General features: G+C 42.8%; 3 protein-coding genes across 3 annotated transcripts; 1 reads left to right on the top strand and 2 right to left on the bottom strand.

Annotated features, from left to right (window-relative positions):
- Positions 1-51,558: 51,558 nt before the first annotated feature.
- TP53INP2 (tumor protein p53 inducible nuclear protein 2) lies at positions 51,559-97,398 on the top strand. Its single transcript, XM_089673295.1, has 4 exons — positions 51,559-51,722; positions 76,698-76,970; positions 82,010-82,319; positions 85,314-97,398. The coding sequence occupies exons 2-4, from the start codon at positions 76,853-76,855 to the stop codon at positions 85,561-85,563; spliced, it is 678 nt and encodes a 225-aa protein (XP_089529421.1). The 5' UTR covers positions 51,559-51,722; positions 76,698-76,852; the 3' UTR covers positions 85,564-97,398.
- A 6,323-nt stretch (positions 97,399-103,721) lies between these two features.
- Positions 103,722-182,869, bottom strand: NCOA6 (nuclear receptor coactivator 6). The gene is made up of 15 exons (XM_089673296.1): positions 182,738-182,869; positions 156,400-156,512; positions 156,053-156,305; positions 152,617-152,772; positions 141,232-141,354; positions 140,988-141,122; positions 138,110-138,907; positions 134,951-135,088; positions 131,061-132,138; positions 127,921-128,030; positions 122,139-124,862; positions 116,383-116,451; positions 116,249-116,276; positions 112,867-113,003; positions 103,722-108,349 (listed from the first exon to the last, which is right to left on the bottom strand). Exons 3-15 carry the CDS (start codon positions 156,276-156,278, stop codon positions 108,303-108,305), a joined length of 5,769 nt encoding a protein of 1,922 aa, XP_089529422.1. The 5' UTR covers positions 156,279-156,305; positions 156,400-156,512; positions 182,738-182,869; the 3' UTR covers positions 103,722-108,302.
- A 19,416-nt stretch (positions 182,870-202,285) lies between these two features.
- On the bottom strand, positions 202,286-267,881 carry GGT7 (gamma-glutamyltransferase 7). Its single transcript, XM_089673297.1, has 15 exons — positions 267,654-267,881; positions 249,075-249,301; positions 245,570-245,721; positions 239,338-239,452; positions 235,995-236,062; positions 231,845-231,918; positions 227,612-227,805; positions 223,233-223,320; positions 220,036-220,163; positions 215,166-215,254; positions 210,273-210,425; positions 210,077-210,194; positions 208,868-209,005; positions 206,981-207,080; positions 202,286-205,823 (listed from the first exon to the last, which is right to left on the bottom strand). Exons 1-15 carry the CDS (start codon positions 267,808-267,810, stop codon positions 205,660-205,662), a joined length of 1,965 nt encoding a protein of 654 aa, XP_089529423.1. The 5' UTR covers positions 267,811-267,881; the 3' UTR covers positions 202,286-205,659.
- Positions 267,882-282,664: the final 14,783 nt, after the last annotated feature.

Genomic DNA, 282,664 nt, shown 5'->3' on the forward strand with positions numbered 1-282,664 from the left:
AGCTGATATAAGATGTTTCTAAGCACATTATAATTTCTAAAATCACACTTTATTTTTGGAGGAATATTATTTCTATAATCGTCACTGTATTTTGGTGGAGTGATATAATTAATTTTTAGTAGCTCGGAAGGTTTATATATTTCTAATCCTGTGAAAGAGGCCTTAGCTGTCATTAACACCTGAGTGAATTAAAGTGCAACTTCACCAGAAGTACTATAATCCTTGACACAAGGATTTCCATTATTTTCATTGGTGCTTATTCACACCTGTCACCTGTCATTTTGAAAACGTGGACGAGTTCCTTTTTGGTTTAGAATTGCATGTTTTGGCCCCAATAGACTTCAGTGGGAGCACCTGAAAAACCAGCAGTAAAATATATGAAACAAAAAAATACTAGCTCTTTGTTGGCTAAAAACAAATTAAAAAACAAACAAAAAAACTCAGTCCTGAAATATGTGCAAAAATGCATAAAAAAGTCTGTACAAATACCGTAACCCCCCTCAGAAACAAAAAGCATAGAAAATCAACTAAAGATGCTCAGCTAATTAATAGCATTGTGATAATATTGTAGGTATTTTATCAGTTATTTGATATAAATTTATTAGAAAAATTATTAGAAAAATAGGGTTAAATATTTAAATATGTTCTGTAAGAACAGCAGGGCTCAGGTTTAGATATAATATGAGGTTTCATGGCCTTAGGCTTTTTCACACTTCTGTTCTAGATGTGTTTCCACATGTGCATTTTTTTATGATGCGTTTTTTTTTTTTTTTCCCCTCTTTTCTTCTTCATCTCAAATCAGGATATGTGCATTTTGGTGTGTTTTTTATCTGCATTTTTTTATGCATTCCAGTGCATTCTAAATGCGTTCTGAAAATTCCAGATGCGTTCAATACCAAAAAATTGCAGCGTGTTCTACTTTTGTTAATTGCACTGCACTGGTGTGAACAAGGGCCATTGGAATACATGGAAAACACTGTGCATGCGCTTTGAAGCAAAAAAAAATGCACTGAACTGCATCTGGTGTGAACCAACCCTTAGGCCCTTTTGTCTGAAAGGGCCCCTTTGATCCGTCTGCGGATCCACCTGCTTAGCGGGGGATCTCTCTGCTGATCCCCACTGAGCAGGCAGATGACAGCTCGCTGTCTTCAGTGGGGTGGTCAGATGGAAATGGACCGCTTGTCTATTTCCACCCGACTGTCATCCAATCCACCGGACGGATGGGGAACAGATCCCCATCCGTCTGTTTTTGGCGCACAGGATCAGATCGGAAGCCAGCGGGTGCCAGCGGATAATGCATAGGAATCATCCTCATGTATACATAATTCATAGATTTACTTTTTCTACTGGGCCAATAAGTATCTCACTGATGGACCCTTTAAGAGATTAGGCAGTGTGTGCAATTAACGCCGAAGGCGGTGAATGACTATTTACAGTAACAACATAAAAACATTTCCTGGAGGACAGTTTTAATAAAAAATGCTAAAAGAAAATAATAAGGCGAGTTTACTCTATATAATTAGTAAGTAGCAGTGTATTTTTTGTTTTACTGCCTGTGTGAGAGTGGGAGCGGCAGACTTTGGAATGTGACAGAAGTTTGCATGAACCAGTTGACTGTGCTGGAAGCTGGAAAGGTGCCAGGAGAATGCAGTGTATATTTGTAACACTTGTTTGCATTCATACACTGCTAGAATGTCCACAGTGCCTGACTTTATTCCCCAGTTGCCCATAGGCCCCTTAAAGCTTCATATTCTGTGTCCCCTTCTACTTTCCTAGTAGAAAATAAACCAATGAGAAAATGTAGAGCATAAAGTAAATTTATGAAGTGACATTCTCTTGTCCCCCACCAACCACAAACAAAACATGGCAGTTGATTTACTAAAGGCAAAAAGACTGTGCACTTTGCAAAGTGCAGTTGCACTCTGCAAGTGCAGTTGCTCTAGAGCTTAGTAAATGGGGTAAAGCTTCACTTTGCAAAGAATACTCAATTACATGCAAGGAAAGTTGGAAAAAAACACATATTTGCTTGCACGTGATTGGATGATGGAAGTCAGCAATGTTTTTGCTAATTTATTAAGCTTTGGAGCAACTGCTCTTGCAGAGTGCAACTGCACTTTGCAAAGTGCACAGGCTATTTCCCTTTAGAAAATCAACCCCATTGATACTTACCTTTTTTGTGCTATCCTAATTTTCTTTGCCTTCGGAAGCCTTGAGTAGAAGGCCCTGTGTAAGCTTTGTGTCCATATACAGTGCCTTGAAAAAGTATTCAAAGGTATTCATACCCAGGGGTGGACTGACCATTTGGAAACTTGGGCACTGCCCGAGGGCCTGGGGTCAGTAGGGGGCCCCATGAGATGCCCCTGGTACCTTTTTCATAGGCTTTTTTGAGTTTGGGCAAGGACACAGGGTCCCCATGATCCCCTATTGCCCGGGGACCTCATGAGTTGTCAGTCCGGCACAGTTCATACCCCTTGACATTTTCCACATTTTGTCATTTAACAACCAAAACGGAAATGTATTTTATGTGATAGACCAACACAACGTGGCACAAAACTGTGAAGTGGAAGGAAAATTATAAATGGTTTTTATAATATTTTACAGATAAATATCTGAAAAGTGTGATGTGCATTTGTATTCGGCCCCCTTTAATCTGATACCCCTAACTAAAATCTAATGGAGCCAATTGCCTTCAGAAGTCACCTAATTAGTAAATAGAGTCCACCTGTGTGTAATGTAATCTCCGTATAAATACAGCTGTTCTGTGAAACCCTCAGAGGTTTGTTAGAGAAAGTGAGTGAACAAACAGCATCATGAACGCCAAGGAACACACCAGACAGGTCAGGGATAAAATTGTGGAGAAGTTTAAAGCAGAGTTGGGATGCCATTAAAGTTCATGTGCGTGTACAGGCAGGTGTCCCAATACGTTTGGCAATATAGTGTATGTTGGAGCTTGCTAGCTTTATCACTGATGCTTACCATCTCTACGCTTCCCTTTTGCTCTGTTTGCTCACCAGAGCCCTTGGCAATACCTACTACTTCCAGGTATTGGGAATCAATTTCAGGCAAAAGTCCACTGCAATTAAGTCTTCTCCATCATTGCAACGTCCATGAACTCCCCCCATCACCACTGACATCTTCATTCAGTCCATCTTCATCTTCAGCCATCTCAATTGACCAGGACAGAATGACGTAACTCCTGCATATTCACACAAGAGTTAACAGGGCAACAAAAAGCTAGCAAAGTACAATCCCAATTCTAAAAAAGTTTGGACAGGGCCATTTTTACCATGGTCTAGCATTCCCTCTTCTTTTAACACTCTGTAAACGTCTGGGAACTGAGGAGCCCAGTTGCTGGAGTTTTGGGACAGGAATGCTATCACATTCTTGTCTGAATATATGCTGCTCTAAAACGTATATATCTTTCTAAAATGGATATATCTTTCAGCATTGATTATGCCTTTCCAGATGTGCAAGCTGCCCATTCCATATGCACAAATGCACCCCTATACTATCAGAGTTGCAGGCTTTTGAACAGAGCACTGATAGCAAGCCGGAAAGTCCCTCTCCTCTTTAGGATACCAAAAGAGAAGGTCAAATTTTAATTTCTCTGACCACAGAACAGTTTTCCACTTTGCAACAGACCAATCAAATGAGCTTTGGCCCAGACAAGATGGCTGGATCATGTTGAGATATGGCTTCTTCTTTGCTGCTTTCTTCTTTAATCTATAAGACTCCACCTCTGTGTAATGAAGATGAGGAAGGAGATGCTTCTCCATTGATACAGTGCAGTGAGTGAGCATTGTCAGCCTAGGACAGAAGAGGTGTGTTACCAATAGATGAAAATAGAGGAAAAAACCCTCAAAGAACAAAACTAATGCAGTCACCACAGTAAAGGACTGGTAAGCTGCTACAAATTAAATTTTTGTTTTTAGAATTAGTCTCTAGAAGCGTGAACTGTGACTGTTGCCCCGGAGCCTTGTACGCACAGTTAGAGTGGGAGGACGTCATATGACGTCCTCCCAGAACAAGAGAACCGCCTTGCGCCCGTCATGTCCTTATATGGTGGGCGGGAGGCGGTTACATAATAAGCATGTTATACTTACCTTCAATCCTTAATACCTTAATCCCCAATCTTCCTCTTCTGGAGGCCCCCGCCGGTGCTCATGGCCCCTCACCCCCGCTGACCACCCACCACAGCAAGCCACTTGCTATGGGGGAACTTATGTGTACTCGCTCCTGAGCCCTGCTCTGTTTGTTCATAAGAGACACAGAGCAGGACTCGGCCCTGCCACTGCTCCCTTCTCCTGCTGCTGTGTCTGAACCAATGAGAAGGCAGAGATTTGAGGGAGCCTCTTGTGCACATTACTGGATCGAGAGCAAGCTCAGGTAAGTATAGGGGGGATGGCAGGGGAAGCTGCATGCAGAAGGTATTTTACTTTAATGCAGAGAATTCATTAAGGTAAAAAAACTTCCTTCCTTTGGAACAACATTAGGACTACAGAATAAACCCTCTGTCCTTTTGCAATGGTCATGTGCATGAATGTGGGATGTAGATGTGAAAAGAGCCTTAAAATTGAATAATCTGTTGGTAAATTGACCCTAACAAGAATTTCTGCTCCTTTCCTGGTTTTTATACACTGCTCAAAAAATTAAAGGAACTCTTTTTAATCAGAGTATAGCATCACGTCAATTAAACTCCTGGGATATTGATCTGGTCAGTTAAGTAGCAGAGGGGGTTGTTAATCTGTTTCAGCTGCTTTTGGTGTTATGAGATGATCCCCAAAACAGGAATGGTTTTACAGGTGGAGGCCACTGACCTTTTTCCCTACTAATCTTTTCTGACTGTTTTTCACTAGTTTTGCATTTGGCTAGGATCAGTGTCACTATTGGTAGCATGAGGAGATACCTGGACCCTACAGAGGTTGCACAGGCAGTCCAACTCCTCCAGGATCCATCAATACATGCCATTGCCAGAAGGTTTGCTGTGTCTCCCAGCACAGTATCAAAAGCATGGAGGAGATTCCAGGAGACAGGCAGTTACTCTAGGAGAGCTTGACAGGGCTTTGGAAGGTGCTTAACCCATCAGCAGGACCAATATCTGCTCCTTTGTACATGGAGGAACAGGATGAGCACTGCCAGTGTCCTACAAAATGACCTCCAGAAGGCCACTGGTGTGAATGTCTCTGACCAAAGAAACCGAAAACAGACTTCATAAGGGTGGCCTGAGGGCCAACATCCTCTAGTGGGCCCTGTGCTCACTGCCCAGCACCATAGAGCTTGATTCGCATTTGCCATTGGACACCGGAATTGGCAGGTCTGCCACTGGCACCCTGTGCTTTTCACAGATGAGAGCAGGTTTACCCTGAGCACATGTGACAGACAGGAAAGAGTCTAGAGAAGCCGTGGAGAACTTTATGCTGCCTGTAACATTGTTCAGCATGGCTGTTTAGGTGGTGGGTCAGTAATGGTTGAGGAGGAATATCCATGGAGGGACACACAGACCTCTACAGGCTAGACAATGGCACCCTGACTGCCATTAAGTATTGGGATGAAATCCTTGGACCCATTGTAAGACCCTACACTGGTGCAGTAGGTCCTGAGTTCCTTCTAGTGCACGACAATGCCCGTCCTGATGTGGTGAGAGTATGCAGGTAGTTCCTGGAGGATGAAGGAATTGATACCATTGAATAGCCCCCATGCTCGCCTGACCTAAATCCAACAGAACACCTCTGGGATATCATGTTTTGGTCCATCCAACGCCGCCAGGTTGCACCTCAGACTGTCCAGGAGCTCAGTGATGCCCTGGTCCAGATTTGGTTGGAAATACCCCAAGACACCATCTGTCGTCTCATTAGGATCATACCCCGACGTTGTCAGGCATGCATACAAGCACGTGGGCGCCATACTAACTACTGAGCACCATTTTGAGTTGCTGCAATTAAATTTCATAAAAATGGACTAGCCTGCTGCATCATTCTTTCACATTGATTTTTGGGGTGTCTTTGAATTCTGTCCTCCTGTAAGTTAATAATTTTCATTTCCATCAAACGATGGGGCATTTTTACGTTCCTAACACACTACCCAGTCCATATCAGTATAGATATCCAGCATGATATTTTCCCCCATTGATCTGATGTGTTTTCAAAGTGTTCTTTTAATTTTTTGAGCAGTGTACATTTGTTCATCTTACATATCTACCCATTACGTCCTCCATTACAGTGAATTTTGTTTGCCTGCCTATGCGTCACTGTACCCCATCCCTCACATTCCTTCCTATCATACCCGCACATAGTTCTTCTTCCTGTGCCCCCTCCCTCTTTGTGTACATGCATATATTTACTTTCTACATGCAGAGTGCGCACATTCCCAGCCTGTTTATCTCAGGCTCACCCAGGATATTTATTACCACTAATCCATGTCATCTGAAACTTTAACTTTGTGCCCAGCTGTACAGTAACATTGCGGTCATATTGCCCTTTCAGGCAGAATAAGTGTTAAATGTCGGGCGAGAGAAACCAAAATAGAGCACTACGCTAACATTAGAGAGAATACTATGTCATTAACACTTCATTTACTGTGTAGACTAGTGCATTCATTTGTTGTGTTTTGACTTTATCTCTGTTGTTAAAAGAAACCTGTCATAACTAAAATAAATACTGGCATTGCTGACATCCATCTGAAAATGCTAGTTGTCTGGTTGTCATGGGGGCACCAGCTGGAAACAAAATACAGTTGTGGCCAAAATTATTCAACCCCCAATGCTGTAAAGGGGTTTAGGGACTATAGTGTACATTTGGAATTGTATTCAGAATCAAATCCTACAAGGACGTTGTAACTACCCAAATGCAACTAAAATGACATCAATTGTTTATGTAATACAGTAGTAAATGGTTCTTATGTGGTTTCTTCATTGCCACAATTATTCAACCCCTTAAAGACTACCACTCTGAAGAACAGAGGTTCATACAGGTGCTTTCCATCAGGTATTGAAAACACCTGTGGATGTCACCGAGCAGCAATCAAGCATAATAAGCACCAATTAGGCAGCTTTAAAATGACTGTGATACTCAGCTCCTTCTAGACATTTACTGGTGTGGTTACAAACATGGTGAAGGCAAGAGAATGGTCCAGGAAGACAAGAGAAGAGGTGATTTCTCTTCACAGGAAGGGCAATGGCTATAAGAAGATTGCAAAGATGTTAAACATACCAAGAGACACCTTAGGAAGCATCATTCGCAAATTCAAGGCAAAGGGCACTGTTGAAACGCTACCTGGTCGTGGCAGAAAGAAGATGCTGACTTCGACTGCTGTGCGCTACCTGAAGCGTAGAGTGGAGAGAAGTCCCCGTGTGACTGCTGAGGAACTGAGAAAAGATTTGTCAGATGTGGGTACAGAAGTTTCAGCCCAGACAATAAGACGCACACTGCGTAATGAAGGCCTCCGTGCCAGAACTCCCAGGCGTACCCCCTTGCTGTCTCCAAAGAATAAGAAGAGTCGACTGCAGTATGCCAAAAGCCATGTGGACAAACCACAAAAGTTGTGGGATAGTGTTCTGTGGACTGATGAAACAAAATTAGAACTGTTTGGGCCCATGGATCAACGCTATGTTTGGAGGAGGAAGAACAAGGCCTATGATGAAAAGAACACCTTGCCTACTGTGAAGCATGGTGGAGGGTCAATCATGCTTTGGGGCTGTTTTGCTTCTGCAGGTACAGGGAAGCTTCAGCGTGTGCAAGGTACCATGAATTCTCTTCAGTACCAGGAGATATTGGATGGAAACGTGATGCAGTCCGTCACACACCTGAGGCTTGGGAGACGTTGGACCTTTCAACAGGACAATGATCCCAAGCATACCTCCAAGTCCACTAGAGCATGGTTGCAGAGGAAAGGCTGGAACATTTTGGAGTGGCCATCGCAGTCACCAGACTTAAATCCGATTGAGAACCTCTGGTGGGACTTAAAGAAAGCAGTTGCAGTGCGCAAGCCTAAGAATGTGACTGAACTGGAGGCCTTTGCCCATGAAGAATGGGCGAAGATACCCGTAGATCGCTGCAAGACACTTGTGTCAAGCTATGCTTCACGTTTAAAAGCTGTTATAACTGTAAAAGGATGCTGTACTAAGTACTAAGATTGAATGTCACTTGGGGGTTGAATAAAACTGATAATGCTGTGAGCACAGAAAAGACATTTGTGGTTATTTCATTATAACTGTTATGTTATATTTGTCTGACCTACAAGTGCCTCTTTAATGTAAATGTAAGCAAGATGACTGAATGATCAAAAGCAATGTCAAACTGGCCAAAACACTCAATTTCAGTGGGGGTTGAATAATTTTGGCCACAACTGTAGTAGGTCAGCAGTGCCACTCCCCCTGTATTGCTTATGACAGGTTACTTTAAGTACCTAGAGACTAGAGATGTGCTGAGTTTGCCTCTAGAACATCAACAAACCCATATAGTCATTATTAGCAAACTAACCCCAAGGTTAACAGTGTTTACTTGAAATCAGTCAAAAATGGGCTCAAGACAAAGATCATTTGCAGTGATTAGTAGGTAGATGGATGCACTGGGTCTACCTATACAGGGAAAATCCATGAAATATGCTGAGAGCCAGGGGCGGACTGACCATTTGGAAACTTGGGCACTGCCCGAGGGCCCGGGGTCAGTAGGGGGCCCCATGAGATGCCCCTGGTACCTTTTTCATAGGCTTTTTTGAGTTTGGGCAAGGACACAGGGGTCCCATGATCCCCTATTGCCCGGGGGCCCCATCAGTTGTCAGTCCGCCCCTGCTGAGAGCACTCTAGTACCAAGTGGTCTAAGATTGTTTTGAGACAGATAGCTAGTGTAGGGAGCATGCCTTAAGCTGTAATGTCACTGGCCCAAATGTAGTGTTTGCAGGTTTTAGCTAACTGAGCTTGTTTGTTAGTGTTATCTGGGTTCATTGGGTTTTCCCTAGGCCCAGGACAGTATTTGCCCCCACCTTGACCAATTACAATGATGCAGGCTGGGGAAGGAGATAAATGGGGTGACCTTCTAGAATGGTCCTTGCCTTCCAAACTTTGCCTAGAGAGCACGTATGTACAGTGAAGGAAATAAGTATTTGATCCCCAGCTGATTTTGAATGTTTGCCCACTCACAAAAAAATGATCAGTCTAAAAATTGAATGGTAGGTGTATTGTAATACTGAGAGACAGAATAGCAACAAAAAATTCAGAAGAAATGCATGTCTAACAAATTATGCACTGGCTTGCATGTTCATGAGAGAAATGAGTATTTGATCCCCTTTCCTGTAGTTGGCCACCAGGTTTGCACACATCTCAGGAGGGATTTTGGCCCACTCCTCTTGGACTACTACGTCTGACCTCAGTACTTGGTGGCAAACCCCTTGTTGGCAATCACAAAGTCATGTTTTGTGAAGGGGATCAAATACTTATTTCCCTCATGAACATGCAAATCAGTGCATAATTTGTTAGACATGCATTTTTTTTTAATTATTTGTTGCTATTCTGTCTCTCAGTTATAATACACCTACCATTCGATTTTTAGACTGATCATTTCTTTGTGAGTGGGCAAACATTCAAAATCAGCAGGGGATCAAATACTTATTTCCTTCACTGTATAAAAATTGCCCAGTTTTTACCTCCCAGGCTTGCTGCCCCCTCTTCAGGAGGGGGAGGGGGGATCCCAGCTCAGCCAATGCCTAAGTTAAGGGCAGATGAATTCAAGAACATAAATGCTACATAAATCATCTGCCCTTACTCAAGATGGCCACTGCCATTTCAAAATGATCTCTCAGCAAAATAAAGTATGGAAACATGTATGGATGGGTACGTTTGCTTTGAATATTAACAATGAATTAAATAGCATTTTTGGTCTTTGGTTCCACTTTAAAATGCCCCTTCTTCAGGGCTGAAGTAAACAATCTAAATGTATAATTTTAATAGATTAAAATTGTTCTAATATGTTATTTCGTAACTAATTTCTTACATAGTTAAAATAAGAATGATTTATATATTTAAAATGTATCTTTATAAAACTTGGTGTACATATTAATCATAGGAATGGAAAAAAAATGTAATATAAATAAATTCATTTACAGACCTTCATGCATTGAAATCGAAATTGACATTAAAACAAGAGCCACCAATGCATAAAAGGAAAAGCATGTGCTTGTTAAATTTAGGGTGCTATTACTTCCAAACAAACAAGTAGTGAGCAATGTATGAGTAAAAATTACAGGAATGTGCAGGAGACATCGATCATGGATTACAAGCGGAAATTGTAAAGTATGGTGGAAGTTCATGTTGGCTGAATTTCAATTTTCAATGCTAATTCAAACATGTTGTCATTCACACAACTAAAGTAAACCTCTGGTTTGCCAATGCAAGGCCAAGCAACAGATTCACTTTAAAGCAGCCCCCCCCCCCTGCAGCAGCTTAAAGTAACTCACTCCCTTCCTACACTCTTAATCACTAAGAGTGAGGAGAAAGACATGTGGAAATTAAATAGATTTGAGTTGGAGCTTACACAGGACTCTCTCCCTTCCTCCATATGATGGTACTGATGCTTGCGCCATTGATCTCCATTGACTCAGCTACAACAACAATAAATCACCTAGCCTAAAAATCTCTGTCCCACTGTTAATCAATACATGTATAGAAAAAGTTTATCATTGGTTTCCAAGATCTGTTACATAAAAAACAGACAAACATGATTGCCTAGTGGTTACCCACATAGCATACCAAAGCATGTGTTTAATTACTAAGAACAACCTTTATCCCCAAACCCATGGCACCAGCCCAAAATGGGATATGGTATGATCAAACAATCCTGGAACACGCCATGAGCCCTCGATTGGTGTGACCCAGGTCACAATAAAATATAGAGCACTAAATCCAAAACAAAGGGCATATATAGAAAGACATTAGCAGTATAAATAATGCAATAAAGTGCTATATCAATGATGATAGATCTTCATAATTGTTAAAAAACATTGCTGTCTCTAAAAGTGGTTCTAAAGGTAGAAGGTTTTTTTTACCATAGTGCATTCTCTGCATTAAGGGGAAAAAAAGTAAAGGATGGAGAAGGCGTCACTAAGTGCAGACTGTAAAATACCTTTATTAGAAAGCAATAGAAAATGCTCTAACATAAGAGAGTTGAAATAAGAGCATATCTGGGATCTTGTAATAGTCCGGGACCGGTGAGCGTAGAGCTGCTGATGTAGTAGTCCTTTTTCCTTTCTGGGTCCAGGGCCTGCTGGATGGTGAGGAGGACCGGAATAGGAACGGTGGCGCTTGGTGGAGCACAGGTGGAGCGCAGCATCAACAGGAAGTGATGCAACGGAATTTCAGAGCATGCACACCATAACGGGCACGCCCCTTTGTCAAGCTGAAAGGGAAATTAAAGGAAAAAAAACCTTCTGTAATGCCCCCTCCCCTCCAGCCCCACTTACCTGAGCCCAGTCTTGATCCAGCGCTGTACATGAGAGCTGCGGCTCTCTACCTTTTCACAGGGCAGATTGTTAGCAGCAGAAGCCATTGGCTCCCACTGCTGTCAATCAAATCCTGCGATGAGGGAAAGGGGGTGAGGTTGAGCTATGGACACAGGCAGCCCAGCTCAGAATCAAGCCCACAGGTGTGCCACCATAGGAAGCCACTTTTTGTGGTGGCACACTGAGAAGAAGAGCCAGGAGTGCTGATGGAGAAACCTAGAAGAGGAGGATTGGGGCTACTCTGCAAAACCATTGCACAGAACAGGTAAGTATACCGTGTATTATTTAAAAAAAATACCTTTTACAAACACTTTATTTCTAAAAGTATCCTCATAGAACATGTGAGGAAGAGGAGGAGCGATGCAACCCCTGGACCTGCCAAAATATAGAGGATGAAAACCTGGGCTAGAGGAAATAACTTGCAACCTCTGCAGCTTCTTCAGCATTGGGTCAGTCCTCAAGCCCCAGGGATGAAAGGGGAGTAAGTGGAACAATCTCTTGTACCCAGAAGTACTAGACATGCTCAAAGCACAGGTTCACTTTAAGCACACACTGCCTGCTTTATTGGGAGAAACGCAAGAGCATTAAAGCGGACAGGTCCTGTTCAGTAAGAAATGTTGATGAACCTGTGGACAAGGTCAATTAAGCCTGAATCATGGTCTTCACTTCCTCTAGTGACTAGCTACACTAGATTTAGAGCACAGAGCTGGTAAATCTAATAGGAAATAGCAGTACAATAACACAACCAATTTTAGTTTGATGCAGAAACACTTGTATATCTGAAGGCTTTCCCTGACCCCTCTTGGCTGAGGAGACTTATGCAATTATTTAATTGGCTGGGATGGATTTTTGGCAGCTAAATGTGCAACTGACATAAGGATTTCAAATAAATAATTAAAAAAAACTTTTTTCCTAGAGGTGTATTACACATATCAATATTATTATTAGGCTCCAGGCCCTTTTATTTTTGTATAATCCACAGCCAATGTTATTAAAACAAAATTAAATGACTGAAGAAACTTAAAGCGGTAATATTATTATTATTATTATTATTATTACAAGTACTTCTATATAGTGCTGTCAATTTACGCAGCACATTACACATATATTGTCCATTCACATCAGTCCCTAACCTTCAAGGAGCTTACAATGTAAGGTCCCTAACTTAACTCAAAAGCAAATATTTATTTTATTGCAGCATACCAGTTCTTAGATGTGATGGCTGCATTCATTGTCTTTTTAGGCTGTCTTTCCTTTATTTTCATCTGGTGATCTGGCCAGTACGTCTGTTTTTCAAAAGAAAAAGCTGTCCTGCAAATGTTAGACTGTTGAGATATACCATTTACCAGTGAAAGGGTTGCTTACAATGATCAGGTTTTATTTATTCATGTAAAACCTTTATACCAAAAGGAACAAAAACTGTTGATGTAACTGCTTGTGTAACTGCAGTGTAAACTGGAGTTTGGCTTCAGTTAACTTACCTAAATCCGCTAGTACATCTAACACTCCCCTCCCCCCCAGACTGACAGTGCTGCTGTCCAAAGGTGCCCCCTCAGTGGAAGGGGTGTGTTATTGGGCAGATCACCAGGTGAAAACATAGCGAACAAAGACTAAAAAAAATGAATGCAGCTACCACATCTATTGATTGATAAGCAGCAATATACAGTATTACATTTTGGTTTGGGGTTTAAAGTTGAATTCCAGGAATTCAGCTACTTTGTAAAAAGTGAAGGCACACTATGCATTAAGTCCAAAGAGGTGCATGACATCTGAATTTATCTCTATTATTTATATCTGACAGGTTTATATTACTCCCTGTAAGATGGCTATTGTATTTCCAGGAGCCCAACTCTGATCCTTCTCATCCCCACATCTTCAACAGTAGAGTCACTGCAGCTGCTATGCCCACCTCTACCCTCTTGCCAAATCACAGAAGCCTTTGTATTATGTGAACTCATTCACAAAATACAAAGGCCTCTCTGAATGGACAGCAAAGGGGAGGGCGGCAATAGCTGCTCTGTTTGCCTCTCTCCCCACTCTTACAGCCCTGAGCGTCTTATGTATCCTCCAGCAAAGCCATAAACCAATCAGATATGAATAATAGAGAGAAGTTCATGAGATGTTTCCTTGGACTTAAGTGTGCCTTCACTTTTTACAAAGTGGATGAATTCCTTAATTTCAGCTTTAAAATCACTTTCACTTGTTTAAAAATAATAAAGGTGTAATTCAATGCCAATATTCAAAATGCCAAAGGGCAAGTATTATAACACTTTCTTTACACCATTTGATTTCTCTAACAGATTTCTCCATGCACACTAAACAGTCCAAATGTACTAATCCCCTTGTCAGGCTATTGTATTCTCTGAAAACCTGAACAGCGAATGCATCTGACTGAATGCAGCCTATGTTTGGACAGAAATTTTCCAGCAGATTCCTTTGGCAAAAGTCAACAAAACAAATTACTTTTATCAAATAGAGCGGAGCTGGCAGAGCCACTGACTCTGTGATTTCCAGAATTTAAGAACCAGTCAAAGTTTGCTAAGTGTATAGCCAGCTTAAAGCTCATCTCCAGCTTTTGGTACACTTTTACATAGTTCTTTTGGGCCAAGCTGGTCCAAAAAAATTATATCCCTTACTAATATGTGAGGCTGCTGCATGTGCTGTATAAACTGCATGTAGCTGAGGCTGTAATACATACAGCATACAACTTTGTGTTCTGGGTGTGAGCCAAAACCAGGGGCGGACTGACCATTTAGAAACTCGGGCACTGCCCGAGGGCCCAGGGTCAGTAGGGGGCCCCATGAGATGCCCCTGGTACCTTTTCCATATGCTTTTTTGAGTTTGGGCAAGGACACAGGGGCCCCATGATCCCCTATTGCCCGGGGGTCCCATGAGTTGTCAGTCCGCCCCTGGCCAAGACCTTCCTGTCTCATACCTGGAACACAATAGTGTCTGCCGGAGCCACGCTCAGCCACTCATAGAAAGCGATGTATCCTATCAATGAATACAAAGCTTCCTCTGATTGGCTGAGCCAGAGGCTGTGACATCATCAGCCCACTCAATCAGAGGAAGCTTTGTATTCATTGATAGAATACATCACTTTCTATGAGTGGCTGAGCTCTGGCAAACTCTATTGTGTTCCGGGTATGAGACGGGCAGGTTGCACTTGGAACCAAGTGCTTTATGTATTACAGCCTCAGCTACATACAGTTTATACAGCACATCCAGCAGCCTCACATGTTAGTGAGGGATATAATTGTTTGGGCCAGCTTGGCCCAAAAGAACTATGTAAAGTTGGGGCCAGCTTGGTGTACCAAAAGCTGGAGTTTAGCTTTAAGACAGATAAGTGTGCTTTTTTTTAGATAGTAGCTTTTTGTGGAATTTTACCAGTGTAGTGGCATTCAACCAGTGTGCTTCTTGTTCATGTTATACTCTTTTTGTCTAATGCACTTACATGCCTTGCTACATTCTTCTTATAATTAGTAGCTGTAAAATAGTCACATTCCTTGTAACGTAATTGTATGGTAATTGTAAGATAGTAACATTTTAAAATAACAACATCTTTACTAACTGAAAAAATGTATCGCCTACATCCTTCTATGGTTCTGGGTGCTTTTTTAATGCATCTTTATTTATGGATATTATTCAAAAAAGTTGTAACAGAAAAAGATAGAAACACAGTGTAAACAAAACCACCCATGTAAATCAACAGAGATACAAGCAAGATATTACAATAAAGCTATGAATGACGCTGGGTGCTTTGGTATGAAAACAAAATACCTCTTTCTGTACTGAATTTGAATCACTGTTGTACACAATTCTTTTTGAGGGTTTTGGGTGTATCTTTGATTTTTTTTTTTGCTTAACTATAATTGCTATCAAATACGGGACCAGATAAAATGTTTCTAGTGACAGGTTCTTTTTAATAATGTCTCAGCTGCACTTGACTGCAGCTAATTAAGCACATGTCACGCTCGAATAGCTTCTTCTCCAGCCACAGTAGCCTGAATAAGTTACATCAGAAACCAGAAGTGACAAAATCCTTCTGCTTCCAGGTTCTTACTAGCTAGGGGAGATCAGCGAATGGACTTTCACTGGTCTCTCTTCCCTCTCCGATGACACCCACCATGTGGGTCCCAGACTAGCAGGTCACATAAAAGAGTCTGGCAAACGCGGACGGGATAGTCCTGCAGGTTCCAGATCCCCTTGAGAACATCAGTTTTGACAAAATGCGTAGGGGTGGGCCTGGTTGCCTTACGTCATCATGTATATCGGCATTCTTCCAGCTTGATATGTACAGTCAGGTCCATAAATATTGGGACATCGACACAATTCTAACATTTTTGACTCTATACACCACCACAATGGATTTGAAATGAAACAAACAAGATGTGCTTTAACTGCAGACTGTCAGCTTTAATTTGAGGGTATTTACATCCAAATCAGGTGAACGGTGTAGGAATTAAAACAGTTTGCATATGTGCCTCCCACTTGTTAAGGGACCAAAAGTAATGGGACAATTGGCTTCTCAGCTGTTCCATGGCCAGGTGTGTGTTATTTCCTCATTATCCCAATTACAATGAGCAGATAAAAGTTCCAGAGTTCATTTCAAGTGTGCTTTTTGCATTTAGAATCTGTTGCTGTCAACTCTCAAGATGAGATCCAAAGAGCTGTCACTTTCAGAGAGCAAGCCATCATTAGGCTGAAAAAACAAAACAAACCCATCAGAGAGATAGAAAAAACATTAGTCATGGCTAAAACAACTGTTTGGAACATTCTTAAAAAGAAGGAATGCACCGGTGAGCTCAGCAACACCAAAAGACCCGGAAGACCACGGAAAACAACTGTGGTGGATGACCGAAGAATTCTTTCCCTGGTGAAGAAAACACCCTTCACAACAGTTGGCCAGATCAAGAACACTCTCCAGGAGATAGGTGTATGTGTATCAAAGTCAACAATCAAGAGAAGACTTCACCAGAGTGAATACAGAGGGTTCACCACAAGATGTAAACCATTGGTGAGCCTGAAAAACAGGAAGGCCAGATTAGAGTTTGCCAAACAACATCTAAAAAAACCTTCACAGTTCTGGAACAACATCCTATGGACAGATGAGACCAAGATCAACGTGTACCAGAGTGATGGGAAGAGAAGAGTATGGAGAAGGAAAGGAACTGCTCATGATCCTAAGCATACCACCTCAGCAGTGAAGCATGGTGGTGGTAGTGTCATGGTGTGGGCATGTATGGCTGCCAGTGGAACTGGTTCTCTTGTATTTATTGATGATGTGACTGCTGACAAAAGCAGCAGGATGAATTCTGAAGTGTTTTGGGCAATATTATCTGCTCATATTCAGCCAAATGCTTCAGAACTCATTGGACGCCGCTTCACAGTGCAGATGGACAATGACCCAAAGCATACCGCAAAAGCAACCAAAGAGTTTTTTAAGGGAAAGAAGTGGAATGTTATGCAATGGCCAAGTCAATCACCTGACCTGAATCCGATTGAGCATGCATTTCACTTGCTGAAGACAAAACTGAAGGGAAAATGCCCCAAGAACAAGCAGGAACTGAAGACAGTTGCAGTAGAGGCCTGGCAGAGCATCACCAGGGACGAAACCCAGCGTCTGGTGATGTCTATGCGTTCCAGACTTCAGGCTGTAATTGACTGCAAAGGATTTGCAACCAAGTATTAAAAAGTGAAAGTTTGATTTATGATTATTATTCTGTCCCATTACTTTTGGTCCCTTAACAAGTGGGAGGCACATATGCAAACTGTTGTAATTCCTACACCGTTCACCTGATTTGGATGTAAATACCCTCAAATTAAAGCTGACAGTCTGCAGTTAAAGCACATCTTGTTTGTTTCATTTCAAATCCATTGTGGTGGTGTATAGAGCCAAAAATGTTAGAATTGTGTCGATGTCCCAATATTTATGGACCTGACTGTATAGCTGTAATACAAGTGAACTTTTTAATGTGGAAAAGATCACTATATTAGTCATATATTATTAATTTGGCAATACACTTTAAAAATTATGGATTTACACTACTGCTGGCTTGTTTCCGTTTGGGGCATGTCATATGTTGTTGTGAGCCTAGGTGGTTAATACGTTAATGTCTCAGAGAATTCACCCGGAGGACAAAATTTCATGCTTGGCTTGAAAGCGCTATTCATTCCTATTTGAGCACTGGATCCTCCATGTGTGGGGCTCTCAGAAGATATCTTCTCATGTTCCTGTGGTGGTTTTTGGGATTGTGGACTTTTACAATTATCGGGATTTTCTTCACAAGTCACTGACATGGACTTTTATCTGATTATATGCTTTGCATTTATATGTGATATTATTAATATGTTATGCACTGATTATTTATTGGTGAATGACTTTGCGCTGCTCATTTTTTGATATTTGTGAATTAGTTTTCTGAGTTTCAATTTTGTTTTCACTTAACTTTATTGCTATCGCATAAGGGACCAGATAGCATGATTATAGTGACAGGTTCTTTTTATTAATGTCTCAGCTGCACTCCACTGAAGCTAATGGAGCACATATCACATTAGAATAGCTTCTTCCCCAGCCACAGCAACCAGAAAAAATTACAGCAGAAACCGGACATGACAAAATCTATTTTGCTCCCAGGTTCTTACTAAGTAGGGGAGATCAGCCAACAGATGCTCGCTGGTCTCCCTTCCCTCTATCCAATGACACCCACCATGCAGGACCTAGGTCTGCAGAAAGGATAGTGAAGCCCAGAAAACAGAGAGTGGGTGGTTGTGCATTCTGGGGTGAATATACCAGGGGTCCATGGAAGTGATGCAGCATCTGTAAAGCCACATCCTTCTAAAAGCCAACAGTTTGCCTGTCAGATTTACATGCATGTTATAGCAGTCAGAAGTGTGGGTAACCCACCCCCCTCTCCCCCCCCCCCTGCCCTTGATGATGTGTGCCATATGTGGGTGACAGTAAAAGAGTTAATCACACCTTCTAACTTAAAGAGGGCCACCTTTTACCACATAGTATGCGGACAAAGGACACATCCCTGCCACACCTCCAGTTATACTCCTATTTACTTGAACCTGGAAGAATTGATATGCAAAAAAATGATTGGTTAAACCAACAGGTGCTTTTTTGCCACTAGTTTTACATTACAATGGCTTTTCAAAAATACAAATGCAATACGTTAGAGCATTGGTCTCCAAACTGTGGCATAGGGGCTGGATGTGAACCTTTACTTGCCTTTATCTGGCTCTTGGGGCACTTTCCTTCTCACTGATCTAAGACACTATTCCTCTCACTGCCACCAACAATAGGTCATAATTCCTGTTACTAACATCAACAACAGGGCATTATTTCTCCCACTGACACCAACAATGGTTCACTATTCCTCCTGCTAGTGCCAAAGATGCACTGTTTACTCCCACTGACTTCAGGCCAATTTCTAACCACAGTCTGACACTTCTAAAGTCTGAAGGATGGTAAACTGGCCCTTTGTTTAGAAAGTTTGGAGACCTCTGCTTTAGAGGTTGGGTAAAAAAAGTTTTTTAGTGTAGTATAATGCTTCTGGTATTTACATTGTACATTTTTACACAGGTCTATACATCAGATCAAAAAAAGGGGCAACTAAACAGAAAGAGGAATGGGGGGTTCGATTCCAAAAGCGGGAAAGTCCCTTTAGATGGACAGTTGAGAGGTATGGTTTAATAAAACCAAAAATCTTGTTGGAACCTTCTTGTTTCAATTACCAAAAAGACCTATTGCAGGGAAAGTATTAAAGGGTGACTACCTCTAAGTTGCCCATTATGCCACCAAGTCAGGATTCCATCTGTACAGTATTGAGTCAAGTTTCAAGTGACCCTATCTAGAACATAGTGACAAGCTGGCCATACATCAGTAGAATTTTCTTCCAAACTTTATTTTGGAACAGTCACCTGATTTTCTAAGAGTTTATTGGTGCAAATCGACAATTGTTTTTGACAATAGTGAGCCAAAAAAATCAAAGCCGAAGAATAGAGCATTTTTTGTTGACTCTTATCAGAATTAAGAAAATTGTAAATGTGGTTCCTGGGAAAAATCATAATTATTGTAATGTACATGTGTTTGCAAAAATGTAATCTGGTAGTAGAACTTTAATTTTGATGAATATTAATCTGAGAAAACTATGATATGTTATAAGAATGTATGAAAGAACATTGCAAATACAGTTTTCAGGGTAGTGTATGGAGTGGATTCAAGTGGATTGAAGCACAATTCTGTAAATTCAGAATAACCAGTATTTCCTCATGGGATGATGCCTTTGCAAGACAAACATTTAAAAAATCTTTCACATGCATTATTCTAGTAAATGTATAATCTGTAATCTAATCATTGCATCATTTCCATGTATCCCAAAATTGAACATTGGAATTCAACACATTGGCATTACAACCAAACAAAATATCATACAAATTTGACATACCCTTGATAGAACTATTTACCAAAATTCCAAATGCTTTGACAAACGATTTTGTTGATTTTTCATACAAACGTTCAAATGAATTCTGCTTGTGTATGACCAGTTTGTGTATGGTCTAATGGTAATCATCAGACTGATCCTTGTAAATCTGTACCAGGGGAGATATTAAGGTAGATTTACTAAAGACAAATAGACTGTTGACTTTCAGGGGCAGTTGCACTTTGCAAGGGAATTGTCCCTAGAGCTTAATGCATGAGGTGACTGTCATCATTCAATCATGTGCAAGCAAAAATGCTGTTTTTCTTGCACATTGGATATTCTTTGCAAAGTGAAATTTTATCACATTCACTACACTCTAGGGAAATGTCCCATTCAAAGTGCAACTTCCCTTACAAAATTAACAGCCTATTTGCCCTTAGTAAATCAACCCTGTTGAATCAGCACTCGGTATTGCACCCAGAGGTTTTCCAGCTTATTGGGAGATCTCCATGCAGTCACAACAATGCTCCTCATTGAGAAGGACAGAAGAGAGTGAATGCTATCAGAAAATATACTTTAGGCTGAGTTTCCAGGATAGAAGATAATATTGTAGAGCAACACATTTTTAAGCAGTCATTTATTTTCACAATTTCAGTTGAAATAAGTGTGCTTGACTGGGCAGATAATGAATTTTCATTCATGTCATGACATTCATAGTGTAACTATACTGCCGCAGTAAAGGAACCAAATGGCAAGTGCCCATACATGTATACAAGTGAAAATAAGACACCCACACATTCTATATATAGATATGTTCACCTACAGTATCTTTTACAGCATCCTGTATTTGCGTCCATGATCAGGTTTTTATTGTGCTCGCAAAGCAGTAGTTGGGCACATGACATCAAACACTCTGCCTGGAATGAACACTTGCAACCAATAAGAGACCCCCCTTAGCAATCAGGACTAGGAAACTTTGTTTACATGCTCCCATTTTGCCCTTATCCTGTTAGCCAGAGAAAGTGGAAAGTGTGAAAGGGGCTGAGCGACACCATAAATTGCTTGGTGTAATTTATAATAGCCTCCAGACCAACATACTCAGAGGCACATGGAACGTTTAGACTTGCATGTGCAGTCAGATGAAGGAAAACCTCAAACAAGCTCAATAGCTCTGGCGAGGCAGCTCCCATATCGCAAAGCTTCCCTCACTAGGCACCCAACAGTAGCTCAAACCATAGAAATTCCTGAGAAGGGTCAGACCAAAACTGGATAAAAGAGTCCAAGATAATTGTATTTGTTGGTAAAAAAAAGTCATATCCTTTGCTGCTCAGCAACTGCTATTAAGTTGTTATTTTTAGCGAGAGTTCAATACTGGTTCTTATACAGATCTGTGAAGTAATTTACTGTGAAGTCCATCTATGTTTTTTGCTGTGTTTCCCCAATGAGGGGAAAAATCTTGATGCGTATGGCCTTCTTTCTTGAGAATTGCACTGTTCTCTGTGTTTTGCCAATTTGTTTTTGTACAGTCACCTTTGATACACATTGCTTTTGTCTAGTTTGCAAGAAAAGTCACCTTGACCTGCTCTTTAGTGTGAATATCTAGCAAAGCCGATAACAGGCCATATAATTCTATGCTTTGTTTCCATATTTTAGTTCTTTAGTTGCTGGGTCTGTTGATTAAGTATTATGGCAGAGATCAGTATAGGTAAACTTTAGATAGGTTTACCATGAATATCATCTCTTTCAATGCAATCATTAACAGGTGATCATAAACAGATTTAATCCTGCTGATTTGACAACCCATTACAACCCTGAGACGTGAAATTTCTCTACTTTTATTAACTAAAAGAGGAAGGAAGTACACCATATAACCAAAAGTTTGTGGACACCAGACCACCACAACTATAATAATTTGTTGGACATCCTATTAAAATCATGGGCATTGGTATGGCATCCCCCCATATCCCTCACTTCCCTTTGGGGCTCGAAGAGCCTCCAGTCTTTTGAAAAGACTTTGCCCAGCTATAAAGGTATTCGTGAGGTCAAGTGCCGATTTTGGACAAGAAGACCTAGCTCACAGCTGGTGCTCCAATTAAAGGTGTTTAATAGGGTAGAGGTTTGTACTAGCTACTCTAGTTCCACCACACCTAATTCATCAAACCATCTCTTTATACAACTGGCTTTGTGCACAGGGGCACTGTCATGCTGGAACAGAAAAGGGCCTTCCCCAAACTGTTGCCACAAAGTTGGAAGTACAATTGTCTTAAATGTCTTTGTATGCTCTAGTATTAACAGTACCCTTCACTGGAAACACCAGAGATGTGTCCAAATGCCCTTAGCCATATATTGGGTGTGATGAACAAGTGTTCAAAAACTTTTGGCTATATAATTGTCAATATTTGCTTGCTACAGCCCATCATCCAGGTTGTAAGAGAGACATTGGCAAGGCACAGTATGATCAAGGACAATCCATATTGTTCTTGAGATGCCACCTCATTTGGCCACACTAAGGCTACATTTATACTTGAGCATTGGTGTCTTTGGACATTTTTCTTTTTAATTTTTCCTTTGCACATGTGTTTTTTCGTGTGTTTCCAGGCTTGGGTATTTTTGTTTTAGCAGATGAAATGCAAGTTAATAGGAGGAGGAGATGATTCTTAGATGTCAAATCATGCAGAAAACGCACATTATTATTTCCTGAGCCATGAGCGACAGCACATCACTCAGAAGTGTAGGGGCACAATCAGGGGTGGACTGACAACTCATGGGGCCCCCGGCCAATAGGGGATCATGGGGCCCCTGTGTCCTTGCCCAAACTCAAAAAAGCCTATGAAAAAGGTACCAGGGGCATCTCATGGGGCCCCCTACTGACCCCGGGCCCTCGGGCAGTGCCCGAGTTTCCAAATGGTCAGTCCGCCCCTGGGCACAATACAATAACACTGAGCACTGAAGTGCTTCTGGAGGTGTGCTTTAAAACACACTTCAAAATGCTCAGGTGTAAATGGGGGCTTAGACTAGTAACTTCATAGCAAGGATTTGTAGCATCTGCACACCTCTCTGTGTGTTTTCTCTGACCAGTTGTATCAAGCTACAGTAATCAACTGCAGCTGCCATGGATAACAAGAGTAGCTACCTCATGGAAGGCCATACATGGGTCGAATTCCAAAAGAATTTTCTTTCCAAAATTGTAACTAAGAATTTCCTTTCAAAGTTTGTCCTATTAGTGAGCTGCAGCATCCTCCAATTTGCATTCTGCCATCACATTTGAGTGATCAGGCATGCTGGATTTTTTTTTTAAAATAAATTTCTAATCAGTGATGGGAGAATCGTGCAACAAATATAATCAAAAAAGATATGAGCTGTGACCTGGAAAGAAAAAATTCCCAGCCATGAAAATTCTTTTCTACAGCAAAATGAGGTGAAATTGAAGACCTGACTGGTCAAATTTTGAAATCAATGGTGGCACCATCGGATTACAAAAATTTTCAAATTTCTCAAGAAAATTAGTTCAGAATTCAACCCATGTATGGCCTGCCTTAGTCAACAATTCTGTATTTAACTACTAAAGCTACAAGAAGTCAATCACTCTTTGACTTGACTACAAATTGCTGGGTTTTGGACTGTAAAACGTACAGATGAACACAAGCCAGCAGTCCTTAATCACTTCCATTGTCTGCTAGGATGAGTGCTAAAATGCTTTGATGTACTTGATGAGGGTTACACCCACTGCCTGAATGTTTCTGCCAAAACCTTTAACATCATATTTGAATTAGAAACAATCTCCTTCAGTAGTTCTCCATCACTCACTGTCTTGGTGTTCTTGCATGTGATGCCAATTTATACATATTGAATAAACTTTGCTCAGTATGTACACATAGAAAGTTTTTTGTTCCCTAATCAATGTACAAGACTGAAAAACAGGAATGAAAATGGATCCTTAATTTTCATCTGCTTCCAATAAATCAGAGGTGCTAAACCTTTTTGAAGAGTGAGGGCCACTTAAATGACTGTCCTGAGCCATCTATAAGGCTACTTTCACACTGATGAGCTGCAATTTGCCAGCACTGTGGGTGCAGCGCAGTGCACCTGCAGTTTTCCTACAGGTTAGCATCGTTTTGCCATAGACTTTTATTATATCTTGTGGATGTGGTGCACTTTCTGAGAGCGCACCTAAACTCTTGCATTCAGGAGTTTTGGTGCGCTTTCAGAAAGCATACCGAACCCGCAGTATATAATAGAAGTCTATGGCTTAGTACAGCTAATCTACAAGAAAGCTGCAGGTGAACTGCGCTGAACCCGCAGATCAGTGTGAAAGCAGCCTAATAGTTGTTAACCCTTTTGTAGCTGCTAATATAACCATTGCAAATCTATTATGCCATGGTATGTGTTGTTCAGTACACTGACCTTCTTTTCCTCTTGCAGCTGCTGCTGGCATTGCTCTCCAGGCTGCTGGAAAGGATTAGAGGTGAAGCGCACTCCGCCTGGTACAGGAGCCGGCGCTACAGAGGAAGCATCAGCTTATGCGACTCCTGCCACTGCTGGCGCTGGCTCACTGCACTTTGATGCTCTGGGATGGTGGGACAGCAAACCCAGATCAGGATCAATGGGTTTTCGACCCTGGGCATCCCTGGTTTGAGGTCGAGGGCCACATCGAAGGGCTCCAAAGGCCAAAACATTAAAGGGTCAGTCCAGCACAAATTGATATTTCACTTTTAATTATATACAGGACAGTAGAACTGAGAGCATAAATCGGGGGAATTTAGTGAAACCTTGCCAGTTTAGCAAAATGCGTAGGAGTGAATGATGAAGGTGAAATTACAATGGTTTTGGTAGGTTTTGTGAGTATAAAGGGCGTTAAACTACCCCTGAGGTTTAGAGAAGCAGCTACTGTCAACAATCCTGGCAATTCTGGACTTGCTTGTGTGCCAAAATAGCTCCTTTATTTTATTATTTTACATTTCCCAGATAGAATGAAAGACAGTGAAACAAAATGTAAAGCAACAGTACACAAATACCAAAAAGAGGGGAAACACAAACATAAAGAACACTAAGGGGTAAATTGATAAAGCAGCAAATATGATATGCACCAAACATTCACTGCAGATGAATCAATCACTGTCATGTAAAACATTTGTATCAGGAAGATGCACCTGCAATGAATGCTTGGTAAAAGTCGCATTCACTCCTAAATTAAATAAACTAATAAACTACCCTAAATATACCAACACCCCCTGGAAATAGATTAGATTTTGCCTAATAAATTTTTGGAATTGAGAGTTTCCTCTGTGGTGGCAAAACGTAGTTCTATTTTATTTAGTTTTTTGAGAAAAAGGTATAGAATAAAGACAGTGAATGTTACAATCCACATGATACAGTACAGCATCGGGGGAGTTGTGCACATTTCCAGGACTGTGGGTAATGGGAAGCCAAACACTAAACCTGCCCATCACCTCCATAACTTTGGAGCCCTTCCAACGTGGCAGCCATTTTCTAGAACTCCAACATCCAAATATATTCTCAATTCTCTTTACTTTCAAGGCAAGCGTTTTGTTTGTAAAAAAAAACACCACTATTTATTACTTCTCCTTCCTAAACTATAGAACTTTCAACTATATATAAAGTAGAACTACAGGCAAAACTTTTTATTTCTTTTTGGATAGAGCAAAGGGAGGGTTATAACTCCTAGTCAGGGCTGTGGATAAGGTCCTCCTGTACAGGACCCAGGCCAGCAAGGGAGCCCAGGCAGCTGGGTTAATCGGATGTGGGCAGGGAGGGTGATCAGCATAGTGATGGAGGGTGAGGGGTCAATTACTGGAACTGATCCCCTGTATGGCTCTTCCTGCAGCAGCTGAAAGCTTGCTTCTTTTCCTCTCCCTTCCGCTGGCTTTCAGCTGCTGCTATGCAGGGGATTGGTTCCAGTATTTGACCCCTCCACCACCACCGCACACATCACCCTCCCTGTGTACAATACATTTTTCCCCTGCTGCCCTGCCCCCCCTGTGTGGCCCCACCCCTGCAGTGCTGTCAGCTTCTCTCCTCCCACCGGTAGGTGCAAGCACACAATAGGATCCTTCAGGATGGAAAGTGGGGGAAGGTTCCAGTAAATATGTCACATATACCAGCCCCTTCCTTTCCTGAACAAACACAATGAGTAATCGGTACCAATCACTCACTGTGTTCCTTCATAACTGAAGTATGGTAAACTGTGCTTTTGTTTGGGGAAGGGGGCCCTGTCAGGTTGGCTGTATGGGGCCCCATGGTTTCTAACAGCAGCCCTGCCCCTAGTGTCCCCATTGGAAGAATTTCCCTCTGTTTTTTGGGGACAACTCAAAATTTGTGATTTTCTTTTACTTTCCCTTTCAATGATAATGGAAACAAGACTGAGAGAGTGGATCTCCCTAACAGGGAGACAGACATCAAACAAAAAAAAAACTGACAGGTGTTCTAATCCCTCTCTCCTCTATCTAAATCTAAAAGATATGTTTGCCTTTAGTTATACTTTAACATGCAATCTCCATATCTGGCTGAAACCAATTGGGAAACTATGATTCTGGTTCACTTCCTATTCTTCCACAATAAGGACAGGATAGGATGTTTCAACCTGAATGAAAAAATAGAACTGGTTGATGTGGTCACTTTACATCTGAACTCCAGGCAAACAGCTAAATAGACAAATTAAATGCATATATGGGAGCTGTTTTACATGCTAAAGGATTTGTGTTTGTCCATCCAGTCCTGAGCAGGGATGGACTGCCAACTCATGGGGCCCCCGGGAAATAGGGGATCATGGGGCCCCTGTGTCCTTGCCCAAACTCAAAAAAGCCTATGAAAAAGGTACCGGGGCATCTCATGGGGCCCCCTACTGACCCCGGGCCCTCCGGCAGTGCCCCAGTTTCCAAATGGTCAGTCTGCCCCTGGTCCTGAGATTTACACAGCCCAGCCTGGTAGGGCAGGAGACATTTGTTTCTCTGCAATGTCTTGTCCCTCCTCCAGCATGTGACTGGACAGAAATCGGACAAGGATAAGCTCACTTCTCTGTCGGTCTGCTTTCTCCCCCTATCACCATGCTTCTTACTGGATCTTACATGCATCTGCACAACAGATTGGCTCCTTTTGCTGCTTCTTCCTTCCCGAGATGGAACTCTGCTGTACAGAGAATGCAAAAGACTGATACCAGATCGTTTTCTGCTGCTTACACTGTCTGCATTTAAAATATACAAGATGTATTAATGAATGTTGAGATTCATTTATTTGTGTCTTACTCTTTATCTATGGCCACATCTTTTTTCTGCCAGTTTATCTATCACATGTCACACTGATAACAGTCATATGCCACAATAAACGGTTTCGTTTTAACTCTATCATTGCTAGGTTCTTACATTTCAGAATATAACTATTAGTTTCATTGTGTGTACAATTGGAAGGTAAAGAAACTCTTAATATTTTCTACCTAAGGAATCTACACTGCTCAAAAAAATTAAAGGAACACTTCAAAAACACATCAGATCTCAATGGGGAAAAATCTCCTGATGGACATCTATACTGATATGGATGGGGTAATGTGTTAGGAACGTAAAGATGCCCCATCGTTTGATGGAAATGAAAATTATCAGCCTACAGAGGACTTAATTAAAAAGGGGGAAAATGTCATTGCAGCAGCTCAGAATGGTACTCAGTAGTTTGTATGGCCCCGCGTGCTTGTATGCATGCCTGACAACATCGGGGCATGCTCCTAATCAGACGACGGATGGTGTCCTGGGGTATTTCCTCCCAGATCTTGACCAGGGCATCACTGAGCTCCTAGACTGATGTGTTAAGGATCTTCTATGACCCTGTCCAGCCCTCCTAGAGTAACTACCTGTCTCCGGGAATCTCCTCCATGCTCTTGAGATTGTGCTGGGAAACACAGCAAACCTTCTGCCAATGGCATTTATTGATGTGACATCCTAGAGGAGTTGGACTGCCGGAGAAACCTTTGTAGGGTCCAGGTATCACCTCATGCTGCCAGTAGTGACACTGACCCCAGCCAAATGCAAAATGAGTGAAAAACAGTCAGGAAGGAAGAGTAGGGAAAACAATGTCAGTGGTTTCCACCTGTAAAAGCATTCCTGATTTGGGGGTCATCTCATTGTTGCCCATCTAGTGCACCTGTTGTTAATTTCATTAACACCAAAGCAACTGAAATTTATTAACAAACTCCCCCCACTACTTAACAGACCAGATCAATATCCCAGGAGTTTAATTGACTTGATGCTATACTCTAACATTTCCAGCTTCCAGGGGCATTAGCCAGGTCTGGTATATAGATAGATACATTGGTTCAAGCTAAAGGACCCACCCCTGAGAAAGGCATGTTTAGGCAAATGCCAAACCACCCTTCCAACTGGAACATTCTATCACCAACCACCACAATCCTGAACTGGCTGTTCCTCCTTCTACATATAGAGGTTAAACTCTGAGTTGTTTTATCATTTTACTCACTTACACTCTGTTCCCTTTTATAGCATACGCTGTAAAAGTACCAACACTTCTCCATTCAGTGATTGGAGCAGACTCAACTTCTTTACTGAAGACCATATCGTAACACGTTATACATTGCATCAACACAGTTCAGAAGAATTCTTGCTTTAGTAACATCCCTGTGACAACACCTTACAGAGTTAGTATAAGTACTTAGAAATAGGGCTTAGCTGTGACAAAGGCATAGTCTGTGGCAGTGGTACATGTACCTTTAGATGGGATGCTTCCCATTTACTTGACAGCCTCCGTGAGCTTTCCCAACTCCAGGTCCCATCTTGGGCAATCTCCACTCAATGTTAATGTCTACATCACAGCATCCTTGGCCTTCCTTTTACTTTACAACCACCACAAGAACCACTTCCTACCAATTATATACCATTGTAACGGGAAGTGACCTAGCCTCCGGCTAACGCACCACTGCGCAGTTAACCCCATCATTACCAGGCATTAACCACTTGCCTACCAGTCACTTTTACCCCCATCCTGCTCAGGCCAATTTTCACCTTTCAGTTCTGTTGCACTTTGAATGACAACTGTGCATTCATGTAACATTGTACCCATATGAAATTTTTAGCATTTTTTTACACACATAGAGATTTCTTTTGGTGGTATTTAATCACCACTGGGCTTTTTATTTTTTGTGCTATAAATGAAAAAAGACTGCAAATTTTGCAAAAAATGCGTTTTTTCTTGTATGTTTATTTGTTTTGTTTCTGTTATAAAATTTTGCAAAAAATTGTCTTTCTATGCAGATTTAGGCCAAGATGTAAATTTCTACATTTCTTTGGTGAAAATAGCCCAAACCTGTGTTTATTATTTAGTTGGTAGGAAGTTATAGAGTCCACAAACTATGGTATATATCTAAAAATCGATAAATTGATAAATCCTGATGTACTTGACGGCCTCATTTCTTGAGGCACAAAAATGCCAGGACAGTACAAATACACTCCCAAATGGGAGGAAAAGTAGACAGTCTGAGGTATTTAGTAAGAAGCATGGCGAGTTTTTTTGAAGCTGTCATTTTGTTGTCATAATTTTGTGGAAAATGAAGAAATGAAAACACATTTTTCACAATTTTCTTTTTTACATACTGTCTCCAATGCAGTACAGCGTTATCATATAACGGGTGCAGCCGAGATCAGGGACACTGACTGGCGACAGTATGTAAAAAAAAAAAAAAAATCCATTTTTAAATTTAATTTTTATTTTTTTACTTTTATTTAAATAATTTTTTTCTACTCCTGTGACCAGAGTAATACAATGTTACCATAGTAACATTATACTACACTGGGCATGTGATCAGGATTTTATTTTCTTCTTTTTTTTACATATTATGGTTGCTTATACCAACAAATTTCATTGCTGTAAGCAAGCATTTTTACTGAATGAAACTGATTCATTCATTAGTTTTTGTTGTGATCAGCTGTGATTGGCCACAGCTGATGACATGCTTCAGATTGGTTGTGATTGGCCCAGTCTGTACATGTGATCACTGTGACCAATCACAGCTAGTAGCACAGTTGTAAGCCATGAATGTCATAAAAGGAAGCCATTCATTGATCTGCTGTGATTGGTCACAGAGATCACATTATTTTTATTATTATACAGGATTTATATAGCGCCAACAGTTTGCTTGGTGCTTTACAAAGTAAAGGTGCACCTTACAGTTACAATACAATTTGGTACAAGAGGAAACAGAGGGCCCGGCTTGTGAGAGCTTACAATCTAGGAGGAAGGGTTGAATGATACAAAAAGGTAATAGCTGTGGGGGATGAGCTGATGGAGGAAATAAAAGGCAGTTTACTAGTTAGAAGCGGGATAGGCTTCTTTAAAGAGAACGGTTTTCAGGGATCGTCTAATGGTAGATAGATTAGGAGATAGCTGGACAGATTGGGGTAGGGAGTTCCATTGGATGGGAGAAACTCTGGAGAAGTCCTGGAGGTGAGCATGGGAGGAGGTGACACAGGAACTAGGGAGCAGATGGTCTTGGGAGGATCAAAGAGAGCAGTTTGGTAGATATTTTGAGACCAGGTTAGTGATATAGCTGGGGGAAAAATTGTGGGTGGCTTTGTAAGTTGTTGTTAGTATTTTGAATTTTATTCGTTGAGTGAGTGGAAGCCAGTGGAAGGATTGGCAGAGAGGAGTAGCAGACACAGTTGATAAGGTGGATGAGCCTGGCAGCAGTATTTATGATGGACTATGTAAAGGTAAGCCAATGAGGAGGTAGTTGCAGTAGTTGACGCAAGAGATAACCAGGGAGTGAATTAGGAGCTTTGTGGTATCATTGGTTAAAAAGGGGCGTATTCTGGAGATGTTGCTGAGGTTGAGGCGGCATAATTTGGACAGGGATTGGATGTGGGCCTGAAAGGATAGTTCAGAATCCAGGGTTACTGCTAGCACTCTGGCATGCAGGGATGGGTTGATAGTGGGAAGAGGCATGTGGGGGGGGGAAATATTATGAGCTCAGTTTTGGATAGATTGAGTTTTAGGAAATGGTGTGACATCCAGTCTGATATGTCTGTTGGTAAATCGGTGATATGTGAGGAAACTGATGGGTGAGCTGAGGAGTAGAGAGATAGATTTGTGTGTCATCAGCATAGAAATGGTATTGGAAACCATGGGAAGCTATCAGCTGACCCAAAGAAGAAGGGTAGATTGAGAATAGGAGAGGTCCAAGGACAGAACCTTGGGGGACCCCAACAGTAAGAGTAGGAAGTAGAGTTGTAACTGACACTGAAGGTGCGATGAGATAGGTAAGATTCAAATCAACGGAGAGTACAGTCATGGAGACCAAGTAAATATAGTTTTTTGAGGAGGAGGGGGTGGTCAACTGTGTCAAAGGCAGCAGAGAGGTCCAAGAGTAAGAGTACGGAATAGTGACCATTGGTTTTAATGGTTAGTAAGTAGTTTGTGAGTTTTAGGAGAGCAATTTCTGTGGAGTGTTGTGGGCAAAATCTACATTGAAGGGGATTGAGAAGGTTATTCTCAATAAGGTGGCAGCTCAGCTGGTTGTAGACTAGATATTGAAAGAATTTGGAGGCAAAGGGGAGTAAGGAGATGGGTCTTAGGTTGCTAAGATTGGCGGGGTCCATTGAGGCCTTTTTAAGTATGGGCGTGACTAGTACATGTTTTAGAGAGTTGGGGAAGATGCCAGTAGAAAGGAACAGATTTGAAGATATGAGTTAAAGAATGAAGGATAGAGCCAGAGGGTGACTATAGTATTTGCGAGGGAACAGGGTCCAGGGGACAAGTGGTTAGGTGGGCTTTAGAAAAAAGTTTACCAACCTCCTCTATAGTAGCTTGGTTAAACAAGGGAAGTATAGATTGTGCAGGTGGACAAGAAGAGTAGGGTGAGGGAGATATCTGTACAGTGGAGATCTCATCACGAATTGTATCAATCTTATGTTTGAAGTAATTAGCTGGCTGCGGGCCAGTGTAGTGATCTGTCATCGGCCGTGTCTGGTGGACACAGCCAGTGACAGACTATGCCAGAGCATGGCCCATCATATGACGTCCTCCCAGGATAATATAGATCCTGCTTGGCCATCATCTAACAATAGGCCGGGCGGAAAGGAGTTAAGATAGACATAAAACATAATGACAACAGTTTGCACCTGGCAAGATGCAGTCTGACAAAGTCTATGGTAGGTTGAAATATGCTGTGGCTGGACGGGGTTGAACGCTGTACCAAATGGTACCCACATTCAGGGCCCTACGTGTTCAGTGACGAATGTCCAGAACACAGACAACCTGGGGTTTATTTACTTAAACTGGAAAATGCTAAATCTGGTGCAACTCTCCATAGTAACCAGTCAGCTTCCAGGTTTTATTGCCAAAGCTTAATTGAACATGCTGAATTTAGACGCTGATTGGCTCCCATGCACACTAAAGGAGGAGCCAGGACGTCGTGACGCTACGCCGCCGGTGCCACGAGCAGCCATCTTAGACTCTGGAGGGTTAGTTCATCTCTACAGTCCAGACGCTGTTTATTTGCTTTTATTGCTTGCTCCTTGTTTGCAAACATTCGCAAACATTCGCTTTTATCAATAAATACTATTTTAAATTAATACACTATGGGCACCCTTCCCTGACTCCTCTGAGTAGTATTTATTTGCAGAGCCCGTTTCTGTCATCCAGTCATCTACCTACCATCTTTATCCAGAGAAGGGAGTTCCCTGTAAACAGGCATCCTCACCTACCCATCCCTTAAAGGGACCTCTGGTTACCTGGATCCGTTTAATCTACTACCGGGCATTGCTGACCATAACCTGAGGGAGGATTACTTACGCCCCTGACCAGACCTTTATCTGATGAGGAAACCCTGGATGTGATACTTAATGCGCATCTGGTGAGTGTGTAATCTTACTGTATTTCTTGGAGCACCACCACCGAATTTTAACCAGTTACTTGGCACCTTATATTCACACAGACTGTCATCCATATTGAACTTTTATTTATATTACATTATCAGTTTGTTGTTTAATACCCCCCTTTTTTCTGTTGAATCATAGTTTTAGCGCTGCACTATTTTACCTATTTTATTTTAAGGTTTATGTTGGTTACATTGAGTGTTCAGCTGCTGATTGGATAGCGCTCGCTTTTACATTTTTACCATATATGGCTCCCATGCACAGCTACACCAGATTCTGAGTGCATTCGTTTTAGTAAATCCACCCCCCTGTGTTCGAGGGGGAGCCTTACAGACCAAAATCAAGCAAAAAGCATAAACTCGGTGTTAGGGTTTACATTCCAAATATAATTTTCAGTAAATCTACAGCTTTCAACAAAACAATACCACTATACTGCGGCACAGCTTCTTGTGCTGTTTTCCCCTCTCCCACTCTGAGCTCTGCTGTACATGTGGGTTATAAGAGGCTGATACTAAGTCAAATTCAGGTACTCACCCTGCTTGCTTTTAACAAAACACATTTAACAACGGAATTATGATCACAAAGCTGCATTAATCTGTGTCCTTTATATCTGCCTTTTGGTTCAGCATTAAATGACTTGTAAGATGCATACTTGTAACAGGGAGTTAACAGACACTGACAATCAGCCTGATAAAAATAGAACAGCAGTGTAACATATGATAGCGATGGGATTAACAATGAGTAGGTATTGAAGTCTTATTTAATTCATTATGATTACATTCCTGTATAAATCACTCATATACGTGGGTGACATATATTACAGACATGCCAATAGTACTGCACTGTAAACATGTTGCCTAACCACATGGCTGTTTGTTGTTATTTTGATACTTGATGCATGTGAAGTGGAACAGGTGCAGGAGTGGTGATATATGAATAGGATATAGGAAGAGATTAGGACATATATAAAGGACACAGGACTAATATACAGTTGTGTTCAAAATAATAGCAGTGTTTTGAAAAAAGTGAATAAAGCTCAAAATCCTTCTAATAGCTTTTATTTCCATACACACAAATGCATTGGGAACACGACACATTCTATTCCAAATCAAAACATGAAGAAAAATATATCAAATTTGTGTTGTTCCTCTAAAAAAAATTGAAGAAAAGTGAATATTAGCTTGTTCAAAAAAATAGCAGTGTTTGTATTCTTTACAAACTCAAACATTCACTATATAAACTGAAAAAAGTTTGAAGATTTTGCTTTCCTTTGAATCACTTAATGAATATTTAGTTGTATAAGCACTGTTTCTGAGAACTGCTGTACATCTGTGTTGCATGGAGTCACGAAACTTCTGGCACCTGTGAACAGGTATTCCAGCCCAGGATGACTGGACTACATTCCACAGTTCTTCTCTATTTCTTGGTTTTGCCTCAGAAACGGCATTTTTGATGTCACCCCACAAGTTTTCTATTGGATTAAGATCCGGGGATTGGGCTGGCCACTCCATAACGTCAATCTTGTTGGTCTGGAACCAAGATGTTGCACGTTTACTGGTGTGTTTGGGGTCATTGTCTTGTTGGAACACCCATTTCAAGGGCATTTCCTCTTCAGCATAAGGCAGCATGACCTGTTCAAGTATTTTGATGTATTCAAACTGATCCATGATCCCTGGTATGCGATAAATAGGCCCAACACCGTAGTATGAGAAACATCCCCATATCATGATGCTTGCACCACCATGCTTCACTGTCTTCACAGTGTACTGTGGCTTGAATTCAGTGTTTGGGGGTCGTTTGACAAACTGTCTCCGGCCACTAGACCCAAAAAGAACAATCTTTCATCAGTCCACAAAATGTTGCACCATTTCTCTTTAGGCCAGTCAATGTGCTCTTTGGCAAATTGTAACCTCTTCAGCACATGTCTTTTTTTTCAACAGTGGGACTTTGCGGGGGCTTCCTGCAGATAGCTTGGCTTCACATAGGCATCTTCTAATTGTAACAGTCCTCACAGGTAACTTTACACCTTCTTTGATCTTCTTGGAGCTGATTGTTGGCTGAGTCCTTGCCATTTTGGCTATTCTTCTATCCATTCGAATGGTAGTTTTCGCTTTCTTCCACGTCTTTCAGGTTTTGGTTGCCATTTTAAAGCATTTGCGATCATTTTAGCTGAGCAGCCTATCATTTTCTGCACTTATTTATATGTTTTCCCCTCTCCAATCAACTTTTTAATCAAGGTACGCTGTTCTTCTGAACAATGTCTGGAATGACCCATTTTCCTCAGAACTTCAGAGAGAAATGCACTGTAACCAGAATGTACAACATTTGCTGCCTTCCTTCCTTAAATAAGTGCAATAATTGCCACCTGTTTTTCAAAGAATGAATGACCTCACTAATAGAATTCCACACTGCTAATATTTTGAACATGCCCCTTTCAATTAGTGATTCAGTTACACAGAATCAGCAGCATGCATATCATGACTGTTGGGTCTGTTGGATTTCTATTACTCTACTACACCTGCTAGTAAATTATTTGCCATGTAGAAATATCATTTCTACCAAAAACAGTGATTGATCCGGTTAGTGATGTCTGACTGCTATTATTTTGAACACAACTGTATGTTTGGTCTGAATTGCCTTGATTGAAAGTGATAAAGTTAGTCATTCTCATTGTAGCTGAAAACTCCAGGTTGGCAAAAAAATACAAATTAAATGTGGGTGCTCCCCTCCCATAATGCTCATTTTGTCTAGGGTAGTGCTGATTATTCCACAGTCCTGCAGGCTTCCTCCCTGCTAAGCAGGTAGTAACGTCTACTATTCTCCAGTCATGTTGCTGCCTCTCTTGCCAATGTCATTCTGTACAATGCAGGACCAGCAGCCATTGCTGATCCCGCATTGTACATAATGATGTCAAGGGCCTGCCCACTAACCGGGGAAGCAGAGAAGAACGGAGTGTTGGCTGGGGTAAGGTGAAGTATTCACCCATATTAGAATCCACCTACACAAAACAAGCACTATATCCTGCATATACAGGAGAAGGAAGGAACGCCTACATTGTGGTATATTTTTTAATCGCAGACCAGAGATAAATTTTAAAGTGGAACTTAACTGCTTCCCTGCCGCCCTATAGTAGAAATACTGCTACAGGGTGGCAGGGCTGCGCAAAATCACCTATATATACATGCATTTGCACTTCCGGGTAGGTGGCGCACACGCGCACCGCCCTACTCGCACTGCCATTGGCGGCTACAGATGTTGATGACTGGGTCCTGGTTGGAGATTCCTCGCTGACACCCAGCGATCACTGAGTAACACTGACAGGTAAACAACACAGGTCTCTCTCCTGCCAGCAGTAACATGCTGCTGTGTATTTCTCTGCACAGCAGCATGTCTTCCCACTAAAACACACACAGCACATTATGTTAAACAGCACACAGTTAACCCTTTGATCGCCCCAGAGGTTAACCCCTTCCTGCCCAGTGTCATTAGTACAGTGTGAGGGCTTTTTATTAGCACTGATCACTGTATTGGTGTCATTGGGGATGTCAGTGGCAGTTAGTCAGTTCCCACCCAGTGTCAGAATGCCCGCTGCAGTCCCGCTATAAGTCGCTAATCGCCGCCAATACTAGTTTAAAAAAAATAAAAATTCCAGTATCTACAGTCAGGTCCATAAATATTGGGACATCGACACAATTCTAACATTTTTGGCTCTATACACCACCACAATGGATTTGAAATGAAACGAACAAGATGTGCTTTAACTGCAGATTGTCAGCTTTAATTTGAAGGTATTTACATCTAAATCAGGTGAACGGTGTAGGAATTACAACAGTTTGCATATGTGCCTCCCACTTATTAGGGGACCAAAAGTAATGGGACAGAATAATAATCATAAATCAAACTTTCACTTTTTAATACTTGGTTGCAAATCCTTTGCAGTCAATTACAGCCTGAAGTCTGGAACGCATAGACATCACCAGACGCTGGGTTTCATCCCTGGTGATGCTCTGCCAGGCCTCTACTGCAACTGTCTTCAGTTCCTGCTTGTTCTTGGGGCATTTTCCCTTCAGTTTTGTCTTCAGCAAGTGAAATGCATGCTCAATCAGATTCAGGTCAGGTGATTGACTTGGCCATTGCATAACATTCTACTTCTTTCCCTTAAAAAACTCTTTGGTTGCTTTTGCAGTATGCTTTGGGTCATTGTCCATCTGCACTGTGAAGCGGCGTCCAATGAGTTCTGAAGCATTTGGCTGAATATGAGCAGATAATATTCCCGAAACACTTCAGAATTCATCCTGCTGCTTTTGTCAGCAGTCACATCATCAATAAATACAAGAGAACCAGTTCCATTGGCAGCCATACATGCCCATGCCATGACACTACCACCACCATGCTTCACTGCTGAGGTGGTATGCTTAGGATCATGAGCAGTTCCTTTCCTTCTCCATATTCTTCTCTTCCCATCACTCTGGTACAAGCTGATCTCGGTCTCATCTGTCCATAGGATGTTGTTCCAGAACTGTGAAGGTTTTTTTAGATGTCGTTTGGCAAACTCTAATCTGGCCTTCCTGTTTTTGAGGCTCGCCAATGGTTTACATCTTGTGGTGAACCCTCTGTATTCACTCTGGTGAAGTCTTCTCTTGATTGTTGACTTTGACACACATACGCCTACCTCCTGGAGAGTGTTCTTGATCTGGCCAACTGTTGTGAAGGGTGTTTTCTTCACCAGGGAAAGAATTCTTCGGTCATCCACCACAGTTGTTTTCCGTGGTCTTCCGAGTCTTTTGGTGTTGCTGAGCTCACCGGTGCGTTCCTTCTTTTTAAGAATGTTCCAAACAGTTGTTTTGGCCACGCATAATGTTTTTGCTATCTCTCTGATGGGTTTGTTTTGTTTTTTCAGCCTAATGATGGCTTGCTTCACTGATAGTGACAGCTCTTTGGATCTCATCTTGAGAGTTGACAGCAACAGATTCCAAATGCAAATAGCACACTTGAAATGAACTCTGGACCTTTTACCTGCTCATTGTAATTGGGATAATGAGGGAATAACACACACCTGGCCATGGAACAGCTGAGAAGCCAATTGTCCCATTACTTTTGGTCTCTTAACAAGTGGGAGACACATATGCAAACTGTTGTAATTCCTACACTGTTCACCTGATTTGGATGTAAATACCCTCAAATTAAAGCTGACAGTCTGCAGTTAAAGCACATCTTGTTAGTTTCATTTCAAATCCATTGTGGTGGTGTATAGAGCCAAAAATGTTAGAATTGTGTCGATGTCCCAATATTTATGGACCTGACTGTATATCGCCATTTGTAGACACTATAACTTTCATGTAAACCAATTAATTTACACGTATTGGGATTTTTGTTAGCAAAGACATGTAGCAGAATACATTTTGGCCTAAATTTTTGACAAAATTTAGATTTTTACAATTTTTTTATTGGATATGTTTTATAGTAAAAAGCCAAAAATATAGTTTTTTGTTTTTTTTTCAAAATTGTCAGTCTTTTTTATTTATAACACAAGAAATAAAAAACGCAGAGGTGATCAAATACCACTGAAAGAAAGCTCTATTTGTGGGAAAAAAGGACGCAAATTTAATTTACCGTATTTGCCGGCGTATAAGACGACTTTTTACCCCTTGAAAATCTTCTCAAAAGTCGGGGGTCGTCTTATACGCTGGTATACGGCATACTGACACTTTTTAGGGGGGCGGCGCGGTGCTGCCGCCGCCCCCCCCCCCTTCCAACGGAAGGGACACTAAGTACAGGGGTGGCCAGGGGCTGTTTCTTACCTGGTTCCGGTCCCACGACGATCCGGTCCGGGAAGCGCGGCTGCTCCTTCAGTTCGGCCGCTGGATGTTCGCGCGGCTGCTCGGCTCCGCCTCCTCACCGGTGATTGGCCGCCAGAATTGTAGCTCAGGAAAGGCACACAGGCGGCCAATCACCGGCGAGGGGGCGGAGCGCCCCGCGAAAATCGAGTGCAGGACCAGCAGGTAAGTGGTCAGTGTAGAGGTGCTGCTGCAACCACATATGCTGGCTGCAGCAGCACCATATGAGAACAGGGTCAGCAAGTGTCAGTGGGAGGAATAGTGCCCCATCATTGGTGTCACTGATACCAATGATGGAGCACTATTCCTTCCACTGATACCAATGATGGGGCACTATTCCTCCCACTGACACCAACGATGGGGCACTATTCCTCCCCCCCACTGACACCAACGATGGGGCACTATTCCCCCCCCCCACTGACACCGATGATGGGGCACTATTCCACCCCCCACTGACACCAATGATGGGGCACTATTCCACCCCCACTGACACCAATGATGGGGCACTATTCCACCCCCCACTGACACCAATGATGGGGCACTATTCCACCCCCCACTGACACCAATGATGGGACACCATTCCTCCCACTGACACCAATGTTGGGACACTATTCCTCCCACTGACACCAATGATGGGGCACTATTCCCCCCACTGATACTAATGATGGGGCACTATTCCTGCCACTGATACCAATGATGGGGCACTATTCCTCCCACTGATACCAATGATGGGGCACTATTCCTGCCACTGATACCAATGATGGGGCACTATTCCCCCCACTGATACTAATGATGGGGCACTATTCCCGCCACTGATACCAATGATGGGGCACTATTCCTGCCACTGATACTAATGATGGGGCACTATTCCCGCCACTGATACCAATGATGGGGCACTATTCCCCCCATTGATACTAATGATATGGCACTATTCCTGCCACTAATGCCAATGATGGGGCACTATTCCTGCCACTGATACCAATGATGGGGCACTATTCCTCCCACTGACACCAATGATGGGGCACTATTCCTCCCACTGATACCAATGATGGGGCACTATTCCTGCCACTGATACCAATGATGGGGCACTATTCCTCCCACTGACACCAATGATGGGGCACTATTCCTCCCACTGATACCAATGATGGGGCACTATTCCTGCCACTGATACCAATGATGGGGCACTATTCCTCCCACTGGTGGTAGTCTTATATGGCGAGTATAGCCCAAACACTACATTTTAGCAGGAAAAGTAGGGGGTCGTCTTATACGCCCAGTCGTCTTATACGCCGGCAAATACGGTATGTACAGCATTGCATGACCGTGCAATTGTCAGTTAAAGTAACGCAGCGCCATATCGTGAAAAGAGGCCTGGTCAGGAAGGGGTAAATCCTTTGGAGGGCAAGTGGTTACAGAATATGTTACCCCAGCATTTCATTTGAGATGTGCCTGCTGTACCATGCACTTGTATGAAAAAGTAACCTGTTCTCTTTGTATTGCTTTGGGGGATATCCCTGATGTTCCTGCCAGTCCCTCTGTTTTCCATTAAAAACTCTGACCATACTAAGCATGAGAGCACAGAATACAGGGCCTTGGTTAAGGTGGTCCCATTGGGCCCTCCTGTACAGGGCCCAGGCCAGCTGGGGGCCTAGGCAGCTGGGTAAATCGGATGTGGGCATGGAGGGTGATTGGCCGGGGGGGGGGGATTACTGCAACTGATCTCCTATATGGCTCTCTGTGCACCACATGATTCACCCTGTTGCCCTGCTCCCCCCCCCTGTGTGCGATTATGCCCACAGTGCTGCCAGCTTCACTCCTCTACTTCCCACAGGCAGCAGCAAGCACACAATAGGATCCTTCTTGATGGAGAGTGGAGGAAGGGTCTGGTAAAAATGTCACATTTACCAGCCCCTTCCTTTCATGAATGAACTCAATGAGTGATCTGTACCAATCACTCACTGTGTTCATTCATAACAGAAGCATAGTGAACTGTTTTTTTTTTTTTTGAGGAGGGCTGTCATGTTGGCTGTTTGGGGGCCCCGTGGTTTCTAACAGCAGACCTGGCAGCATGGTCAGTTTTCTGGCTGTGCTGGAAGTCATTCTGCTCTCCTCCAATAATCAGACATGTGCTGAAACGCCCATCCCCCCACAGCCATTCACTGGTAAGATCAGTGTGCTTCTGTTTCTCCTCTCATAACTCTCTGAACTCTTTATGAAACTGAGAACAGATATAATATATAATGTTTTTATATCTATACACAAATGTTTTGCCTTTCATTTCTATTACAAACTGAATGGGTTGTTTTACAAGGTGAGGGTTCACAGATACTTTAACCCAAAAAATTAAGATTTACTATGTTAATAGTATCTAAGTACTCTCCTAAAAAATTAACCTTTTGTCCCCAATTCTTTTTGAAAAATTGCAGTGCACTTCCTGGAATGTGAATATGTCTAGGCACTCCTGTACCCTCATAACTTTACAGTATATCTGCAGCTTGAGACCTCAGGCACTACTGCTAGTTTCAGAAGGTTTGGTGATGTCATTACTGTGCTGCTCACTGTTCTACTTGCTGAAGCCTCTGATGTGGAAGCAAAACTCTGCCTCTATCAAGATAGCTGGCTTCACATAAAAACAGTGTAGAACAAGGTATGGTAAGTCAGTGATGGGGAAATGATTAGTTGATCAGGGAGACCATAGATAATACTGGTGACTATTCCTGGCCTTCTGTCTTTTTTTTTTTTTTTTTTTGGGGGGGGGGGTCACGTCTTCCAGAGTGCAGTTCTTCTTGGAACTTATGTAAATACTATAGGGCAAGGGTCCCTAAACTTCCAAAAACAAAGGTCCCTTCACACTTTAGGGGGCCAGACTGTGGACAGTGGGAATAGAAAAATGCTGTCGGCTTGATGATCAAAAGGAGTAAAAAAATTACATCATTGGTGTCAGTGGAAGGAACAGTACCTCATGTCAGTGGAAGGAATAGTGGGCAGCAAAGTGGCTAAATGGTTAGCACTTCTGCCTGGCAGTACTAGGGTCGTTGGTTTGAATCCTGACCATGGCACCACCTGCCTGGAGTTTGCATGTTCTCCCTGTGCCTGCTTGGGTTTCCTCCAGGTACTCTGGTTTCCTCTCACACTCCAAAGACATGCTGGGAGGTTAATTGGATCCTGTCTAAATTGTCCCTAGTGGCAGTACTAGGGTCATTGGTTTGAATCCTGACCACGGCACCACCTGCCTGGAGTTTGCATGTTCTCCCTGTGCCTGCTTGGGTTTCCTCCAGTTACTCTGGTTTCCTCTCACACTCCAAAGACATGCTGGGAGGTTAATTGGATCCTGTCTAAATTGTCCCTAGTGTGTGTATGTATGAATGTTAGGAACCTTAGACTGTACACCCCTTGAGGGTTAGGGACTGATGTGAATGCACAATACATATGTAAAAGTGCTGCGTAAATTGACGGCGCTAAGTACCTGAAATAAATAAAATAAATAAATAATAGTGCCCCAAGGGCCGGATAAAGGCAAGCCAACAACCACATTTGGCCCATGGGCCACAATTTGGAGACCTCTGCTATAGGGTATAATAGGAGTTACATAATAGAAAGTAACTAAAGACAGTCATGCTGAGTATGATTATAACAAATGTGTCTGTTGGTATAAACAAGATTTGACATCTATTACATTTTATATTTTTATAGATTGGATATCTGATATTTGTTTCACTTAAAGGTTAAAGCCCATCTCCAGCCAAAAGTGATGGGGACTCCCCAGTGTGGGCAGGAATAATAATCTGACAGAGGTATTTACTGCTTTCTTACTCCACTATTTTGTTCTCAGCTTGAAAAGTGTAAAGGGATGCACAGGGGCGGACTGACAACTCATGGGGCCCCCGGGCAATAGGGGATCATGGGCCCCTGTGTCCTTGCCCAAACTCAAAAAAGCCTATGAAAAAGGTACCAGGGGCATCTCATGGGGCCCCCTACTGACCCCGGGCCCTCGGGCAGTGCCCGAGTTTCCAAATGGTCAGTCCGCCCCTGGGGATGCATCCACGGTGGATGATCCACCACATCTAAGGACCGATATGCTGCAATATATTACAATTTTGTTTATGGGTTTATTACCACTTAACTGATCCTGCAGGAGGAAGTCATCCCTTTTATACATAAAAGCATGGTTAGAGTATGAGAAAACTGCATTTTAAGCTCTTCCTTTCAATTTTCATGATCTCTGGATGATTTGAAAATAGATATTGTCATGTGTGATCAATTTATTGATAAAAAATGTCTCAGAGACAATTCTAGTCTAGTGATTAACAGCACGCTAACTTGACATTTACTAAATTGATTACTGCTTTGAATGTCATAAACTGCCATGAGAATTAGATCACTAAATTGTACCTTCTAGTAAGCTGTATAAGAGGTAAACATATCCTGCCACATGTTCTAATGATAAATTGTTGATGTATCCATGTGATAAATATACATGGCACCAGGAGCCACAACATTTAGTCTGGTGCATCCTAATACCATCATTACACAACTCCTAACAAAAAATATCACTTACACCATTTTTAAATAGGAATGGGAAGTCACTGGAGACCAACACTGCTGGGGTAAAGTCTCATCAACCCTGCATCCCCATGCATCCCCAGCATTGTCACCCCTTATACAGAAGTAGCATTTTTTCTGTAGAAACAAAAAAAACATAGAGGACTGCGTTAAAAGTGGTTTTAAACCTCAGACATGAAATATGAACAAAGCATATCCCTCTATAGTGTGTATTTGTCTCAATTTAAGAGCACTAAGTCTCATTTCTGTCTTCTGTCCCATTCCTCTGCTATCTGCAAGAGTCACTTCTTACAAGTGCAGGAGAGGTTGTGGTTAGGAAGGCACCTTCTTGCGCATCGTGGGACTGTCCTGTTCTTATCCAGTATTGGAATGGGGTCAAGGCACACATAGCTCATGTCCTAGACACCCTTCTCGCAGACAGCCACCTCGTTGTACCATAACATGTCTCGTCATACAAAATCTTATAAGAAAAGTATATTACCATATCTTCATAATACTGCCAAAGCCCTTATCTAGCTTTCTGGAAGAGGTCCCAGCAACCACCCATTGTCAACTGGATTTGTAGGGTCAATAATATGGAGGCCGAGCATTGGTGCTTCTCTCAGAGACAAATATGACACATTTTATGAGATTCGGGCACCTTGGATACACCACCAAAGCCAATATTCCTCAATAACCACCCAACCATTTTTGATTAATGCATAAAATCCAAGCACAGAGCCTCTAGAGCAGCCTTTCTCATCCAGGGTTCCAAAAAACCCTAGGGTGTCTTCAGAGGTTGCGAGGGGAATCCTTGTGATGGATTGGCCTCCCTGATGGTGTCTGCATAATTCTGGGGCCAGCACCAGTTAACATGGCCAGCTGCATTACATTACACCATGATCCTTTTAGCTATAAGGGTGACAGTTTTACGACCACTGTAACGGGAGCATTCTTCTCACTGACCATTAATGTAAGTGGCACTTTTCTCACTGATCTGATTAGCACTTCCGCCTGGCAGTACTAGGGTCATTGGTTCAAATCCCAGTCACGGCACCACCTGCCTGGAGTTTGCATGTTCTCCCTGTGCCTGCGTGGGTTTCCTCAGGGTACTCCTGTTTCCTCCCACACTCCAAAGACATGCTGGTAGGTCAATTGGCTCCTATCTAAACTGGCCCTAGTATGTGTATATATGAATGTAAGTTATGGACTTTAGATTGTACACCCCTTGAGGGTTAGGGACTGATGTGACTGTACAATATGTATAAGTGCTGCGTAAATTGATGACGCTATATAAGTACCTAAAATAAAAATTAATAAATTTGTTTTCGCAGGGGTTCCCTGAGACATGAAAATTACTTTAAGGGTTCCTCTGGGGTAAAAGGTTGAGATACTTTCACTGTTTGATGGTTGCTTCACCCCGTTTGTCAGTTTGCACCCTTTAGTTATTGATCCCAATTACTGATAGTTAATATGCTCAAATGCAATGGCATTTTCTTTCTTTGCCTATCAATAACCTCCCTATTCACACCCTACCTCCCACCTTCGCCAATTTCCAGATCCTTCGGTTCTTCCTGTTCTTTGTTTTTTTTTTTTGTTTTTTTTTTTAAATGTTATATCTATATCTGTAAGATGCTTTTCATCAACCACCGTACTTCATACGTCAAATGTTATTGCCAACTGTCAATAGTACCTCATCTCTATTTGAAATGTTGTGTTTGAGCACTGAAGGATACATTCTTGATGAAGCAGAAATAAAATCTATATAAAAAGATAAAATGTGGCTGATCTTTGTATTATGTAGCTCATATTTTAGATTTACTTATCCCTCAGTAGAATTTGACCTTTTTCCTCTACCTAATGCATTTGTAAAGAAGAACTGCTGATTTGAATCTGGTGTGAAGAAATATGCAGACTGATACAATCCCTAGGAAGTGTTTCATCAGCTTACATTTTATAACTAGACTTTGCTCCATTCTCTATTGCAAGACAGTGGCCGCAGCCTGTCTGTACAGGTCTGATCAGTGTTCTGTCCTTGTGACAGCTGATCATAGAAAAAGGAACCCCACCACCAGAACACAGTCCTTCATAGTTAAGGAATAGGTAGCAGGCTAATGTACTCAGATATATTTTCCGCCAAAGTAATCTATAACTCATTTTCAGGTGAGGCTACTTTCCAGCCAGACATGAACTTTAGGCATCAGGAACAGAAATATTTGTACTCAAATTCAAATTGCTTTTTTGGTTCTCAGAAAAAAAGAATAGTTGCAGGAACTCCCCACCTTTTGAGTCACCCCTTGTCTCTGCCCCCTACCCAGCTTCAAGCACTGTCCATTGGTTCCGCCCCTACCCACCTTCCAGTACAGACTTTTTTAAAGAATTTTGTGGTGCTAAATAATTTGTTTGTAATGTGGGCAGCACAGTGGCTAAATGGTTAGCACTTACAACTGGCAGCACTAGGGTCGTTGGTTTAAATCCCAACCACGGCACTATCTGCCTAGAGTTTTACATGTGCCTGTGCCTGCATGGCTTTCCTCCAGGTACTCAGGTTTCCTCCCTCTCTCCAAAGATATGCTGGTAGGTTATTTGGATCCTTTCTAAATTGGCCCTAGTATGTATATGTATGAATGTAAGTTAGGGACTTTAGATTGTATGCCCCTTGAGGGTTAGGGACTGATGTGAATGTACTATATATATATATATATATATATATATATATAAATATAGTTGTGTTCAAAATAATAGCAGTGTGTTGAAAAACATGAATAAAGCACAAAATCCTTCTAATAGCTTTTATTTCTATACACACAAATGCATTGGGAACACTACACATTCTGTTCCAAATCAAAACATGAAGAAAAATATATCAAATTTGTGTTGTTCCTCTAAAAAAAATTGAAGAAAAGTGAATATTAGACTGTTCAAAAAATAGCAGTTTTTGTATTCTTCTTTACAAACTCAAACATTCACTATATAAACTGAAAAATGTTTGTAGATTTTGCTTTCCTTTGAATCACTTAATTAATATTTAGTTGTATAAGCACTGTTTCTGAGAACTGCTGTACATATGTGTTGCATGGAGTCGCCCAACTTCTGGCATTTCTGACAATTCTAACATTTTTGGCTCTATACACCACCACAATGGATTTGAAATGGAACAAAAAAAGGGGCTTTAACTGCAGACTGTCAGCTTTAATTTGAGGGTATTTACATCCAAATCAGGTGAACGGTGTAGGAATTACAACAGTTTGCATATGTGCCTCCCACTTGTTAAGGGACCAAAAGTAATGGGACAGAATAATAATCATAAATCAAACTTTCACTTTTTAATACTTGGTTGCAAATCCTTTGCAGCCTGAAGTCTGGAACGCATAGACATCACCAGACGCTGGGTTTCGTCCCTGGTGATGCTCTGCCAGGCCTCTACTGCAACTGTCTTCAGTTCCTGCTTGTTCTTGGGGCATTTTCCCTTCAGTTTTGTCTTCAGCAAGTGAAATGCATGCTCAATCAGATTCAGGTCAGGTGATTGACTTGGCCATTGCATATCATTCCACTTCTTTCCCTTAAAAAACTCTTTGGTTGCTTTTGCAGTATGCTTTGGGTCATTGTCCATCTGCCCTGTGAAGCGGCGTCCAATGAGTTCTGAAGCATTTGGCTGAATATGAACAGATAATATTCCCGAAACACTTCAGAATTCATCCTGCTGCTTTTGTCAGCAGACACATCATCAATAAATACAAGAGAACCAGTTCCATTGGCAGCCATACATGCCCACGCCATGACACTACCACCACCATGCTTCACTGATGAGGTGGTATGCTTAGGATCATGAGCAGTTCCTTTCCTTCTCCATACTCTTCTCTTCCCATCACTCTGGTACAAGTTGATCTCGGTCTCATCTGTCCATAGGATGTTGTTCCAGAACTGTGAAGGCTTTTTTAGATGTCGTTTGGCAAACTCTAATCTGGCCTTCCTGTTTTTGAGGCTCACCAATGGTTTATATCTTGTGGTGAACCCTCTGTATTCACTCTGGTGAAGTCTTCTCTTGATTGTTGACTTTCACACACATACACCTACCTCCTGGAGAGTGTTCTTGATCTGGCCAACTGTTGTGAAGGATGTTTTCTTCACCAGGGAAAGAATTCTTCGGTCATCCACCACAGTTGTTTTCCGTGGTCTTCCGGGTCTTTTGGTGTTGCTGAGCTCACCGGTGCATTCCTTCTTTTTAAGAATGTTCCAAACAGTTGTTTTGGCCACGCCTAATGTTCTTGCTATCTCTCTGATGGGTTTGTTTTGTTTTTTCAGCCTAATGATGGCTTGCTTCACTGATAGTGACAGCTCTTTGGATCTCATCTTGAGAGTTGACAGCAACAGATTCCAAATGCAAATAGCACGCTTGAAATGAACTCTGGACCTTTTATCTGCTCATTGTAATTGGGATAATGAGGGAATAACACACACCTGGCCATGGAACAGCTGAGAAGCCAATTGTCCCATTACTTTTGGTCCCTTAACAAGTAGGAGGCACATATGCAAACTGTTGTAATTCCTACACCGTTCACCTGATTTGGATGTAAATACCCTCAAATTAAAGCTGATAGTCTGCAGTTAAAGCACATCTTGTTCGTTTCATTTCAAATCTATTGAAGTGGTGTATAGAGCCAAAAATGTTAGAATTGTGTCGATGTCCCAATATTTATGGACCTGACTATATATATATGTAAACGCACTGCATAAATTGCAATGCTATATAAGGACCTGTAATAACAAAATTATGATAACAGGAAAAGCAGTAAAATACAGTAGATCCTCTGCAGCCAGAAACAATTGATCCCCATACAACAATAGACCCCCCAGCAATGATTGACCCCCCACAACAAAATACCACCCCAGCAACCATACCTCAGCAGCAATTACAGATATCCAAGCAGCCAGATTAAATAGGTACTCCAGCAGCCAGCAATAATAGATTCCTCCCTCAATAGGAGATCCCTCAGCAACAACTGACCCCCCATGAAAAGCAGTCAGCATCAGTAGGCCCCACAGCACCCCTTGCCATTACATACATTCAGTGCTGGAGGTGCTGGAACTGCATTCCGCCGTGTTACCGCTGAAAAAAAGCCCTGTATTTATTTATTACAGGAATGTATAAAGCATTGACCATTTACACAGCGTTTTACATATCATGCACATCAGTCCCTGCCCTCATGGTGCTAACAATCTAGGATTTATTCACAATATTACACATGGCTACACTACACGCATAGGGTGTGCATCAAACGTGCCAAAGTAGCTCATGCATCTTTTTTAGATTTGTGTGTTTTTAACTGTACCTTTCGCAGTGAGTCTGCTTGCTACAATTGAAATGCCAATAACAATGAATCTGCAAGCATTGCATGCGTTTTTTAACTTAGCAGTCGTGCAAATTTGTACGTTCACAAAACACTAGTGTTAATGCATTAAACTATGATGTGCAATGCCAAGTGATGCATATATGAGCATTAGTGTACTACATGCATGGGGCAGCAAGGTCATTTCCATGGGCTGCCTTACTTGCAACAAACACAGCAAAGCAACCCATGCATTTTTTTGAGCTTTATATGCTTTTTAACGGTGCGACTGCTTGCTATTAATGATTGCTCTGCAATCAGATAGTGTCCTGGTCAGGATTCAAACTGAGGACCCCAGTGCTGTAAAGCAGAAGCCTGCTACATATCTTTGATTGCTGGCTCTAGATCAGTACCTGGGAAGATAAAAACTCAGAAAAAGTGGTTGCGCAGCAGAGAAACTTTAGATGAAAAAGCTGTTTTTTATTTATACTGAAGCACTGTGGAAATTCTGCTGAATTTGGCATTTATACCATGTTAAAATGAAAGAAAAACTGCTGTTTCATCCCAAACTGCATGGCCACAATGACACAGAAAGCGCATGTAAGTACATGTATTTTATTGCATGCTGGAATTCTGTATTAGAACATTGAATGTATGCAGGAACTCTACATAAAGTGGAATCGGGGCTGGTGCTAGCATAAGGCTGCTTAGGCAGCCACCGTAGAGTGCCAGGATGGGGGAAAGGGTAAAATCCGAATCCCCCCAAAAATTCTATAGATGTACTGTACATTTGATTATATAGAAGTGCTTTGGATTCTATGAGAACACATAGTATTCTATAGATGTACATTGGATTCTTTCAGATGTATATTGGATCCTATAGGAGTACAGTGAGTTCTATCGGAATATAGTACATTCTATAGGCGTACAGTGAGATCTATCGGGATATAGTACATTCTATAGGAGTACAGTGAGTTCTATCGGAGTATAGTACATTCTATAGGAGTACAGTGAGATCTATCGGAGTTTAGTACATTCTATAGGAGTACAGTGAGTTCTATCGGAGTATAGTACATTCTATAGGAGTACAGTGAGTTCTATCGGAGTTTAGTACATTCTATAGGAGTACAGTGAGATCTATAGGAGTATAGTACATTCTATAGGAGTACAGTGAGATCTATAGGAGTATAGTACATTCTATAGGAGTACAGTGAGATCTATCGGAGTTTAGTACATTCTATAGGAGTACAGTGAGTTCTATCGGAATATAGTACATTCTATAGGAGTACAGTGAGATCTATCGGGATATAGTACATTCTATAGGAGTACAGTGAGTTCTATCGGAATATAGTACATTCTATAGGAGTACAGTGAGATCTATCAGAGTATAGTACATTCTATAGGAGTACAGTGAGATCTATCAGAGTATAGTACATTCTATAGGAGAACAGTGAGTTCTATCGGAGTATAGAACATTCTTTAGGAGTACAGTGGATTCTATAGAGATATATTGGGTTCTAAAGGAGTACATTGGATTTCATAGACATATATTGGATTCTAGAGGAATACATTGAGTCTTATAGGAGATTATTTATTATTATTTAGAAGTTCAGTGAATTATATTGGAGTATATTGGAACCTATAGGTGTACCGTAGCTTCTATAAATTATATTGGATTCTATGAGAGCACACATAATTCTATAGCAGCACACTGTGTTCTACAGGAGTATAATACATTCTATAGTTAGTACATGGTATTCTCTAGGAGTATATGATATCCTAAAGGAATACAGTGGATTCTATAGGAGTATATGGTATTCTATTGGGGTACATTGGATTCTATAAGTTTATATGGTATTCTAGAGGAGTAGATTGGATTGTATAAGAGTGTATTATATTCTATGGGAGTACATGGTATTCTATAGGAGTAGATTGGATTCTTTGAAAGTATATGGTATTCTATAGGGGTACATTGGAGTCTATAGGAGTACATGGGATTTTCTAGGAGTGCATTTGATTCTATAGGAGTAGAGTGGATTCTATAGGAGTATATGGTATTCTATAGGAGTAGAGTGGATCATATGGGAGTATATGGTATTCTATAGGACTAGAGTCAATTCTATGGGAGTACATGGTATTCTATAGGAGTAAAGTTGATTATATGGGAGTATGTGATATTCTATAGGAGTAGAGTGGATTCTATGGGAGTACATGGTATTCCCTGGGAGTATATGTTATTCTAAAGGAGTACATTGGATTGTATAGGAGTGTATTGGATTCTATTGGAGTACATGGTATTCGGTAGGAGTAGATTGGATTCTATGAGAGTATATGGTATTCTAAAGGGGTACATTGGATTCTATAGGAGTACATGGGATTTTCTAGGAGTGCATTGGATTCTATAGGAGTAGAATGGATTGTAGACAGGGGTGGACTGACCATTTGGAAACTCGGGCACTGCCCGAGGGCCCGGGGTCAGTAGGGGGCCCCATGAAATGCCCCTGGTACCTTTTTCATAGGCTTTTTTGAGTTTGGGCAAGGACACAGGGGCCCCATGATCCCCTATTGCCCAGGGGCCCCATGAGTTGTCAGTTCGCCCCTGATTGTAGAGGAGTACATTGGATTGTATAGCAGTGTATTGTATTCTATAGGAGTAGAGTCAATTTTATGGGAGTACATGGTATTCTATAGCAGTAGATTGGATTCTATGAGAGTGTATGGTATTCTAAAGGGGTACATTGGATTGTATAGGAGTAGATTGGATTGTATAGGAGTAGATTGGATTGTATAGGAGTAGATTGGATTGTATAGGAGTGTATTGCATTCTATGGGAGTACATGGTATTCTAAAGGGGAACATGGTATTCTATAGGAGTAGATTGTATTCTATGGGAGTACATTGGATCCTGTGGGATCACACAGTGTAGCGGACGCCCCCCAATGACGTCACCCGGGATTACAATACCGGCTTTTTTCATTGCTAGCTCTGTCCCTCCTTCAGCAATTTACACTGCAGAAGGTGACGTCACGGGCGGAGGCGGGTCCGGGTGACGTCTCCGTCAGCTGTTGAAGGCGTCCTGCTGGTGGTTGAGCAGTGAGATGAGCCGGCAGAGGCTGAGCCGTACCCCGCACTGTGCACCTACCTCAACCTGGGCTTCTGTATAGCGGCTGTAGGACGGGATCGGTCGGTATACTCTGCTGCACGGTAAGGTAATGCGCCCCCAGCCCTCCCCCCTGACCCCCGATCGCCTCCTATCTCTGGGGTCTCTTTGTTGTGTCCAGCAGTACAATGGTTAACTAGCCATGGCATAAGTCTTCACCCCCTGAAGAGCGGTGACCCCCCCCCCCCCCCTCTGCCATCACTCCAGTGTGGAGGTCACAACCTCCCCCCCAACTGGAGGTCACTAGATCTCTCCAGGATGGGCCCCCACCCAACACTACACCATGGTCAGTGGGGTCCAGACTCTGGTCACCCTCCCCCCCACCCCAGTGTCATATGTCTGTGATGTCACCGAATGGGGACATAATGTCATAGGTGAGGATGGCTGGCCAGTGCGGGGGAGGGGAAGAAAGAAGAGGACACCTTTTGTGTATAGCATTGTACTTCTTGCCTTTGTATCCCCAGGATGATCCAGGCTTTGTGTACGCTCCAAGACAACACCGAGGGGGGAGGGGCGATGACAGTGTCCCCTTGTAGAGGGGATATACATGGGGACACAATGACTAAGATAACAGGCTGACCCTATGTATGTCCCTTATATATGTCACAGTTGTGTCCCCATGTATGTCCGTTCTTTATTAATAAGGATAGACATGGGGACACAATGGCATCACAATTGCTAAACATCAACCAACCGTGTCCCCATATGTGTATACAAGGGAACACATGATAATCCTAATAAAGGTATAAACACATCACACTGGGGCATCAGAAGTGCTACAAATCAGAGACAAACTGTGTCCCCGTGTATGCCCTGTATACATGGAGACACTTAGTAATCCTATCCTTTTATTATTAATGATGATGATGGAGGGATATTCAGGGGGACACCATGACCTCGCAATTGCTAAACATCAGAGATAACAAACTGGGTCCCCACTTATATCTTGTATACATGGGGACACCTAGAAATCATATCCTTTATTAACAAAGAGGATAGAGGAAATACATGGGGACACAATGATATAACTACCAGAACAACAGTGTCCCCACGTATGTTCCTTATACATGGGGACAGGTAGTAATGATGTATATCTGTACTGAAGAAGGGATACGTATGGGGACTGCTTGTACATCCTTTTGATATTCCTGAAGAAGGCACATACAGAACACAGGGACACAGTTTGTTCTCTCTGTTGTATTAAGTTTGCTTTCACACCTGCATAAATCACTTAGAGTTAATTAGTGTTGCTTTGTGTTCTTCTCATACCCAGTGACTCCAGATTATCCAATTGAATTTGAGGCTTTTTATATTTTATTTTTGTTAATTTTGCTTCTCTTTTTGTTCTGTTTGTGTCACATTTCCTATCCTTGATGACCAGGGTTGTTGTCTTCTTGCTCTCTTGGCAGATCTCTGTGCTGCCTCCCTTGTTTGTTTTCCTTCTCGATATCCTGGTCCTGCTGTCTCTTCCTGTCCTCCCTTCCCTGTGTAGTTCTTCATCTTCGTTCCTCCATCTGTACCTCTCCCTCCCCCCTCCTCCTCTTCTCTCCTCCTTCTCCCTGAGTGAGCTCTGTGTATCCCGATCCCTTGTCACCGATCCCCCTCCTCCTGTTAGGCCCCTCTATAATGCAGGGGGGTGGTGGTGGGGGGGTTAGGTGACCAGCTTGTGATTTCATATAGACAATAACTTATTGGGCTGATGTGTTAATAACCGTCCCTGCCTCCCTCCCTCCTTCTGCCTAGCTTGCTCTGTCAATATGCAAATCCATAATCCCGTGTCTGCTGCAAGCTGGGATGCTCTGTGCAGGGGGTGGGGTGTCCTCTGCAGGGGAATTGAGCTCGAATTTTTAGTCCTTCTATGGAAATGTGAATTATTGTCAGGTGTCTCGTGTGTGGATGGCGGCCCAAGCCTAAGAAGTTGGCACAGATTTGCTTGGACGTCAATCCGTACACTTGCTGTAGACAGGTTACTTTACTCCTTGGTGATCTCGGGGTTAATATCCTGGGCCCGCAGGCTGTCCCCTTATTGCGCTCTTTCACATAGATGACTATGTGCCATTTAATTCTTAGGATCTGGGACTGATCAAATATTGAGGTCAGGTTTAATGAACCCGCACTCCTCTTTATATTTGGAGTTTCATCATGAAAGATTAATCCCTTCTTGGAGATGTGCCTTTAAGCCCTAAAGAGTGTTAAAGAACGAAAAAAAAAACTTACGGGGAAAGGCGAAGGAGATAAGTGGGAGGAGTCTGGGAACACGCAATAACCGGATATATTGCAGCTAACCATAGGGCGACGCGGTGGGGAGACCTGCTAGGGACGTATTTACTGTCTGCTCCATCTCTGTCAGTTCAGCGTACAGTCATTCCAAATATGCCGTGTTAAGTCTCATAGTGTGCAGGAATTTCACCCGTCTTGTTTTTCACATGGATGCACCCGGTGACGTGGGGCTGATTTGCATATGACATTGAACGTCACGCTTTCTCAGACTGTCCTCTGTTGAACTGCCAGGATGTGCTGAGAATATCTCTTCTACTCCGCTATATAAAGGTGTTTACCTTTCATCCCCTTCACACATTGCAACATGGATGTTCTATCCTATGGAGAAGGTGGTCAGATGTTCAACCTGGGGGATGTCACGGTAGCGTTTCATGGGGGCTTCTGATGAAACACAAATTCCACAACGCTGGTGTGGCTATAGGTTACAGGTGTTGTGTTGGTGTCTCTGTTCTTGATACTTTGTATCTCTGCCGATCATATATAGGCTACGGAGGAGACAACGTTTGACCGATATCCCTAGTGCTCCACTCATTGTAGGTGGTTACCGTTCATCCTCTCAACACAGATATTCTGTCTATAGATGAGGTGATCAGATGTTCAGCCTGGGGAAAGGGTCATCTCTGCTGATCATATATAGGCTACGGAGGAGACAACGTTTAACCGATATCCCTAGTGCTCCACTCATTGTAGGTGGTTACCGTTCATCCTCTCAACACAGATATTCTGCCTATAGATGAGGTGATCAGATGTTCAGCCTGGGGAAAGGGTCATCTCTGCTGATCATATATAGGCTACAGAGGGACAACGTTTGACCGATATCCCTAGTGCTCCACTCATTGTAGGTGGTTACCGTTCATCCTCTCAACACAGATATTCTGTCTATAGATGAGGTGATCAGATGTTCAGCCTGGGGAAAGGGTCATCTCTGCTGATCATATATAGGCTACGGAGGAGACAACGTTTAACCGATATCCCTAGTGCTCCACTCATTGTAGGTGGTTACCGTTCATCCTCTCAACACAGATATTCTGTCTATAGATGAGGTGATCAGATGTTCAGCCTGGGGAAAGGGTCATCTCTGCTGATCATATATAGGCTACAGAGGGACAACGGTTGACCGATATCCCTAGTGCACTACTCCAATGTAGGTGGTTGCCTTTCATCCTCTCAACACAGATATTCTACCTGTAGATGAGGTGATCAGATGTTCAGCCTGGGCAAAGTGTAGCTTTTCATGGTGGCATCTGACGAATTCTGCAACACGTCTGAGACTACAGGTCATTCTGCGTTTGTGTCTCTATTTTTGATCATTTGTATCTGCCGATCATATATAAAATGTAGAGGGGACAACTTTTTGACAGATATCCCTACTGCTCTGCTCTATCAAGGTATTTACTTTTTGTCCTCTTCACACATTGCAGCATGGATATTCTGTCCTATAGGTGTGGTGATCCGAGGTCCAACCTAGGAACATGTCCCTCTGTAGCTTTTCATGGTGGCCAATGACGAGACACAAATTCTGCATCATGTATGAGGCTACAGGGGATTCAGTGTTGGTGCTTTTTGTTCTTGACACTTGGTATCTCTGCCAATCATATATAAGGTGCATAGGGGACACCGTTTTGACCAATATCCCCACTGCTCCACTAATTTTATCCTCGTCACACGTTGCAGCGCAGATATTCTATCCTATAGATGTGGTGATCACTGGGGTCCAACTTGAGGAACATGTCACTCTTTTTAGCAGCTTCTCATGGTGGCCTCTGATGAGATGCAAATTCTGCAACACTTTTAAATGTATGGGTTGTACCTTGTTTGCATCTCTGTTCTGTTTCTCTGCTGATCATATACAGAGTGCTGAGGGGACAACGTTTTGACTGATATCCCTGCTGTTCCACTATATAAAGGTGTTAACCTTTCACTGTCCTCATAATTTGTAACATGGATATTCTGTCCCATTCTTTTATATTCTTTAGAAACAAAGTGCCAGTTTACTGTCTTTCAGACTTTAGGGGGGGCAGACTGTGGCCACTGGGAGTAGAAAGGGTCCTAATGTCAGTGGAGAAACATCAGTGCCCCATCAGTACCAGTGGGAGGAATTATGCCCCTTTGTTGGTTTCAGTGGGAGGAATTATGCCCCCATCGTTGGTTTCAGTGGGAGGAATTGTGCCCCCATCGTTGGTTTCAGTGGGAGGAATTGTGCCCCCATCGTTGGTGTCAGTGGGAGGAATTGTGCCCCCATCGTTGGTGTCAGTGGGAGGAATTGTGTCCCTTCATTGGTGGTCATTGAAAATTATGCCCCATTATATTGAAATAATAGTCCAACATGTCATCAGAGACCATGCAAAGCAACGTGTCCACCACTGTACAATCATTTTGAAATGATGGTGCTCTTCACACAAAAACACCCAAGTGCTCCTTTGATACGTTTCTAAGCCTCACTTAGATGGACATTTAGCACTCCTCAGGCAACTTGACAAGTACCTAATAAATGTTCAGAGAGATAAAGGAAGGGAGCATGAAAGCTCACATAATGTGAATCCATATATAAAGTTTAATGGTTAAAATCGCTCACATTCTCATACAGAAAAAATGGCATTTAGTAATACAATCCTGGGATCCTGATGGGATAAATGATGTCATCAGGGGCACAGCACTTTATTAGCATGGAATATGCTTTAGATTGTTTACATATATTTGGTATACCCTATACCCTTTTTATGTGTTGCTGCTTTTTCATTTCACAATTATTTTTTTTTGTTTTCTTTTGCGCTGTGATTTCTGGTTTATTGTAATTCTGCCCCATTGTTTGTATCGGTAGATGAAACCGTGCCCCAGGGGCTGGATAAAAGCAAGCAAAGAGCTGCATCGGGACCACTGTTCTTTCCTATACTATAACTGGAGAGGGCAAAATCTGATGCAGCTGTGCATGGGAGTCAATGGGCTTCTAACTTCAGCGTGTTCAGTTAAGCTTTGGCAATAAAACCTGGAAGCTGATTGTGAATTGGTAATAAAACCTGGAAGCTGATTGTGAATTGGTAATAAAACCTGGAAGCTGATTTCTATGCACAATTGCACCAGATTTTGCGCTCTCCAGTTTTAGTAAATCAACCCCATCGTGTCTCTGGTCAGTGGTTGTTTTTTTGGGTGAACGTCTCTGGTTGTTTTTTTGGATATGTTTTTGAACTTGCATTTTTGAGCTTTTTGCACGAGATTCAGACTTTAGTTCTTCTATTTTTCTTTTTTAAATGCTTCTTTTTATTTTTAGGCAATTAAAAGTTATTAGGCAAGAAAAACACACCAAAAAGTATTTTTAGGACCTTCCATTTTAGGTTCCCCCATTGGGGCAAAAACAAGGCAACTCTGCTCTCGAAGAAGCTCATCTACTTTTTCAAGCGACAAGCTTCAAGCGGCACAACACTCGGATGAGAACGGGCACCATTCAGTATAACGGAAATACTAGTGTTGAGCATTGAAACGCTTCTGGAGTGGAGCATCAAATCATTCAGGTGTGAGTGGGGCTCTAAGGTGTTTCCGTTCCAATCTTTTAGGACATTGCAATTTGAATATTCTATTCTATGGACATGGCGATCAGGCGTTCAAACGGGAACATTGTAGCTTTTCTCTGTAGCCTCTGACAGGACAATACGTCTGCAACACTTGCGAGGCTACATACAGGTTTTACCTTGCTTGCGTCTCTACTCTTGATACATTGTATTTCTGCTGATTACATACAGGCCATGAAGACGACAAAGCTTCAAAGTGTTCACTTTCAGAGTGTAATTGTACTTGCAAAGTGCACAGGCTATTTGCCTTTAGGCTAGGTTCACATCTGCACGGGTGGTGCCGCTGCGGATCTGCACGGAAATCCGTGCAGCTGCACCACCCGCACAGGGGAATGCGGACCCGCGGGCGCGTGCCATTAGTTCTAATGGCATGTCGCCTGCACTGGAAAACGCAACCATACTGGGAACCGAGGTTCCTGTGCGGGCTGCATTTTCAGAAGTGCAGGGACTTCTTCTCTGTGTGTCACGGGGCACAGGAGTCCATTCAAATGAATGGGTTCTTGTACCCGCGCAAAACGTTGCCCGCACAGCCTCATATATGTGAACCAGGGCTCAGTAAGTCAACTCCAAAATCTTGCAAAGAGCACCTGGTCTTAACATTGTCATTGTCATTGTATTACTTATAGGAGCAAACAGGATAGTTCCAGAAGTTGGTTGTTTTATAGACTGGACACCCCTCTAAGCAGCTGCTGAGGTTTAAATTGGCAACACATGTTGCAATCTGATTGTGTAACTTCCTTTACCCTCGGTTCACACCTAAGCGTTTTCTGCAGCATTTTGCGGAAATGCAGTACAGTCCATTTAACATGATTTCCTATGGGACAGGTTTGCATCTCTGCATTTTCACGCTGTGCGTTTTTTTTTTTTTTTAAAGGGTCAGGGACTTTTTTGAACGCAAAACGTTGCGTATTTGGTTCTATAGACTTCAATGGGAATGCTGCAGAAAAGCATGTATTGTGTTTTTGATGCGTTTTGCATTTAAAATCTGCCTAGCAACAAGAAAAATGAAAAAATCACCCGCAAAACACGGCAAAAACGCAATGCAGAAACGTATCAAACGCAACCGGCATAGGTGTGAACCTTCGGTTTACTATGATTGGATTATAATTGCATAGACTGTGTAGGCTGCCCCTTGTAAAGTTTTAGTAAATTTAAATGAGAATGTATGGAGGTTGTACAATCAGATTGTAAGGTCTGCGACCATCTTAACAGCTGTGCATTTTTTACATAATTAAAATGCCCCATGGGGAGACGGATCACAGAGCTATAAGGAATTGGGCTAGCTTGAAAGTTTTGTCAATCTGATATATTAAAAATGAATAGAAGTAACCTTGTGCCATATGGTCCTGCCTTAGGCGACTAAGATACCATAAATAATGGATGTCTCTGTCCAGTGAAGATTTATCCAAGAGTCAGATCTCTCAGTATATGGCCAGCTAAAGACTAGCCACACCCTGTCAAATTTCCACCTGTCATATCCAGAAAATGTGCTGAGTGTCTAGTTTGAGGGTTTACGTATTTACATATAATCTGATGAAATTAACTCTTCATATGCCACATTTGTTGATAAATTCTGAATGGCCTGTGAACATATAGAGGTTTTCAGAGCTTGGGCACTGTTGTGTTCAGTTCTACCTACCAGAGGAGGACTGTAGCTGACCTACAGCTGGAAATCAGGTTTCTTGAACCCCATACATAGAATGTAGCATCGCTATACTGTATCAGTGCCAGACACTGTAGGATAAGGGCTTCCTGACTTGCATCCGGCAGGGTAGATAGGCGTACAGCTTCTCTCCCTCCAGGTTCAGATGGCAGACCAGCTCCCATCACACTGTAGTGACCAGTTGTGAATATAAGGTGACATGAGCATACTGAAGAAAGCACATGTATGCAGAAGTCCTGGTATACCTCCTGATAGTTTGCAGGCGATCAGCCAGACGTATATGGCATTACCTGCCAATTTCGGTTAACTTGCAACCATTGGAAGTGATCCGTATGGCACACATTACCAACCATTTACACCATATGGCCAAAAGTATGTTGGTACCCCTCGCAGTTATTGAGTTCACATGTTTCTAGTGAGGGATGCGGTAAAGCCCTGTACACGCGAGCCAAATATCGGCTGGTACAGTAGATACCGGCTGACATTTGGCCCATGTACGGGTCCTTTTGTTGTCAGAAGCCAATCCCTCAGCCGCTTCTGTTGAACATGCGTGCTGGAAAACCAGCAGCCGATCGGCATCCAACCAGCACTCTCAGCCAATAGCTGTGAGTGTTGATCAGAGTGTTCTGGTGGGGGCATTCCCCCTGTCAGAACAAATAGCTAAATGGAGGATCCCTGTACTAAAATTGCATTGTTAGTACAGTGACCTCCTGGCCAGCTTCTCAGTTTTGTTTTTTTTTTCCCTCACCCCACTGGGCTGAATGGGGAAAAAAAACCTTGCCATGTGTATTGGGCTTTAATGCTATGGCATACAAAAATAATGTAGACAAATGTGTGCTTCTAACCTTGTGGTAATGGTTTGGAGAAGGCCTTTTTCTGTTCCAGCATGACTGTGCCCCTGTGCACAACAGCTCCATGAAGACATGGTTGGATGATCTTGGTGTGGAAGAACTTGAGTGGCCTGCACGGGAAAAATCTGTTGACATTCTTGATTTGAGAATGGCCTGGGTATGGATGTGTGACCCAGTAGCACCAGTTTGTACTTGGGATCAGAAATTTAGTTTGGCCATGCACGTGTCAATTGTAACCTATCGGCGCACTTAGCATTCTGATGTGATCATACAGATCATAGAGGTAGCATCAAGTATGAGCTCATGAAAAGTCAAGTGTAGTCTCCTTACACATTTTTTCCCATGATGCTTGATCAGCATCCAAATGTGGAGGATAGGTTTTTTTTTTTTTTTCCCCCCAGTAGACGCACAGACAATCATAAACCCTGACAGAGGCTCTAACGCTTCCCCTCTCTTTCCAAATTTATGACTTGACAAGACATATCCCTTTTAACGGACACTAGGCTGAATTGCTATATCAATTGCTTCACTGTCCAATCGCTTAAAGTAAACCCTATTTTTAAACCTATTTTTTGTTTTGATTCGGTTACTAAAGGTTCTGGCCTACACATAAAAGAAGGGTGCACATGCATGCTCTCTTGCAACCAACACTGGTGAAGGATGCACCAATCCAAAATACTGACTTAAAGTCTGTCAGAAAACCAACAACTCCAGGAGTGTCATTCTCTTGGGCCTGCCTCAGCTCTTACTGGTACCTACTGTTGACCTCCCTTGAGCTCTGCAGTTGACCAGAGATTGAAACTTCTGGAAATATTGGTTTATTTGTGGACTTTGGGGGATGATTCCTGTGGATCAGAGCAGTGTTCAGCAGAGTGGGCAACAGAAAAGTAAAGTATGTATGCTGTTCTTTCACAGGTAGACATTTTCTCAGAAATTTCAGTATAGTGATAGGGCTGCTTTAACAAAACTGTGAAGGAAGCCATGACTGACCTCCTCTTGAAGATGCTAAATACCTGTCTATAATGCTGACGTTGCTTTAAAGTGGTTGTAAAGGCAAGAGGTTTTTTCTTACCATAATGCATTCTCTGCAGTAAGGCAAAAGAAACCTTCTGTGATCAGCCCCCCCCCCCCCCCCCAAAATACTTACCTGAGCCCAATCTTGATCCAGCGCTCTGCCCCAGTGCTGCTCTCTTTCTCTCCTTGCATGACACAGAGCAACAGGAGCCATTGGCCAGTGTTGCTGTCAAATACTGGGAGCGGGAGAAAGGAAGAGCAGCGTTGTGTGTCAATAGCCCTCAGGAGTGCCCTCCAAGCAAGTGACTTGCTATGGGGGCACTTGGGAGTAGGAGCCAGGAGGACACCAGAAGAGAAGGTTCGGGGCTACCCTGAGCAAAACTATAACTTAAAACTAGAGAGTCAGGGTGACAGCAAGATATCTGCAGAATAAGAGGTCCCCAATGGTGGGCTCCTTATTTCTCTATAGAAAAAAACATTTTGTAAAAGTTAATCTTGGTAGTTGGGCATCCCAGGTCGACTGAACTCCACCTTTGTCCCTGTAAGTACAACACTGGCCTGTAAGAGGCTCAATTCACAAAGCTTTAACACAAGGACAAGAATCTTCATTTCAGTCATGTGACTAATCTTCAAACCTTGTTGGACTCCGCTGAAAATGTTTTTCTTTTTTGAAAGTAAAAATGATTATCCTGGTTTGTTAGCTTTGTGACTTGCCAGATTTGTCTTTGAATGGGCAGGGTCAGATCTGCTGTCAAAGGAATCAGCTGTGTGTAGTCAGTGCATACTTGTAATGTTTTAGCATACATCTCACACAAGGTCTATTGTGTTTAAGGTGTTGGCTTTGGGCATGGAGATGGCTGTTCATGTAGGAACAATCTAGTTGCTCTGGAGCCACCCATAAACAAATAAGCTGTGCTTGCTGATCAAAAATGGAATACAATTGGTCAGCCTAGTGATGATGTATATAAAAATAATAATTGTGGCAGCTGTAAACTGGTATTATAAATTGATGTCATTATATTTCTACAATTATGCTTTCCGTTTTTGCAAGGAAGCTAGAAACATAGTACATAAGAAGCCGCTTTTGTTTTCCTGTTGGGAAAATGTTCCTCTTAATTCCTGTTAATGCTCTCAGTGGGATAGGAAGTGAGGGGCAATGTCTGTTAGGTAAAAGGGTTAGAACCACTAACATTTTTTTTCTTTATTTTTGGTGTTCCCAGTGAATTGTCACTGAGACAGGAAGTGAGGGGAAATTCCCCTCTCCCAACAAGAACTGAGAAATAAAACTTAGAAGAGGCTTTATTCCTTCCCTAAATACAGTTTAAATTAAAACCTATAAATTACCGTCATATTTATGAACTTTTTGTTCATAGGAATATTGTTTAACAAATCTACTGAGTATTAAACAACATCCAGCACATTAACAAGCTGGCATAATTAATAGGTGGACAGCAGAGTGGAGGCCTGTCTTCATTTCTACAATGCTCGCTTTATATCCGTTACAGGAAGAAATAGGGCCTTAAGCACTGTCAGCCAGAGTAGACTTTCATTTGAGGATACTAGATCCCAAGGGCTGTTGGTCAGAGTAGATTTCCAATTGAGGATTTGCCACCTTTGTAGACCTGCTGGTCAAAGCAGATACATATGTATTGGAGGATTTTGGACCTCAAGGGTTGAGTAGAGGTTACAGCACCACAGGGACTGTTGGTAAGAGTAGACTTCCAGTTGTGGTATGAGACCGCAAGTGCTGTTGGCCAAAGCAAAGCACTTTGGACCTCGACCTGCTGACCAGAGAAGACTTTCAAAGGTGTCCCTTTTGCATACCAAGGGAATGATAGAAAATGTGGAGGTTGGATCATTTATCAGCCCTATTCTGAGCCGTTTCGTGGCCTGATAGATTGCAGAACACACCACGTATGGACCTAAAGTGCTGGTCTATAATAACCCTGCCAAGATAATCTCATAGTTTGTGTGTTTTTTTTTTTTTTTCTGTCATAATGAGCCACCGTTTCCTGATTCTATAGTGCCTCAGTGTATCTCCAACTCCTCTTTGTGTCCTGTCCAATGCTCATATGCATCATTGCTGAAATCTTTAGCAAGATTGGGCACAAATGCATTTTTTTGAACCTTGAAATGTACCAGAAGTGACTTGTCATGAGCTCCCACCAGAGTCACTTGAACACTGGTTGTCTTGTTTCAAACGTACCAAAAGTAGACTTTGGTCTGGGCCCTGTCTGCATGTGTGTTGTTGTTTATTAAAATATATAGTTGGGTTGCCTATAGGAAACATATTACGAGAGAAACCTGGAATCTTCCACTGCTGGCCTCTCTTCTGATTTCCTGGTTTGCACATCCTACATTCTCTGACAGCCATCAACTAGTCAAGTTTAAGACAACTTTTTTCAGTATTTTCTCAGTTACTGACCCGGAATGAATTTATAGATTAGGAGTTCTGATTCACTCCAGCTTTCTTGAGCTGTCATACTTGTTCCATTCCGGATCAGTGATTTAAAGTACTGAATTCAAAGGATCAGCCTGACAGCCAGGCACCTAGCATTTGCAGACATTGGTCAGCAGTAGCAGCCTACTCCTTTTTCTTTCAGGACATGTTTCCTTTATCCCTTTCATGGTTCATAGCTTTAACCTTCTAATGTTGCCAGCTTGACAACACTGTAACAAAGCCTTCTCTACCATCGATCCCATCAGCCTCTCTTGTGTACTTTGTTATCCCAGGCATAACCTGACCATTGGCAGACATCATTGTGCAGTTCTGCCTTGGCCAGGCAACTGGTAACGTAGTACAAGCCTGCCATCAGGTAGAAGGTTAATATTGTACCCTAGAGAGCCTATTTTTAGAGTGTCGGAGTCCGTTTTCTGATATGTGAAGGTTTATTCCAAGACCTGCCACCTTGCTAACTGCACAGCTGAGTGTCTGCTCAGTACATCGTGTTCTGCACCTAATCTCATTATACCCGAGTCCACCTCCTCCACTCGGGCTTCTCGCTGCACTTAAGGACAAGGCGGTGCTGTTTATAGAATTCTCACACCTCGAAAATAGCTTCCTATAAACATTCCAGTTTAGTGGGCATTAAATGGTTAACATTTGTCTCCAGCCACCAAAGCCTGTTTGTAGCTACTGATACCTGTCTGAGAACTTGGAAATGTTATGTTTGTGGAGCAGAGGTGACTGTGAAGGGGGTCAAAGAACTGTAGGAATGTCCTAAATATTTGTCTCGCTCTCTGATTTCTCACTTGGATCCCAGGAGGTGAAAAAATATTAGATGCAGAAGGATCTCATCGATGTCTAAAAGCGTAACAGTCCAGCCAATCAGATTGGTCTCTATATCATAGCTGTCTTACTAGACAGTCTTTTTACTGCTGTATAACAGAATTGAAGGTTAAATCAATTTTAATGGATTCCTGTGCGTTTTTATGCATTCCTATTGGATTCTTTCCCTGTCAGAGATGAAGTTTCTGGCTTTTAAGTGGAATTAAATGCTGCTGCTGGCACCCGGAGTTTTTGCCATTTATTGCAGGTTTGTGGAGCATAGTTGCTGCTGTATTTGCATCATCATCAGAAGCCGGCACTCTGACAATTGGAATCTCAGAATGTAGTAAATACTCCAGAACCTACCCACACCCATGAATACGCCTTGACAGCCCTGAAGAAGGGGGAGTCCATTCCCTCAAAACGTGGTGGCTTGATGTTCATGGTTTACGTTTTCAATGAATGTTTTGTAAACCCTCCAGAACCTATCCACACCCATAAATACGCCTTGACAGCCCTGAAGAAGGGGGAGTCCATTCCCTCAAAACGTGGTGGCTTGATGTTCATGGTTTACGCTTTCAATTAATGTTTTGTAAACACTACATGAAAAGTTGAATTTCTCTGGACACCAGGTGCTCCTTTCCTCTCAACCAAGGTTGTACTAGAAAGGCAGCAGTCCAAACCCCCAAGGTGGTCTACCACCATGATCCACTGTTGGGCTCCACTCACTAAAAGTGATTTCTTCCTCACTGCCCTTGTAACCACCTACCCACGACTAGATACCGGCCCAGCCAGTTCAGCACGGTCTCCAGCCCTGACCTAATTGCATAGTATGACAGATGTAATCTACCAAAGTGCTCCCCTCTAGCACTGTATTAGCCATGATGTCCCTCATTGCTCCCACTGATACATGGTTATTTTCTGGGTTCAGCGTCCTTGCCCATCTTGATTGGCCAGTGTGGGATGACATTTTTCCTACATGTGCACATTGGAGTTTTTTCTTACTGCCAACTGGCAGGTTGCGGACAGGCAGGCCAGTTTTTTTTTTTTTTTTTTTTCCTCTGCAAAAGAGACGTACAGTTATGTTGTAGTTAAAGTGCTCTTAAACCCCGGACCCTGCATGCACTATATCTGGTCTCCCACAGTACACAGAACATGGAAATACAATTATTTGAGCAAATATAAATAGCTAAATACAGTTTCTTATCAGTATATATCAAAAGCAGAAATCTTGTGACTGCTATCATTGTCTGGCCGAGCACTGGTTAGTCTTGTAGGAGATGTTTTCATTCTCTCTTGACTATCCTATGAGGCTGCATGACCCCTGACCCTCTGTCTGGACAGCACTGATTTGTCCTGTGCTTATCACATGCACTCTCCCAAAAGAAAAAAACTTTCTAGCAATACACACCAAACAGAACATGTGCAGATTTGCCACTGCTGCTCTGTACTATGGCAGATGGATTGGGGACAGTAAATGAAGGGAAGGATCAGAGAAGACAGGATCAAACAGCCTTTTTAAACAGTGTAGAAGATAACCCCTTAGGTTCCATAGTGAGTATAACAAGCATGCTTTACTGCATATACAGACTAAAGTGTTATTAAACCCACAATAGTAAAATCAAAGTGTAATTCCAGTGAAAACGTAACTAAGCTAAAATCTACTCCCGACTCCATTCTAAGCCTATCTACCCTGTAAAAGGAAAGATGTGTATAATTCTGAATTTGCTCCGGTCTGGTCACATGATCAGGTCCCAGCACCAGCTTTGGTGTAGAGAAGGGACAACCGATAACGGATGCCAGATAGTAAGCCTAGGGGTGATATCACCCAGGCTCTGCAGCCATTGCCATTGATTTTTCCTCTTCATTGAAACCGCTGATGGAGAGCTCATGTGATGAGACCGAGCGACTTCAGAATAGGTAGGTTTGCCTATTCTGGCAAACTCGCCTATATTGGCTCCTCCCAATGGGGAGGGAGAGCATTGCCGGTCCACTGGCCCCTCAGTGCTGCAAAGTCGGCCTGTACCTTTAGCAGAGAAACGGCCCCAAAGCATAATGTTTCCACCTCCATGCTTGACTATAGGGATGGTGTTCTTGGAGTCATAGTCAGCACTTTTCTTCCTCCAAACACAGCAAGTTGAGTTAATGCCAGAGAGCTCAGTTTTGGTCTCATCTGACCACAGAACTTTTTCCCAGTCCTTCTCTGAATTATTTAGATGTTCATTGGCAAACCTCAGATGGGCCTGTACATGCACCTTCTTGGGGAGGGGGACCTTGCGGGTGCTGCAGGATTTCAATCCATGGCTGCTTATGTTGTTATTGTGTTACCAATGGTTTGTTTAGAGACTATGGTCCCAACTGCCTTTTGGGATCATTCACAAGCTCCTCCATTGTAGTTTTCCCATGATGATCCTTACCCCATGAGGTGACATCTTGCATGGAGCTCCAGACCAAGGGTGACTGATGGTTATTTTGTATTTCTTCCATTTGCAAATAATCGCTCCAACAGTTGTCTCCTTCTCACCAAACTTCCTGCTGATGGTCTTGTAGCCCATTCCAGCCTTGTGCAGGTCTGCAATCTTGTCCCTGACATCCTTTGACAGCTATTTGGTCTTGCCCATGGCGGTGAGGATTGATTGGAAGAAAGCGATTCTGTGGACAGTTGTCTTTTATACACACAACAAATTGTCATTAGGAGCAACTTCTTAAATTGACTAATCTGTGTACCACTTGAGCACATAGCCAATTGTGGGAGCCAGAATTATTGTTGGTTGGTAGGGGATCAAACACTTATTGTACTCACTGAACTGCAACTTCGTTTTATAACATTTTTATCATGTGCTCGTTTTTGTTTTTTTTGTTTGGTATTCTGTCTATCATTTTAAATTCACCTATGATAAAAAATTATAGATCCTTCTAGATCACTTCTTTGTAAGTGGGCAAACTTACAAAAACGGCAGGGGATCACATAATTATTTTCGCCACTGTATTCCTTATCTCTCAGGAGAGTTGTGTGTTGGTGTAGGGGGGAGATGGGTTCATGCCATTAGAGAGTGCATAGTCTTTTCAGTTGGGCAGACCTTGTCTGATGGACTTGCAGTAAGATGCTAGGATCAGCCAGGCACAACCACTATGTAGACCTAATATCCAGGGGCGGACTGACAACTCATGGGGGCCCCCGAGCAATAGGGGATCATGGGGCCCCTGTGTCCTTGCCCAAACTCAAAAAAGCCTATGAAAAAGGTACCAGGGGCATCTCATGGGGCCCCCTCCTGACCCCGGGCCCTCAGGCAGTGCCCGAGTTTCCAAATGGTCAGTCCGCCCCTGCTAATATCAGAAAGTGGTTCAAGCCTATGTAATTGGTAAATATGGCAGTCACCAGCTTGATGGAAACAAACTTTCTCTTAATGTGAACCTTGATTCCTATGTTACTTTGACATGTTATATTTTTATGAATTATAGTGCTACAAAATGGTTGTGTGGCTCGCTGTTTCTTTTATGTTGCTAGACTACCAGGCATCATCATTTTAAAACAACTCACTGCAGTCTCTAATGACATTAAGTACTCATAATGCTTTCAATAGCTGCCCAGGCTTTAGGCCACACAAAGAGGCTCAGGAGCAATGGTTTTCTTCATGGCAGGAAAGATGTACCTTTTAGTCCTAATAGCAATGTGGGTGGGTGGGTGGTGCCGTCACGCGTGTTGTTGCGACTTGTGATGGTAGGCCTGTCCTATATAAAATCTTACACATGAAGGAACCGCACGATTGTATCCAATATACTGTACATCAAAGTTTGCCTTGCTAAAGGAAAATCGTTTTAGTTGAGCCGTGTCTCCCTGTTCTCTGCTGCTTTGCACATGATCAGAGATGATATCTTCACAAACAGATGTCTTTCTTCAGACAACAGACTTTAAACCGGCTGATTCTGTCATTTTCAGTTCAAGTGTTTCCCATGCTGCTTTTTTTTTATTTATATATAATTGGTCCACAAATATTTATTTACATATACAAACTTTGAGATGTGATGTTGAATAAAGCTGTCCATGGGGCCGCAAACAGCAAGTGGTTGGCCTTGTGGCCTTGCATCACTAATGTCTTGGGTTCAGTTCCCACCAAGGACGCTCATTTCTTGTAAATGCATAGCCTGCACTTTAACCACTTCCAGTCCGGACACTTTCACCCCCTTCCTGTCCAGGCCAATTTTCAGCTTTCAGCGCTATCACACTTTGAATGACAATTGCGCGGTCATGCAACACTGTACCCATATTAATTTTTTAGCATTTGTTTGAGACCGATAAAGCTTTATTTTGGTGGTATTTATTCACCACTGGGAGTTTTATTTTTTTTTGCTATATAAATGAAAAAGTCCAAAATTTTTGAAAAAAAAAGTGTTTTTCTTATAAAATTTTGCAAATAAATATTTTATCATAAATCTTGGCCAAAATTTATTCAGTTATCTTTTTAGTGAAACAATAACACAAATTAGTTTATAACCAAAAATTATTTTAAAAAAAATTTTTTTTTTACATTTTTATTTAAAATGTTTATTTTATTTTTTTTTTTACATACTGTCACCCTAGCAGTACAGCGTCACCATGGTACTACTTGGGGGTGACTTTTACATACTGTCACCCTAGCACTACAGCGTCACCATGGTACTACTTGGGGGTGGTTTTTACATACTGTCATCCTAGCACTACAGCGTCACCATGGTACTACTTGTGGGGGGTGATCTTTACATACTGTCACCCTAGCAGTACAGCGTCACCATGGTACTACTTGTGGGGGGTGATTTTTACATACTGTCACCCTAGCAGTACAGCGTCACCATGGTACTACTTGTGGGGGGTGATTTTTACATACTGTCACCCTAGCAGTACAGCGTCACCACGGTACTACTTGTGGGGGTGATTTTTACATACTGTCACCCTAGCAGTACAGCGTCACCATGGTACTACTTGTGGGGGGTGATTTTTACATACTGTCACCCTAGCAGTACAGCGTCACCATGGTACTACTTGTGGGGGGTGATTTTTACATACTGTCACCTTAGCAGTACAACATCACCATGGTACTACTTGTGAGGGGTGATTTTTTTTTTTTTTTTTTTTTACACTGATTGCTTTTACACCCATAAAGGCTGTAAAAGCAATAATTTCTCCTTCTCTCTGGCTGCATTCTTGCAGCCATTGAGAAATAGTGTGTGAGCTGTGATTGGTCACAGCTTGTCACATGGTACAAGGCTGTTGTGAATAGTCTTGTACCATGTGACCTCTGTGATCATTCACAGGTTTCACACATAGTAAGCAATGATGTAAGAAGTGACATCTTGCTTACTACTCTGCATGTGATCACTGATTGGCCAACCAGTGATCACATGATCGGGACCTCGCACAGAGGTCCCGTACGACGATCGGTGTTCCACTGTGTCCGGATAACACAGTGGGCACTGGATCGCGGTGCTGTGTGCTCCCAGGGAGCGCGCACAAGCAGGGGGCGGGGAGGCCGTTTATAAACGGCCACCCGACCCTGCACTGCCACCGTCCGGCCATTTATATACAACGGTCGTATGGGAGATGGTTAATGTAAACACTAACTGATATTTTCTTTGCTAAAGCACGGTGTCTTTATAACAATTTTTAAATCTTATCACATTTTTATTTGTTTGCATCTTTTTATGGCATCTCAGTGCTGCTGATCTCTTGCAGCCTCTTTTCAGCCACTTCCCGTCTACATGCATTCCAGCAAAGTCTGCCTGGCATTTTTCAGGGCAGGTTTCTTGGTAATGTGTGTTTTTTAAAACAGCTAAATGTGGTCTCCATTGCAGGCTTGTGTGCCACGGTGACAATGCAGGAGGACAACTAGGAGATAGGGAAAGACCGTTGTCACTCTATAAGAGAAAGTGCCTGAACAAGGACCTTCATGGCAGGATCACCAGTTATTTTTAATGAAAGCTGCAGATTTAAAAGTATTGAAAATTACTTTTGACAGCTTATGCAATTTTAGTTTCTTTAAATGTTTATTAGTAAAACAAATATTTTATACTTTCAGTGGATTTAAAATGTCAGGTTTCTGTGATGTAAAAAAAATGAGACAAAGATAAATAATTTCAGAACTTTTTCCACCTTTTAATGTGACTTATAAACTGTACAACTCAATTGAAAACCAAACTGAAATCTTTTAGGGGGGGGAAGTAAACATAAAAAACTAAAATAATGTGGTTGCATAAGTGTGCACACCCTCTTATAACTGGGGATGTAGCTGTGTTCAGAATTAAGCAATCACATTCAAAATCATGTTAAATAGGAGTCAGTACAGATCTGCCATTATTTAAAGTGCCTTTGATTAACCCAAAATAAATCAGCTGTTCTAGTAGGTCTTTCCTGACATTTTCTTAGTTGCATCCTACAGCAAAAGCTATGGTCTGCAAAGAGCTTCCAAAGCAATAGAGAGATCTCATTGTTAAAAGGTATCAGTCAGGAGAAGGGTACAAAAGAATTTCCAAGGCATTAGATATACCATGGAACACAGTGAAGACAGTCCTCATCAAGTGGAGAAAATATGGCACAACAGTGACATTACCAAGAACTGGACGTCCCTCCAAAATTGATGAAAAGACGAGAAGAAAACTGGACTTGGAGGCTGCCAAGAGGCCTACAGCAACATTAAAGGAGCTGCAGGAATATCTGGCAAGTACTGGCTGTGTGGTACATGTGACAACAATCTCCTGTATTCTGGGCTATGGGGTAGAGTGGCAAGACGGAAGCCTTTTCTTTCAAAGAAAAAAATCCAAGCCCAGCTAAATTTTGCAAAAACACATCTGAAGCCTCCCAAAAGCATGTGGGAAAATGTTATGGTCTGATGAAACCAAGGTTGAACTTCTTGGCCATAATTCCAAAAGATGTTTGGTGCAAAAACAACACTGCACATCATCAAAAGAACACCATACCCACAGTGAAGCATGGTGGTGGCAGCATCATGCATTGGGGTTGTTTTCCTTCAGCTCCAACTACCTGCCATAGTCTTTTCAGGTGGTCCCAGTCTTGCTGCATTTATGTGTACCTTCTGGAGAATGCGGCACAAGGAGCGAGTCTTGCTGGCTGGTGAAGGACACCTTGGGTGGAGAAGACATCACTGCTGGCATAAAACCAGAAGGTAGTTCTGGTGTCCACCAAAGACTGACTCCTCCTTTCAATGAGTTTATTCTTTGAAATGTTACATTGATTTTTGTTAGTATTTATGGGGTGTGAGGACCTATGCAAAACGCGATCTACAAATACGTCAAAGGCATTAACGTCTGCGCTTTGTGCAGAGCCCATAAATATTGCAAACACGGAGGTTGCATCAGTATGTCTTGTGTACTGAGATACGTGAACTTTCACCTCCATTGTATTTCTGCAATTAGCATGTCAACCTTGTAAACAATCTTCTTGGACACAGACATAAAACACGTCAATCCTGAACACAGCAAATATTTGTCAATGCATACCAAAGGGTTGCCTTGAGCAGAAAGTGGTTTGTATCTTCTTCTTTTTTCTTGTGGAATGTGCAGAGTATCTTGTGTATAAAGTTTTTAAATGGGGAAAAAAAAATACCGTTTTATATATATATTTATCATATAAATTGTATTTTCATTTCCAGCCAGCAGGTGTAGTTCTAGGCTCCTTTTCACTTGTTTCCAGGATAGCATTACTTGCTTTTGCGAAAAACAGAGTACAGAGCTCAGTAGCTGAAGCTGAACATCTCCCCCCCCCCCCCCCCCCCCCACAATACATCTACCTGCCTGTATGCCAACGGTGGTCAACTCTATTGATATGGAGGGCCTCAAGTGCAGCCTTTGACATCACCAAAGGGCCGCACATAAAATTAAATGAATATTCAATCTCAGAAACAGCAGACACACGGCAAGATATAATCAAAGAATGCAGATGGTCAGAGACTGCGGCGGTGATACGAGAGATGGTCAGAGACTGCGGCGGTGATACGAGAGATGGTCAGAGACTGCGGCGGTGATACGAGAGATGGTCAGAGACTGCGGCGGTGATACGAGAGATGGTCAGAGACTGCGGCGGTGATACGAGAGATGGTCAGAGACTGCGGCGGTGATGCACGAGAGATGGTCAGAGACTGCGGCGGTGATGCACGAGAGATGGTCAGAGACTGGGGACAAGTTACATGAGATTACTAGAGATTACTGGTGTTTGCAGTTGCCCTGAGGGCCATACAAAAAGTGCCAGAGGGGCCACAGGTTGGACACCAGGGCTGTATGCAATGGCTGTAGTCCTCTGGTATATTTATACACTGCCATGAAATCTTTTTTGATCTGGCAACACCTGCAAAGTCAATCCTCCATACACTTTTTTTTGGGACCACTTACTGAATATCCTACTGGATTCTGTAGAGAAACTGAGAATTTGCATCAGAGAAGGAAACTGGGAAGTGTGTGCCTTTGGTGACTCCAGAACAGGAATTGAGGGGGGATATCCCAAGTTGGTACACAGACAACAATATAGACCTGAGAGAGGATCAATCCCTTCTGCACTCCTTTGGACCCAGGCTGTCATGAACACACCCCCTGGAGGGCGTCCTGGGCTGGGGATACCTCTGCACTGTGGGGTGCTCACACATTATGCTTTTATAGCTGGAGTTCCACTTTAAAACAACTCTGTCACTAAAATGAAAGACCAGCAAACACTACAGGCAGATATAAGGTGCCTTCTTATACCTACAACTGCATCCTCACACCTGCAACACGGGAACTAGAGTAATATATAACTAATATAACTCCATAGACTCTCAGGCTGGCCATACATTATACAATTTTTTTTTTTTTTTTTTTTGTTTTAGAAATTTTCTTTAGATTTACCACAAACCTTATAATAGGAGGTCAAACCTAAACAACACGTTCAATTGTATCCAATTAGGTGGGCTCTTGCACTACATAGTTGAAGGTAAATCTAAAGGAAATTGGACAGAAAATTGTAAGAGAATCGTATAGTGAATGGCCGGCCTTACTTGTTCTGGGTCAGTAACAGCCAGACAACTAGCATTTTGACAGGGTCAGCATGCCAGTATAATGGGATCCATACATAACAGTCCTACATGTCTGTATAATGGGATCCATACATACCAGTCCTACATGTCTGTATAATGAGATCCATACATACCAGTCCTACATGTCTGTATAATGAGATCCATACATACCAGTCTACATGTCTGTATAATGAGATCCATACATACCAGTCCTACATGTCTGTATAATGAGATCCATACATAACAGTCCTACATGTCTGTATAATGAGATCCATACATACCAGTCCTACATGTCTGTATAATGAGATCCATACATACCAGTCCTACATGTCCTGTATAATGAGATCCATACATACCAGTCCTACATGTCTGTATAATGGGATCCATACATACCAGTCCTACATGTCCTGTATAATGGGATTCATACATACCAGTCCTACATGTCTGTAGAATGGGATTCATACATACCAGTCCTACATGTCCTGTATAATGGGATCCATACATAACAGTCCTACATGTCCTGTATAATGGGATCCATACATAACAGTCCTACATGTCCTGTATAATGGGATCCATACATAACAGTCCTACATGTCCTGTATAATGGGATCCATACATAACAGTCCTACATGTCCTGTATAATGGGATCCATACATAACAGTCCTACATGTCTGTATAATGGGATCCATACATAACAGTCCTACATGTCTGTATAATGGGATCCATACATACCAGTCTACATGTCTGTATAATGGGATCCATACATAACAGTCCTACATGTCCTGTATCATGAGATCCATACATAACAGTCCTACATGTCCTGTATCATGGGATCCATCCATAGTCCGGCACCCCGACTCAGATGAACACTGCTGTGCTGTCAGTCGGTACGGACTCAGGAGCAGCCATCCGTTTCTTAGCGTGTAAACCAAGCAGCAGCCATGTTACTCGGGCTTCAGATTAAGCAGGCGAGGGCCAGTTCGCCAGTCTTGTGTCCTTTGAGGTCAGACTGATGACTTCTTTTTAATAGGAGGTCTCTGTGCCAGTCACGGGCTGAGTAATAAGGAGATTAGTGAAGCTTGGTCCTTGCTCTACATAGAAATGCCAGTCTCTGAATACTCAGGACTAACGGTGGAATTTGGTAACCTGCTGTAACACCTATATAAATGTACCGTGCATTCCTGTGTCCAGATTAGAAAATTGCGTTCATGGCAGTTTAGGTTTGAAAACTAAATGTATATTTCGATGACATGGGGTCATCTAGAAGCAGTGCATTCTACCTGGCGTTTTAGTGCGCCTGGAAAGGACACATGCCGCGCCCAGCCCTGTGGACTGTCAGAGTCCATGACAGACTGCAGCTGGACAGGGCTGTGCCGTGATTGATGTGCTCCATCTAGATGGCCCTGTGGGCCAGGGGCCTAAAGAGTAATCCACTTTTGTGGAGTCGCAGATTCCTACCTTTTTGTTGCTCTGAAGAAATAGCTGTTTGTCTGTGTCCATGTGGCGATGGGAGTGACTTTATAATTATCAATAAAACCTTTCTGTTTTCATGACCTTATTTTACACGCGATAGCATAATCCGAGACTTGTGGAGTCTCTGTGCTTTCCTATGCAATGGCAGATCTTGGCTGGGCCAAAAGAGCGGGCATGGTTGGCGTCTCTTGATGAGAGCCTGTGACAGCCCCTTGGTTGTATTAAAGTGATTCTAAGAGGCAGAAGGTTGTTTACCTGAATTGATTCTCTCCACCTGCCTGGAGTTTGCATGTTCTCCCTGTGCCTGCGTGGGTTTCCTTCAGGTACACCGGTTTCCTCCCACACTCCAAAGACATGCTGGTAGGTGAATTGGATCCTGTCTAAAACTGGCCCTAGTATGTGTATGTATGAATGTGGGTTAGGGACTGATATGAATGTACAATATATACAGAAAGCGCTGCATAAATTGACAGCGCTATATAAGTACCTGAAATAAATAAATTAAGGTAAAAAACCTTCTGCATGCCCCCCTCCTAAATATTTATCTGATCCCGATCCAGCGATGAGCATGAGAGCAGCAGCTCTCTCTCATTGGATAGAGAGGCAGCAGTGGGAGCCATTAGCACCTGCTGCTGTCAATCACAGCTAGTGAGGAGAGAGGACCAGGGCTGGGGCCAAGCTGAGCTTTGTGTGTCAATGGACACACAGAGTTAGCTCAGGAGTGAGCATAAACGAGTGGAGTGTCCCCATAGCAAGTGGCTTGCTATGGGGGCACTCAGCAGGGGAGAGGAGCCCAGAGTGCTGGTGGAGGAACCAAAAATAAGAGGATTGGGGCTGTTCTGTGTAAAACCGCTGCACAGAGAAGGTAAGTATAACATTTGTTATTTTAAAGAAAACAGAAAAGAGGTTTAGAATCACTCTGACCCCCCGCTGCTGCAATCTTCTGCTGCGGAGGTCACGGATGGAGAAGGATTTCACCTAAAAGGAGCAGCACTACCTTCTGATCATAGGTTATGTACCTTGTGCCGATTGTTTGTGTTTTTTTTTTTTTGTTTTTGTTTTTTATTTTGGCTACAAAAAAAAATTAAAATCTATCTATCTATCTATCTATCTATCTATCTATCTATCTATCTATCATAGTTTAAATACGGACAAAGGCCCAGAGTAGAGATGTACAAATTGCTCCGATCTGCAGGAAATATACAGGTGTGAGAGCTGAAGTGGTTAATTATACGGCAGCTGGTAATGCATGAGAACAGCCATGACGGTCAGCCTGCTCCTGGAGCAAAGGATTCTGGGAGAAGCAGCCTGACCACAGCTGGAGGGGCGAATGTTACAGATCAGTACATCCCGCCATACTTCTGTTTCTGCTTCTACTGGATGAGCCTGTTATAAGGTCCTAAATGTTACTGTGTACAGAGTGCAGTGATAGGTAGGCAGCACAGTGGCTAAATGGTTAGTACTTCGGTCTGGCAGTACTAGGGTCATTGGTTCGAATCCCAACCACGGCACCACCTGCCTGGAGTTTGCATGTTCTCCCGGTGCCTGCGTGGGTTTCCTCCGGGTACTCCAGTTTCCTCCCACACTCCAAAGACATGCTGGTAGGTGAACTGGATCCTGTCTAAATTGGCCCTAATATGTGTATGTATGAATGTGAGTTAGGGACCTTAGATTGTACACCCCTTGAGGGTTAGGGACTGATGTCAATGTACAATATATATGTAAAGTGCTGTGTAAACTGACAGCACTATATAAGTACCAGAAATAAATAAATAGGTGAGCGAGGTTTCTCTATATACAGAAGAACTGGTTACAAAGGGATGGGACATAACTGGTGACTTATAATATGTTCTGTTTTTTTTCCTGCAGGGCTATTTATCTCGTTATACAGAAGCTCGATGTTTACAAATCCTTCTGTGGGACTTTGCTGACCCCAACCTACCACATTAGACCCTCGCCTACCCCACCGCGACTTCCCATCCCAGAAGAATCTTCAGTGTACTTCCCCAGGGGCCGATCCAAACATGTTCCAGCGTCTTACCCGGCTATTCTTCAGTGAGGGACCAGCCAATGAACCCGAAGAGCCCAAAGCTTTTGTCTCCGAGGAGGAAGATGATGGCTGGCTTATTATTGACATCCCAGGTGAGACATAAAGGAGAGTTACATTACCGCCCCCCTTTCCCCTCCTTGCCTTCCTAGCCTTGCTTCAATGCTTGTTCTCTTCAGCTGCAGCAATTAACATTCCTGGAACCGTGCTGCAGAGGTTTGCCTTAAATTTAGCTCCGGGGCCCAGTATGCGTCTGCTGACTGTCACATGATACCGTGTAATGGAAAATGGTCAAGGAAAAGCTACCCATCGCTGTTTCCAGGCAGGATATCTTTCTCAGGATCAGCTGTTTGCAAAGCTTAAAGAGAAATCATCACAACTGGGAATAATTCAGGCTTGAAGCTGAGATAAAATCAATTCTAGCATGCTGAATTGGTCTAACCAAAGAGTAGATTTCTTTATGCAGAACTCCTGGCTGACCGCAAACTAGAGAGTTGATATACATATACGGGAGATTTTTTTTTTTTTTTCCTGCCAAAGGATTTGTATTTCTGTCCATCCAGTCCTGAGATTAACACAGATCTGCCATACAGCACTGTCTGGTAGAGGAGGAGACCTGATTTAAAGTGGTTGTAAAGGTAAAAGGTGTTTTATTCTCTGCATTAAGGTAAAAAAAAAAAAAAAAACAGCTTTCAATTGTAGCTGCCCCCAGCCCCTCTAAATACTCGCCTGAGCCCAATTTCGATCCAGCGCTGTGCGCGTCTATAGCATCTCTTCTTGTTCTCACAGGTTTGGCTGAAAGCAGTGGGAGCCATTGGATTCAGTCAAACCTGTGAGCAAAGAGTGTCTCAGCCCCAACCCCTATGTGTCTGACTAGATACACACAGCCCACCTTAATGGATAAATTCACCTTTTAAGAAAAAAGTAATAAATGCGTGTATTTTTGCATTTATTATTTCCTGCAAGAGTCTGGAAAGCATTGCACCTATATTCAGTGGATTGGGTGTGCAATATCGGGCCTCTGCAGACAAGCCCTGCAGCATATGGACTGTGAGTTACAAAGCGGCAGGGCTTGTGAATGAACTAGGGGGCGCTCATCAGTGACCTTGCAGTGCATTCAAAACTATAATAGTCAGCTGCGGTGTTTGATGGTAGTTGTAGTATATTCATTCACAGGTAATTGTGAATGAATGACGCAGCTATGTGCGCAGAGTTCCGCACGCAACACTCTTTTTGAATTGTGACAGAGGGTGCGGGGAGAGGATCCCCCACCGTCACCCTGAGGCAGGGATCAGGGAGAGAGGTTGCAGGATCTGGAATATGTTACGTTCCACTCTAAATACAGATGGAGCATGTAACATGTTCTTAAAATGTGAACTTCTCCTTTAAAGAAGAACTTCATAAACATAGTCACTGACTAAAGAGTGCAGTGGTCAGGAGTATAAAATGCACAGTATAGAGCACAAGGATGAAGAAGTACTGAGGTCAGGATGAATAACACACACAGCACCATGTTCATGAGTGCTTAATACACAGAGTGATGGTGCTGTGAGATACTCATCCTGACCCCATCACTCTGTATTAAGCACTCGTGAACATGGTGATCTGTGAGATACTCATCCTGACCCCATCACTCTGTATTAAGCACTCATGAACATGGTGCTCTGTGAGATACTCATCCTGACCCCATCACTCTGTGTATTAAGCACTCGTGAACATGGTGCTCTGTGAGATACTCATCCTGACCCCATCACTCCGTGTATTAAGCACTCGTGAACATGGTGCTGTGAGATACTCATCCTGACCCCATGTTCACGAGTGCTTAATACACGGAGTGATGGGGTCAGGATGAGTATCTCACAGAGCACCATGTTCACGAGTGCTTAATACACAGAGTGATGGGGTCAGGATGAGTATCTCACAGAGCACCATGTTCATGAGTGCTTAATACAGAGTGATGGGGTCAGGATGAGTATCTCACAGATCACCATGTTCACGAGTGCTTAATACAGAGTGATGGGGTCAGGATGAGTATCTCACAGAGCACCATGTTCATGAGTGCTTAATACACAGAGTGATGGGGTCAGGATGAGTATCTCACAGCACCATGTTCATGAGTGCTTAATACAGAGTGATGGGGTCAGGATGAGTATCTCACAGAGCACCATGTTCATGAGTGCTTAATACACAGAGTGATGGGGTCAGGATGAGTATCTCACAGCACCATGTTCATGAGTGCTTAATACAGAGTGATGGGGTCAGGATGAGTATCTCACAGAGCACCATGTTCATGAGTGCTTAATACACAGAGTGATGGGGTCAGGATGAGTATCTCACAGATCACCATGTTCATGAGTGCTTAATACACAGAGTGATGGGGTCAGGATGAGTATCTCACAGATCACCATGTTCATGAGTGCTTAATACACAGAGTGATGGGGTCAGGATGAGTATCTCACAAATCACCATGTTCATGAGTGCTTAATACACGGAGTGATGGGGTCAGGATTGCAGAACCTGTACAGATCTCCCCTCCTCCCATTACAGATTATCCCCTGGCTGCCAGCACTATCGGTTGGACCACGGATGCTCTGGGATTCCATTCTCTCCCCTCAAGACAGTGCCCACCTTATCAACTGCCAACTGCTTGACCTCCTCACCATTTTAGGGTGATCTCTAAACCCAGGACTGTCTGTAGAGTCTGGCTCCAAACAGCCAAACTAGGGAGCAGTCTTTTGCGAAGTAATCCTGGACAATTATAATGACTTAAAACTGCAAGTTCATGTGATTGCCTAATCCCAGTTGTGACGGGTTCTGTTTATGACTTAATCTGTTTTTATTGATTTATATCGGCCAAAAAGGTAAGCCAGGGCACAAGAACATAAATAGTCAAGAATATGCAAACAAGGTCATACAATATACTTGGTTAAACAAATATTCCAGAACTCGTAGTCAGGTCATGGGGACCCACACACAGATATTCTAGAGGTCTTCAACAGATTCTCTTTAATGGGTCAGGCCAACAAAACATGTTTGTTTTTGTTAGTTGCTTTAAAGTGTTACTAACCCCACAACAGTAAAATCAGTCTGTATATGCAGTAAAGCATGCTTGTTATACTCACTGTGGAACCTAAGGGGTTAATCCTCTGCATTGTGTAAAAAAAAAAAAAAGCTGTTTGATCTTGGCTCCTCTGGTCCTCCTCTTCTTCCATAGTCCCCAATCCATCAGTTTATAGTACAAAGCCCTAGGAGGTATTCTGCACATGCTCGGTTTACTGTGTATTGCTAGAGAGTGTTTTATTTTTTGTTTTTTCTTTGTTTTTTTTGTTTTTTTTTTTGGGAGGGTGCATGTGATCAGCACAGGGCCAATCAGCACTGTCCAGACAGAGGCTCAGGGGTTATGCAGCCTCATGAGACAGTCGGAGAATAAAAACTCCTCCTACAAGATTAACCAGTGCTCGACCGGACACTGATAGAAGTCAGTGGCATCCTGACAGGGAGGTTAGAAGAATGTAAGAGTACCTCTTCTGTTCAGCAACAGAAGACGTGTATGGTGTAAGACAGATCCAGTTGTGTGCACCCTTAAACTCCATGATATTAATCCTCCCCTGTACTGTACATAAGACTTCTTTTTGGCAGTAATATTTGAGGGATTACATGTTTGTACTCATACAGCCTTTCAGTAGAGGAAGCTCTGCTTGGCAAACAGTGTTAGGGTGACTTAGGCCGCCTACACAACCCAGCACACTAAATTAAAAAAACCTGCCAGATCGCTGCATCAACACAAGCAATGTTGATGCGGCAATCTCCCTCGTTGTGCTATAGTATTTGGTCAGGGGGACCTCCTCCCACCAGAATACACTGACCAGAGCTGGCATATATGGGGGAATTTGGCTTTTGTGACCCCATCTCCTAGGTTACGCTTTACTATGCAACGTTTGACAAAATTGAGCACGTGATCAAATTGTCACATGTATGGTCACATGTTGTTTTGGTGGGGGGGGGGGGGGAGACAGTGATGTAGGGAATGCTGGGTATGGTAAATGCGTAGAGATTCTGTTAAAGTGATCTTCCCACTTTCCTTTAGATAGGAATAATGCAGCAGGTTCAGCCAGTGTGTCTTTTAGCATGTCAGCCCATAACTAAAATAACGATTTTTAAGAGGACTGTGCATAATTCTCCTGTCATGGTATTGATAAAGTGGTTGTTGAAATTGGTGTGTTTGGCTTTTTTTTCTGTATATGTATCATTGATCTGTTGTACCCCATGCAAGTTGTCTGCTTTTGCTATAGTTTTACATTATATGGCCAAAGGTTTGTGGACACCTGACCATCATCCTATATGAGCTTATTGGATATCCCAATCCAAAGCCATGATCGTAAATATGGAGTTAACCTCCACCCCCTCCTTTTCAGCTATTCCAGCCTCCACTATCCTGGGAAGTCTTTCTGCCACATTGTGGACTTTGTTGCTTATGCAGCCAAAAGAGTATTTGTGGGTTGAGTATCGATGTTCAATGAGAAGACCTGGCTCACAGTCAGTGTTTTGGTTCATCCCAAAGATGTTCAGTAGGCTTGAGGTCAGGGTTAAGTGGCCATAGTTACATAGGATGAAAAACACACAAGACCATCTAGTTGAGCCAATAGGAAAAAAAAAGATAGGTCAAACCATGTCTTTGTGGTTTGTGCACAGGGGCTGCTGGAACAAAGTAGAGCCTTCCCCAAACTGTTCCCACAAGCACACAACTGTCAAAAATTGGAAACGCACAATTGTCTAAGTCTCTGTATGCTGCAGTATTAGCAGTACCTTTTACCCAAACTTAATCATTCTGGAGAGGTGTTTACATGCAGTACTCAGGCCATAAGGTAGGTGTGATGGTCAGGTGTCCACAAACATTTAATCATTTAGTACATGTCCTCCGATTGTAACCAGAAAATGTAAGAGCAGATTTTTAATATCAAAATGATTTGTATAGTTATATTTGTAACTAATAACTTCTCCATCATTTCTCCCATTTCCCCCCCCCCCTCCCCCATCTCCCCTTTTTGAACACTGTGTGTGTGGTACTCCATCTGTCTTTGTCCCATGGCTTGTGTACTGCCTTTCTTCTAACTTGACTCCCTCACCATATCAGAAAGCTACACATTAACCTCAAGCAGGGACGATGTGGCAGAAGGCCAGGAGGACAGTGATGCTTCCAGCCCACTGCCACACTCCTTGGGTGAGAGGATCGGTTGGTCTATTCCCCCCCGCCCGCCCCACTCGATGGACGAGAGCTGGTTTGTTACCCCTCCCCCCTGTTTTACTGCAGAGGGTCCTGGCCAAAATGCGGTGGGAAGCAGTCCACTGGAGGACCTCCTTATAGAACATCCCAGCATGTCGGTCTACATCACAAGTGGAAGCATCGTGGTCGGGCGAGATGCCAGTGAAGTCACTAGAGACAGGTAAATGTACATATATACTCGATATTGATAATGAAAGAGTTAAGTAATGTGTAAAGTGTCCAAGCAGTAGCTGAGCTATAGGATGTGCAACCAGATCACAGCAGTCTCTCAACCTGTAAAATAATTATGGGGTGTAAGCTACCACTAAAAACTGACAGGGTGCATACCATGGCCTACCACCAGTACGTCTGACATGGATTCTGGCTACTAATGTTAGGTTCTCCCCTGCAGTTTTAACATTACGGGTTGATTTTGATTTGTGGCAGGCCAGTCCTGCTTATTCACTAATAACACAGTTAGGTCGTAGTCTTTGTGACCTGTCTAAAAAAAAATCTGGGCCTGAATGATCAGATGTATGTCTACAGCAGCTGGAAAAGATGGTGTTTTTATGGCATGTGATTGCACTAGTATATACGAGGGAGAATCCATGCATCAGAGCTTCTGAAAGGCAAGCTGTATCTACTTGTGAATAGAAAGTTGGACAACTGAATGACAGACAAGGCTTAAATCACAAACATTTAACACACATAGGACATTTTTTGTTCAACTATAACTTTCAAATTTCATCAGACCAAGTTTCACTACATGAAAAGAAGGTATCCCTATCATTTCTTCCTATTCTTGTATCTACTGTATTTTAATACTACTGTTGCTAGCGCCCCGTGTCTTCAAACTTTCCCTGTGTACACTTTATGGATCTGCAATACCTGAATGTCAAGAAAATATTTTTTCATTTTATGCCCTTCCTACCTACCTAGAAAGATCTCAGCTGAAGTACCAAATCAATCAAGAAGAAAAAAAGTTATTAGCAGTAGTTGGTCACTTTCAACTGGACTTGTTCTGTAATAGTGAAAACTTTTTATAGCTCACCCAAACCACATCTTTAGTTCCAGTGAGTGCCAGGAAGAGATATACTGTGGTGTGTGTGTGTGTGTATATGTGTATGTATGTATGTATGTGTATGTGTATATATATATATATATATATATATATATATATATATATATATAATATTAAACACCCTCTATAAAAGTATTGGGATGCCTGAAATTGTCCAAAATGTCTTGGTTTGCTGACGCCTTAAGAGTTCCCTTCACTGGAACTAAGGGGCCAAGCCCAACCCCTGGAGAATAACCTCACACCATAATCCCCCCTTCCACCAAACTCTACACTTGGCACAATGCAGTCAGGCAAGTACCGTTCTCCTGGCATCTGCCAAACCCAGACACGTCCATTGGATTGCCAGAAAGAGAAGCGTGATTGGTCACTCCAGAGAACACGTCTCCAGTGCTCTAGAGTCCAGTGGCGGCGTGCTTTGTATTTCACTTGGCGATGTAAGGCTTGGATGCAGCTGCTCTGCTATGGAAACCCATTCCATGAAGCTCTCTGCACACTGTTGTTGTGCTAATCTGAAGACCACATAAAGTTTGGAGGTCTTTTAGCTTTTGACTCTGCAGACAGTTGCTGACTTCTGCACACTGAGCGCTTCAGCATGTGCTGACCCTGCTCTGTCATTTTACGTGGCCTACCACTTGGTGGCTGAGTTGCTGTTGTTCCCAGTTGCTTCCACTTTGTTATAATACCACTAACAGTTGACTGTGGAATATTTAGTAGCAAAGAAATTTCATGTGTGGACTTATTGCACAGGTGGCAACCTATCAGGGTACCACGTTTGAATTCATTGAGCTCCTGAGAGCGACCCATTCTTTCACAAGTGTTTGTAGAAGCAGTCTGCATGCCTAGGTGCTTAATTTTTTTAAACGTGTGGCCATGGAGGTATTTGGAACACCTGAATCCATTGATTTGGAGGGGTGTCCCAATACTTTTGGCAATATAGTGTATATATATTTGAAAGAAAAAACAGCCAGCTCAAGGTTCCAGATACAAAACCTTCCATAAACAGTATATACTGTGAAGCGCTATTAAAGCATATCAAACATAAGACGCTAAATAAATATGTTCCGTGTGATAAAACATAAAATGGTTAATATGCAGCATATGAATATACCATGTGCTATAACATATATTGTGATCACATACCACATATAAGTGAAAAAACAAATAAGTCCAATGAATTTAAGTGCTGTTGTGCTCAAGAAGTGTATGACGAAATGCGTAGGGAGGTGGCTTACATGAAGTCATCACCTACAGTAGCCACCAGCTGGATGTTCTAGCACTGCTGCTTACTGATATGCTGGTCTATTGTCAACTTGATGTGAGTGCACTATTTTTACTTAATAAATACAAATTTTAAGGATATACTGCACCATGAGCTTTGATTTTATATATGTCTTTGTGCCATATGATTGGAACTGAAGTGAACAGCTGGAGTACATAACTTACCACAGGCATGTTTGGGATTTATCCCTCAAGCATTTATGGCTACTTGGTAGTATATGAGCAGATGGGTTCTGGTAAGCATCCAATTTTATCATTTTGTATTGGCCATAATGGTTGTGTTTTTTCACTTATATGTGGTATTTGATCACTTTTATCTTTATAATCACATTTTATACTTCTATATGGCATATTAACCTGTTTGTTTTATCACATGCAACATATTTATTTAGAGTCTGTTAGTCCTCGATTTACATGGCTAAAAGTGTGAAGTGCTAAATCACTGGGGTACAGATGTTAGGCATAATATGTGGAACCTTCCTAGACATGTAGGCAGGAGAAGAAATTGTCATTACATGACCATCGAACCGGGGTCTCAACTGGCTCAACAGTTTGGCATTCAGTGAATGCAAAACTAAATCAACTGCATGGAATAAGAGGAGCCAAGCCTTTTATGCCAAAATGCAACAAAGGTGGCATTTTTCTTTATCAAATTAGGTGATATCATTAAAATGTAATTTTATGCAAACATCACTTTGAGACTGTAATTTGCCATGTACATAGAAGGCAAAGAGTTGTGTGAGTAGAGAAATTAAATATTTTTAAATTACTACACTGAGAAGAGTTGTTAATAATGCATCAATGCCTTCTTTCCAGGTCACCGAGTAAAACCAGAGTGGAACGACGCACACCTCATCATGCCACCTCAGTCTCTGCCAAAGCCGCCATATTAGGAAAAGTGGGTCAAGTCTCACGGATCCAACGCGCCAAAGCTCAGGTGGACAGGCGCAAGCTGGGACGTAAAAATCTGCAACGACAAAATCTGGCACAAGCGTTCCAAGGCCGCAATGCAATGAGACAACGCAACTTTGTGTGCCAGCCTAGGCAGCGCCAGTTCAACCACTGAACTATTCTTTTTAGCTGTTTACATGAACAAGGGCATTATCTATCCTCAGAAACCCCGTCCGTCCTGCCTCATGGTTTGTCAGTACCGTCTCTTGCCTCTACTATCCCCTACCCCTAAGCACAAGATCACCATCACCCTTCTCCCTTGCTGTTTTGGTACTGAGCGTACTCCATTGTAGTGGAGTGTTGTAAGTAACTAATAGTAAAATGAAGAAGGGTGTTGGAAGCTTCCTCTAGGTAAAAAAGCTCTCCAAACCCTCAAAAGGCTTTTTTTTAATGTACTTGTTTAGGTTTTTAGCTGCTTTCTAAGACACATTTTATTTTAGCCAAGTTTCTCTTGAAGCTGTGCATGTGAGGGTATTGGTCAATAATCAGGCTTTGTTTCCCGGTCCTAAAGAAGAGTTGGAACATTGAAATTGCTAACTTTAAGTCCACAGCTTCACTAATATAAGTGAGTATCTTTCAGAAACCTCTTTGAAGCTCAATATCAGGGAATTAGACCAGACAACACTGAAATTATGTGCACAGTGCATTTTTAGTCCTTTATTTAATATAGTGCAGCAGCTTGTCCTATTAAATGAAGGTGTATTTTAAAAGGCTATGCATTATACACATCCGGTTGGTATGAAGACCATACACCGCTCTGTAGTAATCGCATCTCTTGCCAAAGGGACCTGCAATGCTTCACATTAGTAGAAAGTAAGAGCAGGTTTACGATGGCAAGTGGATGTAGATGAACGGATATGGAGAGAGTGGACTTCTGTTAGAAAAAGGCAATTGGTAATAAGGGTTCTTTAAATGAGGATGGAAATATTGAGTCTTTAAATGGTTAAAAAGTAGGGTTGCAGGAAGGACAAATTATTTAACAGAGGAACAATTTTGAGTGTATGTGTAGAGAATATTGTTTTTATTTTTTTGGGGTTCCTGCTTTTCCTATGGAGCTGTGCTGTGGTTCCTGCTGCCATTTTGGCAGGATTCATCATAGCGGTGTCAATCCCAAACAGCCTACATTTAACCAACCATTGAGAACAGTGTAACATCAAACTGTGAGGGCTAGATGCAGCTTGCAAACACCCTGCCATTTTGTCTACCCTTTTCACTTTGGTTATATCTGAAGCAAACTTTATTTCCATTATGGGGATGATAATCATAAGCTGCTAGCAGGCTTTCATCAAGCTTCAAGTAGTGAATCTTAAGCCCCTTTCATATGAGCGGACTGACCGGGTCTGCCTGTCTGTTTTTCAAGCAGACCTGATCAGACACTCTATTGCTCTCTATGGAATGGTGGGTGTAATAGGACATATGTCCATTTACACCCACGTGCATCTGATCCTGTCCACTAAAAGCAGACTGATGGGGATGCATAGAGGATAGCAGGTTGTCATCCGCTTGCTCAGTGGGGATCAGCAGGCAGATCCCCTGCTGAGCAAGCAGATCTGCTGCTGTGTCCGCAACGTGTAAAAGGGACCTTTTAGAGCTTACTGAAGACTGCTAGCAGCTTGTTTAAGATGACAGCACTCCCATTAATACATGTGTAACTTCCCCAAACTGGAGCTGAAGGGTGCTTAACAGATTTCAGTAGAACTGCTTGAATGGGACTAGAAGGTTTGAAAATACCTTGTAGTAGTCTGCTGTACACATTGCTCTTATACAAGCTGACACCCATGTGTACAAGGCATCAAAGCATCCTTCAGATACAGCTTGCATATGCAAAGCACAGATCTTTAACCAAGTTTTTAAGCAAACTATGGACTATGTACAACAAACAGACTGCCTGCAAGGTGCTTTAACAGACAGCTGAAAGCTTGCTCTACACCTTTCTCTTATAAATACTGCAGCCTGCCTGTACAAGGCCTCATCTGAAGGCACCACAGCTCAGCCATAAGGGCAAGACAAGGGTGGTTGTGACTACAAAAAGGCCCTACCTCCTTTCACTAGGCTGAATTCACCCTGACTTGCAGTAAAATGCAGGGAAAATGGATGTACATTTCCATCCATTTTATATTCTTTTTCACGTGCGTTGATCTGCATTTTAGCGCACTTGTAAAATGCAGTTCAATGCATAGACACATAAAAAAAGCAATAGTTTTGTGTCCTGTTCACATTATTATTATTAATATACAGGATTTATATAGCGCCAACAGTTTGCTCAGCGCTTTACAATATAACGGGAGACAATACAGCCTACAATGCATACCTTAGATTGTACGCCCCTTGAGGGTTAGGGACTGATGTGAATGTGCAATATGTATGTAAAGCGCTGCGTAAATTGACGGCACTATATATGTACCTGAAATAAATAAATACAGCAATAATACAGTTCAATACAAGAGGGATAGGAGGGCCCTGCTCCTTGGAGCTTACAATCTAAGAGGGAGGGGCTAGTGGTACAAAAGGTAGTAACTGTGGGGGATGGACTGGTAGGAGGAGTAGAAGATTCCATTATTAGCTGAGGGCAGGATGGACTGGTAGGAGGAGTAGAAGATTCCATTACTAGCTGAGGGCAGGATGGACTGGTAGGAGGAGTAGAAGATTCCATTACTAGCTGAGGGCAGGATGGACTGGTAGGAGGAGTAGAAGATTCCATTACTAGCTGAGGGCAGGATGGGCTGGTAGGAGGAGTAGAAGATTCCATTACTAGCTGAGGGCAGGATGGGCTGGTAGGAGGAGTAGAAGATTCCATTACTAGCTGAGGGCAGGATGGGCTGGTAGGAGGAGTAGAAGATTCCATTACTAGCTGAGGGCAGGATGGGCTGGTAGGAGGAGTAGAAGATTCCATTACTAGCTGAGGGCAGGATGGGCTGGTAGGAGGAGTAGAAGATTCCATTACTAGCTGAGGGCAGGATGGACTGGTAGGAGGAGTAGAAGATTCCATTACTAGCTGAGGGCAGGATGGACTGGTAGGAGGAGTAGAAGATTCCATTACTAGCTGAGGGCAGGATGGACTGGTAGGAGGAGTAGAAGATTCCATTATTAGCTGAGGGCAGGATTGGCTTCTCTGAATAGATAGGTTTTCAGAGATCGCCTAAACACAACTCTGCATTGTGTTCAAATGCATACATGTTATAGTCTGAACAGGACACATAGAAACAATTGTTTGTGTATTTGCTTTGACCTGCATTTTACTAGTGCGCTAAAACGTGCATAAAATGGATGGAAATGTACATCGGTGTTCCCTGCATTTTATTGTAAGTTGGTGTGAATTCAGCCTAATGGTTATTATTTCTTGTTTTTAGAATATTTTTTAAAGTTGATTGTATTAGAATTAGAAATTTGAACTCAAATGAAAAGATGTACTTACTGAAGATTAGGTTTTAAATGCATGTCTGTTGTGGTGTTTGTGTGGGGATTCTGAATTTGTTTTGCTGTGTTAATTTAAAAAAAAAATAAAAAAATGCAGCTATAAACTCAAACTCAATCTAGGTGCGCTTTAGAAAAATACAGAGGCATTAGGAAGGCTGGGTAGGCATTCTCAAACTGTTACTACTTCAGAATGAACCGCTAAATCCCAAGACACCATGGGGTTTATTTACTAAAGCTGGAGAGTCCAAAATCAGACTCCCTTCTGCATAGAAACCAATCCGCTTCCAGGTTTCATTGCCAAAGCTTCATTGAACAAGCTGAGGTTAGAAGCTGATTGGTTTCTAGGCAGAAGGGAGTCTGATTTTGGACTCTCCAGCTTTAGTAAATAAACCCCATGTTAGGTCAAGTGACCTGCAGTAGCTTTATATGTCGGTAAAGTCTTCAAACATTTTATCATTAAAGACTCTGCGATCCTCAGTTCCTGTCGCAACTTCACGTCCGTGACCTGGACCTGTGGAGCGGCAGGACCTGCGAGTTTTAATAGTTTGATATGCCCATCCCTACCTGCCTAATACCTTAGCAGTTTTCAGAGATGAACCTAAACTATGAAGTTGGGTCAGCCTTAAAATAACAAAAATGACCTAAACTGTTGTTTCAGGACAGCAACCCTACTCTGAGAGATTAGAACTGAGCTGAAGCATTGCAAGTCCCTTTACTGGTCACTAATAAATATGGATAATGTGCAAAATGCAGTACCCCATGTCTATCAACCTGCAATCTTCTCTCACTGTTCCACTGCTCAAGGTGGAATCCAGTCTAGTGAACTGCTGTATGTACTGCCTTATTCAATAAGCCTGCTTGCTAGGTATCAGGTACTCACAAACTCCTAGCCTCCGGTTCCTTTCTGTAAAATGTTGACTGTTGGTTGCCTAACGTGTTTTGGTACACGGATCGGTTACTGAGCATTTGCACATAATCCATATATATTACAGAACACTGAGATTTCCTGAATGCAGGCCGTCAGAAAAGACTCAAATTGTGTAAGGTTGTCATGACATTCTAAAGAACACTACTGCTCCTTTTATGTAACGTGCTTTTCAAAGAGGTTTATGGGATTAAACGAAAATGCCACCAAACAATTTGAAAGGAAATCGGTTGGGATGTATGGTGGCTGCCTTTGCTTTCTTCTGAAATGACCAGATTCCTGGCTGTCATGCTGATCCATTGGCTTCAGTACCTTTTTGAAGTCATCAGGAACCTCACTCCAGACTTTACTGATCTATACATGCTTGTTCCAGATCAGTGTCTAAAACTACCAAAGCCAGAGACATCCATGCAACTAGAGGTTTTAGAAGCTGGCAATTTCTGATTTTCATTTAGTATAGGCTTCCTTTAAATGGAGGGTGATTAGGATGCTTGCTGTTAAAGGTTATACTTTCTGTATGGATCTCCAGTATGAACATTGGTCAGCTTTAATTTCCTCTGTTGTCTTCCTTTTCTGTTGGGTGACTATATCTGGGATATAGAAGATTCTTTATTGGAGTCAGTTAAAGGGTTACTTCACCTTGACCACAAAACTGCATATGCCAGTAAGGGGGTGCCCTTGGTATAGGTGTAGGCAATTTCCATACCCTCCGAAGCTTAGCCAAAAAACTCCTAGAGATGGCATCATTCCATTCCTTTTTGCTAGGACATTGCTTAAATACTGCTATTAGTTGCTCACCCCACCATCACAAGAGTGAGCTTTCTCAGATTCAGACCCCATTGCATGCAGTCTATCTCCCCCATCCCAGTAGCTCTGAGCTCAGCGATGGAGCAGATGTGTTGTAGGCTTGAGAGCTCGCTCCTGTAATGGTGAGGGTGAGTGTTAACAGCTGGGAGCATCTTAGCAACCTCCTAGTAAAAAGGCCAGATGGGATGATGCCACCTCAAGAGTTTTTAGCCAGGCTTTGGGAGGTATGTAGATGGTCTACACCTATAGCAATTGCATTATTCAACTTTAGTCAAAGCTTCAAAGGCAGTTTTTTTTTTGGTAAAGGTGAACTAACCCTTTAAGCGAACACATAACATTCCTTTTCCTCTCACCTCTCAAGTTTTTATTGCTGCCTGTGTCTTTATTTGGGAGATTTTCCACCACTTCCTGTCTCAGCGATGCCAAGAAACTAGGGTGCATGTGGTGCTGAGATATGAGGACACAAATATCAACTAATCAGGACAGGTATTCCAACCCTTCCTCCAGACAGGAAGTGAGGACAAATTTCCCCCCCCCAAGGGAGTCACAGACAGTAAAAACTTGAAACGCTTACCCTGCCTCTGTCTAAAACTAGGATTTGGGCTTTCACAACCGGACAGCTTATCTTCACAGTGAGCCTTGGCGGTTAAGTATAAACCATGTTAAGTGCCCTCATCACCCTCCAGAACTTGATCAATAACTTTCTGTAGAGCTTTGTCTTAACTGTTAACATTTTCAGATTACGGCTAAGAGACTGGTTATAGGATAAAATGACTGAAGAAGCATTTACCCTGTCACCAATGTTTAGTAACCCACCACTTTGTAATCCACCTTGTACATAAATCCTAAAAACAAAAAAAAAAGGTGCTTAATAATTTTCTTTAACGACGTGTAAATATCTTAGAACACTATTGAAGCATGTGTGAGTATTTGGTGACAGTGTTTTTACAACTGGGAACGTGCATGGTTGGTGTCATCCATTCTGTTTAGACACAGAGACACATCACGGCTAGAAGATTATAGTTTTGCTCCATTGTGTTTTGTAACGGATTGACTTTTTCTTTTGGGGGGCCATTCAGGCTCTTTTTGAAAGTATATGCGACTAAGAGCAAATCTGTGTGGACTCAGGGACCCTAACAGCTAGTGATAAAAGGCAATTTGATGTCCATGTTTTATTATGGTGTACATTGATTAGTGCAGGGAGACTTTTTAAGCACATTTGTATCTTATTTTAGGGTCATTTTTGAAGGGAAAACTGCAGTGAGAAAATAGGCTGGCTGCTTTTGCTGATCTTTCCTGAAAATTGTAGTATTAGAACTTCATGCTTTCTAAAGCTAGCCATACAGGAATTGAAATTTGGCTGGACCCTGGCTGAACAAAAAAAAAGTTATGAATGTACAGGCTGCCTAAGTTGCTTATGTGGAATAGATTCGTACATTAGCAGTTCTTGACTGTGTTCCAGGCCAAAGCTCAAGGCATTACATACAGCCAAGCAACTGACATTTTCAGGAAAGTGCAAACTAAACCATTGCTACTCCTAGGGAATTCTGGCAGGTTGTGTTCTCTGTGACACGTGCACTGTAGTTTGTTTGCCTGGTGCAATAGGAAAAAATTTGATAAAGAAGGAAGGGACATGTAGATCTATACTATACATCACGTGGTTTAGTATACGTTGGATGGCTCACATCTGCATTTCACATAAGTGCCTAATCATAATGATTTAAAACCTTTGTAGTGTCTCTAAAGAATAGAAATGGGCAAATTCCTGCCATAGAAGACCTATTATACCCAACTCTCTGGTGGCCCATGTTTCCTACCTTATCTCTGTTCCAGTACTGCAAACTCCGTCATTTGTTTTCAGCATTCAATGCTTCTGGGAATGTCGAATGCTTGTGCTCCACGCCACGTGCCCTTCGAACCTTGGGTTACTAGAGAACTCGGTAGTGATATAGGAGTTGGCGTAAAGGGCCATGGCGCATGGTGGGGGGACACAGGCATCCGATACCCCGAGAAGTGTTGAAAGCCGAATACACTAACTGAGGCTGTAGCACTGAAACCAAGAGAAGGTTGGAGACACAAGCCACTAGAGAAACCTGTATACTCTTTTGTAGGAAACTGCCATTTTCAATTCTTTAAAGACTTGGCAGGCTCACTTTTTAAGGCAGCATGTGATATTTGCTTATTTGAACTCTCCTGAGTTTTCAATAAAACCTTCCAATGTTTGGTTCACTATGTGGCCCTTCCTTCTTTAATCGTACATCATTTTCAGGAGGTCAGCCTCCAACTGCAGGTTTCCTTGAAGCACAAACAAGCTTTGTGCCTCAGGACTTAGAGGTGTTCCTTGTGTATTGACAGCTGTCAAGACTTCCAGCACCATATGTAACCAGGCAGAGGTGGACTTGGCCAGCCTGTTTCAGAAGTTGGTCATTTCCTCAAAAAGCTGAGACAATGGTGCTTCCCTCACTCTGTTTTAATTATGAGCTTTTAGTATCTGCTTAGACTTTTCTGGTCATTTATGTTAGCATTTTAAACCTAAGCAACCATGCATCTGTTCAGTTATTTTAATACTTAATCTGTAAATTGTAGTTACAAAATGGCCACCATCTTGATTACATGCAGATTATATTCTAGAATAGTTCCATGGCTATGCTGTGTGTATATGTTGTTGTAGTGCAGAACATTCACATTTAATCTGGAACCTTTATACCGATTGTAGACTTTGTGTCTGAGTGTTATCAGACCTGCCAGTGCAAATGTTTACTGGCTCTCCAGAGCACTGAAAGGCCTATGCCACTAGAGAAACACTGCTGCACCATGAATGCAGTTATCAGTGCTTAGTGACACTGCTGAGGAGTATTTCAAATTCAGTGGGTAATCGGCTTAATTTCAACCTGTTGGTTGCTCACATTCACTGTATTCTGTGGTGAATACTCACAAAAGATGCTTGCCATCCATTACTTAATAACAAAAGGAATCCCTCCCCCCCCCAACAAAAATCTATATATATATATATATACACATATATATATATATATACACACACACACACATTTATTACACAAAAAAAAACATTTGATCCTATTGCTTGGCATGGCCTGGTCTAGCTGCACAAAACATTTCTTTTGAAAGACCTCTCTCTTTTATGAATGCTCTGCAAAACCAAATTCTATCATGAGGTGGCAGTGCTTGTAACTGTGATTCCCATTCATAATAAATGCTGGATATGCAATGCATTAAAATGCACTGGCCTATTCAATTGACATGAAAGATAAAATGCAGCAGACAGGCCCTATTTGTTTTTTTTTTAAAACGCATCGGGTGAGGACAGGCTGTTCATGTTGCTACACAAGTAGGCAGGCAGAAGTCACAAAACCATATATTTTTTTTTTTTTTTTTTTTTTTAGAGACCATTCTATCAATGCATGATGTAGGTGTTTGTGTAGCTGGTGAATGGCAAAAAAAAACCCAAAACATTTTAACTGTAACTTTTCTAATCTGTAATATTAAACACCATCTGGTTGCATAGGAACAGTTGTCATAGCTATCAGTGTGCAGTTATAAACATACAAATAAGTATTGTAAATTATCCAGTTAAACTTGAGTGAGCAACAAATGAATTTAAAGGCGCAGTCCACCTTTCTATGTTTTATATAACACCCATATTTTGAGGGCAATATGAAACATGGTTGCATTCCCTAACCCCACACTCTCAAACTTCACCCTTTCTCCCATTTACCTGAAGTGCAAGGTGCTTCTTCCAGGCAACCTTCTGTCTGTGTTTGAATTCCACGTGACTGGGCATGGCTCAATTCACACAGTCGTGCCACCCATCCACAGATCTGTGAATGGAAGACTACAAATCCTGTCTGCCACTGTGGCAGATGGACTCTGAGATCTCAATGGAGCACAAGAATGATGCATCACAACACGCTGACTACTTCTTCCAGCACCATTAAAGGTAGGTCTGTGCCTCCTTATGGACCTGGGATGTAAATATTGCTGAAACCTGTATATTGCACCCGTGAAGCATTGACTGTGGTTACAATGCTCTGCAGGTTTTAATACAAAATGTAATAATCCATAATTTTTCTTTTATGTGGGTGTATTTATACATTTTTTTTTTTTTTTTTTTAAAAAGGTGGACTAAGCCTTTAACTGCAATCCCGAAATGCACGGCTCTCTGGGAGTTGCGATGCCATTCATGACTTGGCATTGGTCACATGACCAGCACAAAAGAAAGATTCTAAGAAGCAAATATTTCTGTCCTGTTATGTTTTTTTTACGATTGTTTACTTCCATGAACAATATAGGCCCAGTTGAAAGATTCTCCAAAATGCTGCAACAGGGTGACATGTAAAATAGCGATTTATTTCACCTTAGAATAAACAGCCTTTTAGATCTGCAAAAACCATCGACATGCCATCTAACCTCATAGGTTTGTATTTTATGTTTACTTCTGTTTTAGTTGTATATTGCTGGATGTATGTCATTAGATGCAACCTGATATCACACAGCTTTTTGGTGCTGTTACAGGTCAAAACTATCAAATATCAAAGTTTTGTTTTGTTTTTTCTAAAAGTTGCACCAGATTCCATAAGGAATAAAATGCTTCAAGTTGTGGATCTGGTGTTATATTTTGGGTGCTAGTTTTGATATTTTGCAGTTTTTAGTGGCTATGCTATTCCAGTGTTTGAGAGCTCAGTAACAGATCATAAACCTACAATAGGAGTCTCCAAGTCCAAACAATAGTTTTGTGTGCAGTGAAATCAATTGCAGCAATATGAAAAATCTAAAAAAGAAAAAAAAGATGCACTATGTAGTAGTTGTACATCTTTGCAGTATATACAATGCATGTGCCTTTCTAGTCATTTTTGCATGGAATTTTGTCACAGATTGTGGTGAAGTATTGGACTGGTTGATGTTCTCTAGCAAGAACACTGTATGCATCCTACTGCGTTGTGAGCAAATGAGTTTTATAATTTAAAAAACAAAAAAAAACCTTCAATATCCCTTTTATAGGGTCAAAACCAGCAACAGGCAGCGCGAGAGCTTGAGAGTGGGATGTGTGTTAGATATGGAAGTTGATGGGAATTACAGTTCATGTAAACCGTTATTTCAGTTCACTTTTGTTTCAATCTAAAGTGGCCTTGATCAGATTCAAGAGTTGGTACAAAACAAGGGTTGCTAGATACAAAGCTTCCTCTGATTGGCTGAGGCTGGCAGATGACATCATGATCTCCATTTTATCCATTCAGAGGAAGCATTGTTATCCAGAAAATCCTAATGGCTAAGCAGCACTCAGCCCGGAGTGGAGAGATAAGGCAAGCCATTGATGATGCGATTTTTCTTTTACAACCAAGGGTGGAAGGAAAGAAAATTGCTTGATTCTCCCCATCTACACAGTCAATGTTGATGGGGGAATTCCTCCTGCAGTGCTATTGTGTTCTACTGGTAGGGAGACTTCCCTGCTGGCAGAACACAAGGATCTCAGCTGATGGCAATACCCGTCAGTAGTAATCAAAAATGCCAAAAATCCAACAGGCTCGATGTACTGAAGTCAGTTGATGAATTCAACTTCAGTACAACCAGTATGCTCATAGATGGAAAAATTTCAGCTGGTTCAGTAGGGACTGATCGAGATTTGATCCAGCTATGGCCAAGCTTTAGTCTCTATCCCACTGCTGGAACACAGCCCTGTATACTGTATGTAGCTGAGGCTACATACAGTCCCGTACAGTGCTGCTGCCTATCTTAGTGAAGTAAATTGTTTGGACCAGCTTGGTCCAAAAGAACGATTTAAACTTCACTAAAAGCTGGAGATCAGCTTAAACTTTTTGATACTGGTTTGGGTTGAAATGACATTTTAATCAACTCTTGGACCAAGTATAAGATTGCCTCGTTGGCGAGTCATTCACCTATGTACAGCAGAGGGCATTTTGCAGGTTCAAGTCATATTCACCAGACTAGCCTTAGAAATACAAGACCCTACTGATGTTTCTAGAGATGCAACACCATATGGACAAAATGCTCTGCTGTGTATAGGTGGAAAGCAAGATCTTCAGATGCATCTATGTAACCCCATCACTCCCTGTTTAGAGCTCTCTGCCCTCTGTACTGTCTGTGTGTGTATGTATGTGTAGTTTAATGTTCTGGTAATAAGAAGCGTAGTGCAATTAATAGAATATACAACATTCATCCCTGCCGTGGCAGGCGGTGAAGCCTTTTAACCCATTGTATGCCTTACAACAGAACATAATTTCGGAGGATGGACATAAAGGGTTTGGCAGGCACTGTTAAAGGAGAATTCTAAATCTCTCATACTAGCAGCTTCCTGCAGTGTGTGTTACTTGCTGTACACAATTGTCTCCATGCCTGTGAAGTGACCTCCTTTCATTTCTGAGGTTCACTTTTTTTTTTTTTCTTCTTTTTGGTAGTAGATAAAACAACCCGTCCGCTGGCACTGAGTAACAAGTATGTGTTCCCTGGATGTTAACGGTTTACAGTGAGTGTGTGTGTTTTTGTCTCCCTCTTAAAGGGAAGCAAATGTGATTCTAAATATATATAGTGTGTTGGCTATTGGTGTGCGCAGATGTAAGATAATGCATAATCACTAGTGGGTAAGATGGCTGAGTACAGCGGAGTGTAATTCATTTATTCTGGTATGGCTGTATGCAATTTATAACTGTATTTTTTTTTTCCCTTTTTGTTTTTGAAGTGAGTCTGTTCTACTGTAACATGTCACTGACAAAAAAAAGTATAAAAGGATAAAATATAAAGAAATAAAATATTAATTTATTCTAATTTGTTGGCTCTTTGCATTTTCTTTAGTATATGCAGCATTAGAACTTCAACCAGCCAAAACTTTTTCTAGGTCTGGATAGAGCAGAAAATTGTTGCAATCCCTGTTAATTTCCTGGCACACACACAATAAAAAATGAAGGATATACTGTATGTTGTCAACACACCATGAGTCTGTAATGAATAGCATTTAGTTAAAGGGTAACTCCACTTTTGTGGGGGGAAAAAAAAAAAATATACTGTATGCTATTGCAGAAGGTGTACAGAACGCCCCCTAGAAATGTCATTTCCTGTTTTGTGTGATTGGCTTACTGATTTTCCCAGAAGTCTGCACTAAGATACAACCCAGATTTTTGTCACCCCCCTGCAACAAAAATGTAATTTATGCTGACATATTCCCAAAGGGAATTCATGTCTAAGGGATGCAGGCCCTGCCACTTTCTTCATTAGAGCCCTGCAGGTGTAGCAGCTGATTGATATATTAAAACCACTCCCATACAGATTCACTTTGGACATGGCCATAGACAAACCGCTATTTCTTCGGAACAACAAAAGGTAGGAATCTGGAACAGTTTAACCACAAGCCTACAGGGCACTTATACCCCCTTCCTGCCCAGGTCAATTTCCAGCGCTGTCGCACTTTGAATGACAATTGCGGTCATGCAACATTGTACCCATATGAAATTTTTATAATTTTTTTGTGACAGCTCTATTTTGGTGGTATTTAATCAGCTCTGGGTTTTTTATTTTTTCTTAAACCAAAAACCACTGAAAATTTTGAAAAAAAAAATTTCTTAGTTTTTGTTATAAAATTTTGTAAAGTGATTTTTCTCCTTCACTGATGTGCACTAATGAGGCTACAGTGATGGGCACTGATAGGCTGCACTGGTAGGTGGCACTGATGGGCACTGATACATGGCACTGACTGGCACCACTGGCATTAATGGGTGACACGGAAAGGCAGCTCAGATGGGCACTGACAGGTGGTGCTGTTGGGGCTACACTGATCATCAGTGCCCTGATGATCAGTGTACATGTCCCCTCCGTGGAAAGCCAATTACCGGCTCTCCTCTCCTCTCGAGCTGTCAGCGTGACAGCTCGAAAGGAGAGAAATGCAGATAACCGGCATTTCCCTGTTTTACATGTGATCAGCTGTGATTGGACACAGCTGATCACATGACCGAGCCGACGTCTTCGGCTCTTTCCGTGATCGGTGATCCGCTGTGTCCGAGGTACACAGCGCACCACTAATCGCCACGCTGTTCGCTCCCTGAGCCGTGCATGCGCGGTGAGAATGGGAGGACGTCATATGACGTCCTCCCAGAACGAGAGAACCACCTTGCGCCCGTCATATTACTATAGGGCGGGCGGGAGGTGGTTAAAATCCTTGCAATGTACATAGATCACCCAGAAGGGAATGCTTTTTTTTTTTCCCTCAACAAAAGTGGAGTTACTCTTTAACGTGAACAAAATAAATTATTTGCATTATTGCATACTTGCATTTCTCCAGCTTGGCACATGAACTGCTGGGAAAGCTGGAAATCAATGTAGTAGTCATAGCTACTGCTGCAAAGAGCTAATGCTGGCCATGAGACTGAGGAAAAAAAAAGAAAATAGAATTCCCCGTTAATTTTCACTTTAACCGCTTGCCGACCACAAATAGCTGAATGATGGCTTCACTGCGGCCGGTCAGTTCTGAGAGGGCCTTGTATGACGTACTCCCAGAACACGCCCTCGGCAATCTCCGTGATCGCTGTGTCCTACGGGCACAGCTGATTGCATGATGCGGTAAAAGGCCAATCAGTGTGGCCTTTTACCACATGATCAGCCGTGTCCAATGACACAGCAGATCGGTAAATTCAGTTGCCGGTTATCGGCTGCACTTTCCTCACGCTGTCACGGCGTGAGGAAAGTACTGCAGATAACCGGCAATTGTGAGAGGAGCGATCGGCACCGATCATCAGGGCACTGATGATCAGTTCCCAGCAGTGCTGCCCATCTATGCCCAGCAGTACCACCCACCTGTGCCCAGCAGTGCCACCTATCAGTGCCCATCATTGTTGCATCTCAGTGCCAGCTCATCACTGATGTGCATTGATGAGACTGCACTGATGGGAACTGAAGGAGAAAAATTTTACCGGTTTGCAAAAGTTTATAATAGAAACAAAGAATTTTTTTTAATTTTCTGATATTTTTTTGTTTATAGCACAAAAAATAAAACACCCAGCAGCGCGTACATACCACCAAGCCAAAGCTCTATTTGTGTGAAAAAAATGCTAAAAATTTCATATGGGTACAATGTTGCATGACCGCGCACTTGTCACTCAAAGTGCGCTGAAAGCTGAAAATTGGCCTGGGCAGGAAGGGGGTACAAGTGCCCGGTAGGCAAGGGGTTAAATAATTATTTTTGGACAAAGCTGACCCTAATGAACTATTTTAATTAAAAAAACACTATGGGCGCTAGCTGTGCTGTAGTAGCATTACCTAAATACAGTACGCGGTGCTGTGTTCTGGTGGCAGTACCAGCACGCTTCTGTCTGCTTCAGGAATTAAAGAGAGTCAGGTTAAGTCCTTCGCTAATGGAAATAACAGCCCAAGCAAAAGTGAAACTAAACCTGGAATTCTACTTTAAAGTATTAATCAGTAGCTGACCCGCTTGCAGAAAATTTACTACGAATGGGGGCAGGTGCAGCCATGGCTAAGTACGTGTACGTTGATGGCTTTCTTCCGGGTTTAGTTCGTGCCCCTTGCTGTGATTGGACACAGCAGGAGTTTGCCTACTATTGTGCCTGAAACCTGCTGATCAGCTGTGTCCAATGACAGCACAAACTTCTTTGTTTACAAACACACAGAACTCTGTGTACACTGAACAGCGAACCGGCTGTTTATTCTCCCTGAAAAGCAGGGAGAAAAACAGCCAGATCTGTGAATAAAAGCAGTACACATTACATGTCAGGCACACAGTTAACCCCTTGATTGACCCTTAATGCTAAACCCTTCCCAGCCAGTGTCATTAGCACAGTATTATTACTGATCAGTGCATTGGTGTCAATAGCGGTGTCAGTGTCCCTCCCAGCCAGTGTCTGTTAGCGTCAGATTGTCCACCACACTATCAAAATCCCACTATAAGTTGATCACTGCTATTACCAGTATAAAGTCTATAGCTGTGTAAATGCCAGTATAATATACCAGTTTCGTAAATACTATAACAGCCCAATCAAAATACAATATTTTTTTTTTCTACCAAAGAAATGGAACAGAATGCATTTTGGGCTTAATTTATGAAAAAATTTGATTTACTTATCACACATGTTTTATATCAGAAAGTAGAATATATTGTCATTTTTTCACAAAATGTTTGGTCTTTTTTTAATAAAAAAAACCCAAAACTCAGTGATCAAATACCACCCAAAGAAAGATCTATTTGTGTGAAAATAAAATTGATATAAATTTCATTGGGGAACAGTGTTGCATGACCTGAGCAATTACCAGTTAAAGTAAGCTGCTTGCTACAGGCGCAAACACATAGGAAGAGGAGCGGGTAAGTACGACATGTTAATTTAATGCAAAAAAAATAAATAAAAAATACCTCCAGGGAGGCTACAGAACATCCCAAATTTTGGGTTGTCCCCAGACCAGTAACAGAGAGGAAACCTTCCAATGGGGACACTAGTTCTGGAGACCTGGGGGGCCCCCAGGAATTCCCTTAATATGCAGGGATTTCCCCTCACTTCCTGTTTTTGCTATGGGACAGGAAGTAAAGGCAGATCTCCCCAATGGCAAGAAAATGTTTAAAAAATTACTGCTTATAACGTATCCAAAATGAGAAAACCGTAGTTCTACTTTAAGCGTACATACAGTGTGTGTGTGTGTGTGTATATATATGCCAATCAAATCCACATCCTTGTTAAATGACTTCCAAAAAGGAAGGGGACTATTCTACTGCAAAGCAGAAACAAAGCTTAAAAAACATTAACACATTAAAGATTCTTTATAGTAAGCATATCACATTCATATAATTGGATGTAAATGCCTTTAAAGCTGAAATCCAGGTATTTATTTTTTGCAGTTACTTTGGCCCAGCTTGGACATATTCCACAGCTGTGCAATTCCTAATGAAAATGAGAATCACTGTAGTTAGCCACCCCTCCTACAGTGACTCTTGGGGGTTTATTTACTAAAGCTGGAGAGTCCAAAATCAGACTCCCTTCTGCATAGAAACCAATCAGCTTCTAACCTCAGCTTGTTCAATGAAGCTTTGGCAATGAAACCTGGAAGCTGATTGATTTCTATGCAGAAGGGAGTCTGATTTTGGACTCTCCAGCTTTAGTAAATAAACCCCTAGATGTCTTCTGGGCCCTGCTGCATGGTAACCACAGGGGTAGCTCACTCAGCACAAGCATCATTCAGAAAATGCCTTGCATTTTTCTCAAACAATGGAAAGCTCTCCAAGCGGAACAAATGTAACTAAGCTGAATTCCAGTTATTTTATTTGCATAAAGACTAAATACTTAATTGAACAAGTAAAGGTGTTCATTTTTTTTAAAATAAAAACAGCACAAAAAAACCCAGTCTGTATATGCAGTAAAACATGCTTGTTATACTCACTGTGGAACCTAAGGGGTTAATCCTCTGCATTGTAAGCAACTTTGATCCTGTCTTCTCTGATCCTCCCTTTCTTCTACTGTCCCAGTCCATCTGCTGATAGAACAGAGCCTTGGGGGCAAGCTGCACAAGCTCAGTTTGGTGTGTATTGCTAAAGAGGTTTTTATTTTTTCTTTGGGAGGGTGCTTGTGATCAGCACAGGGCCAATCAGTGCTGTCCAAACAGAGTGTCAGGGGATATGCAGCCTCATATGACAATCAGGGGAGAATGAAAACTCATCCTACAAGTTTTAACCAGTGCTATGCTGGACACTGATAGAAGACACAAGACTGCTCTAACTGCGGATGAGAAAAGATATTTAGCAGTTTATATTTACTAAAATAATTACATTTTGATGTTCTGTGTAATGTGGGAGACTAGATATAGAGAATGCAGGGTCTGGGGTTTAGTAACACTTTAAAAAGTCACTAGTATACACTTACATACCCATAAAAGAAGAAAAAAAAACGTACCTTTCTAGAGGCCCCTTGGGTTGAAATGCTGCAGCTTTGTTGCTCCCCACCACTGTAAGTATTAGGTGGGTCAAATACCTGTTATCCCTACTGCAGGTTCCTCCCAATGGCTCACATGTCCAGTAGTGATATATAAGCCAGTAAGAAGAATAGCAACTAGGAAGCTCCGCCTACATTTCCTTTCTATTCATTATTATTTCTTTTGTTTTATTATTTTTATATATATATTTTTATTACAGGTACTTACCGTATATAGCGCCATCAATATTATTATTACTGAAAACAAATCTTGTTAAATAGAGCAGACCTGGATGTTAATACTGAAAAGTGGTTGTGAATCTCAGACATGAAATTTGAACAAAGCATATCTATACTGTTCCCAATCCAAGTGTCATTTCTGTCTGCTGCCCAGTTCACCTGCTATTGGCATGAGTCACTTCCTGACACCAAGAGAAAGGTGACACAGGAGGAAGCTCCAGCACATAGCCTGTGATAGCCCCAGCTCTGTTCCTGTGTGCTATGTGAAGGAGGGTGCGTCTCTTCTCTCCAATCGGCTCTCAGAGCTCTCTTCTCTAAACTCTGCTGTGTGTAATTTCAGATCCCTGCTTTCTGACAGCTCAGACAAGCTTTAAATACTTTGGACTTTGAATGGAGTCCCACTGCAGGCAGCCTGTCAAAGTCTACAGAAGTGTGTGGTTGGATAGGGCTGAATGCTGACCTGAGAGGCACAGACATTTAGGGCCCTCTCCGTCCAGGGACAAACATTTGGAACGCAGAAGACCGGACTTTGACAGCGGGGCTGGATGCTGCATGTGTTCCTCCTAGCCACACTATAAAGTGGGGAGGGATGCACTGCATCTGGATGGCTACGTGTGCAAGGGGGCATACGTTTGCCACATTCCTTATTCTTAAATTCTGGATTACTGTTATTCCTGAGCTATTGGTATAAGGGGTTCCCTGAGACCAAAAAGTTATTTCCAAAGTTTCTCTGTGTTAAAAAAAAAGGGTGAGAATGACTGTTCCAGAACATATCTAGCATATTCTATTGACACCCAGTTATTGAGAGCTCCCAATGGAACCCACTGCCAATTTGCCAGCCAATGACGGAAGTTCCTTTCTTCAGTAATAAATAAAACAATCATTTGTTCTAGATTTGCCATTTGCTTTAGATGCAGCGAAATATATATATCCAATAAAACACAAGCTGAGTTGTTTCAGTAAGAAAAAAAAAGACATTTAATTTTAAAACATCAACATATTTGTTACAAACATTGTTTCAACTGGTCCAATTCTACAACAAATTAACCATGATTGTTAAAATTATTTACAACATTTCAGTCTCCTAGCTGATGCTTTAATAAACTCTGCTATATAAATACAGTACTTTGACAAGACAAAATAAGGGGTGTTTGCATTATTTTATAATAAATCTATTACAAAAACCAAAAAGCATAGAGGGAACACAACCATTAATGTTCTGCTATTCTGTGGTCTCATTTAAGGAAATCACCAAAGTCTTTATACTGCTGAATGTATACTACAATATGTACATGTTCTGTTCAAGTGTCCCCATCACCCAATGCAATACAAGGCCGCAATTTTGTGAATTAAGCAACTTGATTTTCAGTTAGGGATGTATTCCCATATCGATTTCTATAATAGTGGCCTGTATTGTCTTTTGGTAATGAGAACAAATAAGCAGATGATTTACAATGAATTTACGGAAAGTCATAAGCTACTATTTATAACTGATATATGAAACAACGAATACATATGAGCCGTGACCCTGCGGGTGATGCCGGACTCTAACCTTGCCTGAATGACTGCCTTCAGCTAAGGTGTGCAGTGTATCCAGTTATCCAATATGTGAATTTCAAAAAATTAGTCCATTCTGCCCCAGAATGCTTTGTACCGCTATCCTAGGCATCCAGATACTGAGGATCTCTGCATCCCTATGTGCCTGGCCAATCTGAGCTGTAGTTGAAAAGAGACACAGTGCAACTTCAACCCCAACCCCGTTATGTATGCTTTCACAACACAATGATGGGAATTGTATGAAGAAAAAACGTTTCATCAGATGGTCTGCATTGCACCACAGCAACCAATCAGACCTCACTTTACAGCAAAGTAGAATATGATTGGAAAATGTGTGGGAAAGGTATATAATTACATCCCTTTTTTTTTTTTTTTTTTCTTCTGTGCTTTACTGTCCAGTCATCAGCAGTCCGAACATGCATGTGTTGATCTTTGGCCAACATGTCCATCTTATACATACGATACAATGTGCGTGTGTGTGTGCGTGCGCGCGTGTACAGTTGTGCTCAAAGGTTTGCACACCGTGGCAGAAATTGTGAAATTTTGGCATTGATATTGAAAATATGACTGATCATGTCAAAAAAATGCTCTTTTATTGAAGGATGATGATCATATGAAGCCACTTATTATCAAATAGTTGTTTGGCTCCTTTTTAAATCATAATGATAACAGAAATCACCCAAATGACCATGATTAAAAGTTTACATACCCTGGAATGTTTGGCCTTGGTACAGACACAGAAGGTGACACATACGGGTTAAAATGCCAATGAGAGGTTAATGTCCCAAATCTGTGGCTTTTTAAATTGCAATTAATGTCAGTGTATAAATGGTCATTGACTTTGTTACCTCTTACGTGGAAGCACTGACTAGGCTAGATAATGAGCCATGTGGATCAGAAAAGAACGGTCAAAAGTCCTGCGTAACAAGGTAATGGAATTTTATAAAAATGGAAAAGGACATAACAAGATATCCATATGGATACACATACACACACACACATTGCAAAAGGCACAGTAGGCACTCATAGGTTGATGATGTAACGAGGCAACTAAATGGTCATCATCTTCTGATGAAAGTCCTTTGAGTGCCTACTATACCTTTTGCTGTAATATTCCCTTTATCTGTAGAACCAAGGCATTTACATGGGATCGAGTGCTGATATCGCCTCTCACATTAAATATATATAAAATGAACAAGTGTATGAAGTTGGATGCCGCTCAGACCGATCCCCAGGAGTCAAAGAGGAACAATGTGCAGTAAGTGGCCTCAGCCTTCACTCTGACCAGGTCCTCTGATGCATTTCGCCCCACTTCTGTGACAAAGCCCCCTATGGGCAGGGTGAAACGCATCAAAGACCGTGGCCAAAGTGATGGCTGAGGCCACTCACTACACATTGTTCCTCTGATCCTGGGGATCAGTCTGAGTGGCATCTCTCTTCATACACATTGTCAAGTCTCTGGAATCACTTGGGATGCAGCTCTTTCTCTCTCTGCTGGCAGGGTAATTACCATTTTCTGTCAGCCTCAAGCGATGCCAGAAGCACAGTTATAGTTCTCATATATAAAATTAACATTTTGGCCAAAAGCTAACTTTCTATATACCTTTGGAGATACTGTACATATAGGCCACAAACAGAATACATTTTTTCTCAAGAACAAAGGGTAGGAAGACATCTGGCAATCTTTTCAGTGCCGGAGCCCACTGCTAGATCTTGAAATTTACCCGATGGACAGAAGGGGTGCATGGGAGGATACTCCTCTATAAATGTAAAGCATATGGATCAATCTAGTCACACAACCGTTTTCTTTGTGTAGAATATATGTCCCCCTAGGTTGGCGCTATATGCCCTGATCCTTGTCCGAAAGATGCACAAAGGCTGGCAGTTCAGGGAATGGCCACCCTACCAGAATATGTCTGAGGAATTGTACTACCTAATTATTTGTGCTCTTCATATCTACTTTGTTTTAAGGTACATAGGAGAAATATGGGGGCTGTTATTGGTGATTACCGGAATGCCTGTAGCTTCAGGAAAAGTCACAAGTCCTTAAGGGCAGGCTTGTTTTGGGTCAGCGACTCAAAGTACTGAAACCAGTGGAATGGCAGTAACAGGTCACATGTTCTTGTCAACAAAGCCACAGGTATTCCTACTTGAATCCTAGTTTCCTTTGTGTCTTTCTGTGCAGTAATCCAGCATGGAACAACATCTGACTTTGCCACTGTTTCCTGTATTGAAGACCAGATACTATTGCTCTCTCGCTGTGTAGGGTGACTGGTCTTGCATCCCCCCATCATTTATAGTTTTCTGCTGCATCCCTCTCACAGCACTGCTCTCTGCAGCACAGTGTCTAGGTCACTGATATTTTTTTACAAAGTATCATATGGGTTTCTAAATGCATTTGGTACACACGTGGTGGTATTCTATTCTTGTGGTTAGAACGGAATACATTCCGATAAAAATGCTTGTGCCTGGAGTATAGCTATTGGGGCAATGCAGACCATTCTTCCCCCAGACATCTTGATTACCAAAGCCAACAAGCTCTGACTGATGACCACTGAACAAAGACAAGTAATGTAGTAATCAAATAACTTGTCTTGTTCTCCCAGTGAAGGGTGGAAAACTAAAGATGGTGCCTGTCTGGTTGCTATTGTCAACAATCCTGTCTATGCTTGGCTTTGGTTTCTGTGACCAACCTCGAGGTGGCCTGTGTGCTAAAAGGGTACAAACTGAAAAAAAACAAATTAGTCTTCGATTCAGAAATATTGATTAATGCCAAATGATTATAACTGACTAATATGGTTTACAGTCGTTTGGAAGAAGACATCCCATAGCAGCCAATCAGTTTTCAACATCGAAGAAGAAATGGAACTTGGAATCTAAAAGCTTTAATCTGGGAGTTTCTACTGGCCAGCCTCAGGACTGAAATAAAACCAACTTTACTTCCTTGCAATCAGGCCATAGGATACAAATAATTATTTGTATTCTATGGCCTGATTGTTATATATTTGTTTTATTATAAAAAAACAAATATTGTTTTCCCTCATCCTAAACTCAACTATATGAAAATATTAATTCCAGAATAGTTTTCAAACCTTTGTGTTTGTGCTCTAACAGGGGTATTCTATAAATGTGTGTGAAGGCTAACAGCTTCTATTCATTTAACAGTGCCAAGAGTAATGTGCCAAAACCCACAGTAACCAATCAGAGTTCAGCTTACTGAAGTTTTAATGTAAACTAAATGGATTCTGACTGGTTGCTCTGGGAACGGCACTTTGTGGTTACTGCATTGCTCCTTGCAAGGCCGTAGTCAATGAACCCAAACCGTTCAAACACGGTAACCGGTCAAACATTAGCTTTCATTCTGAATTTCTTTACAAGCAATTGGAACTGGTTGCTTATTGGAAATTATTTAGTAGGGCAATAAAGGGAGCAATTATGACTGCATAGCTAAGGCAACCACATTTAATAGTTAAAACATCAGAGCCAGATGCTTCTGACCTATTGCTCTGAGTTAATGACCTTTGCCTCAAGGTGCTGAAGTCCTAACTACCCCATTTACTGTTTAGATATGTAAAAGTAAGCCACTAGCCTAACTATTTTATTAAATATATGCTACTGTGAATTTAAATAGAAAAAAAAAAAAGAAAGCAAAGACAATTTTATATTCCCTAACATTCTTATGAAGTCTTTTCCCAGTATTAAATGGGCTGCAGACAAAGGACAAGGCCTTAGGCAAAATGGGGGCAGGTAGGTAGTTTAAAATCTCAGTTCAATAAAATAAAAAAAAAAGAAAAACTAAACTTCCTCAAAAGACAAAGGAAAACAACAGACAATAAAAACTATGAGAACTGTACAAACATATTCACCTCCAGTTGATAAAAAAATAGAGATATATCACAGCTCACGAACATATACAGATCTGTCAGCAGATGTGCCAATTTAAAAAAAAAGAAAAAAAAAAAAAAAAAAAAAGGTCTACTTGGACTTCCTCCGTTTGGATTGGGTGGGGCTGGCTCCAGATTCTGTAAGGAAAAAACAGTGGATGGTTAACCTCTTCACTGCCAACAGGGAACAGAGCACTGGCACTGGCTGCCCCTCTGGCAGTCAAGGGGTTGACGTTGTAATCATTAGTATCTTTGTAGCTCACACTGGGGGGGCCCTCTTGCTGTTGGGGATCTTTTCTGAGGGTGCAGACTGTTTTAACATCCCAATGACAACTTACTGCATCTTTGCACATAAGAACCAGACAGTATGTACTCTGCAGAGGGAAGGAAATGCATCATCTATGGACCCCAACAGCACAAAACTAGACCACGGTCCCATTATACGGCAATATACGGCAAGCTACATGCGAGCCATTGACACCATAAGCAAAGCAATTTGATATAATTATGAATTGTAGGAAACATACATAAAAGCATTACGCTTATTGAAGCAGACAGCACATGCGTTGTGACCCATAGCAACCAATCAGACTTTATCAGTCAATGTGTTGAATGGTGCTCTGTCTATACTATACCTACTAACACACAGGGCTTGTGGAGAAGGGCAATAGTGTGCTTGGGGAACAGCCCCTTCTATTTAGGTACAAACAAAATAATAATGGGCCTTCTTAGTATATACTGTATGCCAATGTACAATATATACAGGCAAAAGTTTGTGGATACCTAACCATAAAACCTACCATACTGCCAAAACTTCAAGTTATAGAGTTTGGGTTACCATCAAAGGGTATTGCTACAGCACTCAAAAACTATTTCAGGACCAGTTCATATGAGGAGTTTTGGGACTGCACTGGGCTACCTTGTCCAATGTATTCCCAATACCAGACATGAAAAAATGTTCATTTCCAATAAAGCCATTTCACACCACTGTGCTGTGATAGTGTGCACTGAAAAAAGCAAAGCATGCAGTCCTTTTCTTCAGCACAGCATCGCTCCACAACTTTGCAACATTTCAATTTCAACTTTGCAAAATTTCAATTTAGTAAAGAAAAGTAAACACAGTGCAATGCAGCAGGATTGGTCATTGGCACCACTGTGAATGGGCCCTTAACCACTTCAGTGCAGGAGCGGTTTGCTGTTCATAAACAGCATCTGCATTTTCAGTTAGTGTGCGCGCGGCACCACCGATCGCTATACTGGACCTCTGTGTGAGGTCCCGATCATGTGATCACTGGTTGGCCAATCAGTGATCACTTGAATAGTAGTAAGCAAGATGTCACTTCTGACATCATTGCTTACTACTAGTGAAATCTGTGAATGCTCACATAGGTCACATGGTACAAGGCTATCCACAACAGCCTTGTACCATGTGACAAGCTGTGACCAATCACAGCTCTCACAGTATTTCTCAATGGCTGCAAGAATGCAGCCAGAGAGAAGGAGAAATTATTTCTTTTACAGCCTTTATGGGTGTAAAAGCAATCAGTGTAAAAAAAAAATAAAAAATCTTCATCACCCCACACAAGTAGTACAGTGTCACTATGGGGACATTGTACTGCTAGGGTGACAGTATGTTAAAAAAAAAATAAAATAAAATAAAAATGTAAAAAATTGTTTTTGAAAAATTATAATTTTTGGTTATAAGCTAATGTGGGTTATTTTTTTTGCTAAAAAGATAGCTGAATACATTTTGGCCAAGATTTATGCAGAAAGATTATTTTATAAGAAAAACACTTTTTTCAAACTTTTTGGACTCATTTATATAGCAAAAAAAAAAAATCCCAGTGGTGAATAAATACCATCAAAATAAAGTTTTATATGTCTAAAAAAAGCTAAAAAATTCATATGGGTACAGTGTTGCATGACCGCACAATTGTCATTCAAAGTGTGACAGCGATGAAAGCTGAAATTGGCCTGGACAGTAAGGGGGTAAGTGTCCGGACTTGAAGTGGTTAAACAAACAAAAATGCGCTTCCAACCTTGTGTCAACAGTTTGGGGAATGCCCTTTTTGGTTTCAGCACGACTCTGCCCCTGTGTACAAAATCAGCTTTATAAAAACATGCTTTGAGGAGTTTGGTATTGAAGAACTTGAATGGTTTGCACAGAGTTCTGAAAAATGAACACCTTTTAGATGATTTGGAACACTGATTTGAACCAGGTGCTCCCATCCAACATCTGATCACAATTCTCATCATGCTGAGTGGGCACATATTTCCACATACGCACCCAAAATCTTGCGGAAAGCCTTCCCACAAGAACAGAGAGCTAGTAATAGCCATAAAGGAGATTTGGGGGGGGGGGGGGGGGGGGGATAAATAGCAAATATGAGAAATGCATGCTGATGAATTTGGAATTGGATTGCAACAAAGGGGAGGAGGCTAATCCAAACAAAAGCCCATGATTTTGGAATTAGATGTCCCATAAACTCATATAGATGTGATGGTCAAGTCCACAAACTTTTGCCTATATACCGTTTACTGTATATGTGTGTATAATAGTATTTTTCACACAGGATAGAGGCCAGAATTAAACTGAAGGCACTATCAACTAAAATAACACATAACTGAAGAATAAAAACGTCAATAAAGCTAAACTGCAGCCAAACAAAAAACAGAAAAGTTAACTGAAGGGACAGAATGTACAGTCAGCAGGATGTGTCCTGATTTCTCTTCTGTTAGTGAAAATCTTCCACTGTTCTATTAACCCTCACCCATCCGCCTTCTACAATCTTCTGGAGTGACGGGGGTAATACAATTAATGGGCTGTCACAGGCTCTCATCTCACAGTTTCTATGATAGAAAACAAAATCGATGAATGGAGGAGGTAGAGGTATCAATCAACCATCCGTCCTCCATTCATTAATTGTGTACCATTTGTATAAGCTGTAGTACAGCTTCTATGAATTGAGCTGGATACAAAAGAAAAACAAACAGTTCTGAAGAAGAGGCCGAGTCCGCGAAACGTGTTAGCCTGTTGTAAGTCAAGGGTTCCATTTATGGACTTATATGCAGTGTGGATTGGACACCGCTGTTTAGTGTGATGTGCCTTTGACCTGTATGTCAATTGTGAGTACGATATTTCCTTTTTATCCCTCCAATAAATATTTTTCATGATAATGCACTAGGCCGGTGCGCCCTCTTTTTTTTCTTTTGTATCCAGTGACTTTGGACTACCCCGGTCCGTTGAGGGCAGCAAGGAGTGCATATTCCAGGACATCTGGATTGTTACCATAGCCTTTGCTGAGTCCATGCCCAAGCGCAGGTGTACAGTTTGCTGTGTTTTCTATGAATTGAGCAGCCGGGCAGAAAGGGAAGGCATAGTCACAACGTTTTAAAAAGAGCCTGCTAGTTGTATTAACCCCCCTTCCGTCCAGGAAGACTGTGGGGGTGGGAAGGCAGGAAGAAGGAAAATTTTCACTAACAGAAGAGGAATCAGCACAAGGGACACATCCTACTGACTGCAAATTATACTGATTTTTCTGTTTGTAATTTTGGCTGCGCTTGGGCTTCAAAGCAAACTGGAGCTCATAGTCTTGGACCAGTTCATAAAAATACTAACCTAGTGGCAGTATCCTGGGGAACTGACACCAACAGAATCTTCAGTGTTACTGAAGACTTTGCTGCCTGTGCCCACAATGCAGAGCTGGTGTGGGTGAAGTGACCCATCAACCCACATGATCCACAAGCACTGACAGTTGAGTGTTTGACAATTGAGGAACACCCATTCTGCCTTCCTAGTTTCTCAGTAATTTCCAAATAAGAAATACACTCTGAGTGTGAGTCTGCTTTATATACCAATAGGCTTATGACATCACAGCAAGCCCAGTTGTTTGCTACAGGTAACACACATGACTTTCTTTCCCACAGGTTCCGGTTATTAAAACTAAAAAATCATTCAGGCTGTGTCCTCATCAGTCAGCCCATGCTGGCTCTCCAATACCCTTATTAAAAGCAAACATTGCATTAGTGCCATCATTTTCAACACACACCTTTTAAAGTGGATTAGTCACCAGTGTACAAATGCAGTCAAAGCCAGAGGAGACACATATATTGCCCGTACAGCTTCTTCTGTTTCAACATGGGCAATCAATGGGAAATTATAAGGGCGAAGCGTTGGTGGCCTACACATGAGTGGGGGGCTGAGCCAGGCACTCCATCCACTGTTGGATCCTTTAAGTAGAGGAACTAGACCCCAATCAGGAAACTGAACTGCTCCAAAGGCATCCTGGTAAGCTCATGGAGGCGGTGACGTCACAGGAATCTACTGGGTCGGCCATCTATGGCAATGTGAAAATCAGCCAAAAGGAAAGTCACCAGCGCATGTCAGAGACACATATTAGCCAGGTGGCAAACTAACACTGGCCTCAAATATTCTTTTTAAACAGAGCGTTTGAATGAATATTTGTGGAAACGTGACACTTGTAGGCCACAGAATGTGACAAGACCACTTTAAAGTTCTCCTCTCTCTCAGTCTCTGGTAGATCTCCAGCAGTTTCTCCACAACCATCCATCATCCTAAACACGTTGACCTTGCAACAACCTGCTAAAACACATCTTGTATATCTACTGCATATCAGTTGGCTGGTTTCCTTCACCTTTCGCAGAATTGGATGTAGAGCTGGGACGGGCCACACGCTTTCGTTGTCCGCTCTCCAAGATGTCTTGTGGGATGGGAAATTCCTCCACTCTGGAATTTCTACGACTTGGGGGCCTGGACCTTTCTTCTGGCTCACTAAATGGAATGAGATAATATCAGAGAGCTAAGGACACCTCTGTGCATTTACAAATGTCTGTTTTACTGTGTTCTTAATGTGCGTGTTAGATCAGTGTTTCTCCAGCTTTTTTCAGTCAAAGCACCCTTTAAAACTGCACAATCCTGAAGCACCCCATTCAAAAATGTAAAGACTGAACTAATACTTTTACACATTGCAGATGCATCTACACACATAGGACATCCAACACTGCAGGTGATTTATACTTACAGGGCAAATACACCTTTACACACCTCCTCATCTAGGTAATATTACCCCATGGCTACCAGAGAGGGGCATGAGAGGAGCAAAGAAGGATGTTGTGCAGGAGCCAGAAGTCCTCCTTATCAACCAATGACATCATCAATGGTTAGGATACTGGCAGCTAGCCCATACGATGCCCAAGGTTGTAATGCTGCATAATAAAAGCCTGTGGCCTTCTGTAACAAAAAGGAAGGCTTGATCCACTTGACGGCTTGTTGACAATTTTTAGTCAATTTGGAGACATTTAGGCATTTTGCCAAGGCACCCCTGAAGAACACAGAAGGCACCCCAGGGTACCTTGGTTGAAAAGGACTGTTTTAGATGTACTTTGTTGCACTTCTATGAAAAACTCAGATCCAAATAAAAGAAAGAAGGCCTTGCATGCAAATGCAATGAACCTTGATTTTGTAGCCCTACCCCATCTAAAAACAGCAAATAAAATCTAAAAAAAAACAAACAAAAAAACACACACAAGAGCAGTCCAGATGCTAGGGTGGTGTTTTTAAATGAGGGGCTTCTGAAAGCTGGCTTCTCTAAAGAGAAGCACATGAAAATGCAGATAAACATTTGCTCTGATTAAAAACAATTACCTGAGTCCTGTATCGGTCCAGCTGTGCCCATCTGAAGGACACAGAGGTAAGAGTGGGAGCCATTGGCTCCTGCTGCTGTCAATCACATCATGTGAGAAGGAAGCAGGGGTGTGGCCAAGCCGCACTGTGTGTGCCCATGGATGGTGAGGAAGGGATAGCCCCAGAAGGGATCCCCGAAAAGAAGGTAAGCCACCGCTTTCTGCAATAACACTGCACAGAGCAGGTAAGTGTAACATGTTTATTATTTTAATTTACAAAAAAAAAAAAATCAGTCAACATAAAGGTTGACCACTGTAAGCTACAATACTGTAACATATGTCTATGTTGTGCCTTATTGTTAGACCTTTTGTCTTCTCTCTTCTGTACACCATGACTATAAAAAACAAATAAACTTAGATTGAATTAAAAAAATATCAGTCTTTACCATCACATTAAGGTTAATAATATTCCATTTAACTACTTTACAACCGCGGAAAAATGGCTACAGCGTGGTTGTCCAGTTCTGGTAGGGCGTCATATGACGTCCTCTCAGAACGCGCCCCCGCGTACCCCTAGCGGCACCAGTAATCGTGTGTCCTACGGACACAGCTGATCACATCACTAGGTAAAAGTCCAATCACAGCAGCCTTTTACCAAATGATCAGCTGTCTCCAATGACACAGCAGATCACAAAGTAAATACAGTTGCCGGTTATCATCAGCACTTTCCTCATGCTAATCATCTTTGGAGAGGGACATTTCCTGCCCTGCAGGCGCACAAATACAAGGGGCGTGTATACGTGTAGCTGTAGGATGGGGAATGCCTCAACAGCAGATGATTTGCCCATTACAGGTGACAGCTTCCTGGCAGGCTCAACCATGTGGGGTCATAAAACATCTGAATACGCTCAAGCTCATCTTTAATAAGGAAAAAACAAATGGTCATTGGACAAAATTAGTAAAGCTTTCACACACATAACCACCTTCAGGTAAAAAAAATTGGTTATTGCAATAGGACCATAAAGCCACAATGGGGATATTGGGGACCTTCAAGCAAATCAGCAACACCAATGCAAATCAGGTTGCCTCTCACTTAGCAAATTCTCTGCAACAGGTTTGCTCTGTATTTGAGACTCCCTGCACATGTAATCCTGGCTAGCCAACCACCACAGATTTGCACAGTTCTGGAGATGAGACAGATTTTTACTCTAAACAAATGCATAGTTAAGAGGTGGTCAGGGTCAGGTTCCATCCAGTGGCAGTGCTACTATGAGGGGACAGAAGAAGGAATTCATGGTAATAGGTCCGTCACTTAATGTCTCAATGCTCCTGTTTAACGTTGTTTTGCTCTGTGACAAAATTGATAAATGTCACCCAAAGATTATTTTGTGTCAGTCACTGTGTTTCATTGATCCACCTCCAGGTAAATACATAAGTAAAGCTGGCCATTCCCAGAGCAAATTCTGGCTGGTTCCTGATTAACCACCCAAAATTTACTTCCTGGGTGGCCCTGCCGGAACCCTCCTTCCAGCCTTTCTCAACATACTGTCAACAGAAAAACTGTCAGCCGAACAGCAGCTGCTTCCAATCAGATGCAGCTGTTGTTCTGGTAGTTTGCAATAGCTGGCACTACAGATTCATCTATGTCACAAGTTAGGCTGCAGTTTCGGTTGTGTTCTTACCTTCTTGCTGCAGTCCTGTTCCTGATCCCTTCTCATGTGTTTGTCTGTGCTGATCTATGGCGTCGTCTGCTGTCCTCTGGGTTTTATTTCCTTCCCTTCCATCACTTCCTGTCCCGCCTCCTTGTCTGCCTGTCTATATAAGATGTGCTCAGAATAGGCCACTTTGCCTGAGCAACTTCTTAGTTGTTGGGAGTTCCTGTGTGTTTCTGCTGTTTGATTCCTATATGGTCTACTTGTGTACCGACCCTGGCTCTGTTCCCTGACCTTACCTCGGCTTGCCTATTGGATTCCGTCTGTCTTCTCCCGTTATACTCTGCTCCCACGAGCAGTCTCCTCCACCTCAGCTGGGTGTACCTGGGGGCCGCGACCTGGTCCCAGCTTGCTGCAAGTCCATCCCCACCATCAGGGGCTCTGGTGAACAAGCAGGCTGGGGCTTAGATTCCACGCCCTGGGGAACCCCAAGTTGAGGATCAATAGAGCTCACTACCAAAGGTGCTGACAGTCTATCTGAGCTGTATACTGTAGCATGCATAAAGGATTCTACGATTCTGCAAGTTTATGAAATATCTAGACAGTGATCATGCTCCTTCTTATTAGGGGTCCTGTGGGATGAAAAATACCCTGCATATTACTATTCCCTTATTATAGGATTCTTTTTTGGAAACTTCCTTTTAAATTTGACAAAGAACACAAAAAAATAGCTAAAACTCACCATTCCATATTCTCTGGTATATTAGTATCTGAAAAGAAAAAAATATGTTTTTCATAAGATGATGCATAGCAATGTTGAAGGAAAACAAAATGTATTTCTACTTCAGGAAATAGACCATTCCCATAACATTTTACCTTGTTTCTCTGATGCATTCTGATTGTCACTGCTGGTCCCTTCCTCTGGTCCATGATTCTGAGGAAAAACTAATCAAGAGAAGATGTGTAAGAGGAACATGGAAGGAAACCAATTGCAGAACATTTGCAGATAAGATTTTCGTACATAAAAGCTATTTCTGTAAGTGCACTAACGAACATGGGAATTCAAAAACAGTTGGGTTCTGCTACCACCTTCAGGAGGACTGGACACTGGCAAACAGAAAAGCTGCAAGCCATCCCGAGTATAACCTCTCCTTTACCCAGCATGCCAAAGTTTTGTGAAGCAACAATACACAGGACAATAAAACAGAGGGTTGGGAGTTGTGTCCCTTAACCCTTTCGCTGCCCGGTCCGTATGTCATACGGACCTGACAGCATGGGGTTTTACACACAAACCGGTGGCTGCAGCCACTGGGATTGTGTCTAAAACTGACAGTCAGACTCCACGGGCGCACACAAATTTAAGCCTTGACATGTTGGGTATCTATTTATCCAGTGCAACCTCATCTTTTATACTTTACTAAAAATGCGGTTACTTTATTGCATTTGATTGCCCTAAAATTCACTTAAGTGTGTTTTTTACTGAAATTTTGCATTTTCTAGACCTCTGAAGTAATATCGTGTGACATTAAAAATTGGGGCTGCCACTATTTTATTACCTAGGGTATATGCTTTCAGAAAATATATAATGTTTGGAGGATTTGTGTAATACAATACAATACACACATGGTTTGACAGATAAAAGTCAACACAGGATAGAGGGACAAACCAGTTCATTCAAAATGGGATCTAAGGAGGAAAATCAACTTCCTGTCAGTGAAAGCTCAAAAGTTAAGTACACCTTCAACCTCCTTAGTATCTCTGTTAACAAAGATCACTGGTGCACAGACCCCCTAATTGTAAATTCCTTCTCAAAAGGGAAATGTTCTAATACTCTCCCAGAACCCTTCAATGTACCTCCAGTTCACAAGCCTCAAAAAGAGAGTGTAGCAGAATAATCTTTTCAGCTGTGAGTGCTGTCAAAAAATCTAAGCCCTGGAACAGTAAGGAGATCCTCCAGAAGCAAGGGGATATGCAGTGCTTCACTAAGGTTTGGAACAACCCACTGTATATCAAGAGACTGTGGTGACCTAAAAACTGTCTCCAAATGTAGACTGTTGGGACTCTGAATCAGAGACAATGACAATGACTGTAGGCCCAGAATTATTTATGAGCTCAGGAGGGTGTGGGACAGGCTCTGCAGGGGATGGAGTAAGAGGACACTTAGAGCTTATGTTAGCAGAATGCTCCAGGAACCGTATACAAAGTTAATTCCGATGGGCATGGGGAAGGCCAGGGCCCAACCTGACAGAGCTAAATTAGACTGTGCAGATGACGACCCTATACCAATACGGGATTCAGATTACTCGCACCGGTACCATTTGGGGATAATGGAAAAATGCCTCTCAAAGCCACTAGGAAAGTGTGGGCTGAAGTCACCGATGACAGCAGGACTGTTCTATGTATTTCTTTAGGAAGATATCTTGTGCCGCGTGATAGTAAGTAACTAGGCCCAACGTTAGGCAAAGCCTCAAGTACTCATCAATCCAGGCAGCAGGGGCTGATGAGGACTTCATGTGGCCTGAGGTTACGAACTCAATGTAGGCACCTGTGGAATCAAACCAGAGACTGGAGATCCAAGTGGTGTTTCTGGAGCAGGAACAGTAGAGGCATAGTGCCTCCTCCAGGCCGAATGGCTAGCACTTTACAAAGTAATGTGAGCACTTTATCCCTTATCCTTATCGTGGTAAAACTAGCAGTGGGGGATTTAAAAATGTACCTAGTTTCACAAACAGTGATCTAGCTCCCGATGTTTCAGCCCGACCGGCCTTACTCGCCAAGTGAGCTGTCAGAGACAGGTCACACCAGAGGCTCTGTCCCTATAAAGCACTCAATGGCTACCACAGATCGCAAAGGTTTGAAAAGTGCCACAATGCAGAACCCAGTGTCCGAAGGTCAAATATCAGAGAAGACTCAGTGTCCAGAGGCTTAATCACAGAATGAGACTTTAGAGAAAGGGTCATACCTGAGGCTGTGCCATGGCTCTGGAGCCAGAAAGAAAACTGTGGCTAACCTAACCAGTACAGCCAGGTCTGAAAAATGTCACAATGCAGAACCAAGCGCCTGAAGGTTGCATTTCAGGCAGGCCCTGCAATCATCCAGTACAGCAAGGTCTGGTTATTGCCTCCAAAGCTACTGCTGAGGAAACACAGATCTGAATATTTGCATATAGAGGCTAGCTCAAGCAGCTCGAAGAGGTAATCTTTGATGGCAGAACAAAACGGCTAGCAAAATAGGTTAGACTTTTCTCAGCAGAGCAGAAAGACAACGTCCATCCTCCTGGACACTAACAAAAACATGCTGGGTAGAGAAGGGGTTATACTGGGGCTGGCTTACAAACTTCTATTTGCCACTGTCCAACCATCCTGAAGGATACAGCATAACCTGACTGTATTCAATGCACAATGAGAAATACAGATTTTACCATGACAAAAATTAAACTTCTGAAAGCAGCAGTAAAGTCATATTTTTAAACTGTACCTACAAGTAAAGCTCATTATAGGCTACATTAAATATCTCCGAAACCTGTGCCAGTTAGGAGATATTCACATTAGCAGGAGCCAATGACATTTCTGTGCATACGCAGTGTGCTCTGCATTCAGGGCACACTAAGTGTACTGTCAATGCAAAGCGCTATGCCGAGATCGTAACTCCAGAGTGCATCACCCAGAAGACCGGGTGAAGATGGAAGCGCCTGGAGCAGAGACAGCGTACTGCTGGGGGGCTCCACTTGACAGGTAAGTCTACCATAATGTGTTAGGAAGCAGTGCATACTAGCACATCATGGAATAACACTGCAGGGGGACTTTTGTTAGCGGAGTTTGCTACTGCTTTGATTTACATAAACTAATTTGCAATGACCTTTAGATATTGAAAAGTAAACAGATAACAATATAGAATATTATTCAAAAATTCCTCCTGATCTTTTCTATTGGCTCTTTACATGACGGGAAATCACTGATCAACAGGGCTAAACATGACATAAAATGGCCAAAATTGACTTTTCTAAGGAAACGTGAGATATTATTCCCATGTGCCTACATGACAACACTTTTGATGTGCAGTTTTCAGTAAATATAAATTCTTTCTAGGTATTTTTTTCTTCATGTGTCTAGTTTGAATTGCCTAGGCTTGTGGCAAGTTTAGGTCAGGCTTTGCCATATATGACCATGCTACATTAGCGAATACAAATATACTCAAAAGTGTTTTTACACCTTTGCTGTCAAATTTGGGCAATACCTACTTTATCTTTCTTACGTTTCAAAAAAATCTTTTTTAAAATCACTGCTTACCTTTCCTACTTGTTTAAAAACCCTACCTGGCTTTCCCCTTCAAGTTAGGGGGCTGAGGAGTTATCTTTACCATAATTAACCCTGAACAAAAAAAAAAAACCTGAGAGATCTCTGTTCTAACTAAGGTGTCCGTTTATGACACAGAGAATAGCTGCGATTCAGAGGATCGCAGCTATTCTTTGGTCATTCACAGTTTATGACACTCAGGAGATCAGCGAAGAACATGTTCAGCCCTTCACTGGCGATCTGTGTTCTCCCTCCAGATTCTCCAGCCCAGAGCTGGAGAATCGGAGGAACCGAAAACTAAGCAGCTATAATTTACCTCTGCTTAGTAAACTGATCTTTTACTGTAATCTCGCGATATTATAGTAAAATCAGCCGTTTTCCAGCATTTGTGGACCGTTCTCCAGCGTTTGTAGACCGTTCTCCCTTCGTTCGGAGAACTGCTTCATAAAAGGCATTCACAGGAGAACTGTGTTCTCCGAGAATGCCGGAGAACTGAACAGCGATCATTTACCGCTGGTTCATAAACGGACACCTTAGTGATGTTAGTGCATCGATCTCTCCCGCTGTGCCTTTGTGTTCTGACAGAGGGACTTTCCCTCCCGCCAGAACACTAATCAGCGTTTGCAGCCATTGGCTGTGAGTGCTGATCAAATGCTGGTTTTCTAGCATGTCCCTTTGACAAAAACTGGTCCTTAGGTCAGATTCTGTCCTTGCACACATAAGTATTTTCACCTTCGTGAATAGAACGCATAAAGGTAAAAAAAAAACCTTCAGCCTTTATTATCACTTTAAATCATTACATTTAGGGATGCACCGAAATTTCGGCCACCGAAACATATCAGCCGAAAATAGCCCTATCGGAATTTTAACGATAGGAAAAATTTTGCCGATACAGGAGACTATGTGTACTGCAGATGTGGGGGGGGGGGGGGGGGGGGCGGCTGAGAAAGGCAGGAGCGGAGCAGTGTATACAGTGACTGGCTGTCACTATGGGGTTTATTTACTAATGCTGGAGAGTCCAAAATCAGACTCCCTTCTGCATAGAAACCAATCAGCTTCTAACCTCAGCTTGTTCAATGAAGCTTTGGCAATGAAACCTGAAAGCTGATTGGTTTCTATGCAGAAGTGAGTCTGATTTTGCACTCTCCAGCTTTAGTAAATAAACCCCTATATGTCAGTGCCGGTTTTTAAATGTAATTACCCCCTTTTTTTCCCTTCACTATAGCTCACAGAATTAGCTGTCACTTTCCCCCCCAGCTAAAAGTTTCCTTTTAGTTTCTTTCCCAGAGTTAAAAGAAACAAAGTTTCCTTTAACTCTGGGGAAAGTGACAGCTAATTCTGTGAGCTATAGTGAAGACAAAAAAAAGCCGGCAATTGCATTTAAAAACCGGTACTGACATATAGTGACAGAGCCAGTGAGGGAGCCTCTCTATATACACTGCTCCCTCACTGTGTAGACTGCTCCTCTCCTGCCCCCTCCTTGCACATACTGCCCCCTACAAAGAGGACCTGTCACTTATATGCTATCACATAGGGGACTATGGGTCCCCTATGTGATAGCAATAAAATAATAAATTAAAAAAAAAAAATAAAAATATACATGAAAGTAGAAACATTTTTTTTTTAAAATTGGGAGCCTCCTCACCCCCATATACACAGACATTTCGGTTTCGGTTCGGTTTTCGGCCACATGCATTCTGAATTTTCGGTATCGGCACCAGAATTTTCATTTCAGTGCACCACTAATTATAATGTAACTGAGTAGAATCTTTTTTTCAAAGATTTTTCAAGTGATTTCACTTTAAAGGGCATGTAAATCCTAACAATGAATTTCTCTTATTTGATCTCTTTTAGTTTGTTAATACCATTGAAAGCGTTTTGCTACAATTGCTGGATAAATGAGAAAATATACAGTACCTGTTGATCCTGATAGAAATCTTGCCAGCTAAAAACTTTCTGTGTTCCTAGTTTGTGCTGTATTCTTACCATTACACTGTTCCCAACTATCTTTGCAGATTACAGAAATCCTCCCCTTCATGCTACAGAAAACAGAAGGGTGGGGAGTGGTTTCCGTGGCCCTTTTCTATGGTGACAATGTTGCTTCTCCATGTACAGTATGCCGAGTTAGCATTGTCACCCTAGAACAGAAAGTGTGTTACTGACAGGATCACCCTAAAGAAAAAAAACTTGAAAAAATGAATGCACCTACCACACCTGGCTGGTAATCTGCAATCATTTTTTTTTTTTGTTTTGGAGTTAAGATGTTCTTTACATCACAGAATATACTGAAATATGAATGCATTTTGTTACTTTAAAATCATAAAATGGATTGCATACCTGTCTCTAAAATTTGTTCTGGAACAGTGTCATCAAAAGTGGTGCTAATTTGCTCTGCTAATGTGCTCTCGCTACTTTTTTCAGCCAATAGCATCATTGGTGGATTTGGAGACGGAAATGGCAGAAGGTCAACAGGATTGCTGGATGCATGAACAATTGGATCCATGGAAAGTGTAGAAGTGCTGTTACTCTCTGTACTGGTCTGACTGGTCAGGGATGATGACCTTCCTGGTCCACCCACACCAGAGCAGCCGGCTTCAGAGCTTTCCATATGGTCTTGACTGGTAACTTTGCCTTGAGCAATGGAAGGCGTGGTTAGGAACTTGCTGCCAGGAGGGTCCACATTACTGCCAACTGTTGGTGACAAAGTGGTCTTCATATTAGCAGGTGAAGATAAGTCAGAAGCAGAGCCAAGTTGAGTGGTGGGGTCATCTGAACTGTACTGCATTTTGGCTGGTGGTTTTGGAAGTGGGGAAGGAGACTGAGATGGTGCAAGCTGGGAAGTCATTTGTACTGGACTAGTGAGGGCTGGTCGGGTTGTAGATAAACTGTTGGTGCTACTGGAAGGGACGGTAGATGATGATGGTCCAGAAAATTGAATATTTTGGGGAATATGCAAAGGTCCAACAACTGCAACAGACTGATGAGGCATTAAATTAGTGTTGGGAGACGGCATGTTATTTGGCTGTGATCCTTTCATTACTTGGATAATAGAAGAGGAATTGAAAAAGACTGGAGTGATAAATTGTGGGCGTGCACTAGACTGTACAGGAGGCTGCCCTTCAGACACTATTACTTTGTTCCCAACACTGGCCATAGTGACTACAGTTGGTACCAAAGTGGGTTGCAATTGAGAAGCCATCGAGGCTGACACGCTGGATGAAGGGGTTATAGGATTTGATGTTACAAAAACAGTTATTTGATTTGGTGCCATTGAACTGGTAGCAGCAGCTGGACCACCAGGCCTCTTTAAACTGTTACCTGGCAGGTTCAACGGCACATTAGTGTTATTCTCCACTGTATCAGCCCTTGGCTGGATATTGGATGCCTCTGCATAAGGATGAGTATTAGGTAAACAAGCTGAATCCTTCAGAGTGTCCCCTGGCAAAGAAGTAACATCCATTGTTTTTGAGTCTTCTGTTGGTGGCAACATAATAGATGTTTCAGGAAGTGGACCCGGTGGCTTGATAATAACATTGGGAGCACCAGAGTGGTCCAGTAGTTGACTCAGTGATGTAGGGGCATCTCTCATGGCTGGTGAAATGGCAGACAGATCTTCAGGACGTTGGAGTTTTGGTGCTTCTAAGAATAGTGCTTCCTTCTTAGCTAGCTCTTCTGGGGACAACATCTTCATTCTTTGGTGAACATCCGTTTTATGTTCTGCTACAGAGTGCTCCTTGGAGATCATCTGCATGGTTTGGCTCTCATGTTCTTGAATCAAGCTTGAACTTTCTTTGATCTCCTCAGTGGTAACAGCAGCGCTTGGTACAGATTGTGGAGGGTATTGTCCTATTAAGGGTGCTGTTTGAGGTGGTGGTACAGATGGTTGGCCTGCCAACATGTTTCTCTGCATCTCCATATTATGTAATATTCCAGGTGTCTGCTGTCCTCCAAGTACCATCTTAGGAGTCTTAGAGTTCTGCCTACCAGGGCTTGGGGTTGTTTTGCGACTCGATGCGGGACTTGAGCGCCTGCTATTGCTTGGACTTGCCCGTTTGCTAGTGCCACCAGTTGGCGGCTTTCCTGCTCCATTATCCATCTTATTCATATGTGAGACAAAAGTAGACTGGTTGTTCACAGTCAACCCTGGAGGAGCTTGTCCAATGGCTTTTAGAGTAGTTGGATTCAATCCTTGCTGATCAAAACCTCGATTGAGTGTGGGCCGGGGAGGTAATGGAATATTGATCTGAGGAGGAAAAAGACCAGCAATAGAGGCATTGAGTCTTTCTGGAGAAAGACTAATTTCTGAAGGTTCAGTACTAGGAGGGCGATTATTGGGTGTCTGTGGGTAATAAGGTCTCGGACTTGCTCTGTTGGGCGTCTTCGGCCTTGAAGACTGAGATGGAGTCTGAACATTTTGGTAATGGTGCCCATGGGATCCACCCATAGTATTGGAGTGCTGCTGTTGAGGGCTTGTGCCTTGGGTAAGAGAAAGGGAGGAGGCAGTTCCTGGCTTAGATCCAGCCATCATCATTGGATTTTGAGGCATAAGCATATGTGGGGCTATATTGTTTTGAGATCCAGGAGCTGGGGGAAGCTCAGGAATGTCACCAAGTGGAGCAGCTGAGGATCCATCGCCAAGAGGTGAACCTGTTGGATTTGGCCCACTCTCTGGAAATCCTATCTTTCTACCATTGCCTCCTAATGATGCACTGGACATCATTGCCATTCTCTGCTTGTCAGGTGAAGGTGGTATGGAACCAGTATTTTGCAAGTTCACCATAGTCGGCATGCCGCCTCCTTGCTGCATGGGCATTCTCTGAGCATCTGTGTTCATAGCAGCCCGGGGGTTAAAGATGTTCTGTTGCAAAGGAAGACGCACTGTTTTCTGTTCCTGCTGCTGCTGCTGTTGTTGTTGCTGTTGCATCATCAGCATCATCATCATCTGCTGAGGAGGAGTAGGCTGCTGATTCTGTCCACTTTGACCTTGTTGCTGTCCAAGCTGCATTAACTGAGGAGGAATCTGCTGAAGTTGTCTCTGCTCAAGTCCTTGGGTTGGGTAGCCTGAAATTAGATTTTAAACATAATTTTTATACAATTCCATAGGGTTTCCTGTGGAACCACATCCATATATTTCTAGAACAAGCACATGCATGAAGCCTAGGGAAACAGGTTATTGACTATCAGCACCTTCAAAATACACTATATTACAAACGTATTGGGACACCCCTGCAAATCATTGGATTCGGGTGTTCCAATCACCTCCATGGCCACAGATGTATAAAACCATTTACCTACAAACATTTGTGAAATAATGGGTTGCCCTCAGGAACTCAATAAATTCAAGCGTGGTACCGTGATAGGTTGCCACTTGTGCAATAAGTTTATCCGTGAAATTTCCTTGCTACTAAATATTCCACAGTCAACTGTTAGTGGTATTATAACAAAGTGGAAGCAACTGGGAACAATAACATCTCAGCCACCAAGTGGTAGGCTCATGACAGAGCGGGCGCAGCGCATGCTGAAGAGCACAGTGCGCAGAAGTCACTAACTGTCTGCAGTGTCAATAGCAAAAGACCTCCAAACTTTGTTTGGCCTTCAGATTAGCACAACAACAGTGCATAGAGATCTACATGGAATGGGTTTCCATGGCCAAGCAGCTGCATCCAAGCCTTACATCACCAAGTGCAATGCAAAGCTTCAGATGCATTGGTATAAAGAACGCCGCCACTGGACTCTAGAGCAGTGGAGACATGTTCTCTGGAGTGACAAATCACGCTTCTCTGTTTGGAAATCTGATGGACGTGTCTGGGTTTGGCAGTTGCCTTGAGAACAATACTTGCCTGACTGCATTGTGCCAAGTGTAAAGTTTGGTGGAGGGGGATTTTGTTGTGGGCTCTTTCAGGGATTGGGCTTGGCCCCTTAGTTCCAGTGAAGGGAACTCTTAAGGATACCAAGACATTTTGGACAATTTCATGCTCCCAACTTTGTGGGAAGTTTGCGGATGTCCCCTCCCTGTTCAAACATGACTGTGCAGCAGTACAGAAAGCAAGGTCCAAAGACATGGAAGAGAGACCACACCAAAAGTGAATTAAAGTATAACTAAAAGCAAAACTTAATTGTTTAGTTATGGATAGAGTGGAAAGGGATTAGCGCCCGTCAGTTTTTATTGCTGTCTGTATCCCCATTACGGAGATTCACCTTCTAACTTTTGAAAATGAAAGTAAAAGAAAATTCCGAATTTTGGGCTGTCCTCAGAAAAGTAATAGAAGGGAAATCTTCCAATGGGGACACTAGTTCTGGAAAGCTGGAGGTCCCGAAAGAATTGAAGGGAAATCTCCGCAATGGGACACAGATGGCAAATAAATCTTACGGGGTTATAACCCTCTCTTGCTCTATCCAAAATGAAAAAAAAAAAGTGCCTATAGTTCTACTTACACTGTAACATTAATCTGGACACCCACAGACCATAAAAACATTTTACTTACCAATCGTTGCCCATGGAGGGCAGAGCATGAGGTTTAATTTAACCCCTTGCCCCCAAGCAGCACATTCACCTTGCCTTTTTTTTTCCTGCTCCTCTATTCAGCTGCTGTGAGCAGGACTGTTTATACTGGATACTGGGCCTGTGCTGTCACGTAGAGCAAGTCACATGCTTCTCCATACCTTAGATAAGTATTTTCTTTATTCCAGGCAGCCACAGACAGGCTAAGATAATTTTTGGACAGAAAAGGTATATTTTCAAATATGTCTTAATAACAAGCGTTTCTGGAGAGCTCAATAACAGGGTTCACTTAAACCCTTCAAAACCTGTCAAGTCACAACTACGTACTGTTCATACATAAGGCACCCACCATACACGCTCTGGTGCATTTTTGTGTCTTCCTTTTCAATGGCACCCCAGCGTACTGATTGCATCTTGATAGGTAAACCACTACATTTCTTAGGAAGAACCTCCTACATCAGCCAATAAACATTTCCCAAATATATATAATTGAAGGGGAAGCTGCAAACGCAGTTGCATTCTGTGAAGAGAAGTCGAACACACAACCAACAGCATAAGCTGGATCAGGTTACATGCAGCCTGTCAATTCTAGGCTTACCTTCCTTGGTGCTTACTAAAACAAGCTTCAAATAGTTATATTATTCCTTACACACAGTAAATTATCTTTAAAAGCCCTCAATCACATCTGTAGCTGCAGGCATCAAGAAGCCATTCATTCTCAAAATTCAAAGCAGAAGCAATAAAGTTATTGAAGTCATTCTCTCAGCAGCTCAGCTACCCCTTATCCCCCATCCCAGCAATACCTTGGAAGCCTTCCGAGCTCTGGTATATACACAAAGCAGGAGCTCTGCAAACGGTTAGCTGAGCTGCTGAGAGAAGGACTTGAATAATTTTAGTGCATCTGTGAAATGTAAGGATTAGTTTCTCCACAGGGCCTGCAGCTACAGAGGCCAGTTAGGGTTTGTTTTAAAGATCACTCATTTCTTAAGCCCATCTAAATACCTAAATGTCCATAGCCTGGCCACAGTTTTACTTAAAGTGTTACTAAACCCAGGACCCTGCATTCACTATCTGGTCTCCCACAGTACACAGAACATGGAAATGCAATTATTTTAGCAAATGTAAACTGCTAAGTACCTTTTCTCTCCAGCAGTTACAGCAGTCCTCTGACTTCAGCATTGCACTGGTTAAAGTTTGACCCTCTGTCTGGACAGTGCTGATTGGCCCTGTGCTGATCACATGCACTCTCCCAAGGAGGAAAAAAAAAAAACCTCTCTAGCAATACGCACTAAACTGAGCATGTGGCTGTGGGTTCAGTCTGTCTTATCAGGTGGACATCTGAACAGGAGGAAGGACAGAGGAAACAGGATCAAATGGTCTTTTTACACAATGCAGAGGAATAACCCCTTAGGTTCCACATATAACAAGCATGCTTTACTGCATATACAGACTGATTTTACTGTTACGGGTTTCAAACACTTTTTTCAGGATTGCTATCTACTCAGGCTCTCGAGGTCACATAAAAATCACTATTTATAAACTTTATTATTCCAGTTAAAAAAAAATCAAAATAGGTATAAGGCAAACATTTACAATTGTATCATTGTTGGTTCTCACCTGGTGGCCGGTTTTGAAATTCTGAGAGTTTCTGACCAGCGTCTAAGGCTCCTAATTGATCTCCAACCATTCCAGATTGATCAGAGTCTTCCATACGAGATTCAGCAGCACTATAAATAAATTAGTTACAGATTAATGCATGGCTGAGTCTATTACCTGACCAAACATACTGTAGTAGGGTGGCTTTAAAATAGGTTTACTGAGAATGTATACTGTTATTATGGGCATTATCTTTTAAGTACTTACTATTCTTATGTATTTTTTAGTATGGTAAATACGAAATATGTATATGAATATTTCAGGTTTACTACTTGCAGTCCGACTAGTTTGTAAAAGCTGGTTTACTACTATGCTGTGAATATACATGTCATTACAAAATCTGAATGACTGAGCAAGAGTACACCTCTTCCCTTTCTAGCAGAGAAAGAACAATCTGGGATTTTTTAATTGCAGGAGCAGTAAACACATTCAGGGCTCTTGGATTATAGTAACATGAAAGCAAACTGTACTGAATTTTTATTTGTATTATAATAACAATGAGGGGAAAAAAGGATATCAAATCCAGCTAGACTTAATTCATGTGAAGGGCCACATCTATATAAGTATAGGACAAACATAAAAGGCCAACAGACTCTATAGACTTGGAGTCACAGCACAGGATAAAAAGAGCCAACAGATTCAAACAAAGAAAACCTGTACTAGTGAGGTATTGAGGCTGTCACTTCTAGCTTTTTCTTTAGAAAACTCTACTTCCCTGGCTGCCCTGATAATCCAATTGCTTCAGAATTAGTACTGCACCTGGAACAAGTATGCATATTTGGAATTTTTACTTTCCTGATTTTCTTATTTGAATCCAGGTCAGTATTTCTGAAAAGACTGAAATCAAAACCAGACAGGTAGGGAGCTTTTTCAGCAGGTCAGCAATGGCAACTTACTGTACATGTTTCTCCCAGTTTCAGGTATATCAGCTAATAATTCCCTGCTGTGGACAACTGCTGAAAAATTCAGTTACAGTGGGACAAAAAAGTATTTAGTCAGCCACCAATTGTGCAAGTTCTCCCACTTACAAAGATGAGAGAGGCCTGTAATTGGCATCATAGGTAGACCTCAACTATGAGAGACAAAATGAGAAAACAAATCCAGACAATCACATTGGCTGATTTGGAAAGAATTTATTTGCAAATTATGGTGGAAAATAAGTATTTGGTCACCTACAAACGAGCAAGATTTCTGGCTCTCACAGACCTGTACCTTCTTCTTTAAGAGGCTCCTCTGTCCTGCACTCATTACCTGTATCAATGGCACCTGTTTGAACTTGTTATCAGTAAAAAAGACACCTGTCCACAACCTCAAACAGCCACATTCCAAACTCCACTATGGTGAAGACCAAAGAGCTGTCGAAGGACACCAGAAACAAAATTGTAGACCTGCACCAGGCTGGGAAGACTGAATCTGCAATAGGCAAGCAGCTTGGTGTGAACAAATCAACTGTGGGAGCAATAATTAGAAAATGGAAGACATACAAGACCACTGATAATCTCCCTCGATCTGGGACTCCACGCAAGATCTCACCCCGTGGGGTCAAAATGATCACAAGAACGGTGAGCAAAAATCCCAGGACCACACGGGGGGACCTAGTGAATGACCTGCAGAGAGCTGGGACCAACGTAACAAAGGCTACCATCAGTAACACACTACGCCGCCAGGGACTCAGATCCTGCAGTGCCAGAGATGTCCCCCTGCTTAAGCCAGTACATGTCCGGGCCCGTCTGAAGTTTGCTAGAGAGCATTTGGATGATCCAGAAGAGGATTGGGAGAATGTCATATGGTCAGATGAAACCAAAATAGAACTGTTTGGTAGAAACACAACTCGTCGTGTTTGGATGAGAGAGAATGCTGAGTTGCATCCAAAGAACACCAAACCTACTGTGAAGCATGGGGATGGCAACATCATGCTTTGGGGCTGTTTCTCCGCAAAGGGACCAGAACGACTGATCCATGTACAGGACAGAATGAATGGGGCCATGTATCGTGAGATTTTGAGTGCAAACCTCCTTCCATCAGCAAGGGCATTGAAGAGGAAACGTGGCTGGGTCTTCCAACATGACAATGATCCCAAACATACCGCCTGAGCAACGAAGGAGTGGCTTCGTAAGAAGCATTTCAAGGTCCTGGAGTGGCCTAGCCAGTCTCCAGATCTCAACCCCATAGAAAACCTTTGGAGGGAGTTGAAAGTCCGTGTTGCCCAGCGACAGCCCCAAAACATCACTGCTCTAGAGGAGATCTGCATGGAGGAATGGGCCAACATACCAGCAACAGTGTGTGCCAACCTTGGGAAGACTTACAGGAAACATTTGACCTCTGTCATTGCCAACAAAGGATATATAACAAAGTATTGAGACGAACTTTTGATATTGACCAAATACTTATTTTCCACCATAATTTGCAAATAAATTCTTTCCAAATCAGCCAATGTGATTGTCTGGATTTGTTTTCTCATTTTGTCTCTCATATTTGAGGTCTACCTATGATGCCAATTACAGGCCTCTCTCATCTTTTTAAGTGGGAGAACTTGCACAATTGGTGGCTGACTAAATACTTTTTTGCCCCACTGTATCTCAACAAGTAATGCCATGACCTTAGCAAGCAAAACAGGAGGATGATACCCTCTTTAATCAAAGTCTAAAAAAGACTTAGTTCAGATGGATGCTGACACCCGTTCTGTGTGCAGGCTCCCTTTGTTATTGCATCAGCATCTGCCCCGGGCAGGCACCCTTTAGAAACGGATGCAGTGACTGCAGACCGAAGCAGGTACACGGATCAGTGTGCAGCACGCAGGTACTGTGCATGCAGGAGAGGTCTTAGAACCTATCTGAATGAACCCAAAGAAAAACGTATTCTGTTTTCCTGATAGCAATCTGTCCCACAAGCACAGTTTAAATCCGAAAATGTAAGTCCGACTGGCTGCTATGGCTGAAATACACACCATTCTTACATATTTCAATAAATTAGGCCCATGGATCTCCACCATTAACATTATTGATCTCATGCAAAACAGGTTAGCTTTCTTTTCTGAAAGCCCAGCATACTTAATACTTCCAGCACAACATATTCTTCCGCTGTTACCATAAACCACTTACTTCATATGTTCCTCCACTTGTTGGTTCTTTTTCTTCCTTGGAGGCTTCTTCTTCTTTGGCTTGGGAGCAGCAGTGTTCTGTTTGCTGTTTACGCCAAAGTGACCGGCAGATATGTCACTTTGAAGAAGATTCACCAAGAGAGGGCTGGTCAAAGTGACATCTTTGTTGACAGGGAAGGTTGGATTTTGTCCACAGGACAGTGGATTCCCATTGCCACCTTGACCAAATGGAGAACTGAAGGGGAGACCGTGTCCAGGAAAGTGTTGTCCAGGTCCATTATTCCCAGGCATGTTCTGTAAGTGTTGGGGATGTTGTGGACCCATATTGCCCGTTTGCTGCATGGGTAAATCAGGCAAAATAGACCCTAAGTCACCAGTAGCTTGAGCAGAAGTTTCTCCATGGGACTGCTGAAGATGTTGTCCTGGTCCAGCTTGTCGGAGGACCTGATTTTGTAGGTTGACACCTTGTGAAGGATTACCACCCACTGGCCCCTGCTGGGAAACAGCCTGCCCTGAGAACTGAATCATATTGTTAGGCAGACCAGAGGCTGGACCCCTTATTATCTGACTAGGTCCTGCCATGATACTCCCTGGGTTTTGATTGTTGAATCCTTGTTTATTTCCCTGCATTATCTGCTCCATTACAGGATTCTGCTGCATTATAGCCTGATTCTGGGCTGCCATCATCTGACTGTGAGGAGGAATCATTTGCTTCGGGGGTGTCATCCTCTGAGGTGCCTGACCCATATTTTGAGATCCTGCCAGCATCTGTCCCTGTGACATAAGCTGTGTTCTTGAGAGTACCAGCTGACCTTGGGTGTTCAGAGAAGTCTGTCCTTGAAGGCTAACCATTTGTCCCTGGGAGGAAATGATTTGCTGATGCATGCCAAGAATTTGGGACTGTGGTCCTTGCTGGGCCTGCCCATGCAGTCCACCAATACTAACTTGACTCACACCACTGCCACTGGTTTGCTGGCTATTCAGGTTATTATGAAGTCCAATAAGATTAGTCTGCATCACATTGGCACCACTATGAGACCCTTGTAGCTGACCATGGGATGATCCATTTGCCTGACCACCTACAAGTCAAGCAATTCATTAGTGTAACCCATCATGGTTTATGCACAATAAACACAACTACAGAATGCAATATGTGACCTACATTACTATCAACTTGAAGATCAGGCTTTTTCTGACACTTTTTGTAACAATCAGTATATTTGCTAGAAAATGTCTTAGAACCCCCAAACATTATATATTATTTTAAAGCAGAAGCCCTAGAGAATAAATTTGTGGGTGTCGCAAATTTTTATGTCACACGGTATTTGTGCAGTGAATTTTCAAATCCAATATTTTCTTTAAAAATACCCTTTTTATAAAAAAAAACATTTTAAATGTAAAAAACACAACAACCCAGTTTTTTGTAAAATATAAAAGATGATGTTACACTGAGTAAATAGATACTAAACATGTCATGCTTTAAAATTGCGCATGCCCGTAATGTAAATTTTACTATTTATAGGCGACACTTTAAAAGCCTTTACAGGTTACCACTTCAGATTTACAGAGGAGGTCTAGTGCTGGAATTACTGCTCATGATCTGACATTCACAGTGATGCCTCACATGTGTGGGACAATAGCTGATTGCGTACTTTCTGGGACTGACATGTGCGTTTGCCTATGCATGCAAACGCAAGGTGGGGAGTAGTGAGTTTGAACACGGTCATTTTAATTTTTTTTCTATCACTTTTATTGCTGCCCCAAGGAATGTAAACATCCCTTGTGACAGCAATAGGCATGTGACAAGTACTCTTTAAAACTCAATAAGACCCCAAATCCCTCCTCAGCCCTCAAAAGCATTTAATCACACAAAGATTGGTGTAATCAAATGCTTTTCATTTTTAAAAATGGCGCCGTTTACATCCGAGGAAACGGGAAGTGATGTATGGTCATTGCTTCCGGTTCCCTATATCATAAAGCCAAATGAAACAGTTCCACTCTCTGTTCGGCCCTATGATCAGTTGGCGGATGGCCCGGCTGGTTGATCAGGTGCCCTGGTGGGATGGGACAGCACATTAAAGCCATGGAAGGCGGCAGGAGGGGGAGGGACGTCCCCTCGTGCTGTTTCTAAAAGCAATTCAGTGGCTAGTTAGCTGCTCGGATTGTTTTACAAGAGAGACAACCCTCGGCTCTAAAAACCAGTACCAAGATGATGCCTGCAACTGCGGGCATCATCCCGATGTAGACATTTGAAGTCCAGCGAGTGGTTATAAAAAAAGTGTTTCTTAGTTAAACCATTACTTTTTTTTCAGGTCACTTCAGAAAAGAAAACAACAAAAAAAAAAAACTATAGACACTTCCCCATCTGTATTCCAAAAAAATTGTCACAAACATGAGCACACAATTAAAACAAGTAAAAGTAGGTGTTAACTTCAGCTGAATGTCAAAATATTCCCTTAGAGTATAACTAAAGGCAAAACTTTTTTGTTCAGTTTTGGATAGAGTGAAGAGAGATTAGAATACCTGTCAATTTTTATTACAGTCTGTGTCCACATGCACCCTCTCTATTTGTCCTGTTTACCACTGAAATTGAAAGTAAAAGAAAATCCCCAAATTTTGAAAATTTTGGGTTGTCCCCAGAAAAGTAATAGAGAGGAAATGTTCAAAAGGGAACACTAGTTCTGGTGACCTGGGGTCCCCAAGGCACTCCCCTAATTTGTAGGTACTTCTTCTCACTTCCTGTTTGGCTAAGGGACAGGAAGTGAAGGGAAATCTCTGCACTGGGACAAAGATGGCAGAGAAAAAAGTCTGACAGGAGTTATAACCCTCCCTTGCTCTATCCAAAATGAAAAGAAAATTGCCTATAGTTCTACTTTAATCCTCAAGATATATGCAAATCTTGACTTTTCTGTAAAAGTTGAGCTTGGCCCGCCGTTCTTCCACATCAGTCAGGAAGGCAGTTATCACAAATAATGTCCAATAAAGAAGAGCCTCGTGTGTGAAAGGTCAGGACCAAGCTTGACACCCATTGGAAATGTAAATCATTCCCATTAACTTCATCTGCCTATAATTTCAGATCTACTGATTATTATGACATGCAGATCGCACTAAATGAAACAACTTTATGCAATTTTTATTATATGCTTAGTCTGAATTGCATGCTGACATACCAGGAAGTGCACAGCTATTTTTCATGGGAAATTCCAGACAAAATGTACATTTTCAGGATACTGCTTAGGTACAATGAATATTTCTAGATGTTCCTTATAACACAGAAAATCTTTTGAATTCAGGTTCATTTTAGGTAAGGCTTACTTAGCACCAAATGATCCTTTGCTCTCCCCAAAAAAAACACCCTAACAAACTAATCTTTGAGCGCTGGACATAAGGTAAGAGAAAGATAAAATGCCAAGAAGTGTATTTCAATATTGATTTCATAAGCAGGAATTGTAAAATGAGAGTAGGACATTTTGTCTGTACTATATAATGTTACATGCTATAGTCACGATTCATTATAAAAACTGTAGCTGAGGTGGTCATTTCCCCCTAGATGTCATCCTTTTAACTATCATTCTAAAGAAAAAAAAAAAGAAAAAGCAAATAAAGCATTAATCCACAAAGCATAAACTGGTTACGAAGTCTAACTATACATTATACAATTTTCTTGTACAATTTTTCTTTAGATATACCACAAACTATATAATATAAGACCAAACCTAAACACTATTTTCATTTTGTATCCAATTAGACAGGCTCTTGCACTACATAGTTTAAGGTAAATCTAAAGGAGATTTTACAGAAATCGGACAAGAAAATTGTATAGTGCATGGCCTGCCTAAAGCAATCATTAGTTTCATGAAACTTGCTGTGGTTGATAGCAATGGGTCATACCTGCTCCTTGACCAGCTTGCTGCTGAGCCGTGGCACCATTCGTTGGTGACCCTGCATTGCTGGGTGGGGTCTGTCCCTGCAGAAAATTGGCATTTGTTTGCCCTGAAGCAAAGCCAGGCGGCAGCCGCTTAACGACTCCTAGGAGGGTAAAGGAAAAATTCTTTATATAAATGGAATTAGCACTTTGCAATTTACACAACTAGTTCTAAAAGGAAACCTCTAGTGGGAAATATGTCCTCTGCTTACATTTCCCTTCTGAAACTGCTAGTTACTTGGCTGGGATGCACTAGCTTGAAGATTAAAAAAGGAACCTCTTTCCCCTGTATTTGTTTTTTTTAATCCGCTCTTATTTTCCTCACTGGGCTATCTTCAAACACACTCACACATTCCACCACATGCTGTACCCCGTGCCATCGTCTTCTTTTCTTATGTCATCAGGAGCTGGCTGTCTCTTTCATGTTCCTGCAGGTGGCCCTTTGATGATGTGCCGCGGCACATGCGCAGTATGGTCCAGCCTAACCACTTGCCTACTGGGCACTTTTACCCCCTTCCTGCAAAGGCCAATTTTCAGCTTTCAGCACTTTTGCACTTTGAATGACAATTGCGCAGTCATGCAACACTACCCAAACTAAATTTTTATCATTTTTTTTGTAGACAAATAGAGCTTTCTTTTGGTGGCATTTAATCACCCCTGGGGTTTTTATCTTTTGCTAAACAAGTGAAAAAAAAAAAGACCAAAACATTTGAAAAAAAAGTTTTTCTTAGTTTCTGTTATAAAGTTTTGTAAATAAGTGACTTTTCTCCTTCACTGATGTGTGCTGATGGGGCTGCACTGATCGGCACGGATAGCTGGTACTGATGGGAGTATACTGATCATCAGTGCACTGATGATCAGTGTAGATGTCCCCTCTGAGAAATGTCGCTTACCGGCTGTCCTCTCATGTGTCAGCGTGAGGAGAAGACTGTCGATAACCGGCATTTCCTATTTATACTGTGATCAGACACAGCAGATCAAATGGTAAAAGGCGGCTCTGATTGGCCCTTTATCTTGATATGTGATCAGCTGTGTTCGAAGGACACAGTGATCACAGCTGGAGCACAGTGCTTGCCCCAGGGGGCGTGCAGGGGGTGTGGTTCTGGGAGGCCATGGACGCCCTCCCAGAACAAGCCGACTGCGCTTTAGCCAACTTTTGGCTATAGCGTGTTCAGGAACTGGTTAACCTAAAGCCTTCTGGGATGCATGCTGCGAGTATCTCAAGTGGCAGCTGGGGTACATCACTGAAGGTGAAAGTAATGAAAGTAAGGGCAGCTTAGGAAAAAAAGGTGTTTACCAAAAAGAAAAAAAATGCAATTAAGGGAAAGAAGGCAGTAGAAGCATTTTTATGGAAAGTGGTTGAGGCGGGTGAAGGTGTGCTTTAAAGCACCTGGTGACCTGGAATTATTATGCTGACCAGGGGTTGGGTCTTCACTGCTGCATGCTTGTTCTAGGTCACGGATTTAAAAATTACAGAAGCCAAACTACTGATTTTTGTAGAAGGTCAGCCTACATACACTATATTGCCAAAAGTATTGGGGCACCCCTCCAAATCATTGGATTCAGGTGTTCCAATCACCTCCATGGCCACAGGTGTATAAAATCAAGCACCTAGGCATGCAGACTGCTTCTACAAACATTTGTGAAAGAATGGGTCGCTCTCAGGAGCTCAGTGAATTCAAGCGTGGTACTGTGATAGGTTGCCACCTGTGCAATAAGTCCATCCGTGAAATTTCCTTACTACTAAATATTCCACAGTCAACTGTTAGTGGTATTATAACAGAGTGGAAGCAACTGGGAACAGCAACTCAGCCACCAAGTGGTAGGCCAAGTCAAATGAAAACGTGAGGTCAGTGGATGCTGAAGCGTACAGTGAGCAGAAGTCACAGAGTCCTGACCTCAACCCGCTAGAACACCTCTGGGATGAATTAGAGCGGAGACTGCAAGCCAGGCCTTCTTGTCCGACATCAGTGCCTGACCTCACAAATGTGCTTCTGGAAGAATGGTCAAACCTTCCCATATTATTATTATTATTATACAGTATTTATAAAGCGCCAATAGTTCACTCAGCGCTGTACATTACAAAGGGGGACAGAACATGTGACAGAACAATACCAATACAATGCAAAACATGAGGGGATCGAGGGCCCTGCTCTTTCGAGCTTACAATCTAGACACCCTCCTAAACCTTGTGGACAGCCTTGCCAGCAGAGTTGAAGCTGATATAGCTGCAAAGGGCGGGCCAACTCAATATTGAACCCTACGGACTAAGACTGGGATGCCATTAAAGTTCTTGTGCGTGTAAAGGCAGGCGTCCCAATAATTTTGGCAATATACTGTATTTCCCTTAGTACAGGTTCCTTTTGCCAGTTATTTCTCTCCATAGACAGCAGACGGCTGTCATGTGGCATCTGCTATTTCAAATTTGGTTAATTTGGTTTAAGAATAACCCCTGAGGAGATCCTGCTGAAAGTCCACAGTTTTTCAATATCAATCCAGAGATAAGACGACCATCAAAAAAACTGCCAGTTGTAGGTGAAAAACCGTGAAATCCCATAATGGAAAAGAAGCAACAGATTAGAGTTAGGCTGGCCACAAATGAAATGAATTTATGTCTGAACTAGACAATCAAAAATATTTCATTAACAATTGATCTGTTTGAATCAGTTTGTCTAACATCTACCATTTAACTGTCAATTTTGCAATTGGTTTTGTAAATGAAAGACAAGACTCCTTTGTCTTATCCATTGAAAAAAGCATTCTCTCCTTGGTGAGCTTAAACAGCAAGATTCACCAGAGTTGTGACGAATTTGACAGAATTCAGCAAATATGTAATGAACAAGAATGACAAAATTCTTGAGGTGGAGATTGTGACGTTACCGCCCCTCCTCACTCCTATCAAAGAAAACAAATATGTTTTGCCTTATGTGTATTTGAATTAAATCATTTTGCTAATGAGTGTAATTGAACCTTACCATACATCCATCAGCGAATAGCCAGCCTAAGCCTTTCAGTGTTATTTCTAATATTTAACCAGTTAATACTCAAAGACAGAGTTATCACTGTTACATTTACAATCATCAAGTCAACACGCTTTTTATATCAGACAGCTTTGTATGACATACCTGCATGAATACCCTGTGGACCCTGATTCTGCTGCATCATAAAGTTTCCTGCTGTGCTCCCCTGTGGCATCACACTACTGCGCCCTGGAGAGCTGACAGTCTGTTGTGGGAAACCCTGAGGCAATGAACTGCCTTGTCCTGGTCGTGGTCCCATGGTCTGTGGCTGGGTTTGGTTTACTGTGGGGGACGATGCAGGTGAGCTCTGCTGGAAGGAAGGAGATGAGGCTGGAGATTTGGAGAGATGGGGTTGCTGCAATGGAGTCAGTACCCTTGGAGGTCCCCCCTGCATTGGTTTCATTGGAGGTGTGTTGAACTGGTTTGAGTTGGCCATAGAAGGGAAATTAGAGTGAACTTGGGATGCCTGCTGGCTGCCAAATGGGTAAGGAGGGGGAGGGTGGGATGGTGTCTGCACTGCTGATAGAGATGGTCTCTGTGGGAATTGCTGCTGTTGTTGTAATGGCCCTCCTGCACCCAATGCGGATTTCTTCCACTGCTGATTGGGTGGAACAGCCCCCATATTTGCCTGAGCTGGTGGAGGCTGCAAGGCTCCTGACGCAAGCTGATTCCAGCCTGGAGGGACAGGAACCTGTGCAGGAGCTGCAAAAGGAGGACGAATGCCTTGAGAAACTTGCTGATGCTGCGGCAGGCGAGCCTGTTGCTGAAACTGCTGAAAGTTGGCTGGATTGGCTGGTCGGTTGCCTACAACTGCCTGCATTTGATGGAGCTGAGGAGCCAGGGTACCAGATGGATGACTCTGCTGCTGAACTGTCAAACCAGATACAAGGGGATCCATGGCATCTAAAGGGGAGAAACACTTCATGAGGCCTTGACACTTTTCCCTTTTTTTTTTTATACCTATAAAACATGCATGCCTACAAACTGCAAACCTAGGCATTTTCTACTAAATGTTTACAGTAACATGTCAGGGTAGAAATTTCAGTAGTAGCAGTTCCCATTTTTTTTCAATGATGATAGGTTCTCTTGAAAGATTAACTCTGCATACAACATTCATTTGTATATATTTCTCAACAGCCACAAAAGATAAAAAAAATCCACTTTCTATGCACTGAATCCCTTTGCAAGCCCAGATACTACCTTGTAAAAGCAGCAATGATATATTCACTGGGCTGTTTATAACCCACCCCTGCAGACAACTACAGGAGGGAAGATATAGGACCAGTCACCCTGCCCACAAAGAGAGAGCAGCAGTGACCAATCTTTATTACAGAAAGCCCCCGCACAGAGGCAAAGTGCAGGAGTTATTTCATGCTAGGTTACTTTGTAGACCTGTGAGAAACACATAAAGGACACAAAGATTAAAGTGATAGCATGCATTGCTCTTGTATTGGGACAATGCTTTATTAGCCTGGATTTTAGTTTTAACAGAATACCTACCGTATTTTCCGGCGTATAAGACGACTTTTTACCCCTTGAAAATCTTCTCAAAAGTCAGGGGTCATCTTATACGCCGGTATATGGCATACTGACACTTTTTAGGGGAGCGGCGCGGTGCCGCCGCCGCCCCCCCCCTTCCAACGGAAGGGACACTAAGTACAGGGGTGGGCAGGGGCTGTTTCTTACCTGGCTCCGGTCCCACGACGATCCGGTCCAGGAAGCGCGGCTGCTCCTTCAGTTTGGCCACTGGATGTTCGCGCAGCTGCTCGGCTCCGCCTCCTCACCGGTGATTGGCCGCCAGAACTGTAGCTCAGGAAAGGCACACAGGCGGCCAATCACCAGCGAGGGGGCGGAGCCGAGCGTCCCCACGAAAATCGAGTGCAGGAGCAGCAGGTAAGTGTTCAGTGTAGAGGTGCTGCTGCAACCACATATGCTGGCTGCAGCAGCACCATACTAGAACAGGGTCAGCAAGTGTAATTGGTGTCAGTGGGAGGAATAGTGCCCCATCATTGGTGTCACTGATACCAATGATGGAGCACTATTCCTCCTACTGACACCAATGATGAGGCACTATTCCTCCCACTGACACCAACGATGGGGCACTATTCCTCCCCCCCACTGACACCAACGATGGGGCACTATTCCTCCCCCCCACTGACACCAACGATGGGGCACTATTCCCCCCCCCACTGACACCAATGATGGGGCACTATTCCACCCCCCACTGACACCAATGATGGGGCACTATTCCACCCCCCACTGACACCAATGATGGGACACCATTCCTCCCACTGACACCAATGTTGGGACACTATTCCTCCCACTGACACCAATGATGGGGCACTATTCCCCCAACTGATACTAATGATGGGGCACTATTCCTGCCACTGATACCAATGATGGGACACTATTCCTCCCACTGATACCAATGATGGGGCACTATTCCTGCCACTGATACCAATAATGGGGCACCTATTCCCCCCACTGATACTAATGATGGGGCACTATTCCTGCCACTGATACCAATGATGGGGCACTATTCCTCCTACTGATACCAATGATGGGGCACTATTCCTGCCACTGATACAAATGATGGGGCACCTATTCCCCCCACTGATACTAATGATGGGGCACTATTCCCGCCACTAATGCCAATGATGGGGCACTATTCCTCCCACTGACACCGATGATGGGGCACTATTCCTCCCACTGGTGTGCATTGGAAGAGGGGTAGTCTTATACGGCGAGTATAGCCCAAACACTACATTTTAGCAGGAAAAGTAGGGGGTCGTCTTATACGCCCAGTCGTCTTATACGCCAGCAAATACGGTATATTAAAAACACAACAAAAAAAATAACAGGAAAACCTTCATAGTTAGTCAAATGAAGCATACTGTCTATCTTCACCACCTTACTCAACTGCAACAAGCTACAAAATGCCAGGTACACTTTTAGCTGCCTGGAAAGTGTTTCTTTACAACACCTTGCTGTGAAGAGGGTCTTGGAGTCCTTGGTTGGAGGTCCGCACTGCCACCTGCAGCCATCATAGAAGATGAAACATGGGGACCTTGGGACATCATGGTGCCTGCTGCGGCAGGGTTATTCATCCTGATGAGGCCTGGATGGTAACAGAATAGTCGAATTATTACTATTATTATTTTTTTTTTCTTACAGTAATAGAGAAAACAAAAAGGCTTTGACTTTCTGAACCAACTGCTGTAATATACCTGCTCTGCCCTGAACTGCAAAACTGGGGTCAATTCTCATTGCGTTATTTGCTGCCATTGGTCCATTCATTCTAACCTCCTGTGCAGGGTTTTGAGCTAATGCAAGATTTATCGCCCCTTCTCCTGAAAAATATTAGCAGAGAAATTAAATTCCATGATGGTTCACCGCAGGAAAAACATGCAGAAAAACTTAAAATATATGTAAACCCAAACAATTAAGATTAACTCTTATTTACTCCCTTTTGGTCTTTTAAATATTCCATTAAAACCGTTTTGTTACATCTATGCAATAAAACTGGGTTCCTGTCAAAAACCTTGTGAGCCTGTAACTCCTGTAGTGAGCTGACAACACAGAGCCTCCTCTGCTGCACTTGAATCTCTAGGAGTCTTACCATCCCTGTCTACGTTACTTCTGAACTACAGAATACCTCCTTATCATAAGGAGATGAGAAGGTGCTCTGTGGTCCTAGCACACTTTCTGTCCTAAAATGACAATGCTGCTGCTCCATTGGTACAGACAGTGTGGAGGAATTTAATAAAACTAGAACAGACATAATCTGGAGCAGCTGTGCATAGCAGTTAAGCTTTGAAAATGAAAAGTTAGCAGCTGATTGGGTTGCCATGCACAGATGCTCCAGATTTTGTCTTGAATCATAGTAAATTCCCTTCAGTGAGTGTTGTCACCCTAGGACAGAACATGTGTTACTGGTAAAAACATCATAGCAAAATGAAGGAAACGAAAGCAAATTATGCCACCATATTTAAAACTGGGTAACCTGCAATTTGTTAGGATTTTGGTTTATCTGTAAAATCCTTGCCTTAGGGAGTACACCAGAAGACACAGGTTATATTGTATTTATGACTACGTGGGTTATTCTGCCACCTTCAAGTAAATATACACTGGCCAAAAAAAAAAAAAAGGCAGAATTTCTGCACCCAGGAAAACCCATCCAAGCTCAGCTAAGTATCAGCTTTGTAGCAAGAAATGAGGAACACAGACAAAGAGAAGAGGGATCCCTGTGTCCTGTGATGCACTCCAAGAAATTTATTTTACAGGTAAACTAGAAATCCTAATTTCATAATTGTACATCACAAGATATATGGCACTTCACATTCATAACTACTTGAGATGTCCCAAAGCACTGAACATGAGGGGTGGACAACACAGCAAAAGATCAACACGCCCAAACCTGAAACTGGAATAGGGGAAAACCTCATTACAAAGCTGCTTGCAAGATCTTTTGCCCAAAACTGACATCTGCAGAGACACGAACATCTAAGTGGATGCTGCTGAATCACCCAGGAAGCATGGACACTCCTTTCGGAATGGGACTTGATTGGGAAAATAGAAAACTTGATTGCCCCAGGTCTAGGAAATAGGCTTATAAACAACCTAAAAATAGTGGATTGAGAAGCAGCCTTGTGTGGATCATCAGCAAAAACAAACAGGGACTCAGACTGTCAAAAGGAAGCTGTAGATTCAGAAAAATTGGAACAGTTGAAATTACAAAGAGTGAAACACCTTTGGAAGAAAGACAATAGGAAGGACTGAGGTTTCAATACCACCTTATCCTGGTGCAGAACCACCAAGAATGGCAGGAATGTTACTTGCAGGAGAGCACAGACAAGCAAAGACCCTGCCAACCAAAGTAGTGGCAACCAAAAAGACAACTATACGCATATTAGGTAACAAGGGGCTGTCTTGGAGAAGATATAAAAGAGAAGTCTGCAAAACAGACAGGTCCCACATAAACAAAAAGGGCTGCACAAGAGGAGCTATCCATATGAGATTCTGTACAAAGACTTTACCAAGAAATGAAATGTGTTAGGTCTCTGAAGCAAAATGGCCAAGGCCTGTATTTGCTCCATGATAGTACTTAAAGCCAGAAACATCTTCACATTATACTGGAGAAAATCCAAAATGCACCACACAACATAATGTCAGATGAAAATTATAAGCCTCTCACTGGGAAAAATAATTCTTCATGTACAGTACACCACCCTCCTGGAGATCAAATTTCTTGCATTCTTTCACCGCAAGTGCCTGAGAATACCTAAGCTGCAACATAAATTTGTGCAGTTTGTCGTTTAATGTGGAAACAAAGAGATTCACATCCTGCGTCCCCCACAGCAGATGAATCTCTGCAAACATCTCCAGGTAGTTTCTGAGCACCACAACTTTCTGTCACTCCTTGGTAGGTGATGTATGCCACAGGACTGTACAATTGCACCACGAGGGGGAGACCTTGAAAGGTAGACAGACCAGTGTAGGAGAGCTAGCCAAATCAGCTGAAGTTCCAGGTTGTTGATTGGAAACTTCTGCTCCTCTGACAACCACAGTGCTTGAACTGCGAGGTTTCCTAAAAAATTTCCCCAGCCCAACAGGCTGGAATTTGTCATTAAGACTTTCCAATTCATCAGAAGGAGGGATCTTCCAACATCTGCATGTAACACCACCTCTCCAGAGCTGACATGGTCTTGAGAATCAGATGTATTGGCAGATCCGAGTATGTTTGTCCTATGCCGACAGGATACTATGTTAAAAGATCCCATCTTTCCCAACACCCTCATGCATAGAATCATGGGACTCTCCAACCACCTGGGATCAACGAGACATGCATTTCTCCTACAGAAGCAGGACCTTTCTCTTTGATGTGTTGAGGACTAAGACTAAGTTCCCCAGATGTTGAGTCAAAACCAAAACTGACTTCTGAAGATTCAGCACCCAACCAAACCTATCCAGAACCTGCACTGTCTTGCTGGACATTTGATGTCAGCTTCTGAGCTGACTGCTCCCTGAAAAGCAGTTCATCCTGGGTTCTCAATAACCCCAGAACCAGTGCAAACATCTTAGTAGCCCTGAAAAGGCCAAATAGCAATGCCACAAACTGGTAATGTTCTACTGAGAGCCACTGGAAACCTATGATATGGCTGGATAATCGTGATGTGTAGAGCAGGCATCCTTGATCTCTACTGATGGCAGGAAGTTCCCCTGATGAAGCAAAGTAATTTCCAACTGTGTAGACTCCATCCTGAGTTTCACCCTTGAGATCCAGAATAGGCCAGACATCTCAGTTTTGCTTTGGAGCAATAAACATGCTAGATAGGAAGCTGATAACACAGGTGTGATAGCACCCAACTCTTTTTTCATGGCTCAGAAGATACCCTTGAACACTTGAAAGTGTGGAGGGGTAAAGCAGTGAAACTCCAGCTTGTAACCTCTGGACACCATGCTGCAGACCCAGCGGGTGGTGATGTACATGGGTCAGGATGGCCATGAAGGCCGATGGACATCCCATTATCCACACAAGTAAGGGTGCCCCTTCATTGTGAAGAGGATTTGCCTAAGGTCCAGAGGACTTGGGGTCCAAGTCTTCTTACAGAACGAGGATGTAGGCTTCTTCTTTGAGCCCAAGGCTTGCTGTTTGTGAAGGGAATTGTTCTTGGAATTCAAACGTGCCATTGGTTTCTGACTTGTTAGCTTCCCCTTCTTCTTTAGGAATAGCAGCATGATTTTCCCCAGTCACCTTCTGGATGAAGGCATCTAAGGATGGTCCAGACAAGTCCTCAAAAGACAGCCTCTCAATTTGCTTCTTGCAGAGAAGTTCAGATGACCAGTACATGTCTACAAAAGGTTGCCCAACTAGGAAGTATGGAGTAATTCCAAGGCATCCACTGGGAAACTCAATGCTCTCTGAAAATCTTCTAGGAATGGTTAAATTGCAGGATCCCCTGGGCCCAATTCTTGTAAATGCAAAGTACATTTTGTCCAAATTTTGAGGCCCTGAGAAACTCTCACCGTAGGCTGCTGAGCTGCTCCTACCAGACAGAAGGACGCTATAAAGAAGGCCTCCAATTTCTTATTCATGGGTTCCTACAGATCAGGACAATCACATTCTTATACAAGTAGGAATTAGCTGGGTAGTATGAAATTCCTCCTTCATGGGGAACTGCTGAACAAAATGCTTTGAAGACAAAAACACCTTCTTTGGGTGAGCCCAATCGGCATACATCACTTCCTGCAGGTGAAGGTGCAGAGAAAAAAAACTGGGATATTTAGACTGCTGCCAGGATTCCAATACCTCAATCCCATGACCTTAGGAGAAGATGACCCTGAAAGTTAGTTTACAACACCTCTACTAGGAAGCCCTGTGGTCTTAAGTGTATAAGACAGCCCTGGATTTGTAACGCCTCTTGGGAGGACTCATCTACAGAAGATTTCCGATCCTCAACAGCTGACTGCTTCCCCCTCTTCCTGAGGATTTTTTTCCAACACCTTAAGCCCCCCCCACAAAAGAGAGGAAAAGAAAAAAGAATAAAAGAGTGCCCACATTTGTGTGCCAGGCATTCAGAACCAACCAGAACCTTTGAAGATTTAAGTTTACCTTTTCACTGAAAAGGTGAACAAATTCCATATATCTTGGCCAACCCTCCGTAACCACATATAGCAGCATAATCCAAGTAGTCATAAATATGAAGTATCCTGTGTCCTATAATGTTCGATTAAGAAATTACTTTGTTACTATGCTCAAATACACTTCAAAAATTATAATAAATAACTCCTGCACTTTCCGATTCGATCTACCAAACCAACCTAAAAAAGACTCTTTCTAATCACCAAATCAACAATACAAAAAGGCAAAAGTATATATTGCCAATGCTGCGCTGCCCAACACGTGTCACAAATGTGTAATATACTACTTAATAACAGATAACCTACTGTACATATATATTTCAATAAATGTAATCATACACGAGTGCCATAAATACAGTAGGTTATCTGTTAATATGTAGTAATGCAGTACTTGACAATATGTACTTTTACACTTCAAAAATATGTGGAAATTTTAAATTTAGAAGTTCAAGGGCTCGAAGTATGCCGTGTACAGTGCATCCAGAAAGTATTCACAGCGTTAACTTTTGCCACATTTTGTTATGTTACAGCCTTATTCCAATTGGATTAAATTCATTTTTTTCAACATTCTACAAACAATACCCCATAATGACAACATGAAAGAAGTTGATCTTGAAATCTTTGCAATTTATTAAAAATAAAAAAAAAACATGTACATAAGTATTCACAGCCTTTGCCATGACACTCAAAATTGAGCTCTGGTGCATCCTGTTCCCATTGATCATCCTTGAGATGTTTCCACAACTTGACTGGAGTCCACCTGTGGGAAATTCAGTTGATTGGACATGATTAGGAAAGGCATAAACCTGTCTATATAAGGTCCCACAGTTAACAGTGCATGTCAGAGCACAAACCAAGCCATGAAGTCCAAGAAATTGTCCGTACACCTCCAGGACAGGATTGTATCAAGGCACAGATGTGGGAAAGGGTACAGAAAAATTTCCACAGCATTGACGGTCCCAATGAGCACAGTGGCCTCCATCATCCATAAATCAAAGAAGTTTGAAACCACCAGGAATCTTCCTACAGCGGGCCACCTGGACAAAATGAGCGATCGAGGGAGAAGAGCTCCAGCGTTTCTCTGTCAAGAGAGGAGAACCTTCCAGAAGAACAACCATCTCTGCAGCACTCCACCAATCAGGCCTGCATGGTAGAGTGGCCAGACGGAAGCCACTCCTCAATAAAAGGCAAATGGCAGACCACCTGGAGTTTGTCAAAAGGCACCGGAGAGACTCAGACCATGAGAAACAAAACTCTCTGGTCTGATGAAAAAAAGATTGAACTCTTTGGCCTGAATGCCAAGCATCATGTCTGGAGAAAACCTGGCACCACTGCCCAATACCATCCCTACAGTGAAGCATGGTGGTGGCAACATCATGCTGTAGAGATGTTTTTCAGCGGCAGGAACTGGGAGACTAGTCAGGATCGAAGGAAAGATGAATGTAGCAATGTACAGAGACATCCTTGATGAAAACCTGTTCCAGAGCACTCTGGACCTTAGACTGGGGCAACGGTTCATCTTTCAACAGGACAACAACCCTAAGTACACAGTCCACATAACAGAGGAGTGGCTACGGGCCGACTCTGAATGCCCTGGAGCAGCCCAGCCAGAGCCCAGACTTGAACATCTCTGGAGAGATCTGAAAATGGCTGTGCACTGATGCTCCCCATCCAACCTGATGGAGCTTGAGGTACTGCAAAGACGAATGGGAGAAATTGCCCAAAAATAGGTGTACCAAGCTTGTAAAATAATACTCAAAATGACTTGAGGTTGCAATTGGTGCAAAGGTGCTTCAACAAAGTATTGAGCAAAGGCTGTGAATACTTATGTACATGTGTTTTCCCCGTATTTTTAATAAATTGCAAAGATTTCAAAACAAACTTTTCACATTGTCATTATGGGGTATTGTTTGTAGAATGTTGAGGAAAAATTTAATTTAATCAATTTTGGAATAAGGCTGTAACATAACAAAATGTGGCAAAAGTTAAGCGCTGTGAATAGTTTCTGGATGCACTGTAGGTTCTGACAATGAAACTAAAAAGTATTAAAGTTTCTCTGGTCCAGTAAAAGTGTTGGTTGGTGGTGGGTCTATGCAAACTTAAAAAACCCAAAACCAAAAATTTCATATATTGCAGCTTACCAATCCTTAGATGTGGTGGCTGCATTTGTTTTCTCTTTTTTCCCTCTGTTTTCACCTGATCTGTCCAATAATATACCTTCTGTATACCCACTCTGGATGAAGGATCACAGGAGTACTTTTGGACAGCAGCATTGTCAGCCTGGAGGGGGGGAGGGGTTTCGACGTACTAGCAAATTTAGATACACTAAAATTTAAGCCAAAAACTCCAGCTAACACTACAGTAACAGTTGTTCCTCAGTCAGTGGTAAATGGTTTGCTTCAACCCTCTAATTGCTACATCTGCAGGATAGCTTGGTCTGTGGAAATACCAACAAACTTAGTGGCCAGATCACCAGGTGAAAATAGCAGAAAGAAAATCTATAAAGAAAACTAATGCAGCCATCACATCTAAGAACTGGTATCCTGCAATATAATAAAAGTTTGTTTTTGGGTTTACTACCACTTTAATTTTAATGAAACATCAGCAAAACACCTCAAACTGTTTCAGATAGAATAGAGAAGGGTTATATCCTCTGTCGGGCTTTTATTATCTGTTATTTTTTTGGGGAGATTCCTCCTCACTTTCTCCTACGGCACAATTGATGAGCTCTCTCTCCAATGGGGACACAGACGAACACACATTTTTAGTAATGTGATGAAGAGTTAGAACTTAAAACTGATGTTAATATTATTGTCTGTGCCTTCCTGTTCTAGTGACAACTGCTCTATTATTTCTTGTCTGGTCTCACAGACAGAAATGAGAGAAAATCTCCCCATAGGGGGGTCATAAAACAAAAGAGAAAATGGATTGGGTTAGTTTTAAGCTCTGCAATACTTTTACTGTATTAAAACTGAACTCCATTGGATAAAACCGTCGCTCTCAATATTACTCTGCCTTCAGATGTGGTTTCGCGCTTACAATCCCACTTCCCTTACCGGTGGGCTTCCTCTTCTCTTGAATACTTGGGCATTCGCTTGACCCCCACCTATGACTCCCTTTTTGCTGCAAATTATTATCCTTTGCTTAGCTCTTTATCTTCTCTTATGCATTCTTGGCAATTTCCGCACCTGTCTTGGATAGGACGGGTTCATTCAGTGAAAATGACCGTCTTGCCGAAATTGTTATACTATTTTCGCACTCTCCCGGTGCGGGTTCCCCCTCATTTTCTTCGGTTGCTTCAGGCAAAGTTTATGCGTTTTATCTGGGCCAATAAACACCCCAGAGTCTCTAGAAATACGCTCTTTGCTCATAGACTCCATGGTGGTCTTGGGGTACCCAATGTAACTAAGTATTATCAGGCGAGCCAGATTGCCCCGCTGGCTATGTTGCACGCTTCCTCCGATGTTCCTCTCTGGGTCCTGCTGGAACTTCCTAATTGTGCCCCTATCGCACTGTCGACACTCCTATGGCTTCCCCCTGCCCTGCGCCCTATGGCACTGAGTCCGATGTTACTCCATGGCCTACAAGTCTGGGACTCGGTACGTTATTCCAGTGGCCTGATGTCACCCTTTTTGCCTTTGCTTCCAATCGTTAACAACCCTCTTTTCCCGCCGGGTCTAGATCACCCGAAGGCATTTTCTTGGTGGGTGGCTCATGGTTTCTCACAGGTGCAGCACTTTTTGACTTTTCGGTCCTTTCCCACCTGGAATGTCCTTCGAGAGTCTCGGGATGTTCCCCCAGCGGAATTTTTTCGGTACCTTCAATTGCGGCACTGGTTGCTTTCGCTGAGGGCCACTTCTGCTTTCACATATCAGAAATCTGCCTTTGAACGGCTTTGCCAGCAGCACCCGGGCGCCCCGGGCCTTATCTCCCTTCTTTACGCAGCTTTGAACAGACGCTCGTCGCACACTTCTCTTTCATATGTTGTTCAGTGGGAACGCGACCTGGGAGTGACTGTGGATCCGGAGGACTGGAGTAAGGCCTGGTCCCTCATAGCTAAATGTTCATTTAATACGACCACGCTGGAAGCAGCCTACAAGGTATTGTTCCGTTGGTACTGGGTTCCGGCTCGTCTGGCCCAGGCTAACCCAGCCTGTAGTGATCGATGTTTTCGGGGCTGTGGCCATCGTGGCGATGTACTGCATATCTGGTGGTCATGCCCGAGGTTGGTTCGTTTTTGGTCTCGTGTGTTTGGCCTCCTCTTCACTTTGTTCCATCTCTCCATACGCCGGGACGCTCGATATGCTTTGCTTCATTGCCCCATACCGGGCCTCTTGGCTCGTCAGCAGCGGTTGGCTTCCTATTTGTTTTTATCGGCCACTAGGACAATTGCTCAGGCCTGGAAGAGTCCGTTTGTACTTTCCAGGGGGTGCGGGATCGTATGACTACTATGATGCTCAACGAACAGATGTCGAGTATATGCAACGACTCTCAACATAAATTTTTGAAAATATGGGAACCGTGGTTGCAATACGCCTTTCCCACGCTCCCCCTGGCCAGTGTGGGGAGGTAATGGAGTTTTGATATTGGCGCTTGTGGACCCCTGCTCTTTGGTGTTTTTTTTTTTTTTTCTCTCCTTTCTTCTCTGGTCTTCTTCTCTCCTTTTCTGTTTGTTTTGATGTGACAGTGGACAGCTGTCTTTAGTTGCGATAGTCAGAGTCTCACTGATCTTATTGTAACCTATGTGCCATTGATAGCCCCTGCGTGGGCATACGTTTTGCTTTATTGGAATTAGAGTGTTGTCTGCTCTATTTTGCCTTTTTTATCAGTGCAATTGATAGCCCCTGCGTGGGCGTGTTTTGTTGCCTCTGTTTTATACTGTTTAAAATTAATAAAAACCATTGAAATATAAAAAAAAAAAAAAAACTGAACTCCAGGAATTCAGCCACTTTCTAAAATGTGCTTGCTTAATGACTTAAGTCCAACAATGACTTTTTGTTTTTACAACTGAAAGCTTTATTGAGCGCTGGGAGTACAGCTATCACTATACTCCCAGCAATATACTCCCACACTCTGACAGGAGAGATGCTGCTTTCTCATACACCCTTCCACCTCCACTGTCCACTCTTGGAAGGCTTTGTAAATGGGTTCACATAATACAAAGCGCTCTGTGCTTGGACAGGACGAGAAGAGGGGAGGGCAGAGTAGCTGCAGGAACTGAGGCCAGAAGGTTCGGGATCAGAGTACTGGAAGCATAGCAACCGTTATGCTTCCAGTGTTCAGTAAAAATGTAACTTGTACATTTTTAGAAAGAGGCTGAATTTCTTGACTTCAGCTTTAAAGCTAAACCCCTGGCAGATATAAAAAAAAAAAAAAAAGGTACAAATTAATGCAGCTCCGTATTCATTAAAGTGGAAGTAAACATCTGAAAAAAAAAAAAAAAGTTTGGAAAGTTTTCAGACAGAAGAAACATCCATGGTCTTTTCTGTTTTATATATATATATATATATATATATATATATATAAATATATACATATATATACACATACATATATATACATACATACATATACATACATATACACACACACACATACATATATATGTATATATATATATATATATATATATATATATATATATATATACACACATACATATATATATATATATATATATATATACACACATACATATATATATATACATACATATATATATATATATACATACATACATATATATATATATATACACACATACATATATATATATATATATATCTACACATATATATATATATATATATATCTACACATATATATATATATATATATATATATATCTACACATATATATATATATCTACACATATATATATATATATATATCTACACATATATATATATATATATATATATATATATATATCTACACATATATATATATATATATATATATATATATATATATATCTACACATATATATATATATATATCTACACATATATATATATATATATATATATATATATATCTACACACATATATATATATATATATATATATATATATATATCTACACACATATATATATATATATATATATATATATATATATATATATATATCTACACATATATATATATATATATATATATATATATATATATATCTACACATATATATATATATATATATATATATATCTATATATATATATCTACACATATATATATATATATATATATATCTACACATATATATATATATATATATATATATCTATCTTTCTTCTCTTGTTACTTTTTTAGTACAGTGCACAGCAACTGAAAACCTGGATCTGTCAGTCCTGGAGAAGGGCACACTCTTGGGAAAGTGGGCCATAACGTGCAAGTATGGTATACATAGTTGCACATTATGGCAAGAGCTTACTCCAACCCAGCAGACCTTAGTTCCACATTGGTAAACCATTAAATTTTTTTAAATGCATGCTTTGTAAATGTAAAAATTTGACCTGGTATCAGCACTGCATCCCACTGTACAACAAAGCCCAAACTAGAGGACAGAAGCAGCACAAGCAGCCATTCAGTTGTGCTGCAGTGACAATGTGCTTACAAGTGGCATGCCCATAGGAGAAGAGAGCAGAAAGACAAAGAAATTAGCTCATCAGTCAGTTGCTCCTCCTTTCACTGTCCAATCACAGGCTGGGGAAGAAACAATACCTGTAAAGTGTTACTTTACTGCAGCAGAGACAAACCAGGCCTCCTGCCAGGCAGGATTGTGGTATTTTGAAGAGCTTTGTAAATCTCAGAACCGAATGGACAGAAATATAAATCCTTTGGAAGGTAAAACAGCTCCAATATATGTACTTTGTGTATTTGGCAGGTTTGCCTGGTGGTTAGCTTAAAATGCAATGAGAGCATGATAATAAAACACTGCTGCATGTGACCATTCATAAGATTCCAACCTTCTATCTGGACAGACAAAATTCCCAGATCTCGTAGCTGCTGGTTGTTGCCCTGAGCAAGAAGACGCAAACGCTCTGCAGCTTCCCTGGGGATGTTGAATGTGACCCGAACGCTGTTCCATGGTTCCACCTTTTGTAACTTTAGCCGGCCACACTCTAAGAGGCAAGATAGAAAATTATGAATTTATGAAGTACGCAAATCACGACTTAAAAACAACTGGGCCTTGTAGGTTAACAGTGTGAAGTGAAGAATCCTTTTGCAGTAACAAGATTCTAGCTGACAATTTTTTTTTTTTTTTTTTTTTTTTTCTAGAGCAATGGCCAAAATCACTTCTCCTAAGCCATCCAACATCCGCAAGCCAGATAGAAGTAACTTTCAGCAGCTACACAAATTAAACAGAACAAACAGGCACAGCTATAATTATAAGCTGTAATTAGTTTTTTTTACTTTATTTGCAGTTTTAGCTGAGACTTTTTTTTTTTTTTAAATTTAAAAGTATAACTATGGGCAAAACTTTTTTTTCCCCAGTTTTGGAAAGAGTGGAGAGGTATTTGAATCCCTGTCAGATCTGTATTGCTGTCTGTGTTCCTGATAGGGAGATTCACCCTATTTGTCCGGTTTATGATTATCACCAAAAGTGAATGTAAAATAAAAATCACACATTTTTGGTTGTCCCCAGAACAGGAAGTGAGAGGAAATCTTCCAATAGGGACACTAGTTCTGGTGACAACCAGAGATTCCTTCTCTTTGGAGAGATTTAACCTCTTGGTGCAAGCCACACGCAAATGTGCGGCCTCCTGGCGTCTGGACCTTGACGCCGAGGGGCCACACATTTGTGTGCAATTAAGAAAAACATATGTGCTGAGAGCGCGCGCCCTGTGCGCTCCCAGCAAACATGTCCGGAACTCACGGAAAGGTCCCGATCTCCTCTTGCAATCGAGATCTTTCCCGATCATGTGACCGCCGTGACAGTGACTCGCGGCAGTCACATGACCCTAAAACCCTGCCACACCTTCTGAAACCCTTAAAGGGCTGGGAGTTGCAGGCGCCAAGGGGTTAAGAAAAAGAACATGAGGTATTCCTGACATACAGCAACATGCCTGAAAAGTATAGTGTTTACAAAAGAAAACATCAAAGGGACTTTAAAGGCATTCGTTCATAAATAGAATTGGCATCAATTTTATTTGATAACAACATATAAAAATCACAGGATAAAAAGGCGGCTATTGGTACAGATCAGCACAATATTATGTATTATTATATATTACAATAATATATTTTGAAGGACTACTTTGTATTTGGAGCTGTGCCTTTTCATCCGCCATTTGGTAACATTTGCTAGCATACATCTTCCATATTGATACCAAACGGTGGGTGCTTTTGAGATGTTTTGGCTATTTGAAAAAGTAACCAATATTTTTTGCTCCAACTGGATTTCTATGGTCTTTTCTTGATTTAGTTTCCCTCTGTGGCAACCAGTGCGGCCACAGTGTCTGCCTGGGGGGGGTCTTGCCGAGTCGGTTATTGCTGGTGTGGGCTGGGGAGGAGCAGTGGATCCGAACACACACCACATGATTTTAAGTGTGGCAAAAGTTCATGCTGTTTCAATTGCATGATAATGTGAGTAATATATATCTATGTCTACACAACATAATTGTATATGGATTCTGTTTAAATTGTTGTATTCATATATTTTAAATATCTATCTTCCAGTCTTTGTAGATCTTATCATCCTCTTACAGAGGCTTGTCCCTGAAGAAGCAGATTTACAGTTCTGTAATGCTGGAACACTGTTCAATGGTGATACCCTATTGTGCTGATCTGTACCAATAGCCACCTTTTTATCTTGTGATGGTTATATGTCGTTATCAAATAAAATTGATGCCAATTCTATTTATGAACGAATGCCTTTCAAGTCCCTTTGACAGGGGTTTCTTTTCTTTTGTAAACAATCTCTTTGGAGAGATTTCCTCTCACTTTTGACTTTGGGACAGGAAGCGAGGGAAAAGCTCACTGGGACACCAAAAAAACCTGACAGGGATTATAACCTTCCTTTACTCTATCAGGGATGTTGAATTTGTATCGCCCGACAGCCGGAACATGTAGTTCCGGGTGCTGGTCAGGTAGTTTATTCAACCTTTAGCCTTGCTGCGGGCAAGCAGCAGAGCTCACGAGTGCCATGATGATCAGTGTACAAGTCTCCTCTGAGGAATGCCGCTTACTGGCTCATCTCTCCTCACGCGCTGTCATTTCCTATTTACATGCGATCGGCTGTGATTGGATACAGCTGATCACATGATAGAGCCTACGTCATCGGCTCTTTACTGCGACTGATGATCTGCTGTGTCTCAGGGACACAGCGCACCACCGATCGCCGCGCCACCGAGCTAGAGTGGGAGGACGTTATATGATGTCCTCCCAGAACGAGAGAACCGCCGCTTGTCTGTCATTTCGTTATATGGTGGGCGGGAGGTGGTTAAATACGGTTTTGATACATTTTTTTTATCTTGACAAGTAGATTATCATGTGGGACAAGTAGATTGGGACCCAGATTTAGCCCCTGGACAATTAATTTCTTTTTAAATTTCCACACCCCTTTTCAAAATGAAAAAAAACAAAAAACCTTTTGCCTTTAGTTCTACTTTAACTTTAAAAAAGTTTTAAAGTGGAGTTCCAGACATTTTTGTGTTTTTTAAGTCAGCAGCTAAAATAAAACTGTAGCTGCTGACTTTTAATAAAACACACACTTACCTGTCTCAGGGTCCAGCGATGTACTCACCCGGGCTGTCCCTTCTCTCCTCCACGGCACCGGCATCTCAACTGTGGATACCAGGCTGTGGCAGCTTGCGGCTTCACAGCCTGGTGCCCACTGCGCACATGTGAGTCGCGCTGCGCTTCCTGATTAGTCGGGCAGTCTTCTGGGGCCTGTGAAAGTTCCCAGGAGACTGCGGGAGGAAGGAGGGGGCCAAACTTCCAGCTCACTTTGCCGCGGCGAACTGAGCCGGAAGTGGGAGCGGGTACCTGTCAAAAACAGGTGCCAAAAATTGCAGTGGAGGGGGGAGGAGGCAAATAAGAACTCCGCTTTAAGGCAAATATTAAAGGATCAGCCCACCCTAATATATTATAGTTTTAGATAGATGTTTAAGCACTAAGCCACCTGGCAACTTTGGCAGTGTGATGTGAAGGGGGGGGGGGCACAGGACACTAGTGTGACACACTATGTATACCGTCTTTTAATTGGGTGCTTGATGTTGTTTTTTTTTTTTTTAAACAACACCACCTAGTAACCCCCCCTTCCCTGGGGATCTTTGGTTTCCTCCATGTTGTCCAGGTAGATCTCAACCTCAAGGCTGCCTACCCCTGAACTAAAATATCACCTTCAACAAGACTTACCTTTCAACAAAATTGGTCTACTTGTAACATATGGAGACTTACCCATGTTAATCAGCTCAGGCACTCCATACATTATCTTTTCCAGTTTCTGTTGCAAGTCTTGGTCTTTTATATCCCCCTTAAAGGCAACAAAGATAGTAGAGTATCTGTCTTCTGCTCTGGGTTCCTCTTCAATACCAGAGTCTTTGTCCCCATCTATTTCTAAGTCAGGTTGAGAATGAGCTTGGACCTGACTCTCTCTTGGGTCTGGTAGCTTTAACAGGTCCATAGCTGGGTTTCCTGCAGTTGTCCGTCTCTAGTTGAGGTTGAAAAAAAAAATGGATCTCACAATCAAAACAAAGCATTTATGAACTGTATTAAGTGCAGAATTATGTTGATGATTCTGTTACCGTTTTGTATCCAAGTTCTTCCTCCTACGTTTCTAAACAGCTTGCTCTCTTCAACAGAAAGTCAACTGCAGGCATCTTTAAACCAATTTGCACCTGGGGTTCCTGGACTTACCCTACAGAAGAAGAAAAAAAAGTACATCAACATAAACATTCATGTTACATTACCAGAATCAAATGTGCAAGTTTCATCACTGCACACTTGTGGCAGTTTGCATTGAGTTCAAGTCGAAAACAATCGTCCATATTCCTATTGCACACATTCCTAGAATAGGCTGTAAAGTAATGGGTGCTGCAGCAACCACTAGCTGGAGACTGGAACATGCACAGTACAGAGTAAATATCTGCCAGTACACCACAATCGTATCTTCACAATAAGACCAAAGGGATTTTTATTGAAGAAATCACAAAACGAGTACCCAAGTACTAACCAGGCCCGACCCTGCTTAGTCTTCAAGATCAGACGAAATTAGACACATTTAGGGTGATGTGGTAGGACCAGAAGATCTTACTTTTTAACACGTCATTTTATTGGGCGGGACATTTGCCATTCTGGGTGGACATCAGTTAACATCCTCCCCAGAACGGGCCACACTGCAATGTGATCTGTCACCCGCTGTGGCCACCAAGCACAGCAGATGACATATCAGTGGTACTGGCACCATGTGATCGCTGTGACCATCCACAGCAGATCTACATGACAATGTACACAATGGATGGCGTTAATTTATGCCATTCATTGTGTTGATTTCTGTGATTGGTCAAAGTTACCACATGGTACAGACAGGGCCAATCACAGCCCTTCTGGATAAATCAATTTCATTCAGTAAAAAAAGTTTGTTTAGAACAGTAAAATTTACTGGTATAAGCAATCATAGCGTGCAAAAAAAAAAAAATAATCCTGAACACCTCCCCAGAGTAGTACAGTGTGGTACAGCTATAACACTGTATTGCTCTGGTCACAGTATGTAAGTAAATAATTGTTAAAAAAAAAAAGTAATGAAAAAAAATGTTTTTGTTTTTTTTTACATACTGTCACCGGTCAGTGTCCCTGATCACTGCCACACCAGTTAATGGATGATGCTGTACTGCACTGGTGACAGTATGTAAAAGAAAAAAAAATAAATTGTGAGAAAAAGTGTTTTTAATTTAATTTTCCAAAAAATTGTGACGAACAAACTACAACTTCAAAAAACTTACCATGCCTCATATGAAATACCTTGGGTAGTCTACTTTGCAAATAGGGGTCATTTGGGCAGTATTTGTACTGTATTGGCATTTTCAGACCTCAAGAAATGAGGTCGTCAGTACATCAGAACTGCTTTTCAGACATAGTGGGCATTGAAAAGAATCACCCGCCTTTAAAATAAAAAACATTTTGTTGCAACCTGAAATGAAGGCAGACACAGTTGTTATTTCATCCAGCTATATTTACTACAAAATTTTAAAAAATTTAAAACAGAATCATTGGGTTGGAAAAAGGGTCACCCCCTCCTAATAATGACTTGTAAACTAAATCGGGTGTAGCTAATCACTTTCTCAATGGCACACAAAGCCATTTGACTTTCAACTGTAATCATCTGTGGTCCTTTCAAACAGCTCAGCATGAAAAGAGATTTTCTGGAGTATTTCAGTCCCTGGGAGTGCAAATGAAGCAAGCAATCAACTACGGGTGGCAAGGCGCTGTCAAAAGATCTCCAGGATAAAGTTGTGGACATGCAGTCAGGAAATGGATACAATAAAATGTCAAAGGCTTTATCAATGCCTAGAAGCACAGTGAAGTCTATTGTTAAGAAGTGGAAGGTATTTGGTACAACACAGACCCTCCCTGGATCAGGATGACACTCCAAACTGGATGAAAGAGCCAGGAGAAAACTGGTCAAAGGCTACCAAGAGGCCTAGAACAACTCTGAAGCAGTTGCAGGAATCTATGGCAAAGAGTGGTCATTGTGCTCACGTGACAATAATATCACAAATTCTCCACCAATGTGGCTTATATTGGGAGGGTTGCAAGAAAAAAGCCACTTCTCAAAAAAGGCCACATGCAGTCACGACTGAGCTTTGCCAAAAGGCACCTTGAAGATTCTGAGGCCACATGGAAAAAGGTGTTATGGTCAGATGAGGCTAAATTTGAATGATTTGGCCTCAATAATAAACAATATGTCTGGCAGAAATCCAATACAGCTCACCATCCACATAACACCAATTCTACAGTAAAGCATGGAGGTGGTAATACCCTGTTATGGGGGTGTTTCTCTGCAGCAGGGACTGGAGCACTTGTCAAGATAGAAGGAAAAATGGATGGGGCAAAATACTGCCAAATTCTTGAGGAAAATCTGCTGCCCTCTACCAGAAAGTTGTCAGTGGGAAGGAATTTTACCTTCCAACATGACAATGACCCAAAGCACTAAGCAAAAATAATCACACAGTGGTTGAAAAAGAAAAGGGAAAATGGCCTAGTCCAGTGGTCGGCAAGCCGCGGCTCGCGAGCCACATGCGGCTCTTTACACGCTTTAATGCGGCTCTTGTGTGCCGGGCGCCCGCTCCCCTCCCTCCTCTCGGGCGGCAGGGACTCTGCAGCGTGATCCAAAAAAAAAAAACAGCCAGGGCAGCGCGCTCAAATGCAATGATTGGCCAGTCTCGCTGCCACTCACATCCTGATAGCCAGTGATTGGCTGTCAGGATGTGTGTAGGCGTGGCAGCGTGACGAACGTGAGAGGAGCTAGGCTCCTCTCACAGTCCGCCCTGAAGACCGGAACGGCGCGGGAACACGGCGAGAGGAACGCGCGGAGCAAAGGTAAGTGAATTGACACAGGGGGGACTTGGCTTACTACTTGCTACTTACTTACTACTACTATATAAGGGATGAATTAATAGGGGGGATGAATTACTATATGGGGGATGAATTACTATATGGGGGATGAATTACTATGGGGGATGAATTACTATATGGGGGATGAATTACTATATGGGGGATGAATTACTATATGGGGGATGTATTAGTATGGGGGATGAATTACTATATGGGGGATGAATTACTATATGGGGGATGAATTACTATATGGGGGATGTATTACTATGGGGGATGAATTACTATATGGGGGGTGAATTACTATATGGGGGATGAATTACTATATGGGGGATGAATTACTATATGGGGGATGTATTACTATGGGGGATGAATTACTATATGGGGGATGAATTACTATATGGGGGATGAATTACTATATGGGGGATGAATTACTATATGGGGGATGAATTACTATGGGGGATGAATTACTATATGGGGGATGAATTACTATGAGGGATGAATTACTATGGGGGATGAATTACTATATGGGGGATGAATTACTATGGGGGATGAATTACTATAGGGGGGATGAATTACTATGGGGGATGAATTACTATATGGGGGATGAATTACTATATGGGGGATGAATTACTATATGTGGGATGAATTACTATGGGGGATGAATTACTATGGGGGGATGAATTACTATAGGGGGGATGAATTACTATATGGGGGATGAATTACTATATGGGGGATGAATTACTATGGGGGATGAATTACTATATGGGGGATGAATTACTATATGGGGGATGTATTACTATGGGGGATGAATTACTATATGGGGGGTGAATTACTATATGGGGGATGAATTACTATATGGGGGGTGAATTACTATATGGGGGATGAATTACTATATGGGGGATGAATTACTATATGGGGGATGTATTACTATGGGGGATGAATTACTATATGGGGGATGAATTACTATGGGGGATGAATTACTATATGGGGGATGAATTACTATGAGGGATGAATTACTATGGGGGATGAATTACTATATGGGGGATGAATTACTATGGGGGATGAATTACTATAGGGGGGATGAATTACTATATGGGGGATGAATTACTATATGGGGGATGAATTACTATATGTGGGATGAATTACTATGGGGGATGAATTACTATAGGGGGGATGAATTACTATAGGGGGGATGAATTACTATAGGGGGGATGAATTACTATAGGGGGGATGAATTACTATGGGGGATGAATTACTATATGGGGGATGAATTACTATATGGGGGATGAATTACTATGGGGGATGAATTACTATAAAAACTTATTGAAACTAAAAACAGTGTAGCATCCTATGTATTTTCAGTTTTAAAAATGTGGCTCTGAAAATAAATTTCAATCGTGGTTTTGGCGAGATTTGGCTCAGTTGGAAAAAAAGGTTGCCCACCACTGGCCTAGTCAAAGGCCAGACTTAAAACCCATTGAAAATCTGTGAAATGACTTGAAGACGGCAGTTCACAAATGGTCACCATCAAATTTAACTGAAATTGAGAAGTGCTGCAAAGAAGAGCGGGCAAATATTGCAAAGTGTAGATGTGCAAAGTTAGGAGAGACATATCCCAACAGACTAAAGGCTGGAATTAAAGCAAAAGATGGTTCAACAAAATCCTGACACAAAGGGGTAATCCTTTTTCCAACACAGAGATTCTCTTTTTGATTTTTTTTTCCAGACATGCTGGTGTTATATCTTTCTCTTGGACGTTATAAGTTTCACTGAGTAAATACAGCTGGATAACATAACAACTGTGTCTGCCTTTATTTCAGGCTGCAAAAGCAACAAAATGTGATTATTTTAAAGGGGGGTGATACTTTTCTATACCCACTGTATAAATTAGGGATGCACAGGTACCACTTTTTTTTTTTTTTTTTTTCAAGCAACAAGTACTGATATTTTTTTTTTTTTAAGTACTCGCGGATAACAATTACCAATACCTATTGCTAGCTTATTAATTAGGGAGATTAAGATGAAGAGGAGGAAGAGCAGAGAGGGGGAGTATCCACCATCATCATTGTGCTGTTTAATATTACGATCTGGCTGAGACCAAGTAATGAAGAAACACAACATTCAGAACTGCTGGCCCAACAGCTAAGTGGACCATGCTGTCATCCCATGTCTTCCTCCTCCATCACAAGTCCTCCTCCTCCAGTCACATCACCTCCATCCCATGTCCTCCTCCTCCAGTCACATCTCCCCAATCTCCCGTCCTCCTCCTCCATCCCATGTCCTCTTCTTCCATTCACATCTCCTCCATCCCATGTCCTCCTCCTTCAGTCCCATCTCCTCCATCCCATGTCCTCCACCTCCAGTCACATCTCTCCAATCTCCCGTCCTCCTCCTCCATCCCATGTCCTCCTCCTCCAGTCCCATCTCCTCCATCCCATGTCCTCTTCCTCCAGTCACATCTCACCAATCTCTCGTCCTCTTCCTGCATCCCATGTCCTCCTCCTCCAGTCACAAATCCCCCATCTCACGTCTTCCTCCTCCAATCACATCTCCCCCATTTCATGTACTCCTCCTCCAGTCACATCTTCCCATCCCATGTCCTCCTCCTCCAGTCACATCTTCCTATCTTATGTCCTCCTCCTCCAGTCACATCTCCCCAATCCCATGTCTTCCTAGTCCAGTCACATCTCCTCTTCCTACATCTTCCTCCTCTAGTCCCGACTCCCTCATCCCATGTCCTCCTCCAGTCCCATCTCCATCATCCTATGTCCCACTCCTCCTGTAGTCCAAAAATCATGTTTGAGTGCAGGAGTAAGTAACATAAAATACTTTGTACTGAGTGCAGAGGTCAGGATACGAGTGGTTTATGGGTGTAGGGAGAGAGAGATAAAGGGGTGAGAGAGAGCAAGAGGAGTGAGAAAGACAGGGAGCGATAAAGGGGGAAAAGTGTGAGGGGAGAGGGAGGAGAAAGAGATGCAAAAGAAAGATTCACTATGGCACTACAAATCCTAGAATGGCAGACTCTCCTCAGCTCACACAGCACAAGAAGATGTCCACCAACGGGGTCACTGCAGCCTGTCGGCCATATATATGTAGCACAGGGCTAACATTGGGGTCCTGATTATAGCTCCTGATTAGCAAGTGTCTCCCCTCTCCCTGCAGGCAGCACAGGGTTAAACACTGGACTCCTAATTACAGGCTCTGCCAGCTCTCTCATGGGCAACACAGGGTTAATCCCAGAGCTCCTCATTAGCCAGTCAACTGCAGGATTCTCTCCCAGCAGGTAGCACAGGCTACTCTGTAGGATGCCAGGCTCCAGCAAAAATGTTTTGCCTGTCTGCACACACAGCAGAGACAATGGAGGAAGGAGGGGAGCTGTGAGTGCCGAGAGAGAAGACAGTCATCACTTGGTGGGCCGAATAAGGCATCCAGGCTGTTCCTCCCTCCATGCACGGCAGACTCCACAAGTCAAGATTCCTCCAGACTCGCTGACCGTTACAGCGGCAGCTGCCCCTGGTTTTGTTTCCACTTCAGCTGTCATCAGGGGAGCGCCACTGAAGCTGAATGCATCATCGATGCCGATAATTACCGGCGTTCTTTTGTTTACATTTATCCAGCTGAAGAACCGAGCCTGAAGGCATCGGTTTTTAGCATCGGTGCATTTGCACAAGTATCAATACTCGTGCAATTGCCTAAATCAGCCGTGATACCTGTATCGGTGCAACTCTAGTATATATGCCATAGTTTGTGGACTCTAAAACTTTCCAAACTATATAACATACAGGCAGTCTCCGAGTTACATACATCCAACTCATACTGACAAATGGAGGGAGACAACAGGAAGTGAGAGAAATTTTACCCCTAGGAAGAGAAATTCACTCCTGTAAGAGTTATCATGGGTAAAAGGTGTCTCCGCTGCAGCTTAATCATCAATCCTTGTTTCCATGACAACCCTTTCCTATGCTATTCCAAAAAAACGAAAAAAATGTTTTATTTTGCTGGAGTTCCACTAAAAAATAAAAAAATTATATATATACAGTCAGGTCCATAAATATTAGGACGTGGACACAATTCTAACATTGTTGGCTCTATACACCACCACAATGGATTTGAAATGAAACAAACAAGATGTGCTTTAACTGCAGACTGTCAGCTTTAATTTGAGGGTATTTACATCCATATCAGGTGAACGGTGTAGGAATTACAACAGTTTGCATATGTGCCTCCCACTTGTTAAGGGACCAAAAGTAATGGGACAGAATAATAATCATGAATCAAACTTTCACTTTTTAACACTTGGTTGCAAATCCTTTGCAGTCAATTACAGCCTGAAGTCTGGAACGCATAGACATCACCAGACGCTGGGTTTCATCCCTGGTGATGCTCTGCCAGGCCTCTACTGCAACTGCCTTCAGTTCCTGCTTGTTCTTGGGGCATTTTCCCTTCAGTTTTGTCTTCAGCAAGTGAAATGCATGCTCAATCGGATTCAGGTCAGGTGATTGACTTGGCCATTGCATAATATTCCACTTCTTTCCCTTAAAAAACTCTTTGGTTGCTTTTGCAGTATGCTTTGGGTCATTGTCCATCTGCACTGTGAAGCGACGTCCAATGAGTTGTGAAGCATTTGGCTGAATATGAGCAGATAATATTGCCGGAAACACTTCACAATTCAACCTGCTGCTTTTGTCAGCAGTCACATCATCAATAAATACAAGAGAACCAGTTCCATTGGCAGCCATACATGCCCATGCCATGACACTACCACCACCATGCTTCACTGATGAGGTGGTATGCTTAGGATCATGAGCAGTTCCTTTCCTTCTCCATACTCTTCTCTTCCCATCACTCTGGTACAAGTTGATCTCGGTCTCATCTGTCCATAGGATGTTGTTCCAGAACTGGGAAGGCTTTTTTAGATGTTGTTTGGCAAACTCTAATCTGGCCTTCCTGTTTTTGAGGCTCACCAATGGTTTCCATCTTGTGGTGAACCCTCTGTATTCACTCTGGTGAAGTCTTCTCTAGATTGTTGACTTTGACACACATACACCTACCTCCTGGAGAGTGTTCTTGATCTGGCCAACTGTTGTGAAGGGTGTTTTCTTCACCAGGGAAAGAATTCTTCGGTCATCCACCACAGTTGTTTTCCGTGGTCTTCCAGGTCTTTTGGTGTTGCTGAGCTCACAGGTGCGTTCATTCTTTTTAAGAATGTTCCAAACAGTTGTTTTGGCCACGTCTAATGTTTTTGCTATCTCTCTGATGGGTTTGTTTTGTTTTTTCAGCCTAATGATGGCTTGCTTCACTGATAGTGACAGCTCTTTGGATCTCATCTTGAGTGTTGACAGCAACAGATTCCAAATGCAAATAGCACACTTGAAATGAACTCTGGACCTTTTATCTGCTCATTGTAATTGGGATAATGAGGGAATAACACACACCTGGCCATGGAACAGCTGAGAAGCCAATTGTCCCATTACTTTTGGTCCCTTAACAAGTGGGAGGCACATATGCAAACTGTTGTAATTCCTACACCGTTCACCTGATTTGGATGTAAATACCCTCAAATAAAGCTGACAGTCTGCAGTTAAAGCACATCTTGTTCGTTTCATTTCATATCCATTGTGGTGGTGTATAGAGCCAAAAAAGTTAGAATTGTGTTGATGTCCCAATATTTATGGACCTGACTGTATATACACACACACATACATACACACCTGTTCCAACTTGCATACAAATTCAGCTTAAGAACAAACCTATCTGGTATGTAACCTTGGGACTGCCTATACACTGATTTGGGTTATTTTAAATAAAAGTTTCCTGCAAGACACAACTGACTTTCTGAAACAGATCAATAGGGTTATTTTAAACAAAGAAATGTACACAGTAAGAAACAATTTAATGAAAAAAAGGTTGATCCACACCACAATTTTGCAATCCAGATGCCTTTCTGTATGCAGTATTCTGATGTGCTCCACTGCATTCTTTCCCCCACTTGATTTTTTTGCCAGTTACCTGGGTTTTGATTGTTAGGAGCTCTAACCTGCCAGTGGCCTACCAACCAGCGACCCATCCCTGCTGTCGGCAGCAGGAATGACTTATCGGTTGTTAAGGAGTTGGCACCCGCCAGATTCCTAACAACGATGAGTCATCCCTACTTTCAGAGATGTAAACAAAAGAGAAGGCAGTAAAAAAAAAAAAAAAAAAAAACAGCATGGGGGATCTCCCCAATCCTTACCATGACCTTTGGGTCTGGTATGGATTATGAAGGAAACCACACAAAACCTGGATTTGTTTCTACATACTTACCTGTAGAAATCCATTTCTTCGAGTACAACACAGGACACAGAGCAGGCAATTCATGACTATGTGGGTTATATGCCACCTATAGGTGAATGGACACTGGCCGACCAACCAGAGAGGAGGTCCTCCCCTATATAACTCCTCCTACACAGGAGGTACTTCAGTACTTTGTAGCAAGCAATGAAATTTCAGAAAGAGGGGCGGGACCTCTGTGTCCCATGATGTACTCCAAGAAATGTATTTTACAGGTAAGTATGTAGAAAAAAATCCAGTTTTCTTTATTGTACATCATGGTACACAAAGCAGGCTATTTATGACTATGTGGGATGTCCTAAAGCAATAAAGAAATTTGAGGGAAGGGCAAAGCCATGATAGCCACCACCAATAATCCCTCAGGACCTACTCAGCCGTCCGTAAAACACTGCGGCCAAAAGCAGAATCCTCTGCGGCTCTGACATCCACGTGGTAGAACCTTGTGAATGTGTGAACCAAAGATCATGTAACGGCTTTGCAAACCTGAGCCATTGAGGCCTGATGCCAATTGCCCAAGATGCCCCCACACTCCTGGTAGAGTGTGCCTTCACCCGAAAGGGTGGAACCTTACCTTATAAACCAAAGGCTTGAATTATCAATTGGCAGATCCAATGTGAAACATTCCCCTTGGATGCCGCCTGCCCCTTACTAGGCCCTCTGGCAGCACGGAGAGAGCATCTGACCTCCTGACCTGTGCCGTCACCTTCAAGTAGACCCTTACAGCGTGTACCACATCCAAGGAATGCAGAGATCTTTCTTTTGCTGACTGAGATGAAAACTAGAAACCACCTTTGGCAAAAAAAAGTAAATTGAGGTTGCAACACCACCTGATAATGACGCAAAGCCAAACATGAATCTCTGCAAGAAAAAGCTGGCAGCTCCAACACCCTTCTTGTAGAAGTGATTGCCACTAGAAACATAAACTTACAAGTCAACAAGACCAGTGGAATCTCTCTTAATAGGTTCAAATGGTGGTTTTTGCAAAACCTCCAAAACCAAGTTCAGGTCCCAAGGACACAAAGGTAACCTGACAGGAAGAGCAATACGCATTACTCTCTGTAAAAAAGGTGTGAACCAAAGAGAAAGACACAATGGCCCTCTGGAAAAAAAAAAGCTAATGCTGAAACCTGATCCTTATTGGTACTAACAGCCAATTTCTTCTCCAACCCTGTATGAAGAAACAACAGAATTCTGCCAACTACATACTTCCGTGGGTGCCATTTCCGGACCTCACACCAGGAAATGTAAGCCTTCCAAGTTCTGTAACAAATGTTCCTAGAGACTATCTTTCTAGCACCCAACATGATGGGGATGACAGAATCCGATACTCCCCTATCGTTTAAGATCTGGGTTTCAATAGCCACGCCTTCAAATTTAGCAGCCGTAAAGCTGGGTGCAATATATGACCTTGAGACAGCAAGTCTGGCCGAAACAGCAGGGACCACGACCCGTCTTCTGGCACCTTCACTATGTCCACATACCAGGTCCTCCTGGACCAGGCTGGGGCAATCAGTATAACCAGAATAGACTCCTCCTGAATCCTGCGTAAGTCTAGGTTCACACCTATGCGTCTTCCTCTGCATTTCGTGTTCTGCAGTAACACACAGCAGTCCATTTAACACGATTTCCTATGAGACAGGTTCACATCTCTGCGTTTTCACCCGGTTCCTTTTTTTGGAAAGGGCCAGGGACATTTTTAAATGCAAAACTTTGTTTTTTTGGTTCCATAGACTTCAATGGAGACGCTGCAGAAAAGCATGTAGTGCGTTTTTGACGCGTTTTGTTCTGCCCAGCAATAAGTTGAAAAAAAAAAATGCACACCACATTAAAAATGCACTGCAGAAACAGCTCAAACGCATACTGCATAGGTGTGAAGCTAGCCTTAGGCCCCTTTCACAAGGGCGTTCCGCTTTTTTCATCAGTTCAGTCACATTTTTTTCCCCCAAGAAAAAATGGATCAGTTTACATCCGTTTTTTTTTGTTTTCAACTGTTTTTCTTCCGTTTACAGTGGTTTTTCATTCGTTTGTTGTCAGTTTACATCTGTTTTTTGTTCATTCCGTTTAGTCAAAAAAACGGATGTTGATGGATGCAGACATTATCGGATATAAAAAGATGTTCATGTTTACATCCACTAGTCCATAGAAATACATGGGTGTCTGTTTTTCATCTGTAAATGGACATATGGAACGCCTGTGCGAAAGGGGCCTTAGAGACGTGGCGGCAGTTGAATCAGAGGAAAGGCATAAATCAGTGAAAACTGGTTCCAAGAAATCAATAAAGCACGAGGGTCCCTTACGCTGGACACAGAAAGACTGACCTTGTTGTTGAACCTAGATGCCAACAGATCTACGTCTGGGCAATCCCATCGCTGGCAATTCCCTTGAAAACCTTGGGATGCAAAGCCCATTCCTCTGGAATCAACCGCCGGCGACTGAGATAATCCACCTAACTATTTTTCACCCCCTGAAAACTTGAAAAATATCTCTCTGCCTAGGTCTGAATGTAATTCACCTCCTCCTGAGCCCCTCGACTCCTGGTACCACCCTGGCGGCTAATGTATGCCACTACCATGGTATTTTTGGACTGAACCCTTACAGGCCAACCCTGAAGCCTGGATGTTCAATACCTCAGAGCCAACCTCACTGCCCAAAGTGCCAGGAAATTGATGAGTAGAACCCTTTCCCATGGAAGCCATGTTCCCTGAACTGTGGCCTCCTCCAGGACAGCCCCCCAACCTGAGAGGCTGGCATTGGTGGTTACCAATTTCTACACCACAGGCCGAAAGGATCTCTCTCTCCAAATTGTGAGTCATCAAACACCAATTCAGGCTTCGCAGCACCTCTGAAGACAGAGACATACAGTAATCCAGGGCCGGAACCTTCTTGTTCCAAACAGTTAGAAAGTTCCTTTGCTGCGGTCTGGAGTGGAATTGGGCATAGGGAATAGCCTCGAACGAGGGCACCATCTTCCCCAGCAACCTCACACGCAATGTTTCCCTTGAGAGATGGAGGGAGACTACCAAAGAGGCACCTTTTGAGAATGCCATGAAGACAAAACACCACGTCGGGGCGTAGCAGGAAGGACATCATCCCACACAGCGACACCAGAAGTGATAATTACAGGTGAAGGTGGCAGGGAGAGAGCCTAGAGCCAGATCCGTGTTATCCCTATGCTTATGATGTAATATGCGCTTTTATCCTGGTGCAAGGGTATGGGAGTGGGTATTGTGGAAATGGTTTTTAATAAATAAAAGGTTTTAAAGATTTCACACTATGGTAGTCTCCCTCAATCTCTCCCTACATGTTGTGTGAGACATTTAAAAAGGAAAGAGTGCAGCTGGCCAAAGTAGAAGGGTGATGGTGGTTATCCATGATACTAAGCGCTGTATGACTCACCTGTGACAGGTAGTCATATAAATCTGGTGAGTGTTCTGTGGTTATGGTGGAGGATTTCAGAAACACTTTGGCACCGATTGTTGGAAATGGAGCACTTTTTTGAGCACGGACACTTTATTAAGTTTGAAGGCACTGTGCATTATACTGTGAATAACTGAAAGCACTTGGACACTTTATATGCACAGAGAAACTTTATTGAATCATGTTTAATTTTGATTTGAGGATATGAACATTGTAGAGAATATGCATGTTTATTGAAAGTTTAAACAAAAACAATAGCGCTGTATAAAAGATAGAGTATATATAAAAACTCCCTCCAGGCAGCAATAGTGAGTGGAGGAGCCCCTTGATAACGAGGAGGACTTTGGATGTGCCTTGGATGACTTTTGCACCCAGGGTTTCCTCAGGTTTTGATTCTGAGTTCTACTCCTAAAGGCTGGGACCTAATGTGGCCAAACGACTACAGGGAAGATGAGGGGCCAGGAACCGAAGCCCCTGACACCTTAAAAGAAGGGCGCTTGGATCTCCTTTTAAAGGGTAGAAGAGACTCTTTCCTTCTGAAATCCTTTGGATATACATGTCCAAATCTTCCCCAAACAGTCGCTCTCAATGAAAGGAAAAACCTACCAATCATTTTTTGCATACCAGTTCTGCCAACCAACTCTTTAGCCACAGAGCTTGCGTATGTGTACTGATAAAGAGGACCAAGTGAGAAATGTGCTGAACTGAATCCTTAAAGAGCATCAACCGCAAAACAAAACACGTGGAACATTGTCCAAATCCTCGGCCGAGTATTCCCCCTTCGTCAATGGCTTTCCAAGCAGTCATTTGACACAGTCAGAAATACTGGAAAATGCCAATTGCTGCCACTGCTGGCTGTGTGGCAGAACTTGCCAGGGAGGAGGCGGCCTTAAGGAGAGACTTCAGTTTCTTATCTGCTGGACCCTTGAAGACCTGGACAATATCCACAAGACATGTTAAAGTCTTATTCAGGGATGAAACAGCTGCATCCACTACAAGCATACCCCATTTCGTAACAAACGTCTCTTGGGGTACAAAAAAGAAACTTCTTTGGTTCAAAAAAAGCCCTGTCTGGGTGATCCCAGTCAGCATACATAATTTGCTCCAGAAGAGGATGCAATGGAAAGGCCTGCCTACTGGAGGCCTCAAAGAGCCCAGAGAAGAATAAGTAACCTCAGAAGTTTCTATCGGAGGTATCCTGAACCCAAATCGTACCATATCAGTGAGGTCCTGGACTAATAACCTCTGAAATTAGGAGGCAGAGACTGCCTGCTTCTCTTCAGGTTGTGATCCGCCAGGCAGAGACTCTACTGCCTGACCTTCCTCCAGTTCTTTTTCATCCTCAGGTTCTACCTATTCCTGCTCCAGGATTGGTGGTTCTAGTGACGGGGATCCTTCCCGCTTCTTAGTCCCCTGAGAAACCGATGCAATCATCCCCACAATCTTATGCTCTAAACCTACTAAGGCTGAAGCAAGATCAACCCTGGTGCCAGATAAACGCAGTGGCTCAGACAGCACAGTTGCTTCTGGCCTCTCAGGAGTGGATATTACAGCGGACATTTTGCTAGGTTCCTCAGGACCTGGCAGTGGCACATCAGTGCCCCTTCCTGCTGTGTCTCCCCCATTCTGCTTTCTGGAAGATATTACTTCAGTAAAAACCTGTGCACCTCCAATAGTAAACACAGACAACAAGATACAGCTATGAAAATAGTGTGTTCAAAAAACTGCAGACCTTATGAGCCACCACAGGCGGCTCCTGACTGATGGGCCAACGCTTCTTTCCCCTCAGGGGAATACTCATGTGCCCCACTGAATAGCCTGCTCTGTGTCTCGCCACAGGAATTCACCAGCGACACCAGCAGCCCACATGTGCTCAAGTCTCCTGATAAATAAATATGGCTGACTTCCTTTTCCAGCCACTACTGCACATGCGCGCGCGCTCCTCTTGTGCATGCATGCCCGCCAGTGGCTGGCCAAACTCCTAGGAACCAGAATGCTCCTTCTAGTGGCCCCAACAGAAACAGGCAAGCATGCCCCAGACTAAAATGCTGTTAGCACTCCCGCTGGTGGAAAACTTTGGCCAAACAATACCTCTCCTTTTCCCTCCAAATTTCTTTTTCTTTTTTTTTTTACAGAGAGAAAAAAAAAAGATAGCTTACAAGTCCTACTGCAGGTCCCTGACTTCCACCAGGCACCAACTTTCTCCCACGCTCACGACGGGCATTGTGATATAGACCTTTAAGGACCCAGTCCCTATGATGTGGGGCCACTGCCTCGGACCCGTATAGCACCCCGCTGGTAAATGCATTGGTCAGATTTAAAGCTGCACAGGGTTCCATCTATGCGGGGTCCAGAGCCACAAGATTACATTACAGGCAAAACCCAGAGGATTCTTCTCCTTATCCAGCAAGGCTCGGGTACCATGCATTTTGACTCACAGCTTTATGAATGGATCCAATTAAAGTCCCTGATTCTTGAAGGAACTGTACCAGACCTTAGGTATGCTCCAGGAGCACAAGCAACACTTTCAGTGACCACCCACCTTACAGACAATCGCTGTGTAGGAGGGGTTATATAGGGGAGGACTTCCTCTCTAATTGGCCGGCCAGTGTCCATTCACCTATAGGTGGCATATAAACCACATAGTCATGAATAGCCTGCTCTGTGTCCCGTGATGTACGATAAAGAAAATAAACCCTCATCACTTAACCATCAAATGTCAGAATAAATAATGGGCGGGGGCTTCTTACCAAGAGGGTCATAATGGAATTGTAAGTTCTGTATACAGTCTTTGCGTGCAATTAAGAAAAACATGCTGAGAGCGCACGCCCTGCGCGCTCCCAGCACACATGTCTGGAACTCACGGAAAAGTCCTGATCTCCTCTTTCGATCGGGACCTTTCCCGATCATGTGACTGCCGTGACAGCAAATCACAGCGGTCACATGACCCTAAAACCCCACCCTGCCTCCCGACTTCTGTGTTAGCAACTGCCTGGCGGTACCTCTAGCAGTCCACAGAACAGGATTCCTCAGAGCGCGGAGTCTAAGCCCCAGTCTGCTTGTTCACCAGGGCCCCTGATAGTGGGGATGGACTTGGAGCAGACAGGAACCAGGTCGCGGCCCCTGAGTACACCTGCCTGAGGTAGAGGAATCCACCAGGGGTCTATGCAGGTGGAGAGCCTGACGTGAAGAGGCAGAAGGCAGAAGCAGGGATGGCTGGATCCGTACAGGATGGATGGATGGACAAATGAGCGTGGTCAAATGGGCCGGGTCGGTAACAGTGGGGTCAGTGAAGTACCAGGCAGCAGAGTAGTCGGGTCACTCGCCGAGGTCGGCAACAGGAGTTCAGATCAAAATACGGAATGTCCAGAAGAGAGGTCAAAACAAGCCAGGGGGGTCAGAGCAGGAGAAGTCAGCAGAGGTCAGGATCAGGCAAGGTCAGCAACGAATCACCAGGCAGGAACACAAGAAACAATCAGACCATACGGCAATGGGAGTCTGTGCAGGGCAGGTTTAAATAGTGCGCCCTGCCATTGGTGCCAGGCGAGCGACCGCGAGTGCGCATGCACAATCTCCGCCACCCAGGCCCTAGTACACGCCGGCTAGCGTGGATCAGCATACCGCGCATGCGCCAGCTCGCTTGTCGCCACGATTGCTGACATTCTGAAACCCTTAAAGGGCCGGGAGGCGCCGGTGCCAAGGGGCTAAAGGTCTCTGGTGCTGCTTCAGTTCCGAGTTCTGCACACCTGCTATCACCATACTGAGGATGACCCATTCTTCCCGCTGAATGGATTTATTTTTTATAAGATTAAGGATGCAACAGGAGTCCCCAAGAGATGTACAAACTTAATAGGAAACTTAAAGTGGTTGTACAGGCAGGAGGTTTTAAAAACCTTCTGTGTGCTGCTCCTCCTACAACTCCCTTCACCTGAGCCCCCTCTCTCTCCAGCAATGTGCACAGGCGCCTTGGCTGTCCCGGGTCTCTCTCAGTGAGCCAATGAGATGAAGGCACAGGCGGGGTAGAGCCACGGCTCTATGTGTCTTATGGACACATAGATCAGGGTTCAGGAGCGAGCAAGCGCCACTGCCACCATAGCATGTGGCTTGCTATTGAGGGCACTGGTCAAAGGGGAGGAGCCAGGAGCACTGTGGTGAACCCGAGAAAAAGAGGATTGGGACTGCTCTCTGCAAATCTACTGCACAGAGCAGGTAGGTATAAGATCTTTGTTATTTTTTTCATCTAAAAAAAAAACCCCTTTAGAATCGCTTTAAGCTGGGCATACATGGGTCTATTTTTTTCATTCAGCCAGATCGAAAAATCTGAACGGATTCTCCCATCCACACAATCGAGGTGGATGGTGTTATTGTATTCTGACAGCGGGGACTCCTCAGCTGTCAGAAAGTACTTATCAATGCTGCAGCCCTTTGGCTGAATCTGAGCAAACCAAAAATTTCCAACATTCCTGTTCATGAGAAGTCTATTACTGGGTCAGGACTGGCCATAGTTGTATCAAAATTCGACTGTTTCTGTTGCATCAGCTGAATTTTGATCCATCTATGGCCAGCTTTGGTCTACCAGACTCCCCCTATAACTGAAACATAACCTTTGGTTGGGGCATTTATTTTATTCCAGGTTGTAGTAAACATTAATAACATTTTAACTAGTTGCCGACCGCAGATAGCCGAACGATGACTGCACTGCAGCCGGCCGGTTCTGGGTGGATGTCATATGACATCCTCCCAGAACGCACTCTCCTGCATGCCCCCTGGGGGCGAGTACCCAGCGATCCTATGGACACAGCTGATCACGTGATGTGGTAAAAGGCCAATCTCAGCGGCCTTTTACCACGTGATCAGCCGTGTCCAATGACATGCTGATCACAGGGAAATGCAATTGCCGGTTCTCGGCTGCACTTTCCTCACGCTGTCAAAGCGTCAGGAAAGTACTGCTGAGAAGCGGCAGTTGTCAGAGCAGGGATCGGCACGGATGATCAGTGCCCTGATGATTGGTGCCCAGCAGTGCCACCCACCAGTTCTGCCCACCTGTGCCCAGCAGTGCCACCGACCTGTGCCCACCAGTGCTACCCACCTGTGCCCATCAGTGCAGACCAGCAGTCCCGCCAGTCAGTGACCAGCAGTTGCGCCAGTCAATGCCCAGCAGTGCCGCCTATCAGTGCTGACTATCAGTACCCATCATCAGTGCCGCCTATCCGTGCCACCTATCAGTGCCCTTCAGTGCTGCCTATCAGTGCCCTTCAGTGCTGCCTATCAGTGCCCTTCAGTGCTGCCTCATCAATGCACATCAGTGAAGGAGAAAAATTACCTGTTTGCAAAATTTTATAATAGAAACAAAGACAGATAGAAAAAACTTTTTTTTTTTTAATTTTTTGCTCTTTTTTTGTTTATAGCGCAAAAAAAAAAGCTCTATTTGTGAGAAAAAAATGATAACAATTCCATATGGGTACAATGTTGCATGACCACACAATTGTCATTCAAATTGCGACAGCGTTGAAAGCTGAAAATTGGCCTGGGCAGGAAGGGGGTATAAGTGCCCGGTAGGCAAGGGGTTAAAGAGATTCTCCGAGGCCCTTTCACATGCAAATAGTATGAACATCAAACTACATGCAGTGGGGTTTTGCATGTATTTTTATTAACAGGTCAGACCACATATCTTTTATGCACGTTCTGCTAATATCACTTTGCTCTAGTGATTTTTTTTAAGGGAAAGAGAAAAACAAACCACCAGGTCACTCTGCAAGCACAACATCCTTCCTTCATTCTACAGAACATATCAACACCTTTGATACTTCTGGCTTTACCGATACTTTGTATAACAATACATTGTAATTAGTAACAAAATGCATGAAATGAGAACTGTGCTGGACACAACAGCCAATTACTCACAAATGTAGTAATTTAAGTACAAGGGCTCTTTACACTTCTGAGGGCAGGAAAAACAAGCGCTTTAGCTGCGTTTTAACCACCCTACCTTCAAGCTGCAAAGGCAGATGGACGGATTTGTGCGTATGCTTCATCCACGATGCATTGCAGCCCTGCAACCTGCACAGTGGTGTAGCACTTACAGGCGGTGAGGGGGCGGCACATTACCTCCTCACCACTTCTGAAAAGCAATCAGCTGCAGACCGATTTGTTTTTTTTTGGGGGGGGGGGCTGCAAGGTCTGCCACACATCTAAACTTATAAACCAATAAATTTGCCTGACTATTCAGAGCAAAATTAATTACAGGCTAATCACAACTGACAGATCAATGCACCAATCTCTCTATACAGAACCCACTAAGCCCTAAAACATAACTTTCATTCATACAAAGCTAACATAACGTAAGTCGACAAACATTTATGAACCTGCAGGTGGATGCAAGAGATAAAATATCTGGTAGGGGTATTCAAATCAGGAATCCATGAACAGAAACATTCCCTTACTAACATTCAAAAACAAGTCAGACTAATGTGTACCTCCCACATCAGACTAGTTGTCAATTTTACCCTGCATCCCCTGATATAATAAAGCACAATAAAAAGTGAGCACCCCAACCCCAAAACTCAACATGCTTCACCCATAAAAGTGCTTCGTCAGGAGCAGGGGCGGACTGACAACTCATGGGGCCCCCGGGCAATAGGGGATCATGGGGCCCCTGTGTCCTTGCCCAAACTCAAAAAAGCCTATGAAAAAGGTACCAGGGGCATCTCATGGGGCCCCCTACTGACCCCAGGCCCTCGGGCAGTGCCTGAGTTTCCAAATGGTCAGTCCACCCCTGGTCAGGAGTGAAAAAAAGTGTAATTTTAAATAAAACATGCTCAAACACAAAACAACATGTGCAATGAAGGCGGCCGCCTTAGCTTAAAGGTTTGAAGAATCCTGAACTTGCACTTTATGGCAAGTGAGCCTGCAGCCCCCAATGGCTCAAGCTGCACTTTAAAATACTAAAAACAACTAGTGGAATAAAGGCGCACAGGATTTCGCACTCTATGGCCACAAAACTCGACTGTCCAAAAGACAAATAATAATAAAATAATAAAAAGTCCTAAATCCTTGTGAGCTGTAATGTATAAACTAAGGATGCACCGAACGTTTGGTGGCCAAAATGTTTCGGACGATATGAAAAAAAAAAAGCACAGCTAGAGATGCCGAGAAAACCCCGCCCCTCACCGCTGCTTCCCACTCGGTAGTTCTCAGCCTTACTTGAGAAACCACTGAACAATCCCGGCGCTGGGCAAAGAGATGAGTGAAGGAAAGATGGCCTCCACTCATCTCTATGCCCTTGGAGGACCGGAGCGATGTCACTTCTGGTTCCGGCCATTTTTTATTTTTTTCTTAAAGCACTAGATCAGGGGTAGGCAACCTGCGGCTCTCCAGCTTGTTGCAGGACTACAAGTTCCATCATGCCTCTGCAAGTCATAGCTGTAACTGTCAATTTTGCAATGTCTAATGGGAAATGTAGTTCCACAACAGCTAGAGAGCCAGAGGTTGCCTACCCCTGCACTAGATCAATGCTTTTTTTCTTTTGATCCAATGCTTTACAGTGCAGAGGAGAGATGTGGGGTTATTGACCCCATATCGCATCATAAAGAGGACCTGTCACTAATTATTTCTATCACAAAGGATGCATGCATTTCTTGTGATAAGAATAAAAGTGATTTTTTTTTTTTTTTAAAGGGACAGTGCAAAAAGAAGAAAACACATGAAATAAATAACAAAAAAAAGTTTAAAGTGCCCCTGTCCCCCCGTGCGCACGTAGTGGTGAACGCATACGTAGGCCATGCCCACAAATGTAAATGGTGTTCAAACCAAACACGTGAGGTATCGCCACGAACGCCAGAGCAAGAATTCTCACACTAGACCTCCTCTGTAACTTTACACTGCTAACCTGAAATTTTTGAAGCATCACACATGGAGATTTTTAAGTACTGCGGTTTCACGCCATTCCATGAGCAAGCGCAATTTTATGGCGTAACATGTTTGGTATCTATTTACTTGCAGCAAAATCCTCTTTCATATTTTACCAAAAAAATTGGGGTATATATTGTTTTTTTTTTATCAAAGTGTATTTTTTCCAAATAATATATATTCGTTTTTAAACACTGCGCATTTCGGTTTCGGTTTTCGGCCAGTGCATTTTGAATTTGCATTTTCGGAACCAGAATTTTCATTTCGGTGCACCACTAGTATAAACACAACAGTACATAAGCCCATCCACCAGGACAAGTTTGTCCTAAGAGCAATGTGGAAACAAGAAAGGAAACAGGAGAAGCGCCTCTAAGTGTAGACAGTAAAGCAAATCTAATACATGCACAAGTCCGGCAACTCACATGGTGCTATAAGCAAGAAGGCTCATCGTTTATAAAACTCCTGGGGGAGTGCGCGTGGTGGCCGCTGTCATGGATGTGGAAGCTGGCTGGAACAATTCACCATCTGGATCAAGGGCTGGAACACTTCCTGGACTGTAGTGTCGGCGTGATGACTTCACTGGGGGAAGATGTGGCGTGTTTCCGAGCATGCGCAATGCCAAAGCGCTTGAGAAAGGAATGTGCTTGCCAAAAAAAGCCCAGTTACAATATGCCCGACAACACCTTGACACGCCTCACAGCTTCTGGCACACTGTAATCTGGAGTGACAAGACCAATATAGAGCTTTATGGTCACAACCAAAAGCGCTATGTTTAAGAGGGGTCAACCTATAGTGACAAAAAATCCATCCCTACTGTGAAGCATGGTGGTGACTCACTGATGCTTTGGGGGGGGGGGCTCTAAGGGGGAGAGCTCTAAAGGCACATGGAATCTTGTGAAAATTGATGGAAAGATGAATGCAGCATGTTATCAGAAAATACTGGCAGACAATTTGCATTATTCTGGGGCACTCTTGGACTTTCCTGCACAACAATCACCCTAAGCACAAGGCCAAATTGACCCTCCAGTGGTTACAGCAGAAAAAGGTGATGGTCCTGAAGTGACCATCACAGTCTCCTGACCTTAAAATCATCGAGACACTGGCGCAGGGGCGAACTGACAACTCATGGGGCCCCCGGGCAATAGGGGATCATTGGGCCCCTGTGTCCTTGCCCAAACTCAAAAAAAGACTATGAAAAAGGTACCAGGGGCATCTCACGGGGCCCCCTACTTACCCCGGGCCCTCGGGCAGTGCCCGAGTTTCCAAATGGTCAGTCTGCACCTGCACTGTTTTGATCTCAAATGTGAGGTTCATGGAAGACAAGATTGTGTATGACCTGGAGGCATTTTGCCAATGGGCAACTATACCACATGCAAGAACTCGGGACCTCAAACAATTATTACAAAAGACTGCACCCTGTCATTGATGCTAAAGGGGGCAGTACACAGTATTAAGAACTAAGGGGATGAAGACTTTTAAACAGGGGGCATTTCATTTGTTTACTTGTTGCCATGTTTTGTGTTATGATTGTGCCATTCTGTTATGACCTATAGCTGAATATGAATCCCAAAAGAAATAAATGTGTTTTACCCGTTCACTCATGTTTTCTTTAAAAATGGTATATAGTACTACCAATTCTCCAGGGGTATGCAAACGTGTATGTGTGCGTGTCCCCTTTGCAACCGTTTTAATTTAGATGAAGGTCCACTTTAAGGTCCCATTCTGCTTTTAGGCCTCTTGCGCATACATGCTAGAGGACCATATAGAGTACAATCAGATGTATTTTTGTGCAGGGGGTGACAGGTAGATCATACAACCAGCCTGTACAAACCAATGACAGGCTGGTTGAACCCATGCTTTTACAGGTACACAAAGCCCACTGTTTACATGTGTACCAGGACTTGCACACTGCCCTGAATGCACAGGCTCCAAGTTCTGGGTAGTAAGTCCTGGTAGGAATATAAACAAAGGGATTTGTGTATATACCTGTAAAGCTGCAGGTTCAGCCAGCCTGTCATTGATTTGTATCTGTCCCTCCTGGGCGGAGAAATACACTCCAATGTATGCTGCGTGTCCCTATTGCATCTGTGTACAAAAGGCCTTAGGCTGACTACCCACTATACAGCCTCATTGTACAATCTCCTTTAGATCTACCATACACTATGTAATGCAACGGCCTGCCTGATTTGATATATTGAAAGCATTGTTTAGGTAGGTCCTCATATTACATAGTTTTGGTAACTATAACTCTGGCTGTGCACTATACAATCTGATTGAACAATCTCTGTACAATTTCCTTTAGCTTTGCCAAAACTATATAATATAGGGACAACTAAACAAGCCTTTGTATTATGGTATGTGGTTAAGCAGTCCTAATACTACATAGTGGAGTGTAGATTTAAAGGAGATTGTACAACCAGATTGTATAGTGTAAGGCACGTGTCAAACGCAAGGCTTGCAAGGCCATTGCACGTGGCCCTCCCACCTCACCTGTGGCACCCCCGAACGCAGTGTTTGTCTGCATCGGGTCACAAGGTACTTCAATACCATGCGATCTGGCTGCAGTGATTTTTTTTTTCATTTTAAAGGAGAGGTACAGCCAAAGCAATTTTGAATGTACTTCTGCGGATCACAAGAGTTTAGTTCATTCTGCACTCCTGTAACTCATTTTCAGCCGACAGCAGGCCATAGCCACTGTTGGCTGATGTCAAAAAGCTGGTCCAAGCTCTAAAAAGATCCAGACCGTATGGTTGGGATCCACTGAGATGTCTGGACCGGCAGCTGTTTCAGCCTCGCAGTGAGCTGCTGAGAGCCTAAGCCAGCAGCTCCCACCCCCTCCACAGCCCAGCGCTGCAGTAAGTGCAGGAGGGGCAGGGTAGAGAGCTGCTGACTAACAGTCACCATTCTCTGCTCAAAGCAGAGGGAAGAACTGAGCGATCGGTGGTCTTTGATCGCTCAGTTCTCAGTCAGAGAGCCAGCAGGAAACAGATGCACCATCGGATTGATGCTGCTTCTACCTAAGTGGGTATAAGTGTTTATTATTTTTATAACCCTCACTTCTCTTTTAAAGTAGTGCATGCACCACTTTTGGTGCGGTCCAGTGTGATTTCAGCCCATTCAAAATGGTCGCGTGTGAGCCACACAGGAACGAACACCACGCTGCTGTGTGATTCCTGGATCTCAGGGCAAGTTCACACCAGAACACAGTGTGGGAAACCCATGATCTGAATGCGTTTCCAGCACCACGTTCAAAACGCACTGCACTCAACAATAGGTGTCAGCGCAATGCTAAGGACACTGCAAAATAAAGAACGACTACCTATGCTCTGCCACCCAGATCATATAAAGTTGATTTTAGGGAAACGGATACCAACAATGTGTCCCCCTCCCCCCACATGTAATAAATCATTAATACAAATCAGTGTGGGATGGTTTTCAAAAACAAAAAAATCAATAAAGAGCCAATAATATGACTATAAGTATCTCTTATGTGTGTATAAATAATATTCTAGGTAGTAAGTCAGCCTAAGGCCGCTTGCACACAGACGCAAGAAGATCGCACAGCATAAATTCAGGCGTTTTCGCTGCCCAGGAATGACAAATACACATAAGATATACTTATAGTCATATTATTGGCGCTTCCTTTTTGGAGAATACGCCATTGATTTGTATTACTGCAAACGCAGTGCATTTGCCTGCACTGGATCTCATGATACAGAAGTACCATGCGGCCCGGTTGCAGTGCAATTTGTAAAGTAGTGCATGCACTACTTCTGACGCGGGTCAGCACATTTTTAGCCCATTCAAATGAACAGGCCGAAGTCGCACTGCATCCAGATCACAAGTGAATTGCATTGCTGAGCGATTCCTGGTGTGAACAGGCCCTCAGGGTAGATTCAGAGGTGTTGCTAGATCCACCACTTCTCTGAAAACCAATCAACATTCAGAGAGCGTCTGCAGCGCCTCCCCATTTTCTTGAATGGGCAGCATCTGGTGGACTTGCCACCCACCAATGGGCAGCACAGTGGCTAAATGGTTAGCACTTCAGCCTGGCAGTACTAGGATCATTGGTTCAAATCCCAACCACGGCATCACCTGCCTGGAGTTTGCATGTTCTCCCTGTGCCTGTGTGGGTTTCCTCCAGGTACTCTGGTTTCCTCCCATACTCCAAAGACATGCTGGTAGGTTAACTCCTTGGCGCCTCCCGGTCCTTTAAGGGTTTCAGAAGCTGGGAGGCGGGGCAGGGTTTAGGGTCATGTGACCGCCGTAACATGATCGGGAAAGGTCCCGATCGAAAGAGGAGATCAGGACCTTTCCGTGAGTACCGGACATGTGCGCTGGGAGCCTCCCGGTCCCTTAAGGGTTTCAGAAGCTGGGTGGTGGGGTTTAGGGTCATGTGACCGCTGTGACCCACCGTCACATGATTGGGAAAGGTCCCAATCAAAAGAGGAGATCGGGACCTTTCCGTGAGTACCGGACATGTGTGCTGGGAGCACGCTCTAAGCACATATGTTTATTTTTAATAGAACGCACATGCGCAGCCGCTGGGCATCTAGGCCCAGACGCCGGGAGGCCGCACATTTGCGTTCGACCGGTGCCAAGAGGTTAATTGGATCCTGTCTAAGTCTAGGCTAACACCTATGCAGGTGGCGTTAATGCATTGCGTTTCGTTTTTCCTACGTTTTGCGGGTTTTTTTATTTTATTTATCTTGTTGCTAGGCAGATTCTAAACACAAAATGCATCAAAAACGCAATACATGATTTTCTGCAGCGTTCCCATTGAAGTCTATAGAACCAAAACGCAACGTTTGGCATTGAAAAAAGTCTCCCAAAGAAAACACCGCGTGAAACCGCGGAGATGTGAACCCGTCCCATAGGAAATCACGTTAAATGGACTGCAATGTGTTTCTGCTAAACGCTGCAGAAAACGCACAGGAGTGAATCTATGGTGAATTGTCCCTAGTACGTGTATGTACGAATGTAAGTTAGGGACCTTAGATCAGGGGTGTCACACTGGCGGCCCTCCAGCTGTTGTGAAACTACAAGTCCCATCATGCCTCTGCCTTTGGGAGTCATGCTTGTAATGTCAATCTTGCAATGCCTCATGGGACTTGTAGTTTGGCAACAGCTGGAGGGCCACCAGTTTGACACCCGTGCTTAGATTGTACGCCCCTTGAGGGTTAGGGACTGATGTGAATGTACAATATATGTGTAAAGTGCTGCATAAATTGATGGCGTTATAGAAATACCTGAAATAAATATACAAATTGTAGTTTTTGATACGCATGCAAAGTGAAGCATTGTGACCACAGCATGTGAACACCCCCTCCCCCCCCAGCTTTAGGAGGGGGGTTAAAATGTGGCTTAACAACACATTTTTTACTGCCCCGCAATCAACATGTTCACCATTGCTTCTTGTCATGGCTGATCTAGGGACAGCACATTCTTCCAGCCGTTGTCCATGGAGGCGGATGGGTCACCTATGACGCTGGGTATACAGGAACACAGCAGCTGGTATCTGATCGGTTGCTATGGGCAACGCAGGCGCTTCCCTCCACTACATAGGGCCCAGAGGGCATTTTATTGATGAATTGTATATTCTCCGATGGTGAATGCTGCGCACACACAGCAGGGAACCACAAACAGCAATATCCTATGAACGGTGCAGATATACACCGCACCCCGACCAGGTCACCACACATGACGCCTCCAACATCATGCTGCTGCGCAACGTCCTCTGCACACAGACACGGGGGGTCTGTCCTCCATGGCCTCTCCCGCCCTGATATTCATTCCCCTCCTTTTATACACATAGAAGCCTAATTAATAACGCACCGCCTTCCCCTCCCACCCCCGGTGCACCGGCCCCCTCACCTATGACCGGACTCTCGGCTCCTTCCGCTCCCGGGAACAACGAAAAAGCAGCGAGGCCCAGACGACACCACTTGGCGGCGGGAAAGGGGAGCGCCTCGCTCGGCAGAAGCATAATGCTAGGGCAAAGAGAAAAGCGAAGGGGCCAGAGTCACCCCTGAAAAAATGGTACGGCCCACTCGACCAATCGGGAGAGGGAGCGTGACGTCTCCTGCAAGAGCTTCGGAGCGGGCGGGGCTTGTTACAGGGGTGGGCGGAGCTGGAATACAAAGTGTAGCGGAGCATCTACACGGCGAGGTGCTGCTACCTCTGTGCCCGGTGTCCGCCGCTCCTCTCCAGGGAGGGAACCGGAGCGGGTTACTTCCTGTGTTGAAAGTATATTGCTTGAAGCCTAGCCAACTTGGTTACAGTAACCACTTGAGGACCAGGCCTTTTCCTGGCGGTTTTTTATTATTAATGATTTTTTTGTTGTTTTTTTTTTTGCTAGAAAATCACTTAGAACCCCCAATAGGTAAATATTTTTAAGCAGAGGCCCTAAAGAATAAATTGGTGGGTTTTTCCATTTTTTAAGGTCACACAGTATTTGCACAGCGCTTTGTCAAATGCATTTTTTTTTGGAAAAAAATACTTTTTTAAAATTTTAATGCAAAAAAAGAATACTAACCAAATGTTTTGGTGAAAGGAAAAAAAATGCCATTATGCCGAGTAAATAGATACCTAACGTCATACTTTAACCACTTGCCTTCCTGAGGATTTACCCCCTTTCCTGACCTGGCCGTTTTTTGTGTTATGGCGCTGTGTTACTTTAACTGACGATTGCGCGGTCATGCACCGCTGCACCCAAATGAAATTTATGTCCTTTTTTTTTCCCACAAATAGAGCTTTCTTTCGGTGGTGTTTGATCCCCTGTACGTTTTTTATTTGTTGTGCTATAAACAAAAAAAATACCGTTTTGAAAAAAAAAAACATTTTTGACTTTTTGCTGTAAAACATGTCCAGTAAAAAAATGTTAAAAATCAAATTTCGTAATTACTGTAATTTTTTTTTTTTAATACTAGCAATGGCGACGGTCAGCGGCTTATAGCGGGACTGCGGCGGTCATTCTGACACTGGGTGGAAACTGACTTCCACTAATATTCCAATGACACTAATACAGTGATCAGTGCTAATATAAAGCACTGACACTGTAGTAATGACACTGGGCAGGAAGGGGTAACATCTGGGGCAATCAAAGGGGTAAATGTGTGCAGTTTTACATGATGTGCTGTGTGTGTGTTACTGGTGAGACATGCTGCTGTGCAGAGAAATACAGAGCAGCATGTTATTGCTGGCAGGAGAGAGATCTGTGTTGTTTACACACAGGTCTCTCCCCTGTCAGTATTACTCGGTGATTGCTGGGTGCCGTTGGGGAATCTCCGGGTTCGGGTCATGTGACCACTGTGACACACAGGTTCGGTGGCGCAGGTAGGGCGGCGTGAGTGCCTCCTACCCAGAAATGCAAATCACATATATATATATATATATATATATATATATATATATATATACACGTGATTTTGCACAGCCCTGCTGCCCTGTAGTAGTACTTCTGTTATAGGGCAGAGGGGAAGAATTTAAGGTCTGGGGAGTTTCCTGGCCATGGACCCAAAATTTCGATGTTTTTTTCCCTAAGTGATTTAGTTATCACTTCCCTTATGGCAAGGAGCTCCATCATGCTGGAAAAGGCATTGTCCGTCACCAAATTGTTCTTGGATGGTTGGGAGAAGATGTTTTTGGACCATTCTTCATTCATGGTGGTGTTCTTGGGCAAAATTTTGAGTGAACCCAAACCCTTGGCTGAGAAGCAACCCCACATATGAATGGCCTCAGGATGCTTTACTGTTGATATGACACAGCACTGATGGTAGTGCTCATCTTTTCTTCTCCAGACAAGGTTTTTTCCAGATGCCCCAAACATCAGAGACAATGGCTTTACCCCAGTCTTCAGCAGTCCAATCCCTGTACCTTTTGTAGAATATCAGTCTGTCCCTGATGATTTTCCTGGAGAGAAGTGGTTTCTTTGCTGCCCATCTTGACACTAGGCCATCCCAGGGGCGGACTGACCATTTTGAAACACGGGCACTGGGTCAGTAGGGGGCCCCATGAGATGCCCCTGGTACCTTTTTCATAGGCTTTTTGAGTTTGGGCAAGGACACAGGGGCCCCATGATCCCCTATTGCTCGGGGGCCCCATGAGTTGTCAGTCCGCCCCTGGGCCATCCTCCAAAGGTCTTCACCTCACTCTGCATGCAGATGTACTCACACCTGCCTGCTACCATTCCTGAGCAAGCTCTGCACTGGTGGTGTCCTGATCCCGCAGCTGAATCCACTCTAGGAGACAGTTCTGGAGCTTGCTGGACTTTCTAGGATTCCCTAAAGCTTTCTTCGCAACAATCCCTGAAGTTCTTGATGATCCGATAAATGGTTGATTTAGGTGCAATCTTAGTAGCAGCAATATCCTTGCCTGGGAATCCCTTTTTGTGCAAAGCAATGATAACTGCACGTTTCCTTGCAGGTAACCATGGTTAACAGAGGAAAAACAATGATTTCAAGCACCACCCTCATTTTAAAGCTTCCAGTCTGTTATTTTAACTCAATCAGCATGACAGAGTGATCTCCAGCTGACATGATGTCAGTTGGTCCTTTCGTGGTAGGGCTGAAATGCAGTGGAAATTGTTTTTTTTTTGGAGATTAAATTCATTTTCATGGCAAAGAGGGACTTTGCAATTAATTGTAATTCATATGAACGCTCTTCATAACATTTTGGAGTATATACATAAAAACTGAGGCAGCAGACTTTGTGAAAATTAATATTTGTGTCATTCTCAAAACTTTTGGCCACGGCTGTAGACTCACCTATAGTAGTCCCAGTTCCTATACGACAAGCAAGCCTAGCCTACTTGTATGTGATTGACCCCAGGAATTCCATGTTCACTCGCCATAAAGTACAGGAGACTGAAGAAAGGAAGAACAGAAGAGTTCCTGTGGTTCCAGGCATGCAGTTGTCTGCAGTGGGTGGCTGGGACTGGTGCCTTGCAGAAATGTAGCCAGCAAGATGTGCAGATGGGTGAGTTCAGGCTGCAGACATAGACATGGTCAGCAAAGGATCGGTCCAGGCAGCAGGCAGAAACATGGTCAGTAAACCGGCCAGGGTCAGTACAGGCAGCAGGCAGAGGCTACACTGCACTGGTGTGGTTGTGCTCAATAACACTGTTGCTGGCTGTATTGGTCTAGTGAAACTGGGACTTGTGTAGCAGCGATCAGGAAGATTGTTGCTGACGTACACCAGTCTGGTGACACTGGGACTGGTGTGATAATCAGGGACATTGTTGCTGACATACAACAGTAAGGTGTCACTGGGACTGGTTTTGCGGTGAACAGAAACACTGTAACTGGTGTGGAGGTGATCAGGGACAATATGAATGGTGTGGCAGTGATTATAGAGACACTGGAACTGGTGTGGCAGTGATAGTGGACACTGGGGCTGGTGTGGTGGTGATTAGGGACAATATTACTGGTGTGACAGTGATCAAGGACACTGGGACTGGTGTGGCGGTGATAGTGGACACTGGGACTGGTTTTGCAGTGAACAGAATTCACTGTAACTGGTGTGGCAGTGATCAGGTACAATATGAATGGTGTGGCAGTGATTAGAGACACTGGGACTGGTGTGGCAGTGATAGAGGACACTGGGACTTGTGTGGCGGTGATAGTGGACACTGGGACTTGTGTGGCGGTGATAGTGGACACTGGGACTGGTTTTGCGGTGAACAGAATTCACTGTAACTTGTGTGGCAGTGATCAGGGACACTGTGAGTGGGTGGCAGTGACTAGGGACACTGACTGGCATGGCGGTGATTAGTGATACTGACTGGCAGCTTTGGTTTGGTGACATTGTACTGCTGTGGCATTGATCAGACATATTGGCTGGCGGCACTGAGATACAATGATATCAGTGTAGCCAGTCATTGTATATGATCACTACCACAGCAGTACAATGTCACCATAGAGACAGTGCACTTGCTATGGGGTTGGGGGGTGATCAGAATTTTTTTTAACACTATGGCTGCATATGCAGTGATGATTACCGTATAAACAATCTGTCTTTTAACTGTGTCTGGCATCATTCATGATGCCATTGTTAACCATTGTGATTTATATGATTGGCCCTGTACCATGTGATTGCAGTTACCAATCACAGAGATCACAGTAGTAAGCAATATCGCCATGAATGACATCTCTCTCTCTCTCTCTCTCTCTTCAAATCTGGCAGTTCAAAATGCATCCAAAAATGGACATGTGTGAACCAGGGCTTACAGACTCTCCAGATCAATGTCCAGCTTTACAGTATCAGAACCTTTAAGTCAACACTGTAAGTGTGTTCCCAAATTCAGTGTGTCCTCCAAGGGAGTCATCAGACCCTACAGCCCTGCAAGAATCCAGCCTTCTTCCTGGCTTTTCTTGAGCAAGGAGCCTCCCCTGGGTCTTCTTCTACACCAAGCAGGACAGCTTCAGGACCACATCAGCACGTTAGGCCCCAAACAGGTTATTGGGCCTAAGGTTAGGATGACATCTATGCAGATTGTGTGATATTCACAGTATGTTTTGTGTTTTAGAACACCTGTTTTTTTGTTGTGTGTTTTATTCTTTTTGCGTTTTTTTGCCAATAGGAAATTGTTGACTTTGATGTGACTTTGGATGGGTGCGAGTTGGATGCTACTTGGGTGCCAGGGAGTATAAATCACATCAAAGTAGCACTACATGAACAGAACTGTCATACTTTCCTATTAGCAGAAAAAAAAAAATGCATCAAAAACGCAACACTTGCATTTTTGGTGCAGTTCCATTGAAGTTTATTGCACAAAAAATGCAGTCTGCTGGGAGAAAAAAAAATCCCTGGCCCTTTCAAAAAAATGTATCGGCTCAAAATGCTCACATGTGAACTAGATTCATAGGAAATCATGGTAAATGGACTGTAGTGTGTTTCTGCAAAACAGGAAATGCACTGAAATCCACATAAGTGTGAACCTAGGGCATCAGCAGAGCTCCTTCCAGCAGCACCCCCCCCCAGAACTCAGGTCAGGGAAAGACAGCAAGCACATGGTCTTGTCCCAAATATTTATATCCCCCCAGCATGCACCAGTGGCCAAAACCTCCTACTGGTTTGGCTGAAGGAAATATACACTCACCAGCCACTTTATTAGGTACACTTGTTCAATCACTTGGTAACACAAATTGCTAATCATCCAATCACATGGCAGCAAGTCAATGCATTTAGGCATCTAGACGTGGCTAAGACTACTTGAGCATCAGAATGGGGAAGAAAGGGGATTTAAGTGACTTTCAACATGGCATGGTTGTTGGTGCCAGACGGGCAGGTCTAAGTATTTAAAAAATAGCTGATCTACTGGGATTTTCACGCACAACCATCACTAGGGTTTTACAGAGAATGGTCCGAAAAAGAGAACATATCCAGTGAGTGGCTGGTATGTGGGCAAAATCGCCTTGTTGATGACAGAGGTCAGAGGAGAATGGGCAGACTGGTTCAAGATGACAGAAAGGCAACAGTAACTCATGTCAATATGGACCAAAATCTCTGAGCAATGTTTACAACACCTTGTTGAATCTATGCCATGAAGAATTAAGGCAGTTCTGAAGGCAAAAGGTGGTCCAACCCGGTACTAGCAAAAGGGGAACCTAATAAAGTGGCCGGTGAGTGTAATTATTCATACTTCAGTCTTGTTTATGAAATCTCATGCTATCACCAGTGGCACCATTGATACCTACTGGCAGCAGTGATAAATCACAATCCAACTAAAGCGTAGGGAAAAACCAGGTGAAGAACTACACAATCAGTCTGGGCTGACTACCACCTAGCCAAAAACAAAATTTAATCTAGAATCCCTTAGGGGAAGAACATGCGGATGACGTCATGATGTTACCATTCATCGAAACAGTGGTATAATAATCCACACACCGCTCCAGGATCATCATTATTATTATTATTATTACATCGAGTTTATATAGCGCCAAAGGGTTTGCTCAGCGCTGTACAATAGAGGGGGGACAATACATGAAACAGTACAGCATCTACAAACCGCACACGAGGGGTTAGAGGGCCCTACTCTTTCGAGCTTACAATCTAGGAGGGAGGGGGTAGTGGTACATGAGGAAGTGGCTGTGGGGGATGGAGTGGTAGGAAGGAGAACGGCAGTTAGGTGAGGGTGGGGTAGGCTTCCCTGAAGAGGTGGGTTTTCAGGGAGCGCCTGAAGGTGAGGAGAGAAGGTGACAGTCTGATGGATTGGGGTAGTGAGTTCCAGAGGATGGGGAGGACCTGGAGAAGTCTTGCAGACGTGCATGGGAGGAGGAGACCAGGGGGCAAGATAGAAGGAGGTCCTGTGAAAAGCGAAGGGTACGGGTAGGGTGATAACTGGGAATCAGGTTGGTGAGGTAGTTAGTGGCAGTGTTGTGAATGGCTTTGTAGGTCAGAGTGAGTAGTTTGAATTTGATGCGTTGGGCGATTAGGAGCCAGTGGAGGGATAGGCAGAGGGGGGTGGCAGAGGTGGAGCGGTTGGTGAGGTGGATGAGTCTAGCTGCTGAGTTCAGGATGGTCTGGAGCGGGGAGAGCCTGCACTGGGGTAGGCCGGTGAGGAGGGAGTTGCAGTAGTCAAGGCGTGAGATAATCAGGGAGTGTACGAGTATTTTAGTGGTGTCTGGGGTAAGGCAGGAGCGTATTTTGGCGATGTTGCGAAGGTGGAGCCTGCATGTGTTTGTAAGTGATTTGACATGAGGTTGGAAGGAGAGGTTTGAGTCCAGAATGACGCCAAGGACTTTGGCTTGCGGGGCGGGATTGATGGTGGTGTTGTTGGTAGTGATGGATAGGATGGGGGGGGGGCGCAGGCAGGGGGGAAGACGAGAAGCTCGGTTTTGGAGAGGTTAAGCTTGAGGAAATGGAGCGACATCCAGTCAGAGATGTCGTTTAGGAGGTGGGTGATGCGGGCGCAGAATGTGGGGGTGAGGTGGGGGGTGGAGAGGTAAATTTGAGTGTCATCAGCGTAGAGGTGGTAGTTGAAGCCGTGGGAGTGTATGGGTTTGCCAAGGGAGGAAGTGTAGATGGAGAAGAGAAGGGGTCCAAGGACAGAGCCCTGGGGGACCCCAACAGAGAGGGGGAGGGAAGGGGAGGTGGCACCCTTGTAGGAAACGCTGAAGGAGCGTCGGGATAGGTAAGAGGAGAACCAGGAGAGAGCGGTGTCTCTGATGCCAAGGGAGAGTAGTTTATTAAGGAGGAGGGGGTGATCAACTGTGTCGAAGGCCGCGGAGAGGTCCAGGAGGAGGAGGACAGAGTAGTCGCCTTTGGATTTGGCAGTTAGTAGGTCGTTGGTGATTTTGAGGAGGGCGGTTTTGGTGGAGTGTAGGGGGCGGAAGCCGGACTGTAGTATTGTAAGGCAATTGCATTTACACACAGGGCCCATGCTGTGCCTTGCATTACACAGTGTGGTGACGTTTTGGAGCCTGGACTGGTCTGTACTGCTGGGATAATATTGCCATTTTGTGCCTAAGGAAGTACATTACTGGATGTTCATCGTACCTGGTGCGGTTATGCATCTACTGAATGTGAGTGCATTTCTTATGGGTTATTGTGCAATAAAAGTTTTTAAAGGATAAAGCACTATGTTGAGCTTTTGTTTATGAGGAATTACAGCTGACCCTTAGGCAGTTATCTGGAGGGGGCATCCTTGGAGATATTATTCAGCAAGTTGATCTTCAGAGTCCATACGTTTGGGACCAAAAGTGCAGTTAGACCAAAACATTGTATAATGTGAGGTCACACTGCTGGAGGTGAGCAGATTTATGGTGAAGGATAGTTTGCACTGGAATCCTGTGACAGTTGCACACGGAGGTCCTTATCTCAAGGAGGGTTCACAGAAGAACACTTAATTGATTGGACTTTGGTTGATATAAATATTTTTTTGGGTCTCATTATCTCTGTTCTTTTGAGTTCACTGTCCTGAGTTTTTTGTTTTTAGTTATATTTTATAGGAATTGTACATTTTTGTATATGTAGCGCAGAACTTTATTTCACTGACATTATTTCACTACTTAGCCTACTTCTTAGCCTATCCCAACCACGGCACCACCTGCCTGGAGTTTGCATGTTCTCCCTGTGACTGCGTGGGTTTCCTCCGGGTACTCCAGTTTCCTCCCACACTCCAAAGACATGCTGGTAGGTGAATTGTTTCCTGTCTAAATTGGCCCTACTATGTGAATGCAAGTTAGGGAGCTTAGATTGTAAACCCCTTGAGGGTTAGGGACTGATGTGAATGTACAATATATATGTAAAGCGCTGCATAAATTGACGGCGCTATACAAGTACCGGAAATAAATAAATAAAATAAATACTTAGCCTACTGAGACATGGGTTGTGTGCACTAACGGCTACAGCATTTATATTACACCTATTTTACTTATTTATTAATTTATATTGTGTATTCACCATAGTAAGCGCTTGAGGTATAGTTATAATTTCCATTAAGCTAGTAGCCCTTGTTCGGGACCAGGAATCTACATAAGATATCACCCAGTTGTTGATCACATCTCCAGCAAGTTTGTGGGTTGTTAGGACACAAGGAGTGTAGCAGTGAAGTTGCGCAATACCAGCAAGTGACAATTTTATAGCCGAATTCCTGGTATCTATTGCTGATGAAAGATTTGTAGGAGAGGGGTATTTGTAAGTCTGATTCCCACTTAGCTATGAAGGAAAGTAGAGGGAAATCACCAATTCCCAATCCCCCCCTCCAAGGTGTCTGGATGGAAGGAAGCAATAAATGGGACTCTTCCATTACATAAACTTACGTGTGCCAGCAGAAGCTGTTATAAGAAATGTAACAAAGTTTGGAATAGTTGGATAGATGGGCATGACCATTTGACCAATCCGAGCTCCATATCTCTCCATCTTTTTTTGTTGTGTGGATGCTGGTGGCTGATCTCTGTTTCACGCACACACGCCATTCTGGGCTACCTCCATTAAAGGGGTAAGCACTCTATGTGTGTGTGTAGCACCCTCCTAGATAGGTGGTAAGTCTAGAAAGATAGATTTAATTTGTGTTTTGATAGGTAAATTTAGTTGTCACACTGTAGCCAGTGTGGCTGTTAGATAAAAGTGTAGCTTGCACACTGTAATTGGTGTTGCTGTGTTCTGATAACTAGGTCTGCTCAGTGTGTTCAACTGCTACCAAACTGATAGCTCCCTCTACATCCAGTAAGCTTGAGAAGCTTCTGGATCATTGGGGTGGAGCTATGCAGATGGCAGCATGAATATTGGGATATCCCAGGAAGACTGGCTCTGATGGCAGGCTGGGTAATTGTATATATTCAGTGAGCACCCTGGGCTCTGGGTCTTTTCTTGTATAGGATTGGTCCAGCCTTCGAGAGGGCAGGCTGCCCTCACAGGCAACTGCTGCATTGCAGATTCAGGTAGGCGACCTGAGGGCCTGGATGCTGAAACCCAGGTTCTGTTATGCTGATTGAGGGGCCATCTACTAAAGATCTGGTATCACAGAGGAAGGTGTCCGGCTACTCTTGGACCTTGTGAGTACAGATACCCCTAAAGGATCTTAGAGACTTTGTGCTGGTTTAATCCTTCTAGTGAGTCAGCTGCGGGTCTAGCTAAAGGGGACACTGGCTGGTGTCCTGAAGAGCTTTGTTCATCCATCCTCCTTCTTAAAAGAGACACTGCTCTTGAGGCTCTAAACTACTACTGCTGTTTACATAGGCAGAGCTCCATTCTGTGTCTGCCCGAAGATCTGCAGGTGCTGGCGGACATCCACTGCCCGGCACCTGCAGATTAGTTTCTGCTATGAATAACCACAGCTAATTATTCACACCTGCCGGCAGTGCGCATGCACGCCTGCTAGGTGGAAGTGCAGAATCACGTTTACATACGTGATTTTGCACAGGAGGGCAGCCCTGTAGCAGTATATCTGCTATAGGGCGGTCTTTAAGTAGTTAAAGCTGAAATCCAATGTTTGACTTTAACATAGCTTGTCCTAAAGAATACCCAAGTCCTCAGGTGTACATAGTTCTTGTTTTTGGAATATCCCATTCAACTCCCTCGACCCTATCCAAGTTCTCCAAAAATAAAAACAACAAAAAAAAAAAAACAACACCCCTAGCCTTGTCATTGAAAACATGTGTGAATGAGCCTATGTACCTGGCTGCGGGGCAAAGCTTTTGGGGAAGACCTGGACAGTATTCCAGCGGCTCCTATGAATGTAGCACTACATGTGGTTCAACTGAACCACCAAAATCCTTGTTAAATAATATACTAGATAATTGCAGGCAATATAGTGCTTTTTAAGATAATTTTTATAAAATAATGTTTGAGTTATGTTTTTGTATAGAGGGGCCCGTTCTGGAAGGGGGCCTGGGCCATTTGCACTTTGTAAATCCTGCACTACATGTTATGTCACAAGAACACTTCAGCTATTATTTGAGTGCAAGCTGACAGGATGGTAAAATAACCAGAGGATGACACCATTGTATAATCCGGCACACAGTATGACACTAGCGTAATATTCTTTTATAAAACAATTCAAGGTGACAAGTAAAAGCATGTAGTGAGCTGGTAATACTATCTAGTAAACGCAGATGTGCGCAAGTCATTCATTTAGAGGAGAAACTCCCACCCCGACTGCGCCCCTTCCAGAAAGGTGCTCAAGGTGGATGCATCATTGGTTGAATGACCAGACTAATGCAGGCCATAGACGGGAAGTTTATCGGCTGAATTGTCGGTTAAACGAATAATCGGCCGATATTCACACCGTTAGTGGGGCAATGGCGTCGGCTGATTTTTGCGGTTCTTCTCGTTTCTTTTTATCGGTCGTGCTGGAAAATCTATGAAAAACGGCCGTAAGCATTGGTGGCAGCATTGGTGGCAGCCACGACTGATTTTTTGTTTATCGTCCGACAATTCGGCCGATAAACGTCCCGTCTATGGCCTGCAAATGGATAACTGTGACTTCAAATTTACTAGATAGGTGCACAGTAGGATTAACAATGCAAATAGGGTCAGAATGCATACTGTACAGTGGTAAACAGATAATGAAGCTGTGCAAATAGGAGCTCCTCCATGATTTTTTTGCAACTCAATCAGGGCACTACTTGGCAAAAGAGCACAGTCTCTATAGGGCACAGATACTAGAGGAAATTCACTACTCCAGTAAACAGTACAGTAAACAAACAGGTCTAGCAACACAGGCAAACAGGTCTAGCAACACAGGCAAACAGGTCTAGCAACACAGGCAAACAGCTGGAGGGATGTTTGAGCTGGCACCACAGGCAAGCGGCTGGAGGAGACCCAGGGCTGGTAACACATGCAATTGGCTGGAGACACAGGGCCACCCCATTTGAAGTGCAGTACTCTGGTAACAATTGGCATAGTGTCCTCCACAGTGGTTGGGTCTTTCATAAAAGCTCTGTGCTTCTGTCCAACTACCTGCACACCAGGACTAAGAGTACATAACTGTACACCTGGCTGCAGGGCACATGCCCAGCCACCTCCTGCCTTGAGAGCTGGAAACACAGAAAAATATTCCTTTTCTGTGTCCAGAAGTTTAGAGGATTTTGAGAACCCAGGTGATTGTGGAGTTAAAGGAACCGGAGCCTACTTCTAAGCATGGTAGAGAGGCACCTCACTAAGGGGTCATTCCCAAAAATACAGAGAAGCAACCCTGATGTGAACAACCCTTGATATTATATTCACACCAAAAACAGTTAAACATCAAAAATATAAACTTTCGTGTAAAATCTGGAGAACCGCTGAGAAACAAACTGCTTTTTTTAAAAATCCCTTACCCTTTCTTGTAGTTGTGCATTTGATATTCGTTCATGAATTGGGATCCGTTCACACTTGTAAATAAACGATCATGAAATGATTGCATGTGAGTGACCAGCCCTGGACACAGACTGCCTGTGTCCAGGGCTGATGACTTATGTGTTATTACTGTGTTAGCAATTATATGACAGTGGCCATGATTAGATGTGGAAGCTGGCAGCCTCCCATTGCTTTCAATGGACTGCCTCCCGCAGCTGATCACCGGGAAGCCCCACTGCGGTTCTCACATGTAATCAGTGTTGTGAGAGATGTGAGAGAGAGTGTTGCAGGTGTGAAAGAACCCTTATGGTTTTCTGTGCTGGATTTTTAATACATGCCTTAGACATAAAAATTAAAGAATATCTGATAGTTCCATATACTTCATGTAGCCTTTATTGTCATCTTGTGTATTATAGGGGCCATAGATAATGATAAGATCGGTTCTGGTTGAGCATGGGTTCAGAGGAACCCTTCCATGCTTCATGCACCTAGTGAACCAATGTACCATTTTGCCGACAAAGCATTCAAACACCAATAATACAGTTCCTGGCCTTTGAACTTAGGGACCTGCCACTGTGAGTTACTCACATAAAGGGGTGTTTGGCATAGCTGACATTAAGAAGTTGGGCATGGGAGTGATTGTGGGAGATTTTTATATTCCATGTCTGCAGCAGATATTTAAAAAAAGGCTCATTAAAAACATCACTGAATGCCTAGAACCCAGGTGTGGCATCCTTGACTTCTGGAATTATTATAGGATGGCGCAACTGACACAACTTTCGGTCGGGTACTCTAGGAGTGAAAAACTGTCCTGGGTCTATATGGAGAGGCAGGCTATATGTCCTTTCACTATCGATTATTTAATCTAGTTCATACCTGAAGATAGGTTCTCGATTATGGCATCAACATTGTCTCACTCATTTGCGCTATCCTCGCTGGTGCCGGATTTCACTCCCCCTTGCTCATTTGTTTTGTTCCCAACTTCCCACCGGGTTTGGACATCAGCATTTAAATGGTAGACTGACATGGGGCTTTATCCAATCAGATACTTTTTCACTCAAGGAGGACCCTTCACTCTAACCCACTGTACAGCTAATCTGGATATGCCTCTGACTGAACAGTTTTTGTTTTAATCACACTCTTTAGATTCCCTTTGGGCCCACTTGCCCAACCTTCCCTCCTTGTCGGCCTATAAAAAAATGGTCTAATAAGGACCAGGGTTCGTGGGGGGCAGTATCTCTACGATTCTTGAGCTATTACTCACTTCCCCTCAAAAGCAATTGTGCATGCTAGCCTGGGAGACGGACCTTGCTTTCGACCTTGAGCTGGAATCCTGGTATTCCCAAATACAAGCCTCCTTCAGGAAATTTTAAATTGATCCTTGGTAGAGCCAATCTCAAGGTTCTGACTAGATGGTACTTTGTCTCCTCTCGCCTTGTTAGAATGTACCAGAATACCTCTCCAGATTGTTTTAGAGGGTGCTCGATGCGGGGTTCTATGCTTCATATATGGTGGGAGTGTCCAAAAATCAGAGGATTTTGTAACAATGTGTTTTCCTTGCTCCGTTGAGTGACCAGTCTCTCTTTCTTACAACAGCCTCAAATAGCATTGTTGAATGAATTCCCACCAAGAATGCTCGTTCCTCTTGATGGCTGGTCTTTTTCGTTTTCTTAGCTGCTAAAATTACGATTGCGGGTGCATGGAAAACACCCTGTGCAATGTATGAAACATAAGATATCCTGGATTATGATCCACTAGAAAATAGCCAGTATTGTTAACAATAAGCAATGCTAGTTTAAGCAAACTTGGGAACCATGGGCTACCTATGTCAACGTGCCAATTACTACCTCTCCGGTGACTATTTAATCTCTCCATCGAAGATCCTAGATCTCTTTTCTTCTTCCCTTCCCTTGCTCCTCTTTTTTTCCTTTTTCTGATTTTTGTTGCCATCCTTTGGTTATAATATTTGCGTTTATATGGATATTGTGCAGCTGCCTGTTGCACATTAGAGTCTTACTTGTGAACAAGTGGCTGCTTTGCGCTTTCGAGGAGGAAAAGGGCACATTAGTAGCACTTTCGGGGAAGTGGCTGCTTTGCCCCTTTGAGAAGGAGAAGGAGGAAAAGGAAGTAAAGCCAGTAGTACAATAGACAAAAAGGAATGCATTCCTCTTTGGCAAGGGTTATGGTGGAATTAGAGGATGAGGAGGAAAGGGGAGAATTAGCAACATTTAGAGGCAAGAGACTGCTCAGTGCCCTTGAGGAGGAGGAAGGAAAGGGAGCTGCTGCAAAGCCAGCAGTTTTACTAAGCTGACATTAAGATGCTTGGAGATTTGGGGTGATTTGGGGGCATTTTTTCTTCTGCTCCAGCAGATGTGGAAGAGTCACCCTCCTTGAGAAAGATATTGCTGGTAATGGTGGTGTGGTTGTTGGGGAACCCTGCAGAGATGAAAACCTTCATTTGACCCTTCTCAATGTTGCCCCATGGCCCTCTTCCCTGCATGAAGTGGCATATCCTAAGCCTCCTGAAACCCCTTATGAGAATTCCTTCCCCGTCACTAGAGGCTGCAGATGTTGTAGGAAATGTGGGATTGTGGATTTGAAGTGTTTTTGTACCCATTCATCCAAAAAAGCCTTTGTAAGGTATGGTACTGACTCAACCCAAAGTTGTTCAATAAGGCTGAAGTCAGGCCATTCGAGTTCCTCCACATAAAACTTTTTAAGGAGCTGACTTTGCGCAAAGGGGCACAGTCAGGCTAGATGAAAAAAGAACATTCTCCATACTGTTGTCACAAGGTTGGAAGCACACAAATGCCCAAAATGTCTTTGTATGCTGTAGCAGTAACAGTACCCTTCACTGGAAACATCTGAACTAAATAATTTGAAGGGATATCCACAAACGTTTGGCCATATAGTGTATTTTCTGGCAGCTATGGAGCTAGAGTTCCCTCTATCCACTATACATATAAACTGTTCCTTTTTCTAGATGGACACTTTTATGGTGCTTGTGTGCCTTATTTTATTTAGCTAGCTAACACACATTTGCACAGTTGTTGCAACTATAATTAAATATTGCAACCCCCATGACAAATAAACCACCTGAGCCTATAATAAGTTAATTCATGTGCAAGCTCTCCTTATCAGCATCCTTGTGCCTGCTATGAAGCTGAAGCTAATCTGTTCTGTATACTGAGTGTACTTCTGCCCCACACTACAATTTCTGTTTTTCAAGAAGCATTTCTGCATGTGTGTGCACATGTGTTTTGTATGCATTTTTTATGTGTTTTCCCCCTCTTTTCTTCAGCTCAGTTCAGGACATGTGCATTCCAGTGCGTTTCTGGTGTGTTTACATACGTTCTAGTGCATTTTCATGCATTTTGCCTTATTCCACATGCATTCCATACAGAATAAATGTAGCATGTTTTACTTTTGTTGACTGCACTGGAGCGCACTGAACTGGTGTGAATTAGGGCTATTAGATTATATGGTAAACACTGTGCATGCGTGTGTGAACCAACCCTTAAGCCTCATCCACATGATGAGAATATTGGATGAAAAATACCGCTTTCAGAGCGATCGTACAATAATATGATTGTTAGTACACAGCTTTTGCGAGCCGATCACAACAGTTCATGTGAAAATAACCGAAGGAAAAAGCAAGAAAAAGATTTGCGTACTATACCAGTACGGACGATTTTCCTTTATAGGTACAGTATTTGTCCAGAAAAAAATCTAGCGACCAAGACCACGCATGCTTGGAAACAAAAGAATACAGTACAATACAATACTTCCCTTCGAAAGTTGTAGCCTGTCTTATTAGAATTTTCATAACTCTAGTAACCTCTTCATTTTCAATATGAGACTAGCAAGCAAAAAAAAACAAAAACAAATGATCATTCGTCCAATATTCTCATCATGTTTACTAGGCTTTAGTCAACCAAACAACTCCAACCAGATCAGTACAGGCTGCCAGTGTGTAAAGTGGAGAAGATGTGGTATAGAGAGAGTACAGGGTGTGATGCCAAGATAACTACTAGTTAAACACACTCATGCAGTTCAGGGAATATACTGTATGGCATCTGAGCTGCAAAAAGGCATATTCTGGGGAGTGACACAAAAATACATTTATTATAAAGCTAATATCTGCTTCATTTGGCAAAATTATTCCCAACATGTGAACAGGTTTAACATTCTCCTATATTTTTAGTCTCCAGCAAGTAGTCTACAACATGTGGATGGCCCCTCAATAGATAAGTTAAATTATATCCATGTGGCCAGGCCTGTTTAATTAGCCCACACCCACCATGTGGTGCTACACATCACCATACAAACAGCTTTAATAGGTTGATGTCTTCAGTGGTTAATTTCTTGAAAAAGAAAGTGCCTAACCTACCATCATGTCAAAGCCACCAAGGGCAGAGACCTGTGTATTGCCTAGAAGTCTGGCAAAAGATATAGGACCTGGAATGATCACACTGCAACCAAACAATTGGTACAAATTGCTGCTTGGAGCATCTGTTGCCACCTGCTTAGTCATCCCAGCTCTCAGCAGTGCTCTTTGGGGCAGCGGCCAGTGTCAACATTAGGCAGAGGCAGAGGACAAGAAGACATCCAACCTAGCAAGTTCTGCTTTGCTATGGCTTTGTTGTCTAGTGTCTACACCCCTTATCTCCCTTATCGTACATCCAATTAGTTAGAACAAGAAGAATTGATAGGCCAAAAATTATTAGTTAAACCTATAATTTTTACACTATTACTTTTCTTTGTATTGTTTTCTGTATAACAAATGCAACAATTTAGAGGAAGGACTAAAAGTTTATTGTTCGGGGCCAAAGGTAACGTTTTAGTGTTTGCAGATTATACATCAGACCAAAAATAGGGACATCAGTGGAGGAAAGAGCAATCGGGAAATTTGGTTTAAAATGAAGGAAAGTCCCTTTAAATGGGGACAGTTAGAAGATATGATTGCTGGCCATCTGTATTTACAATCATATAACAGCTAGATAGAATTAGGCAGTGTCTCAGACCGTGTGACAGTAGAGAGGGTTGCATCACCAATCAGACCACAAATTGTAAAAATGGACCTCAAACAGCACAATCTGCACAAATGGTATGTCTTTACCAGGGGCGGACTGACCATTTGGAAACTCGGGCACTGCCCAAAGGGCCCGGGGTCAGTAGGGGGCCCCATGAGATGCCCCTGGTACCTCTTTCATAGGCTTTTTTGAGTTTTGGCAAGGACACAGGGGCCCCATGAGTTGTCAGTCCGCCCCTGGTCTTTACACACTCTCAGCCTACACCTACCCATGATTAAGACATTCTTAAATAAATCAAGCTAAACATATATGTAGCAAGACCCATTGTAACTGAAATGTGCATGTTTAATAATGCATTGTCATAGTTAATTTCTTGTAAGAATTTCCCTTTTTCTGCCACAACATGGAGCTTTGTGGACTCTGATTTATTCTCAGCTAAGGCACTGAACCCTGGGAAATGTGGTTCCATCCAGAAGGAATGCCATTATCACTGCAGACACAGGAGACTATAAAACCCAGTGTGCCTGAATTCAGGAGAGGTCAGATTAATTAAAAAGCCCAGGAAAGTGTGGTGCTGTTGAGAGAGAGCCACCGATGCATAGATAAGAGAAGGTCCTATCTGGGAGAAAGGCAGGGGAGGAGGATACAGTGAGAGACTGTACTCTATATCAGCGACATTGCCTGTCAGTTCCAGACAATGGAAAAAGCAACCACAATCTGCTGAGACAAGTTTGAATCTGTGTCACTGTTTGCTAGAGCTGGGAATTGGCTTAGCAACGACTGAGATCCAGACCTGCTGATCTCTGCTGTGACGGTACCAAGCTAACTAAAGACCACCACTGCATCACAGAGCCACCACTCATCTGACCACTGCAGAAGTTCAAGTGAAGTCATTCTCATCTAAAAGGGGCCCCCGGTTCTTCGCTAAAAGAGACCTGCTTTTATAAATACTGTGGAGTTGGTGAGTGGGATACTAACCCTTTCATATTGACTGACCCTGTATAAAATCTATTGGAAAACAATACTGCCCCTATCTTCTTAAAGGCACCACCTGTTGCCCATTAACAACCATCAACAGTCCTGCTGCTCAGAACTGTGCACTTTAATATTTATTACTATACCCTGGAGAATTAACCCTTGACTGGACACTCCTCCATTCAGTGTTTCTAGAAAATTGGTGCTCTACTGTCACGCCTAGCATTGGTAGTCAAGCACTATATCTGGCTTCTGTGTTCTTTGCCTATAGCAGCCCCATTTCCCATTAAGTAGTAACCAGGCCTACTCCTACTCAGTTGCACCCAGGTCTTTTACACAGTGGTATAGGGCCTGACTACCATGCAGGTGTGAACTAAGCACAGCAAACAGGTATTTGCGGTTGACAGACAGGCAGAGTGGTCCAGTGACAGGGTTCAGGGCAAGCAACTTTCAAAGAATAGTCAGGGTAAAATCTGTGGTCAAAAAGCAGGCTGAATTCTAAGCGTCGTCAAAATCCGATATGACAACAAGGGAATCCAAAACTAGCTGGCAGAGCTTGGGCGAAGATGAAGGTCAAGGCCCGGGAACAAGACAGGAAAACAGGGAGCTTGATGCACGTGTGGCAAACACTGTTACAAGCATAACTGTGAGAGCTTGGTGGGCTTAAAACATTTTTGAACACCACTCAGAGGCTGTGTCTAGCAATCACTCTGCAGGTGGACAGCCGGGAGAGTGTGGCTCCACCAAAACCAACTGCTGGAATGAGACCAGCAGATGCCATGGAACCGTGTAATGCTCCTGACATCTACAAACCAATTCCCTGCTACAGCAACATTTCCTCAAGCACGCTAATGCCCTTAAGGGCCCCAACGTAGCTGGCAGAAGACTTACGTTAAGGACTGTGTCAGAGTACTTGCTATTCTTTATGATTAGGGGTTTAGTGATATCTTGCAGCCACCAAGTACAGCCTAGGCTTAGCCTCCTCATTCTAAGTGACTCTAAACAACTTAAACTATAATCTATTGTTATTCCATTATGGTTGTCTTGGGCTGCTCATTTGGTGAGGACAGCTACAGCTTATGCTGACCCTGTCAGAACCTAAAGTAGCATGTCTATTCTATCATTTGAAGTTTGAAACTGTGTATGTCATAATGTGTGTCTCATTGCAATATTCTGACCCTTTTGAATATTCATATTCTCAATATGCGTTGCTATTTGTAATTTTTTTAGGTATCTATATAGCGCTGTCAATTTGTGCAGTGCTTTACATATATATTGTACATTCACATCAGTTCCTAACCCTCAAGGGGCATACAATCTAAGGTCCCTAACTTACATTCATACGTACTAGGGCCAATTTAGACAGGAGCCAATGGCAGAAATGTTAACCATTTAGCCACTGTGCTGCCCATATTCTTCTTTAAGCTCTCGAGTCTCATTTCATTATGTCCCTAACATACTAACCGAAAATTATTAGTCTTTGTCTATTGACGTGTATACCCAAGGTGTCAGAGGTGTCAAGGTCTTTGTCAAGGTCAAGGTAAGAACAGAGGACTCCCGTGACACATATAGATGGTGCTATGAGATATTGCAACTATGGTTTCCCTTTTAAAAACAAAGTCACACAAAAGGCAAATGTATCATATTGTTTATCCTTCCAATTGAACAGATGCAAAATACACATAGTCAGCCCCAATAATTACAGAGCATGTATTGTTCATACAAAGACAAATGGCACATGGCATAGACTAAAAAGACATAATTTGTTCTTACAATATGTGCAAATCCAACGTCTTTACTTTAATTTTGTGAATAAATCTCACATGTGCAAAAAGCCATCACACTGATTTAACAGGTGTACATATTACTACAGCAATGTGATAGGTGTATTAACAGCAAGTAAAAAATATGTCACCAGTCTTACAGTTCTCATAGATGCTTTTGCTTGCTTTGGCCTATGTGTTGGGGTTCATAGGTTTTAATAATTGTTATGTAGAAAACAAATAAAAAAAGATGAATTTATCCAAAAGTACAAGAGCATTTAGAAAAGGCATTATAATCAGGTTATACCTCAGTGAAATCTCTTTACAGAAACTATATTTTTGGGGTAATGGGGGGAGGTCACTAAAAAAATTAAAGTGCTTCACTTGTCCTCTTTAATGGATAACATTGGAAGTGGCTTTAGGCTGATGTCACACAGGAGCTTCTGTCACTAGAGACCAATTGTCCATGGCAGAATCACTAAAAAGGCTGCCTTTGTGTCCCAATGAAATTACTTCCTCTGCAGCCACACGCAATGAGATGTTGCTCTAATGGTAGCTGAATCTCAATCACTAGCAATGAGAGCGACATCTTGCTGCCTCACCTACAAAGCCTTTTCGCGATTCTGCTGCTGGTGATTTTTGGCAAATTGACATCAGCAGGACCACTAAAAAGTCACCCATGTGTCATCAGCCTTACGCTAAAAGCTGGTGATACATAGGTTGATTTGTAGGTTGATCAGATGAAAATGTAAAGATGGTCACACACGCTGCAATCTGATTTTACTAATTTTGCACAATGTCTCTTAGCTTTACCAAACTATGTAGTGTGAAGGCCTAACTGCAGAATACATCCATTTTATATCCAGTTAAGCAGGCCTTGGAGTTACATACTGTAGCTGTTATCTGAAGGAGATTGTGCAGTTAGAATGCAATATTTGGGGCCAGGTAAGGAGTTCCATACAACAGTTTTAAAGTGACTCTGCACTGAATTGCAACTAAGGACACTATATGGCCAAACGTTTGTGGGCACCTGACCATCACAACTATATGACTCCCATTGGAAAAAAGCACAGACGTTAATATAGAGTTGATTTACATCCATAACAGCTTCTAGTCCTCTGGGAAGACTTTCCACAAGCTCTTGGAATGTGCATCCATTTAACCAAAAACAACATATTTGAGTTCAGGTACTGATGATGGATGAGGAGATCTGGCTTGCAGTAGGCATTTCAGTTCCTACCAAAGATGACCATTGGGGTTGAGGTTTGGACTTTGTGCAGGCCACTTCAGTTCTTGCAGACCATACTCATCAAATCATATCTTTATGGAGTGGTCTTTGTGCACAGGGACATAGTAATGCTGGAACATGAAAGAGCCTTCACCAAACTGTTGCCACAAGGTTGGAAGTGCACAATTGTCATACATGTCTTTGCATGCTGTAGCAATAACAGTGCAAGTCAATAATTTGGAGGCCTCTCTACATACTCTTAGTCATATAGCCTAGATGTGATGGTCAGGAGTCCAAAACCTTTTGGCCATAGAGTAATTGTCGATTAATCCAAAGGAGACTAGACTGTATCCAGAATTTAAAGTTTGTGGTTAGCTTAAGAGTTTCAACAATCTTAAAACAACATGCCCCAATATGCAATTAAAAAGTAGTAATGTCTTAGTTTGGAACTCTCCACTAAAGAAACTAACACCCATCCCACATGCAACAGCAACTAAGCCTGACATCTGCCCGCTGAGGCACTGAGCTTTGAGTTGTGGGAGGATTAGTGTCACATGTTCGCTAATGCACAAAAGTGCTGTTTTTTTCTTTCTGGAGTTCCAGAGGGAACACTAGAAAGGTTAAAGCAAGCACAATATGGTGCTACCAAACTGACATGCTGCTTCTCGACGTTTGTAGAAAAAGACAGTACCTTGATATTTTTAACAGTTCAGATAAAGTTTATGCATCACAGGAATTATTTAAGAATACCCAATGCATTTTGGGATTTCCATGGTTTGATGATGCTGGACTAAGAGTGGTGGTTTAGGTGAAAATGTTTGGGAATTTGAAGATAATATTGATCATTGATTTAGCTGTTAGGCAAACCTATCCAGATTCTGGATTTGCAAACATTTTTCAGTCCATCAAAATTAAACCCTAAATAAGATGTCCCCTTGGCACATGCTGTTTCATATACAATTACTGATAAAAAACCTAATCTAGATGACATGTGTCCAACACAAGGCCCACAGGCCGAATCTGGCTTGCCAGGTCATTTCATGTGGCCCTCTCTTGCAGCACCCTCCCTCCCCCCCCTTGTATCCGCCCCACCTTGTCTCAGCAGTCGGCAGCAGAGATGCGGCCAATGATGAAATTGAGTTTGACGCCCCTGTTCTAGACTGTCAACAATATTTTGACAATGTATTTTTCCTTAACCTTCAGGACATTATTCTGTGGGCCAAGTCAGGTCCCTTTGTACATTTGAGAGCTGCTTTATACACAAGTGTCACACTAGATTGTCATACCTACAGTGGGGTCCAGCACTCCACCACCTCACCTTCCCATATTACTTTCCTTAGTTATGATTCAATATAATGGAGTTGACCTTAAACGTTTAAATCCTAAACCAGATCTTTGCTGCAGTTCCTGACCCTTCATGGTGATCTAGCTCCACCTCTGTGAACAGAACTTCCTTGTCCCCTCTACCCCCCAAGGACTGGATTCTCCGTCTATTCCTATGGATAATCAACGCCTTAGAAACACTGAAGGCTTTCTTTATCCTCCGCTTTAATTTATTCTGCTATAACAGAGAGTCTCCCCCCATCCTGCTGCATAAAATAAATAATAATATAAAAATGGTCCAACAAGAGAGCAAGACCTTCTTGTAATGGCTGCAGCAGGTGGATAATCTACGAGCTTGGAGGATTCTTGGAGTCTGACGAAATGATCACATTTTGCTAGGGGTGGTGAAGGAAACCTTTTATCTTGAATAAATACCTGCCAGTCTGTGTTCAGCATAGTAGTCTAAATAAATTTTAAAGGCAGATAAGAATTTTAGTTTAATCTGGTTAAAGAAACATTATTCAGATTTCAAATTTGGTCATGGAGACACTAATAGACATGTCCCTACTGTGTGTTCAATAACGGTGAAAAATGGTCTTAAAATTCAAAGTGAAAGTTCAGAGGGTTTTGGCTTGGGTATCCGCATTGTTTTTGTTTCGTACAGGAAATTGGTGTACATCTGACCAGGAGTTGTTACAAAATGGTGGCAGCTTCTGCATCGCTACTTCGAGGGTCTTTGATACCGATGATCAGATCGTTGCTCCTGCGTGAACCATGGACCAAAGAGAGGATGTGTGTCTGGTCTAGCCGGTGTCCTTTCAATTCCAGGCCCTGGGTATCATTTTCTGGAAAATCACCTAATGACAAATATATATATATATATGGTTATTTTTCAGAGATAAAGAAATACAGCAGATTGTCTAGTCAGTAGTGCACTGAATGTCAACCGAATCTGGCCACAGTTTAAATGACAAGTTGCATTTAGGCCTCATGCACACTTCAACTAAAAAAATGTTGCTTTTACAGGCATTTGAGTGTTTTTTTTCTGTGCTTCTAAACTGCCCTCCATGTTAACCTCCACACATAGGCGTTTACAGGCGATTAGAGGCCGGAAAAAAAACATCACTTGTGTGTTCAAGAAGGGACCGTTTTCTCAAAAGCAAATTGCTTGACATGCTTAAACGTGGGTAAATGCATCTAAACGTGCGTTAAAGCTAGACACAATTAGCACTTGAGCATTTTTTTATTTCAATGACCAGAATGAATTAATAGTCTGGCCAATTAAATTAATAAACACCTAAGCGTGCAACATGCCTAAATGTGTTTGAAAAAACATGACTTAGACTCATAGTTGTTTTTCTCTTGCCAGGTGTGCACGAGCGAAGAGCAAAGTAAATCAGATACACAGTTGAAATACCAATATGTGAACTACTTTGCCTGCCTGGAAATGAATAATTCTGTTCAGCTAGTCTTATAATTCACACACTCTTGTCACTGCATAAGCAGGTAGAGGATACAACTGTTTCATGTTTCAGCTTTGCAGCTCCCTTTTACACCTTTATGTTCACTTGACAATGTATCAGCTTCATCATACTACAGATTCATTATCCAAGTCAGTGTCACTGACACAGGAAGTTGCAAAGCTGAAACAGGAAATAACGGCATCATCTGCCCGGCATGCACTGTGGTTGGCAGGTGTGAATCATAAGACTGGCTGTTTATATATAGGAAACGCTGCACAGTACAGGTTTCAGAAGCAGACCCTTCCAGAACCCATGATGAAGTGAATTATGGAGAATTCAGGGTAAGGAAAGCATAGCACAAGCACAGTTGTTGTGTCTGGGAACTATTAGCATTTTTATGATTGATTTTACTTTTTGCATGCCTGGTCAAGAAGCACTTACTGTACACCATGGGCATACACGTGGCAGTTAGGTCATGTCTGCACAGTCAACAGCCCTCCTAATTCTATGACCATCTTAATACAGTATAATATATATTATAGACAACTCACTATCAATTTGCAGGAGGTTAGTCTCGAGGTCTGGATGCAGCCGTCCTTGAGATATACTATCGCTCAGATTCTTGTTAAATGATAAAACATTTAGCAGGACCTGTAAGCAAAAAATGAAGTTATATAGTAATTTAACTAAAAAAATTATTAAATAAGTAAAAAAATACTTATTGGGACTGGAGCAAGTATTCTATTTAGCTAGGCTTCCACGCAGCAGTGTCCCCATCATTAGATGTTCCCCATCAGTGTTCCCCTCATGAAAGGTCCCTCCATCAGTCTCCACCTCATTAGAGGTCCCTTCATAAGGGCCCCCCCCATTAAAGATCCCTCCATCAGTGTCCCTATCATTAGAGGTCCCCCATCATTAGAGTTACCCCCATCAGTGTCCCCATCATAAGAGTTACCCCCATCAGTGTCGCCATCATTAGAGGTTTCCCTAAAAGTGTTCCCCACATTGAATTCCCTTACCGTGGGCTGGATGGAAGACTTGGAGCCAGGAACCAGTAGCCAGAACTCTGTGGGAGGGACTCGATGGGCGGGATTTGGTGGGCCCGGGAACACAGTTCAGGAGCCATGTCTAGATGAGGATGTTCAGTTAACTTCCCCTCAATTGAATGGTGGGGCAGACCTACCACGTGGTTGGTTGCTAGGTGCCAAGTGGACTCAGCAACCAACCACTAATGCTGGCAGGGGCAGACGGGAGGGGGACTGTAGCGGCAGAGCCACAGAAGAATCATTGGCAACACTGCTCATGATGCCCAGGCCCCCTACATGTGGCTGTCCCCCCCTGATGACGGCCCTGTTACACCTCTGGCAGGTGTCACTTGGGTGTGGTCCACAACCCACACAACCCTACAGCAGCACCAGTGTATTTGTGGCCATTAGAAGCATTCTAAAGCTTTAAAACAGTTCATAGACTAAAGGTCAACTCTGCGTATTTCTAGGTGAGCATCAACTGAATCACCCACTAGCTTCTTGTATCTTTCAGAGAATCTATTAGCAAAATATCCATCCAGTAATATGTGCCTCTGTCCCATCAAACAAGGGCATAATGAGAAATTTACTGTCCTGTAGGTTAACTATTGAAATATTTTTTTCATTCTTCATTACAGAAAATCTACAGGGACAATGTCAGACCATCATTTGTCTCTGTAATAGCCACCATGGGACAAGGGGGATATCATGCAACCAGATGCCATGTAAATAGGAAACCAGCATTTGATTCAATGTCTGTTTGGGTATACAGAACATAGATTTTGAATCGTTTAGTGAATCTGGCCTTTAAACAGCCTGGCTTAAAGAACAGAATGCCAATAGTTTCAATTTAACTCTGAAGGCCCAGAATGGGTATACCTCTGGTGCCCATGGTAGTCATCCTCAAAGCACGTAAGCCATTTCTACGACATTAGGGCAGCACCTATGTTAATTGTAAACGTTCGGACGTTGAAGAATTGTGCCTACTGTTCTGAGGGCCTTTGGATGTTATGGATTTTAATATGCACAAGATATGTATTCACATCAAGTATTTCAGGAGTACAAGACATTTATTTGAATAAAATTGAGGATTTTACACTATTCTGGTAAGCTCTCTATTCATTATTCAGTGTCCCAAATTAATTGTGATAATACTAAACTATTTTATTTTGGGAGTTATGAACAGGACAACCCACCACCAACACTCATACCAACCATCATTCTGTTGCTGTCTCTGGTTGCCTGAAGCAGAACCATTTCGAGTTGCTTTAAAAACCAGTTGACTGCCTAGTTTGTGAAGCAGGCACAGTGTGTGGTTTATCTTGATTTTGTTTCAGAACAATGACAGTAGAAACAGTGATATATGTTAAAAAAAAGCTATGGGTAGAAAATAAAACAGTTGTACTGTCTGACCTGAGTAATGCCAGAGAGGGCACGTTCTCCATTTGATCCTCCAAGGGAAAGGTAAGTACCACAAAGACCTTGTGCAGGCCTCACCACAGTGGGAAGCAGGAAAGAGAGGGGTCTTTTTCCAGGTTCAACAATGTTCTGCTGCAGATGAAACAAGTAAAATGATCATTTAGACTAGTAGGCCTCAAAAATTAGGCAGATCAGCAAAATAAAGCACCTGAAATAATTAATTGTGGACTGGATTGTGTTTTGTATACCTTTGCTTGCTTCCTGCCTGTCATAATGGTGCTGGTACACCTACCAACTACCGGGCAGCGTTCCAACCGAATTCCAACTTGATTCTGTACAGAAACCCGGGAATTGTGCCGCTAAGACAAATTTCCCTCACTTGCAGAAAATTATGGGAAATTTCTCCATTGGGAACACAGATCACAAAAAATTCCTCTTTTCAATAAATTGGGAAAGTATTAGAACCTCTGTCAGTGTGTTACTAATGCCTGTTTTCCTGTCCCAGTGACACCTGCTCCCCTAATTTCTCATCCTGCTATCATTTGTAAATGTCTCCAGTGGGGTCTTCTCAAGTCTTTAAAAAAACATCATGGTTAGAGAAAGGCTACAAGTTACTATTCCTAACATCTGAACACCTGGTTTCCAAGTGATTGGAGAAGAAGCCTGTATGTTATGAGGGCAATGTATGTGGACCTTCAGCCATTACCAATACTGTCCTCCGAGTTAGTGTTACGCTCTACAGTACACTTTACAAAAGTACATCTAAAGCCAAAACTTTTATTTTTTTAGTTTTGAAAGTAGGAATAAAACTTCTGGAAGGTTTTTGTTTCCTGGTGTGTGTCCAATCGAGGAGATTTCCACTTACTTGAGAGGCAACCCATCTTAGATACGGTAGCTTCCATTGGTACAGGTTTCCCCACTGGAAAATTTGCCCTCTATACCTTTTCAGGTGACAACTGTAAAAGTCTGGATATCACATCAACTTCTGCCCCAATGACAACGGTCACCACGTCACCAGGACAAAGAGAGAGAATGAATCTCCCCAGGTGTGAAGCAGACAGCAATAAGACACTAAACAAGTTTCTAAACCTTCCTTACTACATCCAATAGTAGAAAATGTTTTAGCTTTAGGTACATTTTAAAAGTAACTACATTATTAAATAAACCCAATAATATAATTGTGTTACATAAAATACCACTTACGGGATTTGGGGAAGAGCTGTTGTTGCTCTTATTGCTCCAAGAAAAGTCTAGGATCTGGCTGTTGAGAAGGACCCCCGATGTAGTCATTATCATACTGCCAAATGGACGGTTTAATGAGCTACAGGGAAAAAAAGACACAAGAGGAAATGAGAAAAGAGTTGTGTCCTTTCTGACAAACTGTGTCACAATTACTCACCTGACCACAGCCACAATAAAGTCATCAGGACCAACCACTAAAGCCTGGCTAGCAGATGGACCGACGTGCAGGGTGTGAAAGGGCACATAATCCTTAGGGTTGGCAGCATGAGATTCATTGATCTTTTTCCGGAAGAAGCTGGATTCCGCCTTACTGACAAAATAGAATTCATGTAAGATCATAAAAAGTCTATAGAAGTCTGCAAAAAATTATTTAGTTTTAGAGAGAAATTGATCAAATTTCAGTTGTGCTTCAGGTTGTTAATAAAGAGGAGCTTTACCTGTTAGGGATAGGTATGTGCTCTGCTATTTACTTGTATTCTATCCCTATTAGGGAACACGTTAACTCAGTAGTGGGCTGAAATGCTCCTACATAGGCTGACCCGTGTTCTGCCTGAGCTCAGGGCTGGTAACAGACACTTTGGGGTTGATTTAATAAAACTGGAGAGGGCAAAATCTGGTACAGTTGTGCATGGTAGCCAATAAGCTTTCAGGTTTTATTTCAAAGCTTAACCACTTGCCCTCCAGAGGATTTACCCCCCTTCCTGACCAGGCCATTTTTTGCGTTACAGCGCTGTGTTACTTTAACTGACAATTGCGCGGTCATGCAATGCCACACCCAAATGAGATTTGTGTCCTCTTTTTCCCACGAATTGAGTTTACTTTCGGTGGTATTTGATTGCCTGTGCATTTTTTATTTTTTGCGCTATAAGCAAAAAAATACCAATACAATTTTGAGAAAAAAACAATATTTTTGACTATTTGCTATTAAACATGTTCAGTAACAAAATTTATAAATAAAATTTTGGCTTATATTTAGGTCAAAATGTATTCTTCTACATGTCTTTGCTAAAAAAAATCCCAAAACATGTAAATTAATTGGTTTACGTGAAAGGTATAGCGTTTACAAATGGCGGTATAGAGACCAGGATTTTTTTTTTCCCTACTCGTAATCAGCGACATTTAGCGGGACTGCAGCAGGCATTCTGACACTGGAAGGGAACTAACTTAGTGTCACTGACATCCCCTGTGATACCAATACAGTGATCAGTGTTAAAAAACCAGTACTGACACTGTACTAATGCCACTGGGCAGGAAGGGATTAATGTGAGGGGCTATCAAAGGGTTAACTGCGTGTAGGGAGTGTTTTACTAGGGGGCGGGGGGTTTGTGCTTCACTGTAAGCACACTGATCGGGATGGTTGTGCTGTGCTCAAAGGAAATTCAAAGCCTGAAAATTCAAAGTAACACAACCAGCAACCCTAAGGATTGATAAGCTGAAATATATTACATTTTGGGTTTTAGATTTAGTTATCCCTTAATAAGGCTAGGTTCACATCTATGCAAGATGCAGTTGATGTGTTTTTCTGCCGTGTTTTGCGGTGCATTTTTTTAAATACATGTTTTTAATGCGTTTTTCTTTTTTTTCAGCTAATTGGAAAGTATGACAGTTCTGTTCTTGTAGTGTGACTTTGATGTGACTTTACACTATCTGGCACTCAAGCAGCTTCAAAGTCGCACTACATGAACAGAACTGTCATACTTTCCTATTAGCCAAAAACAATGCGACTTTGGACACATTAAGGGCTCCTGCACTACTTTGATGCAACTTTGATGCTGCTGTAATGCTACTTGAGTGCCAGAAAGTGTAAAGTCACATCAAAGTTGCATCAAAGTCGCACTACACGAATTAGCAAGAACCCCCCCCCCCACACAAACTGTATCAAAAACGCAACACTTGCGCTTTTGTTGCAGGTTCATGGAAGTCTATTACATGCAAAACGCAATCTGATGCAAGAAAAAAAGTCCCTGACCCTTTCCAAAAAAATGCACCAGTTCAAAATGCGCAGATGTGAAATACATCTATAAGAAATCTTGTTAAATGGACTGTAGCACATTCCTGTAAGATGGAAAATGCACTGAAATCTGCATAAATGTGAACCTGGGGTAATTACATACATTAGGCCAGCTTTTCTAAACCAGGGTGCCCAGGCACCCTGGGGTGCCTTGAGGTTTTTTCAGGGCTGCCCTGGCAAAATGTCTAAAAATTGCCCAAAGCTTATATACAAGCCAGCCAGTGGAACAAGCCTGTCTTTTAGTTACACAACGCTGCAGGTTTTCATAGTACACTATTACGGCCTTCTAGCAGCTGGCGTCCTGACAACCAATGACATCATCAGTTGATAAGGAGGATGTCAGCTGCCTGCACAGCATCCTAGTTTGATCATCCCCTGCCCCCCTCCATCAGTGCTGGGGTCACATTAGCTCAGTGATGGAGGAAAACTGAGGGAGAAGAGAAACATGGGAATACTAGTCAGTACCAGTGTGAAGTGTATTTGCTTTGGAAGAATAAATCACCTCTAATGGGTGTTCTACATGTGTGGATGTTGCTGTGTTATATAAAACTATTAGAATAGTTTTTCACATTTTAGAACGGGGTGCCTTAAGACTGTCCATAATTTTAAAGGGTGCCCCAAGACTGTCCATAATTTTAAAGGGTGCCTTGACTGAAAAAAGGTTGAGAAACACTGCACTAGGCAAGCTAGCAATCGGAGATCATGCAGTTGTAGAGACTTGTCACCAGAGGTAGCTGTTGCTATGGTATATATTTTAGTACTAGATACTGCAGTGTTTCTCAACCTTTTTGCAGTCAAGGCACCCTTTAAAATCAAGGATAATCTCAAGGTATTCCTAAAATGTAAAAAACTATTCTACACACATCGAGCAAGCCCAATATTAGAAGTGATTTATTCTTCCAAAGCAAACTACACCTTTGCACACTGGTACCGAATAGTATTCCAGTGTATCTCTCCCATTTTCTCTCCTTCAGTCTGCTAATGTTACCCCAATTCTGATGGAGAGGGGCAGGGGAGGGCCAAACAAAGATGATGTGCATGCACCCAACGTCCTTCTTATCAACTGATGATGTCATTGGTTGTTAGGATGCTGGCAGGTAGAAGGTCATAAAAGCGCACAATGAAAACCTGTGGCTTTGTGTACTAAAAGGCAGGATTGATCCACCTGCTGGCTTGCATACAATTTATGGGCATTTTGCCAAGGCACCCCTGAAGAAGCCTGAAGGCACCCCTGAAGAAGCCTGAAGGCACCCCAGGGTGCCTGAGCGCCCTGGTTGAAAAAGGCTGAGATACTGTATATCCCTAAACTGAAACTTTTTATTACTATTAAAGGTAAATCTGAAAGTTATTTTTCTCCCCAACAAAACTGTCAACCCCCTGCTGGGGGTACAGTATGGCAACTGTCTAAAATAACCGCTGAACCTCAGGTAAACAGCTAAACACAGAGCTGATATACTATAGATCACAGGTGTCAAACTGGCGGCCCTCCAGCTGTTGCCAAACTACAAGTCCCATGAGGCAATGCAAGATTGACAGTTACAAGCATGACTCCCAAAGGCAGAGGCATGATGGGAATTGTAATTTCGCAACAGCTGGAGGGCTGCCAGTTTGACACCCCTGCTATATGAACCTCCAATAGGATTTCAAATATCAGGGACCAATGCACAAAAGACAACCTAGCAAGGTTAGTGACTTCACTTTTCTCTACAACAGTTAAGCAGTACAGCTTGGTCACGCACCTGGCACCAGCCTGTGATTGGAAAATCAAGGGGAAACAGGACACTGACTAAAGCCTTAGACACATAGACCACTGCCCGAGGGCCTGGGGTCAGTAGAGGGCCCCATTAGATGCCCTTGGTACCTTTTTCATAGGCTTTTTTGAGTTTGGGCAAGGACACAGGGGCCCCACGATCCCCTATTGCCCAGGGGCCCCATGAGTTGTCAGTCCACCCCTGACCGGTACAGTGGAAAATGGCCAACATTCGGTCCATATGTACAGGGCTTTAGTCAGTGTCCTGCTTCTGCTTCATTTCCCCAGGACCGGCTTCTGTCAAATGAGCATGCTGAAAAACCAGCAGACAATCGGCATCCGATCAGTGTTCTCAACCAATGGCTACAAGCGCTGACCGGTGTGTTCTGGCGAGGGGGCAGTCCACAATAGCACAGCGGGGAGATCGCTGTACTAACATCTCATAGTACAGACCTCCCCAGTTTTTTTTCATTCAGGGTTGAACGAAAAAAACTTACCATGTGTACCAGGCATAAGTCCCCACTCTCTCCTCCTGTTGGCATTTTCAAAGTCTTGACTAGGGATGAGCTTAAGGTTCAGTCCATTCGCCAGCCCCATTCATTTATAGCCCCATACTTGTTACTGTATATGCAGCCTAACTGCAGTACACTAATAGATAACAAGGACTCAATTGGGTTAAATCAGATAACTGGAGTAATTTTTCTAGAAGAAACCAGTTAATAGACAAAGAGAACATAAAAACATTAAGAAAACATAAAAACACATAGGGTGTACTATTTGTCCTCTGAAACTGCATGTACATTTGTGCTGTGTGAATGGGGGAAAAAATAAATGTTAGGCTATTTCCTCTCCAGGTTGATTGTTATTTATTCATTTGAAAATGCCATATTATGGCCACTAGATGGAGATGTCAATAATAGGAAGTAAATATTTATTCAATATGGTTGTCTGCTTCAACCAGTGGCCATAATGTGTTATTTTCCTAAATTATTATATTCTTATAAATGAAGAACATTTGACCCGGGGAGCAAATAGCCTATAAAAAGTTGTTTTTGTCCAATTTTGCATAAAAAAAATGTACATATAGTTTCACAAGATGAATAGCTCTGCAAATATTTTTACAAATACAGCCCATAGTGATTCTGGTGGACAACCCAAATGCACAGAACAGCAACTGGGGTCACTGACCACAACAAAAACTTGACAGAAGTATTTACTCCAGTTTGGGGTGGATTTGGGGTTTAAGTGACTGGGAATAATGCACATATCACATAAATAGTAGTATTCACCTTATTAACTCTGTGACGTAGCCGGTGACAGTAAGGTCAAATGAAGGATCGCCCAGTTTGCTGGCACAGCCCAGAGCAATTTTTAATGCCTGTAGTTTAGAAAAGAAAATAAATATATATATTTAAATATATATATATATATATATATATATACACACGCTACACACATACTGCTTTGTTATAACATGTTAAAGCTAAATTCCAGGAATTTAGCCACTTTGTAAAAAGTGAAGGCACACTATGACTTAAGTCCAACGAGGTGCATGACATCTCCTGGACGAGGAAGGCTTGCGCCGAAACACGTTAGCATCTGAAAATCCTATATCAAAATTTTGTAACCAATTAAGATAATATATTGAGAAGCATCCAAGTTGCTGGCTAACATCTTTAAAGACTACATTGAGACAAGTGAATGGTTTAGCCTGAGCACCGGCCTCCAGCTCTCATTAAAGCGGAGTTCCACCTGGAAAAAAAAAATAAAAGTCAGCAGCTACAAAAACTATAGCTGCTGACTTTTAAAATACAGACACTTACCTATCCCTCGGTCCAGCGGTGTCCTCACCACCGCTGGTTTCAACGGCCGTCTTCTCTCCACGGCGCCGGCATCTTCAGTGTGGGCACCCTGCAGTGACAGCTCGTGGCTTCACAGCTAGGTGCACACTGCGCATGCGTGAAAAGTGCTGCGCTTTGTGAATGGCCCCGTAGTCTTCTGGGACCTGTCACGTGTCCCAGAAGACTATGGGGAGAGAGGGGGGAGGACAACTTCCACCTAGGCGAATGCAGCAGAAGTGGGACCTGTCAAATTCGGGTACCAGCTCCCCAATGGTGCCAATCCTTAATGGGGAGCAGGGGACAAAGGCTTAAAGTGGAACTTCCTCTTTTGGGTGGAGCTCTGCTTTAACAATACAGCCGTTGAGCTTGGGTGAATTTAAATTTTACTGTTGAAGATGCAGAGAGCAGAAGGGTCAGCTTCCAGCTACCTGGAAATACAGCAATAGCTGTCTAAACCTGTAAGATGTAAATAACAAAGATAAGTTCAAAAGATGCCATGCACCTCCTTGGTCTTAAATTGGAGTTCCACCCAAAAGGGGAAGTTCCGCTTTAATGATTGGTCCTCCGCATCCCATTAAGGATTGGCACCTATGGGGAGCGGGGGGTGAGCGGGTACCCAAAATTGATCGCCTAGGCCAGGGGTAGGCAACCTGCAGCTCTCTAGCTGTTGTGGAACTACATTTCCCATGAGGCATTGCAACATTACAAAAATGACAGTTACAGCTATGACTTGCAGAGGCATGATGGAACTTGTAGCCCTGCAACAGCTGGAGAGCCGCAGGTTGCCTACCCCTGGCCTAGGCGATCGGAAGTGGAAGTTGTCCTCCCAACCCCCCCTCCCCATAGTCTTGTGGGACACATGACAGGTCCCACAATACAACAGGGCCATTCAGGAACATTCAGGGAACATTCGCGCATGCACAGTGGGCACCCGGCTGTGAAGCCGCAAGCTGTCACAGCCAGGTGCCCACACTGAAGATGCCGGTGCCTGGAATACAGGATGGCCGGTGAAACGGGCTGCGGCGGGGGCAACGCAGGATCATGGGACAGGTGAGTGGCTGTTTTTTGGAAGTCAGCAGCTACAGTTGTTGTAGCTGATGACTTTTATTTTTTTACAGAGTGAGTGGAACTCCGCTTTAACTCATAATATGCCTTCATCTTTTACAAAGGAGCTGAATTCCTGGAATTCAGCTTTAAAATACATGAGATTGCAGAAATAAAAACCCTGTCAAGCTGGTCACACACCTGGCAAGTTTATCCAACTTCAGATTCCCTGTTTTTAATTTCTTTTAAGAATGTTCATTTGGTTTATTAATCTTTAGTGGGGTGAGTGATGAGAAAATTCAAAGAATCAGGATACATTTTTTTTCTTGAATGAACACATTTTTAACAGTGTATGTGGTTTTTGTTTCGAAAAGTCCATTCATTCCAAAATCGAATGTTAAAAGCAAATTAAAATTTTAAGTACTTTTGAACGATATTCATCAACACGTTGAATACACTAAGAATTTTCAATTTTGGTACAAATGTTCATATGAATGTTTATGATTAATAATCTACTAGTGTATAGCCAGCTTTATTGTTAGCTTTGGATACAGAATGGAATCATTAAAACCCCTTGCTGGCTGTGTACTGCTGGGGACTTTCTGCTCCAAAGACTCAACAAGTGGGGCCAAATTGCTTCTTAGGGCTCTTTCAGAGGGGCGGTACAAAAGGGGCGGCTGAGCTGTGGTTTCAACCACCATAATAGAAGAATTGAATCTCCCCACTGGGGATACAGATAGCTAAAAAAATGGGTTTCAACACTTCCCCACTCTATTTCCAAAATGAGAGAAAAGAACATTTTGGCTTTGGATGCAATATTTTAACAGTCAGACTGTTCACTCTGCAAGGGAATTTCTCCCACAGCCTAGTAAATGAGGTGAAATTTCACTTTGCAAAGAATACCCGATCATGTAAAAAAAAAAATGTTTTGCTTGCACATGATTGGATGATTATTATTTATTTATTTATTTATTTATTACAGGTATTTACCCTAGGTTCACACCTAAGCGTTTTCTGCAGCATTTTGCGTCTTGCATTTAACATGATTTCCTATGTGACGGGTTTACATCTCCGCATTTTCACCGGGTGTGTTTTTTGGAATAGGTCAGGGACTTTTTTGAACGCAAAATGTTGCGTTTTTGGTCCTATACACTTTAATGGGAACCCTGCAGAAAAGCATGTATTGCGTTTTTGCCATGTTTTTGCTTCTCTATTGAGAAATGGAGATTAAGGGGGGATATGATCTCCATGTATAATACATAAGGGGGATATGATCTCCATGTAGAATACATAAGGGGGGATATGATCTCCATGTATAATACATAAGGGGGGATATGATCTCCATGTATAATACATAAGGGGGGATATGATCTCCATGTATAATACATAAGGGGGGATATCTTCTCCATGTATAATACATAAGGGGGGATATGATCTCCATGTATAATACATAAGGGGGGATATGATCTCCATGTATAATACATAAGGGGGGATATGATCTCCATGTATAATACATAAGAGGGGATATGATCTCCATGTATAATACATAAGGGGGGATATGATCTCCATGTATAATACATAAGGGGGGGATATGATCTCCATGTATAATACATAAGGGGGATATGATCTCCATGTATAATACATAAGGGGGGATATGATCTCCATGTATAATACATAAGGGGGGATATGATCGCCATGTATAATACATAAGGGGGGATATGATCACCATGTATAATACATAAGGGGGGATATGATCACCATGTATAATCCATAAGGGGGGATATGATCACCATGTATAATACATAAGGGGGGATATGATCTCCATGTATAATACATAAGGGGGGATATGATCACCATGTATAATACATAAGGGGGGATATGATCTCCATGTATAATACATAAGGGGGGATATGATCACCATGTATAATACATAAGGGGGGATATGATCTCCATGTATAATACATAAGGGGGGATATGATCTCCATGTATAATACATAAGGGGGGATATGATCACCATGTATAATACATAAGGGGGGATATGATCTCCATGTATAATACATAAGGGGGGATATGATCAGTATGTATAAATACATCAGTGGTTCATATAGTGAACTCGGTGTAGAGCTATTCACCCTGAGGTCATCACAGAGGACAAGGGGGCACTCTTTACGTCTGGAGGAAAATAAATTTATTTTCCAAACACGGAAAGGTTTCTTCACAGTAAGAGCTGAGAAAATGTGGAATAGACTCCCTCAAGAGTTGGTTCTGGCCAGCTCAGTGGATTGCTTTAAAAAAGGCCTGGATTCTTTCCTAGATACACAGAATATATCTGGATATAACATTTATAGGTAAAGTTGATCCAGGGAATATCCGATTGCCTCTCGGGGGATCAGGAAGGAATTTTTTTCTCCTGCAGGAGAAAATTGGATCATGCTTTGCTGGGTTGTTTTGCCTTCCTCTGGATCAACTGTGGGTGTAGGATTATAACTTTTTTCTTTTTTAATGGTTGAACTGGATAGACTTTTTCTTTTTTCAGCCAGACTAACTATGTAACTAAGCAAGCTGAAGTTAGGAGCTGATTGGCTACCATGCAGAGCTGCACCAGATTTTGCACTCTCCAAATTGGATCATGCTTTGCTGGGTTTTTTGCCTTCCTCTGGATCAAATGTGGGTGTAGCATTATAACTTTTTTTTATTTTTAATTTTTTTATTTTATGGTTGAACTGAACTATGTAACATGTTTTGCCATATTTTGCATTTAAAATCTAACTAGCATCAAGAAAAATTAAAAAAAAAGACCCCCCTAGCGAAATGCAGCAAAAACGTGGCAAAAATGCAATGCAGAAACGCCCCAAATGCAACCTATATAGGTGTTAACCTAGATTTATTTAGAGATATCAATTTACACAGTGCTTTATATATATTGTACTTTCACATCATTCCCAAACCCTCAAGCAGCGTGCAATCTAAGGTCCCTAACTCACATTCATACATACACATACTAGGGCCAATTTAGACAGGAGCCAATTAACCTACCAGCATGTCTTTGGAGAGAGGGAGGAAATCAGAGTACCTGGAGGAAACCCATGCAAGCACAGTTAGAACAAGTTGGAAGTCAACAAATCTTCACCTCATTCACTAAGCTCTGGGGAAAATCAACCTTGCAAAGTGGACAGGCTATTTGCTTTTAGTAAATTAACCCCAGGATATAGGGCTTGCAGAAAGTCAATGCTTTGCATGGCAGCTATCTTGCGGGTACACTTCTGCGCCTCACCTCTGCTATCCAGTGCAAGGCGCTAGACCGAGATGTGTGCTTGGTAAGATTTGCCCCTTCTAGAATGTTGAGGGCACTTATAAGAGCAGGTCCTGCATGAGGAGCAGGAGGAACAAACACCAGATGACCTGCAAACAAAGAAACATATTAAGCATAATAGGAATATATAAATTCTGTTAGTTTTATTTTAGTATAATGTTGATTTGCCACAATAAGAAACTGGCCTACCTCAAAACAACATGAACAGACTTACGTCTTCTGTATATTATTTTGTCCCTTCCACCAAGGGTGTATTTACCACAAGGCAAACAAGGCATTTGCCTAGGGCGGCATATTTCATGTGGGGCAGTACTGGCCCTCAGAAGAAGGAACAGAAGAAGGGACACATGCTGCATGGGGACCTGATGGGTTCCAAGAGAGGTTGCGGGTTTCATGACGGTGTATGCACAACCTTACTCTCGTTCCCAGGAATGTCCAGAGCTGTGAAGGTGAGTTTCTTTCGCTCTCTCGCCATGGGGGATGGTGGCTGGTGTATGGGGGCAGTGTTAATGGGAGGCTCTCTTGGGTGGAAGGCAGGGGTGTTGTTGGTCAATGTCAGGCTCTCTTTGTGGGGGGCGCCGATTTTTGTATTGCCTAGGGCGGCACAAAACCTATATACACCACTGCCTTCCACTGGGGGTGCCCTCACACAGAAAGGGTTAACTGCTCCTTTTGTCTAAGGGAGAGGAGAAGCACTTTATAGGATAAGTTCACCTTTTGGCCAAAAATAATAAATGCACTTTTTTTTGCAGGTAAAAAAATGTGTATTTATTATTTTTGGCCACAGGAGCCCGGAAAGCATTGCATCAGCAATCAGTAGATCACTGATGCCATGCAAGTCTCCTGCAGACCTGTCGGAGTATGTGCTTGCCATATGGGATGTACGGTCAAGCAGATATTCTAACAGGAAGCTTCGATGAACTACCACGGAGCTCCACATTGCCGTGGTAGTTCAATGAAAACTACAAACCCACAGCCGCTAAGGCTGTCGGGACTTGTAGGCACTCATTCACAGAAAACTGAGAATGAGTGACGCGTCCACGTGAGCGGAGCCCCGCATGGCCATGCTTTTTTCAAATCTGACAGATAGTACAGGGAGACTTCTCCCCGTACGATCTGTCAGAGGGAGGGGGGCAGCAGGCGTGGCTGCGGCTATGGGAACATGTCACATGTTTCACCCTAAAAACGAGTGGAACATGTAACATGTTCCAAAGGTGAACTTATCCTTTAACTTATCTGATCCTTTGTTCCCCCAGCAGATGGCGCCCCCTCATGCAGGTGGTGAACTAGTTCTCAGTGTCATCATGTCCAATGCAAGGTTACAAGTGCCACACCTTAAAATGGAGTTCCACTTACTTTGTAAAAAAATAAAAGTCAGCAGCTACAAAAACTGTAGCTGCTGACTTTTAAAAAACAGCCACTCGCCTGTTTCATGATCCCGCGTTGCCCCCGCCGCAGCCCATTTCACCAGCCGTCCTGTATTCTAGGTGCCGGCATCTTCAGTGTGGGCACCCAGCTGTGACAGCTTGCAGCTTGCCACTGTGCATGCGCGAGTAGTGCTGCACTTCCTGAATGGCCCCGTCATTTTCTGGGACCTGTCACGTGTCCCACAAGACTTCAGGGAGGGAGGGTAGGAGGACAACTTCTGCTTCCAATCGCCTAGGCCAGGGGTCTGCAACTTTTAAGACATAAAGAGCCACTTGGACCCGTTTCCGAAGGGAAAAAAAAGACTGGGAGCCGCAAAACCATTGCAACATTTAAAACAAATCCGACACTGCATATATTGTTTCTTACCCTAATGCTATATACAGGATCGTGCAGTTAGCTTCATCCCCCATATAGTAATTCATCCCCCATAGTAATTCATCCCCCATATAGTAATTCATCCCCCCTATAGTAATTCATCCCCCATAGTAATTCATCCCCCCTATAGTAATTCATTCCCCATATAGTAATTCATCCCCCATAGTAATTCATCCCCCATATAGTAATTCATCCCCCATAGTAATTCATCCCCCATATAGTAATTCATCCCCCATATAGTAATTCATCCCCCATAGTAATTCATCCCCCATATAGTAATTCATCCTCCATATAGTAATTCATCCTCCATAGTAATTCATCCCCCATATAGTAATTCATCCTCCATAGTAATTCATCCCCCATAGTAATTAATCCTCCATATAATAATTCATCCCCCATAGTAATTCATCCCCCCTATAGTAATTAATTCCCCATATTGTCTCAATTCACTTACCTTTGCTCCGCGCGTTCCTCTCGCTGTGTTCCCGCGCTGTGTTCCGGTCTTCAGGACGGACTGTGAGAGGAGTTCGTCACGCTGCCCCGCCTACATCCTGGCTGCCCCGCCTACATCCTGACAGCTAATGTTCCACGCTCCGCGGGCCGGATTAAAAGAGTCCTGACTTTTGAGGCGGCCGCCCGAGAGGAGGGAGGGGAGCGGGCGCCCGGCACACAGAAGAGCCGCATGTGGCTTGCGATCCGCGGCTTGCCGACCACTGAAACCCTATTGCCTGTCACCTGGTGGGCAGTGTGCTCCGGAGCCGCAGCAAAGATGAAAAAGAGCCGCATGCGGCTCTGGAGCCGCGGCTTGCCGACACCCGGCCTAGGCAATCGCAGAAGAAGTGGGAGTAGGTGCCTAAAAAATGTAATTAATTTTATTTTTTATATGATTTATTTAGCAGCAGCCGTAAGCTTGTTTTAACCCCTTGTATACTGTGCCGTTTATAAATGTACATTGGTAGACAAGAGTTTAATCAAATTTATCATTGTGAAAGCCAAAATAACATTTTCAGAAGAATGAGTCAGCAATATCATTGCTTCAGTGCAGTTTTTAAAGATCTTTATGCAAATAACAAGTAGCAGGCCTACATTTTAGCTCTGAAAAAGTGAGTACGTCTCCCGAAACGCGTTAGCCTACCTCACCAAGGTTGGACCATCATTACGGACTCTTCTTCTCTGTTTTTAACCCCCTTTAGATTGTGAGTATGCATTTTTATGCTTTTAAATAAATTTGTGTTTCACCACGGTAATGCATGAAGAGAGCGTGCCCTGTTTTGCTTTTGTTCACAAATAACAAGTTTAGTTTAAGACTCACATCTATAAATCATAAGTTGATTTATTAAAACTGTGTTGATTACCTTGATAGACAGTTTGCACAGGCTTCTCCACAGTAATAGTGTAGTTGGTGAAATCGTCTTCTGTCATTAGCCCACCTTGTGCGTTCACCTAATTAAAATCAGACATTCTCAGACAGAGTCGTCATTATTCATTCACATTGTGTCACAGGGCAGTTTTATTTTTTTATAATATGATAAAAAACAGTGACCGGATCTTGCATCAGATTCTGTCTAATCCCTGGTTTCAGCAGAAAGGTTATACCTATTCATGAAAGTATACATTCCATTTCTGGTAAATGTGAAAGGATGATGAAATTAGGAACCATTTAAAATGCTTCACTTGATTTTCTTTGCTCGGCCTGTACAGGTTTATAGGGTGTTTGGTATGTTCTTATCAGCTGACAAAAAAATAGCAAAATAAAAGAAAAAGAAACTTAAAGCAGGATAATGCGGGCCATAGATGAGATGAAAAACGACCAAAAATCGGCCGAAAAAAAATCGTCCGATTTTTGGATCGTTAGTAATCGGTCGGCCGTTTTACGTGATTTTTGACCTTTTAGATTATCGGTCCTGTTGGAAAGTAATCGGCCAAATTTGTCGTTCTGCCGATTTTCGAGGCAATGATGGACAAACTTGCCGATCTTTTTCCGATATTTAAAAATGTACATGAGCAGTGACATGAAAGAAGAAGGAAAAGAAGAAAAGAAAAAAATTGAATATGAATGAAAAGAAGAAATAGAATATGAAGAAGAAGAAGAAGAAAAAGAAGAAATAGAATATGAAGAAGGAGAAGAAGAAAAAGAAATAGAATATGAAGAAGAAGAAAAAAAAAGAATTTCAGTCCGATATTATTATTATAAAAGTATAGCAACATTGTATCTATTTGTATCCGAATAGAAACATCTGTATCCGAAATGGATACAAATAGATACAATGTTGCAACTTTATCTTCAGCATATTCTATTTCTTCTCTTCTTCATATTCTATTTCTTCTTCTTCTTCATATTCTATTTCTTCTTCTTCTGCATATATTCTATATAATTGCTGGCCGTAGACGGGACGAAAATCAGCTGACTTTTTTTTACCAATAGTGGTAATGTCGGCTGATTGAACGACCGATTTTTCGTTTTTAAAAAAACCCATCCAGTTTTCTCCCCGTCTATGGCCTGCATAAGGCTTAGTTCACATTCTGTGATTTAGGATTCAACTTGTGAACAGGGGTGGACTGACAACTCATGGGGCCCCCGGGCAATAGGGGATCATGGGGCCCCTGTGTCCTTGCCCAAACTCAAAAAAGCCTATGAAAAAGGTACCAGGGACATCTCATGGGGCCCCCTACTGACCTCGGGCCCTCGGGCAGTGCCGAGTTTCCAAATGGTCAGTCCGCCCCTGCTTGTGAGACCCAAAGTCGCAGGGTCTGCGAAATGCCATGTATCTCTATGAGATCCATTCCAATTGACACTACTGAAGTAGCTGCGACTTTAGAAAATGTTCCTGCACAACTTTGATCTGACTTTGCAATGACTTCATTGCCAGAGAGTCTGAAAGTCATATCAAGGTCACTTCAAAGTCATATCACAGTCGGACTTCAAAGTTGCACTGAAAATCACGCAACTTCGGGCCGGCTAGGGTAAACTGAGCCTTAAAATCCAAAAACAAAAAATGTAATATATCACAGCTTTCCATCCTTAAATGTGATTACTGCATTTGTTTTCTTTCTTTTTTAGTTTTGTTTTCTGTTTATTTTCACCTCTTGACCCAGCCAGTAAGCTTGCTATTTTCCAACTTCTGTTAAGAGACCAAGCTGTCTAGGAAAAGTGGCAGTTAGACAAACCATTTAACACTAAGGGCTCATGTGCACTGCAGCTGCTAAACTGACCTTCGGGAGCTGTTCAGAGTTTTTTTTCAGCAGCCCCTGAACTCTCCCTAATGTTTTCCTATGTATCCATGTACACATAGTCATTTACAGGCATTTGAGTTTACAGTTGTTTTCAGGAGTAGATTTTACCAAGGTATGCCTGCATACTTCATTGGAATGCATCCTCCACCCTCTCCATAGACTCCTGGGAAAAGCTGTTAATGATTTTCATCCTATGTACAAACTGACATACATTAATAGGAAGTGCCCACTGAAATTTGATGGGGTATGGCAGCTGTGGCTGGACCAATGAATGAGCTCCTCTTGTAGGTACTCCATCCTGGTACAGGTCCGGGTACAGCTGCAGTCCCTTCTCGCTTGCATTCTGGGATGTATGGGAATGATCAAGGGCGGACTGACAACTCATGGGGCTCCCGGGCAATAGGGGATCATGGGGCCCCTGTGTCCTAGCCCACACTCAAATCACACCTAAAAAGCCTATGAACGGTACCAGGAACATCTCATGGGGCCCCCTACTAACCCCGGACCCTCGGGCAGTGCCCGAGTTCCCAAATGGTCTGTCCGCCCCTGGTAATGATACTGTACTCTTATACAAATATAACTCTCTGTTCTTATGCTGTATTGTATTAGACCACCTGTATGCAATTCTAGTTGCATCACCTACCTTTCTTTCAGTCTTCCAATTGTCTATGTACCTGGTACTACTGCCATTCTTTTTCAATAAAGGAACATTTTGGTTGTTAAAAAAAGAGGGTTGGGGTTGAGGATGCACCAGCCATTGCTCTAAAGAAGGGGCCAGTTCCCCGAAGCGCATAAGCTGGTGACATCATCCACCAATGTGTTGTAGTCAGAGAACAGACTGTAGGATTCTGTGCTTTTTGATATGCCAGTAGTCTACTTGGCTTGTGAGTATTTTATTTTTTCTGTCGCCCTGCAATAAAGTGCTAAAGATAATGCACTAGGTGTCTGTGCCCTCTTTGTACTTGTTTTGTTTCATTCAGGCTTGGCTTTAATTTATTAGTCAAGCCCATCTAAATCTGCTCATGCATCTAACACTACCCTCTCCTGCTGCTGCTGTCCAAGGGTGTCTCCATTGCTCCTCCATCCAGAGTGCAGTCACACTAACACAGGAAGTGTATTACTAACAGGATCATTAGGTGAGCATAAGGGAAAAAGGGGCAAAAAAAGAAAACTAATGCATTCTCCACATCTAATGATTGCTAAGTTTCAATTTATTACATATTTTGCTTTTGGGTTTAGTACTGCTTTAAAGTAATCTAAAGCCTACTTTTTTGTCTTTGAAAAAAATAGGGAAGGAATAGAACCATAGAACTTTAAGTCAGATGATGGGTAATCTTCCAACTAGTGACAACTAAGGTGTCCATTTATGACACAGAGAATAGCTGCGATTCAACGGATCTCAGCTATTCTCTGGTCATTCACAGTTTATGACACTCAGGAGATAATGTCAGCCCTTCACTGGAGATCTGTGTTCTCCCTCCAGATTCTCCAGCCCAGAGCTGGAGAATCAGAGGGACCGCAAACTAAGCAGAGATAATTTACCTCTGCTTAGTAAACTGATCTTTTACTGTAATCTCACGAGATTATAGTAAAATCAGCCGTTTTCCAGAGTTTGTAGACCGTTCTCCAGCATTTGGAGACCGTTCTCCCTTCGTTCGGAGAACTGCTTCATAAACTGCATTCTCAGGAGAACTGTGTTCTCCGAGAATGCCGGAGAACTGAGCAGTGATCTATTACTGCTGGTTCATAAACGGACACCAATGAGTGGATTTCCCATCAGTTTGGAGAGATTTTCTCTTACTTTCTGTAGTGTCTTCAGGGAACAAAGTGAGGAGAAACCTTCTCGATAGGAACCAAAGAGCAAAAACTAACAATGGTTTTAAATAATACCCTACTCTATAAAAAGTCTGGCTTTAGATATCCTTTTACACTTAATTTTATCTCAGTTTTTCCAGTAGCAACATAGAAAATCTGAACATAAAACATTGATCACAACGGATGCCTCAACATACACATTGAATGTATCATTAAATAACACTTAGAATTCAGTTAAGCTGCCGTGCCATGCAATATGAAATCGTCCATGAAGGAACCTGTGAAAGCGGAAAGGAACAATTGTTTCTAAAGCAAGCAGGTGAAGTTTGGTGCCAAGGAACTTACACCATATGTGTACCATAATCCTGGTCCATTGGGCTTTGGCTTTTGCAAACCCAGTCTAAACAGATTCTTGTACTGAAAATTTTAGAATGTAGGGATTATTCAAAATGTGTGAATTTTTCAGTCAGATGATCTAATAAGAACTCTTCAAGCCATTCTTTTTGAAAAGCATGTTAAAAGGTTTATGGCAACAGGTTTTCTATTTTCCATAATTCATTATGGATTTTAAAACTTGACAAACCATATGGACCTTAGAACAGGTTGACATATTTAAATTTCCAGTGCATATAGGTTCTTGGGATAGTTCATTTCAAATAAGTATGGTGTAACCATTTTGTCCTACCTCAGAAACCATTTCCCGTGTTATGTTGCTGTTGTAGAATGCTTCTACCCCTCTTGCTGCCACGTCATGCAAAAGGGCTGCGAGGTCAAGCCTCCTGACAAATGTCCCCGGTGTCAGAGGAAGGCCATGTGGGAAAAACACCTCTTGAAAAGTGGTTGACAATCCATCTTCATTCAGCTCACTGATGGCCTTGGCTGGCATAAAAGAGGCAGTTAGAATGCAGGTAACCCATTAGCAACTTCTGTAAAGTTTTATCTGCATTTGTGTCCTTTTTGAGATTTTAAAGTGAACTTGTGCTTAGCCCACACCCTTGGAGCTCCTCCTGGATTTCTACTTCTCTACAGCATTGGCTCATGTATGTGTATGACTGGGAGAATGCAATTAAAGTGAACCTGTGACCTTGCCCAATTAAAGCAAGATAGGTTTGCTTTAAAAAAATTCTACTCTACCCTTGAAAAAAAAAAGCTTGAAACACCCACAAAATAAAACCACTGTCATGTGACTATACATGGCTCGACTTTTAGGGGTGAAGACCTGTGAGCGACTACAGACCAGGCCCATCTACTGGACTTGTTACCACTTCTCCCTTGACAACATGACATTGTCATTGAAAGACTTCAGGACCATGTGGGAACTCATTGAGGACCCTGTGAGGGCCTTGTGGTGGACACTTTGGACAGCCAATGGGCAGGAATTCATGTGGCACTACAAGAAGGACCCTCTCACACTACAGATCAAAAGAAGAAAAAAGACACTGGACCTGGCTTGTCACATGACTGTGATTTTAGGTCAGTAAATGGGCCTTTCAGTTTAGGTTTTTTGATGTGTAAACATTTATTAGATTTCCAAGTTTTACAATAGAAAAAAGGCATCAACTGCAGTCAATAGTACAGGGAAAGGGCACAAATATTGGGACAAGAAGGGCTTACTGTATCAATGGTTGCAAGGGCACAATAGCCCATATTAGTGAGGTTAGAGGTAAAATACAGTATCTAACAGTATGCATGAGAATCTTAGTTGAGAAAATCAGTACCTCAGGAAATGAGGGTTGCTTTCCCCTGACAATATCCAAAAACACAATGTGAAAAGAAGACTGGAAAAAGAAAGATAAAAAAAAAGAGCGTGGGGGATAGAAGAGGTGAGAGTAAGAAACGTTACAGGGGAGACTTGCCTGGGAAGAGATAAGAAAGAGGGGAAATACAGGAGGGGAAGGGCTTGAAGAGTCTCTCCCACAGGGTTCAGCCAGAGCACCAGCAAATTGCTAAACAGGGTCATATTGAGAGCATGGTCCTGTCCACAGTCATCTGGGTATTATATGTGATCCAAGGATCCCAAATTTTGAGGAAGCTGGTGTGGGTGTGAGTTTCTCGTGTACCATTGTGCCCATGAGCTTCCTCTAGTTTGTAGCCAATGAGGGATTGGTTTGTGCAAAAGTGCCACCCAGGGTTTTTGGGTTAAAGTGATATTAAGGACTGACCTGATCATGTTATATACCTGCATCCAAAACCTAATTGCCTTGGGGCAGGACCAAAATAACGTGCTTCGTTCTCTACAGCCGCAGAAGCACATGGGGGATACTGATGGGTTATATTTAGACATGTGGTCTGGGGTCATGTACCGTCAAGAAAGTAGTTTGTAGGCATGTTCCTGAGTGAAGATATTCCAGGAAGGCTGACCAAATCTTAGTCTATGTAGAATGGTCGGGGGTCATGCATAGGTTAGCTGCCCACTTCTTTGTATAGGAGGGTAGGCCCGTGCTCAACGAGTTGGCCAGAGAGGCGTAGAGATTGGAGACAAGGCCTTCCAAGTGGGGATACTTTCGACAATGATTTTCAAAGGGAGTTAAATGTTTGGGTGGTCCCTCATGGCAACGAAGCAGGCTACAGACATGGTAGTTACACTATATTGCCAAAAGTATTGGGACGCCTGCCTTTACACGCACATGAACTTTAATGGCATCCCAGTCTTAGTCTGTTGGGTTCAATATTGAGTTGGCCCACCCTTTGCAGCTATAACAGCTTCAACTCTTCAGGGAAGGTTGTCCACAAGGTTTAGAAGTGTGTCTATGGGAATGTTTGACCATTCTTCCGGAAGCGTATTTGTGAGGTCAGGCACTGATGTCAGATAGGAAGGCCTGGCTCCCAGTCTCTGCTCTAAGTCATCTCGAAGGTGTTCTATCCGGTTGAGGTCAAGACTCCGTGCAGGCCAGTCAAGTTCCTCCACCCCAAACTCACTCATCCATGTCTTTATGGTCCTTGCTTTGTGCACTGGTGCGCAGTCATGTTGGAACAGGAAGGGCTATCCCCAAACTGTTCCCACAAAGTTGGGAGCATGAAATTGACTAAATTTCTTGGTATGCTGAGGCCTTAAGAGTTCCCTTCACTGGAACTAAGGGGCCAAGCCCAATCCCTGAAAAACAACCCCGCACCATAATCCCCCCTCCACCAAACTTTACACTTGGCACAATACAGTCAGGCAAATACCGTTCTCCTGGCAACCACCAAACCCAAACACATCCATCGGATTGCCAGACAGAGAAGCATGATTCATCACTCCAGAGAACACATCTCCACTGCTCTAGAGTCCAGTGGCGACGTGCTTTACACCACTGCATCCAATGCTTTGCATTGCATTTGGTGAAGTAAGGCTTGGATGCAGCTGCTTGGTCATGGAAACCAATTCCATGAAGCTCTCTATACACTGTTGTTGTGCAAATCTGAAGGCCACACAAAGTTTGGTGGACTTTAGCTATTGACTGTGCAGACAGTTGGCGACTTCTGCGGAATGTGCACTCCAGCATGCGCTGACCCCGCTCTGTCATTTTATGTAGCCTACCACTTCGTGGCTGAGTTTCTGTTGTTCCCAGTTGCTTCCGCTTTGTTATAAAGCCACTATCAGTTAACCATGGAATATTTAGTAGCAAGGAAATTTCACGAATGGACTTATTGCACAGGTGGCAACAAAATCAAGGTACCACGCTTGAATTCCCTGAGCTCCTGAGAGCGACCCATTCTTTCACTAATGTTTGTAGAAGCAGTCTGAATGCCTAGCTGCTTGATTTTATACACCTGTGGTCATGGAGATGATTGGAACACCTGAATCCAATGATTTGGAGGGCTGGCCCAATACTTTTGGCAATATAGTGTAAGTTAGAAATACCGATAGGACTTGTTTGCCGGTAGTTTCCAGTGTTCATGTAGGTATTGGAAAGATTTAACCCCATTCAGAGAAAAAAGTTTATGGACATATCTGATTCCTCTCCTTTGCCACCATCCAAAGGCCAACTGATTTCCATATGCAGGGTAGAGCGGTGGAGTGTTTAGGACAACAGAAAGAGGTAGATGAGAGGAGATCAGTCTGCAGGAATATTTCAGTAAATGGGCCTTTTAGTTCAGGTTTTTGCTGTACAAAAATGTATTAGATTCCCAAGTTTTACAATAGAAAAAAGGCATCAACTGCAGTCAATAGCACAGGTATTATGGCACCTAACTGGATATTATAGATAATTCTGTAAGAAGTCTCTTCTTAATTCTGTAAGAAGTCTCTTTTCTGGCAAAAAGGTATCTAAACTAACAACGGACATGGCATGTGAACATCTGAAGACGATAGTGATGGATTAGGTAAGAATATACCAATCAAGGGGTGATTAAAGTTTTATTATTATTTATACAAATTTATTTCTATGAAAGATTCTTATTAACAAGTGACAGGTTGACTTTAATTCTAGTGTTATAGAACTTTCCTCTTTCCTGATTAAGCAGAATTTTCACAAGAAACCCAAAAAGGACTGTAGCCTCTTGCCAGCCATTCTGTGCAGTGCAAACTCCCTGGCATCAACATCTCTACATTTATTGCTTCTAGAAGATTGCCGTGAGGAAGGAGTATGAACCAACCAGAATGATTCTTCATGCAGGTTCTCCCTGAGGTTGTGCAGTTTTCCTTCAGTTACACTGGTTTCCTCCCACACTCCAAAGACATGCTGGTAGGTAACTTGCTCCTGTCCAAATTGGCTGTAGTATGTGTGTGTGTTTTGTACATGTAGATTTTAAGCTCCTTGAAGGAAGGAACATATGTGCAGTGTGTAAAGCTCTGCGTGAATTGTCAACCCTTTATAAATACCTATAATAATATGTAATAAATCCAGGAGCAGACCTCAGAGACACTCTTCTAGGTAGACTTTACAGTAAAGTTTCCATAGATATAAATCCAGCCCTGTTTCTCATTTAATCTTACCTAAGTCATGTGTTGTATTGAATCCACCACTTGCAACTTCAGCCACTTTAGAGATAAGTTCTGACCATGGCAGCCTGCAGAAATGCATGGAGCTTAATTACAGACTGCAGAATGAATCCTGAGAGGGACAGAACTGCTCTTTTAGAAATACAAACATTTTCAGTTACTATTGGTGAACAGCATATTAAAGTAGTTCATTAAATTTCCAAAGCATAAAATGTGCAGCCTTCGCAAACTAAATTGTTAATATGCAAATCTTCATTTTTTTCTCAACAGTCAAAAGCAGTTATTGTCAACCTTTTGAACACGGAGGAACCCTTGAAATAATTTTCCAGTGTCAGTGAACCCCAGCTAAAAATAACTGTATCTACAGCTCTTGGTATATCAGTGTGATGGTCAGTGGAAAGAATACTCCTTACATTTGTGGTCAGTGTGAAGAATATCCAAGATCATGCAGAAAGCACTCATAGCTCAAGGAGCACCTAGCAATCTTTGGCGGAACCCTGGTTGAGAAAGGCTGGTCAAGAGCCAAGCTCCCATGTCCATCTCTAACCTTTTCCCTGGCCTCTCACATATGCAGGCAGCAGTGACACATGACAATCATCGATGGCAGAGCATTCTACCATGCCTACCTCTGCCACGTACGCTGCTTGGCAGAATAAGCCCAGAAAATTGCATTTGGTTCTTATAGAACGAACCCAAAAAAAACATTTATATCAAAGTCAGAGGATATTCAAGTTGGAGGATAAAATAGTCATCTGTGGCATATCTCTCCAGAACCCACTTCCAACTATGTACTATTCCAAGAATTATGACCTCTACAGGAGTCATTATTGAACAAACCCGGGATGTAGTTAATTCCTTTGTGTCTTTTATACTTTATACTGATTTATATACTAGAGCACATTACACTATTGTTGAATTGGAGGATTATCTGTGAGACATACAACTTCCTAAATTGTCTGCAAGCCAAATCGTGCTTCCAGATATTCCTTTAACGATTGAGGAAATTGAACTAGCCATGCGTTCCTCGCGCACAATAAGACGCTTGGCCTGGATGGCTTCCCCATAGAGTGGTACCTGCAATATAAAGATATTCTTGTTCCATAATGACTTTGGGTTTTTACTTAAGCCTTTGAGGTTGGGTGTTTGCCACCTTCTATGTCTGAGGCATTGATTGTACCTATATTGATTGCAGAGGCGTCTTTAACATGTTACAAAAGAAACATGGAGGCATCCAATGGGGAAATAAGCTAGTCTCAGAGACAGAGTAGAGCAGAGTTTAAATACCAGTAAGCTGTTCATAAGCTGAATAGTTCATATTTGGCAGCTATTTCTGTAAACATTTGCAAAGGGAAGGGCTGCTATAAAGATGCTTTCTTATTTACATACTCCTTTTGTAAAGGAAGCCAAGAGAAATTCTAAGCCTGTCATTGCTGACTTCCTTGGAAAATTTTAGTTGGCTCTCCTTCTCTGGCCTTCTGAACCACTTTTAACCAATCCCAGGAAAGGTTCAGCCCCTTCTACCAATTTGTTTGTGTAGTGGGAGTGCGCCGAACCATGTCCAAGACCACGTGAAACAGGTGGCCCCCGGCACAGATCACTTGTGATCCGCTAAGGTTTGCTGCAGTGTGAGTGCAAATTGTGCCGGTGCCCAGTTCTCTCCACAGAGAACTCTGAAGTACAACAGTGATCACTGGTCTGGTTAGCAGGAAAGCAGGCGTGGAATAGCCATAGGGGACACTAAGCATGTGCCCGGTGGGCCGGGGCCACCTGGATAGGAGGGGCAGTGGGGGTGGCATATAGAGGAACCAATCCGCTCATTTCCTTCCTGCAACCGTTGAATGCCTGCTTCTCCTCCTCTCCCTCCTGCAGGCATTCTGAGGCTGCAGGAGAGAAATGGACCTCTATATGCATATATATTCCTCTATGCTGTCTCGCCGCCCTCTTATCTATCTTCTTTCTGTTGCCTCCAAGCCACTGTCCTCTGCCCTGGTTCTTCTATGCTCCCTCCCTGTCCCTGTGTGGTCTCTCCCGGCCCCCCTCCTCCCCCGCATCACTGCCGGGTTTTGTCCTCAATCGTCTTTCTCTACCCCAAAGGTGAGATATCAGGGGTCTTTTTAGACCCCTGATATCTGACCAAAGCTCCCCAACGGGCTCTTAAAAAAATTGTAAAAATAATAAAAAAAATGTTTTAATAAATAAAATAGTAAAAATTGTAAAAAAGTATGAAAAAATAAAATAAAAATAAAAAACTGCTGACACCAGTGGCAGAACTACTAGGGTCGCAAAGGTGGCACTTGCGACCAGGTCCTGGCGTTCCGCCACCAGGGTCCAATAGAAAGGCTCAGGGCTGCTCAGGCTAAAATGCCCAGGCCTATTTTTTGTCCCAGTCTGGGCCTGCAGGGAAGCATGTCTGGGAACATTTCCTTATAAACCAGTGTGAGTGCAAACCAGCGGGAGTGGTGAGAATCAAACTTGGTCACAGTTCACTTACACTGACCCAAGACCCTAATCTCCTAATTTGCATTCTTGTTCCAGGTCAGTGGCTCAGAGAGTTTTGAAACCTTTGCATCCCCATGACCGACAGGGAATTAACATTTCTAAAAGTAGAGTTTAGCAATGGCAGTCCTGATATTTCTCATTACAGCTTCTCTTCAAACCAACTTGTGCTTTGGCACATAGAAAACCAACAGGTTTGCTTTAATGCTCTCCTCTCCAACATATATCTTTCCTTCACCCCCCCCCTGCCATTCCGTTCCCCACATGGAAGAAAAATATATTTGAAATATATTTTCAAAATATTCTTCCCAAATATATTGACATATATTTGAAATACTACAATTTTGGCCATATTCAATATATTTCAAAATATATTTCAATAAATATATATATATATACTGTATGTTGAAAGGTGTTTTTTATACATTACAAAATATATGAAAAATATTTTTTAAAATATTTTTTTTTAAATATATTCGTGAGATTATTTTTAACATATCAAAAAGTAATGTTAACATATACTTTTACATATATTTGTAAATGCATTCCAAAAATGTAGATTTGTATTTTTAAAGACATACATTATATTTGAAATGTATTTTTAAAAATATTTTTCATATATTGTGTAATAAAAATGCATTTCAACATGCAGTTTATATATATATATATATATATATATATATATATATATATATTGAAATATATTGAATATGGCCAACATTGTGGCATTTCAAATATATGTCAATATATTTGGGAAGAATATTTTTAAAATATGTTTTTCTTCCATATGGGTCAGCTTCAGGGAGCAAAGCAAACACCCATATTCCCGGTTTTGGAGGATCATGACTCATCCCCTTCCTTTCATGTGACAACGTTGATGCTTGGGGATTGGCCAGGGACTGTCACATGATGGAGGATATAGTTCTCAGACTTTCAACCTGTATTGTACAAATGGAGCTTATACATGGAGTAGTGGAGGAGTGAAAGAAAGGAAGGCATCAAATATCCCCCACACATGCATTCTGTTTTTCTCAACTGAATGCCTGGAGTCATATGGATATGGCTTTAACCAGTGCTTGACTGGACACTGATAGAAGTCACAAGACTGCTATATACTGCTGATGAGAAAAGATATTTAGCAGTTTATATTTACTAAAATAATTGCATTTCCATGTTCTGTGTACTGTGAGAGACCAGATAGAGTGAATGCAGGGTCCTGTGAGACCAAATATAGTGAATGCAGGGTCCGGGGTTTAGCAACACTTTTATTATACACCTACTGTATAAAATTATCATTTTGGTGTTTTTCTGTATATACACTTTTTTGCTAGCAGCTATTTATTATCACTGAGCGCTGACTTTCTTCTATTTCATTGTCTCATATGATACACCTACTGTATGACTATCACCAGGGGCGGACTGACAACTCATGGGGCCCCCGGGCAATAGGAGATCATGGGGCCCCTGTGTCCTTGCCCAAACTCAAAAAAGCCTATGAAAAGGGTACCAGGGGCATCTCATGGGCCCCCTACTGACCCCGGGCCCTCGGGCAGTGCCCGAGTTTCCAAATGGTCAGTCCGTCCCTGACTATCACATACAACGATGGTTGTAATATGTGCAAAAAAATTGTTCCCATATCTCTACTTACTTTCCATACATCTTGTGTGCTTTATCCATGCCTTTCAACATCCCAGGAATGCCAACCAAAACTCCAGGCTAGTATAAATGGAGGGAGGAAAGAAAGATCACTTATGTATTTCAATGAAATCTTATATATTGTATATTCAGTCACTAAAGATTTTTAATTCTTAATGTGTTTAAAGCTGAATTCGGAGTGTTTTTGTTTTTGCATAGTTACATTGGTCCAGCTTGAACGAGTATATTTCATACTTGGCCTACCCCTGTTGAATTTGACAATTACTAGTAGCTGCTACTACTAAATTGATCCTGTTTATCTTCTGGATCCCGTGCTGAGCAACTACCTTGCTGCGCAGTAACAGATGGTTGCTCATTCAGCACGGGAGCCAATCACAGGACATTTTACATTTTTCTCAGTGAATGCAATGTGTTCTTTGATTGGAAGAGGTGGAGAGGCAGGGCAGTGACATCACAAACAGTGATCAGGATTGATCTACCTGCTTTTCAGACTTTCAGATACCATTTTAAAATATCTGGTGATCTGGTGCTCTCGTTGCCCTGGGCTTTTGACTTCGGGCTTTGAGTTTCATGTACTCCTTCTGTGATGCAGTCCCCCCAGATTCCCATATCCTAGGTCCCCATCTTTTTGTCTCTTCATCTTGGCTCACTTTGGTTACGTTATCTCATGTGTGTTACCCATATATCTGACACCTCAAATGTCTGTACACACATTTGTTAACCAGTTCATGTCCGGACACTTTCAACCTCTTCAAGTCCAGCCCAATTTTAAGCTTTTAGTGCTATCACATTTTGAATGACAATTGTGCAGTCATGCAACACTGTACCCATATGAATTTTTTAGCATTTTTGTGAAACAGATAAAACTTTATTTTGGTGGTATTTATTCACCACTGGTGTTTTTATTTATTTTTTGCTATATAAATGAAAAAGTCCAAAATTTTTGAAAAAAAGTGTTTTTCCGATAACATTTTGCAAATAAATAATCTTTCTTCATAAATCTTGTCAATCTTTGCCAAAATTTATTCAATTATCTTTTTAGTAAAACAAAAATAATCCAAATTAGTTTATAACCAAAAATTATAATTTTTCAAAATGTTTTTGTACATTTTTATTTAATTTTTTTATATTATTATTTATTTTTTGTTGTTTTTTTTAACATACTGTCACCCTAGCAGTACAGTGTCACCATAGTGACACTGTACTACTTGTGGGGGGTAATGAAGATTTTTTTTTTTTTTTACACTGATTGCTTTTTTTATTTCATAAAGGCTGTAAAAGCAATCATTCCTTCTTCTCTCTGGCTGCATTCATGCAGCCATTGAGAAATACTGTGTGAGCTGTTATTGGTCACAACTTGTCACATGGTACAAGGCTGTTGTGAATAGCCTTGTACCATGTGACCTCTGTGATCATTCACAGATTTCACAAGTAGTAAGCAATGATGCCAGGAAGTGACATCTTGCTTACTATTATTCATGTGATCACTGATTGGCCAATCAGTGATCCTATGATCGGGACCTCATACAGAGGTCCCATACAACGATCGGTCCGGACACAGCGGGCACCGGATTGCGGTGCTGCGTGCTCCCAGGGAGTGCGCACAAGCAGGGTTCGGGGAAGACGTTTATAAATGGCCACCCGACCCTGCACTGCCACCGTTCGGCCGTTTATATACATTGGCTGGACAGGAAGTGGTTAAAGCCCAGCTCTAAGAAACCTAAAAATTCTCCCTTACAGTGGGGCTGTGCCTGCACTGCAAAGGCTGACTGCTTGCCTAGTCTAGGGGAGAGTAAATGCACTTTTACTTACCAGATCCTCTGCTTCACCTGACAATGGCACTCCCTCATGCTCTGGCAGTGGACTGTCCCTCAGCATTGTCACATCCAATGCAGGGCTATGAATCCTGCTTTAGTCTTGATGACGTTAGGACCTTAGACTGCTGGAGCATGAAGGAGAGGATGCTGCGGTGACGTGACCAGTCCAGCGGGGCCAAAGAGTGCAGGATTGGGTAGGTAAATCTACTTTTCGTAGACCTAAACAATTATTATACAGGATTTATATAGCGCCAACAGTTTGTGCAGCGCTTTACAATATAAGGGAGACAGTACAAATACAATACATTTCAGTACAGAAGGAATAGGAGGGCCCGGCTTGTGGAGCTTACAATTTAAAGGAAGGGGGAGGTGATACAAAAGGTGATAGCTGCAGGGGATGATGATCTGATGGAGGGGACTCAAGTACAGTTCTTAGCTGGAGGTGGGGTAGGCTTCCCTGAATAAGTGAGTCTTCAAAGATTGCCTAAAGGCAGACAGGGTGGGGGCTGATCGGACATACTGGGGTAGGGAGTTCTAGAGGATGGGAAAGGCTCTGGAGAAGTCCTTGAGACAAGCGTGGGAGGAGGTGAAGAGGGAGCTAGAGAGCAAGATGTCTTGGGAGCAGGCAATTTGGACGATATCTGCGGATGAGGTTGGTGATGTAGGCAGTGTTGTGGGTGGCTTTATATGTTGTGGTTAGTATTTTGAATTTTATACGTTGGGTTAGTAAGCCAGTGAAGGGATTGGCAGAGAGGGGCAGCACTCGCTAATCGTTTGGTAAGGTGTATGAGTCTAGCAGCAGCATTCATAATAGACTGAAGGGGGGATAGCCTGTGTAATGGAAGACCAGTGAGGAGGGAGTTGCGGTAATCAAGGCGGGATATAACCAAGTTGTGGATAAGTTGTTTTGTGGTGTCATTGACCAGAAAGGGACGGATTTTGGAAAGTCACAGAGGTTGAGGCGGCAGGATTTAGCCAGTGATGGGATGTGGGGCCCAAAGGAGAGGTCAGAGTCTAAGATTACATTTAGCACCCTGGCATGAGGGGAAGGACCAATGGTTGTGCTCAGGGGCGGACTGACAACTCATGGGGCCCCCGGGCAATAGGGGATCATGGGGCCCCTGTGTCCTTGCCCAAACTCAAAAAAGCCTATGAAAAAGGTACCAGGGGCATCTCATGGGGCCCCCTACTGACCCCGGGCCCTCGGGCAGTGCCCGAGTTTCCAAATGGTTAGTCTGCCCCTGATTGTGCTGCTAGCCCTTGCAATGTAGGCTCAGCCTCACTGCAGAGCAGAATTTTCAAGTTTCCTGGTGTTGGGTTTTAAGCTTCAAAAAAGATATTTAACAAGAAAAATTGAGATTCCACTTTACATTTTGCTCTTCTATAAAAATACATTTGGCTGAGCTCACAAAACTTGGGAGCTATCTCAAGCCCACAGATATTTCAGGACACATGTCGGAGTTGCCATACTTTCAGTCTGGGCTGTCATACAGGTACAGTTAGTCATTGGATATCTACCTTATTCCTCCAGTACTGTAGAAGTTCATTATGGATACCAGAAGGTGCTGTCTCCCGGAAATCAATGACATCTGTCAGGTTGTTTCTAATGTCATGAACCAGCATCACGCCCCCTCTGATGAAGAAAGTAACAAGCACATGCTCACATGCAATATTCTAAGAGGGGAAGAGCAGTAAGAAAAAAAGCAACACTTTAACACAGTAATACAGTATATGAAAATGCACAATAGTACTACCAATCTTTCTGAGATGCAAAAGCCTATATTTCCACCAACTGTAAATGTTTACACACTCTATAGGATTTACCCCCCTTCCTGACCAGGCCATTTTTTGCGATACGGCACCCAAATGAAATTTATGTCCTTTTTCCCCACAAATAAATCTTTCTTTCAGTGGTATTTGAACGCCTCTGCATTTTTTTTTCATGCTCTAAAACAAAGGCAGACAATTTTGAAAAAAAAACAATATTTTTGATTTTTTGCTATAAAACATATCCAGTAAAAAAATTTGTAAAAAATCAACTTTCTTCATAAATTTAGGCCAAAATGTATTCTGTTACATGTCTTTGCAAAAAAAAAAAAATCCCAATACATGTAAATTAATTGGTTTATATGAAAGTTATAGCGTCTACAAATGGCGGTATATATACTGGAATTTAAATTTTTTTATACTAGTAATGGTGGCGATCAGAGACATATAGTGGGACTGCGGCACGAAGTGTCACTGACATCCCCAGTGACACTAATACAGTGATCAGTGCTAATAAAAAGCACTGACACTGTACTAATGGACACTACATGTAAATTAATTGGTTTATATGAAAGTTATAGCATCTACAAATGGAGGTATATATACTGGAATTATTTTTTTTTATACTAGTAATGGCGGCAATCAGCGACTTATAGCGGAACTGCGGGACTGTGGCCAGCATTCTGAAACTGGGTGGGAACTGATTAATTGCCACTGACATCCCTAGTGACACTAATACAGTGATCAGTGCTAATACAAAGCATTGACACTGTATTAATGACACGAGGCAGGAAGGGGTTAACATCTGGAGCAATCAAAGGGTTAACTGTGTGCTGTTGTACTAGGGAAACATACCGTTTTGTATTGTTCTGCTTCTCCAGCTGCGACCCGGTGATCGTCAACTGTGCAATGGCGGAGCAGATAGAGCAGCGCACACGTATGCGTGCACTCCCCCTACCCGGAAATGCTAAATTTACGTAAATATAAATGATTTTGTGCCGCCCTGTAACAGCAGTTCTGTAACCGGTTAAAGTTCAACTCCATTTTTTTTAATGTTTTGTTTTAATTTCCCCCTGCTGTGTGCATAAATGAAGCTTGGATTGGAATACCTACCATTTCAGCACCCCTGAACTCCTCCTCTGATCCTGGATGAAGAATAGGCAATACCTAACTTCCTGATTGGATGATGCCCAGCCTCATTTGACCTCTTCCTGTGAGCCTAGGCAGTCATGGACACACCCCCTGAAGTCTCCAGCTGGTTGAGTCACCATGCTCCCTGGGTTGATGACCCCCAGCAGTAATGAATGTTAAGGTGTACTTTTGCAACCGAACTCTCATGTCAAAAACATTCCAACAGCCCACAGCTTGCTAGCAATGACCAGAGGTTTTATGGACATTCTTAAGTATATACAGTATAAACCATGTTTTAAATAAACACATATGGAGAGGTGTACAGGGAGGGGAAGGGAAATATATTATATGATAACAATGAAGCATGGCTTCACGGTTAGTACAGTATGTTATACTAGATATTGTTTTAGACAAGCAAAAATAAGTAGACCTCATGGGGATAATACATACTTTCTTGCATTTACAGAAACCTACAACAGCCAAAATGTGCTACAAAAACACAAGTGAATTTTATTGTTAGATCTGTTTAGTAAGTGTAAGCAATAGCTGTTCATTTCACCAAAAATCTTGTGATCTGATAATTAGATATGTGAGATTTGTTTCATTACTAATCGAAATTCAAACAAAATTTTCTTCATTCAGGTGTGTCTGAATTTCCGAATCACAGTAGAAATAAATTTCAACGAATCCAAAATAAATGATAAAAAAACGAATTATCCAAATTCAAATTCGAAAATCAACTTGAATTAAAAAATGAATTAAAATTCGAATTGTAAACATATTGCAATAAATATAGTAAGTTATAGAAGTGAAATAAGATGATGATTCCTATACTTAGGCTGCTTTATAGAAAAGAATAGAATCGAATAAAGTAGAACAGAATATAATAGCACATATTAGAATAGAACAGAATATAATAGAAAATAAAGGGTGCCCTGAGGTTTCTTCTGGGGTGCCTTGGCAAAATGTCTACAAATTGCCCAAAACTTGTATACAAGCCAGCAGGTGGAACAAGCCTGCCTTTTAGTTACACTAAGCCACAGGTTTTCATTGTAGACCATTACGACATTCTAGGCGCCGGCGTCCTGACAACCAATGACATCATCAGTTGATGAGGAGGATGTCAGCTGCCTGCACAGCATCCTAGTTTGACCCTCTCCTGCCCCTCTCCATCAGTGCTGGGGTCACATTAGCTCAGTGATGGAGAAAAACTGAAGAAGAGAAACATTGGAATACTAGTCAGTACCAGTGTGCAAAAGTGTATTTGCTTTGGACTGACTGAGTGGCATCAGCCGTTATCGGGCTTCAGCCCGCTGTCAGCTGAAAACGGGTCACAGGAGTGCAGAACGAATTTCACTCCTGTGATCCACAGGAGACGTACAGCCAAAAGAGCTTTGGCTGTACTTCTCCTTTAAGTGGTTAGAGTAAGGCTGGCCATAAACTATACAATTTTCTTTAGAAAATGTCTTTAGATTTACCAAAAAGCATATAATATGAGGTCAAACCTAAACAACACTTTCAATTGTATCCAATTAGGCAGGCCCTTGCACTACATAGTTGAAAGTAAATCTAAAGGAAATTGGACAGAAAATTGGACAGAAAATTGTATAGTGTATGGCTAGCCTTAGTCAGAAATTGATAATTGTCAAGGTCCTACCTTTTCCCAGAGGTTATGCTGCTCCATGTGCTGGCATCCATCTTGGGTTTCTGCAGAGCATGGTGGGAGTCTTTTATGCCTTCAGGCCTCTGCGGTCCATCCCCCAGAGGGGTGTGGTTGATCACATATAAGCCTGTTGTCCGCACATGCCCTTTGAATTCGTGTCTTGTATGTTCGCGTTGCAACAAGCTCTGTTTATACTCTCGTGGCTCTCCTGGAAACTGACTCGGCTTTTGACTAGACTATTCTCTGCATTATCCCTTTATCTGACCTCCCGTTGCTGAACCCGGCTTGTGACCTGTTATTCTTGTCTACCGTTCTGTACTGTCTGTCCTGTTGTTATCGACCCGGCCTGCCCGACTACGCTATTGTCTTCTGGTTCCTACCAGCTATACGCCATTGGCGGTGGCCATTACCGCAGCTGGGGTGTCTCGGGGGCCGCGACCTGGTCCCTAGCTGCGTCAAGTCCATCCCCACCATCAGGGGCCCTGGTGAAGGGCAGCCTGGGACTTAGACGCCGCGCCCTGAGGGACTCCGGTCTGTGGGTGGTGGTTGTCGTCAGTCGGTGCGTGACCCTGCCACTAGGCCTGCCTGTCCGTTCCACAGCTCCGGTCCTGACAATAATACAGTTGACCAATTTTTAGAGATACCATTACATTTTATAATGTTTAAAAATAGGCAAAGCATCAGGACACAGGTTGGACTCTAAGCAAAATAAACCGTCTCATAGATTTATAGTACTTTCATTTATCCAAATCTACACATCAGACCAAAAAGAGGGACCACTGTCGAGGGATGATAAGCAGGGGGATTTGGGCTGGGGAGAGGGACTGTTTTTTCCATAAGAAGAACAGTTGGGACTAATATGTACATCTTTATGTTGCAATGTATATGTACTGTAACTGATAGGGAAACTATTACTAATGCTTTAGATGTCCTTTATACAGTGGCATTTGCTGTGTGTTTATTCGGGCCAACATCTAAAGCTCTCCTAAATGCACCTATTGTGTTACGGTTAATGGATCCTTATTTGAGATAATCATATATGGAATGGAGAGGTTGTTACTGGCAGAGTTACAAGAAGTGAAACAGGATTAAATCATTCATAGACAAGAAATAATCCCTATGATGGTAAGAACCAACATTTCTCCACAGTGCTCAAGGACAGACCAAACTTTGGGTAAACAGAGATCGTGCCTGATTTTATAGCTGATTAAACATGCATGCTCTGGCGATCCGAACATCCATGTTCATGGATAAATCTTTCACAAAAAATGTTGGTGGTCAGATGGTACCTACACATCTCATCTGAACTGAGACCTGAACATATCTTAAAGGTTCAGTCCACCCAAAATGATTTTTTAGGTAAAGTTCCATGGGATTAGGGAGCTAAGGCAGCCCCTGGCTTCTATTTTTTTCCATAAGTCTAGGACTTTATGTGGTTTATTTTTTAAGGTTGGGGAAGTACATGGTGCAAAGAAGGCCGTACTCCACTGCAGGCAGATATAGTATATTTCTGAAAATTGGTGGACTATCCTCCAAATTATTGAGTTCAGGTGCTTTAAATGACCGGTACTGAGAAGCACTACAGAATACAAAGAAAATGTAGACTGTGGAAAATGCAGTTCAATTTTGGTCATCAATTCATAAAAAGAACATTGGGGAACTGGAGAAAGTACAGAGAAGGGCAACCAAACTGATAAGAGGCATGGAGGAGCTCAGCTATGAGGAAAGATTAGAGGAACTGAATTTATACTCTCTTGAGAAGAGGAGATTAAGGGGGGATATGATCTCCATGTATAATACATAAGGGGGGATATGATCTCCATGTATAATACATAAGGGGGATATGATCTCCATGTATAATACATAAGGGGGGATATGATCTCCATGTATAATACATAAGGGGGATATGATCTCCATGTATAATACATAAGGGGGGATATGATCAATATGTATAATACATAAGGGGGGATATGATCTCCATGTATAATACATAAGGGGGGATATGATCACCATGTATAATACATAAGGGGGGATATGATCAATATGTATAATACATAAGGGGGGATATGATCAGCATGTATAGATACATCAGTGGTTCATATAGTGAACTTGGTGTAGAGTTATTCACCCTGAGGTCATCACAGAGGACAAGGGGGCACTCTTTACATCTGGAGGAAAAGGAATGTAATCTCCAAACACGGAAAGGTTTCTTCACAGTAAGAGCTGTGAAAATGCGAAATAGACTCCCTCAAGAGTTGGTTCTGGCCAGCTCAGTGGATTGCTTTAAAAAAGTCCTGGATTCTTTCCTAGATACACAGAATATAACTGGATACTAACATTTATAGGTAAAGTTGATCCAAGAAATATCCGATTGCCTCTCAGGGGATCAGGAAGGAATTTTTTCCCTGCAGGAGCAAACTGGATCATGCTTTTCTGGGTTTTTTGCCTTCCCCTGGATCAGGGGCGGGCTGACCATTTGAACACTCGGGCACCGCCCGAGGGCCCAGGTTCAGTGGGGGCCCCATGAGATGCCCCTGGTACCTTTCATATGCTTTTTTGGGTGTGGTTTGAGTGTGGGTGAGGACACAGGGGCCCCATGATCCCCTATTGCCCGGGGGCCCCATGAGTTGTCAGTCTGCCCCTGCTCTGGATCAACTGTGGGTATAGGATTATAACATTTTTTTTTTTTATGGTTGAACTGGATGGACTTTTGTCTTTTTTCAGCCAGACTAACTATGTAACTATGTAGACAACTTTGTGGTGACCGTTTGGGGAAGGTCCTTTTCTGTACAAGCATGACTGTACCCATGTGCACAAAGCCAACTCCATGAAGACATGATGTGACGAGTTTGATGTGAGGAACTAGAGTGGCCTTCACAAAGCCCTGACCTCAACCCTACTAACAGGGATAAATTGGAATGTCAGGTCTTCTCATACCGGACCTCACAAACGTTCTTTTGGCTGATAAGGCAATATAAGCTTGTATAGGTGATATGGTCAGGTGTTTACCAAATTTTCGTCATATTGTAAAAAAATTGACCGGCACCATGTAAGGGAACAAAGCTTTGCTATTTACACCATGCAACTAAATACAACTTCAGCTGTCTACAACTCAATTCCACAAAACAATGACAAAAACCAAGCTTAGCAGTTAAATCCACAACAGCTAATAAACTGCTTTGCACTTACCCTCCAATGCCTGATGTGTGGGGATTAACAATTCCCAGACACAGAGTGGTGACAATGGCTGCATCTACAGAGCTCCCTCTTTTCTCCAGCACCTCAATACCCAAAGCTGTACAATGGGAAGCGTCACTCACCACTGCCCCCTGGTGGAAAATCTGAAAGAGGGCAAACACCAACATATGCATTTTGTGTATCATTACATTGCGTTAAAAATAAATGTGTCACAAAAGTGCAAGATAGTACTATTCAAGAACAAAGAGACTCAATGCAGAAAAAAACTTTTGATTTTAAAACTCATACTGCTAATACCAAGTACTGTCAAATTAGCACCCTTTACCCAAACACATTTGCAGATATCTACATAGAAAGTGCACATTCAGAAATCTCAACTATGCTCAAAGTTTATTTAGCATTTTGCTTTACAGTGTTACTAAACCCACAACAGTAGAATCAGTCTGTATATGCAGTAAAGCATGCTTGTTATACTCATTGTAGAACCTAAGGGGTTAATCCTCTACATTGTGTAAAAAGGCTGTTTGATCCTGACTTCTCTGATCCTCCCATTCTTCCAGTGCACCCCTGTTATCTCCTGATCAGACATATTGTGTAGAGACACTGCACATGCTCAGTTTGGTGTGTATTGCTACAGAGGGTTTTTTTTTTCTTGGGAGAGTGTATGTGATCAGCACAGGGCCAATCAGTACTGCCCAGACAGAGGTCAGGGGTTCTGCCTCCTCCTAGAGAAAACTCCTCCTACAAGCTTTAACCAGTGCTCGGCAGGACAGTGATAGAAGTCACAAGACTGCTATATATTGCTGATGAGAAAAGGTATTTAGCAGTTTATATTTACTAAAATAATCACATTTCCATGTTCTGTGTACTGTGGGAGATCAGATATAGTGAATGCAGAGTCCTGGGTTTAGTAACACTTTAATATTCAACTCAAACTCCAGGTAAAATCTGAACAGAGCAGGAAAAAGTTAAAGCCCCTTTGTTATATTTTTGTTGCTGTGTCTCTTTTGGGGAGATTTCCCCACACAGGTCTTACAAGAAGTGAGGAGACATCTCCATAATGGGACAATGTTATATACAAATGTTCCATAATTGTACTAGGGCAAAGCAGACAAGAGAAAAGATGGTTTTGTGCAAAACTGTTAAAGAAATGACAACTCCACAATCTCTATTGGCAGCATTGGTCTATAACGTTAGCTTTACTAAAAAGTCACTTTTCTAGGATACAGGAATGATTAAATTAAAATCACACAAAGCGGCGCCAGTATCCCTTCCCACAGCTGGACTGTCTAAGACAGGGGTGGGTAAACTTTTTGACTTGAGGGCTGCAATGGGTTCATATATTGGACCCGGGGGCCGGACTAGCTGCTGGCCGGCCCAGCCACTACCATGCCATCCATAGTAAGTATAGTAATATTCCCCCATAGTAAGCATAGTAATTAATCCCCCATAGTAATTCCCCCATATAGTAATTCATCCCCCATAGTAATTCATCCCCCATAGTAATTCATCCCCCATATAGTAATTCATCCCCCATATAGTAATTCATCCCCCATATAGTAATTCATCCCCCCTATAGTAATTCATCCCCCCTATAGTAATTCATTCCCCATATTAATTCATCCCCCATATTAATTCATCCCTCATATAGTAGTAGTAAGTAAGTAGCAAGTAGTAAGCCAAGTCCCCCCTGTGTCAATTTACTTACCTCCGCGCGTTCTTCTCGCCGTGTTCCCACGCCGTTCCGGTCTTCAGGGCGGACTGTGAGAGGAGCCTAGCTCCCCTCACGTTCATCACGCTGCCCCGCCTACACACATCCTGACAGCCAATCACTGGCTATCAGGATGTGAGTGGCAGCGAGACTGGCCAATCATTGCATTTGAGCGCGCTGCCCTGGCTGTTTTTTTTTGTATCACGCTCCGCGGGCCGGATTAAAAGGTCCGCCGGGCCGTATACGGCCCGCGGGCCGTAGTTTGCCCATTGCTGGTCTAAGACATGCAGGAGACCAGCAGAACTGCCTGCACATTGACCTAACTTGCTTTTTCTCCTCTCTCTACGCCCACCCCGTCAGTGATTTTTGAAAGATTGCAGAAGCATTTCAAACTGATGCCATTGACACAGGCCATTTATCTCTTGCCAGCCAGGTAATGCATATGTGCAGCAGCAAAGAGGGTGAGCTTTAATGCCTGCATGCCACACATATGCATCCATGGGTGGCAGAGGTTTCTGTGCTGAGAATGCGCTCCCTGCACAGTGAATGAGCTGTCAAAGACAGCTCTTGGTCTCTAGTAATGATTGTGAGACAGTGGGATCAACTCCTAATCATGTGACCACTGTGAAAGCCAATGACAGTAGTTATGCGATCAGGCAGACCTTCCCAACCCCAGGTGTAATATTTATTTATTACAGGTACCTATAGAGCACCATCAATTTACACAGCGCATTATATATATTGTCCATTGCACATCAGTCCCTAACTCTCAAGGAGCTTACAATCTAAGGTCCCTAACTCACATCCATGCATACACATACTAGGGCCAATTTAGACAGCAGCCAATTAACTTAGCAGCATGTCTTTGGAGTGTGGCAGGAAACCCACGCAAGCACAGGAAGAACATGCAAACTCCAGGAAGGTAGTGCCGTGGTTGGGATTCAAGCCAATGACCATAGTGATACTAGGTGGACATGCTAACCACTTGGCCACTGGTAACAGCACAATTAAAGAGACACAAGGGTTTGGTGGAAAGGCATTAAGGTGTCCATATTTTTGAAGCACCACCGACCACTGTCAAACAAGACACTAAGGGGGAGACTTACTAAAACTGGTGCACACAGAATCTGGTGTAGCTGTGCACAGTGACCAATCAGCTTCTGACTTCAGCTTGTTCAATTAAGCTTTGACAATAAAACTTGGAAGCTGATTGGTTACTAAGCACAGCTACACCAGACTTTGTGTGCACCAGTTTTACCAAATCTCCCTTTAAGCCAGCTACTGCCTCATTCTAAACGCTCGGCTTGGCTAAGCTGAAGCTGGAGCAAGAGAAAATTACAATTTATTTTGTGCCAGTTATGTCATTGAAGTAACAATAATGATCAGTCCATAATTTTTAAACCTGTCTGATTGATCATTCTGGGCATGTGGTTGAAACAAAACTAAGAGATCTTCATCTGATGTGACCAAAAACAGTCCATTTAACTGACTGTCATCTCATTCTATTCCCAATTTTATGTTGGTCACACACAAGTAGAATAAAATAACATAAAATGGGTTTTAACCTACCCACATTCTGTCCAAAAATGAATATCAATATCATGTACATGTGTGACCACAAAAAAGTTAGTATAAATACACCAAGAAAGCAAGTTCAAAGCCAAATAGGCTGGGAAAAATTCACTAGAAGCTACACATATGGTAAAGTACAGTTCACATTTTATAGTGGCTTGATTTACTTTTAAAACAACATGTGACCTTTGACATTATTTTCAGCGTTCTTACCTGAGGATCCCCAAAGTAGATCTGCATGATAAGTGCAATTGTGACACCCATAGCAAACGTGACACAGGCAGTGATAATGACGGTAAGGCCATCCCGTCGACAGCTGCACTCTGAGCTGAAAGGGTCTTTGACGGTTTCACGGAGTGGGGAGGCATCCTGGCTTCCCATGTCAGACGACGAAGATGGCAGGCGTTGCAGACGGGCTGATTTGAGGAAGGCGTCTGGATCTATGAAAACAAAGGTACCGCAGAAAAGAATTACTTTCTATCAACAATCCAGAAATTCACCAACACAATGTAATTAATATTCGAAAAAGATTCACCCTTAATTTATATTCTATATGGCAGCCAAACTGAATTATTTGGAGTCACCTGTCCTGCAATGCTTCTGTCCCTCAAAACTCCTTCAGTTTAAGATTAAAACACCAGTCATAAAGACCTATTATTACGAAGAGATATCAGATTTCTACAGTAAATCCCTCAGTTTAACTCTTTTATACAAGGAGAGCAGTATTTGAATTCAAGCTGGAATAAGAGGAATATGTTGGTTGTCTGGCTGCTATGCTGACCCTATGACTCCAAAACTTTTTCAGTTGCTGTAATGTAACCAAAACTTAAAGTGAAGCACAACCTAACCTCTAAAAGGTCCACTGACAGGGGCGGACTGGCAACTCATGGGGCCCCCGGGCAATAGGGGATCATGGGGCCCCTGTGTCCTTGCCCAAACTCAAAAAAGCCTATTAAAAAGGTACCAGGGGCATCTCATGGGGCCCCCTACTGACCCCGGGCCCTCGGGCAGTGCCCGAGTTTCCAAATGGTCAGCCCGCCCCTGGGTCCACATATGACTTTATTCCAAAAAAAGTCAAGAAGACAATTAAAAGAGTATCAAACATGTTTTGGTTGAAAACTGGAGATTGAAAACATTGTGAACGAACTAGAAGTGAACTGGACCTTTCATGGTATTTCTTCTAGTGTCTCAGTAGCCTCGTGTAGAAAGTTCTCAATTCTGTGCAGCAAGTGCTCATTCCTGTGCGCATGTGCAGGGACTTGAGCATAGAAGCCCCACAAGATGTGCACACATGGGCCTTGGCGTACACGTGTGCACAAGAACAAGCCCACAGATCCTGGTGTCTGGTGGCCTATTTAAACCTGAGGTCTACTAGCCTCATTTCTGGATTGTCTTCAGCTTCTGTTCTTGAACCTGCTGATCTTGTTACTGTTCCAGCTACATCTGATGCTTCTCTTTGGATTTCCCTTGCCATTTTTGCCTGTTTCTCTTCTGTGTTACTGACCTAGGCCCAGACTTTTGACCAGGACTCTGCATTCTGACTTTGTACCTTGCTGCCAGCATGTTGCTGACCCTTGCCTGTCTCCAACCTGGAACCTGACTGTGATCCTATACATACCTGCCTGGATGCTGCTGAAGCCAACTGGTGACTTAACCCCATACTTCTACCCAGTGGATCTCTGTGTTTCCAAGCTCAAGTTCCATGTTCCAGCTTCCTGGCACTGCCCAAGCAGTCCTTGTTCACACTACCAGGGGTGCTTGGATGGGAATTGTGCAAGAGGCCATCCTCGGGCTCCACAGTCAGATATGTAATACTGTGTGATTACAAGTACAGGTCGTTTAGCCGCTGTTTTGGCAGCCTCTTTTTCAATCCCAAGCCCTGAGGAAGGGGGTGTTTTTGGACCCCCAAAACACTTTGGGGTTGATTTACAAAAGGTAAATAGACTGTGCACTTTGCAAAGTGCAGTTGCACACTTCCAAGAGCAGTTGCTCCAGAGGTTAGTAAATGAAGTAAAGATTCACCTTGCATTGAATACCCAATCACATGTAAGGAAAATAAAAAAAAACAGCATTTTTGCTTGCACATGATTGGATAATGGAAGTCAGCAGAGCTTCCGCTCATTTACTAAGCTCTGGAGCACCTGCTCTTGCAGAGTGCAACTGTACTTTGCAAAGTGCACCGTTTATTTGCCTTTAGTAAATCAACCCCAAAGTGTTTTGAGGGACCAAAAACACCCCCTTCCTCAGAGATTGGGATTGAAAAAGAGGCTGCCAAAGTAAATTTAGTAAATCAACCCCATTGGACACTCTTTGGATTGCCCTGACTTTTATTGGAATAAAGTTTTAGTTGGACATTTTAACAGTGGCATGGAGCTTCAGTTGACATTTTGGTTACATTACTAACAAGCCAAGGGGAGCATGAAGATCCTCTGGGGTGTAGAAACCACCTCAAAAAAATTACTTGGCAGATAATATACATTCAGCAATACGTTGAATTTATGGTGCCTCTTGCTCCTTCTTTTTTATTAATGTAGAAACCACCTGCCTGGGAACCAGTTTACTTACATCAACATCAATTCTTTAAGATAGCAGTACCAGGCCAGCACTATTTTTCCACTTTCCACAACTACTAGAGTTTTCTTGCTGCCTGTGTCACCCACTAGGGAGATTCACCTCTCTATCTGTCCTGGTCTTCATTCTCTATGGTAGTAATGGAAAATCCAAAATGTTTGAGTTGTCAGAAGGTCAAGGGAGGTCTTCCAATAGATAAACCAGTTCTGAGGCCGACTATCTAAGAGAGGATATCCCATAGCTTTAGAGAAATTTCCACTTATTTACATTTCACAACTTTTTGAAAGGGGGGGAGAGACACACTATAGCAGAAAGTCTGTAGCCACGTAGGCAAGTATGTAATGGACGCACCAATACAACACCACATTATGAACATGAAGAAATATTATGTAAAAATTATTGGGAGCTGTGCTTCCTGCTGTTTCTCTGAAACTGAAAGAGAAGAGAGATCTCACTAATGGGACAAAGAAAGAACTTGAAGGCCCATTCACACCATCATAGTACTCTGACACTCATCATGCTGTGCGTCAACATGTGTTGGGTTAAGGCAGCCTGATCAAAACAAACTTTTGGCTAAGATCAAGTGTAGTATCTGTTCTTATCAGTGTCCAGTAGGGGTGCTCTGCCATCATTCTTGCTTTTTGGCGAAGATGGCTGGCTGTATAGTACCAAAACCCCTGAAGGTGGTCCAAAACCCCTGAGGGTGGTCTGGTGGGGGACTTAGACCTCTACATAGCTGGTGGCTGATGCGTTTTGAGGTTGTACCTCTTCCTCAGAGCCAGTCAACCTCGAAACGTGTCAGCCACCAGCTATCTAGAGGTCTACAGTCCCCCACCAGACAACCTTCAGGGATTTTGGACCACATTGCATCCCTTGTGACATGCTTTCCATTTGTACCTCTTCCTCAGAGCCAGTCAACCTCGAAACGCGTCAGCCACCAGCTATCTAGAGGTCTACAGTCCCCCACCAGACAACCTTCAGGGATTTTGGACCACATTGCATCCCTTGTGACATGCTTTCCATTTGCACCTCTTCCTCAGAGCCAGTCAACTTCTTAACGAGTCAGCCACCAGCTATCTAGAGGTCTACAGTCCCCCACCAGACCACCTTCAGGGGTTTTGGACCACATTTCATCCCTTGTGACATGCTTTCCATTTGATTTTATTTCTCTTGTGAGTATTTACTTTTTATAAATAAATCTAATTTTTAAAGGTAATGCACTAGGCCCGTGCGCCCTCTTTTTGTTTCCAATATACAGTTGTCTTTCAGCTGTTCAGGGTGGTTGGAAGTTTGAAGTACAATGTCATAGCTGTTCCTTTGAATAAGGTCACGTGTAGATTTTTATCAAATAAGCACAGCTAGTACCAGGTATCTGTATTCTATCGAATAAAGGTGCATTCTGAACATTCCACTTATAAATACTTCGTGAACCCATAAAGAGATTTTGCATTGCTTACAGTGAAGATATTAAAATTTTGGCACAGAATACGAGTTGACCCTGTGGCATCACATCACAATGACGCAAACGGTGCAGAGATATAGAGATAGGGCACAGAGGGTGGTCAGACAGACACACAAACAGAACAAAATGATAAACTCTACTGACTGGTTGTGTACCTGCCTCCAGCCTCAGGTAAGACACAAATCTATTTTTTTTAGTATTGATAACCTTAACCCTTAATGGGGTAATCATACAGCATATTAACATATAGTATACTACTACAGCGTGATATATTAATATATCACCTACATGATGATCACATTATTATACAGGATTTATATAGTGCCAACAGTGCTTTACAACATGAGGGCAGACATTTACAATACAATTTCATACAGTAGGAATCAGAGGGCCCTGCTTCGTATCACATAATTGAAAGCTCTTGAACAGAAATTCACATTTTCATATTCCACTGTAAAGCAGTGCATGCAGCAAATGCTAATGAAATGTCCAAAAACCCCATAACATCCAATCAAATCACAAATCACTACACTTAGATGAGATATAGAACTTCTTGCATGCGACAGGTACTGAATGTTATGCATTGCTCTTTGCCTTATGTCAAGTGAAGTCTATAAGTGCGCACTAAGTTACTAATGTAATTGCTTGTAACTGTAGAATTTGTACATGGATTTGTAAATGAATACTGAAAGATGCCGGCAGAGGCGTCCCTAGGGTTGGTGTCACCCAGTGCAGTAACACTTGGTGACACCCCCTCCGACGATCCCTGCAGAATGGATCGGATCTGCGGATTGTGCATAATGGATTGGACTCCGATCCATTATGCTCAATCCGCAGATCTGATCCATCGTGCGGGGATCATCAGCTTTCTTTACAACTTACCTTTTCCTGGAGTGGGTCTGGTGTCACCCTGTATAGGTTGTATGCTGACGATCCCCTGCAGGATGGTTTGGATCTGCGGATTGAGTCCGATCCATTATGCTCCCCAATCTGCAGATCAGATCTATCCTGCGGCGATCATCGGCATGCAACCTATATGGGGTGACACCGGACCCGCTCCAAGTAAAGGTAAGCTGTAAAGAAAGCCGACACCCCCTCCAACGATCCCTGCAGAATGGATCGGATCTGCGGATTGTGCATAATGGATTGGACTCCGATCCATTATGCTCAATCTGCAGATCCGATCCATCCTGCGGGGATCGTCGGCTTGCTTTACAACTTACCTTTTCGTGGAGCAGTGTCACCCTGTGTGGTCGGTGTCACCCGATGCGGGCCGCACCCCCCACACCTGCCTCGGGACGCCACTGGATGTCGACATCTGTTACATGGCTCCTAATTGTTCCTCATTTATAAGAACTGTACCTCCTTCCTCCTCAAAGATTTTGGGGCTGATGTATAAAAAATTTACCAACAGTTTGATACTGCACCGAATCTTTCACCCAGCCTTTATTGCATTGATTGCTTTTGAAAAACCAGCAGTGGCTGTCAGAAAACCCACACAGCGGCTGCTTCTGATTAGATATTTCAATTGAAGGTTGTTGGACAGGAGGAGGTCAACAGGGCCAACCACAAAGCGAATGTCCAAAATCCATACAGTGCATGGTCAGCTTAACACAGTCAATCTAAAGGCTAAAAGATAATAGAAACTCTCCAAAACTAAAAAAGGTAATAATTGTCTCTAATTCTCTCTAGCAAATGAAGAGACTTTTACGAGTTAAGAATACATACTTTAATATAATTTATTTTTTAAAACCAGTTTCGTGTCACTTTAACGGTGGACAACAGCAGCTAAAAAAAAAACTGAAAAAGAAACACTCCTCCCAATACGGCTGATTTAATCTCAGCAGTCCTAAATGAATAATTTATCTGCAGTACATGCTTTTAATGAAGTCATGGGGTGAATGTATAAAAGGAAAATGCCGAGGGAAAGAGGAAGAGAGAGCATGTAAGGTATTCCCATGTCCTCAGTCCCTATGTCAGTGATGGCGAACCTTTTTGAGCCCGAGTGCCCAAAACTGCAACACAAACCAACTTTTTTATTTCAAAGTGCCAACACTGCAATTAACCACTTGCCTACCTGGACGCACTGACAGACGGCACTGATCGGTGGCACTGCTGGGCATCATTGATGGGTCGCACTGATGGGCAACACTGATGGGCGACACTGCTGGGCACTGACAGGTGGCACTGCTGGGCAGCACTGACAGGTGGCACTGCTGGGCAGCGCTGACAGGCGACACTGCTGGGCACTGATGGGTGACACTGCTGGGCACTGATGGGTGACACTGCTGGGCACTGATGGATGACACTGCTGGGCATCATTGATGGGTGGCACTGATGGGCAGCACTGATGGGCGACACTGCTGGGCACTGACAGGTGGCACTGCTGGGCAGCACTGACAGGTGGCACTGCTGGGCAGCACTGACAGGCGACACTGCTGGGCACTGATGGGTGACACTGCTGGGCACTGATGGATGGCACTGCTGGGCATCATTGATGGGTGGCACTGATGGGCAGCACTGATGGGCGATACTGCTGGGCACTGACATGTGGCACTGCTGGGCAGCACTGACAGGTGGCACTGCTGGGCAGCACTGACAGGCGACACTGCTGGGCACTGATGGATGGCACTGCTGGGCATCATTGATGGATGGCACTGATGGGCAGCACTGATGGGTGACACTGCTGGGCACTGACAGGCGACACTGCTGGGCACTGACAGGCGACACTGCAAGCAGTTAATCTCACCTCTGGCAGCGTCGGTGTGGCTTCCAACCCAGCAGCTCATTCCCATCCACTCTGAACACGTTGCCCCTGGCCCCGGAGCAGTGTGGGAGCAGTGTGGGAGCCTCTTCCTCTCTTCCGCGCCAATCCCCGGGTACATCACCCCTGGTGCCAGAGCCGCATTGGAGCCGTTTCCTCTCGTCCACGCCCACCCTGGCCCCAGAGACATGTGGGAAATGTAGTTTGATGGGGGTCCAGTGTGGACGAGATCTGGATGGCCGGTCCATGCGCGCTCATCATGCTCTTCTTCCTGGCGTGCCCACTGAGATGGCTCTGCGTGCCAGCTCTGGCACGCGTGCCATAGGTTCGCCATCACTGCCCTATGTTCTCTTTATTTATCCTCAAAGATCAACAGTGGAGGTTATTTACTAAAGCTGAAGAGTGAATAAACTGGTGCAACTCGGCAAAGAAACCAATCAGCTTCCAGGTTTTATTGCCAAAGTTTAAATTAACAAGCTGAAGGTAGAAGCTGATTGGCTACTATGCACAACTGTACCAGATTCTGAATACTCCAGTTTTAGTAAATCCTCAGTGAGCTCTTCTCCTTCTAAATAATGGTAAAAAAAAAAATCTATTCAAGTATGTATTCTTAAAGCAGGCCATAGACTTCCGATAAAGTTGACGAATTATCGGCCGATAAAAAAATCGGCCGATATTCGCATTGTTAGTGGAGAAATCGGTCGGCCGTTTTTTCATAATTTTAAGACATTTAGAAAATTGGCCCTGCTGGAAAATCGTCGGACGATTTGGTCGTTTGGACGATTTTCATGGTAATTATGGTCAAATCAGCCGTTCTTTTTGCAGATTTTCAAATAAATTGAATATGAAGAAAAGCAGAAATAGAATATCAAGAAGAAGAAGAAATAGATTTTGCAGAAGGAGCAGAAATAGATTTTGCAGGAGAAGAAGAAACAGATTTTGCAGAAGAAGAAAAAAAAGTTGCAACATTGTATCTATTTGTATCCATTTCGGATACAGATGTTTCTATTCAAGTACAAATAGATACAATGTTTCTTCTTTTTCTTATGCATAATCTATTTCTTCTGTCAAATATAATAGCGGGGCTCTATGCAGGGACACTATTATATTAATTGCCATCCGTAGACGGGATGAAAACCAGACGACTTTTTTTTACAATGGTAGTAACGTCGGCTGACTGAACGACCAATTTTACGATTTTCTATAAAAAAACGGCCAGTTTTCTCCAAGTCTATGGCCTGCTTAACTCAAGAAAAATGTCCTACTATTGCTCTCAGCCTCTTCTGAATCTCCAAATTCCTTTTTTTTTTTTTTGGTGCTGTGACCTGATTTCCTGTTAAAGGGTGGCTACGTTCCTTCTCCATGGTTCTCTGTATGTGGGAATGTAGTCACTCTCTCTTGCGTACTCCCCATATGGACTATGGACTATGGGGTGGGTCGTATGCATAGAACACTATGCATGACCACAACTAATATGCACTGCTTGTTCCAAATGAATAGGAAAGGAGAGGTTTGTAAACACAAGGAAAACGCTACAAGGGGGCATAAAAAAAGCAGTAAAAACAATGTAATGAAAAATAGACTACAGGGCCATTAGCCTGGAAGTGTATGGATTATTTTTGGGGAACAAGGATATCATTTAGTGTCACTTTAACCCCTTGGCCTCCTTTAAGGGGTTTGTGATGCTGGGAGGCGGGGTTTAGGGTCATGTGACTGTCATGATTGGCTGTCACAGTGGTCACATGGTCGGATAGGTCCCATTCGCACATAGTGATCGAGACCGCTCTCAGCACGTTTGTTTACTTTTGGTACTCAAATATGCAACTTCTCAGCGGCAAGGCCCAGCCGCTGAGAGGCTGCATATTTGCCTACTGTTGGTGCCAACAGGTTAAGAACTATACTGCACATCCGGGATCTTTGACTCTTTTGAAGCTGGGCTCCTCCCATCAAGCTGGCCATGTACTATTACATTTATTTTGTTCAGGTCATAAACAAAATATAACAGATTACTCCACCCATGTCAAACAGGATGGGTTATTCCCCCTGCTGGCTATTGTATCTTGACAGCTGATGCCACCTGCTGTCAGAATACCCTAACAGTCCCTGCAGCTAATTGCAGTTGCTGTTCGGCGAACAATTTTCAACCTTGTTCCTTCCACAAAAGTTGATTGAGTAATTATCTTTTGTTGAGATGACATAGCCAGCAGGTATCACCCCTCGCTGTTCCCCCAGGGCAGGGGTAGGCAACCTGCAGCTCTCTAGCTGTTCTGAAACTACATTTCCCATGAGGCATTGCAACATTACAAATCTGACAGTTACAGCTATGAATTGCAGAGGCATGATGGAACTTGTAGTCCTGCAACAGCTGGAGAGCAGCAGGTTGCCTACCCCTGGCCTAGGGTAATATTTTTTTATAGCTTTATAGTGCGGCATGACATATATGATACATACATGGTGTGGCTGTGACCCTCTGTAACTCTCATTCTTGACTTTTCAGATACTGCATCTATTGTTCATTTCTGTTTCTATGTGACGCTGGGAGGAGGGGATTAGGGTCATGTGACTGCCATGATTGGCTGTAGTTATATTTTTTTTATAGCTTTATAATGCGGCATGACATATATGATACATACATGGTGTGGCTGTGACCCTCTGTAACGCTCATTCTTGGCTTTTCAGATACTGCACCTATTGTTCATTTCTGTTTCTATGTGATGCTGGGAGGCGTCCCAGAGTCAAACAAAACATTACACTAACGAAAAAAAAAAAATCAACAGTGCACTAACCCAGGGCTTAAAATTTCAAGTCCTGACCTACTAGCCAGGCCTTTGAGTTACTTGCCACCAACAAACACACACAAACAGAGACACCTGTACACACACACAGATATGTACAGTGGGGATCGCAAGTTTGGGCACCCCAGCTAAAAATTTGTATTAATGTGCATAAAGAAGCCAAGGAAAGATGGAAAAATCTCCAAAAGGCATCAAATTACAGTTTAGACATTCTTATAATATGTCAACAAAAGTTAGATTTTATTTCCATCATTTACACAGAAAACAAAAAAATGGCGTCTGCAAAAGTTTGGGCACCCTGCAGAGTTAATATCTTGTACTGCCCCCTTTGGCAAGTATCACAGCTTGTAAACGCTTTTTGTAGCCAGCCAAGAGTCTTTCAATTATTGTTTGAGGTATCTTTGCTCATTCTTCCATACAAAAGTCTTCCAGTTCTTTGAGATTTCTGGGCTGTCTGTCACGCACTGCTCTTTTAAGGTCTATCCATAGATTTTCAATTATGTTGAGGTCAGGAGATTGTGAAGGCCATGGCAAAACCTTCAGTTTATGCCTCTTGATGTAATCCAGCATGGATTTCGAGGTGTGTTTAGGATCATTATCCATTTGTAGAAGCCATCCTCTCTTTAACTTCAGCTTTTTCACAGATGGCATCAAGTTACCATCCAAAATTTGATGAAATTTTATTGAATCCATTTTTCCTTCTACTTGTGAGATGTTCCCTGTGCCACTGGCTGCAACACAACCCCAAAGCATGATTGATCCAACCCCATGCTTAACAGTTGGACAGAGGTTCTTTTCATTAAATTCTGTGCCCCTTCTTCTCCAAACGTACCTTTGCTCATTCCGGCCAAAAAGTTCAATTTTAACCTCATCGGTCCACAGAACTTGTTTCCAAAATGCATCAGGCTTGTCTATATGTTCATTTGCAAAGTTCAAACGATGATTTTTGTGGTGAGGTCATAGAAGAGGTTTTCTTCTTATGACTCTTCCATGAAGACCATATTTGTACAAGTATCTCTTTATAGTGGAATAGTGTACCACAACTCCAGTGTCTGCCAGATCTATCTGGAGGGATCGTTCAGTCAAACGTGGGTTTTGAATTGTTTTTCTCACAATCCTGCGAGCTGTTCTGTCTGATATTTTTCTTGGTCTTCCAGATCTTGCTTTAACTTCCACTGTTCCTGATGACTGCCATTTCTTAATTACATTCCGAACAGAGGATATTGACATCTGAAAACACTTTGCTATCTTCTTATAGCCTTCTCCAGCTTTGTGAGCGTCAACTATTTTCAGTTTCAGTTTTCTAGACAACTGCTTAGAAGAACCCATGGTGCTGATTGTTGGGGCAAGGTCAGATGAGTCTGGGCATTTAAAACCTTTGAGATTGACATAACCTGGTCTTCCCAGACGATGATTGAGAACAATCCATGACACTGGCAGGTCTCAGCTTTGCAAAGGGGGCAGTGCATGCTATAAATTCTGCAGGGTGCCCAAACTTTTGCAGACGCCATTTTTTTGTTTTCTGTTATTTTGAAAGTGTAAATGATGGAAATAAAATCTAACTTTTGTTGACATATTATAAGAATGTCTAATCTGTAATTTGATGCCTTTTGGAGATTTTTCCATCTTTCCTTGGCTTCTTTATGCACATTAATACAAATTTTTAGCTGGGGTGTCCAAACTTTCGATCCCCACTGTACATACACATATACACACACACACAGAAACATGTACACACACGCAGAGACACATGTACACACACACACATACAGATACATGTATACAAACGCAGGCACGTACAGACATGCATACACACAGATACATGTACATACACAGAAATACACACGCACAGACACATGTACATACACACAGACACATGTACATATATACACAGACACATGTACACACAGACACATGTACGTACATACACACACATGTACATGCACAGACACAGACACATGTACACACACACACAGACACATGTACACAGACACATACATGTACATACACGCAGACACATGTACAGATACACACATGTACATACACACAGACACATGTACAATTATACATGCATACATAGACACACACAAACACACACACATGTACTGGTACACACACACACACACCACCCCCCCCCCCATAAAAAGTTGCAGTACTTCGTTGTTCACGCACAGATCTGGGTACTGCACTCTAGGGGGAGGCAGAGAGCACAGCACACACTCCTTGCTTTGCTTTCACTGCGCTCAACTGTTGAGCAGTCTGACTGCTCCCAGTTCCAATGACAGATCTGGCCTGAGCTCCGAGCCTGCTCACAAGACGGCCCTGGGGGACACACTATAATTTCCACTCGCCATTGGCGAGCAGGCGAGTGGAAATTTCAAACCCTGCACTAACCCAAACAACATTACATTTTAGGGTCCATATACACTGTCTTAAAGTGTTACAAACCCCACAACAGTAAAATCAGTCTGTATATGCAGTAAAGCATGCTTGTTATACTCACTGTGGAGCCTAAGAGGCTAATCCTCTGCATTGTGTAAAAATGTTCTTTGATCCTGACCTCTCTGATCCACCCCTTCTTCCAGTGCCCCCCTCTTATAAGACATATTGTGTAGAGTCACTCTGTACATGCTCAGTTTGGTGTGTATTGCTAGACAGGTACTGTAAGAGACCGGATATAGTGAATGCAGGGTCCTGGGTTTAGCAACACTTTAAAAAAAAACATTGCTTCCCTTGGCCAAAAAAAAAATGCTCAGTTTGAGCATTTTCTTAGTACTAGCGTTTAGGCATGTTTAGTTCTTTTCTGCCAGAAAACTGCTCTAAAAAATACGAAACAGAAGGGGTTTTTTCTGCCTCTAAATGCCAAGCATAAAATATGCTTCTAAATATCCTAATGTGCATGAACAAATCTTGCAAAGTGCACAGTCTATTTGCCTTTAGTAAATCAACCCTATGAGATAACATTGAGTTGCTTCGATAGGCAAAACTTGACATTCCTGTCGAAGCAGCATTTTTTTTAAAGCCAGTGTGCATGGACTGTAAAGGGATGGCGAGGACACTTTACAGCTTATAATTGCTTGAGCTGTAGAGAACAAGTGTCTAAAGAAAACTTGGCAAGGAAATCAGAATTATCAGGACATTATATTACCCAGCAGAGCTTTCCAGGGACAAGACAAAGGTAGAAGGTGAAAGGGTATATTTCCAAACTTGCTTGATCTGTCTGTATATGTCAAAAGAACTAAGCTGCTTTAACAATATATTCTTAACATGTTTTTTTGGTGGGTCAGTTTTGAGGCATTCCTGAAAAACTGTCATAGAGCAAAGTTAGCAACAGCAACCAATTTGTATTTTTCCAATAAAAGCAAGGAAACCAGTTGCTGGGTGTACCAGCTTTGGTTTTATTCTAGATCTCTTTGCACTGGTTCTATAGATCAGTCATAATAGTGACAAAGTAAATGGCATATATACTGTAGTCACAGTAAAGTCAGGAAAATGTAAAAAAAACCCCCACAAAACTCAAGGAATATGGGATCTACTGTATTATACAATGACCACATCAATGGATCATTAAAACTCAATTCTGGGTATTCCGAAGCCAAAGGGATCCTGTAGAACAGTATGTTCAGTGGCAACAACCACAAAAGGTTAACATGTATCTAAAGCCAAATTTTCTTTTGGAGTAGGCAAGGGTTAGAACCCATTTTTTGTTTTAATTGATGTTTTTTTCCCATGGTGGAAATTCATCCTCTCTTTTTGTCCTGGTGACTATTATTACCACACTAGAAATGAGGAAAAATCTAAAATTGTGATTTCTCACTAGAACCAGAATATAGCGGAAATTTCCCCAGTGGTATACTAATAGCAAATAAGGGGTTATAACATGGCCTGATCTAGGGGGGTGCTCAGGAGGGCTGTGCACCCCCCCTAGATTTTAGTTGTGCCTCCACAGGTCTCTGAGAGGGTATGCACTGATCTATGAGCCAGTCTGATGTAGATAGTTGATGTAAGGAGGCATACTGATGAGGGCACCTGATATAAGGGAGCACTATGATGGAGACACCTGATGTAAGGGGGCTCTGATTGGGACACTCGATGTAAAGGGGCGCTCTGATGGGGACACCTGGTGTAAGGGGGGCTGTGATGTGGAAGCTTGATGTAAGAGGGTGCTCTGATGGGAACACCTGGTGTAAGGTGGGCTCTGATAGAGACGTTTGATGTAAGGGGGCGCTCTGATGGGGACACCTGGTGTAAGGGGGGCTCTGATGGGGACACTTGATGTAAGGAAGCACTCTGATAGGGACACCTGATGTAAGGAGGGCTCTGATAAGGGCACCCAATGTAAGGGGGCACTCTGATGGGGACAACTGGTGTAAGGGGGGCACTGATGGGGACGCTTGATGTAAGGAAGCACTCTGATAGGGACACCTGATGTAAGGAGGGCTCTGATAAGGGCACCCAATGTAAGGGGGCACTCTGATGGGGACAACTGGTGTAAGGGGGGCACTGATGGGGACGCTTGATGTAAGGAAGCACTCTGATAGGGACACCTGATGTAAGGAGGGTTCTGATAGGGACACTCAATGTAAGGGGGCACTCTGATGGGGACACCTGATGTAAGGGGGGTCCTGATGGGGACGCTTGATGTAAGGGGGCACTCTGATGGGAATACCTGGTGTAAGGGGGGCACTGATGGGGACGCTTGATGTAAGGGAGCACTCTGATAGGGACACCTGATGTAAGGGGGGCTGTGATGGGGACACTTGATGTAAGGGGTCACTCTAATGGGGACGCCTGGTGTAAGGGGGGGCCCTGATGGGGACACTTGATGTAAGGGGGCACTCTGATGGGGATACCTGCTGTAAGGGGGACTCTGATGGGGACACTTGATGTAAGGGGGCGCTCTGATGGCAACCTGATGTAAAGGGGATCTCTGACGAGTACTCATGATGTCATGAGGATCTCTGATGAGGACTTGTGATGTAAAAGGGGACATCCGATATAAGGGGGCACATGATCTGTTTCATCACCCTAATTTAATGACAGCTTAGTACATACCAGTGTTTTCTCAGGTTGTTACACTGTGTGACAGACTGTTGGGGACTCACACACAGTGTTGACATTAAACCCCAGTCTTTTTTTTTTACTACACTCCCAGATCAGATAGGCTAGATCCAGCCCTGAGTTATAACCATTCCATATTCTAGCCAAAATTAAAAAAAAAAGCAGAACTATTCATCTTGTGATTTTGCATGTATATTTGTTCTTTGTGAAGAGGGGCAAAAATGAACGCTATTAGGCAATTTTCTTTCCAGGTCGAATATTATTCTATATACAGAATAGAGTGAATCAGTAAAGTACAGCATCATGGCCTCTATGTGGAGCTGATGATAATAGTAAATAACTATTACCTATGATCATCAGCTACATTCTGCTCTCTCTACTTAGTATGAAGAGAAAATAGCCTATTAACATTCATTTTTGCTCCATTCACAAAGAACAAATGTGCATGCAGTTTCAAAGGATGACTACCTCTGTGATTTTTTTTTTTTTTTTAATAAATACACCCCTTAGTTATGTTACACTAACCTGCTAAAAGGTTGTCCCAAAATAAAGTAACGTGAAATCTCACAATATACATGACAATCTGATTGTACAATCTTCTTTAGATCTAACAGCAACTATGTAATCTAAAGGCCTGTACAACTGGATAATTGAATGAATTGTTTAGATTTGTCCTCATATTACATAGTTTTGGTAATTTTGCAGAAGATTGTACAAATATATTGGGACTGTTTATGGCCATCTTAATGGAGTCTTGGATAAAAGTAAAAACTGGTAGAGCTTCTAACCTTTCCCCACTCCATCCAAAACAGAAACATTGGTTATAGATACATTTTAAAGTGGAGTTCCAAAAACTGTAGATGTTGACTTTTAAAATACAGACATTTACCTGTCCCACGGTCCAGCGGTGTCCTCTCCATGGCTGGTTCCACCGGCCATCTTCTCTCCCCGGTGCCAGCATCTTCAGTGCAGGCACCCGGCTGTGACAGCTTGCGGCTTCACAGCTGGGTGCCCACTGCGCATGCGTGAGAAGCGCTGCACTTTGTGAATGGCCCCATAGTCTTCTGGGACCTGTCACATGTCCCATAAAACTACGGGGAGGGAAGACAACTTCTGCTTCTGATTGCCTAGGCAATCACAGTGGAATTGGGAACGGGTACCTGTCAAATTCGGGTAACCGCTCCCCAAAGGTGCCAATCCTTAATGGGGAGCGAGGGACAAAGGCTTAAAGCGGAACTTCCCCTTTTGGGTGGAGCTCCACTTTAATTCTCCATCATACAATGTATTTACCTCTATTGCAAATGAAAATTTATCTATACAGCTATAACAAATGTTGGAATGCTCTGAACCATGTTTTGGTACATCAGTCTAATAATATGCTACATTTAATGCCAGCAAAAGAAAGGAGATTAAAAAGATAAAATGTATCTCATCATAGGATACAGCATTTATTTTAGCTGTAAAAGTAAACTTTCATTTGCAACCACCATTATTGCAGAAATTATTGCAGCAAATAAAAAACTGCAAGATATCACATTTTTGTTTTGGGATAAAATACCACTTTACAATTAAAAAAAGTTTAAAAAAGCCTCCAAGAACAGTAAAACGTGACAGGGGTTCTAATCCTTACCTACTCTGTCTGAAGTGAAAAACTTTGACTATAGATACACTTTAATATTCTAAAACTGCATATACAACAGAAGAGCAATCAGTATTATTTCACAAGGTAAGGAACTACTGCAGTCCATCAAATATCTTCTTTTGTTGTTCTGTTTAATTCTAAATATAAAGTGTTACAGCGCTTTGCATACTATTTCCCTGCTTAGGCAGTTATTATCCTAATAATAATTATACTATTACTAATGATATAGTATTATATCTTATTAATACAAGTTGCATTTATGATGATAATTACAGATTAGGCAATACAACATGCTCTTGTATGTGATGGATATCTGACACTCTGCTCCGTGTGATAAGCTGGCAGATACACTAGTGACTGTGATGAAGTTACAGCTACACTAGAACATGGTATAGGCAGATATAGTAGCAAGTATTATGCAGAAAAAGAATGCACTGGTACAATTGTTGGATGAAGGATGAAATGGTACATGAGATGTAGATATTGGCTGCAATGATACATAGACTTGAGATGTTGGATGCAATAGTACATGAGATGGAGATGTTGGATGCAATGGTATACTGAGATGGAGATGTTGGATACAATAGTACATGAGATGGAGATGTTGGCTGCAATGGTAACTGAGATGGAGATGCTGGATGCAATAGTATATGAGATGGAGATATTGGATACAATAGTACTTGAGATGGAGATGTTGGATGTAATAATAACTGAGATGGAGATGCTGGATGCAATAGTACTTGAGATGGAAATATTGGATACAATAGTACATGAGATGGAAATATTGGATACAATAGTACATGAGATGGAGATGCTGGATGCAATAGTACATGAGATGGAGATGCTGGATGCAATAGTACATGAGATGGAAATCTTGGATACAATAGTACATGAGATGGAAATATTGGATACAATAGTACATGAGATGGAAATATTGGATATAATAGTACATGAGATGGAGATGTTGGATGCAATGGTTACTGAGATGGAGATGTTGGATGCAATAGTATACTGAGATGGAGATGTTGGATGCAATAGCACATGAGCTGGAGATGTTGGATGCAAGGGTATACTGAGATGGAGATGTTGGATGCAATAGCACATGAGCTGGAGATGTTGGATGCAAGGGTATACTGAGATGGAGATGTTGGATGCAATGGTAACTGAGATGGAGATGCGGAATGCAAAAGTACATGAGATGGAGATGTTGGAGGCAATGGTACATGTGATGGAGATGTTGGATGCAATGGTATACTGCGATGGAGATGTTGGATGCAATGGTACATCAGATGGAAATGTGGGATATAATGGTAAATGAGATGAAGATAAAGGAGACAATGGTACATAAGATGGAAATACAGTGAGCTGGAGATGCAGGGTGCAATGGTATGTGAGACAGAAATGTTGGATGCAATGGTACGTGAGTTGTAGAAACTGGATACAATAGTATATGAGACAGATGTAGAATGCAATAGTACATGAAATGGAGATGCAGGCTATAATCGTACATGAGTTGGAGATGTTGAATGCAATAGTATATGAGTTGGAGAAATTGGATGCAATGGTACATGAGACAGAAATGTAGGATGCAATGACATATAAGATGGAGATGTTGGAAGCAATGGTACATGAGATGAAGACACAGGACACCACGTATGATGAGAATGTGGTGGTGCAGGAGGTGCAAATTCAGGATTCACTGGTGAATATGGTGGAGATGGAGGATGCCATGATACAAGTGTTATGAATATACTATGAGAAGTGAGAAGATTCAGTGGGACCAGACTGAGATGTAGGATGTACTGGTATTAGGAAAGTGATGCAGAACACAATGATACCGATAGGATACAATGGTTAATAGGAAGGTGCAGTGATACAGGAGATGGGGAAGAATTGGTAATATGGCAGAGATGGAGGATGCAGCTGTACATGTCATAAGGATGCACTGGAAAAGGGAAAGAGATGCAGAATATCTCGACTAATATGACTACTGAGATACAGTGTGCACTGGTACATAGGATGCAGTAGTACAGATAATGATGCAGAATGCATTGGTACCAGGGATAGGGATGGAGAGGTACAAGGGATGACGATGGTACATGGGATGGAAATGCATTGTGCAAGGGATGAGGAGGCAGGATGTAATAGTACAGAGGATGAGGCTGTAGGATGCATTGTTGCTCGGATGGAGAGGAGGGTGCCGTGGTACACGGATGGAGAGGAGGGTGCCGTGGTACACGGATGGAGTGGAGGGTGCCGTGGTACACGGATGGAGAGGAGGGTGCAGTGGTACACGGATGGAGAGGAGGGTGCAGTGGTACACGGATGGAGAGGAGGGTGCAGTGGTACACGGATGGAGAGGAGGGTGCAGTGGTACACGGATGGAGAGGAGGGTGCAGTGGTACACGGATGGAGAGGAGGGTGCCGTGGTACACGGATGGAGAGGAGGGTGCAGTGGTACACGGATGATGTAGTCTCCCTCGCTCCAGCCAGTTACCCGCATCATGCTCCCCCAGGAAGGTATCCTCTTCCCCGGCTCTCGGTCCCGGCTCTCCCCCTGCCTCCTCTTCGGGCAGGCGGGGGAAGCTGGTGATGCTCATATAGTCCACCGGGGAGTAGGAGCCCAGAGATCGCCCGGGGCCCGGCTCCGCCATCTCCTCCAACCTCTGATGTCACCGGCCCGGGGGAGGTGGGGAGGAGAGCCAGGCACGGTGGAGGGCGGGGCCGGTGACGTCACCGAGAACAGCTGCTTTCCGGGTTGTCACAGTTGTGGACATGAATTGAGCGGGTGACGTCACGAACTTACTTCCCAATGGTGGAAAAAGAGTAAAATGACGTCATGTGTAGAGGTGAAACGATTGGATTTGCAGTCCCATCACTGGTTGTCATAGTCTTTAGTTTTATATATATATATATATATATATATATATATATATATATATATATATATATATATTTATATATACAGGCTCGGACTGGGACAAGAAGTAGGCCTGGGCATTTTGGACTAAGCAGCCCCAAGCCCGGGAAGAAAGAAAGGTGGGAAAGGAAGAAAAGAAGGAAAGGAAGGAGGGAAGGAAAGAGGAAAAGAAGGATGGAGGGAAAGAAGGATGGAGGGAAAGAAGGAAGGAGGGGAAGAAAGAGGGAAAGAAGGAAAAATGGAACTAAGGAGGGAAAGAAAGAAGGAATTAAAGAAGAACGGAAGAAAAGAAGGAAGGAGGAAAAGAAGGAAGGAAAGAAGAAGGAAGGAGGGAAAGAAGGAAGGAAGGGAATAAAGAAGGAGGAAAAGAAGGAAGGAGCGAAAGTAGGAAGGAGGGAAAGAAGGAAGGTCAGAAAGAAAGAGGGAAAGATAGAGGAAAAGGAGGGGAAGAAAGAGTGAAAGAAGGAAAGAGGGAAAGAAGGAAAGAGGGAATGAAGGAAAGAGGTTAAGAAAGAGGGATAGAATGAAGGAGAGAATGAGGGGAAAAAAGAATGGAGATAAAGAGGGAGGGAAAAAAGGAAGGTGGGAAAGAAGGAAGGAGTGAAAGAAAGAGGGAAAGAAGGCAGGAGGGAAAGAAAGGGGGAAAAAAAGAAGGAAGGAGAGAAAGAAGGAAGGAGGAAAAAGGAGGGAAAAAAAGAAGGAAGGAGGGAAACAGGAGAGAGGGAGAAAAAGAAAGAAAGAAAATAGAAAATAATGAGAGATAGAAAGAAGAAGGTGGGAAAGAAGACACAAGGTTTCAGGGGAGTGTGGGCAGGGCAGACACAGGAGGAGAGGGCAGGAGGAGGAGGGGCAGCTTTCTTTCTTCTCTCTTGTCTGTGGTGGTGGGGGGGACTGTCAGCATTGGGGACAGAATATGCTGACAGATCCCCCGCAGCAGCTGCAGGAGAAGAGGGGGGGGGAGGCGGCCACAAGGGGAGCATACAGGAGCCCAGGGCATGCAGGAGATGGATAGGAGGGGCGGCTGGGCGGCACATAGAGGAACCAAGAAATGCAGCAGTCCGGTTCCTATATGTGCCACCCAGCCGCCCCTCCTATGCAGGCGGACCCAGCCCACCAGGCAAATGCCCGGTGTGCCTTATGGCCAGTCCGGGCCTGTATATATATGTATTTATCTCTCTGCTCATGCTAAAAGTTCCCTGGGTGTTTGGGCTGTCACCACTCATTGGCAATGAGAATATTGGGGCTATTACTGGTAATTTATTTGTAAATGTAAGCTCTGAGATGAGCAAATGTTGTCTAAATACATTCATCATGTGTATTCCTCTAGGAATCTTTGTGTGCTTTGTATATTCCTTCCAGATCAGTGCAGAAATCCAGTTTCAAGCATACTTCCTGTAATAAAGACCAGTCACTGCTGTTCTCTCTCCTTGTGCAGAATGACTGGTCTTGTCTCCGCCCCATCCTGTAGTTTTCTGCAGGCAGCTTGTAGTGGGTGGTGCCTTCTGGGTCCCTCCCACAGCTCTGCTCTCTTTTCAGGCTATATACAGCACAATGATGATGGCACTGCTACTTTTTACAAGGTGAAGCTGGACTTCCAAAGGCATTTGGTGCACATAAAATGAATCTATATCCTTTTGTAGCTATGGAGGAATATATCTAAATGAAAGTTTTTTTGTCCCAAGTTCATCTGTAAGGTTCAGGCTCCAGGAGTTTCATCTTCATCCTTGCAGGTTTGCCATCTGCCCAGAAACTTACAGATAAAAAATGATAAAAAATGAACTGGTCTGAACAGACTAGAAGGGATGGAGGAGCTGATTCTCACCATCCACGACCTTTACTAAGACCAGGGTGAACTGGCTGCACTATAAAACCACGGAGGAGTATAGATGAGTTATGTCTAATTCTCTACTGTTTCAGCTGATTCAGATGTGGCTCCAAATGGCGGAGATCTGTGGCCCTGGCCTTAAATGCCTTACCTATTTACCAATACCATAGCCTGCCTATGTATCCCTTTGAAGAATAGTTATACTATTGCCTGCTGGGAGGGGAGAGTTTGGTTTTGTTGGCAGCATGGCCCTTCCTCGTGGCGGAGCGGAGCTCACTTCCATTAGCTGAACCCTTCACCCCCATACCCCTCCTGTTTTTTGCCTTGGGAGTAAGTAGGCTTCTACGGGCTCATTCGCTTGATTATAGCTCCTGCTGACACTGGGGTAATAACCACAAAATATAGTGATTTTGTAGTGTTTTTGTTGTTCACTATTGTAGCATAGGCTATTTTTGCTTTTCTTTTATTGTCTTGTTTTTCTTTCCACCTTTGTATGTACATTATGTGTTGGACAATTCCATACCTGTGGGCTCTGCATTGGCAGCTGTAGGTCTAGACTCTAGAGGATGAATGGTGGATCCTAATTGTGGACTGACCCCTTGGGGGTATTTCATTTTGTTGTATTTGTACTTTTGTAAACTTTTCAATAAACATATTATGGGAAAATAAATGAATTGATCTCAGTCAGTTGGAAAAAAAAAGTCAAATGTCCATAAAAAGTATATATCCTTGGCTTCCTTTTATAAACTGCAATGAAGTGAAACTGTGTCAAATATCCAATCATGTGGCCTAAATGAACTATTTAAATGATCAAAAACAAGGAGTTAAGCTTCCCTACCAGGAATTGTATATATGTCCTGGTAGGGAAGCAGTTATACCAGGATCATGGTTGAGGCTACAACCAGGGGAGTATTTACCAGAAGGCAAACAAGGCATTTGCCTAGGGTGGCATTTTTCAGGGGGGGCAGCAGCATCTTTCAGGCAGCAGCAGCATTTTTCAGGGGAGCAATGCCACCCCTCAAAAGAAGGGATGGAAGAAGGGACACACACAGCATGGGGACCAGGTGGGATCTGAGAGAGGCTGCAGGCTGCTTGATGGTGTATGCAGAGCCTGACTCTTGTTCCCAGGGATGTCCGGAGCTGTGTAGGTGAGTGTCTTCTCTCTCACAGGGTCAGGGGGGGTTACCAGTGTATGGGGAAGGCTCTTTCGGTTGGGGGTGGGGACAGGGGTCTTGTTGGTCAATGTCAGGCTCTCTTCGTGGGGGAGGGGGTGCTGGTCGGTGTCAGGGTCTCTCCATGGGGGAGGGGCATTTTTGTGTGGCCTAGGGCAGCATGGAACCTAAATACACCACTGGCTACAACCATGATCCCGGTATCATTTCTTCAAGCAGCTGCTCGGATTACTTTTATAGGTGGCGGGAGGGGATGCTGCGCTGTTACTGGGCTTCCCATGCATTCAGGAAGTCCAGGATCTGATCCGGTGCTGCCACCGGGTTATCACAGAGCTGGCCATGGAGCAGATGGTTCCCGGACATCTCTATGGGTCTGGCAAGCTAGAAGCGACCTAATGATGTCACTTCCAGTTCTGGCAGTTGTAAACACTGCCACCTTTTTCTGGGAAGCCTGAGATCAATTTTTTTTTAATCTTATAGACCCCAGATATCTTCATAAAGAGGACCTGGCATGCCTTATTTCTATCACAAGGGGATGTTTGCATTCCTTGTGATAGGAATAAAAGAGGTAAAAAAAAAAAAATTCAAGGAACAATGTAAAAAAAAACCCAAAAACTTAAGGCGCCCCCATCACCTTGTGCTCACGCACAGCGGTGAATGCATACGTATGTCACACCTGCATATGTGAGATATCACAGCGAACGTAAGTCCGAGAGCAATATTTTTAGTGGTATACCCCCTCTGTAACTCTAAGCAGGTAACCTGTACAAATTTTTAAAGCGTTGCCTATGGAGATTTGGAGGTACATACCCTCAAATTAAACCTGAGAGTGTGCCCATATCCATGATGTAATTATAGCTTGAATATGTTTTGGTACATACCTGAAAAAAACTAAAATTGTGCCTGTGTCCAAATATATATGGACCTAATTGTATACGTAAAGCTGTATATTGACGGCACTAAGTACCTGTAATAATGAAATAAATAGACAAAACCTTTTTTTTTTAGTTTTGTAAAAAGTGAAGAGCGATTAGAGCACCTGTCAGTTTTATTGCTGTGTCCCCATTAGAGATTCGCCTTCTCTATTTGGGCTGTTTAGGCTATGTTCACACTCTGTCAGCAAGCGCCTATGAAAATTCTACACATGGCAGCACACAGTGCTGTTCACACTGAAGCGTAATGCAAGCCATAGATGGGTCGAAAATCGGCCGATTTTTCAGCGGAAAAAAAAATCGAATGATTTTCGCACCGTTAGCGGGTTCATTGGTCAGCCGTTTTTCGGGGGTTTTGCACATTTTTGTTATCGGGCATGTTGGAAAATTTGCGGCCGATTTTGACGATCGGATGATTTTCCTGGCAATGATGGGCAAATCGGACGATCGTTTTACCGATAAAAAATCTGCGCATGAGCCATCATTGCAAGAAGAAGAAAAAGAAAAATAAGAATAATAATAAGAAGAATTCTATTATATTTTATTATATTTTATATGAAAACGTCTTGTGGTTGCAACAAATGTATCCATTTGTATCCAAATAAAAACATCTGTATCCAAATAAAAACATTGTAATCCAAATAATGTACTACAATGTTTTTATTTGGATACAAATGGATACATTGTTGCAACCACAAGACGTTTTCATATAAAATATAATAGCGGACTGGAATTCTTCTTCTTCTTATGTATTGCTGTCACATTGTATGGTGTGCTCCCCTGTCTCTGCAAGGGACAGAAGTTATGGGGTTAATGCCAGCTGTAGACAGGATGAAAATCGGCCGATTTTTTTAACGTTGGTGGTAACGTCAGCCGATCAAACGACTGATTTCTCTTTTTTTTTTTTTTTAAATCAACCGATTTTCGACCTGTCTATGCATTAGTGTTGTGTTGTGGCAAAACGGACACCTTATGTCGAGTCAGGAGGAGTTGAATCCTTCCATTCAAGTCTATGGTGACGCTCCTCAAATGCCTGGCAGACGTTAATACCAATAAACATCATTATAAGCGTTTGTGGTGCGGTTTTAACACTTGGCAAACACCTATCAAACTCTTCAAAAACGCAGACAGGGAAGCATTCCAGGAGCAGGGGCGGACTGACAACTCATGGGGCCCCCGGGCAATAGGGGATCATGGGGCCCCTGTGTCCTTGCCCAAACTCAAAAAAGCCTATGAAAAAGGTACCAAGGGCATCTCATGGGGCCCCCTACTGACCCTGGGCCCTTGGGCAGTGCCCGAGTTTCCAAATGGTCAGTCCGCCCCTGTCCAGGAGCGTTAAAAAAGCTTCCCAAACGCCTGTCTAACACCTGTCAAAGGCTATATAGGCGTTTGGCAAGAGTTAGAAATAAGTCAAGTGTGAACAAGCTGTTACTGTCATCTCTGAGCATGAAAGAAAATTGGAAATTTTCGGTTGTCACCAGAAGAGGATTAGAGTAGAAGTCTTCCACTGGGGACACTAGTTCTGGTGACACCCCAGGATTGCCTCACTTTGGAGTGATTCCTTTCACTTCCTGTTTTGGCTATGGGACAGGAAGTGACGGGAGATCTCCCCAATGGGGCACAGATGGTGGAAATAAAAACCTGACACTGGTTATAACCCTCCCTTACTCTAACCAAAATGAAAAATAAAAGTTTTGCCTGTAGTTCTACTCCAAATAATGCGTTATGACAGAATCCATAGGCCCAATGGCTGAAATGTGAAGATCGCTCTGCTGGCGGTGTACAGAGACCCGGACTGGTGTGGGATCATGATGATAGTTAACCTCCCTGGTGGTCTAACTAATCAATATTTTTGAATGTCAAAGCGCTACATTGTTTTTCAAAGAATTTTGTTGTTTTATATTGTAGGCCTGTAATTCTTAGGAATAACTCCTAAGACTGAAATCTGTCCGAACAAGAGTCTAGTAAACATCCCTGGTATGATAAAGTTTGAAATACGAAATAATAAATTATAATATAATAAATAATGATAAAAAAAAATAATAAATTTAACTCAATAATGTATTCAAACCAAAAACACTGAAATTTGAAATATAGCGCCAAGTTCGCACATCGCTGAGCAAAGTCGCAGAATCGTTTTCAGTGTCTGATGACGAATTTCCCCACAAATCATTATCACTCAATTCTGCAAGTGGTTCTAATTTACTATCGCTGTTCTCTAGCCGGTGTAAAACCGCTTTTGACCTAAAGGGACGCTTTTTGGACACCATGGATGTTTCTCAGTTTCCAGGCAGAAAGAACAGTAAAAATGCAGGCAGGGCGCAGGACAAAGCACTCGGGACAAAATGTATGTGAAATGGTTTGATATACAGGAATGTAATACTATCAGATTACAGTGTATTGTGTGTATGTCAAATTTTTACTATTTTGAATTTCCCGCCAGTTCTGCCCCCCCCCCCCCCCCCCCCCCCCCGTACGTCCCGACACTCGCAGGGGACGGAACCCAGAAGACGGATGCTGGCACTGGCCGGCGGACATGGCTGGGGACACAGCAGGAGGACCTCGCGGGATCGTGGGACAAGGTGAGGCTCGAGGGATCGCTGCAGGGTAATCCCAAGTGTTGCTTGGGGTTACCACTTCTGGTACTCGGTAATACCGCCAGGGAGGTTAATGTACAGAAATTGATGTGAGGATGGAATCCGAACTAATTACTTGAATTATCACACTACTATGAACACACTATGGACTAACATTTAGCTCAAAGCTTGACACTCAAAAACACTCAACTAGTAAAATCCCATTATTTCCAAAGGCCCCTGTTCACACTTGAGCATTGTCACCTGTAGAAAAATGCCTGTCGCTTAAAAAAGTACATGCGCTACTTTTCAGGCAGATGTGAGCATTTTGTCCCCATAGACTTAAATGAAAGATGCCTAAGCAGTGGAAATGAGCATTTTTTCAAGTGTTGTTTTTAGGCTTTTTTTTAGCCACAGCAAAATTGCCTAAATGAAAAAAATGCCTATATTTGCAAATCTGCTAAAAAAAAAAAACGCTCAAAGACAACTGAAAAAAGCACTTAAAAAACACCTCAGCTCAGTGTGAATGGAGCCTTAGGCTGCATTCACACTAGGTTCTTTTCAAATCATGGGCAGAATCGCCACAATTCTGCCTACGATTTAAAAAAAACCTAGTGTGAATGGAGCCTTAGACCCCGTTCACACTCGAGCATTTTTCAGTTCGAAGCTCAGAAACGCTCAAGTAAAATCCCATTATTTCCAATGGCCTGTTCAAATTTGAGCGTTCTGTTGCCTGTAGCAAAACGCCTGTCAGTCAAAAAAGTACTTGCGCTACTTTTCAGGCAGATCTGAGAGTTTTGTCTCCATAGACTTGAATGGAAAATGCCAGAACAGTGGGAATGAGCGTTTTTTTCAAGCATTTTCAGCTCAACCAGCAGCTATTTCTATTGGCCACAACAAAAATGCCTGAAAAAAACACCTATGTGTGCATATCTTCTAAAAAAAAACGCTCAGCTCAGTGTGCATATAAAACGTAAAGCGCGCAAGGCAAGCCTGAGCTGAGGACCAGCGCAGTGACCTCTGTACAATACACCGACACACTGCTCACAGCTTCCCGCACTATGATTGGTCAGTGAGCAGTCGAGGAGTCAGTACTGCTAGTTTCATTGGGCCTTCTGTCTGTCAATCAATGACTAGTAACCAACCGGACCCGTGATGATTAGTGAATTCCCCGCCCACCTGGCTACCCTAACAGCGGATTGATTGACAGACAGAATACCCAATTAAATTATGAAGAGTCTCGTCTATTTGCTCACTGGCCAATCAGAGCGCGCAGCCTTTAACTACAGCAGTCGGCTCGTCATATTAAGCGTTGCTAGGCTCCTAAATCCCGAATAGCGGCAATTAGGCGCCGATTTAGCGTTTGTGAATACTGGGCGCCTGGATTGGGAATACCGGCGCCTATTTAGCGCCTGAATTGGTAATACAGAGCGCCTGGATTGGAGATACCGGGCGCCTGCTGTGCTCCGAGCTCCCGTGTCTGGAGCCCTTAAAAAAAAGTTCCGAGCTGTGATTGGTGGAATAGGCGGAACTCCGCTTTATTCTATTGGTGATTAGTCTGCCAGTCTCTGGTGGGCGGGCTTTGTTGTCGGAGTGGCCAGAGAACGCGGAGCAATGCTGTTTGGACAGGTGCTGTGAGGCTCCTTGTGACCACGCCTTCAGTCGGTGCTGTGAGGTGCTTGATGGGCGGGATTATGGATAATCTGTTAAACCACGCCCATAAGATCCAGTCTGCGCAAACAGTGGCTACACGGCTTTGATTTCCATAAAGCAGAGATGTGGTTGTCATGGGAGAAGGTGGTGGTAGATGGGGCCATGCAGCCATGTATTTATTTTAGGTACTTATATAGCACTGTCAATTTACACAGTGCATCACATATATATATATATTACATTCACATCGGTCTCTAACCCTCAAGGGGTGTACAATCTAAAGTCCCTAACTTACATTCATACATACACATACAAGGGACAATGTAAACAGGAGCCAATTAACCTACCAGCATGTCTTTGGAGTGTGGGAGGAAACCGGAGTATCCGGAGGACACCCACACAGTCACAGGGAGAACATGCAAACTCCATGCAGGTGGTGCCGTGGTTGGGATTCAAACCAATGACTCTAATACTGCCAGGCAGAAGTGCTGATCATTTAGCCACTGTGCTGCCCAATTTGAGTTTGCTTGAAATGATGGGAATGTCAGGGGAACCGTGCAGAACTCATACATATGACAGAGTATAGGAGATCAGTTGTAGATGAAGTCATTACAATCCTCCATATCTCCTGGTGTATTAGAAGTGATCTATGGAAGATTTTGCCCCCAAAGAGCGGACAGTTGATAAATACCCGGCCGTATAACACGTCTCATCCACATGGATCCTAATGGGCAACATGGAAGCCATTACAAGTCTGATTTCATGGTGATCTTTCTTAGGGCTAGTTCACATTACATGTGTTTCAGTTGCTTTTTTTCTGTGTCCAAAACGCACAGAAAGCATGTTATATAGTCGTCAATGTTCACGTCAGCGCTTGCAGTTTCAGTGCGTTCCAGTGCAGAAAAAAAAAACCTGCATTTTTTCTGCACAGAAATGTACTGGAACGCAGTAAAACGCATCAAAAATGCATCGGAACGCACATGTCCTTATTTAAATTGAAGAAATAGCGGAAAAAATGAACTGGAATCCATAAAAAGCGCACCAGAACGCACATGTCCCTATTTGAATTGAAGAAAAACAAAGGGGAAAAAATGAACTGGAATCCATAAAAAATGCATTGGAACGTGTCAAAAACAGGCATGCAGAAACACATCCAGAACGCATCTGGACGTTTCTATAGTGTAAACCGGCCCTTAAAGTGGAACTTCAGTCCCCCAAAATGTTGGTCCCGCCCCTTTTCTCCCACATTGCCATCTTTGAAAATCTTACACGGACAAAGATCTGTCTTTGGGACCCGGCGGAGAGCTGTGGCACATCTGTGCACATGTGGGAGTTTACTGCATACACATCACTGGTATCTGGTTCCTTCACATCTGTCATGTCTCTCTACTTGTACAGGAAGCCCCCATACATGCACAGATGTGCCAATGGTCTCCATCGGGTCCCAGAGACCTGCGACACATCTGTGCACATGCTGCTGTCCAAGGGCGGACTGACCATTTGGAAACTCTGGCACTGCCCGAGGGCCCGGGGTCAGTAGGGGGCCCCATGAGATGCCCCTGGTACCTTTTTCATAGGCTTTTGTGAGTTTGGGCAAGGACACAGGGGCCCCATGATCCCCTATTGCTCGGGGGCCCCATGAGTTGTCCGTTCTGCCACTGCTGCTGTCATTAGGCTCTATGCACGTCTGCAAAATTCCCAGAACACAAATCGCACTTAAAGCGGAGTTCCACTCACCCTGTCAAAAAATAAAAGCATCTACAAAAACTGTAGCTGTTGACTTTTAAAAAACAGCCACTTACCTGTCCCTCGGTCCCGGGGTGTGTCCCCTGCAGCCCGTTTCACTGGCGGTCCTGGATTCCAGGAGGCTGCATCTTCAGTGTGGTCACCCGGCTGTGACAGCTTGCGGCTTCACAGCCGGGTACCCACTGTGCATGCGCGAGTTGTGCTGCGCTTCATGAATGGTCCTGTAGTCTTCTAGGACCTGTCACGTGTCCCACAAGACTACAGGGAGGGAGGACATCTTCCGGTCGCCTAGGCGATCAGACTGGAAGTGGGAGTGGGTACCTGTCAAATTCAGGTACCCGCTCCCTCCCCACCCCCCCACAGGTGCCAATCCTTAGTGGGGAGCAGTCCTTAAAGCGGAACTTACCCGTTTGGGTGGAGCTCTGCTTTAATTGTTAATGGCACCTCAAGCGCAGGAAGCAAACGTGTGTTTACCGCGCATGAAAAATCACAACAAACATCAAAACACGTAGTAAAAAAAACGCAGCATGAGCTACTTTGTGTCATTTTTCATGCATAGGGCAGCCCATTGAAAATAACAGGCTGCCTTATGTACATCACATGAAAAACATGCAAAGAAAAAGTTGCGTTTCAAAATCACTAGGTGCGAATGGATCCTAAAACTGCTTCCTGGGGTGTGTGACTTGGACATCGCAGTAGGCAGTGGAGGGCGGTACCCCTGCCTGTCCACCTTAGCCAATCAGAGGAAGCTTTGTATTCACTGATAAAAATACGAGGATTCTCCTGAATGGTGGAGAAGCATTCAGTCCAACTCTGTTTAGTTCCAGCAGCAGGCAGGGAGCATCCCGTACTGCTGCCGCAGCTCAGTGCCGCTGTATGTAGCTAGCGCTGTACAGTATAACACACATCAGCCTCATCATTCTGTCAGGATCCATTCAGATTACTGCGTAGCGACCTTGGCAGTGCGATTTTCACGCAATTCTGCATGTCACATAGGGCCAACCCAAACACTTGAATGGGCTGCTCTATGTACATTTGTCACCTGAAAAGAAGCTCCTGCTCCAGTTTGGGCTACAGGCTTAATGCGATTTTACCACGATTGCCGCTGGATCCTGTCATGGCTTGATTTGTTAGCATACTGTTGGAAACCTGTCAGTCCCAGCATCCAGGAGACTCTTGGAAAGTGAAGTGTGGATCATCAGGACCTTCTAGGACTGTGGATTTACTCCCCTTTTTCTTCACAATGTTTTAAAAGGGGCTCATATTTACTCCTCTTTTTCTACAGTTTTTTAAACGGTCAAGCCCCCTATGTGACAATGGCAACTCCTTAAATCCACCTAAAAATAAATAAAAGTCAGCAGCTACAAAGACTGTAGTTGCTGGCTTTTAAAATACAGACACTTACCTATCCCTCGGTCCAGCAGTGTCTTCACCAACAGTGGTTTCACCGGCCGTCTTCTCTCCCCGGTGCCGGCATCTTCAGTCAGTGACAACTTGCAGCTTCATAGTCGGGTGCCCACTGCGCATGCGTGAGAAGCGCTGCACTTTGTGAATGGCCCCGTAGTCTTGTGGGACCTGTCACGTGTCCCAGAAGACTACAGGGAGGGAGGACAACTTCTGATTGCCTAGGTGATCACAGCGGAAGTGGGAGCGGGTACCTGTCAAATTGGGGTACCCGCTCCCCAAAGGTGCCAATCCTTAATGGGGAGCGGGGGACAAAGGCTTAAAGCGAAAATTCCCCTTTTGGGTGGAGCTCCGTTTTAAGTCTGGGAACGAACCACTTGTAATGTGAGCTTTTACAGTAGAAATATATACCTGATCTCCCTGAGGAAGCCTGCGAAACGCATCAGTCATGATTGTATGAGATATTCCCTATGATCAACTTGGGATGTGGCTACCAACTGTTAGTCGACATGTAACTGTAACTCTTTTTAACAGTCTCTTAATGTCTATAACAGTGCTGATGAACTTTTCATCTTACTCTCATCTGTCGGTCAATTCAAATTCCTGCCTATAACATACCTGAGTTACATATTGCTATTGTGATCTCTATTTAAACCATTAATAAGCAGTCTGATAATTACTGTGATTTCTGCCATAGCTGAGAGTAATTACTGGCAGGTAGTGGTACATTCATCTGGGATATGACGTTCATAAAATACATAAATATATAACCATGGCAAACAATAGTGAAGAAAAGAAAGGTATGAGTGATGTTCCTGTTTAACCACTTGCCTACCGGGCACTTATACCCCCTGGTGCCCAGGCCAATTTTCAGCTTTCAGCGCTGTTGCACTTTGAATGACAATTGCACGGTCATGCAATACTGTACCCATATTACATTTTTATCATGTTTTTCACACAAATAGAGCTTTCTTTTGATGGTATTTACTCACCGCTGGGTGTTTTATTTTTTGCGCTATAAACAAAAAAATACCAAACAATTAGAAGTTTTTCTATGTTTCTATTATAAAATTTTGCAAACAGGTAATTTTTCATCTTCACTGATGTGCATTGATGAGGCTGCACTGATGGGCACTGATAGGCAGCACTGATGGGTACTGATGAGGAGGCACGGATAGGCAGCACTGATGGGCACTGCTAGTCGGCACTGATGATGCTGCACTGGTGATGCTGCACTGATGGGCAGCACTGATGGGTGCCACTGACTGATGGTACTGACTGGCGGCACTGCTGGGCATTGATGGATAGCACTGATGGGTGGCATTGCTGGGCACTGGTGGGTGGCACTGCTGGGCACAGGTGGGTTGCAATACTAGGCACTGATGGGCACAGGTGGGTGGCACTGCTGGGCACAGATGAGTGGCACTGGTGGGTGGCACTGCTGGGCACTGATCATCATCACTGACCACACCGCATTGAGGCAGTAATTTCTGCAAAAGGGGCCCAAACCAAGTACTGAGTACATATGCATGCTTATACTTTTCAGAGGTCCGATATTGTTCTATGTACAATCCTTGTTTTATTGATTGCATGGAATATTCTCATTTTCTGAGATTGTGGATTTGGGGTTTGAATGAGCTGTAAGCCATAATCATCACAATGATGACAAATCATGGCTTAAACTATCTTGCTTTGCATGTAATGAGTCTATCTCATATATTAGTTTCACCTTTTAAGTTGCATTACTGAAATAAATTAACTTTTGCACGATATTCTAATTGTTTGAGTTTCACCTGTATATCGGTTTTACTGGTACCACACCCCTAAGGAAAATAGTTGAAAAGAACCCTAACCAAAAAAGCTAATGGGGCTTTAAAGATACCATACCATACCAATAGAAGTGAAATAGAAATGTGAAAACAATTGATAAAATTGAACACCATTTATTAGGATAAAAAAACACCCAGAGATGGAAAAAATTAAACAGGCATAAACATAGAAAAATGTAAAAATACAATCAACAAAAAACAACCGCAGTAAGTTGTGGCTGATGTCCTAGATGCAGTTGGCATCATGGGTATCAGCCACAATGAACAGCAGCCATTACCTAGGAGCAAAAAAGGCTAAACTGTACAAGTAGTATATGAAGGTACATGGCTAGCAGAGACAATTAGTTGTGTTGAAAAAAAAACACCTAACCGGATAGCATCATAGGTGTTGATGAACAAATGATTAAGTAGTATCCACTTGAAACCGTGACAGGTGCTTTGCTTTTGGATTCCAACGCGGTTCGTGGGACACAGCCCACTTCTTCAGGGAACAAAACAAAACATAAATTCCAGCTGATGATACTCTCAGATAGCTTCTGCTAGATATAAACTAGTAGTATCTGGATGAACAAGAAGGGGCCCCCAGCAACCATAAGAAATGATCATCGATCAAGAAAGAGTCCAAATACATTTGAAGAGTTGTGGAAGACACAGTCATCATTCATTCAAACAAGAATGCAATGGCCAGGTACTACAGGTCATCAGGTATAGTCAGGCACAGATTGCTTTCTAAAAGTGGGGAAAAAATATCTTGTGGAAAGAGGTGGAGGAATAAACTTCAGACCCTCTTCCCCCCTGTGTAGTTTGCTTACAATATGGAACCGCTGCACTCCGATCAGCCCGGTGTGAGATAAAGGTGAAGATCGGCCTCAACCTCGACTCCTCTCTGGCCCCTCCCCCTGGAGTGTTTCATCCCGCCCCCAGGGAGTAACCGTATGTAAGTGGAGCACCCTCCTAGGTAGGTGCTAGGTAAAGATAGCTTTAGTTTGGATTTCGGTAAATTTAATGTCATAGTGCAGTCAGTGTACCTGTACATTTTTGTTAGGAAAAAGCATAGTTAGCTCACAGTATTTGGTGAGCTGTGATCATTTAGTTAGGTCTGCTCTGTGTGCTCCGCTGCTGCTAGTCTGCCTAGCTTCCTCTATCCAGGAAACTTTCAAAGTTTCTGGATGATAATTGGGAAGTTATGCAGATGGCAGCATGAATATTGATATAGTCCCAGCCTATCCTAGAGGGACTGGCTCTGATGGCATGCTGGGTAGCTGTATTTATTCAGTGAGCACACAGAATGTGCATGGGATTGTCCAAGCCTAGGAGAGGGCACGCTGTCCTCCCAGGTAACTTCTGCCGTTCGGCCTCAGGTGGGTGACCCGAGGGCCTGAATGCTGAGACTTCTGAAGTTCTGCTATGCTGACCGAGGTGCCGTCTCCTGAAGATCTGGTATGGTATGA

This window comes from Staurois parvus, unplaced genomic scaffold (assembly GCF_062004578.1).
Source record: "Staurois parvus isolate SC_StPar_1 unplaced genomic scaffold, SC_StPar_1.0 ptg000137l, whole genome shotgun sequence".
In the NCBI taxonomy this organism is placed as follows: Eukaryota; Metazoa; Chordata; class Amphibia; order Anura; family Ranidae; genus Staurois; species Staurois parvus.

What these genes read in the sequence shown, in the direction of transcription:
- TP53INP2 (XM_089673295.1), top strand. Translation starts at nt 76,853, where the DNA reads ATGTTCCAGCGTCTTACCCGGCTATTCTTCAGTGAGGGACCAGCCAAT. An exon ending in GCTTATTATTGACATCCCAG is followed by an intron (nt 76,971 to 82,009) that starts GTGAGACATAAA and finishes TCACCATATCAG; the next exon opens with AAAGCTACACATTAACCTCA. An exon ending in AGTGAAGTCACTAGAGACAG is followed by an intron (nt 82,320 to 85,313) that starts GTAAATGTACAT and finishes CCTTCTTTCCAG; the next exon opens with GTCACCGAGTAAAACCAGAG.
- NCOA6 (XM_089673296.1), bottom strand. Translation starts at nt 156,278, where the DNA reads ATGGACCTGTTAAAGCTACCAGACCCAAGAGAGAGTCAGGTCCAAGCT. An exon ending in TGCAGTTCAGGGCAGAGCAG is followed by an intron (nt 141,123 to 141,231) that starts GTATATTACAGC and finishes GTTACCATCCAG; the next exon opens with GCCTCATCAGGATGAATAAC. An exon ending in GAATGCATCAGAGAAACAAG is followed by an intron (nt 116,277 to 116,382) that starts GTAAAATGTTAT and finishes TTTTCTTTTCAG; the next exon opens with ATACTAATATACCAGAGAAT.
- GGT7 (XM_089673297.1), bottom strand. Translation starts at nt 267,810, where the DNA reads ATGGCGGAGCCGGGCCCCGGGCGATCTCTGGGCTCCTACTCCCCGGTG. An exon ending in TACAGTACTGGAGGAATAAG is followed by an intron (nt 236,063 to 239,337) that starts GTAGATATCCAA and finishes CATTTATACTAG; the next exon opens with CCTGGAGTTTTGGTTGGCAT. An exon ending in ACAGCTCTTCCCCAAATCCC is followed by an intron (nt 209,006 to 210,076) that starts GTAAGTGGTATT and finishes TTTCATCTGCAG; the next exon opens with CAGAACATTGTTGAACCTGG.